The following is a 288358-nucleotide window of genomic DNA, read 5'->3' on the forward strand; positions in this document are numbered from 1 at the left end:
GAGTGCTATTGAGCTCTGGCCTTGCTTGCCGTTTTTCCACTGGCATCTGTTGGTCCACTGTGAGAAGAGGATGCTGGACTAGATGGACCATTGTGCTGATCCAGCTAGGGCTCTCCTTATATTCTGATAAATGCCAGTTCCTTTGGCCTGAAAAGCAAGATAAGCGTCATGCCCCATAGTTGCCTCTGACTGGACTTAACCATCCAGGGGTCCTTTACCTTTACCTTACCTTTGTTCTTAATTCTGGCAGGATAACCAAAGGGCCTGCCATCCTAAGTACTGTACACTTCCTACGTAGCAGGGATTACAGTGGTACCTCGGGTTACAGACACTTCAGGTTACAGACTCCGCTTACCCAGAAATAGTGCTTCAGGTTAAGAACTTTGCTTCAGGATGAGAACAGAAATCATGCTCTGGCGGCACGGGGGCAGCAGGAGGCCCCATTAGCTAAAGTGGTGCTTCAGGTTAAGAACAGTTTCAGGTTAAGAACGGACCTCCGGAACTAATTAAGTTCTTAACCTGAGGTACCACTGTACTTTGTTTAAATAGAAGAAATCAACAGTATTGCCAACAAGCGAGGATTGGGGTCAAAAATTCAGGGCCCCAAATGCAGCAGAGTTGGTTTACCATACTTTGAGGTGAACTAGGAAACATCTCAAAAAGGCAGGGATGGGATGTACTATTAAGTTCAGAGTCTAAGATTACTCAGTAGCAACACAGGAAATCAAGCAGCAGCAGCTTTTCTGATAAGATAGGGTTTCAGACTGGAGCTAAGGGTTTGCATATCTGAATGTTTTCCCTGTGCATATGCCCGAATCCACACACACTCGCATAAAATACTCTGTACATGGAGAAATCTAGCAGATAACGTTGAGGGTTTCTATGCTAGCTTTCTGTGTGCATGAAGCTTTGTTTCTGGAGGACTACATCCCAGCCCCTCGCTTGCAATTTCCTGACTTATCCAAGAAAAGCTTATCAGTCAATTCTGTTGAGTCACCCAGGTGTGTATGTCCCTCAGAGCTCTGCCTTAATAAACCTGTTTAGCAGGACTGCGTTGACGGTGTTGATAAAGAGGGTGCTGCTGAGCCTGTACAGAGTGCACTCCTGCAACCACCGGAATGAAAAGTCGCCCTCTCCAGTCGGGCCCATGTTCCCCAAGCAGGTGAAAAATGCACCGCTGCAACCGATCCCAGGGGAGAGTCGCCTGCTCCAACCCAACTTCTGAACCGTGCTAGCAACCATCTGCCAAAGGGCAGGCAGCTGCCCAGGCACCCGCAGCTTCATACAGAGTGCACTGCAGCACCCGCCCAAAGGGAGACGAACCTGCTCAGTCCAGCATGTTGGCAGACAACTGCCCAGGTGCACGGAGCCTTTGAGCATGTGCAAAGTGCACTCCGGCAGCTATCCCTAAGGGAGAGTGACCTGATCAGTCCAGCTCCACTTCTGAGCGTGCAGGCGGCCAGCTGCCAACGGGCAAGCCGGCTGCCCAGGATCGCCCAGCCTCTGAGCATGTGCAGAGCTCCAGCATTGCTTTCTGCCCCCCCCCGCCCCTTTGCTTTTTGCACGGCATGGCACCTCGCCAGCCTAAGGCGCTCGCGAGGGGGAACAGGTGGGAGAGCGGGTGCCTTAGAATGCAGAGAGCGAAGCATGATCGACGGGGGAACGCCCGCCCAATCAGGAACGATAGACTGGTCCCGCCTCCCGCGGCGCGACACCGGCCAATCGCCTGGAGGGACCGGGCCGACGCTCCCGCCCTCCGCTCTCGGCGCTTCGGCGGCGGCCAACGACGACCGAGCGAAGGTGCCTCCCTCCCTCCAATGGGAGGCGCCCGTGTTGGTAACGGCGCCGCCAATGGTAGCGAGAGTCGGAGTCCCTGGTAACGGAGCCGGGGCTGCGCCGGGCCGCCTCCAAAGCATGTGGAGCTGCGGGGGGCGCCGGCGGCGGCGTCTCTTCGCGGGCGCCTTCCTGCTGGTGTTGGCCATCGTCGTGCTGAGCAGGTGAGAGGAGCCGCTGAGGAGAAAGGGGCGGGGCCTGGACGCGATATGCTAATCTGGCCCCGCCTCCTGCCGGCCGAGCCCCGCCCTTCCCTAGGAGGGCTCCGCCCATGCCCATGTATGGGCAAAAGACCCCCCCCCATTCCATCCACCCTTTGGAGCGCCCATAGACCCTTCATCCCTCTTCCTCCCAGCCCCATTCTAGTGGGAGGAAGTTAAATCCAGGCTTCTCCTCTTTTACTCCTAGGGTGACCCCCACCCACCTTCAATGGAACATGTTTTCACCATGGTCCTCTGCCCCCCATTTTTGCCTCCCCCCACCTTTCCAAATTATATACAGCATAAGGTTGCTTTAGGTATAAAGAGTGAACCTACCTCGCAAGGTTGTTCATAGAATTGGACAAGTTGGACTGGAACCAGGGGTCATCTAGTCCAGCCCCCTGCACAACTAGATCATCCATGAGAGATGGCCATCCAACCTCTGCTAAAAACCTTTCAATGAAGGGGAGGCCGCCACCTCCAAAGGGAGTCAGCTCCACCGTCGAACAGCTCTTCCCATCAGAAAGTTCTTCTTGACATTTAGTGGGAATCTCCTTTCTTGTAACTTGAAGTTCAGGTCCTACCCTCCAGAACAGGAGAAAACAAGCTAGCTCCATCTTCCATGTGACAGCCCTTTAGGTATTTGAAGATGGCTATCATGAAGCTTTTCCTGTTCACATGCTCTGTCTCTGCAAATCAAACTGCTCTAATGATCTTAGAGATAGGGGGGGGGGAAATAGCACCCCAAGATGCAGGACCTATTTTGTAGAACTTCTCTAAGGAGATGTGCGAGTCTAGTTCTCCTCAGAATTGTACACAACCATATTAATTGACAGGTACGTTTGTCAACTGATTAGAAATGACCAGCTGGTTGGTTCAGAAATCAGCAGTTCTCTTCAGCAGAACCTGAAGGGTTAGCTCAGTCAGTAGAGCAGTAGACTCTTAATCTCAGGGTTGTGGGTTTGAGCAAAAGGTTGGGCAGAGATATTACATTAGCCCATGCCAGCAAGGTCAGTGGTGAAGAATGATGGGAGTTGATTTTACGGATGACTTATTAAAAACATGGTGTACTAAACTGCATTTTTTAAAATGTCTGAGAAGGTCCATTTGCAATTTCTCAAGCTTGCTGCCTGTACCCTGGTCTCTAACCATTAAATCTTTGAACTGGGGCATGTATAGTTACTCCAGGGTGCATACATAGACAGGAAGGTGCTCTCCAGTGCACTTTAGTTCTTTTTGAGAATCATAGGAGAGAGAACTCAAAGTTTTCTAGTATATCTTTAACCAAAATGAGAAACTTCCTCCATCTTCTTAAATCAGTGTCAGATGGGCAATTCCAAGGTAAAAAAGATAAGAGAGGAAGAAGGAACTCTTAGCAATATGCAGAAGGGTGGGTGAGTGTTAACAACGATATGAGTGTGTCCTGTTCTCATCTGAAATATTGAAACATTTGTAAGCAGCCTGGCTTGATTGATTGTGCTTTTCTAGGCAGTTTGCCCCTGCAGCCCTCCATCAGAGATTCACATTACCTCTCTCCTTAGCTCAAGACCAAGGCATTTAAAGCACATCCCAATCCTCAAGCAATCCTGGGAACTGTAGTTTCTTAAGGGTTCTGGCAAGTTGTAGCAATGTGAAGGGTAAGCTGCATTTCCCAGGATTTTTGGGGTGGGTGGGGGATGTGCTTTAAATGTATGGCATGTACACAGCTCAAAGAGTTTACAGGACACACATTCAGTCTTAAGAACTCTGAGAAGTTGTAAATCATTATAACAGGAAGATAGTGAGCTATGTTTACACATGCCACATGTACAGCACTGAACATATGAGAGAGTCTGGGATTGTGCCCACTGGCCAAGCAAGAAAGGGCCTTATGCATGCACAGCTCTTACTTGTGTTCAGTCAGGAAACAACCTGACTGCCCAAAGGCTCTTGGCGTGCATGTAGGAAGAGCCTTTTCTTTCTAATGTTATTTGGGTGAGTCTGGCCATTGGGTGCAATCCAGCTCCTCACTTATATTACTACCAATGCAATTTTTGATTAAAAAAAAAAATTTCCAGTAACCTTCCACTTTTGCAAGGTGCAAGACCCCTTATGCAGCCTTGAAAGGAAACCCACAAAAGTTACTAGCCTTCAAAAAATAATAATTGTTCACTATCCTGAGAAGAGACTAATAGCCTGCATTTCCATAGAAAAGGGGAAGCACATTCCTGCCTTCTGAGGCTAGTATGGAAATGTAGACTAGTGGCTGCTTAGCAGGCTAGTAAAAACATGGCCTTCTAAGCAGACTGGCTGGAACGACCAACTCGCTCACTGGCCTTCAGAGAACTACTTGTCACCTATAGCTACCAGGTTCATTGTTAGATAAAAGGCTGCCTTTCATTGTTACATGACACTTGCTTCCATACAGCAACCTGGAGTTGCCACAATGCAGCCCAGAGATCCTGTTGCGTTTAAACATTAAAGGCGGTGCTCAACTAATTAGCTGTGCATTTGCAAGAATCGCCACTAGTTCAATTAGACTTCCCCTGTCTCTCCCTCTCTGTCCCAGCATTACCCCTGCATGTCCCCTCTACCCAAATCTGCTATCCAGGGCTAGGGAAAACTCATAATAGATTCAGGACTAGGGAAGAGAGAGGGAGAATGTTCTGTTGTGCACTGAGAAATCCTAGCATTGATGAAACCAGCAACTTAGTGCTACTTTGGCTATAACCCCCAGGACATAAGAATCTTGCTGGATCAGGTCAGTGGCTGATATTGTCCGGCATCCTTTTCCAACAGTGACCAACTAGATGCCTGTGGGAAACCTGATTAACAACAGCACTCTTCCCACTGGTGATCCCCAACAACATATTTAGAAGCATACTGTCTTCGACAGTGGAGGTAGAACATAGCTTTTGTGGGGCTAGCAGACATTGATAGCTGTATACTCCATAAATTTATCTAATCCTCTTTGGTATCTAATCTCCTCTTTTGACTATATTCCTCACATTGATCCTGCACTGGCCTTTTAGCCCACTCTCCTCTCCTGTCTGGTGTAATAAGTAGGACTTCAGTTCTATCAACAGTAGGCAGGGAAGGAAGGGGAGCGAAGGGACTGGTGAAAGGTTTGGCATCTCAGCAGCTTTATATCCTTCCGGTGCATCAGCATGTTTAAGGAGACAAGCAATATTTCTCAAGTGGTTGTCTGGCAGCCGGTGAGAGGAAATGTACTGGTTTATTGTACCTGAGTGCATTTTTCTTTTTAGGTCATGAATAACTGCATTTTGCGGTTTACATGATCACTTACTGTGTCACTATAAAACTTGCAGCACAAACCTAAACATGTTTACTTGGCACAGTGGTGGGGAACCTGTGGCTGTGCAGATGCTGTTGGACTCTGATTCCCATCCTTCGCCTTGTTGACTGAGGCTAAGGGAAATTGGGGACCAACAACATCCAGATGACCACAGGTACCCCATGTGTGTGGTTTGAGAAGTGGAGCTTCAAGTGTGTCTAGGATTGCAGCCTTGATCAGCTTTAACCCAAGTCAAACCTAGAAAAATTCCACATAAACAAGACATATACAATTCAGGCTGATCTTCTAGAAACTGCCAACCAGGTAATGCAAGCAGTCAGTTTCTCCTGGTGTGTGTCTCAAATTAAATACACTTCAGATGTTGGTGCACTGCTGAATGCTTGAAGCGGAGTTTTGAGCTGTAAGGCCAACTCGAAGGCAAGTTTCTGCTCTGTAACCAACCCTTAGCATTTGTTTTTATCCTCTCTTTCATTTTATTTCTTAACTCCGTTTAGTGCTTCATTTTGTTGTTTTAATTTATTGTTTTATCTCACTGTTTTATTGTTCTAAGTCCCCTAAACTGTGAGGCTGCATGAAGCTGCGCTGGGCTGAGCACTTCGCTAGGCAGTGCCAAACGCAAGGTCAAGTCAAAGTTTACAAGATACTAGTTATAAATTAAGGAAGAGAAACATCTTGATTATCAGACCTGTTGATGAGCTGCTGTTCCATTTTGATGAACACAGTGGGGAATAGGAGAGGATCCCCCCCTCCCTCTCTTTCAGATCATGCTTATAAAGTGTGACTCTAAGCAACATTATAAGGTTATGGTGGTAGGTATTCTGCCTTAAATTAACCTGAAGGTTGTGATTGTGTATGTGGCGCCAAAGAGACAGCCCCCTCCCCTTACCATTTTGGCTGTGGGAGAAAAGACTGCTGATTGAGGGGTGTCTTTGCTTACTTATGATCTGATAGTTTATGCTCCTTTGTTGTTTTATGCGGGTTTATAATCATCTGTTCCCTGGCTGCACAATGTTCAGTGCTAGCAGTGAACCGACATGGTTGAGATTTTATAACTTTCCAGGTAGCAGAGGTGATAGAAAGAAATCTGTGTACTGAAAGACTGCTGCTTGCTCTTCATTTTGAAACATTGGCATACTGGGACCCTGTGTCATCCTGCTATTTCTGGTATCCATTCAGTAGCGGTCCCCCCCGCCCCATGATGTCCCTTTCACCTGCTCTTGCTTGACAGACACACACAATCTTTTTTGTATGACTTGGCATCTGGTTTTACAAAATGTCAAAACTAAAGTGTAATTCAGTCCTCGGATAAAGCTATGGGCAGTTGTAGAATGCTTGTAAGCTTTCTGTTTCCTTTGGGATACTGTTTACAGGACAAGCAAGCTGCTATGGTTTATACTGAAGACGCATTTGGATGGATTGGCATGCGACACATCCTTTTGGGTTTCCCAGAATATACCCCATTTCCCTTCCTTGTTTTATACATGTTCTGCCAGATGAACAATTCTATGTGATCTATAAAACTTTCATTTTAAAATATGGAACAGCCTTGGAAATGGGACCACAAATTATCTTGCTAAGAGACTGGTAGCTTGTGTTGGCAATCAGCATAGAAAGGCAGCATCTTAGCAGGCTCGTAAACAATGAGTCTTCTCCCGAAAGGATGGATAGAGGAGGGATGAAATGACCTGTCCCTCCTGCACCAACCCACTCAGTCACCTATGTGGAATTTCTGGTCACCTGCAGATGAGTTGCTAAATAGGAGGCTGGTCCACTACAAAGTAGAGGCTAGTATTGTTCTTTGGAGCTCTAATGTCTCGCAGATTTGGTGCTGTTCAGGACCCACATGTTTTAATTACTCCCCCAGCCACCACCAAAAGCCTAGCAAGAGCAGTAGTAATGTAATGTCTTTAATTTGTTATCGCTTTGTGAGGTACAAACAAAGCACTATCTTCTCCAGCAAGGTGTAGACAATATCTATCATTGACCCTGCACAGTGCAAACAAAGCAGCAAAGCAAGCATGAAGGAATCTAGGAAACAGGGCATGCACACAAAGAAACAAAGAGCAATTCTAAAACAAACAATGCTGTGATTTTATGAAGTAGCAGATAGCCTTTCTAAACCTGCCATCTGCTACTAGAAAAGGGCAGAATTGAGCCTGAGGCAAAATAGGCTGATGTCGATTTAGTTCCATCAAGGTAGATAGGGGTTTGCAAAGTGATAAAAGCAGAAAAAGTTGGGTTCCTGTCCATTACTCCAGCCTTCTGGGCTGCACAGTGTTTCCCTACCTTCATTTCTGGGTGAAAGCATTAAACTGCATTCATCCTTCCAGTTCTCCCCACCCCTTTTTATTAAAATAATTTGCTAGCTGTCTCCTGTTTTAAGACCTGGAGACTCGTGGGACCTGGTTGCTGGCTAGAGAAGTTTATTGCTCATAAGCAGAATGGGAACATAGAGAGGGGCTGCTAGCAATGCAATCTAGCATATGGCACAGTCTGACCTACTGCGGTTCTCCCAAGAACTTAACACCAATAGGACCTGTGCAAGATGCCATTGTGTGAGTAGTTGCTTGAGATCATTGGTGGGGATGCACATTTGAACTTTCGTAAGAGTCCCATTCAGAGCCATATAGTTCATATCCCAGGGTGGGGAACCTGTGGCTCTTCAGATGTCACTGGACTCCTAACTCCCATCAGCCTCTTCAGCCAGAATGATTGGTAGTCAAGGATGATGGGAGTTGTAGTCCAGCAACATTTGGAGGGCCACAAGTTCCTCACCAATGCTGCAACCTCATTCAGGTACATATATCGAGGTGCACACCTGATTTATGCCTACTGCTCCTGATTCAGCAAGGGATCTGTGAGCATAAATCTGCTTACGCAGATGCACCTCCTTAGGGAGATTGGTTGGTGTGCGTGTGTACAAATATCAGCACATATTTCTTCCTGCAGGAGCCAGTTCTGTCCTGCTTCTTAATTCTTCCTCTTCCAGAGTCATCTTCCAACCAGCTCAGACTCTTTCTTGTCCGCCTGTTGTCATCTCTTGCTTGTAGATTCATTCTCCTCCAAAGAACGCTGTCACAGCTATTCTTATCTGTGACCTGTTAAAGTTGAGTAATAAACATAGCCCTGAGGTCAGTGGGGAGATGGGTTTTTAATAAGGCCTTTAAATGTAATGTATATTCTGGTCAAGGTTTACAGGAGTTTAAGTAAGAATTAATCTGCGATGTTATGTCCCGGGGGGCGGAGTGGGGTAGGATCCACTGCAGAATATTAGGGCCCATCCATATCTTAGCTCAATGTGGCTTGTGAACCCCTCAAATCCCCTTCAATTCATCCTCACCTATATGACATTCTGCTCCTACTGCTGCCACACATTTTGCCCTCTCTCTATCCTTTGAAACGCCGAAAATCCGATTGCATCCCACATTACTCACTCTCAGGCCAACCTACCCCACAGGGTTGTTGTGAGGATAGAATGGGGAGGAGGAGAACTATGTATGCCATCTTGAGCTCTTTGGAGGAAAGGGAGGGATATAAAAGCAATAGCATTAAAAAAATTAAATAATCCATAAATACAGATTAAAGATAGAATGGGAGAGACGACAAGAGACTGGTTTGGGGATGTTCATGTGTCCCTGTGGGTGTTTTACCCAGTAAGAGCTGAGATCTCATAGCACAGAAACAAAGAGAAAGCCAGAATTTTGCTGAGGCAGTCACTGCCAGGGGAAATTTTTCCCAAGCAGGCTTCAATCGGGGTGGCAGTGGCAGTGGGGGTGGGAGTGGGGGGGGTGGGCATTACTGGAGAGTGATGCCATATCTAGTGGGATATGATTTAAAGGCTTTAAAATAAGCGTTACACATAATACAACCACTCCTTGTCGATCATAAAAAGTAATGTGCAAGGAAAGATGGATCGCCAGAGCTATAAATCTGTTCCTGTGTCAGGCTAATAGTAGCTCATGTCAGCCTTGGTGCTGCTAGTGTGGTGGGTGGGGGATTGTTTTGCTTTTAGATATATATATCCATCAAAGCGCTGATGGATGACAAGCCTGTCCCCATAACTCATTCTGTGTCCTGGATCCCACCTGACTTTGAAGCCGGTCTTTGCAGGTGTATCTTTTTAGCTCTCCTGTGGGTGTTTCATCTCTGTGGGGATTTTTGGGTGTCTGTTCTTATGAGGCTCAGAATATTTGGGAAACTTGTGGATCTTGAAAGGTGGGAAAACCATATGCCACCCCCTCCCACACCTGCTGTATATATATATATAGAGAGAGAGAGAGATAAAGTAATGGTTCAATGTGCTTTAATTGTGCTGCGATTCTGCTGCTGTTTATTTTTGCTCTGTGTCTCCTGGAAGGTGAGCAGAAGCCTTTATAAAACCCACAGTTCTGCTAAATGCTCCCTCGTGTAAGTAGAAAGCATAAGTCAGTCACTTTGGAGGTTACAGAGAGTTTCTTGTCCAAAGTAACAATTGACTAAGCCTATTATTTGTGCTGTGTGGTTCTTCACTTTGCATTGTACAAAGTGGGAGTGGCCTGCTGAGGGTAGGTCCTCATATTTTTGGAAACAGACTTGCCCTGCCTGACCTTTTTTAAACAAGTGTTCAAAACACTTGTTTGAACAGTGGGCTGTTTGTTCTGACTCAGCTTGGACCACTTGATGGATCTCGGATCCAGTCTGCAAGCTGCTATTTGACCATCCCTGCTTAAAATCTGCATCCGTATACCTCTTAAAGATACTATAACCAACTTTTCCATGATGGTTCTTGGGACTGAGGAGCAGATTTGCATCTATGTTTGGATACAACTGGAGGCCATTTTGAATCAAGATCGTGGGCTCAGCCTTTCCAAACTGCACTGATTTTTATCCCGGATGTCAAAACCTCACTGATTCTTTTTGTTTGTTTCTTAGAAGTCCCAAACAATACCAGGTAGGAGGTTGCTAATAGTAGCACAAGAACAAAACACCACCACCAAGCCAGGTTGCTGCCCTACGGGACTTCAAATCTAAAAGTTTTCAACAGACAATAGAACGAGAGTAAAATAGGATAGGAAAGTATTTCAGCTGGGGGCAGATCTAAATCAGGCAATATACAGTGGTGCCTCGCAAGACGAAATTAATTCGTTCTGCAAGTTTTTTCGTCTTGCGAAAATCACCAAAGTCTTCAAAAACCTCAAAAAAGGCTACCACACCGCGTGCTATGAGTTGCTCCTCGAAGTCAAGTCGCAACTGCACCTCTTCAAGCAATGCACCCTGGGTATTAACGGTTTTAAGAAAAAGGAAACAAATTTGCAAGACGTTTTCGTCTTGCGAAGCAAGCCCATAGGGAAATTCGTCTTGCGAAGCAACTCAAAAAACAAAAAACTCTTTCGTCTTGCGAGTTTTTCGTCTTACGAGGCATTCGTCTTGCGAGGTACCACTGTATTGTGCAAAACAGAAGGGGATAAGGAAAAATATAACAAAAAACAAATTAGACTGGTGGTGTTGCTTACTTTGTGGCTACATGATCAACTTATTATTTGTACATTTGACTTAAATGATTTCTCCTCATGCCCTGCTTGCACGTCTTGTCCAATGAAACATTATGGAGAATGGGACTTAAGTGCCATTTATTTCCGTGCATCTCCTCTAAACATGACTAAGTTTGGATCCAGCCCATTGTTTCTCATGCTTTGGCAGAGGCCCCAGCCTGAACCCGAACTGGCAAACTTAATTTATTATTTATTTGTTTATTTAATATAGTCCGTGGGCCGTCTTTCTGCACGTGCACCCTCTGGCATTTTTGGTAAAACAAATCAGTTAGGAATAGCAGCCAGACAATCAATAAAACCAACACTGAAAGGGAGCAGCAGGGTGAGCGGCGAGGCAAGTGAATTAAAACGACAAAATGCCTGTGTACATAAAAGCATTTCGACAGCTTCTCTGTAAATGCATCAAGAAGGTGTCCGCTGGATGTCCTTGGAGAGGGAATCCTGGAGTTGTGGCACCACCGATGAAACAATCCCTTTAAAAAGGAAAGCAGCAAAATCTGTAGCACTGGGAATGCTGGACTTTAAAATTATCATCGGGGAATGCTAGCTTGTCATTTCTTGCTGGACCTCCCAGCAATTCAGACCTGCCACATTTAATGCGAACTTCTTTTTCCAGGTATATCCCCTGCCTGCCTGTTGTTTCGGAGGCCTGTAGGGATGAGGAGGTTCAGAGGTACTATCTATACTATCTGTGTGGTCAGGATTTCCAAGTTTCAGATTTAGTTTCCTTGATGCTGTGTTGTAGTTCAGAACTCATATCCCTTCCTCACCAAATGCTTCTTTTTTACTCTTTGCTAGTCTCCTTTCACTAGACTGTGCCAGCAAGAGAGGCTTCTTCCCCTTTACCCTGAATTGTGATGTCTCTCCCCAAACTCTGTGTTTAGCCTAGAAACGGTATTTATATATCGTCCAGGGTCTAACACTGTATGGTGTAGCTTGTTTCTGTTGTGGGTGTTCAACTTGAGATCCTGAGATTTAGGAGGCCAGATAAAACGTTACGTATAGGTCTTCTTTTCCCTCTGTCTGGAAAGAGGATTCCAACCCATGCAGTCACCACTGTAAATACTTCCTCTATAGCTTCTTCTACAACTTGTGGGAAAGCATTTTTGGAATCTGTCCAATTCAGTTTTCATTTGCCCTTAATAGTAGAGTTGGGGACGTTGTTGGAATCCAACTCCCATAATATCCGACTCCTGGCCATGCTTGCTGGGGCTGACCGGAGCTGGAGTTCAAAAACATCTGGAGGGCCACAGGTTCCCCATTCCTGGCTTACAGTCAGCAAGCATGCCTGAAGATGCTTCCCACCGTCACTTGGGAGGTAACATTCAAGGAACTAAACTGCGAGTGGAGAGGAGTGGGAGACCCACACAGGCAGTCCAGTTGTGAAGATACTCCCCTGTGTGGCCTCTGTGATTTCCATTGATCTAAATGGCGGTTGGGTGGTAGGAAGCCACTGGTTCAAATCTCAGCTCCACCACAAACATAAATTTCTTCACTGTGGGGATAATCTGAATGCCCTGCTTTGTTATAGGGCATTGTAAGGACTGCCAGTGAGAATCCACTGCATACTTAAGGGAAGTGCTTGTATAAACACCTTGAGCTGCATTGGATGGCAATCTGGTGGGTTCTTCCAGAAGATATTTTCCAGAAAGCATCTGAAGCTGTGGTATAAACGGGGAAGCCTGTATGGAGCCCTCAGGATCCCTGCTTATCTATACTATTATTACAGCTAGACAGTTTTTTGTTTCAGTATCCAAGTTCCTTATTAGCTATCTAGTATTATCTCATTGTCTCATGAAGTGGGAGTGGGGAGAAGCAAACTGTTCAGTTGTGTGAGGAAAATGAACATGGCAGAACTCAAACTCCCACCACACCCTCTGTATTTCCATGGGTTGGCAGCGCCAGAATCTGGGCCTATTTAGATCACTGAAACATATGGAGTCTGAAAACAATGTTCCCATTAACCTACTTGAAAAGGCCTGCCATTTTGAAAACTGTCTTCCTGTTGCATGGGCTGCAAGCTGCCTTTCTCAATGTTGCTGGAGCCTGGATAGATGGTACTCTTACAACTGCAAGCTGACTTTTTAAAATTATTATTACAGCTTGGGGATGATGGTCTTCTGACCTGGTGGGAGTTGCAGCCCAAAACAGCTGGAGGGCACCATGTTTGGGAAATGCTTTCATAGTCAGTATCATAAAAAGTTGTTTTCTAGTAATGAGTGCAGAGCGAAAAATAAAACGAAAGGTTTCTTGCATCTATGAAATGGGAAGAAGGTGACAGGCAAGATGGGAGAAACTGGGCAACTTGCTTCGTGAACTGGGAGGCCAGTGGGCAGGGTGGCATGGATAAGATGTGGGCAGATAAGGCAAATAAGAAGGCAAAAAGGAAAGCAGGTGAACAGTGATCAAAGTGGTGAGAAAACATTATGACCATGGTCAAACCATTCATTTAAAGCACTCATAAAAAGCCTGATATTCGCCCAATAATTCTGGGAACTATAGTTTGTTAAGCATGCTGAAAGTTGTTAGGGGACCTCCTTATTCCCTTTGTAGAGCTACCAAGAGTCATTCCCTCTTTCCAAGAAACTCTGGGAGTTGTAGCTCTAGGAGGGGTCTGGAGGGCCTTCTAACAACTCACATCACACTTAACAAACCACACCTCCCAGAATTCTTTGTGGGTAGCCATGATTGTTTAAAGTGGTATCACAGTGTTTGAAATACATGGTGTGAATGTGACCTGTGTGAGGAATTCTTATCCCAATTTAACTAGTCCTCAGCCAGGGTCATTGTTAGGGGGTTTTCAGCAGGCCCCAGATCTCCTGCACCTGTTTTTACACTTTAATAAACCAACAACTGCAAAAATGTTGCTTTTATGGCTACTGCATGTGCTGCAAAACACCATTCTGGTGAGATGCCAGCCACCCATCATCTTCATTTCCCAGAGGCATATTTACATATAAATTTGTAAATTGTAAATTGTAAATTTGTAAATTGTAAAATGCAAATTTATATGTAAATATGCCTTTATGCCAGGTTGTATCACGGAGTGCCCCGAGTCCTTCAATGTATCTTGCAATGCCCATGTCCTCAGCAGTCCCCCCCTCCGTTACATAGAGCCCCTCTCTCCTATGTAGCAAGGACTCTGCACATCTTTGATCTGCTAAGTAATACTTCTAGAGCATCTCCTGCTCGAGGCAATGTAAGTGCACACAACTGCATTATGCTCTGTGATGTCGTGGCCATTAAATCTACCTACATTTAAGAGTAATAAGCCACACTGCATAATTAGACCACCAGGTTACATAAGTAATACCACCACCCCAAAGCTGAACACTAAGGGTTCAGAAAAACTTCTATTTTGGATTCTTGAAAAGATGGGGAGGGGTGTTTGTGTCCAGCCCTTGGTGGACCAGTGTTGTACCATGTTGGATGCTTCCTTAGCTATGGAACTCACTGGGTTACCTATGGCCAGACACTATCTTTCACTGTAATGTAGTTCACAGGATTGTGAGGATAAGGCAGGGTCACTTCTGTAACCTTTTGGAGGAACATAAGGGTAAGAATCTGACTGACTGACTGACTGATGGGTCACAAATTGTTCAAAGTTAGACTTGAGTTGTGCGTGTGAGTGTATACACACACACACACACACACACACACACACACACACACCATCATCATCATCATCCATACAACAGAGTTGGTGAACCCATAACACATGCTAGATGCAGCTATCCAAGGCACTTATCGCCTGCCTGATTCTAGCAAAATCTCCCTATTCAAAGGCACCTCTTCTCCCTCTGCTCTTAGAACTCCTAGCAATGGTGTCTCCCTAGGGAGAAGAGGACCTTTGCAGAGTAGATGGGGCTTTCCTCTCCATTGCAGCTCTGAGATGGCAGGAACCTGCTTCTTCTGCTTCATTTTTGCTTTCATCACAGTGCTGAGCTAGGAGAAGGGGGGAAACCCAGTACTGCGCTTAGGTGCAAATGCAGTAGAGAGTGTGGTTTCCCTTCCCATTTCTGGACTAGGAGGTGAGAAACCTCTCCTCCCAGCCCAGTGCTGCCATGGGGAGGAAACCCTTCCACTCATCTGCTGATTGGCTGTCTAAATGTGTGTGTGTGTGCTTGCCTGTCTGTATATATCTTGGCCACACACCCTGCTGGCATCCCATCCTTGGAGGGCTAACTAGCTATGTGAACCTTGGACCAAAGGTTTAGCCCCACCTGCCATCCAGTATAATTATTTGTACATATAAAACCAGGATGTAAGGGACAAGGGTTATTTCCTGATCTTCCTGAAGAGCTAGTTTTTAAACATGCAGTTCAAAGTAGCATGGCCCAGGCACAGCCTTGCCTTTTCAGCAAGAACTATACCGAAGAGTGCCTAAAAGACCCACACAACCCCTCTCTGTTATCTGACTTGGTAGTGTTCCCCAGCTCACTTTGACAAGAAGTCAAACTAGCTGTCACTTTCCAGGAAGTCTCTATGTCTTGACTTTGGCTGTGCTACCCCTGAACTTTTTCCACCATTCTAGGTTTAACTGGAGTGGCCTGGTCCCCATGCGCTTGCGGGGCAGGATCCATGGCTTGCAGGCCAGGAACTCTAAGTTCTTGCTGGAGGGCAAGGAGTTTCGCATCTTTGGAGGCTCAATGCACTATTTCCGCATCCCCCGTGAATACTGGAAAGACCGCTTGATTAAGATGAAGGCCTGTGGCTTGAACACCCTCACAACGTAAGTGCTGCCCTTGCTGCAGGCTCAGTCCAGTTTGTAGCTGCTGACTTCATGGGAACATGATAGGAAGCTGCCTTAACACAGAGTCGGAGCATCTAGCTTTGTGGCATCTCTCTACACCAGAGATGAATTACCTCCCCCACTTTTGAGGGTCACATTCCCACTGGCATAGACTTTTGAAGGCCGTGTACCCAAAATATGTGAGGCCACATATCTTCCTGCTGCTCCCTTTCTCCCTCCTGCCACCCTTCACCCCTTTTTTTCCTTTCCATGCCACCCACATGAAATTGTACCAATATCTACACTGGCAGTGGCTCTCCAAGGCTTAAGACAAGCAGTTCTCCCAGGCCTACCTGTAGATTCTGGGATTGAACCTGGGGCCTTTTTGCATGCAAAACATGTGCTCTGCCGCTGAGCTACAGCCCTTCCCTTAAATTTTCTTCTCTAAATTGGGGACACTGAACTCTGGGGGCGTGTATTCTCACACAAGCCAACCACCTTCACCAAAAGGCAGGCTTTGTGATAAAGCTGGAAAAGGAAAGGAAGGAAGATTCCAGTGCACAAAAAGAAGAGAAAGACAGAAGACCTCAAAGAGGGGATGCTTAAGCAATCCAATCTATGTGAATTCCAAAACAAAACAGTTCATAGTTTTTTTACTGATCAGAGATGAGCTGCCCATTGGAGTTTGTACTTCTCCAAATGTTGTGATGCTGTTCTTGGATATTATACCAAAAGTATGTATTTAAACAGTTATTCTGAAAGAAATGTGCCTACAAATATGTACTAAATACATATTTAGAGAGGATTCAAAAAATATCAACAGATTAATGCAAAAATACTACAGTTATGGGTAAAAATCTGCAACACGGAGTAGAAATGGATAGATTCACCCATCATTCTTCAGTTATAAATATTATTTGCCTGTTAAGCCTTCCTTGGGAACAACTGATTTATAAACTTTGGGCTAATAAGTCATTCTGTGTGTACCTTTTGACGTCTCCCTTGTCTTAATTTCCAAACTAAAAGTTGATGGCACCTGGTGTTAAGGACTTCTTCGAGTGGGTTGCATGTATATTGCATACAAAATTCATAGGAGAGTAATGTTTATGTTTCTTACAACTTGATCACTGTTTTTCTTTTCCAAAAGAGCAAAACTGTTGGCAAACTTTTTACCATACTTCATCATCATCATCATTATTATTATTATTATTTTGCAAAGCCTCCAGCAGCCAGATAAAATTGCTTTGGGGGCCCCAATCCGCCTCACACACCATCAGCTGGCTATTGTTGCTCTAAAAGATTTATGGGATGTGAAGTGGGGATAGTCAGCTGATTTCCTTGCTTGACCCCTGAAACCAGCGTTGAAACGGGCAGCTAATTCATTCTGTCTTTCAGGTATGTCCCATGGAATCTTCACGAGGAAGTAAGAGGGAAATTTGACTTCCGCGGAAACCTGGATCTGAGGTACCTCTCCTGATCTGAAGTATGGATCTCACGGTCCATGGCTGAAACAAACCCACACACAAGTAAATTCTGCAACCTGAGAAATCAAATTTATTGTAAACAAATAATGTTATTCAGTTGGGACAATTTCTCTGGCTTTAGTTGCCCCTGGCTGCAGAATATTGGAGCAGGGTTTGTAGTTTACAGAACATTAGACATTGCGGTGTGTGTGTTGTTGTTTGGGTTAGTAATGCTGGAAGAAGATCTGGTGCCGGGGGGTGGGGGAGACTGGGAGGGAGCTGTGCTCTATCCCTTTAGAAGTGGAAATTTTTCAAAGCTCAATTTGTGAAGACACAAATTAAGCTGAGAGGAAGGATCTTCAGGGAGCAGTATGAATAGTTTCCCTCAAGCTCTATGAGTTAAAGATGAGTTAATAAGGAGATTCCTGCCCTGCAATTCTGCAGGCTTATGCCCTGCATAGCAATCTTTTCTTTCTCCACTCCATTTGACAATAAAGCTTGTTCAGAGTCTGCCAACCCTATCCATAAGGGACTGAGTAAGAGGAAGAAAGATATGGTGAGTCAGCATTTGTTAATAACAGGTGCTGAATTGTCTCTATGCCGGATAAAGCCTGCTTAAGGCTCTGTGTTCATTCCTTCCCAGCTCAGACCAAAGCTGCATCTACCTCAAATCTTTTTACATTTTTAAAAATTAACTTAATTTTCTTTACAATCACAAATAATAAATTATAATTTAATCCTTTTTAAAAGCTCCTATTCATTCCATGTGTAATATCTAGCAGTAGTCATAGAATATCCAGCAGTCGTAATAGAGTATTACTCTTAAGTAACATGAGCCCTCCATTGTCACCGGAATGTGACTTGGTTGGATATCACTATGTATTTCCCAAATTATAATCTGTACAATTTCATATAGTTTTGCAACATTTCAGTTAAGCCTCTTACACCTTTTGAAGGGTGCAGTCTAACGTGTCAAAAATTAATAAAGGTTTCCAAGTTCTCTATAAATTTATTATGGCATTCTCAGATGGCTTTGGTTTCCATTCAGCCGTTGCAGGAATCTTGGGCTGTTTCTTATGTTAGCCAGGCTAGGATGCTTACAAAGGATGTATTAAAATACCGCAGGATACAGCAGGAGGTATTCAGTGCCTTCCTTCTGTTAGTGCAAGTGCAGTGGTACCTTGGTTGTCAAATGGCTTGGCTTCCGAACAAATCTGCTCTTGAACAGTGCAAACCTGGAAGTAAGTTTGCGAACTTTTTTTGGAAGCTGAACGTCCAACGCAATTTCTGCGGCTTCCGACTGAGTGCAGGAAGCTCCTGCTGCCAATTGGAAGCCGCACCTTGGTTTTCAAACTGTTCCGGGAGTTGAACACCTTCCAGAACGGATTAAGTTTGACAACCAAGGTACCACTGTATCTACAGTTGTGCAATGGAACTTCCTTCTCCTGCTTCTTTTCCCTGCCCTGCCATATATTCTGTGCCCTCCCCAAATCTTCTACAAAGTGTTGGGGAAAACCCAACAGATTTAGGGGGCATACTGGGGAAGGAAAAATCCTTGTAACAGAGAAACATATCTGGGGCTACTTTGGATAGAAGCCCAAGAATAGAATGCTTCAGGCCTCATTATTTCCAGTTTCTGTCGGTCTGAAATTTTGATTGCATCCTTGGCAAGAGAAGGTCCACATGGCTGACAACTGATACTCCCAACTTTGAGTGACTGCTGTAGGCTGAACTGAGTCCATGGCGTACAGCTTGTATCATTGTTTTGCAGTTGGCCCAAGTCACAGGTGATGTTCTAGGGGATGTGACCTTCCATCACATCAATGGCTCCAGACCTGGGATGTGGTTGTGGCAGTGTGGTAAAAAAATCTGGGGAGAAACAGAGATTTGAGCATGCAGTTAAAGTGTGACAAAGCCATCAGATGGCTGTACTTGCACCATATTTCCTGTCTACTCTTTTGTTTCTTTTCCAAGCTAAAGTGTTTGGGAAAGGGGTCTTCTCTTGCATTTGAGCTCCCAAGGCATTTGGCTGGCCTTTTCTAGAGGCAGAATGCAAAACATATGGGCTCATCTGATGGTTGATGTCCGGCAAGGATAAACTGCTGCTGTTCATTTGCAGTTTAACTACATTTTAATGTGCTAAGCATCTAAGGGATTTTGTGGTAGTAGTGAAGCCTTGGGCTGTAATTGGCTGAGATGCTCCAATGTCACAGACAAACTGGCCAGTGGGAAGAGAGGCAAAGACAAGCATAAAGTTTTGAAATGTAGTGGGCTAGCAGCTATAATAGACTTTAGATGGGAGAAGAGGAAGTCATTAGAAAGAAGGGGAAGAAGAAAAAGCAAAGGTGAGAGGGAATGGGAGAGAGAACATGTAGAGAAGGGAGTCGGTGTTGGAGAAACATGGAGTGACGTTCTCATATATTGATTTGAAGCAACCAGTTTTAAAAGCCAATGCTTTTATCACTACAGCTTGTGGGATCTTTCTAGATCATTGTTCTCCAGATCTGTATGGTTTGCTAGTTGCTGTTCCTTACAACATCTCCTGCCAGCTTTGTGGTTCCCTCACTCTGCCTAACGCTGTTTCCTTCTCCAGGGCTTTCCTTAGGACAGCTGAAGAAGTTGGGCTGTGGGTGATTCTGCGTCCAGGACCTTATATTTGCTCCGAGTGGGACCTTGGTGGTCTGCCCAGGTAAGTCTAGCTAGTTTTGGTTGTCTTTTGGAATGGCAGTCAACCCTGGCTCTGTGGCTCTCAATTCCTACTGCCCACTAGGACTTCAGGGAACAGACTCTTAATTAGGAGAATGTAGAAAGGCTGGTGATTCTGAAATGGCTAGTTGTTGTCCAAAATACAGGGCAGCTGGTTGCTGAAGGCTGGCATAGATGCACGCTTCCCTCCTGTACTTCCCTTGTTGGCCCTGGGAAACTGGGTTTCTACCTCTTATTTTTGAACACCATTTCAATATTTGAACACCATTTCAATAGTAAGAATAATAATAAAGATGGGTAGGAGCAATTTCATGTAGTTACTTCAAATATAGTTTGGTTTTGCATATTTGATCTGAAGAGATTTGCTTTAACTGATTCAGACAGCAGGAGAGACAGGGTACACAAATATTTTAAATAAATAAAAGATGCAGCAGCATGAAAATGGAAATAAATGTCTCATGCCGGTTTACCACAAAGGGGGAGAGAAGGCGTGAGAGCAGAACGAGGGAAGATCCGCTACCCGAAAGGTTCTCTGTGGAGGCTAAACCTCTGGTGGGAAAGATGACTGGAGGAAATAAATAGGTGGGGATCAGCAGCTTATGTCAGCAGCTCCCTCGAGATCTGGTAACCAGGAGAGGATCCCAGCGGCTATGCTGCACTCTTGAAACCTCTCATTTGCACTCCCGTTTGCATCAACAGGAGGTTCCCACGGGATGAGGTAGGAGATGAAGAAAGTCCACATGCAAAGCAAACCTAGAAAACAGCTCGAGGATGTTAGAGATTCGCTCCTGCACATGGGGAGGCTGAGAGAGGCAGTGAGAGAGGCACCTTGAGGATAAAGCAGGGCACAGGGTAAAGTCAGCCCAGGGTTCTTTGCTGAATTCCCTGACTTAGTACATAGCAATATTCCTACACACATGGTACTTTACATAGGAAACAGAAACAGAGTCAGAAGGACCTTCAAAGGTCATCTCGTCCAACCCTCTTTCAATGCAGGAAATCTGAACAGTGATGGGGATTTCATGCATCAGCAACAGGGTGAATGGACTAGCTGATTTTAAAATAAATACTATTATTACATTTAAATCACATCTTTCCTCCACAGAGTTCAAGGCACTGTGTACAGTTCTCCTCTCCCTCACCCTCGTAATAAAGCATGCAAGTTTTGCAGACTTATACCAAAAACCCACAAAGTGTCATATGCGTGGCAATTATTGCTTTGCACCCTTTATTATTTTGCAGAGAAGAGAGGAGGAAAATGCTTAGTGTTCAGAGCAAGGCATTTTTTCTTTCCTCTTTTTGGTGCAAAGTGTGAACAAATGCGCCTTGTTTGCGCTGCCTCCTCTTATGGGTGCCTATACCCATTTTCTCTGGAACGCTATCAACTGCTTTTGTGCATAATGCTGGCGGGGGGAGGGGGTTGCAAATTCTTTCCCTGTGAATAACTGAAACCAGAAGACTCCACGAACAAATGTTCCTTTTATTCCTGGTGGTAACAGGAACACTCTGACATTAGACTCCCTCTTACTGACTCCACTCTGCATCAGCTCATCTACTGTCGCATCCCCATTCCTGCCCCCTGCCCAATCCCACTGCCTCGTCCTCCACTAATTCTTGTCTCCATGACTCTCATTGTGTTTCTAACAGTACCTGTGACAACCGTTCCTTCTCCATTCCTCAGACCTACCTCCTCTACATTCTAAAAGGGTTCGTAAGGAGGATGGAACCTCCAAACTGCCTTTCATAAGGAAGCCTTTCCCCAACCCAGTGCCCTTTGGATGTTGTTGGACTACAACTCCCATCACCCCAACCCTTGGCCATGCAGGCTGGGGCTGATGGGAGTTGGAGTCTGACAACATCCAAAGGACACCAGGATAGGGCTGGGAATCCTTGCCATTCCCAGCCCCTCTCCTCTGAACTACCAACCCCAGGGCTCAGTGGGGAGAGAAGATAACTGTTAAACCTATTTAGATTCTGCAATACAAAGATACCTTAAGTCACAGGAAGGCTAGCAGTTTTCAAATATTCTTAATTTCCCCCACTTGGACCTGCTCCACTCATTCCCTGTTAGGGAAAAAGCCAGGATATCAATAAATATTAAATAGTAATAATTTAAACACATATCTATCCCTTCGTGCTCCACCCCACCTGCATCTGATCTTCCCCAGCATGCCACCTCCTGCTTCCAACATTCCACTTGTGCTCTCCATCCTTAACTTTAACAACCTGTCCCTCTTCTGCGCTCTAGCTTGTAGAGCAGAGGTGGGGAACCTTAGGCCTGGGGACCGAATGTGGCCTAGCCTGCTTTTGGGCTTCCCAAAGATACCTGAATGGCCTGGGCAGGAACAGATGTTCCTTTGGTCTGATCCAGCACGGCTCTTCTTACCTTCTCCCAAGCTCTGGTCCTTTTCCCTCCATAGCTGGTTGCTCCAAGACCCCGAAATGCAACTGAGGACAACGTACAAAGGCTTCACAGAGGCCGTGGATGACTACTTTGATCGCCTGATGCACGAGGTAGTCCATCTTCAGGTAAATCAGATCATGGGTTACGCTGCTGCTGCTAAGCCACTTGCGTTTTTAGACTAGGGTTACCAGGGTTGGTGCCAAGTCAGGGGTAGCCCTTGTGGGGTGGGCTGACCTGGAAACAGTGATTGGGGTATGGGAAGCTGCCTCTGCCATTCTGGTTTTCTGGCTATGCTCAGAAACAGCCTTCCCTAACCTGGTGTTCTCCAGACCTTTTGGACTGGAACTCCCACCAGCCTCAACAAACACAGCCCGTGGTCAAGGATGATGGGAGTTGTAGTCCAACAGCCCCTGGCTGGCACCAGTTTGGTAAAGGCTACTCTAGGGCGATGCTGCGTCAGGCATTCTGGGGTATTGTGCAGAGATCAAAAGGCAGCTGCTTCCCAGCTGCTTCCACCATAGTAAGCCATGGGAGCAAACAGCATAAGCAAGGTTGTCCTAAAGTTCTGCGTTGTTCTGTGCTTGAAACGCCTTTGCAGTCAATGCAACTGTGCTACCTATATGTTTATTATTGTGCAATGACTTCTAAATGTGCCATGCCCTGTGATGCTTTTAATTTTCTTCATAACCTGCATATCTCACACTTGGAGAACCTTGGCTGGGGGAATATGATTTTTCCAAAGCTACTGTAGGTGTTCATAGCTGAGCTGAAAGATTGTACAACTTTTGCTGTAACTGCTTTCATGTACTGTTCATGTGAAGTAGGTAGTTAATTCATGGACATCTAGAGGCAGAGCACAGGCAACTTGCCCTGTGCCGACAGGGTAGGAACAAGAGCATGGTTTCATTCCTAGATAATCACCTGATGCCCCTTTCACACAAGTAAGATGTGAGGGAGGCTGCACAGAAGCTTCATTTGTGTAGGACTTTAATTTCTTCATTCTCACAACAAACCTGGGAGGTAGCCAAGCACTTTGTACTCCTCTGTGCATTAAACTCAGCAGCCCAGCAGGGGAGACTGTTAAGGGAGTCTCATTCGTTTGCAGATAGGGAACCAAGGCAGAGATACAGTTGATCATTCCACAATCATCTATCATTCATGGCAGAGAGCCAGCTTACACATTCAGGAAAGGCATGTAGTGCAGCTCTTCTGTGACACACCACTTGAGCATGGCATGTTTGGATTTTTCCTGTGTCTAAAGTTCTTTGCATGTGGAAGGTAATACAAAGAGGATGCACTTCTCTGGGATGTGTGTGTGTGTGCGCGCTTGTGTGTTCAAGGAGGGTTTTTGTGACTTAAGGAGTGTTCAGATATACATTTTCCTCCTCTAATCTGTAGTGGTGCAGAACCAGGGGGACTTTCCCAGACTGGCCCTGGAAGTCGTGGTTTGAAGTTCCAGTTCAGAGCCAATCTAGCCAATGGATCAAACCAATAAGCAAGGTCCTTAACAGTTATCTGCAAGTTCTCTTTCTCAATAAATCTTTATAGTTGAATTAGACCCACCAGAGACAGATGGATACCTTATGCCAGGCTTCCTCAATCTCAGCCCTCCAGATGTTTTTGGCTTACAACTCCCATGATCCCTAGCTAGCAGGGATGATGGGAACTGTAGTCTCAAAACATCTGGAGGGCCAAGGTTGAGGAAGCCTGCCTTATGCCAAGGGTAGCCAACATGATGGCCTCCAGATGCTGTTGGACTCCACCTCCTGTCGGCTCCAGCCGGAATGGCCAGTAGTCAGGGATGATGGGAGTTGTGGTCAAAGAACATCTGGAGGACACCATGTTGGCTACCTCTGTCTTATGTGTTCTCTCCTCCACTCTTTTGGTAGTACAAGAATGGAGGACCAATCATTGCCATCCAAGTAGAGAATGAATATGGCTCCTATGCTGAAGACCCAGATTACATGATGTACATCAAACAGGTAAAGTGCTCCCTCTGCCTCATTTTTATGTGTGTTTTTAATGTTCCTGCCTGTACTGTGAACCACCCTGAGATCTACAGATACATAGGGTGGTATACAATTGTTAATAACAACAACACATAATAAATAGTAATACATTGTGCCTTCTCATCTCTCTCTCTTTCTCTCCCCTCCCTCCCTTTCTTTCTTCCTCTGTGCTTTGCAAACATGAGCTGAAAAATTAGACGCTTTGGCTATATCCTCCCCATCTCTGCCATTAGTCCTGCCTGATTCACTTCAATCCTTTCCTTTATCCTCTTTCCTCCTAAATAAGTGATACAGGGTTGCAGCTGTATTGCTATACACCAGGGGTGAGGAACCTCATGCCTGGGGGTCAAAGGTGCCGTCCACCCTCTGTATCTGGCCCTTAGAACTCTCCCCAGGCCACACCCTTCAATGGATCTGCTTTGAACCCTGAATGAACTTGCCTGGCTGGAGTGTGGCCTTGAACTTCGATAATGCCTCTTGCTTGTCTGGATGGAGGGTAGAGAAGTAGACTTGCCCACCACTGCCATGTGGCTCTCGGAATATTGCCTAGAAGGGAATGTGGCCCTTGGACTGAAAAGGGTTCTCTTGCTATATACATTTATCTGTTGAACTTACTTCTGAGTAAGCACGGGTAAGGTTTCACTGTGAACTTGCTATGGAGCAAAGGAGGGTGAGGAGTCCTGTGGCATTCCAGGTATTAATGGAAGTATTTGCATTGAAAATAATACATTTTCTAAACAAATAGTGATATTGTGTTGAATTAAATCAGGGTGCCTTTTAAATCAAACAGAAGTATTATTTTTTTAGTGACTAAACTATCAAACTGTGTTGTAACCCCCAAAATAACAGAGCTAATTTCATTTTTTAAATGTCTGTGCTGCCTCTCCGTCAATTTGAGATGGCTCACAGCCATCCATTTTAAATGCACTGCTAATACAGTCAACACAATGGAACAATTCAAATACAGTGTGTGTGTGTGTGTGTGTGTGTGTGTGTGTGTGGCCAGGGGAAGCTGCTGTAGCACAAGGCATTCCCCCCACTTCATTTATCCTAGTTGGTATCTGTACTGGATTTGAATCAATTTTACGTATGTGTTATTGATGTGTGTGTAAGATAAAGGTAAAGGGACCCCTGACCATTAGGTCCAGTCGTGGCCGACTCTGGGGTTGCGGTGCTCATCTCGCTTTATTGGCCAAGGGAGCCAGCGTACAGCTTCCGGGTCATGTGGCCAGCATGACTAAGCCGCTTCTGGTGAACCAGAGCAGCGCACGGAAACGCCGTTTACCTTCCCGCTGGAGCGGTACCTATTTATCTACTTGCACTTTGAGGTGCTTTCAAACTGCTAGGTTGGCAGGAGCAGGGACCGAGCAACGGGAGCTCACCCCGTCGCGGGGATTCGAACCGCCGACCTTCTGATCAGCAAGTCCTAGATGTGTGTAACAACTTGTGTATATATAAAATGTGTGCGTGTAGCAACTTGGGACCAGTTTACCTACAAAATTGCCTATGCCATATGTGCCCACCTGGTGGAATTGGCACTTCTGCAGGTGCCTAATTATACTCCTTCCACATTTGTAAGAACTCAGTCATTTAATGCGGCAGCAGCTGCACTTTGGAACTCCCTGCCCATTGAGATCAAGCAGGCTCCTTCACTGCTCTCTTTTCTGCACCTGCTAAAAGCATTATTGTTTAGACAAGTCTACTCAGATGCTTAGAAATTTTATTTTGTTTAGTATTTTAACTTGTATGTTTTAAAGCAGGGATGTGAATTTTTCTTGGATTTTCTTGTTTTATCTTCTTGTAAATCGCTTTGAGGTTTCTTGCAGTCGAGTGGTGTATAAACTTTATGAAACAAATGTACATACACGTGTCTTAGGTGTTTTTCAATATGCAATTGTTCTGTGGATGTTTTTATTGCACTTTAAATTGCTTTGGGATGTCTCATGGGTTGTGATTTATAAATGGAAAGAAATGATAATAGTACTGAAAGTTAGAACATGGGGAGCCCACAAAGTCCAAGTGGAACAGAAGAAAAGGGGTGGATAAGCCCCTTATTTAAGAGACTTTGTATAGTGGATGCATCCCCCACTTCCCTTCCTGAGGGCAGAAAGCAGTGAAATGAGCTTTTGGCACTGTGGACAAACTTAGGGCTTTTGCTTGCGAGAGATTATTTTGCCTGTCAGACCTAGACTGCCTTGTAAACCCCTGTAATCTGAAGCTCAGCCCAGGGCAGGCTAATTTTACTAATGCTTCCCTCTGTTGCCTCGTCCAGCACGGATCTTTCTACAGGCCCTGCCTGCAATCTGGGCAAGCACCGGAGTTGGCAGGCACCCAGAGAAGACCATTTTTAGCTTGGCAAATCCTCTCTGAGCCGCACCCAGCTTTCTCTCTTCGACTGGCTCCGATGCAGCACCGCAGCAGAAGGTTAATTGCCAGAGGCCTTGTTAAGGTCACTGCCAGTTTTTTTATTTTATTTTATTTCTTTACCGAGCATTGTCTCAGGGAAACAATGGCTGCTTTGGGCGCGAGAGAGCTGCTCAAGGGAGCTGTCTGCTGAACATCCTGCCATTGTCGTAAAGCAGAAGCAGCTTAGGCCTGTCTGATATTGTTACCCTGAGCGAGGTGGGATGAAGGCAGCTCGTTCTGCGCCCTTCAGTTCCATAATCCATGGACAAAGACCACAAAAACAAAAAAAAAGGAAACACTGCTTAGCTCTAAGAAACTTGAATGCAAAAAAAAGGGGGGGGGCAGTATGGTATAAGTCAATACAATAATGATAGTTTCACATTAAAATACAGTGAATCATAGCTATTCAATTACTTATGTATTGACTGCCAGTCCTCATTAGCAGAATCAGTTTTGACATCCCTTGTGTGTTTTGACTCTGATGGTCTTCCTCAGAGGTGTACTCAGTGGCAACCCTTTTGAGCAGGGACCGCCAGCATGGTGCCCTCCAGATGTTGTTGAATAACAGCTCCCATCACCTCTGATCATCAGTCATGCTGGCTGGAGCTGATGGCAGTTGGAGCCCAACCATGGGAGGCCACCATGCTGGCTACTCCTGATTTTGTGTGACCACCTTTTCATCTCCAGACTTGCCAGCTGCCCCAAAGACATCTGTTACCTTAAAGAGATGCGACCTCTTGGTACATTTTCCCATTCCGGAGTCCTTTGGACCTCTGATACTTCCCTCCTGTTCAGTGTCCCATTTAACAGTCTTTCCCCTATGTTCTGCAGCAGCGGATCCACGTTTCCTGTTGCATCACATGTCAAAAGGCTGTTAAACTAGAACTCATCCTTGGAACAAGTGGGAGCCGCAGCCAATCCTGGTCTCCTAATAAGTGCATGTAGACACAGGTTCCACTATCCAAACACACGTTATACAAAAATTCACTTATCCAAACACAAGGAAATAGTACCTGCAGACCTCACAATACACGCCGCAGATTCAGATATCCAAACAGCCAGACTTGCATGTAGTGCTGTAAACAAACAAGCAGCCTTAAACAAGCCTTACATTTTGTATTTTGCTGGTCTGCGGCAGCTGTGGTGAAAGGGAGGGAGGGAGAAGGAGAGCTAGGATGAATAAGAGTGCATTTTTCCTTCCTTGTTTGCTTTTTGCAAGGTTTCAGGTGGTTTTCCTGGGTTTTTTCAACGTTTTCCAGCCTAAATTCCATAGTCAGGAATGCATTAGAAATTTCCCCATTGAAATCAAGGGAAATTGTCAGCTCCTTATGTGAACTGTTGTACACACACACACAAAATGCAATGCGTGAATCAGCCTTCACTGATTCAGCCTACTAAAATCCTGGGGTTTTAGTATCTTCCCTCCTGACCAGCTTAGGTGTCGTAACGCTAAAAGGCCCCTGGCCAATTAGATCTGGTTGAAATCACCTTCTCTCTCCCTCCCAACTAGACAGTCTGCAGGCATTCAGCCAAGGAGTCACACAGCGAGGCTCCTAATCCTCTTTCTTGTAATTCCACCATTGTCTGACTGCAGATGGGGAAAGTTGCATAGGAGTGATGTGGCTCCCAATCTCTCCCACTCAGCATTGGAGGCTGGTACATCCTATATCCTATTTTGTTCACAGCTGGAGGAAGGAGAGACCTTAATTGAGATGGCTCCTCTGCTGTAGAACTGCAGGTTGTTGCCTGTGGTTCATAGGTCCATAGGTCCATAGTTGAAGACTGGTGACCCAGCATGTAAACACTTTGCCTGAAATGACCAATCAAAGTCTTTTTGGTGTTCATGGAGATGTCTATCCCTGCCTTCTCTCTCTCTCTCTCTCTCTCTCTCTCTCTCTCTCTCTCCTTGCATGGAGCTAAATAGTGATGAAGGGTCTGTCAGTTTTGGTTCTCTTGGTTTCTCATCCTCCCCCCCCCCCTTTTAAATTCAGTTCCCCGCATTTCTGTAGCAATTTGTTTGTGTATTTTTTTAAAAAAAGAAACATCCATGAAGATTCAACAGCATTTTAATGCACATTTCTCTAAATAAACACATTTTTGTATGCGGTCTTCGCTAACACACACATTTTTGCAAACCATTTCCACTAATCTTATGCATTTTTGTATTTTATTTTCAGTAATATATCTTCATTTTCATGTGCTCATCCCCTAATACATGCATTTTTTGGCTGGAGAACTGCATCATAACATTTGTACAAGTGCAAATTTTGAAGGATGGCTGTGCTTTGGTTCTCAAATTATTTGCCTTTAAATCTTTTTGTAAACTGCTTTGAGGTTTTTTGACAATCAAGCGTTGTAGACATTTTATGAAATAATTAAATAACAATAAATGTGAACTAAACTGAGCTCCTCCCCCATTCCTCCCACATGGTGGGCAAAAGAGCATTCATCTGAACACAGCAGCATGCTGTGTCTGCACCAGGCATTTTTCACATAATCTGGTCCCGATATTCTCAGTTTCTGGATCTCTTGGCTTCTCTCTAGCTGAGATCTCTTGCTGCCACCTACACCTTGCAGAAGATACGTGAGCAAGCATTCAAATCAACTTCCCAATATGTTGATTAGAGCATGCACACACCTGGGCCCTCTTGCCTGTTCCTATTTTTGTTTTCCTTGCATCGCCTTGCAAGCCAAGTATGTGTTGAAGCCTACAGCTCTTTACTCCCAATAATGACATGAATACAACACTCCTGTGTGTTAATGCTTCACTTCTTTTAACTAACAGAATTTGCTTATGGCTATATCTTATTGTGATCCCTGCAAGACCTGCTCGCTGCTGATCTGGTCCATGCCTACCTGGCCTGAGAGGGCAGGGCCCTTGGCTGACTCCAGCTACAAGGGATGCTTCTGCAGTTCAGGATGTCTAGAGACCATCAAGGATGGGATATTGCTTAGAGGTTATTGCTTTGAGTCAGAATTTATTCTTGGAGTTGCATTTATTTCGCTATTTATCTTGACTATGTTCTTGCATTTGTATTGTTAGACTTTTATTACAGTTATCAGCGGATTGTTTAATTTTGCTGTGCATTTATTCATGTGAAGTGTTTCCCTTAATTTATTGTTTATACGACTAATTAAATTTTGCTGTGTCTTTTAACTGAAAATGTAAAACTTTTTGATGTGAGCCCCCTTGAGCAGGGCTTACTATATCTCACTTTAGCTTCATAATAACAACCCTGTGAGGTGGGCCTGGCTCAGGTAGCAGCCCGCTTCAGTTGTCACGTTAAGCTATAGTGTAAAACAAACTATGGTTTAATGTGTATGAGCAGTGTGGTGCTCAAAAGTCCCAGTGCCATTCCACCCCCACTTCTGCTGTGGCTGCACTGCAGTCAAAACAAAACAGAGCCTGGTTTGTACTGTCTGCACTTGGCCTTGTGGTTTGTTTCGGTCAAACTATGAGTGTTATCTATGGTTTGTTATCAGGCAAAGCAAACAATCAGGTTCAGGTATGTGAACCTAAGTCTGCCAAGCCAAGGACCACCTTGCTAACTACAATGTTATTATGTGGCTTTCAGCTGAGTCTGATAGATTGGATATTATGCTGTGTATGTGCTCAACACAGCTGTCTGCATTTTTGGACTCTCTTAGGGGCTGTGACTATGAGAAACCCTATTACAACCTCTAGCACCAAGATTTACCACTCCACCATTGGCTGTACCTCAGTGGTTTCCAGTCTGTGTTCCAAGAGGCCCAGCTAGCTGCAAACCCCTCCCCGTAGATCATTTTACAGCACAGCCCTATGCATGCCTACTTTGACATACGTCCCACTGAGTGCAAAGGGTTGCATACAGCATTAGTTTCTCACCCCCTCTTTCAACTGCATTCCCCTTGCAGATCAGGGTAGAAAGATTCTCTCTCTCCCCTCCCTCTGTGTTAAATGCCCCTGATGGGCCACGTTCCTATTTAGGAGATTTAATAGCTGGGTCAACCTGACTCAACCACCATGGGTTCCATGATCCTTGCGAGATGACATGGAGGAACTTGGTGTTTGCTCACTAATGCACCCCCTCAGCCATTTCTTTCCTTGGAACAAAGTGGTGCAATGCAGCAAATATGCAAAGGACTCCTCCCGTGGCAGCAGGTGGATGCTTCACTTGATTTTAAGCCTGGAGGCTGAGTGGTGTGCAATATAAGCTGCTCGGATGAGGTGGGAGCCTGGTGCTTTAGCACAGAGCCAGCAGCTTTTGTTGTGACTTTACGTTGTGTGATGCTCTCACCCTCATACCTGCAGAAAATAATAATGAACTTGAGTGTCAGGTTGCCCAGAACTTCATTGAAAGTGTGGGCGGATTAAATTGGTACAAATCAGTGGTTGTTAGCAGCCTTCCCCAGCCTGGCAATCTCTAGAAGGTTTGGAGTACAAGTCTTATCAGCCAGCTGGGGCTGATGAGTTTGCACTTTGACAGCATCTGGAGGGCACCAAGTTGGAGAAGGCTGGTATATTGGCAACCATATAATGGTCACCTATTAGGATAACAATGGAGTCTGTTTGCACAGGAGCAGATTGTTCTTTAGAAGTTGCAGATATCATCTTGACTCAATATGTTGTAATCCCCTAGTGAAAATTAAAAGCTATACTAATCCTGTATCAGCTGTCTGGTGTTAGCAAGTTTTCTTTTTGTATTCTTATGTTAAGTATGTGTGTATTTGCTTTCATAAGTAAATAAGAAGGTGGCACTGAAGTTGTGTGTGTGTGTGAGAGAGAGCAACATCAGCACCGGTGATGGGCACAATTTGCAGGGCGAGGTATCAGTATCTCTTGCTCAACTGAGAATGCCCTGCCTGCTGCAGTGTTGGCCAGGGCCAGTGGGGTGGGGCAGCAGAAGCTCAGAAGGAACCTCCGATCCTGACACTTGTTAAGAAACTTATCAAATGTCAAAGAATCTTAACTTGTTTTTATGCACATCTGGGCAAAATGTGACACACTCAGTTTAGAGCTGCAGGTTTAAGCAAGTGTATGAAGTGATTGGGTAAAAGACATACATTTTTCCTTAAATGAGCTTTGGTCATATGAAAGAGTTTAAAATGGTCATAAATATTCAGATGCCAGAAAATTTGGCTATGCTGGTCCACTGATAATATAAACCACTCATTCTTTATCATTTATTACTACTGTACTACTACTACTACTACTACTACTACTACTACTATGGCTTGGGTCCTCAAAAGCAGGAATTGGCCCGGGTGTCTCAGGATCTCTGGTGGGTGCCTGCCACCTACAGCAACTAACGCCAGGGACTTGGAATCAGAGTCCCGTTCAGCTCCAGAGTCAGCAACACCAAGAGTCCTGGGCAGCCCTCCAACCTGAGCTCAGAAGAAACCCTGCTGGATCTGACCAAAGGCCTTACCTAGTCTAGCGTTCTGTTCCGAAACAGATGCCCATGCTGTTGTTCCCCAGCGAATGGTATCCGGAATCATACTGTCTCTGATACTGGAAGGTCTATACAGTCATTGCTAGCCTTATCCATCATGAAAGCTCCCTTCTGTAGATCAGTGTTGACTCCCAACATAATGTGTGTGTTTTCTTCCCCTTCTTGTGCAGGCCCTGTTAAAAAGGAAGATCGTGGAGCTGTTGATGACCTCTGACAATAAAGATGGGCTGGCCGCTGGCTTTGTGTCAGGAGGTACGTGGCATTGTGGTGTGTTGGAATGGGTAGACTAGAGCACACCTGGGGTGGGGGCACAAATGGGCCAGCGTATGTTGTGTCAACTGAATCTTTAGCAGAGTCTCCATCCTCAGCCACAGTTAATAGAGCAAGTTCTGCAAATAGGGAATGGGGATCAGATCAAGCGCTCTCTCTCTCTCTTTGTGTGTGTTTGTGTGCTATTAGCAGCTGTGCAGCACTTAGCTATCAATTGCACTTGAGTAGCGGGGATGACTTCATGTGTTACTGTATTATAGGAATGGGGAACTTGGTGGGGAGAAGAGTCTCAATGGCTGGATAGGGAGGTCTGCATTTAACGCCCCCCACCCCCCCCGCATGCCTGAGGGTCCCCACTCCTGCTTTGTCTCTTTGGGGTTGGACTGTATATTGCACATGGGGCCTGGGAATGTTTTGGATTTATAGCTCTTTGTGGGGGGCAGGAATCATGTTTTGAGAGTGATGGCCTTTTGCACTTCTTACTTCAAGGCTATATAATCCCCGCACTCCAGCTCTCTTGAATTCCACTTTGGCTCACTTTCCAGCTTCCTTCCCCAGCCCTGGACCTCTCAGATACCTCTCTGGTTTTCTCCATCTTCTTCAGCCTCCAGTTCTTAGTGTCCTGTGCCTCCTAACTTTGCTTTTTCAAACTGGCTACATACTGTGTGGTTTTTATTGTTTTACCTCTCCTGGCCATCAGTCTCCTTCACAGTTTCAGCTTCGCTGAATTTCAGAGATCTTCAGTGGGACAGTGCATGTTCCATAAACTTGAGTCTGGTTAGCTGGTGAAAATAAGCTGACACAGCCTTTCTTGCTTCCTGCTTTTGTGGGAATAGGGTGTAAAGGTAAAGGTAAAGGGACCACTGACCATTAGGTCCAGTCGTGGCCGACTCTGGGGTTGCGGCGCTCATCTCACTTTATTGGCCGAGGGCGCCGTCGTACAGCTTCCGGGTCATGTGGCCAGCATGACTAAGCCGCTTCTGGTGAACTAGAGCAGTGCATGGAAACACCGTTTACCTTCCCGCCAGAGCAGTACCTATTTATCTATTTGCACTTTGACATGCTTTCGAACTGCTAGGTTGGCAGGAGCAGGGACCGAGCAACGGGAGCTCACCCTGTCGCTGGGATTCGAACCGCCGACCTTCTGATCGGCAAGTCCTAGGCTCTGTGGTTTAACCCACAGCACCACCCATGTCCCTGGGAGGGGGGTGAGGGGGGTGTATCCCAACGGTGTGGCCTAGACATTTGTATAGCTGAGCTCACATTATATGAAGGAACGTGACAGGTTTTTATGGAGTTCTTAAGTTTTGTTTTTGTCAAAGACAGGGTCTAGTCCTTATTGTGGTAGAAGAGGCTTGCAAGCCTCAAGACCCAAGTCAGTGTAAGGCTTAAAAGGCAGAGAGAATTTGCGTACAGCTATTAGGACCCCAATTCTCAACTAGTGGAGTGTGAGCCCCATCCTGCCATCTCAATGCTATGTGCATTGCCTGTTGCCCCCAGTGGCTTCTGACCCTACATTCCCACTGCCCATCTGTATGAAAGCTGAACATATCATTTAAACTTTCTGGCTCTGTAATGTGGGCTTCCATTTTTAAAAAAGGTAGTTATTTATTAAATGTACTTCTCTCCATTAGCATGCTCACGGCACCTAACTCAATCAGAATTGCAGAAACCACTTAACACTAAATCAAATCAAAACGCTAAACGTCTTATGATAACGAGTCATGGCAGTCTGATAGAAGATTGAGAGCCGGCCCCTCTGTCAACAGCTGGCGGTTGCTGATGTTGAGTGGCAGGGCTGGTCCAATGGGAGGCTGTGTGTGGCCCCCTCTGAGGCTTGGCCGTATCACTGTGCCAAAGTGTGTCTCAGAGGTAGACATATTGGAGGCCTCCAGGTGTCATTGGCCTTCACCTCCAATTATCCTGAGCCATTGTATGCCTATGATTTGGACAACTTATTTCTGCTTAAAACAGGGGTGGGGAACCTGTGGCCCTTGAGACTACTGGCCAGGTTGGCTGGGGCTGATGGGAGTTTGGACTTCATCAGCATCTGGAGGGCTGCAAGTCCTCTATCCCTTACCCTTTGGGGAGGAAGCCATTTGAATCATTCAACCATATAGAATAAAGCCTAAGGTTATTTCTGCTCCCCATTCATGCCCCCTTGGAAACTGAGGATCAAGGTGGGTGGCAGTGCTGGGAGTCACTGAGTGGCTGGAGCATATTTGCATTCGCCGCCACTGTCTTGTGATTGGCCTAGAAGAATCAGATGAAGGAACAGAGACTTTTTTTTCACTGGGTGGGTGGGTGATAAACTACAGTTTCCAGAATTCTTTGGGAGGGGAGCTCCATACTTTGAATGTGTAGTGTGATACACAACCCTAGTCATGTCATTTGGGCATCCTGGTATTGGGGTTCTGGGAAGCTGGAAGGACATTTTAAGGGGAGTGAAGTGTCTAGTTTTATGAGGACACATCGGGGACAAGAAGGATTAAATTAAATAGACTATTTTGGAACATGAATTCTTTTATTCTACTGTTACGTTTCAGATAACAAAACTATGGTGTGCATGTGTTTTTAAAGAGTGTGTAATGCTGTCTTATCCAAACACAAGCTGTATCTGCATCTCATGCTGATTCTTAGTGGTGCAACCAAAGTACTCAAAGCCTCTCAGGATTAAGTTTAATGGGCTGAAATGGCTTTTTGTATTTTAAAAATCAAAACTGTTTTCCTCGTGTACAAGCCACTTAGCTGGTTCCCCCTGCTTCCTTTTTTGTAACAACTCAGTGCACCCTTTCATTATTAAATTGGAGCTTAAAAACCAGAAGGATTAATTAAAGTTGTGCAAGCAAATTGCAGGCTGAGAATGGAACCCCCTCCTTTCACCCCCTCACCCTTTGTTTTAAATGGGTTCTTAAAGTGAAGGCAAAATGCCACTAGGATAGCAAAAGAGGGAAGGTTGTTCATAGAGGTGGAGTTGTAATTTTTTTACTTCCCTCTAGGAAAAAGGCTTGATCTGGTTGTTTATGGTGAGCAGGATAAAATCCTGTGGCCCCCAGCACATTACCCCCAAGGAAGCGTGGCCCTCAACACACAAAAGGTTCTAATTAGGGCTGTCCACAGGTCCCCTGCTCTGATCTGTGGTCCAACCCAATGCTTCAGAGAGGCTCTGCTCCATGGCTGCTCCTGATCCAGGTTCTAAACTGATTTGGAATTTTTTGGGGGGTGGGGGGAAGGAGGAGATGGAAACATGACTTTCCCTTTCTCCCTGGTGCCCCTTGACCATATATTTAAGCAGGGTTTTAACTCCTAATTAAACATGTGGTTTGGTGGATGGAGAAGGAAACACACACAAGGGTGTCTGCGTGTTTCCTTCTCTGCACCCTCCCATCAGAAGATTCCCCCCCCCCCCCGACAACCTCAGGTTGCTCCAGGTGGACCCGATCCAACCCAGGGCGATCTAGGGCTGCCTCGATGCAATTTGGCTAGATCCCAGGACTCAAATTGACCTGATACAGTTTTGGGGGCACACCTCTAGTTCTAATATTTTTTTGTGGATGTGAAGATGGCAGTTTGTTTGCTGCTCATTGATCTTTTGCAATTACTCTTTGCTTATATTTGTTAAATAATAATAACAACTTAGCAACTCTTATACAGTACAGTATTTGCCCTTTTAAAATCCAGGTACGTACACTATGTTATTTTATGTGGAAACTGTATTAAATTTTATTTAATTGTTTAAAAATACAAGTACAGGTGGCACAGCCTGTCCCTGGGAATTGGCTAGCATCCTGTTGCATCCCATCCAGGCCTGACACCTTCTTGTGAAATGTCAGAACTTCCCAGCCCTGTCCACATGGGGTCACTCTCTCCCTGCTAGTGGGAGATGGGGATCAGTGGTATGTGTGTGTGTAAGGGGGGAGATCAGTTCAGCTTTGCTCTGCTTCCTGCGCAAATGTGTTTACTGCCTGAGAGCGCACTCGTTTCTCTTGTTTGGAGTTGTCTCCTCCATCGGGCTCATGTGACAAGCGCGCCTTGATCCCAGCTCATGCTTCGGATGTCACAACAATCTGCTCATTAGAGTCAACATGTCAAGTAATCAGGAGTGCGGAATAACTAGGGCTCTGAGTGATGCGGCAGAGGCAAGGTGGCTGTGAGAACACACAAAGAGCGGAGGTAATAAAAAGCATGCTTGGAAGAGGAAAGAAGAGGAGGGTGACTGTCTCTGTTTGCCTGCAGGTGAAAAAAAGACCCTGGCTTTTCTGTCCTCCTGATGATTCCCATTGACGCTGTGGAATTTGCAGACCAGGTCATCATTTGACAGAGCCCTGAGTTTTTGAAACATAGTTGTCCTAAAAAAATCAGCTTTCTTAACAATCAGCATTTGCTTGTTTTTTGTTTTATTTGAAGAGCAAGCTGCTAGACCTTTGTAATTTACCTACCCAAGAATACATTTTGTATATATAGAGATATGATGCTGGTTTGTGGATCAGACCTTTAGTTCATCTGGCCGAGTTGCTGTCTATTTCAACTGCCAGTGGTTTTCTCTGTTGGTAGAGCATGATGAGACTCTTAATCTCTGAGCCATGGGTTCGAGCCCCACCAAAATATTCCTGTATTGTAGGCGGTTGGGCTAGACGATCCTTGTGGTCCCCTCCAACTCTGATTCTTTTATCACCACCATAGTGCAAAAGCCCTCTGTGAGGGGGCAGAGCAGTTCTGATCAGGGGTGTAGCTGGAGGCAGGACCTATGATGAATACTGAGGGCCAGGCAGAGAGGTCTGGAGGGCTGCCCATACCTTAGCCCAAGGTCCCCCACCCTTGCTCCATAGTCTCTGCTCAGTTCTGTTTTGCAGCCCTGTTGCATGGAATCTTTTCACTGACGATGCCAGCAATTGAACCTGGAACCTTTTTACATGCAAAACATGTGTCATTCGATGGCCTCCTCCATGTATCGCATCCCACGCATCGTGCATGACTCATTCAAGGTGCACAAAGAGAAGCCGCACACCCTTCCATGAGCCGCTGCCATTGTGCAGCCAATTTGTGGCTGTAAAGCAGATAACACTGGAATCCATTCCCACCAACTTGGATGGCTTTAAAAGAGGATTGGACTAAATCGTGGAGGATAAGGCCTATCAGTGGCTACTAGTTATGATGGCTATAGTCCGCCTCTACTGCCAGAGGCAGGAATGCTTCTGAATGCCAATTGCTGGAAACTGCAGGAGTGGAGAGTGCTGTTGAGTTCAGGTCCTGCTTGTGGGTTGCTGCTTGGCCACTGAGAACAGGATGCTAGACTAGATGGAACACTGGCCTGATCCAGCAAGCTCTTCTCATTATGCATATGGGGCAAGGGCAGTCAAATGTGCGATGAACCCTCCCTTCTCTTTTCCTCCCCGCCCTCCCCTGTGCTTCTAGGGACTGTCACAATTTTGTGGTGGGATTCAATCACATACCAGCAAATTCAGGTTGCCCAATATTTGGTGCTCTTATGAAACAAACCAATTTCTCCACCCAAATCGAATGTTTCATGATTAGAAAAGAGATGGAGAAGTGCGGGGTTCTGCTTGCTTGATGCAAAGTCGTAAAAGCTCCCTGCAGACCTGTCTGAACGCTCAGTAAGTGGCCATCTCCACCTGGCTTCCCCACACACCGGTCAACAAACGGGTCTCCTGGAAGCAACCTGGGAGAGCTGGCCAGTTTGTTCCTGTTCCAGTTTTACGTCTGCTTCCTGTTGCTGAGGCTAGGAAGGGCCTCGCCCTTGGAGATGGGCCTCGCCACGGGATGCAACTTCAAATGCTACTGGCGGCTTTGGTGTGCGGCCTTTTATCTCAGCATCCCTAATTGCTCTGCTAGTGCTAATTAAGCCTTGGGACATCCCCTTTTTTCTACAACCACCACCCGGTCTGTGAAGCAGGTTGGGGGGGGGGTTTGTAATACTGCAAGTGTTTGAAGCTAGAATTGTAAGGACTTTAGTGAAAACTCAAAGCAGTTTAATAGTAATTTCCTTTCCATAAATTGAACCCTGGGAAGAGTATTGGGGCCGGGGCCGGGGAGAGGAGAGGAGGAATCTGTAAATGAGATTTGTCAGCACCTTCACCAATAAATTAATAGGATTAGGAGGGGGGCGGGGAGAGGGTAAACTGGATTAAACTGAATTTATTTGGGGGGGGGGGTTCTACACATGTATCCTGTCATTCTTCCACCTTGGTACACAAGTCAGCCTACAGGTGGCTCTCAGGCAATCTCCCATCCAGGCACTGACCAGATCCAAACCTAAGAATCATAGAATCATAGAGTTGGAAGAGACCACAAGGGCCATCGAGTCCAACCCCCTGCCAAGCAGGAAACACCATCAGAGCACTCCTGACATATGGTTGTCAAGCTTCTGCTTAAAGACCTCCAAAGAAGGAGACTCCACCACACTCCTTGGCAGCAAATTCCACTGTCGAACACCTCTTACTGTCAGGAAGTTCTTCCTAATGTTTAGGTGGAATCTTCTTTCTTGTAGTTTGGATCCATTGCTCCGTGTCCGCTTCTCTGGAGCAGCAGAAAACAACCTTTCTCCCTCCTCTATGTGACATCCTTTTATATATTTGAACATGGCTGTCATATCACCCCTTAACCTCCTCTTCTCCAGGCTAAACATGCCCAGCTCCCTTAGCCGTTCCTCATAAGGCATCGTTTCCAGGCCTTTGACCATTTTGGTTGCCCTCCTCTGGACACGTTCCAGTTTGTCAGTGTCCTTCTTGAATTGTGGTGCCCAGAACTGGACACAGTACTCCAGGTGAGGTCTGACCAGAGCAGAATACAGTGGCACTATTACTTCCCTTGATCTAGATGCTATACTCCTATTGATGCAGCCCAGAATTGCATTGGCTTTTTTAGCTGCCGCGTCACACTGTTGGCTCATGTCAAGTTTGTGGTCAGCCAAGACTCCTAGATCCTTTTCACATGTACTGCTCTCAAGTCAGGTGTCACCCATCTTGTATTTGTGCCTCTCATTTTTTTTGCCCAAGTGAAATACTTTACATTTCTCCCTGTTAAAATTCATCTTGTTTGTTTTTGCCCAGTTCTCTAATCTGTCAAGGTCGTTTTGAAGTGTGATCCTGTCCTCTGGGGTGTTAGCCACCCCTCCCAGTTTGGTGTCATCTGCAAATTTGACCTGCTTAGCTTCACCAGGGCTGTGGTCTCTTGTGCCATTTGATCATAAGTCCCATCTCTCAGGCAAAGCGCATTTCATTCTTGCTTAAAACTCTCCAGTGGGAAGTTCCTACAAGTATAGCATGAGGACTGGCGGCTTGTTGTGTGAAACTGGATACCGTCGATGCTTGTTATCCCCTCAGGCCCAGTGATGGTTCCTGTTCCTGGTCAAACAAGTGCATAGTGGCCAACTGATGCATGTGTGAACTGGGTGTGGTTGAAAATGAGCAGGACGCAGCCAGGGCAGAATTCCATCCCACGGTTCATGCCAACCCGAGTGTCTGTGCTAGGCTGGGAGGCATGTTTTGAATCAAAGGGGCATTTGCCGCTATTTGAACCTACCTGAAATCTCCTTATCTTCTTCTGTCTCCCTCGCTGCTTAGCTCTGGCCACTGTTAACTTTCAGAAGATGGACCCGGGTATCCTGTCATACCTTGACACAATGCAGGTAAGTACGAAGCATCCAAAGGGTAGACATGCTGTTCTACTGCCCTTGTATGTGGTGCTTCAGGGCTCTGAAAAAGAGTGCTGGAAAAGCAGGGAGGAAGCCTCCTTGTCTGTGAAAACCTGGCTATTGAGTATACATTGGTACCTTGTTTGTCAAATTTAATCTGTTCTGGGAGTCCATTCGACACTTACTTCCAGGTTTGCGACATTCGGAACCTGGCTGTTTGTCAGTGGTGGTTGCTGTAATAGTCGTGCACTTGGGGGAAGGATAGGACCTACTTACTGCTGACACGTCTTTGCTTGGCCTTCACCAATGTGAGTTCCAAAAGTTCTGTGTATGTGAGTTTGTGTGGTCCCCCCCCCCCCCGCATGCATGAAATGTACCTCTAAGCCAGAGTTGCCAACGTGGTGCCATCCAGGTTTTCTGGAACTACAACTCCCATCTTCCCCAGCTAGCATGGGCAGCGGTCAAGAATGATGGCCGTTTTGGTGCAGCAACCCCTGCTCTAAGCACAGGTGTGTACACACCCACCCACACCCACTCACACCCCTCAATTCCTATCATATGCAAGGTCGCTATCAGGTTGTGCCCTGCAGACTAATGGTCCTGGTAACAGCATACACATTAGGGTGGCTCAGGCATGTGGGTCGCAAGTGTGTTCAGGCCCCTTCTGAGCAATTTGGACAGCAGAGAGAGGTTCAACCCATGTCTGTCTCTCAGCGGTGCAGGGGGAACAGTAGGAATGCAGAGCGCCAACCTCTTCATGGTAGATTGGCTTTGTCACAAAGCCACCAGCAAGGTGTGATTAAATCATTCCCCTCGCCTGAGTCGAATCTGCAGCATGAGGTCTGTGCTTGTCTATCCTTTTTAGTGCTTAACATATCTGAATGGCTGGTAATTCCTTTTCTAATATTGAGCAATCGATTAAGCAATTAAAGGGAACAAGACTTGGCAGGAGGAGGCCAGGCAATGCGGTTTCCGTTTTCTGGCAGGTGGGTCCTTCCTAGCCTAGCTTGTTTATTTTGTGGGGCGGCAGGGGGATGTTCTGGGGGCAGGGAGGAGGCAGAGCGGGCCATTACAAAGCCTGCTGCTGGCAATCTTTTCTCTTCTGCACTGGAGGCTGCAATTTAATTATTCCAGCCCCAGGTTTCTCCACTCCCATTATTCCTCCTGCTCAGCTCAGTTCATTGTCTTAGCTACAGACCATAACAGTCTTTGCCATGAGTGATACACAGCCAGAGGAAAGCCAGTACAGTGCAGGAGAATCTTGTTTATAAAATAAAACTAATAATTAAAAACAAAATTGCAAAGCACAACAAAAATACTTCATTGTAGATTGTGTTGGTTGCAAACAGCAACAACAATTATTCTGCTGGTAAAGGCCTGAGTAAAAAGAGAGATGTCTAAAGCACAGAGTCACAGGTGCATGTCCATTTGGCAAGGGTGCAAGAGTTCTGCAGTGTTGGTGCAGCCACAATGAAGGCCCTGTTGATGGTGGCCCACAGGCTGAACGCATGGCACCATCAGTAAGGCCTCATCAGCTCAGCACAGGGACTAGGCAGGGATCTAGTGGACAATGAGGTCTTTAAGATAACCTAGTCTTGAGTTGTTTAGGGCTTTATAAACTAAGACCTTGGCCCAGTAAAAGTAAAGGTGGCTCAGTTGCACATATGCTAGCTGTAGATTTGAGATTGGTGGGGATCCTGGTAGCCAGGCAAGTTGGCAAGCCAGAGGCAGGTAGGGCAAGAAGCAGGCCCGATAAAAGTAGCTGGAGCTACCAAGGAAGAACCAGGTCACCTTCCCCAGCAACTAATGGGTTGCACTGAGGCAATTCACCAGATCTGCAAGTTTTTTATATTTGGCAGCCCCTGATTGGCCCTTAATCATCACCTGACTTCCCAGGCCCAGGGGACCACAGAATGGTTTCCACTTCACTTCACCAACCAGGAGCCTCAGTGATGCATTGAGCCAGTGTCGGATCTTGCAGCAGGTGACACCCCATGTGTGCTGAAGTCTCTGGCTGCTTGTAGCAGTTCTCATAACCTGCCAGGGAGGCCTGTTCCAGCCTTCTCAGCAGGAACTCACTTTACCAAGATGAGCTGGCCACTAGCTTTCATGACTTTGCTGTGTGTGCGTGTGCAGGAATTAAAGTCATGAAGGATAAGTCTGTCTACTGCAGACATTAACTAAACAGCTAAGCGAAGCCTCTGTGCCGAGCAATCATAGAAGGCCACTGCCTTAATGCCTTTCTTATGAGCACCTGCGGGTATTTGACTACTTGCTGTTGGAGTTTGAACAGCAGACCTGTGTCTGATCCAGCAAGCCAGTTCTTCTGTTTTTACTGTGCACCAGCATCATGGATTTGAGGTAATTACCTTAGGTAGAAATAAGCTGCACATAACACACTGTGGTTTTTCTCACTGCTAGCAAATTCTCTCTAGCTACTGCTTCTGGCTTGGCAGACCTGTAATTTGCTGCTTGCTTGCTCCCCTGGGATGAGGGCTTGGGGAGAGCACCTAAGTGACAAACAAAGCCAAAGCGGAGCTGCTGGTGTGCCTGGCCCAAGAGATCTGGGACTTAGCTGCCACCACGCCAGGCTGCACACCAGCTCTCTGTTTCCTTTTAGTCTTAAAGCAGGCCTAATGATCCATTGCAGGGCTTAGTGAGCCCTGGTGGGCCACCAAATATGCAGCATGGTAGCTCACGTACTGGGCAGGCCTGCCTGAAAGGCTTACTAGCTTCTCTGGGCTGGAGGAAGTCAGAGAGAGAAGCACACAGCCTGGAGTGACCGCAGTGTGGCAGTTCCCCCATCTTTTTCCTTGGGGATGGAGAAGAAATTGGCAATGCGTTCTTGGCCCCTGTTGCAGCAGGAGGGAGAGTGTGAGCATCATATCTGCCAGTGCCCCTCTTGAGCTTCTGCAAAGTGGCAGGAGGAAATTAGGAGGCTACATTCCAGCCACATAAAACTCTAAGGATTGCATGTACTCACCTCTCATTCCAAAGGCATCCCAGATGCAGCCAGGCACAAATATTTGAGCACAGCTGGTGAGTGGTGTGGCCAGGGGAGAATTCCTGGAAGTAGCTAGACAGTCCCGGGCCTGAGGTCCCTGCTCCTCCTATAAACAATTATTGTAGGAAAACAGAGAGATCTCATCCACGAGGCATGTGTAGAAGAGGGTGGTGTGTGTGTGCATGTGTGTAGGGTGTTCAAATTGGTATTCAAGGATTATGGGGCTTTAGGGCTAAATTCACCACATACTGACTTCCCCTCCCTCAAACCAGGCAGAGTTGAGCTTCCTTTTGTTTACTTGTTTTAGCCTTAGGTCTGGCTTAGTGCATTGAGTGTGCTTCTTGGATTGATGATTAGCAAAAGTAAAACCAGTAAAATACAATTGCATGTGGCAAGGAAGTCTCGAAATAAATGCAGCAGAGTCGGCAGCTAAAAACCAGTGAAAGAGTGAAAGGGTCTCAAATAATATTTTAAAAGTATGGAACAACAGGACCAGTTTGGCTGGGTGGCATCCTTTAGGTGGCGGCTAAACAGGTGTAGGGAGAGCATTTGACCATTTCAGTGCCACCACAGAAAACAGCCTCCCACATACATACACAACTTCTGCCTGCTTAACCTCCCAATGAGCACCCTATTTCATGCTGTATGTTTCAAGCAGTCAACTCCTTGAGATTAGCCACATGGTGGATTCCATTGCAGAATGTTCTTCAGATGAAAGCTGACATGGAACATTGGAGCATAGGAAGCTGCCTTATACTGACCCAGACCAAGAGTCCATCTAGCTCTGTGTTGTCTATATTGACTGGTACCTGCCATCCAGGATTTCAGACACTGCATTCTCAGACCTTGCTGGAGACTGAACCTGGGACCGTCTGCATTCAAAGCGGGTGCTTTGCCCTGAGTTACAGCCCTTTCCCATTTGCTGAAGAACGAGCAATGCTTGAAAACAACTTTGCCAAATTAGACATGTTTGTACACCCATGGTTATTGGAGCAGGAGCTCAGTGCCGAAGTGTTCAGCAGGGGCCAGGTTCAGTCCTTAGCCTCTCTGCTTAACGGATCTTTGGTGGAACACGATTCTGTTTGAGACCCAGTAAAGCCACCGCTAGCCTGAGCAGACAATCCTGCACTAGGTGGGCTGGGGGTCTGACCTTGCTATAAGGTGGTGTCATAAGCTGTTGTGCCTTATCCAGTTGTTGGGTGTTTTTTCGCAGGCAAGGCAAATACATACTACTTGGATTTGTTGTTACCCGCCTGTTTACCGAAAGGTTCCAGGGCAGCGTGTACAAAAATGTGATGAGAAACTAATTCAACCACAACATATAAAATGCAAACAAACTGAAACTCAAAACAAACTAAAGGGCAAATGAGGACGAACAAAACCCTTAAAAATGCAGTAATGCTACACTGCTAAAATGCCTGGGCAAATGGGAAGGTCCCCTCCTGACACCCAAAAGTTGTCAATACCTCCCTGAGGGAAGGATCTAACCCATTCAATTTCTTGTCCTTTTTTAACAGGACAACATGCCCAAGATGGTGATGGAATACTGGACTGGATGGTTCGATAGCTGGGGAGGACCTCATAATGTGTTTGATGCAGATGGTGAGTTGCTGTTCTCCCTCATTTGCTCCACTTTCCCTTCTTCCCTTCCTCCTCCTCTTATTTATTCTTTTAGGGTCTGAATTGCTCATTGCCTGACACAGCTTGACCTCTCTCTTTACTTCTTTCAACCTCGTCAGATGGAATGGGTGGCACCCCAAGCAGGGGTGCTGCTTAATAGTTAGTTATCTCAGGGACAGGCCAACATGGTGCTCTCTGGATGTTGTTGGACTCCCAACTCCCATAACACAGTCAACAGTGAAGGATGCTGTGAGTTTTAGTCCACCACCAACATCTGGAAGGTCACTGGTTCCTCGCCCCTGCCTTATCTCTTGGCCAGGCACTGAATCTGATGGTGTTTAGGCACTAGGTGAAAATTACCTCCCATCTTAATGGTTTTGAATAGCTTTTTAATGACTCCTGTCGTTGTGCTGCTGTTTTTAAATTGTTATGCCGTTTTAATTTCGTTCTCTTAGATTTTTCTACGTCCTAATGCAATGTTATCAGCTGCCTTGAGAATCTTGTGCTGAAGGGTGGGTGTAAAATGCTTTAATAAGATTAGCATTTTGTTTTTTCTGGGGATGTTCAGGCTGAGCAGGGAAGGTAGGTCCCTTTGCCGAGAAGAATGGGGTTTTGAGTGGAGTGGGGAGTGGTATCGGTTTGTTTTTGCTGCAGGGTTTGTTTTTGCAAAGTAAGGACGAAGCGCTCCTGTGCAAAATGAGTGTTATTGTTAGGCAGGAACTGAGCTTGCAAGGCAGCAGTGCCACATTGCAGAAGGGACTTCCCTGATCCCGATGTCTCCGTGGATGCTCGTTGTTTGTACTGCAGCAATACATCAAGGCAATTGCTAGCTCTGAGGCACTCTCAACCCTTTGCTTCCCTGCACAGAAATGATGGCAAACATTGAAAAAGCCATCAAAGCGGGGGCATCCATCAACCTCTACATGTTCCACGGAGGCACTAACTTTGGCTTCATGAATGGTGCTCTGCATTTTGACGAGTACAAGGCAACCATCACCAGTTATGGTAAGGTGTCATTGACAGTGCATAATTAAACTGTGGAACTCACTGCCCTGGTAGGCAAGTTGCTGGCCACCAACCTGGATGGTTTCAAAAGAAGGCTTGACAAATTCATAGAGGAGAAGGCTATCAATGGCTACTATCCACAAAGGCTATACTGTGCATCCATGGTCAAAGGCAGTAATGCTTCTGAGGACTAGTTTCTGGAAATCACAGGCGGAGGAGAGTGCTCTTATGCTCAGTCCTTCTTGTGGGTTTCCCATGGGAATCACAGCTGGCCACTGTGAGAACAGGATGCTGGACCAGCCAGTCCTGCAAGCCAGGGCTCAGTGGCAGAGTCTTTCCTTTCCTTGCAGAAGGGCTTCAGCTGAAAGGGCTGGTGAAAACCTCCAGCCCAAATCCTGCTCTGGCTGATAGCAGTTCTGCAAGGTTGTTGGCAAAGGGTCCCCCCACCCCCCTGCTGCCACCCATCACCTGTCACTTGTCCCTTTTAAGAGAGATGTCAGAGGAGTGAGCCTGGAACCATTTTGCATGCAAAGTGTGTTCTCCCTCCCACTCAGCTCCTGTGCCACTGTGCTCCATCCATCCACAAGTGGGTTGTTGTTGTTGTTTTGCACTTGCACTCGTGCAGTGATTTTACTGATATGTGGTGGGTGGAGGGGAAGCTTGCCAAAAACGGCTGTGCTATTTATTTACTTAAGGCCATTTCTGCACCACTTACTACAGGAAAGTGCTAAGAGGCAAGGGGGCGTAAGGAGGGCACTGGAGGTTACTGGATCAAGTTCATCAGTTTTGTTGAATTAGTTGAACTAAACAGTTTTAGTTGGATTCAGAATAAATGTGCAATTAATCATTACTGTTTTGAATTATATTGTGTTATTTTTCTTAGTGGATTGCGCAAACCACTGTTCTGAATAATGCTTTTTATAGGGCAGCGTAGGGCACTGGGGATGAGTTTATGGAGCCAAGGGCGCGGTGGCTGGAAAAAGTTTGGGGACCACTGCTCTAATAGCTGGCCTGAAAGCTTAGGGAAGGATGGAGAACCAGAAGTCTCTAGCTTCCACCAGCCAGTCCTATTTCGCATGGATTAAAGATGCAAGAAGTATTCACTCAGGAGGAATGAGCTTTCCTGGTTAAGTAAGGCTGCCTGGCATTTCCCCTGAGCCAGGCGTTCTTCCTAACTTTGACTACTGACCCTGCCTTTTTCCCCAGACTATGATGCCGTGCTGACCGAGTCCGGAGACTACACCTCCAAGTTTTTCAAACTACGTGAGCTTTTCATGAGCCTTGCAGGTAATTTTGGGAATGCCATGTGATTGTGGGAGGTGCACCGTCTCTGCTGCCTCTTAAGTGCCAGTCAGTGCCACAGGGATGGAACTTGGAAATTGGCTCCCCGACATGTGTGTGCCAGTCTCCCGCTGCTCCCCATGTAGCTACATCCTGTCGATTAGCCAGGAGCACTTTCCGAAGCACGAGGAGAGACAAAGGGAGCGGGGAGCATCTTGTTATGGAAATGACCCTTTCAGCCGACTTCATAGCAGCGGGGAGAGTGCGGCCGCTAATAGCAGCGCCTGCCTGCCAGGGGAACGTTCCACACCAGGGAACTTAAATGCAAATTGGAAAGAGGGAAACTGTTCAAATATCCTCTCCCCCCCCCCACCGTTTATTTTTGGGACTCCCGTCAGCAAGTTGATGTACCGCTCTTAAGGCTTGCCACACTTCTGCTTGTACGGTGCCTAGAAAGTAGGGGTCCAAGTGGTTTTCCACCCGTCCCACACTTTCTAAGCATGTGCCCGAGCGGTTTTCCCCTTGCCCCGCTCTTTTTCCAGGAGAAGTCCACTCTTTAGCTCTAAATCAGAGCAAACGTCAATCTGGAGAAAACCCCAATTGCCATTTGCTCTGATTGAAACAGTGTGTTTTCCCCTAGGGAAAGCAGCAGAACAAGAGGAAGCGTGGATAAGCCCTTCATTTCTCCACCACTCACAGTCCTGCGTCAGGCGTGGTCTTTGAATAGGCTGACTCAAGGCACAGTTGTGGGCAAAAGACGGGCTCTGAGACGGTACTGAGCCAAAAGTGCATATTTAACTAGATGTTAATTTTTGCGAGTGTCTTCATTTTATTAAACTTGCCTCCTGTTTCTCGCATATATTCCCCCCTCCTTGTGAATGGAGGCTGTCTCGCACCTTTTGTTCCCTTGGCGGGGTTCACCACTCCTGCTCCTGCTGTTGTTGCTGCTTCTTGGTGTTATTTTCATCTTTCTACATTTCCAACCTCAGTGTTCTCTGCCTCATTTGCCCTCACTGACCATTAACGCTTTTGATTGTGGTGACCCATGCGGCCTTTTGTCAGTGATGCCGAAACAACAGGTTCTGAGTCTGAGATTAGGTAACCCCAGTTGCCCATAAGCAAAACCATGTGGGGTCACCACAGCCTATTAGATTAAATCACGGTGAGGGCAAGTGAGACCAGGGAGACGTAAGGGCAACGAAGAAGAAGAATAGTGAGAAGACACATTAAAAAAATCAAAAAAACAAAGTGGAGTTGAACCACACTGGCAAATCACAAATGTTCGGGTTGGGGTTTCTTTCCCCAGGGTGGTGGTTAGTTCAGGTGTGGCGAATATGCTAATTTCAAAGCCAAGAGCAATTTGGGGCACTTGAGAAGTCACTTTTTTTTCTTTTTTAAAAAGATATGCCTCGTCCTCTACCTCCTATAATCTTAAACAAGGCATCGTATGGGGCGATCCTGATGCAGCAGTATATCTCCCTGTGGGAGGTGCTGCCATCTCTGGTAGAGGTATGTACTTATTTTTATTTTGGGGGGGTGGGACCCCGGACTACAGCCTATAAGAAGGAACGCCACATGAGTCCATGGCCACTTCTGGCTTCCATGGCTAGTCTTGTCGCAAAATGTGCTGCGTATAGCTCAAAACAGTGTGGCAAAGACTACTTCCCAACAGGAAGAGGCTTTGTGATGAGTTCCCAACATCCATGCTTAAAGCTTGTCAACTGCAATATCTGTTGACAGCTTGCATGCAAATATAATGTGTACGTGTCTCCAATATATACTAGACACTACAATTAGCAAGGCGTGAACATGCAGGTGTGGGCCAGTCCTAAAACCCCTTCATTGTTGGAACTGAGCCCTACCTTTCCACACACTTGGAACTAAGCACACAAAAGCAGTGTAAGCTAATGGCTAGGGACGTTTCAAGCGTTTCCCTAATGGAATGGTCAAGAGCACAGTCAGGGTAAGCAGAGTTCTGTTTACAGCCTGCTGTAAGTGGGGCTGGGCTCTCCCTGATCCTGTGGCCCATTGCTCGTCCCTTTTCCTGATTAAGGCTCCCAGAAACTTAGCCACACCCAGTCCCCTTGGGAGCATTTCCTCCCCAACAGGTACCGGGCTAGGACTTCTGGTCTCATCACCATCAGTGTGAAATGGCTTGGATTTATTTATTTGCTTGTTTGTTTATTGAATTTATATTCTGCCCTATACCCGGAAGTCTCAGGGTGGCTCACAGAACAAAACCAGAATGAAAACCACAAAATATATAATCAAAATAAAAACAACCCAATAACTGCCCCCCAAACACATTTTGAAAGGGCATAGGATGTCAATAAGATCAATCAAAGGCCTGGTTAAAAAGGAACATTTTTGCCTTGCGCAAATATGTATGATGAAGGCACCAGGCAAACTTCCCTGGGGAGAGCATTCCACAGACGAGCAGCCACTTCAGAGAAGGCCCGTTCTCGTGTTGCCACCCTCTGGACCTCTCATGTATGTCTGATTCACACTGGGAAGAAGGCCCCCAGCAATTCATTTTCCTGCTAAGGAATCTGGGACTTGTAGTCGCAGTCAAGTGAGGAAAGACTCTCTTCTGGAGACGGAGAAATTGACACCTCTGCATTCCCTTTGTCGCAATATAAGGGAGTTTAATCTGAGAAATATACGAATCAAGAAACCCAGATGAAATCTTATGGACTCAAGTTAAGATTCTGTCTGCTCACCCCAGGGTTGGGAGGGGGGTGTTCATAAAGCTGTTTTACTGTGCAGAGAGAGCGAGAGAGAGAGAACCATCGAACTGCATGGAACATATTCCTGAGTTAAAACACACTTAGGATTTTGTTGAAAGTTTGCGATTTCTGCTTTGCAGCCCTTGAAATCCGAGCATCCCATTAACATGGAGAACCTCCCGGTGAACAATGGGAACGGTCAAGCTTTTGGATATATCCTGTACGAGACTGTCATACCTGGCGGAGGAGAGCTCCAATCACATGACCATGTCCGGGACAGAGCACAGGTGGAGATTGTAGTCGGGTTAAGTCAACAGCCTCTGCTGAGGGTCTGGGATGGGTGGGGAAGACGTTAATGTTACTTTAATTAACTGAGTGACCATAATGCAACCTTGTAAATAAGAGCATGAAAGTTAACTAGTGTGCAGAAAAATATATGGGTTGGAATAGGAAGGGTGGAGAACTCTGTCCCTCCTGCAGTATCCAGTTTCATTTTTATTCTGGATGTAGAAGGGAGGGCTGTCCTCTTGACATCCTGCTTTGGTTTCTGTGCTGGGTACAGAAGAGGGTTTCAAGCAGGAAGTCTCTCCCAGCCCTACGTGGAGATACCAGGGATTGAACCTGGTGCCTTCTGCCTGCAGAGCAGATGTTGAGCCGAGCTACAGCCCTTCCCTATGCCTGCTGAGGGTGATGGAAGTTGGAATCCAACAACACCTTGGGGGCTGCAGCAGGTGAGCCACTCCTGGCTTAAGCACAAGGCTATTGTAAGGCTATTCTCAGAATGAAGACGTGTCAAATCCCTGATGTCTCACTAGCTTTCCACACACCACTCCCTCCCATTCTCTGTGAAACCTAAGTGTTTTTAGACATGTGCTTAAAGCTAGCTAGGGATGTTTCCAGGCTGCATCCATTTTGCGTGTGTGCCCATTCCTAAGTCTGTTATACTTCCCATTTTTGCATCAGTTTGTGATTTAAAAAGAAAAATCAGTAGGAAGACTTGTATCCACTTAAGCATTTAAATAGGCGTTTTATCTCAGTGTGTGCATTTCTAAACATATTTTATCCTAAAATAAGTATTTTTTAAAAATGCATTTTTGGGTACCTTTAACAGGCTGAGAACCGTATTGTAAAGATTCAGAGAAGAGAGGGAGGGAATAGGCACAGAGATGGTGACTTTCATTGGTCCTCATCCCTGTGCTTTTGAAGATGGAGGAGCTACCAAGAGGGCCCCTTCTGCTGATATTTACACCCGAGAGGCTCTTTGGGGAAGAAGGTGGTCCTTTGGATACTTATTTTGTTATTGCATAGTGTACCTCAGATAAAAGCACCCGATGAAGTATCTTGGCAGCAGATTGTAACCCAGAGGGAGGTTTATATGGGAAGAGGCATAGCGTCAGGTATCAGCCACCCAAACAGATCTGTTGATCCTGCATAATCTGGATTCTTTAATAAATGTGTTTTCCCCTATTCTTAAGTGCTGTTTAAATGATTATCATAATAAGCTTACAGTCAAAGCTTGGAAGAGACCCCAGCCATCCCTGTTGCCACTGGGCGAGGGGGAATTTCTGCTCCTCCCTCCAGCCCCTAAATCCCCTTCTAATCCTCTGGATTTTCACAACTGACAAATGAGGCTCTGGCTGTTTCTTTTCCCACAGGTGTTTCTTAATACTCTGCATATTGGCTACCTTGATTACGTCAAACACCAATTGTCAATTCCTGATGGGCAGGTAAGCAGTCGGAAGGATTAAGAGTGAGTTGCAGGCAACAAGTGCCATTTGTATCTCTTTCCCAGATGTTTTCTGGTGGGCGCCCTCACACCAGTTTCTGCTGGCACGCCAGGCAAGTTGAATCCAGCAAGTTGAATCTTAATTTCAGTGGGTCTGCTCTCGGGGCTCACCCAGACTTCCTTTTGTGCTGTGTTTCTAGGCACAAGTCCAACCTTTAAAGCTCCATGTCTGAGCCGTTTGATTATTATTATTTTGTCCCAGCATTTAAAAAACCCATGTTTTCTCCCTGAATTGGAGCAAACCGCAATCAGGTTTTACATGGATTGCCATTTCCTCCAAATCAGTGGTAAAACGTGAGTTTTCCTGGGAAAAGTGCCAGGACAAAAAAACCCCCTTGCTCGGACATGGAGTTTTATAGCGCCTGGAAAGATAGCACAATGGAAAAGGAAATCTGGATGATCCCCAAGAGTAGATGCACTAAAATGTACTCTCCAACAACAGTATTTAGGTTTGCAGGCTGAACCTGCAACTCCACTGGCTGAACTTTCCCTGTAGCCAATTAAAATTGCCCCCAGAGACGAATTAGCTAGAGGTTTTAATGATAAATCTACTGATTAAACCCACTGAAGCTTGCTGCCCAAGTGTTTAAGCATACATTGTCTGCTGCTGATTTTATTTCCCAAGTTTGAAGATAGAAAATGGAAGCTCCCAGTGTGATCCATAGCCCACTTTTGCAAGAGATGAAATGACCAGTGTGTTGATCCCTTCATTTGATTTTTAAAAAGCCCCAACCACCTGATAAGTGTTTTCTTTTGTTTTTTTAAGTATGAAACTGCTTCACAAGTAGGAGATTGCTGGAGATTTCTTGATGACAAGCCAATAAGTGCTGCACCATAGCAGCTTCCGCTTTAACTTGCAGCCTTTTAGAGCTCAGCCCTAGAGAGGAATAGGTGTGCTAGGGTAGAGACAGATGGAGCATTTTTACCTACTCAGGGCAAAGACAGATGCAACGTTATTAGAGCAGTGAGGCTGCTCTGGAAATGCTGAGAGCAATCCAATATTAAATCTGTCTTCACCCTAAGAGGCAGAGCAAATTCTCTTCCTGCCCATATTTCTGCATTTCTCTGTATCTCCTTGTTCTTAGATTAGGAACTGTCCTTAATTGTTCCTTGCAGGGATACAGGCAACTCCGGCTCCTTGTTGAGAATCGTGGGCGAGTCAACTACGGGCGCAATCTGAACAACCAGCGGAAAGGTGGGCTGGCCTACTCCCCCTCCCCCTTGTTACATTACTGCTAAATAATCATGTTTTTAGTGGGTTGCTTCACCATTCTTTCCCCCCCCCATTCCGAATATACAATAAGCAGGACTCTATTTAACTCTCTGCTTTTTAAAAAATATATATACCCTCCCCCCCGGTAACTCCAAATTTTTGTGCCAACAGAAACTGAATTCTGTAACCTCTTTAGAGGGAAATGAATAATTTATGCAAATCTTGCATAGTTGCTCTTACTTTGCATAATTTATTCTGCTTCTACTAGTTGCGGGGAACAGCAGGAAATATTTCAAAATTCTGCCCCAAGCCATTGATACCTTAATCTATCTGGCTCCTGAGGTTTCAACAGGTAGTGCTCATGCACTTCGGAGTGTAACTTTGCAGTCAAAAGGACTAGAAACTTGCTTTTAAAAAAGAAACTAAAATCCTTAGCAAGCTGGATTCTGTGCCAAATATGACATTGTGTGTTTTTTCTTCGTTCCCTAAGAATGCCAGCACATACTAGCCCTGTTTGTAATTATCTGAGAGTAACGGGATCGCTGCCTTGTTGTAGTTTGTGTGGTAGGCCACACTGGTTTACCGACAAAGAACTAAGACATAGGAGTTATGACACCCACTGCCACAGTTGGTAGCAAGGGTTATGGAGTTTTTTTGCCATTGAATTACCCTCCACAATAGGTTTTTAAGCAGGGAAGTTAGATGAACAGGTTCTCTAGTAGTAGATTTCCTGCACTAACAGGGTGTTGGATTAGATTACCTTTGAGGAGTCTTCCAACTCCTGTGGATGTCTGTTCAATACAGAAAAAATAGCATTTAAAAAAAATGATCTCCAAGGAAGCACACTCACCAAGTTGACCAAACACAACCCACAGCCGCCACAAAACTAGCAATAGAATTAACACCAAAACCAATTACTAAAGGCCCATAAAACAGAGCCGACTTTGTTTGGAATCTAATGGTTAACAAAGAAGATGCCAGGCAGATCTTTCCTGGGAGGGGAGTTCCTTGACAAGGTTGTGCATAAATGGCCCATTGAAGGTATATTTCTTACCTGAACAATTGTTCAGCATTTCGCCTGCTATTTATTTCAGAGCCGTGTTAGTGCTTCCGAAGCTTTGATTTGGCAGGCATAACACACTTGCTCTTTCACTCCTTTGCTTTCATCACCTTAATGCTTGGTCAGTTGCAGCCAGCTACGGAAACTGATGCATGGGAGATAGGAGAATGGCGAGCCGCATGGAGCCTCTCGCTCGGGGAGTTTGGTACAGCTTGTGTTGCGGTGCCCAGTTTGGTGTGATCTAATGTGCCAGGTTGCTTGTGAGTCTTCTCGAGTGCATTTCTGGAATATCCTTTGCCCGAGTCTGCTTTGGGCACAAACACCCCCTGGCTGGCTGTCCTCTCTCTTTGCCTGCTTCTGTTGTGATTGTGTGGGGTTTGCTGTGGAGCAGGGAGCTGATCTATGGAAGATCCATTCGCACAGTGCTGTACATCATCAGCCAACTCTTCTGCAGCTTGAAAAGCAGGGGATTAGAGGATTTTTTGCCTCATTGCCACAGCCTTTTATGAGAAATCTTTTAATTTATTTATTCTCTTGAACAACATGCAGCCTATTTTCCCATTCTATTTGCACCCAAGCCCCTCACCCCTACCCTTTGTGGGAAGGCTTGTAGCTCTGGTTTGCATGCAGAAGGTCCCAGATTCATCCCCCAGCATCTCCAGGTGGGGGGGGGGGAGAGACTTGTGTCTGACACCCTGGAGATCTGTTGCCCATCGTTGTCAAGAAAACTAAGCTAGATAGGCAAAGGCAAAGCTAGATGGTATGAGGCAGCTTCCTAATGTCCTTTGTGTTCACCTCAGTTACTCCACATCTGCTCTCATCCCTGGGATGCCTTCTTAACATATGTAACCTATAGTCTAAAGACTCCCGGCAAGCATGCAATATCCAGAAATCAAGGTTCAAGTAGCTACAGAACTAACTCCTCGCCGCAAATGGAAATTTGGATGTGTGTTTCTTGAGCAGCTGCCTCTCGCTCTCCCAGTGCTGCCTGGCAAACAGCTTTGGAAATGAAAACAGAGTATGTGTTTTGAGACGCGATGCAGCAATCTGCCAGTTAAAGTGTCAGGGGGCTGGATCAATAATCCCCGCTAGGTGTGTTCAGCCCTTTGGGCTAAAGGAGCTCTTTGGACGGTAGCAATGATTCAGCGACTGGAATCTGGGGAAGCCATTGCAACAAGTGGAATGATTTCTGCCAATATAGTGGAACTTCCCCTCTCTCTTCGATACCAGTAGGGGCCTTACGGGCCCTGATCTTCCTGCAGAGGACAGCTGCTGCTGAGCACAGCTTGCTCATTCCCTCTGCTTCCAGAGTTGATTCATCAGCCTCACTGCTCAGTTCGGCATTTACTCTTGTCTCTCTTGCAGGCTTAATTGGTGATATCTATCTCAACAAAACCGCCTTGAGGAACTTCAAGATTTACAGCCTGGACATGAAACCCAGCTTCATAGAAAGGTTTGTGCAGATACTCAACACCCGCATACCCCGTTGTCACTACTTGTTTCCCTCTTTCCCTTATTTACAACAAATGCATTTGGCAGAGGGACAAGACCTAGTTAGCAACTCCACCTGCCAGGCAAGGCGGCATCTGGTCCTGGAGTGAGCTGGCAAATCATGACCAGGTAGCTCACGAAAACACACAGAGCACTGCAGCAGCCCTTCCTTATCGATGCCTGCATTTCAGGCCTCTTCTTATTTCTGCTCAAGCCTAGCAGCTCAGCTTTGCTCAGTGGTCCCATCAAAACTGTTTGGATGGGTAAAACCAGGGGCATAGTGCTGCTTGTATGTGCGCATGTGCGCCAGGCATGGGCAGAGTGCACTCTCCCATAGGTGGGGGTGGAGCATGCTTGCCCAGTCCTCACCATTGTTGTGTTTTGTGGTCGCCAGCAAAGCAGGGATTCTGTGGAGGGGAGTTCCACAACCTAATGGCGCCTTGCCTGAAGAAGTCCATTCTTTCCATTTAAAAGAAGGAAAGAGAAACCTGAAATTTCTGGGGTACTGAATTCTGTACATGGGACCATGCCAGGCTCCAGGACCAGGAACAAGCCTTGCTAGGGATGGCACAGGCAGCGGCCAGCAAAGCTGGGCAACAGCAAATCCTTTTCTGCCACTAGGCTTCCCTTCTCAAGCTTTCTGCCTTCCAGATAGTTTGGACTACAACTCCCATCAGTGCCAACCCCCCCAATTCTGCCGCTAAACCAGTTATTCCATTTTTTTTCAGTGTGATCCAAGGTCAAAGCACATTTTGCTTTTATTTTGTAAATGCAGCTGGTTTCTTGGCTAAAATCCGAGGGTTGCTTTGGTGGGGAGGGTCTTCCTTTCTCTTTTTTGACCTTTAGGAACTTTGGCGACCGAGTCACAAAGCTCTCCAGAAAGAGATTGTTCCCCTTGCCAGGTTGCAGGTTGTTTAGCTGCAGCTCTCTCTTCTGTTTTTCTGCTGTGAAGGCGCTTGCATTTCCAGGGCCAGCTCCATCAGCCTCCTGTCCCCGCTAGAGTCCTTTGCACTTGCAAGTTCCCAGCAAAAAGTGGGCGGGGGGCGCGAGGGGGAGAGGTGCTGCTCAGCAAGGAAAACCAGATCAGCAAGCAGCACCATCGCAGAACAGGTGTTGACTCTTCGGAAAGGATAAGAAGAAGGTGGAAATCTCTTTGTGGGGTGCCAGAGCGTGCAGCACTGAACCGTGGTTGTCCTGAGCTTAGCTCAGATAATGCCACCGCTGTTCCTGTGACTGTTCCAGGCCAGTAATTCCCCCCGAAACAAAAGGGGCTTATCATCCCACGCAGACTGATAGCATCCTTTAGAGAGGCTTTGTGACCGTGTATTGTTTCTGAAAATCAGTTGCTGGAAGCCACAGGGGGGGAGAGGGCCCTTATACTCGGATCTGGTTTGTGGGTTTTCCACAGCCATTTGGGTGGCCACTGTGAGAACAGAGTGCTGGACTAGATGGCCCATTGGCCTGATCCAGCAGGCTGTTCTTGTGTTCTTCTTCCATTCCCTTTCTAGTCTCCTTTGATCCTTCTTTTTCTGGGGAGTCCTGCCTTGTGCACAATCCATGGCACCTAGGGCAATGTATACAGCAAGCAGGATCAAGTGGTGAGACTTTTCCCAGATTCTGGCATTTTGGGAAGGGGGGTAATGCATGCCTGAATAAAGCTCACTGTGTGCAGAAAAGCAGGCATTGAAGTGAAGGCCCAAGGCAGGCGTTGATCATCATGTGAGCTGCGCACAGGTGGTCTGAAGCGAGCTGCCACCATTCCTGTGGAGCCTCTTTTTATTGAGACAAATATGCAAGCCAGGCAAATACACTTTGGGCTGTGACCTTTACACATCTTCCGTCCCGAGATCGTGGGGTGGTACAAAGCTATTTTGGCACCTGTTCCACAGCGTCATTTCCCCCTTGCACAGTGTATGACGAATGGAGACAAAAGGTCTCTAAGGAAAAAGGTTACAGACAGGACACTGCTGACTGCTGAGACCGCAAAAGGTCAGACACAGGGGACGATGTTCCGACAGCCGTGGCTTGTCTGAGGGGGCATTTTCCCTGCACCCCAGGGTCACGCGTGCAGGCAGACGTGGCTGCCTGCTGGTGGAAAGTGTGCTCCCTCCGGACCTCACTGTCGACCCGGCGATATCCCTACAAGGCATTAAACAGGAAGAATTCAGGCTGGTCGACTCTTTGCTGTACTTAATTTCTATGGACAGCAGCAGAGGCGTAGCATGGTGGGGGCCATGGCCCTGGGCACAATTTTGAGAGGGGGTGCAAACAGGTGCCCCCACAGCAGGCTCCTTCATTGGAGTCTGTCTCCGCACCAGAAAGAGCTGTGTCTTGGGAGCGGCAGAGAGCAGCCCTCCTCGGCTGCAGTGAGGCTTGCCCAGCTGCAGCGGCTCTATTACCAGGTCAGGTCTGACCCGGCGGCGGAGAGCAGGAGAATTGGTAATGCTGCTGCCCACCCTCCTTGGCTGTGAGGCACCTCACCCCCGGCCACAGAAGCTCTGCCTCTGCCTCTGCCACCGTGTCAGGCCTGCCCTGGTGGCAGAAAGCAGGGGAAGAGTGGGTGGCAAAGCTGCCGCCTGCTTTCCTCGGCCATGGGCTGGCTGTGGTAGTTCTGCTGCCGGGTCAGGCCTGACCTGGCAACAGGGAGCAGGAGGAGAGTGGGCAGCAGCTTCCCCATCCCTCTTCTACCCTGAACTGTGGCGTGCAGAGGGCGCCCTCCGCCACCCACGCCCTTGGGCATACACTCTGCCGCTGGGTAGCGGCGATTTACTGGGGGGTGGGTTTAAACGTGCAACTGCTCACCTGTAGCCTGAAGTGGGTGCAGTCTAGGGCAGTGATTCCCAAACCTCCCCTCCACCCCACAGAATCTGAACAATCATTCTGTCCCGATCCTCAGAGATGTTAGTAAAATGAATTTCAAGCAACCTTAGTTATGGATGTTGTTCTTCCTATCAGTCTCCCCTTGAAAACTGATGACAGTCTTCGCAGACCACTTAATGGCTGTTTCTGCCTCTTGTAGCAATTGAAAGCAGCTGTGGTTAACACTGCATGACTTCAAATTGTATTTTGACAGACATGCTGGGGACCACCTGGGTGTAGCTTGTGGGACACCAGCAGCATTTTGGCCTGGGGAAGCTTTCATGTATTCCCTTTGTGGCCCGTCCATTCTCTGGTTTGCTCGGAGTTGGGTACATATTTCCCTCCTGTTTCTGTCCTCACAGCAACCCTGTGAGGTATGTTAGGCTAAGTTGGGGTTGGCATCTTGTGGCTCTCTGGATGCATTAGGCTTCAGCCTAATCTCAAAAGGGCTCTTCAGGCAATCAAGTCTGACCTCTACCAAGAGTGATCTGTCCCTCCTCAAGTCACCTGATAACTGAGAAAGACGGGGGAGGAGGGAGAAGTGGGTGGCAAAAAGAGAGATGAGAGATTCTTAATCTTAGGGTCATGGGTTTGAGGCACATGTTGGGCAAAAGATTTCAGCATTGCAGTGGGGTTGGCCATCATGGTCCCTTCCAACTCTACAATTCTACGATTCTATGAGACAGAGAAGAGACAATTCTGTCCCCTCATTAGTCCTGTTCCCCCCTCCCCCCCGACTGCTGGCGTGACCTGTTTCCAATGATTGTGCCCAAGGAAGCACATCCCTAGGCAGAAAACGTCTCCCTGCTCCTGAGTGAAGAGGGAGTGATTGCCAAAGGTCACCTCTGGCTGAGTGGGAATTTGAGTCCAGTTTATTTCGTCCTAGTTCAGTGCTCTAACCACTGCACAGCACTGCATTTACCTCCCTTTTTTTCCAATGCAGAAAATGGTCTTTGCTTCAAAAGAAAAGAAAATCTAATAGAGAGGGAAAGACCTTTATTGATATTTTAAATGTTTTATTGCACACAGAGTATATCCTTACCACTGTTGTATTGCATACAACACAACAGTGTGTATTGCTTAGTACGTACAGGCTTTACCTTGCTGCCTGGGGCTGGTGAGAGTTGTCATTCACAGCATTTGGAGGGCACCAGGTGGGCAAAACCTGGCTTAGCAGATAAAAATAAAACATTGTTTTAAAACACACACACACACACACCCCTGGTCCTTAGAGAGTTGCACAGGATCAATGTTGAATGTTCTTCCCGGAAAATAGCTCTTACTCAGAGAAGTCCCACCCACCCACGCAGCACGTGTGGATCATCCTGAACAGAACTCAGGCCCCAGTCAATTTTCTTCTCTCCAGAACTATGCTAGATGATCCATTAGCCATTTAAAACCTGTTTGCTTTGCGGACGTATAGGGCAGAGGAGCAATCCCACTGAGCCAGCGATCTCACCTCTCACAGAGCATCTCCCAGTTTGCTGCCGCCGCCGACTTAGCGCATCTGAAGGAAGCCCCTTTATTGGATTAGGGCCCTGGAGTTTGTTACAGCGCTGTCGCCTCTGGGCATGTAAAAGGGGCCTTTTAATAAGACAATATACACAGCCCCAGGGAGCTGGAAGGGATTAGACGGAATGCGAACTGGCATTCCCCGTCTCTCCATAGATGTGCAGTCATCTCGCCTGCCGTCCTTGAGGTTGGGGTTCCTGGTTGGTGAGAAAAGGGAGGTGGAGTTGCCTATCTTGAAAGACTGCTCATCTCATCTCTTGAGCGGTCACACTGGGGCTGCTCTTGATAGCAAGGTGGCAACCTGGAGGTGTGAGCCGGAGGGAATCAGAAATGGGAAAGGTAAAGAGAAAAAACAAAACAAAACCGGTGAGGGTTTGCTTGTCGCAGGATATACGAATCAGCTGAATATTCCTTGTGCAAGGAGGGATGCAGGCGATCATTTTTCATAGCTGTCCTGCTCTGCCAATGCAACAGTGCCTAGAAACCCTAACACGGCTAGATGAGGGCTGAAAGCTGCTGCCTTCCTTGGAGGCAGGTGGTGGGGAGTTGCCGCATCATGGAAATGCCAGTTGTTGAAGCCTTCTCCGAACACTCCCCCTCCTGCAGCTCTTACTCAGCAATTAGCCCTCACTGCAACAGAAGGAGCAAATGGAACCTGCGGCAGGATGTTGTGGTGTGTTCCAGCCAGCTTTCGAATAGGAGCCTTTTCATCCGACACACACACATGATCTCCATCCTTGGAGACTTTTTCTGGCTATGATGGCGTTGGTGTTATTTACTAATTTAATAGTTGCTGGTTTTTGCCACAGCAGCTCAAAGTGATTTACAATATCTTAAGCAAAAACAAACAAACACAAACATATGTTAAAACCAGCATCAAGAAAACCCTGTATTAAAGCATCACACCCACACAAAACGGCCAGAGATAGTTAAAAGCCAACGGCCTGGTTAAAAGGAATGTTTCTGCCTGGCACCTAAAGATATGCAATGCTGGTGCCAGGCAAGCCTCCTGAGGAGACCATTCCAGAAGCAAGGAGCCACCACTGAAAAGGCCTAGCCTCATGTTCTCACCCTACAGACTTCTACAGATGGGGCACACAAAGAAGGGCCCCAGGTGACGATTGCAGGGTCCAGGTTGCTTGATATGGGGAAAGGTGATTACCTTGAGGTATTGGTTTTTAAAGGGTTAAATGAGGGGTGATGGGAAAGGCATGTACCTAAATCCTGGGGTGCTGCTGCGAGTCATAGTGGGCAAGACTGGGCTATATGGAAACATACTTTGACTTGGTATAATAAGATGGTATCTTTATGTTGCTATAATCCTAGAGGGCTCATGTTTGACACTGTCCGCCTTGAATGTGAGCATTTTATATCAGTTGTGGTTGAGGTCCCTTTTCCATTCTGCCCTCCTGAAATTTCCTCATATAGTACAAGGAAGAGCAATTTTAACTTTTGAGAACACATCACCGCCCAATTCTTGCTCCCCCAGATACTTAGCATAAGCTCTTGGGGGCTTGAGCCAAATTTTGTTTTTTTGCTGCTATGAGCCAAATGAGAGCCAGTTCACATAACTGTGGAAAAGTTGATATTCTGTGACTTCCTTTTAGTGTGCTGGGGGGTGACTAGGGCAGGGTGAAGAAGAGGATGTTTGTGACCTTTGATGTGTGGCTGGATCTCAGCTTCCCAAAGTGGACTTGAACCAGGATGCAGCCTCAAAGCATTCACAAGGCAAAATTGCCAACCAGTAAGGCTCTCCCGGCATCAAAACTGGTCCCCAAAATTCTCTATCCTGGGATGCAGCTTCTTCTTTTCTTATCGTCATCTGCTTTCTCCCCGCAGCCTACGTGGGACCACTCCTTGGAGTGCCGTCCCTGACAGCGCAATGGGCCCAGCGTTCTTCCGAGGGACCCTTCAGGTGCAACATATGCCTCAGGACACTTTCTTGAAGCTAGAGGTGAGTTGCTGGATCAGAGGCCTTAAGAAGAGATGCTGGAGAGAAGGGCCTTTGTTGATGAGCCGTTGGGCTTCTTTTTAGACAACAGGGTCCTTGGCAGCAAGAATTGTGTATCCGCTACAGCTAGAGGTGTGCAGAATCTGTTCCTTTATGCCTGCGTGTTTTCGCCTTCCACACTATCATCGTATTGTTGGAAATCTATGCATTTTTTGTGATGCACATCCAAGCCATTGCTGTGCACTGATTAGAACATTATTAGCTGCAGCTGGTTGGATTGTACACCGTGAGCCTCATTCAGAGGAACAGACAACTGAATTTGTTGTGCATTCCACATGAAATCATCTTGTGAGACGTTCTCACCACCTTTTTTTGAGGGATGTGGGAGTGAGGTGCAGGGAGAATCTAGTACAGTAGTACCTCAGGTTAAGTACTTAATTCGTTCCAGAGGTCTGTTCTTAACCTGAAACTGTTCTTAACCTGAAGCACCACTTTAGCTAATGGGGCCTCCTGCTGCCGCCGCGCCACTGGAGCACAATTTCTGTTCTTGTCCTGAAGCAAAGTTCTTAACCTGAAGCACTATTTCTGGGTTGGCGGAGTCTGTAACCTGAAGCATATGTAACCTGAAGTGTATGTAACCTGAGGTACCACTGTATTCACATTCTAAACTCCTTAAGTTGATATTTTTGCTCTACAGTGTACTTAACAGAAAATTGATCTAGGTTTGATTTGATGATAAATCTTCTAAAAGCTTCCACTTTTCTAGGACACTTTCTGAAACATGTAAATGCATTTTTATTTATTCTTGCAGTGGGAATAGGAAAGTGTGGCACCAGTCATGCCCCAAGTGGTCTTGGTGCTTAGCTGAGTAGGCACCCTTATAACTATTTCCTTTTTCCTTTTTCACTTACTTACTGCATTAATATCCCACCTTTCTCTCATGGAGCTCAAGGTGGCATGCAGGACTCTCCCCATCCTCATTTACTACCCACAACAGCCCTGTGAGGTAGGTTAGGCTGAGAAGCAATGACAGGCCACTCAATGAGCTTTGTGGCTTAGTGGGGATTTGAACCCTGGTCTCCCGGGTGCTAGTCTGATTCCCTAACCACTGCACCACATTGGCTCTTTTATGGCAGCATCAAGTTTGGAGAAGGAGGTGGTGAAAGTTTTCTGCCATTTCCCCATATTTGCCTAGGCCATCTGTAGAAATGTTAGCTGCATTCTAGAATGTCCACATATTCTGTTACTGCACTCCTGACCCATCTCTGTTTCCTAGGGTTGGAGCAAAGGTGTCGTCTTTGTCAATGGGCAGAACCTCGGTCGCTACTGGAAAATTGGTCCTCAAGGGACACTCTACCTCCCAGCCACGTGGCTCCAGCAAGGGCACAATGAGGTGGGTTGCCCGACTGGTGCCCACAAAGCCTGTAATAACCTACCTTGGCAGGTACCAGGGGTAGGTCAAACGCCTCGCCCTCCAGATGATATTGGACTGCAGCTCATATCAGCCCTACCAAAATGGCTGATGGTCAGATATCATGTATTTGTTTAGCAATATTTTGTATACCGCTTAATCGAAAAGTATCTCTAGTATAGAATATATTCATTAAAAACAGCAACGAAAGCAGGACTTTAAAACTCGTGGATATAGTCATAGTGATCAAAGTGCAGATAAAATAAAAACAGTTTTAAAGGGGAAGTGTGCATGATAAAAAACAGCTCCGAGTTAAGCTCACATTTTAAAAAATATATCTATGGCATGTGATTAGCATTTGCGCAAAAGGTTGATCCTTTGTTGCTGAAGCAGCAGAGGAGCATGGAAGGCTAGGAGTGGACTCTTAATTAGGGAAGAATTATGAACTCTCTTAGTTCATGAGGTTGTTTATGTTTTATGCTTCTGGGTGTAAATCTGAGAAATGTGCCCTATAACATAAAGGATGTGTGCGAACAACAGAAAAGAAAGCTGGTTTCTTTTATTGCATTTATATCCCACGCTCCCTCCAAGGAGCTCAAGGTGGTACACATCATTCTTCCTCCTCCCTTATTTGTTCTCACATCAACCCTTTGAGGGAAGTTAAGCTGCAAGACTATGACTAAGGTCCCTCAGTGAGTTTAATGGCGGAATGAAGTTTTGAACCCAGGTTTCAAAGCCTAGGCACCTGAATTAGATCTGCAGAAGTACTTTTCCCTTATGTGTGATCAATGCCCTAGAGAAGCCAATTCCCTCCAGGTTTATTGCTTCCAGGGCATGCATAGAGTTTGCAAGGAATGATGGGAGGAGGAGAACGCTGGCCTGTCCACCCTTCACCATGACTTCACTGTCCCTGAGGAAAATGTGGGGAATGTGCTTGTGAAAGTTTAGAAGTACACGAACCACATGGAAGTATTCTAGCTCTTACTGATCCCAGCAGATATGCCAATTTGTCAGATGCCAATGACAACAACTACTACTTTGTATGAATGCAGAGTCAAGAGTATTCCGTTACTTGTGTCAAACTGTTCCTTTTCTTTCCATTTCCTTCTCAGATCATTATTTTTGAAGAGCGTGCTGCAGGCCGAATCATCCAGTCCACGGACTTGCCTTTCCTCGGACGGAGCCAGTATGTGGGCTGAACCAGGACAGGGGGTGGGGGGCTTATCCCTGACTGCTTCACCCCCCACCCCAGCTGGTTCATTTGAGGGCATGCGTCTTAAATGGATTTGTGGGAGGGAGGCAGGGAGGGCTTGGATTCAGGGAAGGCTCCACTTCTTCCTCCAAATCCTTGTGAAAGGCTTGCCTCCCCCCGTCTCCATCGATGAATTTCCAGGGCGTGGGTGGAGTCTGGTTGCTGAATGCTCACACTGTGGATGAATTTAAGAGGCTGGCTTCAAACACTGGAAGCAGGGAGGAAATCCAACGTATCTAGGAGTCCTTCCCTAGAGGAGTTCAGCTCTGCTGCTGGTTCTCTTGCCCTGGCTGGAACAAAAAATGCGGAGAATCTCTCTGCGGGATCAGTGTGCAAGGCCTGTCAGGGATCCACTGGATTCAAGAAGCTGATCCACAAACAATTCGGCTTGAGTTGGACATCTTTTTGTTCTCTTTGACACCTGCAAGTAGCCGACCTCTCCGCTCGTCTGCTGGGATTTTCATACAATTGAAGACCTCCTTACTGTGAAGAAAAGGGAATCTTTTTATTACTATTCCATTTTTAGTCTCCCAGTGTGGTCGTTTGGCTGGGTAGGACGGCACTTTTCACAATTTTTGCATTAGTCTAAGAGTTCAAGCCAAGGCATCTTTTATTGTTAACCCAAAAGGCACCCTACTAGTTGCTTTCAGTTTGGTCCTTTAAATGCCAGCCATGGCTGGGGAGTCCCGTGAAAGCCATATTGAAGTGGGTGAAGGTTCCACATTCGCAGCATGCCGTGAACCTGCATGCTTTCATTTGCAGTTCGAACAAGAGGGTGCCAAGAACTCTTGCCGCTGGGGGCATGGAGCACCTAACACTATTGCTGTAACTCCAGGGGCCCCTGCCTAGGTGGATCCCTGCCATTGCACTGAGAACCTCCACAGCCCTGCGACAAATTCCTGCAGACACTGACAGGCATGGGTGTGTGGGGATTTCCCCCCCCCCCAGTTGCTGGCGTCCCTTAGAAACACAACACCGAGTCATTGCCATGGGGCACCCCCCTCACAATGGTGAATGTAACGCAATTGGCAGATCTTGCAGAGCCCCAAAAGGAGACTGAGGAAAAGAGGAGGGGGTCGTTGTAGCAAAGAGATGCACTCAGTAAAATCAAAGTCCGCACATACAGTCTTGGGAACTAGTGCAGCGATCCTGTAGTTTTAGCATTCTGTGGGTGGGATTTGTATCAACTGTTGCTCTCTACTTAGGGGAACTTTAAGAGCCCATCTACACACTTCACCAAATGGTGGTGGTGGAGACTGTACCACTTCAGAATTCAGGGGTCTGTGTGTGCGTGCCGTATTTTTTTGAACAATCTCCCTGCATGTGGTAAACTTGGGCAGCTGGCAGTAGCTACCTTAACCATTCTCTCTTTACCATATCACAGACATTTGCCATGCAGGGAAGCCTTCTGAAATATCAACCACCACCATCCTAGACACATCCTGGAATTATACTACCTTGGATGGTTGGGGAGAATCTGTGGTCCACCAGACATGGCTGGGCTACAGCTCCCATCATCCCTTGCCACAGGGGCCGGTTGGGAGCTCAGCAACGTGCAGAAGGCCGCAGCTTCCCCATCCCTGTTGCAGTGCAGAAGCTGTAAACGGCTGCTTTCTGCATAGTCCTCAGGGTTGTCTCCTGCATCATGGGAGTGAGAGCCTGTGTTTCTTTGTAACCAGAATACCTTTCTGGCTCCTGTTGGCACCAGTGTGGGGCTCTAGCAGCACTGGACATCTGGAGAGTCAACTAGAAAGAGCGGATGCTTCATCTTTGCAGCACAGTGCCCCCCCTTTGTTTCCAAATGTTTAGCTTGAGAAGGCAATGCAAGGGAGAGGTGGACTGCATTTGCAGCCGGGACACCTGACATTTTTGCATTTTGTAGCTGGAACACCGGCCTTAAAAAAGGGAAGACTCTGAAAAGGTGTAATGCTTCATCCACACTCTTTTTAGAGGCCTGCTTCTCTCCCCACCCTTTCCAAAAACCGCCCAAAAGCTTCTCAGTTTCATCTTTCATGGTTCATAATCAAACACTGCAGCAGCCGCAACCAGGAACCCGTATTAGTGACCGTTTGGGGAGTATTCCCTTCTGCTCGGATGACATCTCTTGGTGGTAGCTTGCAACAGACTGCATTTTCCAAGCTGCCTCTCCCCTGCTCCAAATTGGAAAAAAAGGAGGGAATTTGGCACCCAACTTCCCAAATGCTGCTTAAGAAAAAATGGATTTGGCACCCGGTCTCCCAGCTGCTGGTTGGGTCAGGCCATTTCAAGAAGCCATTTAACCACAGCCCCCTGGCTCCACTTCCCTTCCTAAGCATTGCCTCCCCAGCGACTGCAGGCGTGAGAGATTTCAAGGGGCTTCTGGCTGTTAAAAACCATATTTAATTTTATTTAAGAAATTAAATACAGTTGGATTAAAACAGACAGTGCAGCTGTAAAAAGAAAAGAAAAGAAAAAAGAAGAACAAAATCAAACCCAGCATCCTCCATCTGTACCTCTTGCTGCTCACCATCCCAGCTCTCAGAGCCAACGTGCCCCTTTTTGCATCCATGTCCAAGGCCCGAGTCCCCACTGTCAACAAAGAGCAACTTTGCAAGAAACAAGCAAAAAGGATGGGAGTTCCTTGGGATGCATCCTGTTGATTCCTTTATTTATTTTCTCCATGATTTGCGGCAGCCTGGCAGGGTTATTGTTTTGCCGTAAATAAAACAGACACATGCAAATAGGAGAGGACAGCCATTGGAAACAACTCCTGTGTTGTAAAATCTAAAATCTGCTGGGTTTTGTTTTTTTTAAAAAAAAATTAAGCAAAATGCCTCTCGATTCCTCCCCACCCTCCTTTTGTAAGCTAGATCTGGGCTGTGTTTTAATTTTATGAAGGCTAGGGGCTCCTCATCACAGAGGGGAAGCCTACATGAGCAGTTCTGCTGGACGTTCAGATTTCGCAACTGTTGAGTTTTGGATTTTAGTAAAATAAAAAAATAAAAAGGCAGAGTTTTTCATAGTTGGAAACAAAAGAGCCTTCTTGGTTTAAAGGCTTGTTTGTTGTTTTCCCCCCAGTTGATTGTTTTCATAAATAGTGCCATAAATGGAAAAAAAACCCTAAACTTGCCTTTTCATTTATTATTATTTTAAATATCAGGAACTGTATAGAGATCTGTCATTAGTCCAAAGAGCGGTTTGGTTCCACACTGTCTATGCATCTTAGCTAATTAGGGTTAAGGGTTTTAAAAAGTGCATTTTCCTGTACAGGGTTATTTTCCTGTAGCTAGCAGATACCATTGTGCTTTTGAAATAGATCAAATACCATCACAAAATATCATTTTGATATTTTTTTTTTAAGGAAAGTGAAGAGACAGTGAGGGCACCTTGTACATGAATGTATTTATGAAGAAAATTTGAAGGGGGCAGGCAGAATGGGTGGATCTTTCTTTGGTCTTTTACATTTTCAGGGGATTAACACAGTCTGTATCCACAGGGCAATGCATTTCAGCCACAGATAACTTTCCATACAGCCCCTCCTACTCTCATCACCCAACTCTTCCCCTCCCCATAGTATGGATGGCTATTTGACCATCCATAAGTAGGGCTGCACCGAGTCATGGGAATCTGCCTCTGTAATTCAGGAAGTGGAACTCTTAGCACCAATACGAACTGCCTGTAGACCATTTGGTCAAGTTGTTCCTGGACTGTGCCACTTTAGAAAGCAGGTGCAGAAATCTGGTTGTCGTTCCCACATAAGAGCCATACATTCCCCAAATACACTCCACGTAGAAAATCAGATGTTCAGGAAGAAGCCAGTTTTCTTTGCGCAGGGGTTTTGTGTGTGTTTGGTGGCTGAGCCCTACCTCATTTTCAATTTGACATGGTCTATAGTCCAGGGCCATGGGCTCTGCTGTGTTTGGAGTCCAGCACTCGCTGCTGATCTTTGGCCAATGCAGGAGCAATGTTGAACTGGCTTCATCTGAGCAGATTCAAAGAGAGGCATAGTCAGAGGATAAACGTGTTGTGTTCCCCCCACTTTTTATGACTTGTTTCTCTCGAAAAGCAATAGTTGCACATAACCAAAAACTTGCATTTTATTTGCTCCCCAAATCAGCCCACCACCCCAGTGCAGATCAGAACACCCCTTACTTGTCAGTACATTTCCATGATTCTTGATTCACTCTGACCTTGTGACACTGGCTCCAACAGGCAGAATAAAGAGACCCAAGGAACAAAAAAGCCTGCCACTCATTTCTCACATTAATTGTTTGAGGATTCTGCTGGCCTTTGCGGCATGAAAGTTAGAAACAAATTAAGAAAGGTAATTGTTTTTCGGTGAACCAACCAGCTGATCTGTCTTAAAAATAAAGCGCCGTACTTCTAACTCTCATTGTATGAGATAGGCAAAGGAACACCCATCTCCGCTGAGATTTGGCCAACTTTCCTTCATATAAGGGCCACACAGAAATGTATCCCGGTTAAGCAAAAGCAAGACTCTGTGCTGCAAAAATGCCCATTTTTGAACAATGGTAACAAGTACGTTTTGAAATGGAGTGGTCCACATTAGTGCCACAGGGCACCACAGTCTGATGTTTGTTCTTGCCTATTTCCAGAGCATTAAAAAAATGCTTTGATCTATGGAACTCTGTACTGTAGCACTTCAGAATAGAGGTATGTTGGTATGGTTGAGCAGTCCTCTACATAATACTGTCCCTGCATGTAGGACATTAAACACATGAGATAAAAATTCATTGTAGCCAACTCCCCAATGTGCCAGCTTGCCAAATGCAGGGAGGTTTTTGTTTTGTTTTGTATAGGGGGATGTTTAGGGTCCCACACTCTAAATCTGAAGTGGTACAGACCTGAGTCGGCTTGCCTTGAAAGATGTTTGCACCAGCCCTCCACCACAAAACATGCATATTTGCATTGCAGAAGTCAGGATTAACAAACTAAGTATTTGCCATTGGCCTGTGTCTTCTTGGCCCTCATTTGCTTTTTGACTTGATGACCAACATATATAGGCCAGAAATCCAGCTGCAAGTTGGTCCAAAGGGTTATGTGATCATTGTGCAATGCCCAGAACATAAATACAGGTTTCCTTTTGTCTACTCAAATGAGGGGTGAGCTGAAATAGCCTCCCCAATCTGCCACCCCTGTTCACAAGGTCAGCCAGTTCAGTGGTTTTCAAAGCATCACACATGGCTTTGGGCAGCGTTGACTGATGCCCATTAAGACAGGGAGAAAAGCAGGGAGGCCAGCAATAAGTGGAGCCAGAGTCATTGTCAGGCAGGGCCCTCCCCCCTCTGGCTGCCTGTGTGCAGACATGTTGGTAGGGCAGTGACTCATTTCTCCTAATGGGAGTAGCTTCAACATCACAAAGTTGGAAAACAGACTGGAGGATGCACCCAAAATCAGTGCCATATGTTCTGAAGACCTTTAGCAAGAAACTAGTGATATGAAGAAACCTGCTCCCATTTTTTTCTCTACACCCTAGAAAGTTACAAGTGGGATCAAACCAGTATTTTCAGCCCATTGTTGGGAAAGATCTGCTGTACGGTTTGTTGCTGGGGACGTGGTGGTGGTGGTCAGCTCACAAGCCTTATCCTAACCCGCTTGAGGTTGACACGAATACAGTGGTACCTCGGGTTACACACGCTTCAGGTTACAGACTCCGCTAACCCAGAAATAGTGCTTCAGGTTAAGAACTTTGCTTCAGGATGAGAACAGAAATCGTGCTCTGGCGGCGCGGCAGCAGCAGGGGGCCCCATTAGCTAAAGTGGTGCATCAGGTTAAGAACAGTTTCAGGTTAAGAATGGACCTCCGGAACGAATTAAGTACTTAACCCGGGGTACCACTGTATGGGGAAAACCTGATGCCTTGAGTGATGTGTGCAGTGAGATGGGCCCAGTTTAGACGGGTCAGGCAAATGATCCACAAAGGAAGTTGGTCAGAGATGCCTTGATCTAGGTCAGTGGTTTCCAATTAGGGGCTCAGGGGTCCGTGGCCGCAGCCTCATCCCTTGCCTCCCCCCCCCCAATTTATGTTGTTTTTTGCATGGTAATGCCACAAATGTTATGGTCTGTTTTAGAGCTGTGCGATTTTTCAATATATTGGCCAAAATCCAGTTTGAAACAACACCGCGATAACAATTTTTGCCCGGAAATACACAGGAATATATCACTCCTTGCGTTAGGGAGAGCAGGGCAACCAACTTCAAGGCACTGCCAATATCGCACGATGATCTCAGCTGATAACACTGCCGATCTGAGCTGCCTTCCCTCACACTGAGGGAAAACGGGGCAGTGGATTGCGAGGCGCTGCTTTCCCCACATGTTGACCGGACAGCTGGTCGCCCTCCCTTCAAGGCACCGTGGCAGTACCTTCCCCTGGCAGTTAGGTGGAGCAGCTTTTCTCAGTCAGGAGGAAAACAGCAGCAGCCACAGTGGATGTGCATCTTCGCTGGTGCCATCGCTGGCTGCCCCACTGAGGGCAGCTTGATACACCCCCATCCTCATTCCCTCCCCCCAAGCCATGTGGTAAAGGTGACTCGCTTCCTCTCCTCCCCCCCATCCGATCTCCGTGACTGCTCCTTCCCTCATCCCCATGCCTGATCTCCAATTTCAGATATCATGATATATCAGAATATCGCAATGTTTAGCTGCTGATGTATCACAGTGTTGAAAAACGGATATCACTTAGCTCTAGCCTGTTTCTTAGTATACCTAAAACCCTCTGCACTTTTTGTTCACGAAATTGCTTTGGAGAAGTAACTACCACAGAGTTATCAAAATTTTCAAAAGTAGGGGGTCCATGGCTTGGCTTTTGAAAAATAAGGTGTCCTCAGTAATTAGCTAATTGGGAAGCACTGATCTAGGTTGTGTAGCATTAGCCAGGACCTGGGGGGGGGGCAAGGACACAACCTCTTCAATCCTCTTGGAGCAGGGGAGAGAGGTACGGATTGCAGGAAAGGGGCCCAGATGGTTATTTGCTAGTTTAAAATTAGCCTTCTTTTTCCTACTTCCCTTTCCCCCACATCATGGCCAAACGCTGCCATCTTTTACAGCATAATAAATATAATTTAAGAGCAAAGGTGCCACTGCCAAAGGCAGTGTTCCTCTCAAAGTAGAGATCTCTTTTCCCCGGTTGTGCCCAAGTATGTAGTTCATGCCTGCTAGGATGGGGACGGGAGAGACGAATTCATCAAGGGTGAAAATGGCAACCATTGTCCTTATCAATATCCTTTGGAAGTCCGCCCACTGGTCTGATCCTTGACTCCTGAAGGGAGCTTCCCGGGCAGGCATTCTTTTGCCTTCATCGTCCTTGCCTTCCATCCGCACAACCTGCGAGGCTCTGCACTTTGGACCAAAAGTGATGCCAACTCCATGACTTCTGTGCTTTTTCTTTAAAACAAAAAAACAAAAACAAACTGGTTTGTCTCCAGAGGGTCAGTTGTGTTGTTTTCCTTCTTCATTCAAGAGTCTACGAGGAAGTTCAGTTAAGTCTGAGCAGTTTCGGTCAGTTTGAGAGTAACTGAGCTGAATAGCCAGTCTATTCGACGTATCCAGGCTGTTCTTGGAGGCTGGCTGGCTCAAGGACTTCGCGAGAGGGAAGAGGCTGCAGATTAAAACATCAGCTTGAATGTCACAGATTTGCCTCTCAAGGGCAAGATGCTGTTCTTTTGCTTCTGACCAAACCTTATATTTAAGTATTATTTTATCAAGTCTTTGGCTAGAATGACACCTCAACAGAACCTTGACGTTCCTAAATGAAAATGGGAGCTTTTTGCCATATTCTAACAATTTGTACCACCATAATGCCACAATGCTATGCATTTCCTTCCCCGCCCTCACCAACCAGCAAATGGGAAAACACATCACTGTGGCCGAATGACACCATATATATATTTATGTTTTTAAAAATGTGTACCCTGCTTTCCCCCATGTGTCTCAAAGCAGCTTGCAGGGTTAAAAACACACCTTTTTAAAACTAAGTTGTGCTAAACATTACAAAGGAGATAGTGAAACTGAGACCCACAGCTAATGGTTTGTGAATGTAGGAATTCTAAAAAATGATACCTGCTATTTGTTTTCTCTCTTTTTGCAACACAATGTCAAATTTCCACGTTTGGATCTGTGAAGCCTTTTTTCCCCTCGTTCACCAGCACGGGTTTCTCCGTCCTTGTGTGCCAAACAAGGATCTGCATGAGAAGAAGGGAGGAAAGAAGTTAGATCTCTATCACCTGAACATTAGCAAACCAGCAGCACAGCTAACCAAATCCCCCAGAGGCTAAGTCTCAAATTCCCCAAGTCTCAAAACCTTGGAGTTTGTTGGTGAAAAGCCTTATGGGGTTTTTCCCCTCCTTCCTCTTCTGTTTCTTGTGAGCCAATAAGACAGGGAAATGGAGCATGGGCAGAAATGACCCATTTTATGGCATCGTGTTTCAGGGCATTAACCCCATCCTTCAGCACACTTGCTGACTGACCTGTGCACTTGTCTTATCAACAGTCACAATCCTTGGGCTTATCCATCTTTTTGCCAGTCCTTACATTTTCCTGTGACGTGTGATTTGCTGTAGAGACACCAGCTACCTTTTCAGTGGAGGTATGAGAAAATACCCTCCTTGAACCCATTCTCATGTAAGCTTGCCCAAAGGCTAGGGAAGATCTGTGCAACTGGCGACCCAATGAGCCAGATGTGCTGCTAGCCATGATTTGGGGCCTGACAGATGCTTGGCAAATTGCTCTCCCCTTGTTTTTTCAGTTCCAGATATACAGCAGAAAAAGGGGGGGGGGAGCCTCTGAGGGCTGAACTGAACGACTAAGCCACCAGCTGCCGATCTCTCCTGTACCTGAATCATTTGTGCAATTGACAGATCAGGTTGACTTGATCCATCTCTAGTGGAGTTTTAATTGTGCTCAGACCTGCTGGTCTCTAGCATTAGATGCTGTCACTCCAAGTGCAAGATCTGTTGAACCCATTTTTGTATTCAAGTTACCAGATTAAGACGCACAGTCATCTCTCCACCAGATTGCTGCTTCTGAGCTGCTAAGGTTGTCCGTGTTCTGCAGTGCAGACCAGCCCAGTTACCTGTGTCCAAGTAATGGTTGAGAAAATTGGTGCAAGTTTCCCTAAAGTGGCAGACTTATCAACAAGATCTGCTCCAGAAACAAGAGTTTGATTGGCAGTGTGTCTATGGTTAAAAATAAAATGGACTCCTCTCATAGTCTCTTGCGGAAATGAATTGGAATGTTGCACACACAGGAAGGAATGTATTTCTGTATTATTTCTCTCTCTCATATAGCAGGAGTGGGAACCTCCAGCCTGGGGGCAGAATGCGGCCCTCCAGGTCCCTTTGCTTGGCTCTCTAAACTCTTCCACAGGCTGAAAAGGATTTGTCGCCCCCTCTTGTACATCATGCTGGCTGCAGGTGTAAGAGCAGCGGATGCCAGGTACCAAATGTTGCTTTTTGCCAAGCAGGAGCGTAACCTCCCTGGGCTCCATTCTCAAACTCGGCAAACTCCCTCCCTAAGCAAAGGTCTGTGCCCAGTGACTCCTTTGTTTAAAGGTTCCTTCTCCCCCTGCTCTTTCTGTCTGTTGCCACCAGCGTGGCCCTTTGGAGAGAAACCCTCCCGTTCCCCTTCAGCTCTTCCTCTTGACGCTCCACACCTCGTCCTGTTGCCATGACAATGAACTGCATGTTCAATCGATCCCATTTTATGCTCAAAGCTGTAGGCTCCTTTTACTGCCTGGCAAGAAAGATGGCCTGGCTGTCTGGAAACGGGAGTCAGGGCTGCTTATGGAAGATGAAAGGATTTCTGCTGGCTTGTGGGGCAGACCCTCCTCCTTCCCCCTTTCCCAACTTTTGATACAGGGTCCCCCCCCCATCTCAATTAAAATGGAAGGTGCACTTCGCTCTGCAAGAGAGGTGTTCTCAACTGGCCTGTGGAACAGAAGGCAGGCCTCCCTCCTTCCAGTCACATACACTGTGGTTCATAAACATGGGTTTTTGCCCTTGTCTTATGGCTTAGGCCCAGGCTCAGGCTGTGCTGCAAACTGCAAAAAGATAATTTGTTTTGTTTGTTTTTGGCCTTTGGGACCACATGAAAGCAAATCAGCGGTCCCCCAAACCAGAGGTGAAGAGCCACCTGTGGAAGTCCGCCAAAATAGAAGCACAAGGCTGGGGTAGTTTGCTTCCTCCAGAGGAGACCTTGGGTAAAGAAGCCCCAACAGTTCTGGACGTAGAACATCTGGAAGGAAGATGGTACCTTAGTGCAATTGGCAGCTTTTGGCTCGAGGTCGTTCAGAGTCACCAGCTCCCGGAGCAAGCTACTCTCTTGGTATCCGCCCTTCACTCCTCGCAGTTTGAAGTAAGCCTGAGGTCGCTGGAGAATGAGCCTGAGGTTCACAGCAAAGCCTGCCATGTCAATGGCGAAAGGCCGGTGAGGGTCAAATACTGTCTTCCACCCGTAGACCTTTCCGGCAGCATTCACTTTGGGCGACTCGTAGCGCAAGCCGCCCACAAAGGCCACCGGCCAGACTGACACTTTCCTAGTAGTCCGCATCTGGAAACGAGGAAAGAGAGAGAGAAAGAGCAGGCAATGAAAGAAAGTGTCTATTCAGTCTTCTGTATGAAGTTGTACAGTTGGCTCTAGCATCTCAGGTCTTTACCACCTCATTCCCACTGCATTTTTCTGCTGGTGCAGAACAGGTCATAAAACAGATGAAATGTCGGTGGGTGTTTACATCTTCCTTAATCACCAAAATCCCTGCATTTGAAAAGCTAGCACACAAGGGAGAAAACTTTTCCCTGATGGGCTAGTTGTCTGAATAGAGGGGAGGATTGTTGCTGTTGTTGTTTAAAAAGCAAGATGTACCATTCACACACTCACAGCCAGAAGTGGTACAGGCCCACTACGAATGTACCACATGATAATCGAAATGTGTCACATCTGCGGAGTCTCTTTATGGACACCCCTTATCAAGTTGCCCCAAGTCTTGATGCGGGAAAGCAAAGGTTTAATCCCCAGCATCTCTGAATAGGGCCGGGAAAGAATCCTGTTTGAATCCCTGAGCAGCTACTGCCATTCAGTGTAGACAGAACTGAGCTAGAATGACCAATGATCTGGTCCAGTAGAATGCATCTTCCTATGATAGGTAGGGCAGTAACTCAACGACAGGCCATCTGCTTTGCATGCAGAAGGTCCCAGGTTCACTCCCTGGCATCTCCTGGTGGGGCTGAGAGATTCCACCTGCCTGAAATCCTGGGAAACCACTGCCTATCAGTGCAGAGGATACTGAGCTCAATGGACCAGGGGTCAGACTCAGCATAAGGCAACTTCCTATGTCCCTAAGTGACATGAAAACTGTTCCCAGTGGGGGAGGGCAGGGCATTTGCGTGAAGTTGTAGCATTTCAGATTCCCCAAAGAGCTTCTGCAGAATTCTCCTCAGCTTCTAAAAACGGCTCGCTCTTCCTTCTTCCGCACCAGAGGGCCACAGGTGGGAGCTGTCTCTCCGCCGAAGCTGCGGCTGCTCGCTTAACTTGCTTGGTGCTCCACGAGGCTCCGTCTCCCCGATCTTTCATCAAGTCTCTCGTCACTGCTAATTACAGCAAGAGAGCCCGGAGGAGTCCAAGGCACTTAGCCTCTTGCATTATACACTTGCTAAGAGCTCAAGCCACCCACGGGGCCAGCAGAAGAGAGAGACACGAATAAAAGGTTTGCTCTGCAGCAAGCCCCGCTGGCTTCCAGTCTGTCTCCCCCAGCCGCCCGCCCCCCCCACGCAGGAAAGGGAGACGGAGATGCCACAAAACGCAGCCACTTGCTTTTGCAGAGGGTCTGCAAAATGTCTTTCCTCATACACAAGCATCTGTTGGCAGCAACAGCAAAAACATAAGCAAAGCCTGAGAAACATCCTGCAAAAAATAAAATAAAATAAGGGGGAGGGGAGTTCCGTATTACATGTGCAGCTTCTAAACTGCATCCACTGTGTACTGAATAATATTTCCCCTCCTGGGTGTGTCCACATTCAGTACCCACTTTCTGTCATTCCCCTTCAACAGCTTTCACCAACCTGCTGCCCCCAAAATGTTGCTTAAGGGTGACACCCGTCAGCTGTTTGCTTCAAATCTGCGCTCTTCCAAGTCTGCTGTTACCCTGAGCTCTCCCAAAATAATTCCGGCTTTCTGAGGCCTTCCTTAGACAACCTGCTTGTCCAATATTTCATCCAGGTTTGCTTATACAAAGCTAACACGGAAATCAGGCAATAGCCAGTCTTTATTTTTTGTGTGCAGGGTGGTTAGACGACAACGAGCATTTATCCTGATTTGCTTGCAGGATGTTCATAGTCTTTCCACTAATCATTCATTTGCCCCATATGTTTCAGTGCATTTCCTCACCACAAAAAATAACAATAATTTAAGAGTATTTTATTTGTGTAAATCTAAATTTATGGTATGTTTTTGAGTTCCTCCTGCAAAATATATAACAGTTGGGATGCACCCTCTTAAAGGCATTCCTATTCCCCCAGTTATATGGTCATCCAGAGTCGTCCTCAAAATAGACCTTGTCCATGGCTCATTGGGCTTCAAGTTGGTCCACACGTGCCACAAATTAAGATAGGAGACTCCGGGGCCAGGGGCCAGGTGGGAGATGAAGGACTGTGTGGCATCTTCAGGAGGTAGGCAGGTGGTGGGTATCACTTGCCCTGTGACCTTTAAGGTAAAGGGACCCCTGACCATTAGGTCCAGTCATGGCCGACTCTGGGGTTGCAGCGCTCATCTTGCTTTATTGGCCGAGGGAGCCGGCATACAGCTTCTGAGTCATGTGGCCAGCATGACTAAGCCACCTCTGGTGAACCAGAGCAGTGCATGGAAACGCCGTTTACCTTCCCACCGAAGCGGTACCTATTTATCTACTTGCACTTGACATGCTTTTGAACAGCTAGGTTGACAGGAGCAGGGACCGAGCAACGGGAGCTCACCCCGTTGCGGTGATTCAAACTGCCAACCTTCTGAACGGCAAGTCCTAGGCTCTGTGGTTTAATCCACAGCGCCACCCATGTCCCTAGTGCCACCTGCGTCCCTGTGACCTTTAGGTAAACACAAACACCAATTCCCTGCAAGCAGCAAGTTGCTCTGTCCTAGCTCCTTGCTGTCCTACAGTCTACATAGAAGGTTGGTTTTTTTTAAGTGCAAAATGAGCATTCAGGGATGGTACATCTGATCTGCTGTTTGAAGATCTGTGGCACCGTCTGCTCTACCACCCCAGGACTCTTGTCATCTTGCTCCCACGTCTCTTAGTGCATCATAACGTCATACATTTTTAGTACTTGTTCCCCTACTGAAACAAAAGCTAAGTAAATGAAACTGATCTTACTTTTCTGTGATATTTTCTCTTTTTTTGCATGCACACCTCACTTCTTTTGTCTACACCCACCCTCACCCCCATCCACCAAGACTGTCTAAAATTAGATGACAAAGTCCCTGGAGAAAGGACATGTGCATTGTTTATGCTGCTATGAGCATCATGGGTACAGATGGTGCTAGATAAATTATAAAGTGCTGGATAAACAATAGTAAAACCCCCCAAAGACTGAAGAGAGACAAAGGAATCTAGGGTTGGTCTTTCAAATGAATAATTGGTGAATCTAGAAGTGCAAAAGCTTATCATGACTGCCCCCATAGCCTCTGCCCCAAGGAGGGTCCAAAAATGTAGGAAGCACTTGCACAAACGCTAGAGAACAAAAAATGCAAAATATTAGGAGCAGCAATGTTGCAATCCTGTGTGTTCTTGGGAGAAATCTTTGAATTCACAGGTGCCCGATGTTGACTGTTCACCTTGTAAAACACACTCAGCCCCAGCAAAGATCTTCAGCCAACTGGGATGCAACTGTTAGCTTTTAATTAAGAATGCAAACAATATTGCATGGATGTGTTGCTGTTTAGAGGGCTAGCATGGCATAGGGGTGGCAATGAAGGAAAGGAAAGATGGGTCCAGTCTCTGCTTGATTCTCTTCCTCATTCTCTGACTTCCTCGCTTATGCTAATCCATCACAAACAAAGCTGGAAACTCCATTGTTGGCTCATTCATTTGCTGTAGCAAGGAAGGTGGTGGTGGTAGGTTTAGGGAAGCTTTTAATGTTTGATGCATGACTGTATTTTAATATTTCGTTGGAAGCTGCCCAGAGTGGCTGGGGAATTATTATAATATTATTATTATTATTAGGTAGCCTGAAGCGCCTGAAGATGACATCATAGCCCCTGCTCTGTACAAGTCCCTTGGTGTTTCTGCCCCACTCTACCACCCGGCCTGCCATTCCACACTGTAGCCTGTGGATCACCCAGTGCCCTCTAATATTTGACCAGCGAAACAACAGGCTCGTGAAAGGGGAAGAAGGGTCAAAGCTCTATGACAGAAGGCATGGTTTGCCTGCAGAAAGTCCATGCCCTCCAAGTGTCCCATTTTAAGTGGGACAGCCCAGGTGGTCAGAAGCCTTCTGATCCCAATCCAGGATGTCCTGTTTTGGCTCCTGTGCTCTGGTCGCACCAGTCAGTTGGCTCACACCAGAGCACAGGGCCAAAGCTTACCTTGACCCTGCCATTCTTCTTCCTCCTTTTGTCATGGCACTTTGGGAAGCTGGCTTCCAGAAGTACACCTGCGGTGTTGGCAAAAGAGGACGGGGCAGGGGCCACACCAGCTGTGCTGCCTGGTGCAGCATCTCCTGATGTTACATGGGCAAGTATTGCCTTATCCTATTATTTCACAGTGCCCACCTCTCAGCGAGAAATATTTGAAACCTGGTAAGATGGATGGGCCTCACTTTGAGCACAAGAACACGGGAAGAGCCAGTGGCCTATCTAGGGCAGCATCCTGTTCTTGCAGTGGCCAACCAGCACTGTTTCATGGGAAACCCTCAAGTAGGATCTGCGCACAAGAGCACTTTCGCCTTGTGTGGTTCAGTAGCACCACTGCCTATGACTGTGGAGGCAGAACGTAGTTATCATGGCTAGTAGACACGGATATCCTCATCTTCCATGAATCTGTTCAATCCTCTTTTAAAGTCATGCACGTTCATGATCATCCCTGCCTCCTGTGGATTTGAGTTCCATAGTGTAACTAAGCACTGCATGAAGAACTGCTTTCTTTTATCTGTCCTGAATCTTCCTAGATTCAGCTTCAATGGATGCCCACAAATTCTAGTGTTATGAGAGACGGGGATAAACTTTTCTCTATCCACTTTCTCATGCATATTTGTATACAGTGGTACCTCGGGTTACATACGCTTCAGGTTACATTTGCTTCAGGTTACAGACTCCGCTAACCCAGAAATAGTACCTCGGGTAAAGAACTTTGCTTCAGGATGAAAACAGAAATTGTGCTCCCGCGGCGCGGCAGCAGCAGGAGGCCCCATTAGCTAAAGTGGTGCTTCAGGTTAAGAACAGTTTCAGGTTAAGAACGGACCTCCGGAACGAATTAAGTACGTAACCTGAGGTACCACTGTACACTTCTGTCATATCATGTTTTACTCGCCTTTTCTCAAAAATCCCAAATGCTGAAGCCTTTCCTCATAGAAGCATCCTCACCCCCTCAATAATTTAAATTGCCCTTTCCTGAACCTTTTCCAACTCTACAATAACCTTTTCAAGGTGAGGCAACCAGAACTACACACAGTATTCCAAATGCGGTCGCACCATAGATTTGTATAATGACGTTTTTCTACTGGCAGCTTTATTTTCAATTCCTTTCCTAATGATCCCTATCATGGAATTCCCCCCCCCCCATGGCCATTGCACACTGGGGCGACATCTTCATCAAGCTATCTGCTATGACCACAAGGTCTCGCTCCTGGTCAGTCATTGACAGTTCAGACCCTGTGAACATATATGTGGAATTAAGAATTTTTATGCCGATATGCATCGCTTTACACTGCATTTGCCACGTTAATGCCTGTTCCCTCCTTTCGGAGAGATCCTGTTGGAACTCTTCGCAATCTCTTATTGCTCAAATGACTCTGGACAATTTAGCAACATCAGCAAACTTGCCCTGATGGATGCCCCAAGCCCACAGACAGCAGCCTCAAGGTTCTTGACAGGCAGTGGGTGCAGAAAGGAATGTGGGGGCAGAAGAAATCACCAAATAAAAATGCTCACCAGAGAGAAAACAATGGAGAAGAATGAGAGAGCTGTAGCATCCATGCCACACAATTATACCTAGACGAGAAGGGGGGCAGAGGCTGGAGAAAGGGGGGGGTCAGCTGGATGGGACATTGCTGCAGCAGCCTGAAGGAACTCCATCTGCCTTGGGCTTGCCCATAGAAAGACTAGGGCAGGCATAGGCAAACTTGGCCCTTCAGATGTTTTGGGACTACAAATCCCATCATTCCTAGCTAACAGGACCAGTGGTCAGGGATTACGGGAGTTGTAGTCCCAAAACTTCTGGAGGGTCAAGTTTGCCTATGCCTGGACTAGGGTGAGGTCAGCAGTAACCCTTCACTTTGTGAGATATTTATAGGGGAACTGAGAGTTTGTTTGGACCCTGAGTGAGAGCCAGAGTGGATGGGTGGGGTCCTGGGTGAGAGCCAGCAGGGTGTGTCCAAAGGTGACAGAATTGATATTGGTTTATGTCTATAAGTAATTTTGTATTAATGTGTATTTTCTGTAATATTTGTTGTTTAAGTTGTCTGCTTTTGTTTTCTCTACACCGCTTAGAGATATATTATTTTATATTTAAGTGGTACAGAAATGGTGTAAATAAACATTTTCCCCAAATAATTCTGGGACTTTGCTCTAGTCCTTTGCTAAGGGTGCTGAGAGTGGTTAAGAGATCCCGCTCACAGAGGTATGCTTCCCAGGACTCTTAGCCAACTGCAGTTCCCAGGATTCTTTGACGGGAAGTACAGTGGTACTTTGTGGGACGCGGGTGGCGCTGTGGGTAAAAACCTAAGCGCCTAGGACTTGCCGATCAAAAGGTCGGCGGTTCGAATCCCCACGGCGGGGTGCGCTCCCGTCGCTCGGTCCCAGCGCCTGCCAACCTAGCAGTTCGAAAGCACCACCGGGTGCAAGTAGATAAATAGGGACCGCTACTGGCGGGAAGGTAAATGGCGTTTCCGTGTGCTGCTCTGGTGCCGGTTCGCCAGAGCAGCTTCGTCACGCTGGCCACGTGACCCGGAAGTGTCTGCGGACAGCGCTGGCTCCCGGCCTCTAGAGTGAGATGAGCGTACAACCCTAGAGTCTGTCAAGACTGGCCCGTATGGGCAGGGGTACCTTTACCTTTACCTTTACAGTGGTACCTTGGTTGCCAAACCTAATTCATTCTGGGAGTCTGTTTGACTCCCGAAACGATTCAAAAACCAAGGCGCGGCTTGTGATTGGCTGCAGGACCGTCCTGCACTCAAGCAGAAGCTGTGTCGGATGTTCGGTTTCCAGAAAACGTTCACAAACCAGAACACTTACTTTTGGGTTTGTGGCATCCGGCAGCCGATTTGTTCGACAATTAAGCCGTTCGAGAACCAAGGTACCACTGTAATGCCTATTCACATGGTATCAGAGTGCTGTAAATGAGAACTGATGCAGATGTGACCTGAGACAGGACTGAGATGGTTAAGTATATCAGGATGTAACATTCCTTCCTCTTAGGGAGGCACATAAAGCGCTGGTTGGGGAGGCTGCAAGGCCAGCCCCAAGATATTCTGATGCCTGTGGCAAAGGATATGGTGATGCCCTCCTGCTTCTGCATACCCCTTTACCGAAGCCGCCCAGACTGAAAGTTGGATTTACTTCAGAGCTGGTGAAGGGAGGGTAACCTCTCCGACACCTGAGGGCACCAGGCTAGATTAGAGGGGAAGAGCAACTCAGTGGCAGAGCACCTGAAAAGGCATGATGCCCCATTAGGAAGAAAAGAGAAGGGAAACAGAGTTGGGCTGTGTAAACCACGCCAATTTCAATCGCACGACTTCCCCCAAAGAATCCTGGGAACTGTACTTTATCCCTCACAAAGTGACAATTCCCAGCACCTTTAGCAAATGACAGCTCCCAGCATCCTTTGTGGGAAGCCATGCACTTTATATGTGCTTTACCTGTGCAGTGTGTATGCAGCCTCCATTGCAGAAAATCTGAATGAATAAGCTATCAAAATAAGTTGATAGCTTCCTGAAACTGGTTCTCCAAAACTCTCCTTTCCTTTCCAATGTGCCATGCCTCTTTCCTTTCGCTTATAAGCCTCGGGTCAAGGCTTAGACTATTTCTGATTTATTTATTTTTTACAGTGCTTAGCAACTTTAGGTACTTTTATAGCTAATGAACAAGCAAGGATATCAACAGAGTTGGTAAGGACTACAGACCAGCAGGAGAGAGCATATTTTTCACGCAGCAGGTCTCAGGCTTAGTCCCCAGCACCTCCAGCTAAGGTGGTCAAAGACCCCTAGAGAACCACTGACAGTTGGTGTGAGGCAGAGGTGGGCTTGTGGAATCTACTTTGGGTTCCCCTTCAAACTGGTGCCATTCAGATGATACTGGACTACATCTCCTGCCATCCCTCACCATTAGTCATGCTGGCTGGGGCTGATGGGAACAGGGGCTCAGAGTGGGTTTATCCATACTTAGGGTTGCCATCTTTGTTTTGGCAAAATACAGGACAGGGTGGAGTGATTTGGGGGGGTGTGGTATATATTTTTTCATCTGGTGCTGAAGTGATTTCAAAACAATCCATTACAATCTATTGCAGCCTAACAGGATGGCCCCTCTGGAATTTGTCACACATACACATACACATGAATTTGTAAATTTGCCTGTGCTTGGCTATCCAGAGCTGAAATAATATGACCTTTCACACACAGGTGTTTGGAGAGGATCCCTAACTTCACAGGGAGAGAGAGACAGTGACACACAGAGAAAAGACCTGAAATACAGGACAAAACTGTATCAATACAGGATGTAGCATTTCACACTGAAATATGGGACAATCCTGTATTATACAGGACAGGTACAATACCTTTCCACACTTCCTTTTGTGCTGCTAATTTCCCCCAGGGAAAACTGCTCTTTAGAGCTCAATCATAGCAAACAGCAATTTGGATGTTCCCTGGATTGCCATTTGTTCTGATCTATCACTAAAGAGTGGGCTTTCCCTAACTAAAGAGTGGGGAAACGCTCAGACCTGTGCCTAGAAAGTGCGAGACAAGGAGAAAACTGCTCGAACCTGTGCTTTCTAGCGGAAATGTGGACAACCTCCATCTCTCTTCGTAGGGTACTCTGAGAATTGTACCTCTAGGAGGCAAATAGGGGCCTCCTATCAACTCTCAGCTCCCTTAACAAACTATAGCTCCCACAATTCTTTGGGAGAAACCATGACTGTTTCAAGTGACATCATAGAGCATTGAAAGTGCAGTGTGAATGTGGTCAAGGACAGCTTGACCTGCACACAAGAATAACCTGAAGGAACTCCTGTTTGTTTGGGTTGTGTGAACTAGACCCCAGTTGACACTATTTCCTGTTGTGTGAACTAGACCCCAGTTCACTATTTCCTGTTGCTAAGTCGAAGGTTGGTTCCTGGCCTGTTACAAACCTATCAGTCAGTTTCTTTTTTTCCCCTTTTCTCATATCCTCCTGCAATTTTCAGCCTGCCTGCTGGTCTTTGCCAATTTTATTTAGCTTGGACTCCATGCCTAGGCAATGGGCAATGTTTAATTTGCCTGCGTTTAAATTAATTAACATTATGATGTCGTTGAAAATTACTTCATTTGTAAATCCTCGGGGGAAGCAGTGTGTCATTTCTCTGTTCTCTAACAGCTCCTACGCACTGCCTGAAATGAATCAGAGTTAATACCCTTTCGCTGCAGGAGTGAGTATGCAGATGAGCCAAGATTTTTTGGGTGTGTGTGTGGTGTGTGTGTGTGTGTGTGTGCTGCTGCTGCTGTTTCACCTCCCAGAAGATTTTTTCTTTTAACAGCAACCTTGCCCTCAGTGCTACGGTCAATGAGTATGCATCATTTAGGAGATGCCAGTAAGCTGTGTTCCTTTTCTGTATGAGAGGTGGCAGACTTATTTGTAAGAAATACAGCATGGTGTAGCGGTTAGAGTGTCAGACTAGGACAGGCATGGCCAAACTTGGCCCTCCAGATGTTTTGGGACTACAATTCCCACCATCCCTGACCCCTGGTCCTGTTAGCTAGGGGGTGATGGGAGTTGTAGTCCCAAAACATCTGGAGGGCCAAGTTTGGCCATGCCTGGACTAGGACCAACGGAGGCTAGTCCATGAGGGTGAATAGGGTACGGCCCCACCAACCTCAGTCTGCCCTTAGCCCTGCCCCCCACCTACTTACAGCTAGTCCAGGGCTGGCACTGCCTGCCAAAGATTCCTCCGCCATAGTCTCAGGGTACATTCAGATGTAGGGGATATTGCGTTAGTTGTTTTCCTAATTATGCCAGTGCTTCAGTCCTGTTTTTTAACATTCCCTTCAAACTGCAGTACCTGTTGTGTTATGGGACTTTGGTTTTTTGACCGATGTGCAGGCACATGACACTAAATTTCATTCACACTGGTGCGTGTGTTGGGTTGACACCACAGTGAACAACATTGGAACATGTCACTATTCCCCAACCCTTTATGCACATGCCTGTTTCTATGCCCCCATGATTCCCCCATGAACACATTGTGGAAATAACTGCATGCTAGCATACGGCCCCCAATTTTGTCACTTTACTCCCTCCATTTTCTGCGTTAAGGGGCCTGCAAACAGGTCCCCACCCCACTTCCTGGAATCAGAAAACACAGAAAGGAGTGCTAAACATGCACTATATTCCATAGGTTTCTCAGAACTGACTTTTATGCCATGTGGAAAGCTTAACAGTGGTGTAGAAAATAACAGAGCAACCTCAGGAAAATGAAATAAACAGCTGTGTGAATACAGGTTCAGTGTTGCCACCGTAGAACTCAACAGGGGGGAGGGCAAAACTGGAATTTGTGGGGGTTTGCCTGTCACTGATCTCCATGCTTCCCGCCCCACCAATCCCAATGGACATCAGCCACCACTGACTAGGACGTGGGAGACTTGGGTTCTACTGAGCTCTGAAATAGTGTTTGCAAATAATGTAAGAAACAAATAAAACTGGTGACAAAGATGACTGAGGTTCTGGAAAGCAAGCCGTATGATGAGTTGTTGAGGGAGCTGGGTGCGTTTAGCTTGGAGAAGAGGAGACTGAGAGGAGATATGATAGCACTTTTCAAATATCTAAAGTGCAATCACATAGAAGATGGAGTAAGCTTGTTTTCTTTCTGCTCCAGAGGGTAGGACCCAAAACAATGGAATCATGTTACAAGAAAGAAGATTCCAGCTGAACATTAGGAATAACTTTCTGATGGTAAGATACTGTGTAAGATATAACAAGTATGATCTAGTTTCTTCAAGAACAATCAGAAGTCTATTTTAGGTCCTTTTATGTTTTAATTTTTTTTGTATTTTTAAATTTCATTTTTTTCTAGTATGGGATTGGATACAAACTGTAATATAGTAGATTGTTGTATAAATTTGTGAAATATGTTCAGTAAAGGTTTATATTTTTTTAAAAAAGGATAGGTGAAAACCAGCACCTTGAAAACCAACACCATTTTTTCCTACACAATTTTCAAAATTGTGTGCGTTTAAAAACACTGGTAGCATTAAAATAAATTCAACAGTGTAAATAGGGTTTGATGGTGTAGCAATGGATTTACTGAATGGTTTAGTTCATGTAAAATATGCAGGGATGTACGGTATGCAAAATGAACCACTGAAAGAGAAGAAGGGAAGTCATTGACTTAAGGTTGTCTAAATGAATATCTTGAAATGTAAACTAGAAAATTTTATAAAAAACTATTAAAAAGAAAAGAAAACCAGCATCAAAAAGGACATGTGTACAGACACACAATAGCATGGGCTGTCATATTCAGCACTGACTGAAGTCTCTGAACATACACGGAGTGCTGCAGTACTCACTCACCTTCCATCTGTTCTGTACCACATTGGTGGAGATGCCTACTAAGCTCAATAATGGAGGCATCTCTTTTGAAGGTCAGGAGTGGCAACCTAACCCAGAAGGCAAGACCACCCCTTGGCAGCTTACCTCCTCAAAGAGTTCCAGGCTGTAGGTGTTATCATCATCCGCAAAGTAAACAATCCCCGGCTGGCTGTTGTTCTTGTTAAAGGTCTCTCTCAGCCACCGTAGGGCCAGGTTCCTCTGCATTGTCCCCCGGGGGATGCGGGGGTCCCTCATGTCACCCCTCAGCTTGTAGTTGCGTGGGGTTTCCACATTGAGGTGGGTGTAGTTCAACCCAGTGTCCCTCAGGAGCCGGGTGACGAGAGGGGTCCTCCGCTGGGAGTCCTCCACTAGGATCCAGTGCAAGTTCATCACGTGCAAAAAAGTGTTGGCCAACCGTGTCAGCTCCGCCTTCTGGACCGGCCGGCTGTAGGTGGGCGTGACGACATGGATGGTGGGCAAGGCGTCCGACCAGGGAGGTGGTCGGGTGTAGACATACTCTGTCCTAACTACCTCCACGATGTCACGGTCGGACAGGCAGTACTCCTTGGAGTCTGAGCCTTGGACGAAGTCGCGACGGGCATCTCCACCATCTTCTGCAGCGGAGCATGGGAAGGAGAAGGGCAGAGAGGGAACAACTGGTTAGTCTCCCTGGAGAAAGCTGAGAAGGCCGCTCAGAAGCAAGAAACTCTTCCAGTTTGGATTGTTGGGAGGAGAGACCGAACACTAGCAGGAAAGGATGGAGAGGGTACAAACTCAAGACACATCTTCATTACAGGAAGTTGACTAGATGATGCTTTGGCTCCCTTCCGGCTCTGCGATTTTATAATCTACACAGCGTTGCACCAAGACAATCTGGATTTTCCAATCCACAACCATAACAGCCATGTCTTCTCCTGCATGCCCTCTCACTCCTCTCTCATACCCACTATGCTGGCTTTTAGATTGGAAGCTCCTTAGGACAGAGTCCTATACTCTGGAAAATTGATGGTACTGTATAATTATCAACATCTGTTTTTTCACCTTTTTTTAAAAAAAAGAAAATAGAAAATGAAGAAACATAATACAGCACAGGATGCAGGCCCAAATCTATCAATTTTGGTTTCGCTTAGTTTTTTGCTTTCCCAATCTTAAATTCACTTAGCCACATTTCCAAATCCGTATTTTTAAGTCCTCATGATCATTCATCAGCATTTTAATCTGTGCTTCTCCGAACCCACACATTTTTAACATGCATTTTTGCCTAATCTACACTTTTTTGTCTCCTGTGTATATACAATATATATAGAGAGAGAGAAAGTATACATTTGGTGTGCTGTTTTCATGGATATCTACATTTTTACGTACACTTCCCTCCAACATAGGCATTTTTGTACCCTTTTTTTGGTTGGGGAACTGCATCCAGCATCTGGAGAAAAGTGAATTTCTAGGAGAAATGTGTTTTGGTTCATGCGATGTTTCAGAAGGGGTGACTTAGGTAGGGCTCCATTAAAATGCAATGCTAAACCAAAATTCTAGTGTTTAGAATTTTGTGTAGGCATTAATTTTCACAGCAGAAAAAAAAATGTAGCATTTGGAAGAATACAATAGTCAACTAATGCATCCAAGAGAGCTGTGGGGAAGCCAAATGGAACCAGCCAGATTTGGGTAAAACAATGACTCTACCCTTAGGGCTACTGGCTGATTATGACTTTGTGAGGCCAACAGCATATGGCAGCCTGTTGATGTTTCACCCATGAGAGCTAATGGCAGCAGATGATCTCTTGATACTTCTAGAGAAGTCTCTTGAGTGTTTCTTTTAAAAGAAATAATGTAGGAGCTTGGAGGACATCCTGTTTGTTTCTGCTTATCCCCCGCTTGCCTTTTTGTAAATGAAAGCAAAATGTTACACAGTCACAATAAGTGCTCTCTGCTGTCCAAAGGAAACCAAACTAGCCTGGAACTTCTCAGTAAATGGGGTAGCAAGGAGTGTGCAACAATATATACCAAAACATGGTGGTGACTGCCAACAGTTTATGGATGCTCATCATACTATCTCATTAGATTCCTGAAGCATCTTCTCTTTTGGTGTATCTAGACTACAGATTATACCAAGTGAACAACAGGATCGCTAAATAGGGCCTACAGTTCAACCTGCTGTATCAGCAGGGTTTGCCCATTCTTGTCAATGGATTGCGGCTGGGGCAGAGGGCTCAATCCACATACAGTGCCCTGAAAACCCTGTTTGCACCATTGTTGGACAGTTATTTCCTTTTCTACAGGGAAACCTGAACACTGCAGTTCTTGCAGACATGTGTGCCAGGGGTGGATGCCAGGAACAGGTCCGCAATAACTCACATGGCTTCAGTTCAGTTAACTATTTACTCAAAGAAACAAGACAAGCCCAGGAGGCCAGGCCTAGTGAGCACAGCCACTCTTCCTGGCAGAGTTTGCTCCTATGAGACAGGTGCAAGGACTGAAGATTCCCACCTGCCCACAGCTACCTAAGTCTCCACCCTTGGTTCCTTCCCAAGCAATCTGAGGCTCTGCCATCTTGCCTGTATTTTATCAATCTGTATTTGCTCTCCTCTCCTCCCTGCCCCTGGTTCTGGACTGTTCTCTGCCTTAGCCTCTTCCTGCTCACTAAAACCTGTTATCTCTTCCGACATCTCCTCCTGCCACTCTGCTACCACTTTTCCCTCTGACCACTCGCCATCCAATTCCCTAGCTCTGAGCCTTCTTCAATTTGGGGTTCCTGTGGGGGATTTCCCCGCTGGTGCCTCCCACCACTTTTCTGCATCCAGTCAGTACATGACATTAGGCATCTCTGGAAAAGAATTCTCAGCATCTTCATCCAACTACAATTCTCAAGATCCTTTTGGGGGAAACCATGACAGTTCAAGCAAAGCCAAGCCAGAATTCCTAATCCAGATGTGGAAGTTGGAAGGGGCTATTGCCAGGCACACCAGCCGCAAGTCACCTGAAAGAGCAATGCTTGGGCAACACAATATGGTGGCAGTTCATGTTTCCTAGCAAGATGTTACGAATAAGAATGCATGCTCTATTTTAGATTGTAGGCTCCTTGTGGGTGGACACCCATCTGTTTGCGCCCTTGTGAAATGTACATGTACACATATGGCACTGAATGAATACAACTGCAGCAGCATTAATGCATAATAATAATAATTAATAATAATAATATTTTCTGTTTGCAATTACTCGAGGTACAGTTGGACATGCTCTCCTGTGGTTGCAAGAAATTAGCTGCCATGGCCACTCCCCCATACTTTAAGGTTATTCATAATGGACTGAAATAGAATTGCCCCACCAGTCTGTTTACCAGTTAAAGGTCAGAGGTTTTTTGCTCTTTCCAGGAATGGCTAGCTGATTCATGGAGCCATTGCAGTCAGCATACCAGCAGCTCAACCACATTTTAATCCTAATGTAGTGAAACGCTTTGTCCATAGCTTCATCCAAAAGGTGAAGAAATTTGTTTAGAAGAGCACTGCTGGGTCAGACCAATGGTCCATCTAAGTCCAGCATCCTATTCTCCGGGTGACCAAGCAGATGCCTGTAGGAAGCCCAGAAACAGGACATGGGTGCAACAGCACTCTTCCTGCTCGTGATTCCCAGTGACAGAAGTCAGAGGCAAATTGCCTCTGCTTATGGAGGTAGCTCATAGCTGTTACGACTAGTAGCAGCCTTCTCTTCCAAGGATTTCTCTAACCCTCTTTTTAAAGCCATCCAACCTCCATTTAACAGCATTCACCCAAAGGTTGTGACTGAACAGTCCCACATTTAATGCTGCATCTTGCTTCTGAGTTTGTATGTCAAGAACCGTTCTGCATCCACACAAGCCTGCCCATTTTCTATGGCAGAGGTGACTGCGGTGATGCCCTCCATATTAGACTCCAATTCCCATCATCCACAGCCATTGGCCTTGTTGCCTGGGGCTGATGGAAGTTGCTGTCCAAAATATCTGAAGTTGGAGAAGCCTGTTCTAGCTTATGACCCCCCCCCCAAAATGCATTTGAGAGAGATCCAAAGTAATTGACATCAGCCTTTAGAGTTTGCATTGTGGTTTGCATCAAAAGCCCAGCATAATCCAGAGTATATTGGACTAAAACCCTGGATAACCTGGTAAGGATTTTGTTTGTTGATTCTTATTAGACCTCAGGGATGATCAGTTTAGGACAGGGGAGAACTTGTAGTCCATCAGATGTTGCTTGACTCTTAACTCCCATCATTAAAGGAGGAGGAGGAGAGCCATGTATACATCACCCTGAACTCCTTAAAAAAAGGTGTTGTAACTACAATAAACAAATGAGCTCCATAACTGTGGCCATGCTAAATGACACTAATTAAATTTTATTATTTATATTTATTTGTTATCAGCATTTTTATACCTCTCTCCAACCTTATTCCCAGAATGGTTTAAAAAAATATTTTTTAATGGGGAAAAAAGGAAATACACCAAAATATAAAGTTAGTAGAAAATATACTTTCATGAAATAAACATATACCAAAGGTTGTGTCATTGTATTCTACTTTATGGAAAGGTCAAAGAGCAGTAGCTCAGTGGCAACCACAAGGTTCCAGGTTAAGTCCTTAACAGCTCCAAATATAGCTGGGAAAGACTCTTCTCTGAAATGCTAGAGTTCCCCTGCTAGTCAGTGTAGACAATGCTGAGCTCAGCTGACCAATGCTTAGGCTGGGCATAAGGCAATTTCTTGTTTCCACATGAGCCTGACCCTTCACTGATATAATTTACTGCAGCTGTATATACCATACATTGCACTTTCAGAAATTAGATGGGTGGTACCTGGAGATGATGCCTTTTTGGAGGAACACCTTCCTCAAGGATGTTCACCGAGCACCAATGTTGTGGTTTATTTAGGTGTCCAATAAAGATGGTCTCATTCTCCCCCCTGGCTTCTGTTTAGAAGCCGTCTTGTTGGGATGATTTCTTAGCTCACGTGTGTTGCACACAGAAGGTACCAGGGCCAACCCCTGACATTTCCAGGTAGGGCTGGGGAAAACTCCTTGCATGAAACTCTGGAGAGTCCCTGCCGGCCAGTGTAGACAACACTGAGCTGCATGGATCAATGGACTGAGTTGACAAAAGGCAGCTTTCTTATCCTTACCAGTCATGGAAAGTTTAGGAATGCTAGTCCCTAACCTGTCACAGGTCTGTGTGTGTCCTGTGGCCTGCCCTGACCCATCTCAACTACACCTTAGGTGTGGTGGAGGGAACTTCAGGATCACCAGTGCTAAAGTAAGGTGAGGTTTCTCTACCTGACTGAGGGAGGTGACATCTTGTCCTTTGCCTCCTACATGCAAAACAAGCCCTGTTGCTCCCACAAGATGCTGCGATGGCCAGGAGTTTAGAGGGCTTTAAAAATGAAAGATTTGACAAGAGTCATGGAGATAAACTTCATCTCTGTGGCCGCAAGCCAAGAGAGATAAACAGGGAAGGAAATACAACTCGGGGGAAGAGCTCGGACTTTGCTTGTAGAAGGAACCGGTTCAATCCTTGACATCTCCCAGGTAAAAGGATCAGGCAACATGGCTGCAAAGGAGCCCAGAGGGCCACTGCCTGTTTGACCTGACCAAGGTGGGAAACATATATCACTGAGCCCTAGTGGACGGAGGCTAACATCTTGTGTACACTGCTTCCTGAACATGAAAAGAGCCTTGCTGGATCAGGCCAAGGGAAGCCTACCTAATCCAGCATCCTATTCTCAGTGGGAAAATGGCAAGCAGGATTTGAGCCCGAAAGGAACCCTCCCCTCCTGCAGTTTTGAGCAACTGGCATTTAGAAGCATTGCTGCCTCCGTGTGTGTTTGTGTGTGTGTGCGCGCGCACACTGGATGCAGAATAAATGAAAGCATGTACACAGTCTAAGTAAATCCAACCCATATAAACTCCAAAACCGTTTCCACCCTGCAAGAAGCTTGGAAGAATGCTGTGTGGCTGTGAGCTGCCCGAGGATGAAAATGAGCCGGGTGATGATGGAAGAACTGGGAATGAGCCATGGGGGGTGTTGGGTTGGCGGTGGTGGAAGCAAGAGGTGGGCGCAGTTGGCCCAGGCCGGTGGCTTTCTCCTCACCCTTGTGCACGGCAAGCAGCGGAGCAATGGTGCTTTGGTGCCACACGGTGATGAGCAGTGTCCAGGGAAGAACTATCAGCACGATAGCCAGGATGTCTCGACGCTTCGGCATCTCCAAGGCTGAAGGGACCCACAGCTCCTCATTACCTGACAGCGAGAACCCCAGAGACAGAACAGCAGAGGACATGGAGAACAGAGATAAATGGACAAGAAGGAACAACGGCAGAGAGAGAGAGAGAGAGGAGAGGGCGGCAGAAGGTGGCACGGCTCGTAGGTCTTACCAGTACTCACAACCCACCCATTGCACAAGCAGGTTTGCAGGACAGCTGCTGCCAGAGGAGGAGAAGGAGGAGGAAGGACAGGCCGCTGCAAGCGGGGGACGTTCCTCCAGGCAATATCGCGGGAGCCGCCAGCGAGGAGGACTTCAGGGTCCCGTTTGGACAGAGGCCTGCAAGGGAAAGCAGAAAGGAAGAGGCAGAAAGAAGCGCTTGAGGGTTGGGCGGGTTCAACGTTTCGCTTGCTAAAGCCTGCCTCATGAGTTGCAGCATCAGTCTGGGTCTTGACTCAGCCCTGGAGCCTGTTAGTTAACAAGAGGGTAAACTCTGAGCATGTGCAAAGAGCCTTTCCTTTGCCACTGGGTATCTACAGCAGGGATGGGGAAGCTGAGCCCCCCCAGATGATGTCTGGGACTCAGTCTGGTCAAGAGCCAGGGGTAATGGGAGTCAATTACTTTCATGAACACTGTTTCATTGTTTTTCTGTGCACTCAGTTTTTAAATGATTGTCAAACTGCCTTGTGTTTTACGGATTTCTAAGGCACTCTGAGACATCTTTTTAGGTGCAAAGCAATGAAGGAATGTAAATCATCACTGCCATCCAGCAACTTCTGGAGATCCATAGCTTCCCCATCCCTGAACTACAGCCCTAATCTCACTGACCCATGGCTGTGTCTGAGGCCTGATCCACACATGCCTCTGCCCTACACTACACAGGTGGCCCACAGCTTAGCAGCAGAGAAGGGAGTTGGGGAAATGGCACCAGGGAAGATGAGAAAAACTTGGGAGTTAGCCAGACATGGTGAGAGGACTTCATGGTGGCTGCTTGGACCTCCTGCGGTAAAAGAGGTTGCATGAGTTATTTTTTAATTTGACAAGTAATGTCAGGCCAAGTGCATCTAAGCACACACAGAGGGCTTGAGTGGGTGGGAAGACTGACATGCAAATTGTGGGCGTGTACACAGTGTGCTTCCCATTTGGTTGTTGTTAAACTACACAGAAAACTTGAATATTTTGTCACCTGCTGTAAAGACCATAAACACCGTAAACACCCTGTCCCTGCTAAACGTTCTTGGATAATTTCCTTCAGTGTAGGTCATTTGCTCTGTATTTTATAATTTTATGATGTTTTGACAATTTTTTTTTATCTTGCCCCCCCCCCCTGAATTGGCAGATTATAACTACTCTTATAGTAAGTAAGTAAGCAAGTAAGTAAGTAAATAGGTAAGTAAGTACCGTATTTTTTGCTCTGTAACACACACTCAACCATAACACGCACGTAGTTTTTAGAGGAGGAAAATCCGTAGGCATGCCACCCGTAGGCATTCCCTCCATAACACGCACAGACATTTCCCCTTACTTTTTAGGAGGAAAAAAGTGAGTGTTATGGTGCAAAAAATACGGTAAGTAGCAGAGTGTCCTTGAACATGGGCAAAGGGTACCCTGTCAACTATGTTGTTATCTTGTGCTCCTCTTTGTTTATATGCCACCTTTCAGCCCCAAAAAGTCTCCCTGTGCCCGCCGTGGCTCAAAGAATAAATGCAGGAAGGCAAATGCAAACAATACAAATGATAAAAATTTAAAACAAAACAACAAAACTGAAACCGACCCATTCACTCATTCCCAGACAAAGAGAGGCCAACTCTTTAACAACGGCTAATCAATAATATCTTCACAGGATATTACTGAAACAGTGCCTCATGTGCTTCTAGCTTGCACTCTTTATAAAGATTTGAGGGGTGACGTTATTACCCCTCTACTACTGTCCATACCAGGTAGCTCAGCCATTGCTACTGTGTCCCTTCTTCCAGCAGATCAAGATAACAAGGTGACAGCAAAAACTGCAATTTTTTTAGCAGGGGCAATTAGAATAATATCTATTGTTTGATTATTGATTTAAACCTCCAGGATATATTTTGTAGAGTTAAGTTTTTGCCTCTATCTTCAGTACATTGTATTTTATTTTATTGCTATGGCTAGTGGCTGATGAAAATAAAGATTCTTCTGATTTTCATTATTCATGGGAAAGACATTATAATGGATTCTCCACCCCCCTCCCATCCTCTAAGGATTCTGGGAAATCCCATGACATTTTTTTAAAAATTGAAAAATATCCACCTTTACATGACAGACATGCCTCCCACAAGAAATCCCATGTCAAGGGTAACCTACGAGGTGTCTTCCAGCTGCTTTAGACCACAACTGGCATCATGGCCCAATGGACTCCAGTCTCGTCCAGCATGGCCTTATAGTAAGTGGCCATTGATCCAACTAGCTCAGTATTGTTTACACTGACTGGCAGGGTCTCTCCAGGGTTTCAGGCAGGGAATTTTCCCCAGTCCTAACCTGGACATGGAAATTGAATGCAAAGCAGATACTCTACCACTGGTCTTTTCCCCTATGGTGCTGGGGCTGGTGGGAGCTGTAGTCCAAAATATCTAGAAGGCAGCAGGTTGGAGAAGGTTTCCCTAGATTGTCCCCTGGTTTCGTGCAGGCTCCTCTCTTGACTGCTTCCATTCCTCCACCGTGAGGCATCCAAGGCTAGAGTGCATTAAACTGCCACAGTAGCTTAACTCCGATGTGAACATGAATACGCGCAAGATTTAAGCAGGCTGTATTTTATTGAGGGGTTATCTTGGCAAGCGGCGTACATCACTTAGATGGCAATGTGCCGGGCTGCCAGTTTGCAAACAGGAAAGAGCTGCCGAGCTCACATGCAGCTCTGGAACCAAGGAAACAGATATCAAAATACTGCACTGCTGCATTGCAGGCAGAGAAAGGCACCTGGGAGCAGTGGCTGGAGCATTCATATGTTGGGGTACAAGCCACTTTGATTCAGGACAGAAGGGACAGACATTGCACAAGCACATGTAACCATCAATGAACAACCCATCAAACCCAACACAGCCTTCTTTGGTCCTTATTTGCCAGGTAACTTTCTGGCTACCTGTCATAGGAAACTGGTCTCTGCTGTCTCAGGTCAATGGTCTATCTAGATCAGACTGAATGACTGCAGCTGTTTGGGGTTCCAGGTGGGACCCTTTCCTAGCCCTACTTGGAGATGCTCAGGATCAAACCTGAGACCTTCTGCATGCAAAACAACTGTCCCACCGGTCAGGAATATATAGGAAACTGCTTTGTATCGAGTCATTGGCTTATTTACCTCAGTGCTGTCCACTGGCAAAGGCACTCCCGCATTTCAGGGCCAAATGTTATGCAATTCACATTTCCCAAAGGAAGAGCAAGAGGAAGCTGTGAGGCCCCAAGCCAGAATTTGCTCCTGATCTGGATTGTGCCCCCTGCTCAGTTTCCTGATGAAAGCTCCTCCGGCTCTAGCTGCTGTTTGCACTTGAAGGTGCAAGTCTTGAGTTGCTGGACTGTTGTCGTTTTTAAGCCCAAAAGAGTTTATTCACGGATATGTTTTGGGATCTCAAGTGTTTGTTCTGAGTTCAAATCCAATCTCAGTTCTGAACTTTCTCAGGACACTTTAGGCAAACTGCACTATCTCAGCCCTTGTTCCCCATCTGCAGTTTGGGGATAATAATCCTGGTCTATTTTAATGGGATTATCAACAAAGAACTGCTTTCAGGTGTCTAATGACTATTGTCATTGCAGCCTCTCTATTATAGGATGCACCTGTAGCAGCCTGTTCAGATTCTGTTATCTACAGGGGAGATTCATGAAAGTGCCCCTTCCAGTCATTGACATGTTGCAGCCAGCCAATAGCAGTCAAGCAGTGTGTGGAACACGGTCAGTGAGGTGTGTGACCTGGATTGTGGCTTAGGGGGGCATACCTTTGGGACAGTTCATGAGGACCAGGTACAGACACCTGGAGGGTTCCTTGCCCTTGGCCTAGAGGCTGTTGACCTGATCTGAGTGAACCAGCTCACAGAGATGCTTTTCTTAGATGGTACTTTTTCCAAGGCTGATGCTTCTTACGCTAGCCTGAGCAAATGCTAGAATCCATGCAGCTTCCCGCAGGCAATTCTCTCCCTGCTGTATGCAAGGGGGAGGGAGGGAGGGAGGGAGGCCTTGCTGTTTCTGCCTGGCCTCCTTCAGTATTGATTCCCTTTAATTGGGTCCAGAATGTTTAACTGCTCCCTGGTCAATCATCGGCAACTTCAGCTTTCCAGAAAGGAGGAGGAAGATGCAGCCTCTCGATTAAAAAAAAACCAAACACAAACCAGCCAGATCCAAGAATCTTGATTGTGTGTGTGAATGTGATAGACTGCCACTTAGCATCTGCAATGCAAACGGTTTGGCAGGCAGGGCAATGGCCTTTTCTAATTAATCCAAAGCCACGCTGCAATTGCAAGCTAGGGCATAGTTTACATTGTTAGGGAGCACAGATGAGTCAAGGTGGAGCACCCTGAAGGGGGGGTGGCACAGCAAGGAAGTAAATGTCCAGGTGTGGAATTCAATGTAGTGCTAAGGAGTTCAATGTGTCCCCTCCTCTTGTGTGCTGTTCTGGGGGTTCTCCTGACCCTCCAGAGAGGATTTGGGTGTGTGTGTGTCTGCACAGATATAAGGGAAATTTCTTTGTTAATAATGGAATACAGATTACTTAATGTAAGAGGAAGGTAGAAACCACAAAGAGTTAGAGGGAAATCAAAATAACATACAAGGGATGCAAACTGGTCTAGGAGAACAGAAAGAACGTGACTGTAAAGAAAAAATGAGAGGAAAGTGGAAATATGAAGGCAACTTCTTCCTAAGAGCCTAATGTATCGAATATGTAAAGTATGGTTTGTACTCCTTAAATGAATTTATATATAATATAAATATATTACTTTTTTCTTTTTCTCTTCTTCTTTCTTTTCCTTCCTTTTTCTCCCCCCCTTTCCCCCCTTTTCTTTTCTATTTCAAGTTTTATTTGTTAGATTTTCTCTTTGTAACGAATTTGGATTGTTATTGTTGATTGTTTTTTATTTGCAAAATAAACAAAGCATTTAAAAAAGAAAAAAAGAAAAAGAAGAGATACCAAAGCCCTTTTGTTCAGTCCTTGCACTGGCTTCTACCAGTGGAATGGCATAGTTGAACACAAGGGGTGGTATCCAATCAAGTGCTGCTCCGAGTAATGAAACTAACTTAGCACATTGGCTCTGCTATCATCTGCCAGGCCTCCCTATCCTGTCAGCTCCTTAGGCTGAGTGAGCTGAAGAGTTCCAGGCCCTGTCTGTGCCGTACATTTTACACGCTCTGATGCCGCTTTAAACTTTGGGCTTAGGAGACACCTATTCCCCTCAGGGACCTACAATTCTTATATTAGCTCAATAATCAATCCTTCTTCTTAGGGAGCTCTGGGAAGTAATAGCTCTGTGTGGGGAATAGGAGTTTCCTGATGAGACTCTCAGGGCACTTAATAAACTACAGTTCCCAGGATTATTTAGGGGAAGCCATGACTGTGGTACAATACTGCCCCACCACCAGCAATAAAGAAAGATTTAAGTGCCAAACCAGTTGGCTTCTGTGTGTGGAAAGCGGGAAGACTACCCTACTGCAGTGGTGGTGAACCTCAGAGTCCTCTCTGTGGGCATGTGCACCCTCGCGCCATCGCCCCAGCACAGAGTTCGCCAGCGTTTGTTACTAGAAAGCCAGGAATCGAGCCTCACCATCGTGACGCAGACACAGGGATAGATTTGTATTGGGGGCTTCATTTTTTATTTTAAAAAATGTTGTGTTTTTCTAGACTCCAAGTCTGGAACACCCAAAAATGAATACAGCAAAACGAAGAGGAGGAGGAGGAGGAGGAGGAGGAGGAGGAGGAGGAGGAGGAGGAAGAAGAAGAAGAGTGGAAGATCATTCCAAGAGTCATTTGGAGTGATTGAACACAATGGGAAAACGTTATGTCTTCTGTGCAATGAAAGTGTTGTGTGTCGCACATCAAGTGTCAGACGGCACTTTGACACCAACCACAAAAGTGTTGCCCAACTTGGTGAAACTGAAAGAAAAGAGTTTCTTGAAGGGAAATTGAGGGAGTATCATTCCTATTATCTGAGTTTTTGCAACTATCTTTCTAGAACAAATCATCTGACAGCTGCCAGTTTTCAAATTTCACTGTGCATACCAAAACATGGGAAGCCCCACTCTGATGGGGATATTATCAAAATGGTCATGTTGTCTGGGAGTAATTCCCTTTTTCATGATTTCCCAAACAAGGATAAAATTATTCAACGCGTCCCAACACTTCAATGTACTGAGCAAACAACTATAAAATGTAGGGAAAATGGCAGCAAGGATGTTTTGTGATATCAAAACATTTGAGAGAAGACTGCAGGTTTTTGAAAGAGACCTTGAAAGTGGGCAGCTGAAATATTTTCCAACTCTAAAAATGCATTTTGCAAATTCTACAACATTTGTAAACAATCCTACAAGCCATTGGGAAATCTACAAGGAATTTCCTAGCATTGTAGCAGTTGTTTTTTCTAAACTAAAACCTCAGTATTCAGGTTAAATTGTTGTGTTGGCACTTGGCGATAAATAAGCAGGTTTGGGATGGCAGTTTGGGCACTTGGTCTCTAAAAGGTTTGCCATCACTGCCCTATTGTATTTTACCTCAGATGGCAAAATGAGTGGAGGCTTCCCCACTTTGATGAGATGAACCGTGTTTCTATTTCAATTATAGTAATTATTTATAAGTGTAGATCTATTGGGAAAGCCCCCCTCCCATTTGTCTCTACGGCAACAGAACAATTTCTTTGGAAATGCTAAATGGCGGTACTTAACTAGCCAGCCAAAGCCATTACCTTGACAAAGGAACTGGTTTGGCAAACTTCCCCATTATACATTCAACCTTCACAGCTAAAGGATTGCAGATTTGGAAGGGGACTTAGGGTTTCATCCAGACTGTCCCCCCACAACAGCCATGGCTGAAAACATTTTGGCCCCAGAGGTGAAACACAAAATGCCTCACCTTGCCTTATGTTTGGGCCCAAGCTCATAATAATGTGTGTGTGTGTGTGTGTGTGTGTGTGTGTGTGTGCGCACACACACACACACACAATTTATCCAAGTACAGTGGTACCTTGGGTTACATACGCTTCAGGTTACAGACCCTGCTAACCCAGAAATAGTACCTCGGGTTAAGAACTTTGCTTGAGGATGACAACAGAAATCGCATGGCGGCGCGGCAGCAACAGGAGGCCCCATTAGCTAAAGTGGTGCTTCAGGTTAAGAACTGTTTCAGGTTAAGAACGGACCTCTGGAATGAATTAAGTACATAACCAGAGGTACCACTGTATAAGCATTTTTGTACATGGTTAGAAAACTGCTTTGCAAAATATGGAGAAGTGTGAATTTGGAGGCTGATTGTGTCGTACATGTAGAGTTTGGGAAAGTGTGAATTAGGTAAGTTTGCCTTTAAATGCAGATTGAACCACCCCCACCCCCCATTCCTAGTTCTTATACATGTAAATGAGCATATGCACACTTTATAGAAATAGGCACCCTCTTTCATGGTGATGCATTTTCCTTCCTTCCTTCCTTCCTTCTGTGAATGTGTAGGCTGCCCTTCAGAAAAGTCATGCCTTGGCAAATACTTTCACTGGACAGAAGGAGAATTCGCAGTCCATCAAGGACTGGTTCTGATGCATGTTGAAGTTCATTCCCTGCACACTGAGGCCTGGATATTTCTTCCAGGGCAAGTATGACTGCAGCAAACGGGGGGACACTAAGCATGTTTAGTTGATCATGAATGAGTCACTTGTGCACATTTAAGGAGGAGACGTAGTTCAGTGGTAGAACATCTGCTTTGCATGCAGAAGGTTCCAGGTTCAATCCATAGTGGCATCTCCAGGTAGGACTGGGAGAGACACCCTTGTCTGAAACCCTGGAGAGGCCCTGCCAGTCAGTGTAGCAAATGCTGAACTAGAGGGACCAATGGCCTGACTAGGTATCAGGCAGCTTTCTGTTTTCCACGAGAGAGATGGGAATGGATCCAGGAATTATCACTTGAAGGAGAGATGTTTCATCTGATTTCATAGTTTGGCAGAGGCGTCTTGCGGAAACTGCGGGAGGTGGGGGGAAGAAGGGGGGAAACCGCCAAAAATAAAGGTAGCAATAAAGCCTCATGCTCATTAATTACTCGGTAAGCCATTACTGCCTCAAAATCCCATAACTTTAATGGAGGCTATTATAAAGTATAGCAGCAAAATTGCAAAACTAATTACTGTGCAGTTAGTACAGGGAAAGGAATGGGGATACTTGCCTTGAAAGGGGAGCTGAACCAAAGTATACAATAATAACTTTTCTGCCTGGCTTCATTCTTGCCTCCCAGCAGGTGGAAGAGGACAGCTACTCATTCCTTTCTCGTATGTGAATAGCTGTCATTCTGTTCTATGGGGAAAAGTTACGGTATTCATTTTTCAAATTGCATTTATGGTGACTGGTGAACCCTCCTTCCTGTGTTACAGGGGAGTAGCTCAGAGTTGGTCTACCTATACCACAGAATGAGGTTTACAAAGGGATGGCTGTGTATGAATCACCAAAACAGAAGACACCAAGTTGCATGTTAACAGATATGTGCACTGATGCAAATATAGAAACAATGGGCTGTATGCAGACTTCTCAAGGACTCTTGCGTTAGTAGATGGGTGAGTTTTAATGTACAATGCAACAGGAATCCAACACAACAGACGCACAGAAGATTGTGCGATGCATCGCACAGCAAAGTTATCAGCCACCTGCTTGTGCAATCTTTTGTGCAACAATGTTTTGCTAGTGCAAAATATTTCACCACCAGAAGTATACTGTTAAGTGACTTTAACTTAGGCTGGATCTACACACAGGAAAAAACCATGTTATAAATAAGTCATAAATTAAATCATTATAACAAAAGGGGGAAAAACCCCTCTATGTAAAATTGCATAAAGTTTTGTGCTCTACAGCGCCACCTGGTGTCGCATGTTTATAACACAGAATGATATAAGTGACTGCGTGTCCCTAAGTCCTTAGAGTTATGTTGGATACAGCCTCAGGCTGCAATTTATAGCTCTAACTAGTGAGACTTTTATCATCTCTATCTATCTATCATCTATCTATCATCTATCATCTATCTATCTCTATATTAAAAATATAAGAATGTCATCATGCAGCCCCCATTGGAGGATTTATAGTGAACATCAGTTTGCTGCCCAGGTGCTAGCTGTTGATGAGCAATATCAAGGTCCCCCCTGCTTTTCCTCCCTAGAGTTCTTTATCTTTGAACTGTACTTGGACTGGGCAACCCTTCCAAAAGAGGGTTTCCTCTGTCACACAGGACACATGACCACCCTTTCACACTGACTTTAGGCTACAGTTGGAAGCTAACATTTTCAAATGTTCCCATGTGGTAAAAAGAAACTCCATGCAAATAGAAAGGCAACACAGCAAACAAAGAGCTGTGAACCTTTTCTTGCAGCTGCAGTCATATTATCACATACACCTTTAGAGGAGGAGGGAGAGACTGCAAGACCACCAGGAAAGAGGCTTTCGACTTTCCATTTGGTTCTTGTCTCAGCATCAAAAATATAAGGCTCAGTTTTTCAAACACATAATGGCAATCACGTAGCCCTCTTTGTCTGGGTTGGGAAGAGATCTTACTTGGCCACCTCACACTATATTACCCCTCAATGCATAGAACAGGTATGTATGGTGAACCTGTGGTCCTACAGATGCTGTTGGACTTCAACTCCCACCATCAAAACCCACCTACTTTCAGCAGCCAGAAACACCATAACCAGACACTGGAGAGACCTGTCAGGAGTAAGCATGGACCAATGGTACCAAATAGTATGGGAAACAGCCCTACTAGAAAAATTAACTAATAAACTGAAACTGACACGGGGACAAACAGAAGAAGACACCTTCACCCCGGTATGGCTCCCCTTTATCACATACACAGCCCAACAGGACAACGACAATAATCCACCAACAGCATACAAATCAATATGGCTAACCTGATCCAAAACACCCACCCACCTCACTCACACACGAAAACAAAGATCACCACAGCCAATCACAAACAAACAATCACACCCTAGGCCAACCCCAACCTCTCTCACAACCAAAGGAACACAAGTGAACAACACAAGCACGCTGACACCAAACTCTACATACATTAAGCATAACAGAAACACCGCTACTGCTACCCGACCCCACCCCAATCCATCTCCCCTCCCTCCACCCCTTTCTTTTTTTTTCTTTTTTTTTTCTTCTCTCCCTAACGCCTCATCAAATGAAACAGATTTGTAAAAATGTTACATGGAAGGAAAAAAAAATACGAGGCATTACACTTACACTGTAAAACAAGAAAACCCTTAATAAAATATTTTTTTTTTTAAAAAAACTCCCACCATCAATAGTCAGCACTGCCAATGGCGATTGCCCCAGGCGCAAAATTGTAAGGGGCGCAAAATATCAACACCCTGTGCTGCCTCAATACAGTTGTGTGCTTCTGTCAATGGACTCTGTTGAAAACAGTTTCTCCATGTGAACCAGGAAGTGACCTCTCCAGACAATGGAATGACTGTTCTTTTCTTATCTCTGTGGCTGTGAACTCCTGGGTGATGCAAATGCCATTAGGCAGGTGAATGCGTATGCATACTCCATCCATTTCCCTCCCACCCACCCAGCCCCTCTGCATGGCCCTGGGTGTTGGCAACCCAAGCTATGCCACTGCTGAAGAGCCACAGGTTAGTCCACCATGGCCTAGTTCTTCTGAATGCTTCCGCCTTGTAACAGCACATAGCATGAAGTGGAACAGTCCTCCAATTCTGACCCCCTCGTTTTGCTGTGCAGGCAGTCCTTTAAGACTTGTGGAATATATGTTGGCTATGCTGAGGAGAACTGGCTGCGGGAGGCTCTGTGGTATTGAGTGAGATAGTTCCATGCATCACAGCAAGATGTTATCTCTACCAGCTGATAAATAAATAGCAGAAAACGGGCTGGGTGGCAGGAAGGTTCAGTGTCAGCTCCTGATATCGCTAGGGATCAATGTGTCTAAGTGCGGACAGGTCACATTATTCAGTCTTGGTCTTGGTCAGTAGAATTAGAGACTGGGTCTACCCACGCAGCATGATGAAACGGTAGAAAAGCTTACTGTATACCGCTTCAGAACAGGGACACAGGAACCTCCTTATACCAAGTCATACCATTGGGTCCATCTAGGTCAGTATTGTCTACCCTGACTGGCAGTGGTTCCAGGCAGGAGAACATTTCCACTGCTACCTGGAGATGTCTGGGATTGAACCTGGAACCTTCTGCACACAAAGCAGCTTCTCTGCCACTGAGCTGCAGCCCTTCCTTTAAAAACAAAGCAAGACTCCAGCCCTCATGATTCTGAATCAAGCGGTGATTTAAATAGGAACACAGGAAGTTGCCTTATACTGAATCAAATGTCGGTCCATCAAGCTCAGTGTTGACAGGTATCTGTTTCCCCAGGTTTCAAATGGTGCTTCCCCTCCCTACCTTGAGGTGCTGGGGATTGAATTTGGGGTCTCCTGCATGGAAAGCAGATGCTGTAACCACTGAGTTACGGCCCATCCCCTAAATAAGGGATGGTTAACATGTCCCAAGAGTGGGGGTCACCTTCTAACAGAATGGCAAACAGAGGGTGCAAGAGGATCAACAGAGTCTACACCCTGCTCAGGTCTGCTTCCCATAATTTTATCTCCCAGATGCACTGCATTCTGTTCACTCTTCTCTGCCATCTTTCTAGTACTTCATTCTCCCTCCCAATCTCTTTTTGCCTCCTGGTTTATAAGCGGGAAGGCTGAAATCGCTGGAAGGGCCTAACTCCCTGCCTCACATCCATGCAGCATACACTGAAGGTCCTATTATACTACTTTAACAGTCATGGGAAATCTTGGAAACTGTAGTTTGTTAAAGGTGCTGATGCGCTCACAGACCTACAATTCCCGACACCCTGCAAAACTTACAATTCCCAGAATTTACCGTGACTGTTAGTGCTTTAAATGTACTGTGTGGATGCGATCTGGGAATCTTACCCTCCTGGAGAAGCAGGATGTCTATGCCCTGCCCCCATCCCCACCTGCTGCCACCGCTGAAGCTTTCCTCAAACACTTTTCCATAGGAGGTTGCTGTTAACAGCTGTCGTCATTTATTTTTAATTCTGGAGACTAAAAAGAAAGAAGGAGCAAGGAAAGCCCAACCCAACCAGCCCTCTCTTGGTCTATTTTAAACATTTATTAATAACTCGGCTGAATTAAAAATGTAAGGGATGTTAGTGAGAAAACAAGCATCAAGTGGGTGTAACCTGAAATCAGCCCCTCGCTTGAGGTTTGCTAAGATGGGATGCAGAATCAGGTGGATGTTTGAGACAGAGAGGCTGTAGTTCAGCCTTGCAAGGTTCCCAAGTTCAATGCATGGCATCTCCAGGTAGGGCTGGGAGAGAACCATTGCCCAGACTCTTGGAGATCTGCTGCCTGTTATGTACTGAAGTTCTCACCCTGGGCCAGCAGGGGGATACTGTAGATAGTTATGCAAATAAGGGATCGAAAGTGACGTTCAGTGATTGGATAGTTTTAGAAAATTGTTACAGTTACGTTGTACTGGAGCTCTATATAAGCAGGCTGACTGAACCCTTCAGTTCAGTTCTGTTCTGGCCTCTGAATAAACAAGAGCTGTTTGAAGAATCGTTGTGTCGTCTGATATGTTCACCCACAACTTAACACTGCCAGTCAGTGTAGACAAGCCAGAGCTTGATGCACCAGTGGTGTAACTCAGATTAAGGCTCATTTTCTATGTTCCTACACTGGAAATGGAAGTGTGGGCCAGTTAAGTTGAAAATATTGGAGAAGGACTTCCATAAAGCACAACCCTATGCAGAAGTGCTTTAAACTGACTTGAGCTGGACTCACCAATGGTCTCACATGCTGTAAGGCCCATTCCTGTGCTCCTGTGTTTTAAGTGGCAGAGGATCAGCTTTGCATGCAGAAGGTCTGAGGTACAGTCCTCAGCATCTGCAGGTAAGGCTGGTAGAGATATTGGATTGATGCTTTAGGTCAGTGTTCATTCAGTCAGATGGGTGGTGTGTGTGTGTAATTATTATTTTCCAGCTATTCTCTGAGATATTGTATTTCTGTTTACATTATCTTTTTGTTTATTGCCTTGAGTTAAAATGTATTATTATTATTAGGAATTTGCCGCAGATCCATAAACCCTTAAAGCGTTTCCCACCAGCTCCATTGGCAAGGCTCTGTGCTCTGAAGAAAGGGCACTAACCTTTACATCATAATAATAATAATAATAATAATAATAATAATAATAATAATAATGGAACTGCTACTGATGAAGAGCAGGATTCCTCCCAGCAGCCCAAGGGCTAGGCAAACTGTGAACGAAAGTGATTGGAGCAGGTACAGGCACTTTGCCATAGCCCTATACGCTCTCGCAGTTGCAGAAATAAAAATACTCAGGGATGCATTCCAAGAATGCTGTCAAAGCAGGTGGTGGTGGTGGGTTGAACTTCTAAAAGGAGAGGTGCCAGAAATAAGCTTTTATTTGTTCCATTATTTGACACTTCCTTTAATACAAGGGTGGTGGTTGGGGGGGGGGACATTTTCACCTCAAAGGGCTATATTCTCTTTGGAGCGATCTTCCAGGGGCCACAGGCTAGTGGTCCAGAGGCAAAAATAGGTGGAGCAATGGATGTAAATGTTGGACGTGCCTAGTTCCACACACACTCAACACGCCACTATGTATCCTCTATCCAGGTAAGGAAGAGGCATTGACAGAGTTCAGAGACACATTTCCAGCCTGGCGCAAACACTCAAGGAGACTGTGAAGCAGGGCTGGTGAGGGACATAGCCTGGGGTGAGCCCCAAGGGCCAGACAGAGGCTTGGAGCATCACAACCAACTTCTTGGCCTGACGTTCCCCATCCCTGCTACAATATCCAAAAGGGCAGTGTAGGTTGCAGTTCTAAGGCTGGTGGCAGGAAATCTGAAAGAGGTTCAACCACCATACTCCACAGGGCAGAAGTGAGGGTAGAGGAATGATCTTCCATTCCAGTTCCTGTTTTCTTCAAGCCTCCTGTTGCATATCCTCACAGCTCCTCGGTGTCCCTCTATCCCTGCTTTATTCAAACCTCTGCTATTGTGCCACCTTTGTAAAACATGGCTTCTCTGTTGTTCCTTTCCCCTGCCATGGCTTCATGCAAATCCAGGAATCTGATGAGGGACTACAAATCTTCCAGTGGGGGCCACATGAGGACAGCTTTACTTTCTAATGTATATAAGAATAAAAAGTATTACTATGAATGCTTTCCTTCCCATTGAAAACCATGGGAGAGAAAGGGGAAGGGGAATTTAGATACACTCAGAAACATGTCTAGCTTTCTCCCCAGTTTGGGGCATGTCATGGAAGTGGGATGGCATTGGATCCATGTTGCTTCCTGTTTTGGGCATACCCACAGCATGTCCCCATTTTTTGTGATGTAAAATCTAACCTCCCCTCAAAGAGATCAGAATAAATTCAGAATTAAGAACTCAAATCATCTAACCTCCCTGCAGACTTTGTGCAAAACAAATCATACCAATTGCTCAATAAATAGCTTGCCTATAACAGGTATCTTCAACCTATTCAGACCCTGAAGACCAGTGATCTAGAGGAGGGCTGGGTGAACCTGTTTATCTTAAGTTCCGTTCTCCACAGTTCTACTCCAGTTTGTGATTTATTTTTTTTAAAGTTCTCTTGAAAATTCACCAACATTTCAGTGGGAATTTTTCACAATATTTTTCTATGCAATTTTGTTTAAGGTGCACATTTCTGCAATATCCCCCCCCCCAACTACAAAGCATTTTAATATGTTAGTTTCACAAACTATATGCATTTTCTTGCATGCCTTAACCTAGCATGTGCATTTTTGTACACATTACCTGGCTGGAGAACTACTTGGTTGGAGAATTGCATCACAAGATTCAGAGAAGTGCAAATTTTGAAAGATGGCTGTCTTTTACCGGTAATTCACAAAAGTGTGAATTAGGCCAGTTTGCCTTTAAATGCAAACTGATTCAAGAATCCCTACTCTGGAAACAGTCTGATGTTTACTGGACACAGCTTGCTTCTGAGTAGACATGAACAGGCTTTCACTGTTAGCCTGGATCTAACCCATTTTGTTCAATACTACTGTTAAAGGGAAAGTGCCCTCAGCCAGATTCCCACTTGGATAAGAATTTCCCTCTTCTGATAAGCTTTCAGCGTGCACTGAACAAGTTGCTCCTAATTGGAAATTGCTGTGTATTCAATCACAATTCATAGTTTTCACAGGATGACTTTGGAAATTGCAGATATTAATACCGGCAGTCAGGTATTTGGTAGCACAGAGGAGCTGTAGTAATTAATCGTGCACTGGCATAATGAGTTATGAAGGATAAATTGCCCATTCATAAAGCAACGCATTCCAATTGGGATCTTTGTGGGCATTATAATATATTGGCAGCAAAATTCACAGCTCTGTAAATTCACAAACATTGTCAAGTTGAAAGAGCACTTGATTCTATAGGACCATGAGACCCTGTGGGATGGATATGAGACAATCAACAAAGAGAAGTTGTGCTTGCTAAATTTCAACCTGTTGTTAAAAGCACAGGAGCCTTGCCAGGAACAAAATGTGGCAACCCCAGATTAGGACTGAGTAATGTAAGTGCTCTGCACATGTCAGGTTCTTTTTTGCTTTGAGCCCACATTGTGCTGCCTACATGGGATTTGTTATCTCTGAGTATGTCAATGCAGTACTTGCAATAGAAAGCGGAAGTGGTGTGAAAAATCACTTCTGTTTGTGGCGAGCGATTCCACTGAGCTGTCCTCCATACGCACAATGCAGTGCGGTCTGATGCCACATGAATCAGCCCTAATAGCCCATTCGCACAGCCCTTTGTGCGAGTAGAAATGTGACTTGATGGATTGTATGTGTGGAGAAATGGTTGACGGTTTAACGGCTTGCCCAGGTCAGCCCGTGTCAAGAGACATTTGTGAGTGGATTGACAATTTGAGACAATTTGAGTGCATGATGGGCAATCAATATAAATCAACTCTACTACAAGCTTCTGTTGCAGAAGTCAACCAACATGATGCTGGGGTGCACGTGCAATGGTACCCTTGAGGTCATTCCTGGCACCAACAAAGCCTCTGAGCTCTCCCACTCACTGTCCCTTAACAATGAGGTGGTGAGTGTGGCTGCCCCTTTCTCCTTGGAAAAAAACATAGAGATGAAGAAGGAAGCTGGAAGAGTGTCTCTCTTTCCCATTTCCTCTTTCATCTCTATATGCTTTCTGAGGCTCAGATTGATTTGACTGGCTCGAACCTTTACCCAGATTTCTTTGGGTAAAAAGTATATGTGCACACTCTTTCTGTCTCTCTGGCAGATTTATACATGCCTACTCTCAACTTCTATGATGCTCAGCTAAAACACTGGCTATTTAACCCATGTATCCATTTGCTTATGAGAGTTAGGCTTTGCTCCTGGGCCTTTCTCCTTCAAACAAGGGGATGATGCACTTGAGGAGGAGATTGTAATGAGGTTTGAAAGACCCTGGAGGAAGGAGACACTTGCTCAACACCAGCCGGAGCAGAACATCCGTTCCCCCGCCCTGCTCACAAGCACTATCTGCCCACCCTGCTTAATTACTGGGGGGAGAAAAGGAGAGTGTCAGATGTGTGATCTGCTTTATAAGTTGCTAATGTGGCTCAGGGAGGACGATTGATTATTTCATGCTGTTGTAGGAAGGGGGGCGGGTCGGGAAGGCAGGCAGGAAGGAAACAGCTCAACAATAATTTATCGTCTTTCTCTGCAATCAATCTCAGCACGATCATCTTCTAGTCTATTACTGCAGACCCCTTTCTCACATGCTCGAAGTGGGCAGCTATTGTTCTGCATGCCGCACGGAATGAGACAGGTAAGCAAGGTGAAGTGATGTTGGAAGAGTCTGCAGTTTTCTGAATGGCAAAGACCGTGGCTCCATCTAGTTTGGTATCGTCCACACTGTAGTGGATCTGCAGGGTTTAAGCAAGGGGATGTTCCCAGCTCTACCTGAAGATGCCACTGGGGACTGAACCTGAGATATGCATGCAAAGCAGATTCTCTGCCCCTGAGTTATGGTCCTTGAATTAGGTGAGTCTGCATTCAAATTCAACCAGATGGAATTTCTCCCCCATCACTAGTAAGGGTTATCTGGGTTATCCTGCCTGTGACTTCATCTTTCCCTCTAGCACACACTGCTCTAGGAGCCATAAGAGGAACAAAAGTCCCAAACAGGTAGTAGATTCAACAAATTAACATCAGCTCTGCGGGGGAGAAATAAAGAGGAAACAAGGCAATTGCATGAAGATTCAAATTAAGCACACACACACAAAAACAAACAAACAAACAAACAAACAAACAAACAAACAAACAAAGGACACACATCTAGGATGTTGCATTCACAATTCCCAGGACAAATAATAATAATAATAATAATAATAATAATAATAATAATAATAATAGATATGGGGGCGGGGAGGTAGCAACTTGTCCTTTAGAATAATAGAATTGTAGAGTTGGAAGGGACCATGAGGATCATCTAGTCCAACCCCAGCAATACTGGGATCCTTTTGCCCAACATGGGACTCGAACCCACAACCCCGAGATTAAAAGTCTCATGCATGCTCCACTGACTGAGCTATCGGTCATAAAAAGATTTGCCTTGTTTTATAAATATCCAGATGTTGTCCTCAAAGTTTTCTGATATCCTTACTTGTTTGTTACTGAACTATGTGTTTTCTGTTAAATAAGTAAAGCGAAATATTAAAAATAAAGTTCTGAGTGGCAGGGGGTAGTAGAACATTGATTGGATGTGCATCTGACTTACCTAGTGTGCACTTTGAGCAACATGGAGCGAAATTGGGTCAGAAATGCAGTGGTATCTGGGGGGCCACTGTGAGAACAGACTGCTAGGCTAGCTGCTGGCAATGGCCTTCACTCTATTATTTTCAGCATCTGCTAAAGCATTTTTGTTTAGACAAGCCTGTCAATTTAGAATACCGATTCATGGTCTAATCTGTTTTTAGTTTATTGAATGTTTTAAATTATTGTTATTTTATCTAGTTATTTTATTTAGTAAACTGCTTTAAGTGTCATTGTCCCTTGGCAATCAAACAGTGTATAAATTTATAAAATGAATGGACATTTGGCCCTGATTGAGCATGGCTCTCCTTATATACTTATCTTATGTTCTTACTTTCTTGGGCTCCATGATCACTGCAGATGGTGACAGCAGTCATGAAATTAAAAGACACCAGCTTCTTGGGAGAAAAGTGATGACAAACCTAGACAGCATCTTAAAAAGTAGACACATCACCTTGCCGACAAAGGTCCGTATAGTTAAAGCTATGGTTTTCCCAGTAGTGATGTATGGAAGTGAGAGCTGGACCATAAAGAAGGTTGATTGCTGAAGAATTGATGCTTTTGAATTATGGTGCTGGAGGAGACTCTTGAGAGTCCCATGAACTGCAAGAAGATCAAACCTATCCATTCTTAAGGAAATCAGCCCTGAGTGCTCACTGGAAGGACAGATCCTGAAGCTGAGGCTCCAATACTTTGGCCACCTCATGAGAAGAGAAGACTCCCTGGAAAAGACCCTGATGTTGGGAAAGATGGAGGGCACAAGGAGAAGGGGATGACAGAGGACAAGATGGTTGGACAGCGTTCTCAAAGCTACTAACATGAGTTTGACCAAACTGCGGGAGGCAGTGGAAGACAGGAGTGTCTGGCGTGCTCTGGTCCATGGGGTCACGAAGAGTCGGACACGACTAAACGACTAAACAACAACAACATGTTCTTATGATTTGTATTGGAGAGAGATCTCTGCTTTTCAGTGGGGAACATGGTGTACATCTAAACGGATTCTGGACGACAACGTGTACACACAACGTGCAAACAGAATTTGGCTTTAGGTTGCCAGAGTTGTGCATCTGCTCCTGCAGGTTCCATACCCCAAATGTACTTATGCCTGTTTATGGGAAAGCGGGAATATCTGCAGAAATAGAACAACAGCTTACTTGGATTTTTGCAAAATGCTGTCCTAACTGGAGACAAAGAGCTGGACTCAACAGACCCTTGATTTGATCTGATTCTGCAAAAAAGTCCTGATAGGTTTTTTTTCCCCTTTTTGTTCCTAAGGCAGGAGAGGTGCAAAGAAAGAATTCTGAATGCATCAGATGGAGAGACCATCCAACAGCACAGCTGATAGACGGCAATGAAGCAGATGAACTCCTGCAGGTTGCACAGGGCACATGCCAACAAGATGAGCCCTTGCAGGGAGCTGTAAATTACTGTAGACGAGTGGTGTGCATGTGTAGCTTTCTCTCCCCCTCCCCTTTTTTCCTTTTGGTACGGTGCTGTAAGAATACTGTAATCATGCAGTAATTATGGCACATCTCAAATCAACCCAGCAAATTATATCGCTATTATTACAGCTGTCACTACGATTCTGGCACAGGAGAGGGACGGGTCATTACCTCGGCACGGAGACACAGGGAGCACAATCTAGACTAAAGGCTACAGCAGACTGAGGAAATGAACAGCACCCATCCCACCTCCCTAAAGGAAATTGAGGCTTTGTTTTCAAGCGGATAAGGGCATATTTAGAAAGGCTCCTTCTCCAGCGTTCCTTGCTCAGATTGCAGTTTCGAATATCTTTCTTTTGGGAACTTCCCCCACCCCTGCCCAGAAAAGCTGAGGACAATGCTTTTTTTTAAATAATAAAGTTAGTCATTCACTAATCTTTCTGATGCTCGTGCAACAAGTTTGCTGTTTCCCTCTTTCTCAGCTGCAACATTTTCCAGGGAAGACCGCTGTGTAAAATTGCTGCAGGAAAAACAGTTTCTGTCACTTGTGGCTGAATTGAGACAAGGGGTTGTTGTTGTTTTTTTAAAAAAAATATGTGTATGTAAGTTGCCTAGAGACATTCTATATTAAGTGACAAATAAATCACCATCATTCTCACCCTCATCTAGCTATTAATTAGCAGACTAAGGCCAGGACGTTTGTGCTATCATAGAGATAGATAGATAGATAGATGATAGATAGATAGATAGATAGATAGATAGATAGATAGATAGATGATAGATAGATACGTAGATAGAGGTGTGTGTGTGTGTGTGTGTGTGTGTGTGAAGCTGCGTTATACTGAGTCAGACCATTGATCCATCTAGCTGAGTACTGTCTACACTGACTGGCAGCAGTTCTTTAGGGTTTCAAGCAGGGTTTTCTTCCAGCCCTACCTGGACTCTAGTCCCTCACCCAGATGCCAGCCAAACTAGGCTCTGTGGACCAAAGGGGCTTTCGAATGCACATTATTGTCCCAAGTGTTGTCAGCTGACCCCATCGCAGCCTCTTGCAAAACTGGCTCATGGCCAGGGAAGAAACTCTCCAACTAGTCAGCTAAGTTGAGAAGACTTTGGCTTAAAGCGGATGTTTCGCCCTAAAACAGAGTGTTGAGGTCCTTTTGGAATTCCCCACTTAAGAGAAACATCTGAAGGCTTTTGATGGGGCAAGAAAACATTCACAAAGACAACTCTCCCCTGCCTGGGGCTTTGGTACTCTAACAATTCCCATCAGCCCCCCACCCCACACACAGCTAGCATGAACTGTGGTCAGGCATGATGGAAATTGTCGTCAAATAGAATTTGAAAGTCCCTTATTGTTGTTAGCCACTCTGAGCCCGGCTTCGGCTGGGGAGGGCGGGATATAAATAAATTATTATTATTACTACTATTATTATTATTATCCCATATAAAAGAATGAATGCAGGGGGTTGGACTAGATGACTCTACAATTCTATGATTCTATGAAGATTTTGTTACCAACAGGTAAAAATCAGCCTCTGTGGCAGGAATGAAGAAGTTGTGGCCCTCCATGTGCCTTTGAACACCATTTCTCAGCAACTCTACCCCCCACCGCATAGTCAGTACTGAGGGATGATGGGCAGGGATGCAAACTTGAATAAAAAATTGGGGGGCCCAAGAAAGCCCCGCCCCACATAATCGATCACATGATGCAGTGCACTCACACCATTTGAATGGCTATGCCCATCAACTTTGAAGGCATAAAATATTTTATTGGGGGGCTGAAGACCCCCGGCCCCTAGGAGTTAACTCCTATGATGCTGGGAGCTGAGGTTCAGCAATATCTGCGAGGGCATTATAATGCATTAAGATGAGTGAGGTTCCTCAGGGATGGGCTCTGGGATCTGCCTGCCCCCCGCTTCCAGCTGCGGCTTGCCGAATTCTTTGCAAACCTCCATGAAACAGGGATGATTCAGCCTGCACCATAAGTTATTAACTGCAGCAGACGGTGTCTCTTCCCATTAGAGCGCCGTCGCGCGAGGAAACTGGCCGAGACAAGAAAGGGGCTGACGGGCAGAGCGCGAGCAGAGAGCAGCGCGTGGAGCGGAGATGAAAAATAATGTTGGCAGTGTTATTAAAAGATAAATTGGCGCGGGAAGATGGGCTGAAGGCTTTAGAATGTTGTAACAAATCTGCGACCACCTAGGGCTTTGAGACTGTCAGGACGCGGCAGAGAAAGAGAGGATGAATCAACAGGGCTAGAAAACACCATCACACCAAATATGTATACCTGGCTAGGTGGGAAATTAGGAAAGCCCATTAGCTATGGGCATATGAAACTGCCTTAGGCTGAGTCAGTTGATCGTTCCCCTCTAACCCAATGCTGGCGGCAGATTTCCAGGGTGTCAAGAAGGAAAACAGGAAGCTGCCTGAGTCTTATACTGAGTCAGACGGTTGGTCCATCTAGCTCAATATTTTCTGCAAAGAATGGCAGCAGGCTGCAGCCCTCTGGGATATCAGGCAGGGGTTTTCCCCAGTTGTTATGTACCGAGTTGAATAGGATCCAAAAGGCAGCAGTCTGATTGGCCCTAGAACAATAGGATTCAGAATGCAGCAGTTTGATTGGTCCTAAAACAACAGGATTCAGAATGCAGCAGTCTGATTGGTCCACAGGAGCCACCCAATCCAGCTCCAGGTGGAAGGGAATCCGCAACCTGATTGGCTTACAGGAGAATCCTGGAATTAGCCAATCACGTGGGGCCCATTGTGTAAATAATGTATATAAGGCAGAGATTCTGGGGGAACTTCCATTCCTCCTCACCACTATGAGCTGAATAAAGAGCATGAAATCCACTCCCGACTCCGAGTATATTTCACCAGTTCTACCTGGAGATGCCAGGGATTGAACCTGGAACGTTCTGCATGCAAAACAGAAGGTCTAGTCCCTCACCCAGATGCCAGCCAAACTAGCCTCTGTGGACCAAAGGGGATTTCAAATGCACATTGTTGTCCTGAGTATTGTCAGCTGACCCCATCTCAGCCTCTTGTGAAACGAGGTCCCTGGGCTGATGGCCAGGGAAGAAACTCTCCAGCTAGTCAGCTAAGTTGATAAGACTTGCCTTAAGAGGATGTTTTGCCCTAAAACAGAGTGTTGAGGACTCTTCCCAGCCTAGGAAGCTGCCTTGGACGGAGTCAGATTGTTGGTCCATCTAGCTCAGCATTATCAACACTGGCTGACAGCATCTTTCCAGGATGTCAGGCAAAGACATCCCATAATTCCTGACCATCCCAGGAACTGATGGGAGTTGGAGTTCAACAGCCCCAAGAGGCTGACAGATTCCTCATACCTGCTTTAGAAAAATGTCTGCTTTGGGGAAAAAAATGCTTTCAATGTAACTAGTAAAAAATAAAGAACTAGGAGCAAAATGAAACAAAACAAAACTGCAATAAATAAAAGAAAATGGCCATACACACAGAGAAATGTATATACAGGTATATGCAAAAAAGGCTATATAGCATAATCTAGCTCCGTGAAACTAAAGGTCATGTAGGAGGAACACAAAAGGAGGTACAAAAGCTCAGGATCGAGGTAAATTGTCAGCTCAAAAAGACAAGTGGCAACTAAGGGGGTGTCTACTACATCCAGGTTGTGCAGGATAAGTCAAGATGGGCCACCATGTAATTCCATATTTGTCAGATTTTATCAGTGCTCTGCTAAGCTTGCTTCGTTGGGTCAGTTTTTCTCAATATACCAAATTCTTAACTGTGCCCCACCATTCCTCCACAGAGAATGCAGAATTATATTCCTAATGGTGAGCTATTTCCCTCTTAGCTGCTGCACGAAGGTTTAAAATCAAGTCTTGATGGGTTAAATGGTTCATGTTCCCTATGTTTTTAAATATGTTGTAAGTCACCCAGAGTGGCTGGGGAAAGCCAGCCAGATAGAAGGGGTAGAAGAATTATTATTATTATTATTATTATTATTATTATTATTATTATTATTAAAGAGCAAAGTTAAAATGGAGTCAAGAGGAAGGATTTATGCCTGCTCTTTTTGAACGAGAACTATGGTGCACAGCTGCAGATAATAATGTTCAGGCAACTATTTTGTTCTGTTCAGATCTATGATTGAATGGGTTAGATGGGAATAGGGAACTTTTGACAATACAGATATTGCTAGACTACAACTCTCATCGGACCTGACCTTTAACTGAGATTGATGGACATGTGGGATTTGGGAGTCCAGCAGCATCTAGAGCAGTGTTTCCCAACCCTGGTTCTCCAGCTGTTTTTGGACTACAACTCCCATCATCCCTAGCAAGCAAGACCAGCAGATGTTGGGAATTGTAGCCCCAAAACATCTGGAGACCAAAGTTTGGGAAACACGGAAGAACAACCAGCTATCCTTGCCTCAGATCTTTTCAACTTGCAAGACCAGGGATTCAATCTGGGACCTTCTACATACAAAGTGCGTTCCCTCTCATCGAAGAACTGGCCCTTTCATAACTTCCAGTCACCAGAGGAGAGATGGATGAGGCAGTCTAAGCACATCCTATCCTATTTCCGCTTGTCCTCAGAGTGAAGACTGCATGAAATTGAGATTTAGATTTCTTTGATGAGGCGGTCTGAATGAAGGTTGCCGTCAGTTTTTCCTTTCTTTTTCTTTAATCCTTGCTTAAGGTGGTTAAAAGGTGGCTGGCAGCTGCCTAATAACCTAAGTATGCAATAAGAGCCTGCTGGATCAGGCCAATGGTCCATCTAGTCTAGCATCCTGTTCTCACAGTGGCTGCCCAGATGACTGTGGGAAACCCTCAAGCAGGATTCAAACACAAGAGCCCTCTCCCCTCCTGCCGTTTCCAGCAGCTGGTATTCAGAAGCATTGCTGCCTCCAGCTGTGGAGGCAGAGCACAGCCATTGTAACAAGAGCTCTACCCCTCCGCCCCATCCCAGAATATTTGTGGTATTAAGCGTTTCAGGATTTCAGGGGGAGCTATAGGACCTGCATTCATTGGAAATGAAGCTTTATGACCACCCTAAAGCCTTTGCATATGCAAAAAAAAGTGAAAGCAGAATCGTGTCTAACTGCTCCATTAGCATCCTGAGCACAAATCGCCATAAATGCACATTGAAAAGGACACCCTTATTGGACACCCTTATGGACATCTGGGGGATCTAATCAGGGCTGCCAGTAACCATATTTTGCCACCAACTGGCAGGATTGGTTCCTCCGCTCCCCAAACCCAGGAAAGGAAAAACCACAACTGGCCCAAACACAGCAAGGCTCCTTGCAGCGCTGCAAAAGTTATGGCAGTCTTCATGCTGAAGTTGCTTTTGATGAGAAATACATTCCCTGCCCTGCTCTGGTCAATTGACAGCACTTTCCTTGCTTAGTTTTTGATCTTAGTGGCTGATTTTATGGCCGCATTACTGCGAGAGACAAGAATTAATCACCTCAGCAAACCTCTCCCTTATCATTTGGTTAATGTGCTTGAATAACAGCCACAGAGGCTGGTTCTTCACATGCACCACAAACTCTGGCCTCTCTCTTGGCCTCCGTTTCAAAGTTCCTCCCTTTCTCTTATGTGCAAGACAAGGGAGAGGTTGCAGAGGATCACAGCACAATGCACACATTTGATGCACGTTTAAAACACATAGCTTCCCTCAGATAATCCTGGGGACCATAGTTGACCCCTTACAGAGCTACAATTCTCAGCACCTTTAACAAACTACAGTTCCCAGTATTGAATCATGTGTTTTCTCTCTCTCAGACGAACCTACCTCACAGGGTTGCTGTGAGGATTAAATGGGGAAGGGGGGGAGTATGCCAGGAGTGGCCAGCATGGTGCTTTCAACAGCTGCAGTAATACTGCTTATCAGGATGGGTTGGGGGCAGCTCAAGGACATGGAGAGGTCAGGGCTGCTTGGGCATACTGGCAGGGCTGCCAAATTGGCACTGCCGGTGCACCTGCACAGGTGTCTTCTCATCTTGATCTGCTTCATCACAAAGGTACGAGGGACAAATAGGCAGCAGAAACCTGGCTTTGCAGAATCTGTCACCCTTTCATGTTGCACATCTCCCTTCTCTCTCTAGGAACAACACTCAGGGAAAGGCTCTCTCCTTGCCAAAGTTATGGGCCACGGTGACATCAGCAAGTAGACCAGTCATATCTCTCTGCTTTCTCCCTTATTTAGGGTCACATTCACCATATATTGAAAGTGCCATGATGCCAGTTGAATCAGCCATGGCTTCCCCAAAGAATTCTGGGATCTGTAGTTTGTTAAGGGTGCTGAGAGTTGTCAGAAGACCCCTCTTCCCCTCCCTGAGCTACAGCAATCAATCTCTCTTCACCATAAGAGAGGTGGGGAACAGACACTGCCTAATAATGCTCAGCCCCCTTAACAAACTACAGCTCCCAGAATTCTTTGGGGTAAGCCATTACAATTGGTATCATGGTGCTTTAAACGTATGGTGTGAACGGGGGCCTAAGTGCCTGGAAACTCTGAGCTTCAGATGCCAAGCTGCATGTTTCAAATATTTTTCTCGCTTTAGTGGCATTTCACTGATAAATAATAAAATACTGAATTTGCCGACTGACTTTCCCTGATCATATCAGAACTGCATCATTGCCTCTCTTCCTCATCAGTATAAGTTCCCTTTAGTTTCCTTGCCATAGTTTGAGTAAATGAGAGAGAAAGTGGGGGAAATCCCCAAGGGGTCACTCTGGAAACTTACATCCCCAAAGGCCTCTGCACCCCTTTTTCTGAAGCTGCTGGATCCTTCTGTAGAGCGTGAGTTGAGTCACCTCCTGTATTTTTAGCCTTGGCTCCAACAGGGTCACCTGTCTTTTGAATAACTTAAGCTTTGTGATGGCTTCTTTTCAGCTTTGGGATTTGCCAGCGAAAAGCAGATAGGGGTGGGGAGAGGGCAAAAGAGAAGTCCTAAGATTTTAGCCAAAGCACTGGAGTGCCAGGCTGGTATTTATAGCCCAGCCCTGGGCGAGGTAACCCAGGCGCAGTGCAGCTGTCACTTCTGGTTTTTCAGCAAGAGGCCAGAGAGTGTGCTGGAGTTTGCTCAGCACATCTACCTCTGCACCATCCTCTGTCCACTGGCAAAGGGGCACACTGGGGAGCTCAAGAGATGCCTGGCAAGCACACGCCCCTTCACAATGCAGTTGCACAGATGCAACCAAGGAGCGTGACAGAAGTGTGTTGTTGCAAATGGGATCATCTTAATAGATGGTCCTGGTTGCGGGCAGGCTCTCAACCTGGTTGCCCAAAAACCTTAAACAAAATATCTGTGTCTGTGTGAATTTATTTATCCTAATGGGGGGTCGGCTTGAGGGTCTTGCCACGCAACCCTCCTCCCCTTGACAAAGAGTCCTGTGACATCCTAAAGACCAACACATTTATTGGAGCACAAGCAAAGGATGCCAAAGGAGAAAGGACTTCTTCACACAGTGCATGGATAAACTATGGAACTCATTCCTGCAGAAGAGAGTGGTGGTCACCAACCTGGATGGCTTTCAAAGAGGGTTAGACAAATTCATGGAGGTGCAGGCTCCACAATGGTTATACTGTGTCTCCACAGTCAGGGGCAGCTTCTGAATACTAGTTGCTGGAAAGCACAGGAAGGGAGAATGTTCTTGTGCTTGAGGTTTTCCCTTGCATAAGATTTGCCTTTCTCAGAGCTGCCACACACTTGGTCGACATCTTCATCAAGCTATCCACTGTGATCCCGAGGTCTTAATCCATGTCAGTCACTGCCAGTTCAGACTCCATGAGCATATATATATGGCATAAAAATGTTTTGGGTCCCCCCCCCTCCCCGACATGTATCACTTTACACTGAATTTTGTATGCCGTTTTACTGCCCATTCATACAGTTTGGAGATGCCTGTCTGGAGAGGGAGATACCGAAGCACAGTTTCACTCCCCCTCTTCTTTTCCCCCACATTCCAGGAAATGCAGGAGACTGTCAGCTTGACTGCTGTAGTTTGAAGACAGCGGATCGCCAGGCTCCCAGGAGAGAGCTGGACGACTTTGATGCGAGAAGCAGAGAGCTCTGTGGATACCTGTTTATCTGCCAGGGTGGCTGGCCTATAATGGAGAAAGTTCCCCAATTAAAAACGTGAGGCAGCAAATTCCATTTTAAGACCTTCCAAAGGGCAGACCTATTAAACATTTATGAAGACGGTTCATTATGAGCCCACTCTTGATGACCAGATTCTACTTCACATCATTTGGTTGTGGGAGGGTGGCAGGAGGTGGAATAGAAGCCCAAACCTATCTCTGTTCAATATAACATTTAATCCTCCTTTTAAATTCCTAATAAATCGCAATGGTAATATAAGCAGCAATGTTGTCAGCACTTGATCAAGCACCACAACATTCGCAGACGGACTGATACATGAGTGTTAGGTACAAAATGTTAATAGCCTGGGCATATTCTCAATTGAGGGGACATAGATTCATAGAATTGTAGAGTTGGAAGGGACCACGAGGGTCATCTAGTCCAACCCCCTGCCATGCAGGAATCTTTTGCCCAATGTGGGGCTCAAACCCATGACCCTGAAATTAAGAGTCTCATGCTCTAACGACTGAGCTAGCCCAGGTCCATATATTTGGCTATTGGCTAGAGGGTCATGCTAAACATCTCATGCCTGCCTATGATGGAAGTCAGATTGCTCTGGAAGTTCCAAAACACAGTGCCACCACCCCCTCTCCAAATCGTAGGATGTGTGTTGAAAATTGAGGGTAAGTTTAGACAAATTGGTAGAGTCACATGGGAAAGCTTAAAGTTCACTGTACCACTTTGGGCTGCTGGTAAACAACAGCAAGTTCCCTTGCTCACAGAAAACTAGCATATAAAGAAGAACCCTAAGCTGAACACTGTCTTTCCCTGCAGATTGGAGTTCTGCATGCAGGGATTGTTTATTCACCACGGAGCATTCAAACATGTTATGAGCCCTGTTGGATCACTCCAAATGGTGGCAGACTTTGTGCTGCCAAATTTCAGCGGCACCCTGTGCAACGCTAAAATTTGGCAAAACCCACCCCCATTTCTCGTGCTCTGTTCTGCAGCATTGTGTGGTGCTCACTGCAACATGACACTCAGTGTGGTTACACTGGTCGCACTTATCCCAAAACTGCCTCTGCTCCACAGCCCCGTCTCATTCAGCATCCTGGCCATTTGCAGTGGTCAACCAGGTGCCTCAATGGGCAGCCTGCAAGAACTCATTGATCCCCAGCAATTTGCTTTTGGAGGCATGATGATGCCTCTGACACGTAGGGTTCAGTTTGTTGCAAACCCTCTCTTGCAGTGTGATTTGCAACAGTCCAGGATGAAACTGTGATTCTACTGATTGTGTTAACGGGTCTTGAATTCCTAATGCATGCTGGTATATGGTTGCAGAAGATGCCCCATTAACACGCATGCAATTACAAGCTCGGCTCTTGTGTTTCCCTGTACATATTCATGGATCATTGAGTGGATAACTACAGGCAGACACGGCGTCTAAAATCCAGCCATTTTACCTGATGAAGGGAGGGAGAAGTAAAAGACTTAACTCAGTGAGGTTATGGGCCAAGCCTGCTAACGACAGCCTGTCGGAATTGCTAACTGTTCCACAGACATACTAAATGAATTATTAAATTAGTCTTGCCACTCATGAGACACTTTTATTAATGGCTTTTGGAAATAGCTGCCTGGATAGTTAAAAGTGCTGCGAGGACATGCAAGAAATTTCTCGAATGACAGAAAGGCCCCGAAAGGACGTGCCCCAACTGGCTGGCTGACCTCGTTGGATAAAGGTGACACTTGTCTGAACTAGGGATGAAGAACCTGTGAACCCTCGCTAGTTTTTGGAGGACTCCAACTCCCATCAGCCCTGGCTAGCATGGGCCAATGAACAGGGATGATGGGTGTTATAGGTTGACATCATCTGGAGGTTTCTCACACCTGCCTTTATCTTTCTGGGAAGGGGGATAGAAGTGTTTTGGGAACTGAACTCAAAGCAGATCCTAAACCTAGGAACTGACAGGTACTTGGTGAGGATTTTCAGCAATGCAACGTGGCAGTCACAGTGGATGATCCCTTCTAAGATTATACAACTTCCTAAGATGATGCTATAATAATTATATAAAAATAATAATTGGGGATGCATTGCAATAATCAAAGCAGATCTCCATGTCTTGCTGGAGGGGATGCGGGTGGCGCTGTGGATTAAACCACAGAGCCTAGGACTTGCAGATCAGAAAGTCGGCGGTTTGAATCCCCACAACGGGGTGAGCTCCCATTGCTTGGTCCCTGCTCCTGCCAACCTAGCAGTTTGAAACCATGTCAAAGTGCAAGTAGATAAATAGGTACCGCTCCAGCGGGAAGGTAAACGGCGTTTCCGTGCGCTGCTCTGGTTCGCCAAAAGCGGCTTAGTCATGCTGGCCACATGACAAGGGAGCTGTACGCCAGCTCCCTTGGCCAATAAAGCGAGATGAGCGCCGCAACCCCAGAGTCAGCCACGACTGGACCTAACGGTCAGGGGTCCCTTTACCTTTATGATGCTGGAGACAGAGCCCCTGCCAGGATCCTCATGCAGAAGTAATAGCAGGTCTTCAAAAGCAGCCCCAAACATGACCCTGGACCACCATGCCACTGATGGGTTGGGGACTATAGCTTAATCTGCTTTGCATATAGAAGTTGTCAAGTTCAACCCCTGATGTCTCCAGTCAAAGTCTATCAAGTGAAACCAGACAGCCCAGCAAGGTGACCACTTGGCAACTGGACATAATGGGCCAGGGGTGACCATACCCTCCAACATTTCTCCGATGAAAATAGGGATGTCCCATTCCATAATGACAATTTTACTATTTATATCCCACACATTTTACTGGGTTGCTCCAGCCACTGGGCAGCTTCCAACATATATAAAAGCATAATAAAACATTTAAAAACTTCCCTATACAGGATTGCATTCAGACACTTTGGGGACTGGATAACTCCATCCCCTCCAGCATTTCTCCAATGAAAATAGGGACATCCTACCATACCCTCCAATAAATGTTCCTCCAATGAAAATAGGGATGCCCTAAGGAAAAGTAGGACATTCTGAGATCAAATCAGAAACTGGGATGGCTTCTCCAAATCAGGTGCGTCCCTAGAAAATACGGACACTTGGAGGGCCTGGGTGATACTCCCTGCCTTTTCCAACAGTGTTCAGCTTAGGAAGGATTGCTGTCCATCTAAATAGCTCCTCCTGATATTTGCTAGACCCCACTTGAATTTAAACATCAAAACAGACCTGTATGCAATATCCTGTTTTGCAGAGGACCAACCTGATGTCTATGGGAAGCCCGTAGTAGCACCCAAAGACAATAGTCCTTATATGACAATACTCCAAATGACAAGACACTTTGTATTTAACTTCTCACAAGACGGTCTACTTCCTGCTCAGTCTGACAAAAGTCCTTTTGAGTCCTGAAACTCACCTACCGTATAAACCCAAAGCAGAGCTCCTGAAAAGACAACTGTGAATCTTGGTACAAAACTGGGAATTATGAGGTGCTCCTGCCCTCCCCAGTTAATGACATCTGCTTTAAATAGGCAACATCTGCAGGTATCTCCAGCTTGTGTTGATGATACACCCCCTGTTTGGCAATGAAGGCCAATGTCCTGATCTCTCCTTTTCAGTTGCTGCTTTTGGTCTCTTCAGGGGTCTTCCTCTTTGTGACCTCACATCCCACAAGAGCCCACCCTTGTTCAAAACATCTACCGAGCCCTACACCAGCTTTCTGCAGGAGCTGAATCATCAGACTTCAGCAGCGCATATAATTTGCACTGCCGGAATCCATCGCTCGGGAAGATTTGGGATGGTCGCCAGTTTCTGACAAACATCTGTTACAACTCTCATTTAGAATCCTCTCCATTATGCTACAAATATCGGGTTTGTGAAGAAAAAACAGACCCTTTGCAAACCAAATCCTAATCACTTGTGTTTGAGCATGCATCTTTGACATGCTATTTGGTGCACAGATTTGGGATCATTCTGTCGTTCTTGTAAACCACCCCCACCTCTATTTTTGAGCAACGCAAGGAAAATTAGACTATTGGGTAAGAAAGCTGTGTGTTTTCTTGACAGCAAGACTGGTGTGTGTGTGTGGCTTGTTTCCAATGCAAGGGTAAAGGTAAAGGTAAAGGGACCCCTGACCATTAGGTCCAGTCGTGACTGACTCTGGGGTTGCGGCGCTCATCTTGCTTTATTGGCCGAGGGAGCCGGTGTACAGATTCTGGGTCATGTGGCCAGCATGACTAAGCCAGTTCTGGCGAACCAGAGCAGCGCACGGAAACGCTGTTTACCTTCCCGCTGGAGCGGTACCTATTTATCTACTTGCACTTTGATGTGCTTTCGAACTGCTAGGTTGGCAGGAGCGGGGACCGAGCAACGGGAGCTCACCCCGTCACAGGGATTCGAACCGCCGACCTTCTGATCTGCAAGTCCTAGGCTTTGTGGTTTAACCCACAGCACCACCCGCGTAGAGGGGGGTTATTGTTTGGCACCATAGAAATTGAACTGGACTGGTTACAAAGGCAGAAGAGGTGGAGAAGAGGCTGTTTCATTGGATGCATTAGGAAAATGTTAGGAACAAAGCTAATTCATAGAAATTCACTGAAAGTCTTAGGAGTCTCAAAGCTGAACGATACAGCTAGCACCACCACACTGAGCAGCACTCTCTGGCTGTCTAGACGCAAGCAACTGTTCTCTGTGAATATATGAACTGTTTTCTCCAAACTGCATTCAGGCATGCATTTTCCACTGGGAATCTGAAGCAGGGCAGCCCAACAAGAGCTGCATTGGAAGCTTCTGCTGATCATGTAGCTTGGTTCATATTCAGCAAAAACTGTCATGCATAGAATTCCAACAAAAATGGAAAAGGAACTGCACCTTGTGTCAAAACAAAAAAAATTTTTTTCCTTCCAGTAGCACCTTAAAGACCAACTAAGTTAGTTCTTGGTATGAGCTTTCGTGTGCATGCACACTTCTTCAGATACACATGCATGCACACGAAAGCTCATACCAAGAACTAACTTAGTTGGTCTTTAAGGTGCTACTGGAAGGAAAAAAAATTTTTTTGTTTTGGCTATGGCAGACCAACACGGCTACCTATCTGTAACTGCACCTTGTGTGTTCGTCTGTGGTTAGGAATGGAAATCAGTGAAGTGAATTTAATTTGCATTTGTTCATGAATTTTTTTTAAAAGTCTGTAAACAATGCACAATTATTATTTTAATGTTGTTTATTTATTTTCATTTATTTTTTCCATAAACTTTATATACCGCTTGATTGTAAGAAAAAACCTCCGGATTTTGAAGTTTACTGGTACATTGAAATAAATGTAAGTTATGTAAATAGCTGTGTAAGTTACGTATCCTATGTTCAATAGCAGACAGCGAGATGAGCAATACAGCATTTGGTGGAAGCCAAATGGCAGCAGAATGGAAACAGAGATGATGGTGAAGAATGCATGTTGGAATGGAAATTGCAGCCTTCTTGCATCCTTGATCGTGCACAATGATGACGCCATATGAAGAGGTTGGGCTAGACTGAGAGAAGGCACATGGGTGAATAAAACTGATTTTCTGGGCTTTCACACAATCCATATTGGTTATAGAGAATGGGGGACTTTCTGGCACATTTGGGACACATTGCTCTTGTTTGGCTAAAACCGTTCCTTGCTCTATGCCAAGCTATGGTTCATTTCCCTGAAACTCAATTCCAGGCAGAGACTAAGCAGTTCCAGTCCTCTGTGCGGAACAGCAACAAATCACCACAGACAGGAAGGAAGGCGGACAGGCTAGTGGACCAGAAATCTATGTTGCCATGAAGCATTTCAATTCCCAAAAAAAAGCCCATTATTGGCCTCTTCCTCTTCCCTTTTTACTTTTGTAAGAAAAGGTGAAATTAAAGGACATGTTTCAAAAACTAAAAGGACATTCCCTTGCAAAGACTGGGATCCTTAAAACCAGCTTCTTTTGTTTAGATCTGCAAGATGTTGCTAGATCTGAACACAGATAATTTATGGAGTTCTCTCACCATCCCCAAATGCCGTGATGGTCACTAGCTTAGAAGGTGCTCAAAAAGGTTACACAGACATATCAGTGTAAGCTAATGGTATAAATAGTGTTTAATCATGATAGCTAAATGGAAGCCCCAATTTCAGAGGCAGAGCCTAGGACTTGCCGATCAGAAGGTCGGCGGTTCGAATCCCTGCGATGGGGTGAGCTCCCGTTGTTCGGTCCCTGCTCCTGCCAACCTAGCAGTTCGAAAGCACGTCAAAGTGCAAGTAGATAAATAGGTACCGCTCCGGCGGGAAGGTAAACAGCGTTTCCGTGCGCTGCTCTGGTTCCCCAGAAGTGGCTTAGTCATGCTGGCCACATGACCCGGAAGCTGTATGCCGGCTCCCTCGGCCAATAAAGCGAGATGAGCGCCGCAACCCCAGAGTCGGTCACGACTGGACCTAATGGTCAGGGGTCCCTTTACCTTTACCTTTATAGCTTGGTTTATCAGGTACTGGGGCAACGTGTGTGTGTGTGTGTGTTTGTGTGATGGACTGGACAACTTCTGATGTCTGGCATTGGATCATATTTTGGAATGCTGCTGTATGTGAAATACTCCCTGCTGTTAGGACACTTTGGGGCAGATCCACTCCATACATTTAAAACACAGGACTCCCCTTAAAGAATTCTGGGAACTGCATCGTGTTGAGGGAGGTGAGTAGTCCAGCTCTCTGAGGGGTAAGCGGCAGTTCCCGGGATTCTTAAATGTAGGCTGTGCAAGTTACCTTGCACAATACTTGTGCTTTTTAATTTTTTAATCCCTCTGTCTTGTGCTGGTTCTCTCTTTCAGGGAGGGCTTAAAAAATTAATTAAAACAGGAGAGCATTCAAAATGACATACCTCAATAACAAACTGAAATGGTACATGAGGGCGATAGCTCATTCGGAAGAGCATGAGACTCTTATCTGAGGGCTGTGCGTTTGAGTGTCACCTTGGGTAAAAGGTTCCTTCTGCACTGCATGGGGTTGGACTAGAGGACCCTGGTGATCCCTTCCAACTCTACAATTCTGTGATTTTAGAATTCTAACCATCACAATTTGGTCACCTGATCTTGCTGAATGGGTAGACTGAATCATGCCCTCCACTCTCTTCAGCAGCTATCTTTAGCACCATTACATGGCAGTTCAATGACTGGCATTTGTCATGGTGGTAGTGCATTGAGAAACATGATTCCTTTCCTTTGTATCATTTCTTCAGCAGCACTGTATTTCTAAAATACAATCGATGTGGGTTGAATGGTTGGTAGGCCAATCCCCCAATCCTAGCAGATCTAGAGGCATCTAATTGCAAGTGCCTCTATTCTTGAGAGTTTTCCTTGGTTATTATGACAATTGCAGTCCTCGCCCGTTATTGCTGCCATAGCTAATCACTGCTGATACAATGCCATACATATAAAGGAATAACATACCTACAAATGTCTGTGAGAGAGGGCGAGGGGACACATTTTGCGGCCTGATAAAGCTTGCCAGGAAGGAGTGGGAGAGAAAAGAGAGGGTGAAGTGTAATAACAAACAAACTGGTAGGGTAAGCCACTTTTACAATATTGCACCCTTACATTCTGCATGAATGGAACCATAGCCATTACCACCCACTAGTGTTTTTTTTTATTAAAAAAACCAAATCCATTTCTCTCCCTGAGTGCACTGAAGTCGTAGATTGGATCCATACTTTTAGCTGCTTGTTAGCTGCTCTGATTACAAGTTCCTGGCCTTCAAGATGAGAGGGCATCCAAATCATGGAACCCAGCAAGGCTGATCTTGTCATGGTGTTAAACAAACGTGGCTGTCTTAGGTGGCAGATTTGGGGCACTGTTAAAAGATGGTTTTCTTCTGTTGTCTTGTGTGGTGAAATTCATGGAGGAGAGGTCTATCAATGGCTACTAGTCATGACTGCTATACTCTACCTGCACAGTTGGAGACAACAATGATTTCCAATACCAGTTGCTTGAAACCATGGAAGGGAAGAGTGCTCTTGTGCCCATGTTCTGCTTACTGGTTTCCTACAGGCATCTGGTTGGCCATTATGGAAACAGGATGCTGATCTAGATGGGCCATTGGCCTGATCCAGCAGGCTAGTCTTATGAAATGTCACAAGTGGCTCTGTCTTCAAGACAGGACTGGCCGACTCACCCATGAGGCAGGGTGAAATGACCGCCTCAGAAGGCAGGATCCACAGAGGCAGCAGATCCAATCTCCATGCATTACCCGATGCTGCTGCCACAGTGACAGCAACGCTGTAGTGCACTCCTTAGAGGCTGGATCTGCTGCCTCCGCAACAGCCCTCCCCCCTCCTATGCTGCCTCTACAGTGACCTCTTGGCAAATAGGAGGCACTGCTAGCAGCAGTGGAGCAAGCCGATTGGGTGCCTGGGGCAGGGCCAGCTGCCAGTGGGGCAGGGCAAGCCAGGGCAGGATGCTCTGCAGGGCCTCTGAGGAGTCTGCCTGCCTCCTCCCTCTCAGCTGCTCTACAGCTGAGGGGGAGGCGGCGGGTGGACCATTTGGGGTAGTGTGGAGCCTGTGGGTACCCAAGCCACCGCGTCACTCCCAAGAGAGACCTGTGGTTCGAGCGCGCTGCAGGCCTCGCAGTGAGTGCTGCCCAGCATTTTGTCACCCCTCAGTGGTGACACCCGGGGCGGACCGCCCCCCTCTGCCCCCTTCCTCTGCCCCTGACTGCTGGTCGTCTCCAAGCCACAGGGAGGAAATGGTGGGGGCTGCTTTCTGTGGTCTCCTGGGCCTGGATTGATTCAGAATGGGCCCGTTTCCCCCCTACCCATGGCAGCCTTTGATTTCCGCTTCAACTTTGAGTAAGGTCATGCCCTCCCCCAACATTTCTCCAATGAATATAGGGACATCCTAAGGAAAAGCGGGACATTCTTGGATCAAATCAGAAACCGGGACAGCTTCTCTAAATTAGGGATGTCCCTGGAAAATAGGGACACTTTGTGGTTTGTAAGGTTGATTTCAAATGTAGATCTTTATTCCTGCTTTGTTCCTGGCATAGATCTTCACTTACCCCTTCTTCCCTGGGTGGGGGGAGAGGCACCATTTTGTAGTTTGTCTCAGGTGCCAAAATGTCTTGAGCCAACCATGCTTCTCTTAGGCTCTCAGCCATTAAAATGTGTGTGTGTATGTATATGCACGCACACACATACGCTAAGCAACCTCCCATTCTCTGGAATATTCTTGATCTGAACTTGGCTTTTGTATAATCTTTCCTTGAATTTCACTTTGATGAAATTTGGTGACACACAATTATGTCTATAACCTCTTTCCTGGATATCACTAACAGACAAAACTTTCAGAGGGATGGGTGTTAGTCTATGTCTACAAGAATGACAGAGTCCTTAAAGACTCCACATTTGTACTGGCATGAGCTTTCCTGTTTAGTGTTTATTTCATCAGTCAGTCATCTGATGATTTGAACTGTAGTCTATAAGAGCTTATGGCAGTAGCTCAGTGGAGCAGCATCTCTTTGTTTTGCATGCAAAAGATTCCAGGTTCAATCCTCAACATTTCCAGCCAGGGCTAGAATACACTTTTGTCTGAATTCACAGGGACTCGCTGCCAGTCAGAGTAAACAACACTGAGCTAGATAGATCAGTGCACATGACACAACTTCCTATGTTCCTACAATGAATGTCTTAGTTTTTAAGGAACTACAAGACTCTTGTAATTTGATTTAAGTGAGGTTTAGGTGAAAAAGCCTCACAGGCTAAACTGAGACCATGGCCAGGCCAGAATTGGCCCATATATTGGCAGTTCCCCACCAGTACCTTGGAATCTGTACATGTCTCACTGGAGTAGGAACCTGAAACTTCACACTGCATATCAGTTTAGGTGAAATTTGGTGGCAATTGTACTTCTTGGTTTTCTTGACATACTGTTTCCACCCCTAACAGGCTCTCAGAGTAGCTCTTCAGAGTTCATACAGGTAAGGTTCAGGGTCTGCTGGATCAAAAAAACATTAAGCTGGCAATGGAGGAAGGTGGTGTGATGTGGAAAACCCCCAGACTGGCATTCTATAGACCAGGATAAATTCCAGGCCAAGAGATCTAGTTGGTGGACCAAACAATGGCATGCCATGACAGGGCAATCACTTGCTACATTACAGGATGTGATGTCAACACTGACCTGAAAACTATAGCAAACTCATGCAGGTCATCCTGGGCAAGTCATGTGACCAACAGAGGAGTGCAAGAGTTTTATGTTTGAGTTCTCAGGTGGCTCAGCCAGGAAAGTTACTGGTGGCCAACAGGGACTGAGTAAGCATGCGCAGAGTTCCTCAGATTGTGCAGGTAGCAATGTCCTCACTCCATTTATGAGTGAACAGACGACCTACTGACTAATTAAGGGTTATTCATGATCCCAGGTCATGGGGCTATGCCGGAAGGGTTGCAAGCGTTTTATTAGGCATTCGTATTTTTAGGGGAAGCTATAATCCAGCTGAGGGAGGAGGGATAAGAGAGCTCCACCAAGTCTGCAACCATTTCATGAGTTTGACTCGTACACACATCAAGTGCCCATCCCTCCTTCTCCCTCTTTCAAACAATTTCCCCTGCTCCCCGACACAGAGACAGACAGTCCTGTTGGAAAAGGGCATGTAAAATCTGCTGTCAGAATTGTTGCATTAGTGACACGCTGAAAACATTTGGAGTAGCTTCTCCAAGACATATTGAAATTAGCCAAGGATACCCAAGTACAAAACACACGTGCACTGTGGCGATGATTAAAGCTGAGCACAAAATGTGAAAATATGCTTTCTCCTTCAAAATGAACAGAAGCAAAAAGTGGGAAAGGTCTGTGCTTCCCCTCCTCTACTTCCATGGGAAGGAAAGTTATGGAATCACCATTTATCTTTCCTGGTATCTGTATCTCTTCCATCTGAGTCTTTCAGCATAGCTTGCTCACCTTGGTCAAACTTGTTCTTCCCCAAAACACCCTCTTCATTGCTTTGACTGCATACAACTGAAGTTCTGCCTATCTGAACAACTCTGTGGAACTCAAAAGCTTGCACATTACCATATGTCAGCTGGTCCAATAAGAGGTAGAAACATTTATTGAGTTTAGATCTCCTGTCCTTTGGAAGTGACACATCCATCACCACCTGCTGAATGGAGTCCAAAGTTATATAAAGACCATCTCTCTCTTTCTCTCTCTCTGATTCATAGAAAGGGAACAGAAAGCTTTTTCACGCCAAGTTAGACTATTGGTCCATCTAACTAAGCACTGTCTACCATGAGCAGCAGAAGTTATTTAGGGTTTAGACAGCCCTACCTAGAGATGATGGGGACTGAAACTGGCGACTTTTGCATGCACAGTCTGTGTTCTCCCACAGGGCTACAGACCTTCCCCAGATTCCAGCACAAGTCAGTTTTCAAATTCACAGTTCATTCTCATTGCACATCATGCTTACATAGCTCCAGCTTTTTGCTATTTACACAGCCGTGTCCTTCTAATACTTAGAAGAAAACTAGGATGAAAGCACACCGACACACACATTGTTCTACCACTGTGATATTTGTCAGCTATCAAAAACTCAACCAAACTGCTGAGTCAAGCAACAAAGACTCCTTTGCACAAAGACTTCTCCACTGAACATGACAGTGGAGTGCAGTTAAGTCATGTTCTGGGGATAAGTGCCTGGGAGTCATGGCCCCCATTGTCCAGGTCTCTTGGTGTTAGAAGGCAGCATTTATTCATGGGTCAGCCAGTTCAGTCTTCTTGTCCCCCAAACACACCTATACTGTGACCAGTTATCCCTGGGATTCAAAGACATCCAAGGTACTGGGATGCCCAGGAGTTTGGGTAACAAAGGTGCTAGTCACAGAGAGTTACAGCAATGGAACAGACTGGAAGTATCAGCCACAGTTCAGACCAAATTCAGTCCAGAGTCCTACATGCTCCCCTTTTTTTGTTTAAGTTTTCAAAGGGCTCTTTCTCTTCTCTTTGAAACATAGATTTCAGCTGGAGATGGGTCCCAAAGGGAGGCCAAATACAAAAGAGGCATTGTTTGCAGAAGGAGCACCACATCGCTCGCTACACCTGCCCCCACCTCAACACAAACCTGCCATCCTTCTTGCTGGTCCTTTGCTACCCACTCACCCATCCACCCACCTCCCTTGCCCAAAGGAGGCAAGCTTTCCACTGAAGTCCATCCAGAAGTTGGCTGTATGGCTGGTGAGAATGGGACATGCTATTCATTGCAAAGGAAGCAAACAAAAGAGTGGACCAACTCTGGATTCTCCTGCCCACTTGGCATAAAGATTTGCATGCATGTATTTGTGTGTGTGTGTGTGTGTGTGCGTGCGTGTAGCAGCGTGGGGGGCATCTGGCAGAGGGCTGCAGTGCTTTGTCCACTGCACATCTATAATGGTTGATCACAAAAAGGCAAATCTCTTTTCCTTTAGGGAATGGCAATATGCCACTGAAAGGAAAAACCTCGATGTCCAGCGTGAAGAAGAAAGGGGGATGGGAAATAGGGTCTGGATACCAGGGAGGCAAGAAATGGAGAGGTTTGTAGCCAAACAATAGGGGCTCACTGGACACTCATCCTTCACACCTACCACGGCAAATTCCCAAGTCCTTTTTGCAGATCTCAGTTAACTCCTGCAACAAACCCTCTCTCTTCCACTGCTTCTGCTCTTCATCTCCCCCCAAAAAGCATGGGCAACCGAGTGCCCATTGCATCCTTGAAAGTCTTTTATCGTCTCTGCTCTCCCCTGCCTAACCCCAGAAACCGATTCCACAAACATAAAGGAACTCTGTCTAGCTCAGCAAAAGCAATCAGGAGGGAGAAAGAAAGAGAGGAGTACCTTATTCTGGGAGCCTGAATCGCCTTCTCTCTCCATCGCAGCAGCGTCTATTCATCCTTTAATCCTTGGAAACAGAAGCACAATTCAAAGCATCTCCCCGCATGCGGTTCTTCCACACGTTCTTCCTTTGGCTTTTTTTAATACAAAAAAAATTCCAAGCAACAGCAAGAAAAAAGCACACCCCAAGAATCTTCCCCCCGTCTTCTTTCTTCAAGCCGTGACAGTAATCATATTAATAATCTTTTTCTCTCTCCAAAAAATCACAGCACACAACAGTTATTCTCCTGCTGTCTTCTTCCAAAGACCACAGCAGCTTCACCCGGGCTCATCGTGATGTGAAAGGGCAGCATTTAATAGAAAGGAAGAATGAAAGAAAGAAAGAATGAATGAATGAAAGAGTGCAGGAGAGAGAGAGAAAGAAAGAGAAACGGGAAAGGGGGAAAGGGCAGTGGGAGGGAGTACAGAGAAAGAGGCTGAGGCTGAATTCACATCTGTGGCTGATGGGTCTGTGTCTATAGAAGCAGTGACAGCTCCCCCCGCCCCCCTCAGAGAGTAAGGGAGAGGAGGACCTCTGTGGCTGCTAATGGCCTGTACCAATTTATTCCACTTAAGCAGGGGGGGCAGTTCTCCCTGCAAGAGGGAAGGAAAGCCAAGCCAAGCCAGCCTCCCCGATGTCCCCCGAGATGAATTGGTTTCTGCTTTGCCCGTTTGCAATAGCGGCTCCTGCACAGACTTGAATACAGGCAGAGACAGTGGGTGATGGTCTCCTAGCCCAATGTGGGGGGAGACAAAAAAGGGATACAGACAACATATGGGAAAGGGGCATGGTGGGAAATTCTCGTGTTTGCAAGGGGGCAAGCATAGCTGTGCAGATGGGCATGGTTCAGAATAGAAAGCACAGTGTGGCAAGCATATATCCTGACTGGAAGATCAGAAATAAGACTTGCTCATTTGTCTGGTTCAAAGCTAGGTTCAGACATTCATTGTTTGAAAGCACGGCATGAATTACTGTGACCCAGCTAGGTTTCCCCCACTTCAGAATATGACCTCCTCTGTACAACCCTTTTGTGTGCCTGAGCACCCATCTCCCTAACGTAACAGGGATGGATTGGCATCATCTTCAAAAGCTTCCCCGAATCTCCTTTCCATGTTTTAGGTTGGGGTTCTGAGAGAGACCACTGAGAGAGACCACCATGGCCCACTCCAAGATCAGTCCCCCCCAGTTTGCAAAGGACTCTCTCCATCCTCCTCCAGTTTCTGCCTATCCCAAAAATCTCACCTCCTTCATGTGAGCCTGGAATCCAGAAGGTGGAGCTGAAGTGCAGCTTTATAAGGAGAGAGAATTATGGACCAGATACCTGGTGACTGGCTGCCCACATTCCAGGACCATGGACAGAGACTTGGAGAGCCCATAGAGCAGTCCAGTCTGCTGGGGCTTAAAGAGACCTTTGGCAGTAGGTTGAACTACACTACTGTGGTGTATAGTTGGTTTGAGTTTGAGCTTTGCAGCTAGAAACACTGGGTTCAAATCCCACCACAGAAAAATCCTACCTGAGGTACCCCCTCCTCCATTCCTCACTTCCCCATATGTAAGACTATTTGTTAATTATATGCAGGTCTGCTGCTGAAAGGGGCAGAGTCTTTCCTTACAGTACATGGCATGGGTGACCCAGATGTTTTCCTCCAAGTTATGCTGCTGCTGTGTGCTGATCGGATTCAAGCACTGCCCTGTTTGTGGAGGGTTTGACTCTAGATAAGGGCCATTGTGGTGTAGAGTGTTGGACTAGGAAGATGGGAGACCCAGGTTTGAATCCCCACTCAGCCATGAGACCCAGTGCCCCTCAGCCTAACTCACCTGAGTGTAGGACTCAAGCCAATTAAAATTAGAAGAAAGGAGATTTCAACTAAATAGAAGGAAGAACTTTCTCACAGTAAGAGCTGTTTGACAGTGGAACCGTTTCCCACTCTGATATATTATGACTCTTGCTGATGCTGTTGTTATCAGTGCATACAAGTAATTTGCAGACTAACATAAGTTTAAAAATAAAGACAAATCTCCACTCCAAGGAGTTTGCAGTCTAAATTCGGAGAGGAAGCCGACAAGGGAATACGGAGGAAGTGCATAACAGGGTCTGGATATGTGCAAATGCAGTTACATAGACACAGGCTTGATTTCAAAACTAGTTTTCTCATGGATTATGTAGTAAGCCTGTGTCTTGGGACATTGCCCCTTTGAACCAGAGCATGGCTGACCTGACTGACATGCTCCTCCTTTGTTGGGGGAGAAATCTGTAGGTGTTAGAGGGGATCTTTCTGTGTGCAAGGAATTGTTTCAAATGGGAAAGGAAGAGTTGGTGCCATACAGATAGGCACCAGCACTCTGCCCACCAGCGATTCTCAGTGACTGGTATTCGGAGGCACAAAACCAGACTAGGCTCTGGTTTAGATTCTTGGTTCCTGGTCTAAGCTGGAGAGTTCCTTACTCCAGGTTTTCTCATTGAAATGCCTTGATCTCAGGGATGGGGAATCAGAAGCCTTCTAGATGTTGCAGGACTTCAGCTCTCATCTAGCCCCTGTCAGCTACCAATAGTCAGAGTTTTGTTTTGTTACTATGGTATGTATTTTTGTGTTTTTATATTGTAAACTACCCTGTGATCCTCAGATTAAGGATTGTATAGAAAAAACAACAACAACAACAACAACAACCAAGGCCACTCAGATACGTCCCTGTGTGCAGTTTAGACAACTCAACACTAGAACATAGGACAAGCGTGCTGGATCAGGCCCAGGGCCCATCTGGTCCAGCATCCTGTTCTCAGAGGCCAACCTGAGGACCTGAGCACAACAGCAGCTGCCCCTTCTGCAATTTCCCAGCAACTGGTATTCAGAAGCATTGCTGCCTCTGACTGTGGCAGGAGAGCATAGCCATCAAGGCTAATAGCCATTGACTTTTAATATTTTCTGTGGGTGGTACAGTAAGAAGAATAAAAGTCTATATTTATCTTGTACCCACTATTGATATTTATAGATCACCCTCCATCCCACTGGGTCTTAGGATGGCTAACACACAGGATAAAACAATTGACCAATGAATTTAGAACAGAATTAAAATATCACATTTGTGCCTAGACCGGAAGGGTTATTCAGGGGTGCGAAGGCAGAGAGATGAGGGCAGAAAGGCCACATAGTTCTCTGAAGGTGTCTTTGGATCAGAAGGGGGTGGGGAACTTGTGTATGGATTTGAGGAGTGGGCAACACATTGTCTACTGAGGAAAGAGATGTGTGATGGATAAAGTCAGCAAGGCTGGAGGCAGCAGAAACTCCCTCTAGTAGGTTCCCCTCTGAAAACACTCACACTTCCAGTTGGCTTAACTGAGTAGGAGGACACATCATTTTCATACTGAAGGTTCAATCTGCAGCACCTCCACTTAACAAGGATTAGAGAGCAGGTGATAGCAGGAGCTGCTGCCAGTCAAGGCAGGCAGGACTGGGCTAGATGGATTCTGTATAAGGAAGGTCCTTGTGTTTGCTCATGTATCAAATAGTCCTTGGCTTTGGCTATGCTCTTATTGTTCATTTCTCTTCTATTCTGGATGCGTCTGTGGCAGTTTCAGCCTCCATTGGCCTTTTCTGGGAGGGAGCAAAGCCACTGAGCTACTTCCCAACCCCTCTTTCCCCCAGCACACTCAGCTCACCATCTGGTGCTTTCCAGAGGATCTCTGTTCACAACCCGTCTGGAGCTCATTGCAGATAGGAGCAGGCACCTTGTCTCTGCTTATGAGCAATAGCCTCATTAGCAGATGCACAGCAGAGAGACAGTGTAGGGCAAATATTCAGGAGCTGGGTGGTAGAAATGATGGCATGGCAGCCTTGCCAGGATGTGGACTCCTGGGCAATTACAAAGCTCCCGCCTTCAACCGTCTTTCTCCAGAATGAAACAGAGAGGCTGCTGTTGGCCACATTCTCTGTTTGCTCTTTGGTTTAGGGTGTGCAGTGGGAAGAGCTGACAGTTTGGAAGTGGGGAAGCATCACAGCTCAGTGGTATGCATGCAGAAGGCCCCACACAAAGTATCTCCAGGTAGGGCTTGGAATATCCCCTGCCCGAAACTGTGGAAAGCCCCTGTCGGTCATTGTAGATGTAACTGTGGTCTGTCTCAGTATAAGGCAGCTTCCTAGGTTCTTATGCACAGCATGCTGTGAAGTTTGAGGGCAGAAGGAAACTGGCACTTTCCAGTGAGCAGACTGGGACTGGGACATCCAGAAGTAAAGGATCTCCATTAGGCTGTGAAATAAAGGACACCCTGACAGGTCCCTAAGCAAACGCCAGGCTTCAGGCAACTAGAAACACAGAAAACTGCCTTTTGTGGAGTCAGGCCATTGGTCAATTGAGCTTGCTATTGTCTACACTGATTGACAGGGTCTCTCCAGGATTCCCAGCAGAGGATCTCTCCCATCTCTACCTGGGGATGCAAAGGATTGAACTTGGGACCTTCTGTGTGTATTCTACCACTGACTTCTGTTCCTTTCCTTGAAGACACTTTCCTTTCCTTCTGACACTCTTGTTTTCACTATGAAGGGAGCATCCCCCTCAGTCGGGGGGCTCCTTCTAGTGGATACTCCCATTCTGCAGCCTGATGTGGTGGTGCATTTGAAGGAAAAGCTGTACCACTAAGTTCTGCTGAGTGTCGAAACTGGCCCTTTGCTGCAGAGGAAAGCAGAGTGCGCCAAAAATGCTGTTTTTCTGTTTGTTTTTGAGATACGCTTTCCACTGAATTAAAATCCCACTGAGGACACTTCATAAATGCTTGTGATTTAACACCGGGCAGGAGGCACTGGGCTCTAAACAATCTCTGCCTTGGCCTTTAGCCAAGGTAATGATCAGAGAGAAGCTGTGGCCGAAGACGGAGAGCCCAGCGGTTATTGAATCACTCCTGCCAGCTCTTAGTGACTTGGTAAACCATTTGCTTGAAGATGTTCCCATGACTTAGCTGCAGTAGCAATGGATCATTAGTCCGAGGAGGGATAGAGGTGGATGGGAATTTCTTTTCTTCCATCTGCAGTAAGTACAGTAATTCTAGCTTATCCTCCTTTGTTCTGTAACCGTTTCCAAAGATTCTGGGACAACATTTCAGCTTGCAGGACTTAGGTATGCCACTTAATTCTATTTATTGATTTAGAAAACCCTAAACCACCTATTTTTTTCAAGGAAACCTAGACAACAAACCCATCCAAAATGAGGAGCGAAGTTAAAATTAAACCCAATCATAACTGGCAATGGTTATGCTACAGACACCATATAATACTTGTTCTGCTCTTGTAAGAAATTGGTCTTTTAGTCACACAGTCACAGAATCATAGAATTGTAGAGTTGGAAGGGGCCATGATGGTCACCTGGTCCAACCCTACAAGGCAGGAACCTTTTTCCCAACATGGGGCTCGAACCCATGAACCTGAGATTAAGTGTTTTATGTCCTACTGACTGAGCTATCAGTGTAGCAGCACCCACACTTTGGAACTCCCTGCCTATTGACATCAGGCAACTGCCTGCACTGTATTCTTTTCATCACCCACTGAAAGCATATTCATTTAGGCAAGTCCATCCAGAAATGTAGAATGTTGATGTGTTTTAAGCACATTTTTTTAGCTTATCATTGATTTTAATTATTTTTTGAATGTTTTAAATACAGTAGTTGGTTTTTTTAACCAATAATTTTGTTGCTCTTGTGCTCAAGCCCTGCTTGCCAGGCTTCTGGTTGGCCACTGTGGCAACAGGATGCTGGACTAGATGGGCCATTGGCCTGATCCAGCAGGGCTCTTACATTCTTTAGTTGACTTTTGCAAGTCCTTGCACAATTAGGCTTGGTGTATGCTTTGGAATGGGAAAATGAATAATGAGCAGCCTGGCCCAAATGCAATAGCCTGTTGGTCTTTGGAGAATGTTGAGAAATTGCTGAAACTGCCTATTTGATTTGCATAGTTCGAAATCGACAAAACATTCACAGGAAGAAGAAAAATCACCTGGCAAACAAAACAGTGGTGAAACAGTTCTGTCCTGTCCAGACTTTGAAGGGTATTGTTTCACAAGAAGAAAATCTATACAAGCTTGTGGGTAACCATAACATTTCCATGCTGCCAAAGTTCTGAAGCATTTTGTATTGAATGCACTATTTGTAAATACTTTTTATGGCTCTCTCAAGCTATGTTAATGAGATGGAAATTAGGGATTTAGAATCTCCTGGAAGATCATGCAGGTTCTTAAAAGCCTCACACAGCAGGCACACAAAACACACCTGAGACTGAGTATTCCACCTCCCGCCCCCAGTTTATAACACAATGGGTTATATGTAATTAAGTCCTACACAGAGTAGATCCATTGGAATTACTATGTCTAGGTTAGTCATAGCCATTAACTTAAGTGAGTCTACTCTGAGCAAGGCAAGCATTGGATACAACCCATTAAAAGTGTAGTTGTTGCATGGGGACCAGATCTCATCCCATCCCTGTTCCAGGGATGTTATGTCACATTCTCCCCTGAATCGTGTTGCTATGCAGTCTCAGGAAATGCAATTATTTCCCGAGCTAGAGGTGACACTAAGATTTGAAGAGTTGTCTCTGGAATGTGTCATGGGCATCTATTGAATAGTGTCTGCATTGAAATAACCCCCCCTCCCTCTGCTTCTGCCATGCGGTGGTCCTAATTTTCAGTTCAGATGCCTTCACAGTAGACAGCATGCTAGCCTTTTAATGTGCAGAATCCAGGGCTTCCCCCCCCCCAGCCAGAACTCACTGGAACTCAGTTCCAGCACTTCTCAGGTGGGCACTTTTGCCATTATAAGAGAACAAGGGAGGTGTTCATGCTGGATTCTGGCACTTCTTTTTCTAGAAAAATGGCACTGGACGAAGCACTCAACATCTCTACCAGGTGTGGGGAATCAGTGGCTCTCCTGATGTTGTTGGACTCCCAACTTCCATCAGCACCAGCCAGAATGGCCAAAGGACGAGGACTGTGGGAGCTGTCATCCTGCAACACTGAGGGGAGGGCACAGATTCCCCATCTGATCTAGACTCCCATTCCCTGTTACTGCAATGGCCTCCTTGACAGTCCTCTAGCCACCAAAGCTCCCACACCTATCCATACCTGTTATACACACTTGTCTATACTTCCTGTATGAGTGAATTCCCCACCTCCCACAAGTTGCGCCATCTCCTGGGCATATTCTTTTCCCTTCAGCCCTGAGTCCATTGTCCCACTTTCACTACTCTGCCTCCTCTTACCCTGGCTTTTTATCCTCATTGATCCACAGCCATCTTTCTGTAGCTTCGCTTCCTACACAGTGCACCAATCCTTCTTGCCCTCATTCCATTTCCTGCCAAAAACATACAGCTTCTCTTATTCCTGAGTTAACTTTTTCTTCTTTCCAAACTGACCTTTCACTTCCTTCACGGATGCTGTACTGTTTTTCAACAGGCTGTTGCTTCTGACTAATCCATTATAAATGGTCAACATTCTGTGACATCACAGAAGCTCAGTCTGGAAACCAGCATTATTTTTAGGTGGCAGAAAAACCTGTTAACATGGAACTGGTGCAAGTACGTAGCTACATGACCCTGCAGATGGCAAATTATCTTACTATGCATGAAGATACTGGAACTGTGTTATTTAAGCAGTTGATGCTAATGTTACCAGCCTTCTCCATAGGCCTGAAAAAATCTCCAGCAGTTAATAACACAAAAATTAATATGCAAAAAACAGAGATTAAATCCTCTGATGTGCACATTTATGCTTTTATCACATAGTTAATCAGGGGAGGGAGTGTTCATGTTAGAGATAGCTCCGTGTGCTGATTCTATAACCCAAATCCCAAAAGAGCCCTAAAAAAGCATAATCTGCAACGCAAAGAGTGAGGGGGATGGAGGGAGAGAGAGAGAGAGAATTTAAAAATTACCAAGCATATGGGAGGGTCTATAGATTTTCCGAATCACCTGTGCTCTAATTTAATATGAATAACAATTAGTTTACTCTTATCAGTTAATTGTGCCCCTTGTGGTTTCAGCAACACAGCATACCCACACCAAATGCCTTTTGTCTGTGCAAACTTTAATTACACCCAGCCCAGATTTGCCTTTTTTTTTGCTTTGACAACAAAGTTGTTGGGAAACAAAGGAAGAAGCATCTTCCTTTCGCAGCGGGAATGGATTTCGTTCATGAAGGCGGCCCAGTTCTGGTGCCATGGCAGCACTGCTGAATCTTGCAACACCATACTTTTAAAGGACATATAAAGCACACCGAAAGCACATTTAAAGCACACCGAAAGCACATTTAAAGCACACAGTGCCCCCCCAAAGAATCCCGGGAACCGTAGTTTTGTTAGAAGTGCAAAGAATTGTATCTCGGTGATGGGAGGAACTACAGTTCCCAGAATTCTTTGGAGCATATCATGGAGGGTGTTGTGAATCTGCCTACCTGGACGGAACTCATGAAGCCCAGCGGTCTGTGGATCACCATTTGAGAACCTCTGGATTGGTAGGAATGGGATTCATGACACTGTGTCTCTGTTTCCAGTATAAAACTTAATTATGCTTGGGAAGTGGATACGGCTAGATTCATACAAGCACTGAAAGACTTAAGGATCCTATCAGTTGTTTGGTTTCATTAGGATGCACCTTGTATCATCAGCCTGGCCACTCCATTGTGCAATGATTGCCACTACCTTTGACAGCCACCAGCTAAATCCTCCATTTGCCCCCTTTACAACCTGTGCAGGCAAGGGAAACTCTCGTGACTTGGGGCTCACCCAGCTGGAAGGATTTCCATGTCAGGTCTTAGCCAAAGCACGGCTCTCATGCTTGATATTGCAACAACACGGAGGGTGGGCAATGGAGGCTTTCACTTTCCTCCTTTTTTTGGCAGCCTGGGAAGGGCTTTGGCATGCCTGGGACTTCCAGCTGCAAAGTGTATTTTAAAAGCCGAGCCAGAGGAGAGTCTGCTGAGCAACAGATAAAAGACTTTGGTGTTAAAAACGTTTCCGGATTGCAGGATTTGATCCAGAAACGGAAGCGTCATGGCAGTGGGATTAGAAGCAATATTTCACAGGGGAACAGGCCCGGTCAGATGGAAGCTTCCAGAAGCTTGGATTCTGCAGCGGTAGATGGGCTCAGGAAGTGACATATGGTATCACACAATACCCCAGTTCTGCAGCATTTTTTAAAATTTAATTTTTTGCGGGGAACAGACTGCCAATATTAGGCAAACTCTATCAAAATTGCTATTTATACAGAGCTTTTCAAACAAATCTCTCAGTAGGGAGGCCATGTGCTCTGCTTTCAGAGGACAATCTTCTGTTTGAAGCAGTCTTCTAGTTGGAGGGCTCTCTGGTCCAAGACTGGTTTAAAGATAAAGAACCCTAAATAGGAAGGGTAAAAGAGGCCTTGAAGTTGCCCACCAACAATGTGCACCTTTAGTAAAGGTAGGTAAAGGGACCCCTGACCATTAGGTCCAGTTGTGGCCGACTCTGGGTTTGCGGTGCTCATCTTGCTTTATTGGCTGAGGGAGCCAGCGTACAGCTTCTGGGTCATGCGGCCATCATGACTAAGCTGCTTCTGGCGAACCAGAGCAGTGCACGGAAATGCCGTTTACCTTCCCGCTGGAGCAGTACCTATTTATCTACTTGCACTTTGACGTGCTTTCGAACTGCTAGGTTGGCAGGAGCAGGAACCGAGCAATGGGAGCTCACCCCGTCACAGGGATTCGAACCGCGACCTTCTGATCGGCAAGTCCTAGGCTCTGTGGTTTAACCCACAGCGCCACGACTTTAGCACATTTTCCTCCCATTCATCATCTTTCCAGGAGCTCAGGACAGTTTACACAGTTCTCTTTTTGAAGCCCACATAACCCAGGAAGGCAGACCCTTGCAATGTGAACTGGCCCACAGTTATGTGTGGGTTTGTACCTGCACATCCATACTCAATACATGGTGACTATGCCACACCTTGGCTCTATAAGCCATTGTGGAGTCAATCCCTTGTTCCTGATGGAGTGACTGTTTCCATCTGGAGAATTTGTGAGAATAAAGCATCGTCCTCACAGATTGGATCATCAGCGTTTTCATTATGAGCTTTAAGCATTCCCCAAAGGCAATCATCGCCGTGAGTCACCTTCGCCATTAAGCACACAACACACCTTCTCGGGGACCCTTTGCCTTTGAGGGACAAAGCTTTCAATCATTACCACACCCTGCGCCTGAGCACCTTCACCCCCTCGCATTGAACCACTTTACTGCTCTCTGTTATAATTGCTTTTCGGTCCCTCCTCCTGGTGGTTATTACCTATGCATTATTATGGAACCACAGGCACTTTAAAAAAGAGAAAGAAGAAATCAATCATTCTGCACTGCTCTCAGCAAGCCTCCGTCTTTTGTCCTCAGGCAGGCACTGCAGGCCGAAGCCTTGACTCAAGTACTCCCGCACATTGACAAAAATGGAAGCCCATACACCAGGAGAATGGCAGGGGGTGGTTTGGGGATGGCGTTAAAGGGAGAGCTGTTGCTCCTGGTTTCTTCTTCTCATTACTAGTTGTTGTTGGTGGCAGCAGCAGCGCAAAGGTTTATAATAAAGCAACAAGGCGTCATGATGTGCGTGCATGCACACACACATGCTTTGGAAAGGAGAACAAAATATTGAGCGAAGAGTTCAAGCGGCGATCCTCGAGGGACAGTTCAGCTGGTAGCGTCAGTTATTAACTACGGGTGAAATTAGATTGTCCTAGTACACAGTAGGGGGAAAAAAGGAGAGGAAAAAGATTGCATCCAGGTTCTTATTGCTATCCCAATAGACATATGGATAATAGTGCTTATTCTTATGAGGTGTGTGTATATTTCTAAATTGAATGTCATAAGAGTCAGGCAAGGGAACGATTATTCTTTAGGAACCTAGCAATTTAGGATGGATGTTAAAAATCAAAGCCAGGGCCAGGAACTAGAAGATGCAGTGCTATGGTTTATAAGGAGAAAGATGCAAAAGCTATGGTGAGAAGGGTATGGAGACTGGATGCTGGAATGAACTGGGCATCAGAGCCTTGTTTATTTAAAGCATTATTATCTTCAGCCCTCCACAAAGGCTACCAGAGCGGCTAACAAATTTCAGTGATAAGATGGTTGCTACCCTCAGGCCTACAATTTAAAAGACACGTATAAAAGGAAAAGGGATTGGGCTGGAGAAGTAGGGGGAGCAAACACTAGCATTGCTCCTTAGTTACAGAATTCTTGCAATGACTGGCTGGAATCGAATGACTGACTAGTATCTGATGGAAGCTGGTTGGGCATGGAGTCAACAGCAAATTTCTTTTAGATTTTTGTAAGCAATTTTGCCTAATATCCATTTCCTCCTGAAAGCAAAACATCATCAAGCATACTATCTACAATTAGGGATGGGGAACATTTTCCCCCAAACTTACTTAATTCACCCTTTCTGAAACAATATGCAAACTGAAACACAGCCATCCTCCTAAATTTGCACTTCTCCAAATTTGGGAATGCAGTTTTCCAGGCAAGTACAAAAATTCATATACTCGGGTTCAAATGTGCATTAAAATGCAAAAAACAAACAAAAAAAACATACACAAATGCATTATTTTCGGGAAATTGTTTTTCAAAGAATGAATATATTAGGCAAAATTGCATACACACTTGTGTACATTAGGAGAAATACAAATGAATTTTCATGGGGACTTTAAAAAAATCTGCAAACTGTTGAGGAAATGTGGAGAACTTTAAGATTGGACAAATGAGAAACAGAGAGAAAAAGAAATGCATAGATTCACTGATCTCTACCACAGACCCTTAAAAAAAAGCAACCCTTGTAACCAGGGATGATGGTTCCAGACCTTGAGTAACACAGTTGGGAGGCCTAGAATGTGAAATTATTATCCCTTAGTCAATAACCACTAGCAATTAGAAAGTATTAAGGAAATCAGAGTTTCTAAATATGGGGGAAAGATCAAATGAAAGAAATAGAATCTAGCATAAATTCTACCAGACTCCCTGGCATTTCTGGGCCAGGAGGCACATTAGTTGCAGGAAAATAGTTTTAAAAAATCCTAGGCCATCATTAAGAGAAAATGGTTTCAGTCGTCACACTTTGTCCTTTAGAAAGTAAAAGAGATGAAAGGGGACGAAGTGGGATGAGTCTTCTTGTTCCACACATTATTACGATCTCTTCTCCTTGGGGGAGAACAAACTAAATGTGCAAACCTCACCCCTTATTATAGTAAAACCAGTAACCTGGAAAAGGGAGAGAAAATCCGATGGGAGATCACATTATCTTGGAGAGAAGAGTTTTGGACCATCACCTACCTGATCACAGGAAGACAGGTGCTGTCTGCACAGTCAAGGCAGGATAGAAAGCATCCTCAGTCATTTTGAAAGTGCTTAACACTAGACTAAAGAGAAGGGTTTGGGAGTAAGCTGGCCACTTATGCATCTCAACCTCCCCCCCCCCAAAAAAAACCTACTTTGAATAAAATGTGCATATGCTAATTTATATTGATATGTATAAATGCAAATTTCAAAAAGGATTACTATGTTTAATAGAAATGCACATATATAAAATAGATACACAGCAGTGTGGTGTGGTGGTTAGATTGATGGATCGGGACCTGGGGGAACCAGGGTTCAAGTCCCCACTCAGCTACGAAACGCATTGGGTGGTTTTGGGGCAGTCACAATCTAACCTACCTTACAGGGGTGTTGTGAGGATAAAATGGGGAGGATGAAAGCTGTGTTTTCCACCTTGAGCTTCTTGGAAGAAAAGTGTTATATAAATGTGCTAAATAGTAAAGAATAAGTAACTGGTGATGAATTAAGGAGACTTTGCTTGGGAGGTCTATGTGTGGCTGCTCAACTCACAGTCCAGATGCTAATAGCTGATGAGAAACTTCCATTCCCCATTCTTATGGTTTGTGATATTTCAGTCCAACTTGGACTAGATCACCATTCAAAAGGAGGACAGCTTCAAATACAGGAGTGACAGCAATTCAAGGACAGAATTGTCTTTTGTAAAGTAGGGCATAGAGTCACCCTATTTTGCGGGTAGTTTTAAAAATAAAATTGGTTGGCTTATAGTTTATATATATATTTAGCAGATTAAAAATAGCTTAGAAACTGCAGCTACCCCACCATCCATCATCTATCTGTTAATCTGTCCCTGGAAAATAGGGACACTTGGAGGGTCTGGTTATTGTTGGACTATTCTTTTTCATTGGGTATGCTGGGAGTTGTAGTCCAACAACAGTCAGAGGGCCAAAAGTTCTCCATCCCTCCTATAAAGGAATTGTCCGTCTTATGGGAAGGGCAGTAGCTCAGTCTGCTTCAATCCTCAGCATCTCTAAAAAGGTAAAGGTAAAAGACCTCTGGATGGTTAAGTCCAGTCAAAGGTGACTATGGGGTTGCAACGCTCATCTCGCTTTCAGGCCAAGGGAGACGGCGTTTGTCCACAGACAGCATTCCGGGTCATGTGACCAGCATGATTAAACTGCTTCTGGTGAAATGGAAACAGTGTGATGGAAACCAGAGCGCATTGAAATGCTGTTTACCTTCCCACCGCAGCAGTACCTATTTATCTACTTGCACTGGCGTGCTTTCGAACTGCTAGGTTGGCAGGAGCTGGGACAGAGCAATGGGAGCTCACCCCATTGTGGGGATTCAAACCACCAACCTTCTGATCGGCAAGCCCCAGAGACTCAGTGGTTTAGACCACAGCGCCACTCACGTTCCATCAGCATCTCTAGGTATTGCTGGGAATATGCCTTGCCTGAAACCCTGGAGAGCTGTTGCCAGTTGGAGAGGAGACAGTACTGAGCTAGATGGAGCAGGGTTTTGACTCAGTCGAAAGCAAGCACAAAGCTTCTTAAGTGAGGGGAATACTAATCAGCCCTTTCAGAGAATCGACATGGAGAACAATCAATTTTTCACACTATTGTGGGGGTGATTATCTTCAAACTGGAGTGCAATGGGAGTTGCCAGCAATGTGTGTGTGTGGAGTGAGTTCTGCTGTGCTCCCCACCTTACAATCATTCAGCACTCATTTTGTGTGTGTTCATAATCCATATTCTAGGGTCCCGTATCCCAGGACATCATAGGCCACCTATATCACAGCATTTTGAGCTTCCAAAAGACTGCCGCAGTGCAATCTCCTGACTGAGATATGGGCACCATTCTTCTCCCTCTTTTACCATTCTGGTGTGTGTATATCTGTGTGTGTGTGTGTTTGTGTGTGTGTGAAGCAGAGCAGAGAGGCCAAGTCATTCTCTGCTGGTCTAATCACAGTGTCAGGGACAAACAAATAACCATCGTTCAGCTCCTGAGCTGATCCAGAATTACATTCTTGTTTGATAGCCTGGCCTCCATCTGTTCCTCACCACCACCACCCCTGCGCTGCTATCGATAAAGTGATAGATGCTTTTAAGCGAGCCGAAAGTAAATAAGGCGAGAGAGATTTACCAACATCTGAAAAGCCCCACGGAGGTGTCCCAATGCACTGATTTAATTCTGTTCGCCCCCACCCTCCCTGGTTGACTGCAGACGCTGCATCACAGGCACATTAACCCAAAGGAGAAACCCTAGATAAATGGGCCTTTCTCTTGCCCACCACCCACAGCAGTAATGCTTGGGGAGTTTTTATGTCTGCTTCTCCAGCACTGTAGGCTTAGACACCTACAATGGCAGATGGATTTAGTGGTCTGATCCGATCATATAACCACTTCTGTTTTGCTCCTTTTAGCTCCTCTCGCCATCGATTTTTCTTTTAAATTAACAAAAGGAGATGCCCAGTGGATACATTTTAGTCCAATAACAGCACACAGCGAGCCTCATATAAATATCCATTTCGGCAATCCGACTGTTGTATCGCCCACTTCATTTGTTACGGGCTAAAAGGCAACATTATTATTCAGGGTCAAGCAGCGTCTTCCATCCCTGTTGAAATCTTTGGCGACAATTCTGCTTGAGTCAAAGAGTCGGACCACATGGGGCATTCCCATGCCACTCAATCGGCACCTAGCACAAAACTAGGGGTTACACAGCAGCAACTGCTGATAGGGGTTTGTTGCATGAGGTATCACACAAAATTCCTTATCAAAGAAGGGCAGAACTGTCTCGCTGGAGAGTACAGGTTGCTCACTGCGACAAGACAGTTTGAGTGTATTAAACAGATCCTGGCCCAAGGGCACTGGCTGCCAATTAGCTTCTGGGCCCAATTCAAAGTGCTGGTTTTGACCTATAAAGCTTTAAATGGCTAGGACCACAATACCTCTCTCCATATAAGCTGCCCAGACTCGGCATTCCTCATCTGAGACCCCTCATTGTGTGCCTCCCCCATATGAGGCCCGGATGGTGGCAACACGAGAACGGGCCTTCTCTGTAGTGGCTCCCTGTTTGTGGAATGCTCTCCCCAGGGAGACTCGCCGGGTGCCTTCACTTTATATTTTTAGGCACCAGGCGAAAACGTTCCTCTTCAATCAAGCCTTCTTGGGCTGATTAACATTCTACACAGCCTTTTAATTATGCCTGTGGGAAGGGGGGTTATTGTTTTGCTGTTTTGTTTTTAATTATTTGCTTGTTTTAATCCTGTAATTTATTCTCTGAACCGGAGTTCTGAGATCTTATGATGAAGGTGGTATATAAATCTAATAAATAAACAAACAAACAAAGTAAAGGCACACAGAGTGCATCTATTTTTAACAGATGAAAGGCTCTATCTCCACTGTTCGCTTAAAGCAGTATCATACCACTTTAAACAGCCAGGGCTCCCCCACAAAGGATCATGGGAAGTGTAGTTTGTTAAGGGTGTTGAAAGTTGTCAGGAGATCCCAATTTCCCATTCAGAGCTATAATTATTAAAGTGGTTTAATGATCTCGCTTTCAAGAGAATTCTGGGAACTTTAACCCAGAGTTATACTGGTGCAGCTTTGGCTGAGCTCCAGCTCAGCTGAGACACTGCAGTTTCACCTGTTCCATATTTGCTCACTCAATGGTGAACCCTGCGTCTATTGTGTGGTAGGTGCTTACAACAACTTGAGATTCCCAATTTTGGAACCTTTGGACATAAGCACATTTGGCCATTTTACTGTAATTAGTCTGATGGTATTATATAATACTGCTAATCGTATCATATCAGTCATAAATAACAATGAGAAAGCTTTCATGGTGGATTAGAATTCTGTTCATACCCACCCAATAATCTATGGGGCTGACACAAACACAAACTTTGAGAATGGCTTTATTTGCTGAGCTCTTGGGGGGCACAGGACAGACTTAAGTAAACAATCCTCCCTGTACCCAATTTGGTGGAAAAAAGAAGCTTACAGAAAGCTTTCCTCATATCTAGCACAAGCAAGTAGCTTGCAATGAAAAGTTATTTCGCGCTGTCCTCCTTGTCCTCTTGGAACCTCAAAGAGGTGCCTTGATTGAGGTTTTGCAATATGCAAATTTCCTGAAATTTATTTAATTGCTTAATCTCTTAAAAGCCAGACGGTTACTTCACTAAAGCCCCCACAAAAACACTTTTGATCAGTTGTTGACAACCCTATTTGAAACGTATCTGAAGAGGGTTCATTGTCAGAGCCAGATGGTTCTTGTCTAAGATTTCCCTAAAGCAGAGAAAGTTATTTCTCTCTAATTTTAATCATTGCACTTGTACCTACAAAGCACTTGACAGCCCTTATCTTGTTCAGCAACAAAAAAAGACCAGCATGCATGCCATTTATTATTCCCATTTCACAGATGCTGGCAGACTGAGGCTAGGAAAGAATGATTTGCCCAAAGCTATCTGGTGAAGGCTGTTGGTCCAAGTCATTTTGTTACTTATGGACAAAAATCCAAGGCATCTCCCTCTACTAATTAAAATGGGCTCAATCCATAGGACGCTCTCCTGGGCAAGACCCACTGAAATGATTGTACATGATAGAGTCTCCACACAGCTTCCATTCATTTTAGCAGAGCTTGTGCTGGAAAATGTCCCTAGGTTTGTATCCATACTTCAGACCTATCTGTGTCCTACTCCACCGCCTTTACAAACATAAGAAAAATCTGCTGGATCAGGACAATGGCCCATCTAGTCCAGCATCCTGTTCACATAGTGGCCAACCACTATGGCCACTATAACCACTATGGCCAACCCAAAAGAAGGGCCTGAGCACAAGAGCACCCTCTCCTCCAGTGGTTTCTAGCGAAGCCTCTCCTCTTCCCTGAGGGGAGGTGTTGTGAGTGGGAGTCATTTCCTGTGTCAGCAGGGGGGCGTGTTTGGCCCCCTGCATCATTTACCGGCTGCCGCCCTGCCCCCTGTTAGGCTGGCCAATAGGGTTGGCTTGGGGGTGGGGTTTAGCCACTTTTGAGCAGATGTGGCAGCTCTTGAGCCTCATTCAGTTATTCGGAGGCGACAGATCACCCTCCCTCTCTCCCTTTAGGTATAGTTTCGCTCTTGACCTTGCTATGGACCTTGGTTGGTCACCCTCGTTGTCCAGGGGGCCAGGTGGGAATTTTTATCCATTTGGCAAATTGGCACCAGCCTCTTGGTTTTTCGCCTACCTCATAGCAAATCGTCACAACTTTCCTGGTATTGGCAGTTAGGCATTGGAATATGTGTTGTGTGTTGGTGGGTGGGGTGTGGCCATCACCCCCCCCACTTGTCAGGTATTCCATTAAAGGAATCCCGCAGTCGTGGATCCTGTCCGATGCCCTACTGGTGGCTAGGGCCATGGCAGGACCCCCGGTGACATCAGGGGAAGCTTCCAGTTGTATTTGCATCAACAAGCTCCTCCCACTGCGTGTTAACCAAAATACCCCCATGGCGTGGGGTGAGGTACTCTATAGGTTGTGTGATCCAGTGCCTATGCAATTACCACTCACATGCTGTAACCAATAAAGTTGTGGTCTTTTTAAGCCCATTAATCTGAAATACATGTGTCCTTGTGTCTCATTTTACACCTGTGGGTTGTGGGTCCTCAACTCACAACTGGTATTGATAAGCAATTGTAATAGAAGGACTTAGCTAACAAAACTGAAAGACAAGATTCTGAGGCAGAGTGGCATTTTGCAGAAGACTTTTTCTTCTGAGCTAAAAAGAGGAAACCTCAGAGTTTCTCTAGAAGAAGACCAACACACAGAATTTTTTGTGCTACTTCCTGTTTTTCCTCCATAATGCCCTGAAATAATATTAGGTCCTAAGCATTGTGGAGGATGCAAAATAGTGGCCAGGCTGCCTATGTATCTGCAGACACACCCACACTCACACACCACCTTTGGGGAAAAGGAAAGAAGCTTTATTACGGGAGAGGCAGTGGTGGTGTAGTGGTTAGTGTAACAGACTAGGGCATGAGAGACCAGGGTTCAAATCCCTACTTGGCCATGAAGCTCATTGGGTGACTTTGGGCCAGTCACTGCCTCCCACTCTAACTGTGGGGGTTAAATGTATATGCCACCTTGAACTCCTTGGGGAAAAGGTTGAATATAGAATGAATGAAGAGCCCCACAGCTCAAGGAACCAGTGGAAAAGTTCTACTCCCCCTGAAGAAATTCAAATAATGTCTCTCCTCAATTTCTCTGCCCACAAGTAGAAGTGGGGGATTTTGAGAGGCTTTTCTTTTTTTCTTTTTTTGCACAACTCTATTCTAAAGACAGACGTGGACAACACAGTTATATTGATTTCCTACCATTCTCCCCTTTAGCATTAAACATTTTTATTGAACTTTTCAAATTGTGAAACAGAGGAGACAAGAGTAAATGTCCCAAATGAAAAATGAAAAATAAAAAACATAGAACACGCAAACATTTTACATTGCATGTCAGGTATACACTCTCTCCAAAACTGAGAAAGGCTTGACACGCAGGTTTGTGTGTGTGTATGTGTGATATATATATATGATCCAAAGCAAACAGTGAGAGGTTAAGGCTACAGATATTTTGGTAACAGGCAATCCAGAACAATTTTTGGGAAATTGATGGTACTGTTGCCCCACTTTGCCAAAGTGCAAATGTTATAAGGACTCCTTGCACCCAATGCTCATGCCATATTTTGCGTCTTGGGGAAGGCTAACTACTCGCAACACCCTGGAAAAAAAAGGCTAACTTCAATTTTCAAAAACAGATGTCTTGAAGAAATGATAAAATTTGTCAAAATATATAATAAAAGTAAATCATTATCAGAAATTTATAAGATACAACAAAAACTAATATGTATAAAACTGTGCCCCTCAAAGGTCTGCACCTAGTTGGCTCAAAGATAGCACCACCCCTCATGCACCCATACAAGTGTCTCTGGATTTTAAGCTGTGGGTTTTTATTTGCACTATGGATCTAAATCAGCCCCATGCAATTTTAAGCGGTGATGTCTTTCCTCGACGAATCCTGTATTCTGTCAGGAGACTCCTATTCCCCTCACAGAGCTACAGTTCCCAGAGGGGTTTAACCATCTATGCCTTTCCCCAGGGAATTCTGGGAACTGTGGCTCTGTGAGGGGAATCTGGGTCTCCTAACAACTCTCAGGACCGTTAACAAACTATATCTCCCAGAATTCTTTGCGGGAAGCCCTGCATAAAGTGCTATGATTCTGCTTTACATATATGGTGCAGATGGGGCCTGTGATGGCTTCTCCCAGTGAATCCTGAGAATTGTAGCTAGTGGCGAAGGTGCCAATAATTTACTTCCTAAATTCTCAGGAAAACAACTGTTGCAGCAGGAAGGTGCCGAATTCTGTGTGACATTCCAAGCTTCCCAGTCCATCACTTTTCAATCTCCAGAGGCACTGAAGACACACAGTCTTGCCTGTTTGCTAACCCTTCTCTCACCCCCAAGTGGCGGCCTCCATTAGGAGGAGTGACGACAGATCCCCTCAGGCTCCGATCGATGGCAGAACTGTTGCCTGTCAGAATTAATCTTGGAGGCCCCTGTCACTTCCAGTCTCAAGTCCTTATGCCCAGCTTGGAACAACCAGCCCCTCTTAAGTCTATTTTTCAAGGAGTTGCTTAGCCTTGGGCGGTACTGATGACTTTCATATTCTTAATGGCATCCCTACCATTTTATAATAAAACCAGTGGGGAATCGGGGGGAAGTGGGCCTGTTTGTTGAAATGAATATGAGATAAAGCAGCAGAAGGAGAGGAACCCAAGGGAGGCTTGATGGTGGGAGCTGGCGTCTCTCCTTGCATCAGAGAATGAGAGTTAGAAATTGGCAGATCTGTCTGTCTCATATTTCCATGCTTTTTCATTCTTCAGTTCTTCACATTTCTCACAAAAGTTCATGGGTATTTCTCCTAATATACAACATACCCGCCAACATTTCTCTGATGAAAATAGGGACGTTGTTGTTGTTGTTATAATACCTTGCCCATCTGACTGGGTTGCCCCAGCCACTCTGGGCAGCTTCCAACATACAACAACAACAACAACAACAACAACAACAACAACAATTTATTTATACCCTGCCCATCTGGCCGGGCCTCCCCAGCCACTCTGGGCGGCTTCCAACAAAATATTAAAATATAGTGGTCTGTTAAACATTAAAAGCTTCCCTAAACAGGGCCGCCTTCAGATGTCTTCTAAAAGTCTGGTAGTTGTTGTTCTCTTTGACATCTGGTGGGAGGGCATTCCACAGGGCAGGTGCCACTACCGAGAAGGCCCTCTGCCTGGTTCCCTGTAACTTGGCTTCTCGCAGTGAGGGAACCACCAGAAGGCCCTCGGTGCTGGACCTCAGTGTTCGGGGAGAATGATATATAAATGATATATAAAAACATAATGAAACATTAAACATTTAAAAACTTCAGTATACAGGGCTGCCTTCTGATGTCTACTAAAGGTTGCATAGTTATCTCCTTGGCATAACTCCATACACTCCAACATTTCTCTGATGAAAATAGGGTCCTGCTTGAGCGTTTCCCAGAAAAGACATCAGGTTGGCCATTGTGAGAACTGGATGCTGGAATAGATGGGTCACTGTCCTGACCCAGCAAGTTCTTCTTATGGTCTTATCTGCAATATTGGGATAATAATATCTGAATAATAATCGCACTCTGTGTCCAAGTCCAGTGTAAAGTGCTGGTTTTAACCTTTAAAGCCCTAAATGCCTTAGGACTGGGTTACCTGAAAGACCACATTCTCCTATAATTATCAACCTGACATGAAGAGCTGACATCTTGGAAGACCCTTCTCTGACTGTAGGGTTGCCATATTTCTAGAAGTAAAATTCAGGACACAAAATTTGTTTTTAGACAATCAACCTCAAAATCCTAGAAGGCCTTTTTGGTAGTGACCTTGGAGGCTGCCTTTTACTGAATCAGACCATTGGTCTATTTAGCTCAGTATTGTGAACACTGACTGACAGTAGCTCCCCAAGGTTTCAAGGCAAGGTTCTCTCCCAGGAATTGAACCAGAGACCTTCTGCATATGAAACAGATGACCTAGCACTGAATGACCCTGAAAAAAAGCATGGCAGCATCTTTGTGAAACCCGATGAAAAGCCTTTTGTCTGTATTGTTTTATGGTCTAATCCTCATGGTATTAATCTCTGTGTTTTCATTGTGTTTTCAGGCTTTAATATTTTTTATGGCTTTATGTTGCATTCTAATTGCTGTATTTATTTGGTGACTCACCCAGAGAACTCCCATTAAACTGGGGTGGAAATCTCTAAGCAGTTTATGAAAAACTAATAGAAGAAATACAATACAAACCCTGCATTCAGAACCAAACACAACAACTGGTACGGGCCATAATAACAATTTCACATTTTTCAGTAGCATAAATAAAAATTAAGAATGCAAGTAAATAACATGCAACCATGTAGCTTACTTGAAATATTGCATCAAATAAATGCACATAAAACAATTGAAAATGGAATATAAATACATTCTGCCACCGTCATCATGAAATGTCCCAACCTTTATCCACCTTGAGAATCTTAGTTGTTGGCATCAGTCTGTCTAGAGAGACAACAAAGTGTGCATCTGGGTCTTCTTGAGAAATAATATAGAACAGAAGTGCTGGGTGGCAGGGTTATTTATTCCATTTGTATTTACCACCTTTTCTTTCAAGGAGTTGGAGGCAGTGCACTTGGTCCTCCTCTTCCTATTTTATCCTCACAGCAACCCTATGAGGTAGGCTAGGTGGAGAAACAGTGGCTGGCCCAAGGTTACCCAGGGAGCTTCATGGCTGTGTGAGGATGCAAACCTGGGTCTCCCAGGTCTAGTCTAACACTCTAATCCAGACATGTCCAAAGTCCATTTGGGGGCCTAATCTGGCCCGCAAATTAGTTTAATCCGGTCCCTGTGGCAGTTTATTTCCTGGGGTAAAATCCTAAAAAAACCTCAACTTCAATCCTAAAAAAAGGTCAAAAACTTTGGTCGGCCCCCACTTCATCAAATCTGGCCCTCTTTGAAAAAAGGTTGGACACCACTGCGTAATCCATGGGTAGGCAAACTAAGGCCCAGGGGCTGGATCCGGCCCTATCGCCTTCTAAATCCAGCCTGTGGATGGTCTGGGAATCAGCGTGTTTTTACATGAGTAGAATGTGTCCTTTTATTTAAAATGCATCTCTGGGTTATTTGTGGGGCATAGGAATTCATTCATTCCCCCCCCCCCCAAATATAGTCTGCCCCCCACATGGTCTGAGGGACAGTCGACCGGCCTCCTGCTGAAAAAGTTTGCTGACCCCTGCTCTAATCTCTACACCACCCTAACCCCTATCTTCAAATCATTTTATCTGATTGGTGGTGTTCCTGCCCAATTTTCATTGAAATGTAGTTACTAAATTTGCCCACTAAATTTACTAGTAAGGAAAAAAAGGAAGTGGGAGAAATTAAGCTATAACAAATGAGTGATGTAAGCCAAAGCCAAGGTTATTTCTTGCGAAATTAGGCATGACATTAAGGTGTCTGCATTTAACTTGGGTATTAAAAAATAATAATGCAAAAAAGAGTCCCTGTAAGATTTTGCTCATAATGCAAAAAAGCAGCTTGGGAGGAACTATTTTGTCAGGATTGCAATAAGGAAGGAAAGGGTTAAACTCCCCATTTCATTATCTGCCTCTTCCCTCATGGCTTCTATTTGCATTTTTGTTTGGATGTGCATGTTAAATGCAAATACACATTTGATGATGTGTCTGGTTCGCCCAGAGATACATTCTACTTAAGATGTCATCGCTCCTTTCAGTTACCAGAATATAGTACGGACATTGTGAATCCCTTGCTGCTAGGGTGCACTGACTTCATTATAGAGCCTTTCTGCTTGGGAAAGTGGGAAAGGTTCTATGGGCAGATGCATTTCTGGCCTGGAGATGCACTGCTTTCTGGAGGACAGAATACTCCCCCCCTCACATAGAAAAGTTGAACCTTTCTGCATGAGGTGGCTCTTGTAGCTTTTAAGAGCAGCGAGAGAAAAGTGAATTGTTTCACTTGTTAAATCACTGTCCTGCAGGACTGTGATGACGCTACATTTGTCAAAATCCCCCCTTCAGCACAGACTCGAAAAATACAGGATCCCCACCCTCTACCACAGATCTAGATATATGGCACAATTTTTCCTACCTTTACTATCCATTCCTTGATCAAAATACTTGCAAGAGGTACAACACATTTCCAAAACAGATATACTATGGTGGGATAAGCTACACCTGCAGGATTTCTGCCTGTCATGCAGTTCTTACAGATGCAAGAGCCCTTTTTGGAGGAAAAGTGCCACCCTCTGGTTTTTACAATGGGGCCATTCCATTATCCTCACCATCATTCCAGAGCATCCCACATAGATGCAGGCCAATTTGTACCAAATTTTTATACTGAACAGGAAAGAGGAATGTGTGTGCATGCTCTACATGGAAGTTCTAGGAAGGTTAAGTACATAAACAGGTCACACATACCCTACATGATGAATTCCACCCCATTTCTCAATTTATTGAGGATATACACCTCAGACTAGACTGAATTTTGAAAGCCTCCATTCTATATTTAGGAAAAGACACAGCATATAAATAATTGAGGTGTTGGTCACAGCTCTGTAGCTGTTTTTCAGTGAAATTTGCACCTAAAACCCTCGTCAATTAATTCAACCTCCTATGTTGGCACAGTTAACTCAAAAGAACACCTGAACTTTCCTGGATATCTTTGGCACTACCTAATTCAGCATACTGTTTGTTTTTCCCCAGATTCCCCCTCTGCACCAGTTTCCACCTGGTTATTTTGTCTTACGCTGCTGTTGGTTTTCTCTTTGGCTGCAATCGGCCACCAAATGCATTCAAAGATGCATGTCCACAAAGGACATTTCGGTCTGAGGTCTATTTCAAAAATGTCAGAGTTAAGCACACAAGGAGTTATTTCTGAAGCATGAACTTGCAACCTTTTTGTCTGGCAAGGCTCCTCTGCCTTTTAGCTGGGCATGAAAGCATTTCGCACATGAAGCTTTTCCAGGAGAACCTGTCTCTGCTAGGCTGCTCTTAAAAGCCCTTGAGTGGGGCAGTAAAAAAAAGTTGGTGGCTTTCCCCCAGACACCAAGAGGATGAACTATGACAGAAATATACTAAATAAAGCCAAGGAGATTAGATAAAATGACCAGGGGAATTTTAATTCACAGGATCCTGCTCTGCAGACAGATGGTCCTTTCAGACTCTCTCCCTTTTTAATCTCTGCAAAGCCAACATCCTAAATCCCAGATAATGTAGGTTTTTACCCTCTCTAATGGATCCTAGAGCCTTAAAGGTGCTCCTGTTGATGGGGTGCATATGCTTGAACAGCTGGGGGCTTAAGTATTTTAAGGCAATGACAAGCCAGTTACCTGCCTCCCTGCAGAGACCTGGAGATACGGAGGGCTATATGTCTCATATATATATATATATATATATATATATATATATATATATATATATATATAATGTTCTTGTAATGGTTCAGGCCTGCATCCAGGAACTGTGTGGGCACGATATGTTTAAAATAAATGTACTGCTTTTAAAATAATAAAAAGAAAATAAGAATAGATAAATACCCATCTGTCATCTGAGCACATTTGCATTCATTCAATAGAACCCTGGAAGCCACAAGCTGGTTGAATTTTCACCGAGAAGCGAGGCAGACCATTGGTTGATTCCCCTCCCCCTTTTAAATCTCCACAAGGGAAAGGGCCAAAAACTCCCCAGCAAAATTCAAAGAGGAAATCTGGAGACTCTCCAAGAGGCACCTCTCTAGCGGGAACCCCAGGAAAAGAAATGGTGAGGTGGTCATAAATGGGGCAAATAGCAAATGTTTGATTACTAAAAGAGAAGTCACAGTATATGTCCCATTAACTGCAGATCCTCCAATTGTCCCTATTTTCCAGGAGCAGTGCTAGATTTACAGAAGCCATCCTGGTTTCTTATTTGATCCCAGAATGTCCCACTTTTCCTTAGGACATCCCTATTTTCATTAGAGAAATATTGGAGGGTGTGGAGCTATGCAACCTCAGAGCCAAGTAGCTATACAACTTTTAGAAGACATCTGAAGGGAAGTTTTTTAATGTTTAAAGTATTATTAAAACTTTAAATAATAATAATAATAATAATAATAATAATAATAATAATAATAATGGTACAGGATATCCTTTTTTCATCCATGAAATGTTGGAGGGTATGTAGCTGCCCCATCTTAATGCACTGCAAGATGCAACTTGGATGACTTGAAAAGTGGGTTTAGATGACTTAATGGAAGATAAAGCTGTCAATAGCTATTGGCCATGAGGGCTTTGTTCTACCTTCACTGCATTAGACCACATGCCTCTGTGTACCATGGAGGCAGAGCAAGTGGCAGAGGGCACTTGTACTTGAGTCTTGCTTGTGGGCTTCCCATTGCCATCTGGTTGGCCACTATAAGAACAGGATTCTGAACTAGGTGGGCCACTGGCCTGATACAGCAGGCTCTTTTTATGTTCTTACATATTCTTTATAAAACCAGAGCATCTGCCTCCAGATACCTGTTACTCATTTGTGGGTAGGGCTGCCATCTTTTGAACAGACCGCTGTAGCCATCCCTGTTTGATTGCCACCACTGAGCGGGAGAGAAAGAAAGCCAGTAACCCTGTTTGTGGGCTAAAAGTAAAGAAAGCTTTTCCGTCTGGCTGCCTGGAGGCATTTATAGCCGCCACAGGCGACCAGGCAATTGGCTATTTATATCCTGATTCGCCAAGGTTAGCCTGGCAACTCAACTGAAGCAGCCCAAGCGGCTGTTCTGCCTATCTGTAGTGAACAGAGACTTTTCACTTCCACCTATTGCTCACTAGGACACAGAAATCCTTCATGCGAATGCAGCAACCCATAGTACCCTTCCACCCTTTGCATAAATGTATGTGCAATTGATTAGGCGCACGGTGGCGTGCATGTTAGCGCCTGAGCTTTATTGCCCATTAGGACTTTGGCTCGGTTATGATTCTGCATTCCTCGGATTATGCAGATCCAATCTATCACATTGTTCCAGAAACTTGGTTAAAGCTACACTCGGAGGCAGCTGCAGCTGCGCTCCGCTCTCCCGGAGACACACATCATCGCTCCCTCGTACGAGAAATCAAAATTGGCCATTGCGGCTCCTGCACAAGCAGCTGTTATTAGGTGTTTTCATTCCTGAACGAGAGAGAAGAAGCGAGCGGGAGCAAGGAAGAAAAAGAAAAAGGAAAAAGAACCCACTGTACGGTGATGAGTTTGCTTCCCCCTTTCCCGTTTAACCAGATTACATCGTGTTTATCATCCCAAGGCTCGCGGAAGCTCCAGGTGGGGCCATGAGATGCAGGTTTGCCTGTATCTGTTGGAAAAGGAACTATGCAGATAAAAGGGGTGCCCCAGCTGAGAGTCTGAATGTGGCATAGCTGGGAGTCAGTGGGGACACACCATCAATGAGACAGGCCATGCTTGGGTCGTGCATAAAGCACAGCTATCTCTATCCTGAAAGATCAGGCCAAAATCCATCTAGTATAGCATTCTGTTTCCAGTAAGGGCCAGTTAGATGTCTCTTGGCAGTGAGCAAACTTGGGGACTTGCTAGTGCCCCTACAGGACCTACTAACGATGCCTGCCCTGCCCCTATTATTATCATTATTGTCGCTCTGCCTTTTCAGTACTGCCAGGGAGATGGATCTCACCCAACTTTTATGTTTCCCACAGTGACCCCACCCTAGCATCATTCTGGGGCACTGTGACAGACTGGCACATGCAGAGCTTGTTGACACCCAGGGCAGGAGTCTTGATCTTGGCATGACAGTGTAAGTCCGGCAGGCCCCTGGCAGGGTCCCTTGGCTAGTTTAGTCCTCTGAGGACTGGGGCAAGTCTACCAGGCTGCCCCCCCTGCATCAGCCTGGTGTGAGGGCACATTGACAGAGTAGAAGCCCCTCCAGAGGCTGCTTTGCCCAGGGTGTCCTCAGTCTGGCTTCTCTGCCATTCACTCCCGAAACAGGCTATGAAGGCGATACCCTCTCACCTCAATCTCCTGTTCTCAGAATCAGGTATACTAAGAGTGATATGCTGCTTCTGAACATGAAGGCTTTGCTTAACAAAGTGAAAAGCCATTGAGGTTCAATCACTTCTGTGTCCAGCACTCTGGATAGATCCAGTTCCTTACCTCTCCCTTCAGTCGCCATTTTGGGTCTGGTTCTGTCTTTTGAGCCACCATTTTGTGTTCGACTCCAACTGGTGGATCTTGTTACACCCCCAGTCTAGGCAAGTAGACTACCTGGTGAATGCATACATAGCATGCCATGGTTAAGTCATCATATATGGCCACATGGACACCTATATGCACCCACATCTACAGAAACCCAACTGAAGGCAAGTAGTTGGCCATTCTGATAGCTTCCCACAATACTGTTGTGTACTTTGAGTGCTTGAAACTGCCCTGCACATGTGGTGGAAATGGGACAGAGTCTCCCTATTTTGGGATTCCATCTTTACATAAATCCACAAAATTAATGGCCAATGCCTACAAAGACAAGGGAGCTAGCCCTGTTCAACTAATTTCAAGGTGAAAACTTGAATGTTCACTTTAATCACTAACTGAATATTTACTGGCAGGAACCAGGTTGGTGATTGCCAGATTTTGGAAGAGATTGGAATCAGCAAATGTTATGACATGGTTCTAAAAGGTATGGCAGATTGCTCTAAATGAAAAACTTGCAAATAAGCTAAAAATAGCAATGGGGAAAAAAGAAAGAAGCTATAAACAAATTTGTAGTGGAATGGCACTGTTTTATTACACATATAGAAAAGACAGACAACGGGGGTCTTCTTATAAAACCCTTTGACTCTCTTGATATCTGATATTGCGCTATTTCCCTTTTATTGTGTTGTACAATCTGTATTCTCTCATCTCTTTAATGTGCTACATGGTATGTCTATATTCTGTACTGCATCTAAGTTACCAAAGGGGGGGAGGGGTTGTTCAATCAATCAGTCGACATCAGTGACTGTCAGAATGGATGGTGATGGTTGTATTTATTTTGCTTTTCTAAGCCCAGATGACAATGACGCCCTGTGATTTTTTAAAAATATGTTCTGAACTGCATGAAGGCATGGAAATGTGTGAGAGTGAGAGAGTGAAAGAGAGAGAGATCTATCAGGATGTAATGCTTTCTATGCAGGGATGCTGTGTTTACCAGGTGCAGTGATTATCAGACGCAGATAAGCATTCAAAGGGCAAGACAGGAAGTGCTTATTAGCCAATGATATGTATTTTCATAAAGTGCCATTCTCTCCCCGTTGACTGGTAAATTGGACTCCCTCCTGCGTTGGGATTACATTATGCCTTTAATGACCATGTCGGGGGATTATTCTATATTGCGTGTATACTTCATCCTTTTCCAGAAAGTCTCATTGAGACTGCAGAACAGAATTATCTATTTTCTTGTGTTCCTTTTGCCCAGAGAGCCCATCAGAAAGGGAGCAACGGGGGGTTAGGCTTAAAAAGGAACTGCACAAGGTCTCAGCAGGAGAAACCACCACCAGCAGATGATTCCTTCAGACCCAAGATCTTGGCCAACAGGGTCTGTCAGTTACCTTTGTTCTGATATAACTCCCGTCCTTACCCAGAGCAACAGATGTATTGAGCTTTTGGATGGTACTGTAAGCTGAAGGTGAAGCCAACCCATTGGCTGATTGACTTTGGCCTTCCTGAATACTCCCAGGGCCATTCTGAGAGCAGTAAAATACTGAAGACACCAGGCACCAATCCATAGGCACTAGCAAGCTATGAAGGTGCTCTCTGTTACCTGCTTGAATGCCAAGGCACTCATGAGTAGCAAATATCTCCTGCAAAAGAATGTAATGTCTCAGAGCACTGATATCTGATGAATTTCCCTAATGGAGAGGGCTCCCACCTTTTCAAATCTTGGAGTCCACCTTTACACCCAACCTGCAACATGGAGTCATTGTGTCCTCAGTGTGGCCCACTGTAGGAAAGGATGCAACTTGGCAGCAGAAAACCCATGTTCCAATGAAATGGGCAACACTTCTAAGCACAAGCAACTTCACTTGCTAACATAAGGTCTTGACTGTGGCTGAGTATATGCCCTATATAAAGAGCACATTTAAACCACATGGCTTCTCCCAAGAATCCTGGCAACTGTAGCTTGTTAAAGATGCTGTGCATTGTAGCTATGAGAGGGGCAAACTACAGTTCCCAGGATTCTTTTTTGGGAAACCATGCACTATAAATGCACTTTAAATGTGTGGCATGTGCACAGTTCAAGTACATTCTGTTGCCGAGCCCGAGGCTGCTTTCACACAGCAGTTTATTCCATTTCTCTAACTGTCAATTTCTGTATTATATTTGCACTTCCAAATGACATAAAAGCCACGTCTGGAAATCTAGTGGAAGCTTAGCCTTCATTTCCGTATTAATTGGTTCCAGAAATTATCCATTTGCAACCCTGTTAACCCAGAAAATCACAGGAGTAAACTGATGAAATTGGAGGCGGTATGCAGTTCTTTCCTGCTCATGGGGGAATCATGGGGAAACAGAAGCAGGCATGTGCAGAAAGGGTGGGGACTTGTCAATATCCTTTTTGAACTATGGTGCCCAGAACTGGACACAGTATTCCAGGTGGGGTTTGACCAAGACAGAATAGAGTGGTACTATTACTTAACCCGTACCATGCTGCCTCCAGTTCTGCTAAAGATGCCAGCACCGTGGCCCTCTGCCCAGCATTAACGGTTGAGGCAGATTTGCAGTCTGGAGCAGATCTTGAGATCAGATCCAAAGTGGAATTGAAGCTTTATGCCTTGTTGCTCTCTCCCCAAACACATCCTGTCACTGAAGTTCAGCTGAAATGGGGGCATCAAGATGGAGTGACTGAGGATGGAAAGGTGCCAGGCCAGCTGATTGGGTGGAGATAAAAAGCAATTAGTCAGATGAAGAAGGTTAATAACCGCAATCTTGTAAAACTCCTCCGGGGGCTCTAATACTATTTATTGAGTGACTAATGAGTCTCCCCTTCCACAATTAGTTTGCACAGCTATAATTTAGGCATTTTTCCTAATCCATCTGAATTTATGTCCCAGAAAGAAGTGGTGCCCTTTGCAACAGCAGCCAACTTGTTAACACCCAAATATTTTAATAAAAGGACATCCACAACCCTACTTCTAATGAGATTTCAGCACAGTTGTCCATCAGAGCTGCTGGTTGCCCTGTAGCAGTAGTTTTCAAATGGTGTTCCACTGAGCTCTAAGGTTGCATGGAAGGTTGCCTAAGGCACATCAGTGAGATCAATAGACATCTTCAGATGAAGGGCAGTATTAACTTTAATAAATGATGATAATAATGGCAGACAAGCCTCCCTACAGACCAGCCTGCCTATTTCCAGTGCACCTCCTTTCTTGAGGAAGAGCTACAGTAAGGCCCAACACAAAACAACAACATCAACACTGGCCAATACCCCAAATAAACAGAACTATGGTTCAGAATTCTTTGTGACATGCAGGGGTCCTGTTGCAGGAACTCAGAGGCTTCCTCATTGGAAATATCAGTATGGAAGAAGTGCTACGTTACTACAAAATTTGGTACCCCCTCCCCATCCTATAGCAACATACCCGTTGCTCTACAGATAAGAGAGAGTGTGTGTGGGGGAAAGTAGAGACTATGACCCCCAACACCCACAGATCTACCTTGCCCTTTCTCCAAGAGAAAAGCACTCATCGCGTCAACTGACTTTTCCGGGAAAAGGTATCAAACTGTGGAGGCCACCAGTTATTAGGAGGGGGAAAATAATGTTTTACAAGAAAAGCTCTATTTCTTAGTCCTTTCCCCCCACTCCTTCCCTTTTTTCCCCTTCTTAAAGTATAAAATAGAGCCCTGGGGATCGTGCGGGGATGTGAGTCAGGCTAAATAAATAAATAACTCAGTGTGATTTATTGAAAGCCTTACACTGAATACTTGTTCTCTGTAAGAGAGGAAAGAACTGCACTTGTAACAAACTTCAAGCGTGTTTGACATGACAACAAAGGCAACGTTCAGCAACTAAACTGGAGGAAATGATTGCAAGAGTATTATGGTGCTGTCTCCCCTGCACCAGACCCATCTGGCTGGTGCCCTGTTGTTTAGTTGTACTGCTGTCCATGCTTTTAATTTTTACAGTTAAGAATTTTAAAAAAATTAAATTTAAAAGCTTCTCTGTTGATTATGGTAGGATGTGCATAAAAGGAGCTTGAGGGAATATCACCATCCACCTTCCTTTGTGGCCTCTCCTTCCCCTCAGCTGCCATCACAAGGGTGTCTGTTTGGCCATCTTGCCCTGAGGGAAGGGGAGGGGAAGCAGCAACAGCAACAGCTTTTTCTAAACAAACAAGTTGCCATATCCATTCTATTGCAAACTTTATACAATATAAAAAAGGTAGTGCTTATTGTAATAATTATTATTGCAATAATTTTATGTAACTTGCTTTGTGAGGTCTGCCTGTATATAAATACAGGGTCTCTCTCTCTCTCTCTCTCTCTCTCTCTCTCTCTCTCTCTCTCTCTCTCTCTTCACATAATATCCCTGTTCAGGAGATCTCACCCAGTGTTGCTGAACACAATGTCAGGAGCAGAGATAACTACACCATAGAATCATAGAATTGTAGACTTGGAAGAGAACACGAGGAATCTCTCAACCAATGCAGGAATGCAGGAATCTCTCAACCAACAAGGAATGCAGGAATCTCTCAACCAACAAGGGTCTCGAACCCACAACCCTGCGATTAAGAGTCTCATGCTCTACCGACTGAGCTATCCCACTCCACCAGCCTTTCTCGAAACATCACAACTGTCTGCATTGCTGGAGCTTTTGCGTGCATAACTGTGTCAAGGCTTTGTTGATCTGGGACTACACACACACACACACACACACACACACACACACATTTTTATATTACAAACCAACAAAAACAGTATTAGAACAATGCTGGACTAGATGGGCCACTGGCTCTTCCTAATTTCTGAAGTGATCTTCAGATGATTTACTAGGGTGTAGGTCCTGTTGAACTCAGTGGGATTTCCTCCCCTGCAAAGATGTCTAGGGTGCTGTGGCATGTTCACTGGGTTTCATAATGGACATATGGCTACTCTCTTGAAGCTTCATTTGGAAGTTGGAGTGTGTCCAGTGCTTGCATGAGAGTTTGTAGGATATGAACAAGCTCAACAATTTCCCCTTACAGCTGGAACAGCTGCAGACTGATCATTCATCCCAATCACATCCATCTTTCCAACTGAGCACCCTACATTTTCTATGCCATCTACGTACATGCATACAACAGGGCATTCATACAATTTGTTCCTTTTCTCCTGGCATAGGTTGATAAAGCTTCAGCCTTAAGCTTATTAGGGTGAGGGATGCAAGTCAGGCTTCGTAGAGAGACTTCTGGTTGGGTATTAACACAGCATGCCATCCATTACGCAAGTATTTTGCTGTGGCAGACAGAAAGTGACATTTATGGGTCTATCATGAGAATGGATTTCACCATCCATTAAAATGATGTACAGGTAAACACTCCATTCATTTTTAATCTACACCGCTTTGGGTCTTTTCCCTGCTCTGGAAGATGGTCCCATCAATAGCGCTGCTATTAGCAAAACTATTCAACAGGAAGTAAGAGCCACTGAATAATGCGGAAACTCTGCAATTAAGGAGATTGCAGAGCAAATGGGGAAAGAATTAAAATCCCCTACCATCACTCACCTGCCCTGAATGCCATTGGTTTGCCATTGTGGAGGAGTCACTGTCGGTCTCCGAAGAGATCTTTGCAATTCTGATGCATGTGCTACTTATTACGTACATTTTGTCATTTTTTAAAAAGAGATAAAGGAATATAACTTTATTGATGTCTGGATATATTGCCACATTAAATGCAGAGATTATAGTTCTTTTCTGTTTCCTGAATGCTTACTTGAGAATTGACTCAGGGTGGGGTTGGGGTTGAGAGAATTAGGGTCCACTTCAGGATTAATCTCAAATGTGATGGGAAGTAAGATTGGTCTTCTATGCTCTGCAGACCATGCCCCTGTATCAGTCACCTGAAAGTTAAATAAGGAGAACACATCTAGAGCAGTCTTTGTCAACCTTGGCTTAGAGCTTGTTCACTCTTCCGATTGCCTCAGCAGTTCCATCTGGGAAAACCTGCTCTTTACCACTAAATCAGGTTTTTTTGTGGACTGGCATTTGCTCTGATGTAGCAGTAAAGAGAGGGTTTTCCCAGGAAAAGAGTTGAGGCAAATGAAAAACCACTCAGGCCCATGTCTAGGAATCATGGGACAAGCGGAAAACCTGTTGGAATCATGCTTAAGCCTGCACTTGCTTGTCTTCATTGGACTGAGTGGTACAAGAATTCCAGATGAATTCCAGTGCCTAATTAGTTATAGCGATATTTTCTAGCTGCCAGCATGAGCCTCTTTTGGATCTCTGTTTGCTCCAGTGGCTGTGGCGCTGTGGTTTAAACCACAGAGCCTAGGACTTACCGATCAGAAGGTCAGCGGTTCGAATTCCCACGACTGGGTGAGCTCCCGTTGCTCAGTCCCAGCTCCAGCCAACTTAGTAGTTCGAAAGCACAAAGTGCAAGTACATAAATAGGTACCACTCCAGCGGGAAGGTAAACGGCGTTTCCGTGTGCTGCTCTGGTTTGCCAGAAGCGGCTTAGTCATGCTGACCACATGACCCGGAAGCTGTATGCCGGCTCTCTCAGCCAATAAAGCGAGATGAGCTGTGCAACCCCAGAGTCAGTCACGATTGGACCTAATGGTCAGGGGTCCCTTTACCTTTACCTTGCTCCAGTGAGAAGCAAAAGCCTCCTTCTGACTGGCCTTACCCCATCACTAACTCAATACATAGCTACCTGCATCTCCTAAAGTTACGCTCTCTTCACCTCCATTTCCTACATGGGATATGCCTCTGCCACACAAGGCTTGCTTCCTCTATGTGACATTCACAACCACTTGCCCAGTGAAGCTAAAAGGAGTTTGGTGTCGTGTGCAGAGTACCAGATGAGATGAGCATCTTAGTAACAAAAGCAGCGGGTCGTTGTATTGACTCCCTCCACTCGGCCCATAATTTTCTGTAACTTTATTATGTTATTTACCACCTTTTTTTAAAAAATAAAGAACAAAGAAAGAAAGCTGTCCATTCCTAGATAATTCTACCTGTCCTCTTCTTCTCTAGGAATCTCAGCTCAAGGTCATCTAGAGGTCCTTCTGTTTTGACATCAGGACAACCCAGCCAATCACAGCTAAGGAGCATCATCACCTCCAGCTCTATTATGCCACACTTGATACATTACAATATCTGAATGCATATTTCTCCTACTTCTGTCGCCCTCTTTTTTTTTTTTTTAACAGTTTTGATTAGGGAGCTATTATCAGCAGACAAAGGAAAGGAAATCTCCCATAAATATACTCTACTGTAAAGGATAATAAAAAAATGCTCAAAGGGGCTAAGGAGAGAAAATATATGGGGCTGAAACAATTTATTAGCACGATCCTTAACAAAGTTACGCAAGAAGTTTTAGGACCTTAATAAATATTGGTGTCTCCTCCTTCCCCCATAATCATCTGCTATTTAATTAGCACTTAAGAGCAACCCAACAGAATCTAAATTGAATCTTTACTTGAGAAACTTTGTTTAGGAGAATGTGTGATTGAAATTTATCAGCAAGAAGAGAAAGCCTTGACCTTGCAATGCTGAGGAATACTTTAATATAATGCTTATGTGGTGTGGATTATCAAGCTGAGATTCACCGACTCCTGAAGCTCCCTGCAAACTTTTCAGGGACTCTTCACTAAAAAGGTCAGTAGTGACAGAGAAGGTTCTGTTAAATACAGTTTTTTTCTGCTATACAGATCAAGAACCGGCTCTCCACATGTTTGGGTATCTCCTGAACTCTCCCAGCACCCTAGCAGGATCCAGCCCTGTGCTGATGCCTGCTTTGGCCATCTGGGCCAAGCAGCTTGGTACCGTTTTAATTTCCATGCAACAATGCTGCTGACATAGCCTCACTCTGGTGCATTGTGGGAAATCAATGGTGGTTCCGTAGGGGCTAGCATTTAATTTTCCCACAATGCTGCTGACATAGCCTCACTTTAGGTTATTGTTAGAAAATCTGCCCCTGTTTGCACCCCTCCTCCTACTTCTGCGCAACCTGCCTAGGAATGTGCAGAACCACTTAGAGAGCTGTTTTTGTCTTATTTCAGCTTCCCTCAACATTTCTCAAGTGTTTCACTCAGAGGCAAAGGCCTAAATTCTGATGCTGCACTTTGAATGGTTGTAACCCACCCTGGAATCGTAAGATGAAGGGCAGGTAATAAATTAAAACATTATTATTATTAATAATAATTTGTTCCACATTTGCTGAACAACAACACAGCTTAACAAAAATCTTAGCTTTCTCAAGCCCCCATTTCTACACACAGACCCAACAATTAGGGGGCGTTTCACAACAGATGTCCTAGTAAAAAATGGCAAGAGAAACAACGAAGAATCCCTCTTAGTGCCAGGCGAAGAAGAAGCAATCCTTGGGGAGACGGGGAGATGACAAAGTCTATTTTCTCAAAATTGCATCATTGTCAATAGCTAAATATATTTCACTTTATTTTTTTTTTTTTATAATATATTTATTAAAGTTTTCAAATAAAGCATATATTAGATAGGCACTTATCATTGTCCATTTAACATCTCTCAATTGTTACATGGGACTCCCCCACACCTCCCGCATACACTTACATCATTATTAAATTAGTTTCAAACAAATTATCATTTAATTCATCTTAATTAATAATCTTAATTTGGTTTGACATATAATTCAACCTTAAATCTAATTTAATGGTAGACAATTGTCTGCACTGGCATCCAATTCAGCACTCCGCCAAATTACAATATTTTTGTAAATAAATCTTAAATTTCCTCCAGTCTTCTTCCATCCTTTCTTCTCCCTGGTCTCGAATTCTGCCGGTCATCTCTGCTAATTGCATATAGTCCATCAGTTGCATCTGCCATTCTTCCACAGTGGGTAGCTCCTGAGTTTTCCAATTCTTGGCAATTAATATTCTTGCTGCTGTTGTTGCGTACAAAAAGAATGTTCTGTCCTCTTTTAACACACTCTGGCCGACAATACCCAGGAGAAAGGCCTCTGATTTCTTAGTGAAGGTGTATTTAAACACCTTTTTTAATTCATTATATATCTTCTCCCAAAAGGCCTTCACTCTAGGGCAGGTCCACCAGAGGTGAAAAAATGTTCCTTCATTTTCCTTACATTTCCAACATTTGCTATCAGACGAATGGTATATTTTAGCCAGTTTAACAGGGGTCATGTACCATCTATACATCATTTTCATCACATTTTCCTTCAACGCATTACATGCAGTGAAGTTCAGCCCAGAGGTCCACAACCTTTCCCAATCTTCAAACATAATATTATACCCAATATCCTGCGCCCATTTTATCATTGTTGATTTTACCATTTCGTCATGTGTGTTCCATTTCAGCAGCAAGTTATACATTCTTGAAAGTACCTTAGTCTTAGGTTCTAACAGTTCAGTTTCTAACTTTGACTTTTCCACTTGGAATCCTAGCTTTTTGTCATTTTTAAACACTTCTTTAATCTGAGCATAGTGTAACCAGTCTCGCACTTTGTCTCTCATCTTTTCTAAACTCTGCAATTTCCAGTTGTCACCATCCTTTTCTATTATCTCCCAATATTTTGGCCAGTTGGCCTCCATATTGGCTCTTTTCCGAGCCTTAGCCTCCAGGGGTGACAGCCACCTCGGAGTTTTATTCTCCAGTAAGTCTTTATATTTTGTCCAGACATTAAAGACTGATTTTCTGACAATATGGTTCTTGAAGGCCTTATTTATCTTAGCTTTATCATACCATAAATATGCATGCCATCCAAACGCATTATTAAAACCTTCCAAATCCAAGACATCCGTATCTTCAAGAAGTAACCAATCTTTTAACCAGCAGAAAGCTGCAGCTTCATAATACAACTTTAAATCTGGCAGGGCAAAGCCCCCTCTTTCTTTCGCATCTGTTAATATTTTAAATTTGATTCTGGGCTTTTTGCCCTGCCAGACAAATTTAGAAATATCTTTCTGCCACCTCCGGAAGCACTCTGTCTTGTCTACAATCTGCAGTGTCTGAAACAAAAATAACATTTTTGGCAATACATTCATCTTGATGGCAGCTATTCGGCCTAACAAAGAAAGTTTTAGTCTTGACCAACTATCCAAGTCTCTCTTAATCTCTGACCAACATTTTTCATAATTATCTTTAAATAAACTCAGATTTTTTGCTGTTATGTTTACCCCTAGGTATTTAACTTTTTTAACCACATTTAGTTCTGTCTCTTTCTGAAGCTGTTCCAACTCAATATCTGTCACGTTTTTCCCCAAAACTTTAGTTTTTTGCTTATTTAACTTAAATCCTGCCACTCGACCAAAGTTTTGAATCAGTTGTAGTACTCTTTTCAAACTAGACTCCGGCTCCTGTAATGTCAGAACTAGGTCATCTGCAAAAGCTTTAAGTTTATATTGTTTCGCTCCGACCTGAATCCCTTCCACCAACCGGTCCCCCCTAATCATATTCAGGAGCACTTCCAGAACCGAAATAAACAGTAATGGGGAAATCGGGCAGCCTTGTCGTGTACCTTTTTCAATTTTAAACTCTTCTGTAACCACATTGTTAACTATCAGTTTAGCCTTTTGTTCTGAATATATTGCCTCAATTCCGTTCTCAAACCCCCGTCCCACTCCCATTTCTTTTAAATTCCCCTTCATAAATTTCCAAGAAATGTTGTCAAAGGCTTTCTCCGCGTCTATAAAAATTAAAACTGCTTTAGTGTTTATGTTTGTTTGTAAAAGTTCCAATATGTCTATGATGTTCCTTGTGTTAGTAAACATATGTCTGCCCGGGAGAAAGCCTGCCTGGTCTTTATGGATTATCTCACTTAAAACTTTCTTAAATCTTCGTGCCAAAACATCTGCAAATATTTTGTAATCCACATTTAAAAGGGAGATGGGACGGTAATTCTTGAGTTGTGTCTTTTCAGTTTCTGACTTTGGAATCAATGTGATAAATGCTTCTTTCCACGATTCAGGCGCCTTCTTCCCCTCCATTATTTCATTACTGACCTCCAACAAAGGTTGTATCAAATAATCCTTCAATGTCTTGTAGTAGTTAGAGGTCAGTCCATCTGGCCCTGGTGATTTGCCCTGTTTCAGACTCAGGATGGCCTGTTCAATCTCTTGTCGTGTTATTTTGCCATTTAAAATTGTTCTATTTTCTTCTGACAGCTTTGCTAATCCATTTCTCTCCAAAAATTGTGTAATCTCTATTTCATCTTGTGGCCCTTGAGTATATAACTTTTTAAAATACCTCTGGAAGCACTTTCTAATCTCTCCCGGGTTCTGAATGTTCCTTCCTTCAACCTCTAAGTTTGTTACCGTATTTAATCTTTGTCTCCTTTTCAACTGCCAAGCTAGCAGTTTCCCACATTTATTTGCCGATTCAAAAGTTTTTTGTTTCATTGTTTTAATCTTCCATTCTATTTCCTGATTTATCAGCTTGGAATATTGCGCCTGATAAAGTTTAATTTCTCTCAGAATCGGTTGGGACTTCGGGTTAGATCTTAACTTCTTCTCCAACTCTTTGATACTTTCCAGAATTTTATCTTTCTTTTCATTTTGCAGTCTTTTCTTTAAGGAATTCTGTTGAATCAAGAACCCTCTCATCACAGCTTTACTTGCATCCCAGATAGTTCTTTTTTCCACCGTAGTGTTCAAATTAATCTCAAAATAGTCCTTTAAGGTTTTTTGGGCCTTCTTTACAATTCTTTGATCTCTAAACAGGCCATCATTCATCTTCCATCTAAAGGAGCCGATTGGGATCAATGTCATATCCATTCTCAAGGCGTTATGGTCGGAGCATGTTTTGGGGCAGATTTCCACCTTCCTCACCTTAGGTGCCAGACTTCTAGTTATCCATATTTGGTCGATTCGTGTCCAAGTCAGTTGAGCTTCAGAAAAGAATGTTCCTTCTCTTCCCAGGGGGTTTCTAACTCTCCAGATGTCAACCCAGTCCATATTGTCAGTCATTTCAAAAAAGGTCTTAGGTAGTCTTCCCTCTTTAGTAATGTTCTGGTTCTGTGACTTATCCATATTTGTTGATACGACCCCGTTCATGTCCCCCATCATGATGACGTTGTTGTAATCCAGATAATCCAGCATGATCTCATGCAACTTCTTATAAAAATCCGATTTTCCTTCATTTGGAGCATAAATTCCTAATATCAAAATTTTTTCTCCTTGATACTGTACTTCTATTGCGAGGATTCTTCCACTTTCATCTTTAAAGAGAAATTTTGGTGAAAGGCTCTCTTTTGCATAGATCACTACACCTCTCTTTTTAACTGTATCCGATGATATAAATTCTTGACCAAGCCTTTTATTTATTAACACCTTTCTATGGAGCCTAATCACATGTGTTTCTTGTAAGCATATAATGTCCAATTGTTCCTTTTTTAGAATATGAAAAATTTTAGACCTTTTTTCGGGACTGTTACAGCCATTTATGTTCCAACTCAAAAGCTGCAGAGACATCCTGGATAGATCTGGTTATTCTTTCTGGGGTGGTACCTTGTTCTCCGGTCCTTGAGGATCCGAGGGGGCGGGCTCCCCTGGAAGTTCTGGCGCTGGCAATCCAAGTCCTTTGTGGAGGTCTTCTCCGTGTGCTCCCAAAAACTTGTCTCTATCTTCCACTGTTTTGATTTTGATCTTTCTCCCTCTGTAGGTAAAGGATAATCCTTGTGGAAACTCCCACCTGAAGATAATTGCGTTGCTTCTCAACAGTCTTGCCAATTCCGTGTAGTTAGATCTAAGGTCCAGCAACTGCTTAGGAATGTCCTTGTAGATTTCAATTCTCTTGCCCAAAATGTCTAGTGACTTTTCGTAGTGCAGGCCCAAAATCTTGTCCCTTTCCTCCTTTGATCTCAGTGTTATCAAACAATCTCTGGGCTTCTCTGTCCTTCTGACTCTGCCAAGCCTGAAAGCAGATACAATTTTAAAGTCTTTTTCCTCTAACTTCCAAAACTTGGCAAATTCCTTAGTTAGAAATTCAATAAAATTATCTTCTTCCACCTCTGGTATTGACCGTATCCTCAAGTTGGTCTCCCTGTTTCGCAGTTCTGTCATCAAAAAGTAAATCTGATGTTCTCCAACTTGTTTACTGAGTGGTCTTACTTCTTTCTCAAGTTCTTCCAATCTTTGACTAGTATCTTCAGCCAGTTTACGATTTTCACCTACAGCCTCCTTTAATTCTCCAATAGACTGGGCATTCTGTGCAACTTGTCCAGTCAGCTTATTCAAGCTTTCTGTGTTCTGTTCAATTTTAGCTGTATGCAAATCAGCCTTCTTGTCCAGAGCCTCCAGTTTCTCCAAAATTTTCTCCAAGACAGAGCTACTTGTCCCTGAAGCCATATCTCCCAGGTGCAGCTCCTCTGTCTCACCCTCCCCTGCCTGTATTAGGGAGGCCGCCTCTATGTCTGGAGGCAAAGTGGAAGGCAAGGCCGGCACAGAAGATCTACGCTGTGAGGCTGCAGATAAAGTTAGAGTTGTTTGTTTAGTCCTTCCTCTTCTCCTTGCGCCACTCATTCCAAAGTTATCTGTAATCCAAGGTCAATCCAAGTTGTTCCCATGAGAAAGCAGAGTCCCAGATGCAATAGTCAAACAGAGGCCGGGAAAGGGAAAGTAAAACAAAGTCACTGCTGTAAGTCCAAAATCCTCTAGAGGGAGCTTAATACGTCTTCAGGGAAAAGATCAAATCCAAGTTAAACTTATAAATTTAAATCCATGTCTATCGCCTCCACAATGTATTATTTTTAGCAGAGTAAAACTTAAAGCAAAACAGTGTTTCTTACAGTGCCTTGACTGCAACAGTTTCAAAGTATCCAGTTCCAACTCAGAATGTTTCAAAATCTGAATTCAATGTATCCAAAGTTGCAAACTGGTGCTCATCCAGGCAGCTCCAGCACCAGAGATTCTTATTTATTTTATAATCCACTGGTGCCACAGAAGAAGGATATCAGTGCACCCCGAATATAACCAGCAAAAGTCAATAGCTCAAAGTCTTTCACTCAGAAAACTGCTTTAACAGGGTGCCAGCATTTAGTTAACGCATAACTTTTTGTCTCCACTCCTCCTGCTCTTTGCTTAAAGTTCAGTATAGCGGGAGATGGGCTTCCTGCTTATCCTCACTCCGTTTTCAGCCAGATTTCAACTTTTTTTAAAAAAGTTTTAAAAGTTTCATAAAGTTCTCAAAAAGTTTCAGAAAGTTGACAAAAGTTTCAGAAAGTTTTCAATGTCCAAATTTACTCACGGGTTGTAGTTTCCAAAGTTCAGAAAAGTTGCAGGAAGAAAGGACAGCGCTGACCGGCAACAGCAATGCGGCTTCACTTCGCTGTTTGCGCAACGACCCACAGCGCCGCTACCCCCTCCGCGATCCGGAGCCCCTTACGGGGTCCCTTCAACGTTTTGGGGGCTGCTTCTGGCGCCCGCCGGGTCCCGAGACCACAGGCTTCTGCCACCTGTGGTTTTCCTGAATGGGTCTCCGCTTCGCCGTAGCGGACGACCCGTTTACAGCGGAGCTCCCTTCTCCTTACTCGGAGAAGGCAGCCATTACCGGTCGCGCCGCCTCCGGAAGTCCTAAATATATGGGGCTGAAACAATTTATTAGCACGATCCTTAACAAAGTTACGCAAGAAGTTTTAGGACCTTAATAAATATTGGTGTCTCCTCCTTCCCCCATAATCATCTGCTATTTAATTAGCACTTAAGAGCAACCCAACAGAATCTAAATTGAATCTTTACTTGAGAAACTTTGTTTAGGAGAATGTGTGATTGAAATTTATCAGCAAGAAGAGAAAGCCTTGACCTTGCAATGCTGAGGAATACTTTAATATAATGCTTATGTGGTGTGGATTATCAAGCTGAGATTCACCGACTCCTGAAGCTCCCTGCAAACTTTTCAGGGACTCTTCACTAAAAAGGTCAGTAGTGACAGAGAAGGTTCTGTTAAATACAGTTTTTTTCTGCTATACAGATCAAGAACCGGCTCTCCACATGTTTGGGTATCTCCTGAACTCTCCCAGCACCCTAGCAGGATCCAGCCCTGTGCTGATGCCTGCTTTGGCCATCTGGGCCAAGCAGCTTGGTACCGTTTTAATTTCCATGCAACAATGCTGCTGACATAGCCTCACTCTGGTGCATTGTGGGAAATCAATGGTGGTTCCGTAGGGGCTAGCATTTAATTTTCCCACAATGCTGCTGACATAGCCTCACTTTAGGTTATTGTTAGAAAATCTGCCCCTGTTTGCACCCCTCCTCCTACTTCTGCGCAACCTGCCTAGGAATGTGCAGAACCACTTAGAGAGCTGTTTTTGTCTTATTTCAGCTTCCCTCAACATTTCTCAAGTGTTTCACTCAGAGGCAAAGGCCTAAATTCTGATGCTGCACTTTGAATGGTTGTAACCCACCCTGGAATCGTAAGATGAAGGGCAGGTAATAAATTAAAACATTATTATTATTAATAATAATTTGTTCCACATTTGCTGAACAACAACACAGCTTAACAAAAATCTTAGCTTTCTCAAGCCCCCATTTCTACACACAGACCCAACAATTAGGGGGCGTTTCACAACAGATGTCCTAGTAAAAAATGGCAAGAGAAACAACGAAGAATCCCTCTTAGTGCCAGGCGAAGAAGAAGCAATCCTTGGGGAGACGGGGAGATGACAAAGTCTATTTTCTCAAAATTGCATCATTGTCAATAGCTAAATATATTTCACTTTAGTGCCATGGTGTATAAAATATGTCTCTGGAACAATCCCTGACTTTCCTGCCAATTTCTGCTTGGATTCTCTTTGATGGCATCTGCTTCTCACTTCTTCTTTTTTTAAAGCAAAGTTTTTCCCTTTGATCCACAGAGCAGCAGCAAAAGCTACAAAGGCACTTATTTTTATTAGCAGCTGTTTCTTGGAAGATGTCCTTCTTTAGAATCAGTTGAGCTGCCATCACGCAACTGCCAGCTGCCAAATCTGTATCCTTCTAGACTTCAGGGTCCAATGCAAAATTACCTGTGCAGAGGCAGGTCAGAATTTGGCCTTGGGTCAAGAACCAATGTATGCAATTGGGAATATGGTTTGGGATTTGTCGCCCTGGCAACACTACTTTCATTTAAATATTATGTAGCTTTCTGGTCCTTAAGGATCTATGTGCAGCAATTGCATGAGACTAGAAGTAGGCAGAGAAAATGTTCACAGAGTGGCATAGACACCAGACACAGATATACATTTGTATTCCCATCAGTAGGTGGGTGGTTATTTTTATTTGCCCTGTTTGGGTGTGCCAGCCCCACACTGTATAAGTTGCATGTATGAACATAAGAACAGACTGCAAAAGGTCCATCTTGTTAAGTTGTGGGTGAACATATCAGACGACACAACGATTCTTCAAACAGCTCTTGTTTATTCACGGGCCAGGACAGAACTGAACTGAAGGGTTCAGTCAGCCTGCTTATATAGAGCTCCAATACAATGTAACTGTAACAATTTTCTAAAACTATCCAATCACTGAACAAAAATTTTTTTTCTTCCAGTAGCACCTTAAAGACCAACTAAGTTAGTTCTTGGTATGAGCTTTCGTGTGCATGCACACTTCTTCAGCTCATACCAAGAACTAACTTAGTTGGTCTTTAAGGTGCTACTGGAAGAAATTTTTGTTTTGTTTTGACTATGGCAGACCAACACGGCTACCTATCTGTAACCAATCACTGAACGTCACTTTCGATCCCTTATTTGCATAACTATCTATAGTATCCCCCTGCTGGCCCATAGTGAGAACTTCAGTACATAACACATCTAGTCTGCCATTGTGTTTTGGCATGAGAACCTGAATCCCTGATTGCTCTTTGGTCTAGTCTAGAATCTTGGCTTGCTTCTGCCTCCATGGTTTGTCTACAGTCCTGCCTTGCTCTTCAATTCTGATCACTGGCCTGTCTTTTTGCTCCTGAATCCTATTGCAGCCCAGCTCTGACCTAAAGACACAATGCTACATCACCATGACCAATCCGATTTAGCTAATGATGACACCACTGCTGGCAACTGAGGTCAATTTAATGAGTTAAAGCAGTGTTTCCCAAACTTGGGTCTCCAGCTGTTTTTTGACTACAACTCCCAACATCCCTAGCTCTCAAGACCAGTGGGTCAGAGATGATGGGAATTGTAGTCCAAAAACAGCTGGAGACTCAAGTCTGGGAAACACTTGAGTTAAAGTAAACATCCTGGCAAGGAATGGCCACAACTAACCAAGGCTGAAAAAGGGAATTTATTTTTTTTCCAGCTCTGCCAAAAATGATAATAGAAACCAGTGAGCAATTTGGGCTCTCAGCCTTGTCTAATAATAGCAACAGTCTATTTTCTAATATCCTTGTAAGAAAAGGAGGCATAACTGCACACAAACCATTCCTTGGTTTAAGAAGGCATTGCAATCTTGTACTTGAAAGGGGCCTACTAAATCCACCATCTTCACAAAAACATTGAAATGCTCGGCCTGAATACAAATTAATTAATTTGCTTCATTTCCTTAATGGGGAAATATTATCTCCTGAAGCTAACAACCTCTTTCCCCCTTTCCTTCTCAATCAGACAGACACGTTTTGGGAGAGATTACACAGCAGCTAATCTAATAAAGGAGTGTGATAGAGGGAAAAATGTCTCTGGGGCTTTAACAGGGAAGTAACAAACAAACAATCACATATGTTTCTTTTCATTTAATTCCGGCTGTAGGGGCAGATGTAGCTTCTAACCCATTATGATGAATCTATCATTTAATGATTAACTCAATGATGTGTGAGAAGAAGGTGTGGGGCTTTTTATAAAAAAAAATGTAACCACCACCCAAAAGTCACCATGAATTGTGTTCATTTCAACAGTGGGCTGGCGGGTTTTCCACAAGGAGGAGAAAGTGAGGTGAACACATCAGGGTGATCAACGCAGTCATATAAAGGAGGGAAAACAACAGAAAGGCTTTTGTTTGCTTGGACTTTTAAACTTGCCTTCTCCACGCAAATAATTATTGAGTCACTCGGGTGCCTCAAACTGGTTGCTAGGGACAATTGCTTGTTGTCTCTTGTAATGGACTTGAAGTGGGGGGGGGATCCTTGTCCTACTTGTTTTGTGATAAAGCAGGGAGGATGCATCTCATTGAAACAACTTCTAGAAGGGTAGTGATGCCAGATCACTTCCAGGTGGCCGATAATTTTGTGGGAGGGATTCACGCACCTATTGGAACTTGAAGTTTGTATGATGAAAATGGATGAAAGTAACTCAGACTCCCTGGCATGGCAAATCCACTTAAAACACACAGAGATACTTTTGGGGGGGATTAGGAGTGAAATATACTCAGTGTTGAGTGTGAATTTCATGCTCTTTATTCAGCTCGTAGTAGCAATGAATGAAAATTTCTCCAAAATGTCAGCTATATATACATTATTTACACAATGGGCCCCGCGTGATTGGCTAATTCTGGGCTGCTCCTGTAGGCCAATCAGGTTGCAGATTCACTTCCTCCAGGAGTCTGATTGGCTGCTCCTGCAGGCCAATCAGGTCGCTGATTCACTTCCACCTGGAGCTGGATTGGGTGACTCCTGCGGACCAATCAGACTGCTGCATTCTAGATCCTATTGTACTAGGATTCAGCTCAGTACATAACAAGGAGAGTGACAGGGGAATGCACTGAAAAGTGTGGGGTGAACACATAATTAACTGGAAGACATGCAAATGTAACTGAAACCAATCAGGATGACTTCACATTGTTATATAACTTCCCTGAAAACAAATCATAATGAAGGATCAATAAAGACCATACAGAGTCTAGCCTCTGTGTAAGCTTCACGGAAGAAAATCAAAAGGAATGCTCAGTATATGTCAGCTAGAGAAGCTGTTTGCTGCATGGGGGTGGGGGCTGTCTCATGAAACTCTAAAACAGGGGTGGGGAAGTTATGCCCCCCAGTTGTTGCTAACTCTAATTCTCATTAGCCCCAGCCAATGTGGCCAGGGGTGATCACAGTTGTAGACTTCTGGAGCTCCACAGGGTCCCCTGTCCTTGCTTGAAAGACAAAGACATTTATTGCTGTAGATGTTTTCATAGACATAAAGCCCATCAAATGTAGCCTCTTTGAATTAAGCTATGGGGTCACAGTGTCCCAATTTTCCAGGGACAGTTCCGGATCTACAGAAGCCGTCCCGGTTTCTGATTTGATTCTGGAATGTCCTGTTTTTGCTTAGGATGTCCCTATTTTTATCAGAGAAATGCTGGAGGGTATGGGGTTATGCGATCCCCGAGTCAAAGAGATAACTAACTATGTAACATCTGAAAGACATCTGAGGGCAACCCTGTATAGGGATGTTTTTTAAATGTTTAATGTTTTATTATGGGTTTTGTATATGTTGGAAGCTGCCGAGAGTGGCTAGGGCAGCCCAGTAAAATGGGGGGGGGGGGTTATAAATAAAATAAAATAAAAATAATGGAATATTGACATTCCTATTTTCATCAGAGAAATGTTGGAGGGTGTGGGGTCAGCAGAGTCACATGGCAAATTCTTTGCTTGGTTTGCCAAGGAGCAGGGGATCACATGAGCAAATAAATATTCCCTATAGGCAAACCTTTGTGTATGAGAATTAGGTCTTATGAAGGCAAAACAATATGTGATTCCGCTGATGGTGCAGTCTAGCTCTCGGGGAGCCATCACCAGTGAACAATGCAGCACCGATGTGTGCTTTTAGGTTTAATCTGCTGAGCTGATTTTCATTACAAAATGCGGGTTAAACACATGCAGAATCAGAGATGCGTATTCCCTAGCGATGGCACAGGGAGTAACAAGAATACAGGGGCCTTCTGGGGTTATATCAATCCATGTTTAAGAGGGGTTTTCATAAAAAGGACAAATGTGTAGCATTGTAGTGCCATCTGCTCAGGTGAAAGAGTGTGCCACGTTTGCCCCCTTTGCAGCGGGCTCAGATGGCAATCCATTACTACTTAATTGCACATTGCTGAATTGGCTGTTGCTGCTTCTCCATTGCTGATTGGTTGGTTAAGGCATCTCCTTTCCCACTGGCTGAGAGCACGCCTTCAGCCAGCAGGCAATAAATGGGAGCATGTTAAGCTTCTGCCCTCAGTCCACGTTGTCATCGTTTTCTCCATAGGACTCTCTTTTCTCTCTCTCAGCCTGAGATGCAGAAGCTGGTCGATAACACCAGACCTGCAGCCTTCAAGTCCAAGCACAAACAGCTTTCCCAATTCTGGCAGAAGAAACAATAAGAAGGAAAAGCTTTGCTCATGGGGTGGCATTGCATGGACATCCAGGGCAATGGCAGAAAAGCTTTATGCTGTCAGCTCCCTGCTGACTTGTAAATATCACACAAGGCGTTTGTGGAAAAAATGGGCAACAACCCTTTTACATCCCCTTTAGGGTAGCCATCTGAGGGCTCTACGCCAATGGTAGGTGGAGCCAGAGGCAGAAGTGGGGGTTCATCTACACCTCTGTTTGCTGCTGCTTTCCTCCAGGATAATCTGTGGTTTACTGCTGAATTGGACCAAATAGCAATCGAATTTTCCATTTGTTCTGATTCAGTGGCAAACAGCATGTTCTCCAGGGGAAAGCTGCAAGGCAAACACAAAACCACTTGGACATGTGCTTTCTAGCCATGGGGCAAATGCAAGAGTGGACAAGCCCTAAGCGAGCAGCTAATGCAAATGTTACCTTTGTACAGTAATAATAATAATAATAATAATAATAATAATAATAATAATAATAATTTTATTATTTAATCCCTGCCCATTTTGGTAGGCTCGTTTGGTAGGCAGGGTAGGCCCATTAGTAGGCTCGTTTGAACATAAGCACACTCCCACCTCTGTATCCTCCATCCAGACAGGCAAGAAGTTATCATCTGAGCTCAAGGATGCATTCCAGCCTGGCAAAAACCATTGGGAGGCAAAGCAGGGCCAGCGGGTGTGTGTGTGTGGGGGGGGGTTGGGGAGAGTTAGGAGGGCCAATAGAGAGGTCTTGAGGGCCACATTCAATATCTGGGCCAGAGGCTTCACAACCGTCTTTGAAAACATGCCAGCTGCAAACTCATTCACTTAGCACCTGGCATGTAATAATTTGTTTCCAATTGAAGCCACCAATATACCTTCAGAACAAGGAAGGGGAACTTGTAGCCTTCTGGGTGTTTTTGGACTACAATTCCCATAATCCCCAACCATCAGGTGAGGCTGATGGGAACTGGAGACCAACATTGGTGGAGGACGGTACACAGCTTCACTATACTGATCTAGAACCCCAGGACACAATGTTGACAGGTCTGTATCCTGTAGTTTGCCCCTACTTTCTGGTGCATAGAATTATAATGCTTTTGAACATGGAGGCTCTCTTCAGATAGCTATTGACAGACCTATCTGCTGTGGGTTTGTCCAACCCCATTTCAAAAGCCATGGCGCCTACTGGTTGTTGCCACATCTTTGAGTAGACAATTTCATAGCGTTAATGACTCCTGGCTTGCTTCCAGTGAACTAAGTCCTGTCCCCTCGCTGCTAATGAAGCCATTTGGAAAGCGGCAGCAGAAATATTTACCAAACACGGTTAAAAAGACTTCAGGGATGAAAAGCACTTAAGATGTCCAAGGTCTGATGCTGGCGAGATGGCTTGCATGGTCTGTCATTCAGTAAGGGATTACTATTCCAAACACGGCCTTAGTGATTCCACTGTGTGGCATCTAATTAACTGTCAGAAATGCATTGTTGAGGGGATGATGGATTATCCAGTTGAAGGCATTAATAAAGCTCATTCCAGTTTCCTCATGTGCAGGCTGGTACCAAGTGAAGCTAAGCTAAGCAAGAAACTCATTTCCCACTGGTTTGCAAAGCTACCTGAATGACGATCTGCAGAGACTTATCAATTCCCTACAATTAACAGTCTCCGAAATGCCACCTCCTCCTCTGTACTTGACAAAGCTGCAAGGGCGTATGATTGCAGACTTCTAGCTCTCAATCCTTCTGCTAAGCATCCTTTGATACAATGAATTGAAGCAAACTCAGGTTCCCCACTTAAGACCCTTCAAACACTGTGAGGACCATGATCAGAACCCAACCACTTGGTTGGGCCATTCAAGCATTTTACTACATAGAAAAAAGTGATTCCCACACAGCTATGGTAACACTGAAAGTACATATGCTCCATAGGGATCAGCAACCAAGCTTGAAGTTCCCACTGACCTAAAAGACTGGTAATCCTACCCTGGATTGTGGAGTCCTGGACTTTAGCCCCAAGGTCCAGCTCTAGTTTCACCTCTGCCCAAAAGGCAGAGCTGGAACAGTGGTTGCAGTCTTTGAGGACAAACCAGGGAACCATCAGACTTCAGAAACCAAGTTTTACTTCAAGAAACGTGGATTGAGACCTCATTGTGACCCCTAACAATTCACATCTACTAAACTTTAATTTGTCACTGGTGATGGTTTGGCTATGTTTATCTACTCGATGGTTTGCTTTACAATCTCTTTCTGCATGGACTCCATGTGTGAGTGAGCAAACGAGACAGGGGAAGGCAGAATAGCCTCATCTTGAAGGAACATCCCTTTTGTAAATATGTTTGGCACTGAAAACACTGGTCCTTGCTGAGATTTTATATCACCTCCCAGCTTCCTCTCTCTGCTCTGTGGCTAGCTGTTGACTTGGCTTCATATTACAAGGAGATAAAAGATGGGAGCAAAAGAATAGTAGTGCAAAGGATGGATACTGAAGAAGAATGGATTATCAAAGGATACCACTGGTAAGGGATGGGCAGCTAACAGCTCAACCTGCCTTCTATCCTCTTTTCTTCCCCTGGGGATCTCTTCCACATTTGCATTTGTTAAGCCAAATATTTATAGTATACCTCTCTGTGGTGTATAGACTGAGAACACCAGGAGCTGTTTTGTATCTTACTCAGGTGCCACTCTCATTAAAGAACAGAAATAACTTCAGAAGTCTCTTGTGCAGGGGCAGCCAGTGTGGTACCCTCCAACATGTTGGACTACAACTCACATCATTCCCAATGATGCTGGCTGAGGCTTGAGGGAGTTGGATCCCACATTAGCTGCCTGTGCTGTGCTGTGCTGCATCCCAGCACAACAAATTAACTACACACTGTCCCCTTAAGAATATCCCAGCCTCCAAACCCTCTCTTCATTTGGACTAGGAGCAGCCCCATTGCAGACATGAATTAAAAGCCTTATCAAGGATCTGTAAATGTTGCAGCCAAATAAAGTAAATTTCCTGTGTCAATCCTGAATGTCATAGCCCATTGTCTAAGAAGCAACACACCTGGGAGCATCACAAAGGTCTCCATAGATACGTCTAAGGTATGTAAGTCTGTGGCATTATCCCCACATCACAGTTGGGAGCACTGAGGCTGAGGAGCAGTGATCTGATGAATTCATGGGTAAGGCAAGATTTAAATCCCCCCATCACCTATTTTTTCCCCCGAACCCCCACACTTGCTGTCAAAGTTGCAAGAGGCTGTTGTTGGCTTGTAATTATCATGCCAACAGCAACACTGTGAAAATCCCAGCAAAAGCTTCACAGAAGGGCAGGCAAAATGATCAAAGAGTCAGAGAAACTCCCCTGTGAAGAAAGGTTGCAATGTCTGGAACTTTTTGGTATAAAGCAGAGGTGAGTAAGAGGTGACATGATAGAACTTTATAAAAAGCTGGATGTTGGAAGATTCGGTGCAGACAAAAGAAAGTACTTCTACGCACAGAGCTTCAACTATGGAACTTGCTCTCACAGAAGACACTGATGACCACCTACCTGGGTGGCTTTTAAAGAGGATTAGACAAATTCATGGAGGAGGGCTACTGACAGCTTTGCTCTGCTTCCACGTTCAAGCTACCAGTTGATAGAAACCACAGGAGAGGAGGGGGCTCTTGCGTTTAGGTCCTGAATGGGGTTTCCCCACAGGTACCTGTTTGGCCACTGTGAGAGCAGGATGCTGGACTATTGGCCTGATCCAGCATGGCTCTTCCTAATTTCTGTTGTGTTTTTTGGCCTGATCCAACAGGACTCTTCCTAATTTCTGTTGTGTTTTGAATTGGTAATATTTTCATATATTTCCAAATGGAAGAAAAGTCAGGGGAAAGTCTTCCACGTGAAACAGTCTCCTGTACTAAAAAGCCCACTTTTAAATCTATGGGGAATCAGCTCTTTGTGCAAAATGTGCCCCAGGTCTTGTATGGATTAATGTGTTTCATTTTTTCAACCTGAGACCCCAATTGTGATAAGACCTGCAGGGCTGCCTGGATGTTCTTTCTTTTCTTTTCTAAAAATTGTATAATCCTTAACATGCACATCACAGTGATTTTACTGACTGATAGAATATTGTACTTCACAGTGACAGCTTGACATTTTGCCTTATTTGTACAGATGAAAATCTCCCAAACTTCCATTTGATAATTCACTTTTTCATAGAACCCACCTTTCCCCCAGCTGCATCCTGCTTCCTCAAACACAAAATATACAGACCAAGAGAGACTTCATCTTTCTTCTTCACCACTAGACACCATCCAAGCATGTGACACCCCCCCATCTAAAGTGATGCAATCGAGAAACGGTGGTCACCCACACTCAGTGAATATCTGGAGCTGTTAAACGTGATAGCTATGTTCTAATTCCACTGTTGGAGGCAATATGCCTCTGGATACCAGTTGCGGGGAATCACAAGTTGAGAGAGAAGTGTAGCACTCAGGTCCTGCTTTAAAAGAGGATTAGACAAATTCATGAAGGGTGAGGCTGGCAGTGGCCACTAGCCTCAGCGGCTACATTCTGCCTTCACTGCCCAGGTAGAAAGCCTCTGAGTACCAGTTGGTGAAAACTACAGGAGGAGACAATGCTCTTGTGCTTATGTCCTGCTTGCTAGTTTCCCTGAGGGATCTGGTTGGCCATGGTGATGCTGGACTAGATGGGCCATTGTCCTGATCCAGTTCTTAACTTCAGGACTGAGCTGAGATTAGGACCCAGATACTAATTATACTGATATTTCAAGCACTAGGCACTGCCCATAGAGTAAGTAAACGTACACATCTTTGCCCGTGGGCTTCCCGTGGAAAGTAAAAATAACATTCAAGGAGGGAAGGGAGCGAAGAAGACTAAAGCCTTTGTCAATATCACCCTTCCTGAACAGATCAGCTTGACAGAGGCCATTTCTAACAGACAGTCTTCCATCAGACCTCTGCATTGGCAATTAGGCTTCCCCAAGCTTGAATCTCTTGGGGAAATAGTTTAGCTGAGTCCTTTTGCTTCCCTGACTGGGAGATTGACACTCCTCCGCCAGATGTCCATTTCTGACTGCACAATATCGTTCCCACAAATGAAGCAGAAGCTGGATGTTCATTCTGACTCTCCATTTAATGGTGAAATATCTTCTTCTGGCGTGGCATGATGAAGGGCAGTGGGGAGGAGGAGCAGGAAGAGGTGCCAAGCATCTGGTCACTGTTCATCTTCTCTGATGCTGTGCCACTGAGAGGAGAATGAAATGAAAAGGACCATGACACACCATTATACATCAGCTCATCTTGCAAGCCAGACATTTAAAGTGCTATGGCTTCTTCGAAGCCTCGAATAAAATTTAAGATATTAACTGATGCTAAAGAAAGAGGTGGATTTGCCCTGCCAGACTTAAAACTTTTTTATGAATCAGCCGCTTTTTGCTGGCTGAGAGAATGGATGCTTCTTGAAAACACTGACGTGTTGGATTTAGAAGGTTTTAACAATGTATTTGGGTGGCATGCATATTTATGGTACGACAAGGTCAAAGCACATAAAGCGTTTAAAAACCATATTGTCAGAAAAGCACTGTTTAATGTTTGGATAAGATATAAGGATTTGCTTGAAAATAAAACCCCAAGGTGGTTGTCATCAATGGAAGCGAAGGCTCAGAAAAAGCTCAATATGGAGGCCAAATGGCCGAAATATTGGGAAATTTTGGAACAAGAGGGAGACAGATTAAAACTGCAGAGTTTTGAAAAATTAAAAAATAGAGTGCGAGACTGGCTTCATTATTACCAGATAATGGAGGCATATAACTTGGACAAAAAAATTGGCTTCCAGGTGGAAAAATCAAAATTGGAAACAGAACTGCTAGATCCTAAAATTAAGAACTTGTCAAGAATGTATAACTTGCTGTTGAAATGGAATACTCAGGATGAAACGGTGAGATCTGTCATGATTAAATGGGCACAAGATGTTGGACATAATATTATGATGGCTGACTGGGAACAGTTATGGACCACAGGTATGAAGTTTACGGCATGCAATGCCTTAAGAGAGAATATAATGAAAATGATCTACAGGTGGTACATGACACCAGTCAAGCTTGCAAAAATCTACCATTTGCCCGATAATAAATGTTGGAAATGTAAAGAGACTGAAGGTACATTCTTTCACCTTTGGTGGACATGCCCAAGGATTAAGACTTTCTGGGAGATGATCTATAATGAAATGAAAAAGGTATTTAAATATACCTTTCTGAAGAAACCAGAGGCCTTTCTCCTGGGCATGGTCAGCCAATTGGTGCCAGAGAAGGATAGAACTTTCTTTATGCATGCCACAACAGCAGCAAGAATACTTATTGCAAAGTACTGGAAGACACAAGATCTACTCACCCGGGAAGAATGGCAGATGAAGGTGATGGACTACATGGAACTGGCGGAAATGACTGGCAGAATCCGAGACCAGGGAGAAGAGTCGGTGGAGGAAGATTGGAAGAAATTTAAAGACTATTTACATAAACATTGTAACATTAATGAATGTTAGAAGGATGTTGGAATGATGTTATGTGGCTTTAGCAGAAATGTTATAAAGGATTTGGGAAAAACTGACTGTTAATTGGTGAAAGGAGGGAAAGTAAAGTTACCATATTTTTCGCCCTATAGGACGCACCGTCCCATAAGGCGCACCTAGGTTTTTTTGGGGAAATAAAGGGGAAAAAAATTATTTCCCCCCCAGGCGCGGGGCTGGGGCGGGGGAGGCTCGAGCTTCCCCTGACCCCAGCCCCCAAACAGGCAGCTCTCTGCAAGCCGTGGGAGTCCAGCGCTGGCTCCCGCTGCTTGCTGAGAGGTCCGCGAAGCCTGGAGAGCGAGAGGGGTCAGTGCCCACTGACCCCTCTCGCTCTCCAGGCTTCAGTGAAAGCCTGCATTCGCCCCATAGGACGCACACACATTTCCCCTTCATTTTTTGGGGGGAAAAAGTGCGTCCTATAGGGCGAAAAATACGGTACATTATATTAAGATAAATTACAGGACAAAAATCTGAAAAGATGGAAAGGATTTGCTGAAACAGATAATCGAACTAGAATACAAAAAAGGGAGGTGTGAGGAGGTCAAGGAAATAAGCTAATGAAAGATAAGTTATGGGAAGATTCGCTGTATTTTTTTTGTTTCTTTTTTAATGGATTTTATTTTTCTGTTTTTTCTTTCTTTTTTTCATCCTTCCCCCCCCTTATTGTGATGTGTTGTATTGTTTTTGTTTAAAATTGTGTTTTTTCTTTTTTCTTTCTGTAACCTTTAAAACTTTAATAAATATTATTTTTAAAAAAAAGACATTTAAAGTGCTATGATGTCACTTTAAACTGTCATGGCTTCCCCCAAAGAATTGTGGGAGCTGTAGTTTGTCAAGGGTGCTGAGAGCTGTAACAATACCCCTATTCCACCTCCCAGAACTACAATTCTCAGCATTCCCTGATTATTCAATAGGGTTGCCATATTTCAGAAAGTGAAAAATCTCAACAACAAAATGAAGTTTTTCAGCTATTTTTAAGGAAATTCTCCAAGATATACGCTTCCAGTGTGGGTTGCTATACGTGTGGATTTTCCCAGACATTCCAGCGATTTCTGCCCAGACACTGTTTCTGATGGTCGAATCCCATCTATGTCCAGAAAATTCCAGACGTATGGCAGCCCTATAACCACTCTGGAAATAAAGAGAAGAGGGCCTCCCTAGCAGCTCCCAGAATTCTTTGGGGGAACCCATTACAGCTGGAAGTGGTAGCTTGGTGCTTAGAAGGTATGGGGTGAATGTGGCCTTTGTTTGTCTGAGGTGCAAATTCAGAGCACAGCAAAATGCTTCAGAGAACCAAGGAGGTTTATTTGTTTTTGTTTTTAAAAAAGCTCTGAAATTCACCATTCCATGATGGCAACACCCTTTGAACTGATAGCCATGGAAGGCAAAATCCTATCGGCTGGAACAGTTTGGATAGTCCAGACAGCTGTTAACACTGCCTGGATGCATATTGCCTTTGTTGCCAGCCTCCAAGGATGAAAAAGAGAGGTGTTTTGCGAAGCGGGTAATTTGCAGTGCATGTCAGGCCACTCTCCAGCTCCTGATCCTTTGTTGTATATGCTGCCATGTGCATTTAAGATGCAGAGAACACAGTTGGCTGTTAGTCCAGGTGGGCCAGGCTGGTGTCACAGTTCAGGCTAGCAAATAAGGATCAGAGGCAGGTATAAAGTCAAATGTCAAGTCATCATCCAAGGTAAAGGGAAATAGTATCTTCACACCAGAGTCAAATTGCTTGGACTGAAAAGAAAGCTTTTAAAGTAAGACTTTTCTGGGCCTTGTAGATAGGGATTGGCCCATGGAGTCAGCTGACTAATGCTAGATGGAAGTCCTGGTTCAACTTCTGTCCTGGACTCATGTCTCACAAAGACATCCTGTTAACCATGAACAAACAGCAGCCATGTATCTAACCTATATATCCCTCAGTCTTAAAGATCCCCTGGGTACATCTAAGTTAGATGGGGATGGCTATCACTTGGTGCCTTCCTCAAAACACCCCCTTACTGCTCTGATTCCTAAGGACAAGAGTCTTCTTTGTACCAGAACTGCTGGTGGCTAAGACACAGTGAGCGTTTAATGAAAGGATATTAACAACCACTGCCTGTTGACGATCAGGGTGAGAGTTTGATACTGGCAGGCAATTAGTGATGAAACATTTCTCCAAGCACTCAGAATCTGACGCTGCTTCAATCAGGATTTAGGTTGGTCAGAAAGCAGCCATAAAGCAAAACCCTCCATGACAAAAAGCTGAAACAAATTAACACAGACTGTCAAGACTGCTTCATCCCTTTGATTTGGGGATGGTCCTTTGAGGGGAAGAGAGCAGAGGCAGTGCTTCAGAGTAGAGAACTGTCTTTTCCTGGTGTATCAACCAAGGAGTCAACCTTAGGGGAACTGGATTAACTGGAAGTGGGCCAGCCATCCTTTTAGGTCTGGTAGGACACGGTGCTATGCTGGAAGCAATAAGTGAGCTTTGGCTCAGCATACTATCAGGGGGTCGGCAGTCAGATGCTGGAGCAGGTGGTCAAGAGGCGGGGAGCAAGAATGGGCATCATTCCTCCACTTCCCAGGACTATATTCATCCCCTGCAAAGGTAAGAGAAAAATTGTATTTCTGTGTAGGTGTCAGGAACCCTGAGTGGGAGGGAGGAAAGCTTGGCTGAAAGGAAGGCACTGTTGCACAACCCTACGAATTATTGCCAGGGCACCGGACCAGAAGGCGTCCTGGTGATTGTCAGCAGGGTTGCACCAGAGCACCTTTTGGTTCAGTGCTCTGGCACAATCCTGTTGACTTGCACCAGAGTGAGTGATGCTCTGAACTCACATCAGAGCACTGGACCAAAAAATGGGACATTCTGGGAACCAAACAGAAGCCGGAATTGGTTTCTGTGATCTGGGATGTCCTGCTCAAAATGGGACACTTGTGGGTATGTCCTCCATGAATTTGTTTAATCTTCTTTCAAAGCAATCTAGGTTGGTAGCTATCTCTGCTTCCTGTGGGGGTAAGTTCCATAGTTAACAAATAACAATATTACTAAACAATAGGAAGCCTCTGTTTCTGACCCACTTGGGTGGGGTGGGGAAAAAGGAAGGAAGACACAAGCTCTTTGATCTAAGTCCTGCTTCCTTCCACATTTTGTAGTAAAGCAGGCTAGAGAAGCTCTGGGCAATGGCCTCCAATCTCAGGTGGATTATTAGCCCCAGTAATGAAGAGCATTGCTCATGTGAAGGACAAGGCGTTTTCAAAACCCATTAATTTTACTCATAATGGGGAATTAATGTGCAGAAAGGCAATGCCAGCCCAACAGTAATTGCTTTTTTTGGAAGATTTGGAACAGTCAGGAAGTAAAACTCATTTTCAGGCAATGCTTTCTTCCCACCCCCAACTCCCTTTCTATCTTTCAGAAGAATTGAATTATTATTTTTTTAAAAATGCTGCTGCTTTTTCTTCATTATGGGTTGTTATATTTCATCATTACAAGACTTTCATATTTCAGCGCTTTCTCATTACATTTTTATAATTCCCCCTCTCAATATTAACATATAGGGGCAGAGCTGACGAGTCAGACTCAACAGGCTGCGGCCTATATTAATGTTTCAGTGTGTGGCGGAGTTAATTAGTGGCCATAATTCTCAGTGCTTCTGACCTTTGAGCAGGTGGCAGAAATCTGTTTTTGGTCCACCACTTCTGGATTACATGTCCGCCTTTCTGTCAATGAGGCCTCCCTTTGGGAACATGGCTAATGCATTCTGAAATTCCAAAAGCATCCATTGTGACGTCATCAGAGTGCAAATAGATTCCACACACCCCAAACCCGTTTCCACAATGATTTTTCTGCTGAAATACCCTTGTGTAAGAACATAAGAAGAGTTCTGCTGGTTCTGGCCAATGGCCCATCTAGCCTAGTATCCTGTTCTCACCATGGCCAACCAGATTCCTGTGGGAAACCCACAAACAGGGCCCAAACATGAGTGTAGGTGAGTTCAGACTCCAAGTATGGATGGGGGCAGATGCTCCCATCCAAGCTTCAACCTAATGCAAACCCATGTATATCCTCCAATAGGGGCTGCATGATGACATTTTTACATTTTTATTATATAGAAATACCAAAATGGACACATTAGAACAGGTTTCCCCAAATACAAATGAATTAGAAAAAAATCCATGTGCCATCACAACTGTCAATTCATATCAGTATAAAAGGTAAAGGTACCCCTGCCCGTACGGGCCAGTCGTGTCCGACTCTAGGGTTGCGTGCTCATCTCGCTCAAGAGGCCGTGAGCCGGCGCCGTCCGAAGACACTTCTGGGTCACGTGGCCAGCGTGACGAAGCTGCAGCTGGCGAGCCAGCACCAATGCAGCACACAGAAACGCTGTTTACCTTCCCGCTATAAAGCAGTACCTATTTATCTACTTGCATTTAAGGGTGCTGTCAGGGAACTGCCATCGGAGCGAGAGGCGGAGGCAAGGCTCCCAAGCGATGCTGGAGAAGGGCCCAGCAGGGAGAGAGACAGCTCATCGGCTGGGGAAGGAAATCAGCGTAACACCAGGGATAAAGGGGGGCAGATGGGGGAATCGGCGAGGGGGCTCCAGGACTCCTCGCCGGAGACCAGCGGGGAGAGCACGGGTCCTCCGCTACCCACACCCACCCTGCGCAGAAGACTTCCGCGCAGGGAGAGTAGGCGGAGACTTGGCGTCAAAGAACTTTTGTGCTGGAAGAGGTTCAAGAAACGCCCACTCACGGATTCTGCTAGTGACTGAAACAGCCACGAAGTGAAGGGCTGTCCAGACAGAAAAGGTTTAACCAGGCAACCTAGCCAGGAGTGGCGGCAACTTACGCACGAGCAACCCCTATAACCATTACAGGTGCTTTCGAACTGCTAGGTGGGCAGGAGCTGGGACCGAATGACGGGAGCTCATCCCGCCACGGGGATTCGAACCGCTGACCATGCGATCAGCAAGTCCTAGGCACTGAGGTTTTACCCACAGCGCCACCCGCATATCAGTATATACCTTGCTAAATCATGGCTAATGCAAAAACATTCACTGGGCAGTTTCCTATATAAGCTGTGAGGGGAGAAGATCCTCCAGTCTTCTCTGAATTCTCATTTTACATAGAAAAATGCATCAGGAAGAAGGGTAATTTGAACACTCTTTCTTGACATAGTTTATGCCTGTGCAGGGAATTTTTTTAGAAGCAATACTCAAATGTATGAACCCCTACCTGGAATCGTGCGGCCATGAAGCCTTGCAACCACATGATTCTTGAGATCATATTAACTGGTCTTCAGTAAGATTTGAACATAGGAAGCTGCCTTAGATGATCCATTTAGACTAATATTGCCTACTCTGATTTGCAGAGGCTCTCCAAGGTTTCAATCAAAGGCGCTTTTCCTAGCCTACCTATCTGGGATCTTTCAAACTAAGGATGCTGGGGATCAAACCTGGGACCTTTTGTGTGAAAGCATCTGCTCTGCCACAGAGCTATGTTACAGTTTCCAGTTGCCTGGTGAAGAGAACCAGCACCCACTCTTCCTGGGTACAGGTTTATGTGCATAGAGGCAGCCCAAGACCATTTTGCCTGCTTCGACTCACCTGCTTCTGCACATTAGAATTTCCAGCCTATAACGATGGAGCAAAAAGGTTAATGGCAAAGCTTTAATACAGTATTAAAAACTGTTTTGCAATTCCCTGATGGCCAAGTCTCATTTAACCACCTTTAATAGTTCTAGTGCCCCTTGTGCCCATGATCAATAGCTTGCATGGTCTACTATATATAAGGGGATAGTTGGGAAACTGCAGTTGGAAAATGATGCCCGTTGTAAAGAGCGGGCAGACTGAGGTTGGAGGGCTGTGCCTCATTTGCCCTAACAGACTAGCCTCTGGAGCAAATTAATCCTTCCTAGCTACACCCCTTTCTTGGATGCTCAGTTTGTTTTGGCTGGTTTAAACCCACCAAAACACCTTGGGGACACTGAGGGGGTGCACACATCCAGGCAGCAGAGAGAGAGGGGGTATTTGTGAGAAACCCCCCTTAAGCACACTGTGCTTTCTATGTGGACTCTATGATTTGCATTGTTGTTGTTGTTGTTATTTAGCAACTCCAAGCTGTGGGATGTTAGCATCCAAAATGCATATTTTTTAAAAAATAAATTTTATTTTTCAGTTTTTCAAAAATTTACCGACATACAAATCACAAACACACAAATTGCATAAATTTCCCATAGACATATCCCACCCTTTGTGCTTTCATTTTCATTTTTTAAAACTGCATTTTATACATGAATCCACCTTTAAGCTATTCTTTTGTTTCTTTTCATAATATGTTTAACTGCTGGTTTTATGTTAACCCTGCAACAAACTTTGGATACAAGAGTTTTTCAAATATTCCACAAATTTTCCCCAATCCCCAAATGCACATGTAAAAGGTTAATTTCAAGAGCTGTCAAACTGTGATTTCCTATGACTGAGGTAGTTATTTGCAGTTGGTACAGTTATGGCAGTTAGCTGAACAGTCTTAACAGAGCAGCGGGTATTTTATGTTGTGCTGCTGTTTGCCTCAGAGTTAGTTAGTCTGTAACAGTTTAATATATGTAAGGTGTTTTAACAATTTAACATCCACCTGCATTGTATATTTAATCTGCAACTGCAAGGACACTTAGTAAAAGTTATTTGTCCTTTAAACTTTGAAAAAGAGTGTATTGCATAGTTTTTATAAGAGGGAAAAGGAGAACTAATTAACAGGTCAAACGACCCAGGGCTGTCTTCCACAAAGCTCTGCTAAATGGGAACTAGAGTTTAATTCCCACAAAAGCAACCTACCAAAAACGAAAAGGAAAAAAGGACATGCAGTGGTTCCTCTGGTTACATCCGCTTCAGGTTACAGACTTCGCTAACCCAGAAATAGTACCTTGGGTTAAGAACTTTGCTTCAGGATGAGAACAGAAATCGTGCTCCGGTGGCACGGCGGCAGCGGGAGGCCCCATTAGCTAAAGTGGTGCTTCAGGTTAAGAACAGTTTCAGGTTAAGAACGGACCTCCGGAACGAATTAAGTACTTAACCCAAGGTACCACTGTACATTAAAACCAATGCAAAAAACTACAATGGAGTAAAAGCTAAAAACATATTCATGTTATAAAAAGGCAGGAATAGACCATCACACTTACCAAAGGAAGCCATAGATGATAGAAGGCTGAAGGCCTGGAAGAAGAGAAACATTTCTGTTTGGTGCCTAAAGATAGGCAATGATGCTGCCAGACTTGCCTCGCTGGGGAGAGTGTTCCATAAGCGGGAAGCCACCACTGAGAAGGTCCATTCACATGTCAACACCCTCTGCACCTACCTCGGAGGGGGCACAAGGAGAAGACCTTGCATGATGAATGCTGGGTCTGTGTTGGCTCATGTGGGCTTCTGAGCTACATAAGGCTTTATAGGTTAAAAGCAGCACTTTGAGCTGAGCCCAGAAATTCCATGGAAGCCAGTGCAGTCATGCCAGAAGTGTTGTTTTATGTTCAGACTATCTTGCGTTGGTCAACAACCCGGCTGCTGAATTCTCAACCAGCAGCAGTTCCAAAACTGCCATCAAGGGCAGCCCCATGGATATTGCATTGTGGTAATCTAACCCAAAAGATACCAGAGCCTAGACTACAGAATCTATGCTATCACATCCCCCATCCCCCCTTTTAAATGTATACACAGAAGCCACAGCCTCGAGGTGGAGGTGCCAGTTTGTCAGAAACAAAGCCTGCATACATCAAGGCCACCTGGTTGTGAGCCAGGCAACACCCTCCCAAGGTGCTCCCCCCTCCCATTGCACACTGACCTTTAATTAATTAAAGGAAAGCATCTAAAACAAATGAAAATAAAAGCTCATTTTGCTGCAAACAACACACTTTTTTTTCTAGATTGGAACTCATAATCTCCCCCCCTTCTCTTTTGTCAGGAGAAGAAAGACAAGAAACAGCTAATTTCCAAATCAGGAAGAAGGCGAATATTGTTGGATCCCACTTGGAGAAAGCCATTACCCAAATTAAATGGACAAGGAACCTGTCAATTTCTGCTGTTTTCGTAGAGTCTGTCAGCTGTTTTTGGTGTTATGCAAGCACACAGCCCATCAGGCTAGCTCACTGCTCAGTGAGCAGAGGTGAGGTTCGTGATTTCAGGCATTATTATAATATCAAACTGTGTCTCCCTGTATCAGTCTTCATAAACAACTGGGGTTCATCAGCTCAAGTCCTGTTTTGCATTTTGTCGGTAAGAGAGGTGAAATTTATGGTAGCTAGGGGGAGCAGCAGGGCCATCGTGGTGGTGTCTCCAAGGCTGCGAAATAGGAAGTTGCAGCTCTTCAACTGCTTTCAAGAGGGGCTGCAAAGTGTTCCTATGCTGGCTTGTCTTTGGTCTGTCTGGTCAAGAGTTAAACATGGAAGAGCCGGAAGTCAGGGAATCTTCTCTTTCAAATCATAGAATTGTAGAGTTGGAAGCGAGGGTTATCTAGTTCAACCTGTTGCAATATAGGAGTTTTAACTAGATCATACATGACAGATGGCCTTCCAACCTCTGCTTAAAAACCTCCAAGGAAAGAAAGTCCATCACTTCTCATGGGATTCTGTTCCACTGTCAAACAGCTCTTACTGTCAGGAAGTTCTCCCTGAGGTTTAGTCAGAATCTCCTTCCTTGTAATTTGAATCCATGGTTTTGGGTTCTAGCCTCTGAAGCAGGGAAAAGCAAGCTGGCTCCATCCTCCATGTGACAGCCCTTTAGATATTTGAAGTTGACTGTCATATCTCCTCTCAGTCGCTTCTTTACCATCCTAAACATACCCAATGCCCTCAACCATTCCTCATAAGAGACCTTTTTAAACCTTTGTACAGTAGGCTAATTCTCTCTCTCTCTCTCTCTCTCTCTCTCTCTCTCTCTCCCACCCACCCACCCACCCACCCCTGTATACCCCCTCCAGGCAAAGAAGAGGCAGGATCAAACGTCAAGGAGGCAAAAACACTTGGGATATGAAGCTGGTGATGGGGGGAGGCCCGGGAAGAGTTATGAGGGCCAGAGAGAGAGAGGCCTGGAGGGCCACATTTGGTCCCTACGCCTGGGTTTTGTGTCATGATGTTACCAAAGGTAGTGCATAGCTCTGGAACTGTAAAGAAAGTACACTATAGCTTCTGCCATCAGCCAAGGAAACTAGAGCTACTGGGAGGCTGTATACCTAGAGTTGCCATATTCCTTCCTACCTTCCTTCCTTCCTTTTGTCAAGGTTGTTGAACTTGACATTTTTGGGCTTTTCTTGAATTTTAAAAGCATTAAGAATAAAATAAATTGCCCTGCTTGCCATACATCCAGGTTTTCACAAACATTTTGCTGATTCATCAAAAATCCACCTGGATGCCATTTTGCAGCCGATTTCCAGATGTGTTTGGGAAAAGCCGGATGTATGGCAGCCCTAGTATACCCTGTCTCTTAGGATGATCACCAGGCAGGAATGAGACCACCTTGGTTCCAGTCACTGACTGGAGAGGAGCAGCTGTAGGAGGCTTGCATCCCTGCCTGAAGGAACACTCAGATTCAGCTGCCTGTAGCTCCAGGACTGCAAAAGCCAAGAGAAAGGTCACTCATGATCCAGCTATTGGCTGAAACCACAAGAACCATAAGTTGCTATTCAAGCAAGAACACCAGCAAGGGAAGATTAGCCTGGTCTGAACTGTATAAAAATGGCTGCTTAAAGTCCAGAATGGGCTGATCTGTTGGCTTCTCCATTTCCCATTTTCCCAGACGTAAGTTCATCCCTCCATATCTTCATATTTGTTTGAGAAGTTTCTCCTCCAAAAAGAAGTACTCATGAAAAATTATCAGCAATTTAGTGCGAATTTGCCCTAATAGACAAACCATTCTATACATACCATTCTAGACACATTCTTTTTGCAAAGCCGTTTCGCCTTACACAGTCATACCTTGGGTTGGGAACATGATCTGTGCAGGAGGCACGTTTGCAAACCCCGGCGTTTGCAGCCTGAAGCGGCACATCTGCGCACATGCGTGACACGATTCGGCACTTCTGCACATGCGCGTGACGTCATTTTGTGCTTATGCGCATGCGCGAGCACCGAAACCTGGAAGTAACCCATTCTGGTACTTGGGGGTTTGGCGCAGTCCAAAACCCGAAAACGTGCAACCTGCAGTGTTCGTAACCCGAGGTATGACTGTGTCATGCATGTTGGTATGCTGGCTTCACTAATATATGCATTTTGTATCCACACTCCACCCCAGTATATGCATTTTTGTACACATTACTGGAGACGTATTGTTGGAGAAATGCATTCCAAAATTTGGGGAAGTGCAAAATTCAATGGATGTTTGTATTTCAGGTCACATTTTGTTTTGGAACGTCTGAATTAGGTACCGTATTTTTCGCTCTATAAGACGCACCAGACCACAAGACGCACCTAGTTTTTGGAGGAGGAAAACAAGAAAAAGATATTCTGAATCTCAGAAGCCAGAACAGCAAGAGGGATCGCTGTGCAGTGAAAGCAGCAATCCCTCTTGCTGTTCTGGCTTCTGGGATAGCTGCGCAGCCTGCATTCGCTCCATAAGACGCACACACATTTCCCCTTACTTTTTAGGAGGGAAAAAGTGAGTCTTATAGAGCAAAAAATACGGTAGGTTTCCTCTTTAAATGAGAACTGAACTGAATTTCTCCACCATTCCTATTTATAACCATCCACTTTTTGTGGCCTCTAATAACTGATCTGCCCTTCTCTGCCTTTCCTCTCTACTCATTTTCCCTTCTATGTCTGTCTTTTTAGCTTAGAAGGCTGGTGGCAACCACCCTCACTTTTTAAATTGATGTTGAGTCACTCTGTGAAGCAAAACTGCCTGAAAAGCAGGAGACAAATACAGGAAATAAATTAAGAAAAAAGTACTTGTCCAACTTGCAGGGTGCCATGGGACCAGTGAATTGTATTTGTGACATGGTCAAACAACAGAAGGAACTTTAATCCATGTCCCAGAATGCCAAGCCCAGGTCACCACAACTCGCTTCTACAGGAGGCAGTCATATATGTTGCTTTGGATGGCTTTAAAAGAAGATTAGACAGATTTGCGGGGGACAAGGCTATCAATGGCTTCTAGACACAGCAGCTATGCTTTGCTTTAACTGCCGGAGACATCATCTCTAAATACCAGCTGCTAGAAACCACAGGAGGGGAGAATTACTGTTGTTCTCATATCTCACCTCTGGGATTCCTACAGGTATCTGGTTGGCCACTGTGAAAACAGGATGCTGGATTAAATGGACCATTAGTCTGATCCAATAGGAGGTTCTTATGCTCACATGGTGCATTATAAACAGTTTCATACTCCAAACCAGGTAATTGCAAATATTGGCTACATTGCCTCTTAAGATGACATTTTGAGTGGCAGTTGAAAATGAGGTTTCTTTACATTTTCTGTTTTCATAGTAATGAAAGTGGAAGCCGAGAAATGTCCCTTTCTCCTTCAACTTGCCCAAATGACATCCATGCTTCCTGCGCTTCCTGTTTATATTTATTGCCACCCCATTAACATCCCCCTCCCATTGCATCCTTGCAGCAATTCCCTCCTCAGACCAGCACATTGGCACATTTAACCTTCTGCTATGTCCACATTATGCACTGAGCTACGGCAAATCGTTTACCTGGGCAGTGAACTCTACCGAGCCGCATTCCAAATACAGCGATTTATTTGATACATTTCTGACAAGGGAAGCGACGTAAAAGGTCTCGCTTTTCTGACTGAGGTAAATAGCACATCATAATATAATCAGCAAGCAATACTAAAGAGCAATTCAAGGACTCTGGAGGGAAACATGTTGCTGGCTGATAAATGATTGGACATGACATTCAACATTTCTGATAGGGGATCTGACGTTAGGCCAGAAAGATGTGTTCACTGAAATGTGGCCTATAGTATGTAGAGCGGATGTGGGGAATATTTTTAAACTTGGGGCCAAATTCTTTCTGGGGGCCACGTGCAATTGGTGGGTGGGTCCAAAGCAAAAGCTGATGGGACAGTGAATGTGTAGTAGGCTATAGTCCAGCCATGCAAAAACCAGAGGTTTCTACACACAGCCACATACCTGTTCTCTCTCTCTCTCTCTCTCTCTCTCTCTCTCTCCATTCAGGTAAGCAATAGGCATCATCACACTTCAAGGGAATGATCTTCCTGGGAGACAAGGGATAGATCCACCACATAAATTGAAACCACATCCAAGGCACATTTAAAGCACACAGCTTCCACCCAAAAATGCTGGGAAGTGCAGTTTCCCACTCATAGAGCTATGATTCGCAGTACCCTTAAAAACTACCGTTCCCAGGATTCTTCAGGGAACATCATGCACTTTACATGTGTGTTTAAATGTAATGGGGAACATTTTCCAGCCCAAGGGCCACATTCCCTTGATGGCAACCTTCCAAGAGCCACATGCCATCTGTGGGTGTGGTCAAAGGCAAAAGTAGATGAGGCAACTCACATGAGTGGGCCAATGCATCCTACCTCCCAAGTGCCCCAGAAAAAAATGGGGCATCCTATTTTTTTCATGCAAGATCACGGTGGCCACATGACGTGTGATGCTAATTATTTTCCCCAAGAGTTAAATGATAACTAATTAGAGGCAGCTACAGGAGAGCTATGAGATTCAGGTGAGGGTCAGATGCCTTGTCAATCCCAGCAGGCCTCTGGCCTGCCCAGGCCTCCAGCCTGCCCACCATTCTCCTAAAGAGAAGAAGCATAGAATGGAAGACTTGTGTATAGTACGCAGATCTGAAAGGGCCACAAAGGATAAACCACCCAAAAGGTATCCTGAAGAGTTTGCTAAAACAGTCATAGCAGATACAGATGTTAGTAACTCAGAGAAGGTTTGGGAACTGTTATGTAGTGAGTTTAACACATTTTATGATACAAGGCGCATTCTAACCAATCGTATAAGCGCTGGTAGACGAACATTCTAATGGCAAGTAAGCGCATGGACTTTCAACTGTCAACTTTCAACGGTCAGTTCATGATCAGCATTATTACTGTGTTGTCCAGTCAGTTTGGTTCTTGTTTTCCTATGAGTGAGCTGTTGTCACTGACAAATGTTGAATAAACATAGTTGAGGAACTTATATTGCCTTGGGCTTCTGACTTTTTCTGAACATTCAACATTGGCGATGAGGATGGGATTGATAAGCTCCCACCAACTGCCAGAGGCCCAAGACCGCACCGCAGCACTGCCGCTTGCCACCTCGCAGTAAGCATGACCTCACTTAGCAAATAGTCCTGGAAATAAGACTGGGCCTGCTGCATCTTCGCAACCACCCACAATTGCACAAGCGACTGCTCCAGGTCCGAGGATGACCACCAGTCATAGTTGGCCACCACTGGACTTTGATATGAGCCATCCTGCAGAATGGCTGCAGTGGTTCCGCCTAATAAGGAGCTACGTCCAACTACAAGGCTTCACTAGGGAGGCAGACAAAGTGGATGTGCTACTGACGGTGCTGGGAAGTTCCGCCATCACTCTACTGGAAGGTCTGATGGCACCCAGGGACACAGAGGCATGCACTTTCGATGAGCTGACACAGGCTATGACAAGACACCTCGTGCCTCGGCCAACTAAGAACCACCGCCGCTAAGACTTTGCACACAGAGAGCAACAAGCGCAAGAGTCAGCAAGTGAATACATCACAGCACTTTGGGCGATTGCGATGTATTGCCAATTCGCTGACATCGAGGAACGACTTCTCAAAAGGTTCATCAGTGGCATGCGAGACAGCCATCTCTGCTGCAAGCTGCTGGCAAAAGACAACACCACAATGATGGAAGCAATGACACGTGGCTTGCCGGACACACTGGTGAGTGATAATGGGACCGCTTTTACTTCAGTGGAATTCAAAGAATTTGTAACCAAGAATGGAATCCATCGCATTCGTTCCACTCCTTTTCACTGGTCCACTAACGGCCAAGCTGAATGCATGGTCCGTAATACCAAAGATGTGCTTAGGCGCATAGGGCATGGAGACTGGACTCTCCGGCTAGCGGAGTTCTTATTGGCCCAACACATCACCCCAAGTGCAATGACTGGCTGGAGCCCGGCGGAGTTGCTTATGGGGAGGAGGTCAGTGTGGTCTAGTGGTTAAGAGTGGTAGACTCATAATCTGGTGAATCGGGTTCGCATCTCCGCTCCTCCACATGCTGGAGCTGGGTCACCTTGAGCTAGTCACACTTCTCTGAAGTCTCTCAGCCCCACTAACCTCACAGAGTGTTTGTTGTGGGGGAGGAAGGGAAAGGAGAATGTTAGCTGCTTTGAGACTCCTTTGGGTAGTGATAAAGCGGGATATCAAATTCAAACTCTTCTTCTTCTTCTTCTTCTTCTTCTCACTACCCTCCTTGATCATACACACCCCGACCAGGCTCTTGAGCAACAGCCATCCACTGTGGTGCGGGGGGCTCCAAGAGGGTTCTCCCTAGGGGACACTGTGTACGTCCGAAACTATGGGCCCAAACAGGGTTGGGTCCCTAATATCATTGCCTGCTGTACAGGTCCGGTTTCCTATGAGGTAGGGTTGGAGGGGGGACTGGTTTGGAAGAGACACCTCGACCAGAGCAGAGCCAGGGCACCTCCGAACATGGAATTCAAGTGGAACCAGAGGACAGAGAAATGGGTACTTTGGGAGATTCTGTGCCCAGGCCAGAGTGGGAACCAGACGGGTTGCCGGTGACTGATTTACCCCAGCAGGGCAACTTCAGGCTGGAATCCTCAGTGGCTCCATCGGCAGTGACCCCTTCAGAGCCGGCCTTGCTGACCTCACCACTCAGACCGTGGGTATTGGAGGAACCTCCTGGGGCACCCACTCGGGCACAGGAACCACGACAATCCCAGTGGGAGCGGAAAAGGCCAGCACACTTTGATGACTATGTTTGTTCCTTTTGTTAGGAAGTTCGGGGGAGGAGTGTTATATATTGGGTTTAACACATTTTATGTTACAAGGCACATTCTAACCAATCGTATAAGCACTGGTAGACGAACATTCTAATGGCAAGTAAGCGCATGGACTTTCAAATGTCAACTTTCAATGGTCAGTTCATGTTCAGCATTATTTCTGTGTTGTCCAGCCAGTTTGGTTCTTGTTTTCCTATGAGTGAGCTGTTGTCACTGACAAATGTTGAATAAACGTATTTGAGGAACTTATACTGCCTTGGGATTCTGACTTTTTCCAAACATTCAACAGGAACCTTCAAGCTTCCAAGAGGTCTAAAGTTGAACCTCAGAGGATGCTGAGCCATGGTTAAATGCCATGAAGGCTGAACTTGATTCCTTAGCGAGGAACAAGACATGGGAACTAGTTCCAGGCCAGCCCAGACCATAAAAGGTTTACAAAGTTTAGTTATTGCAAAAGTTTTTCAGTGTTAATTTTATGCATTTTTAAAAATCACCATGGTATTTAACAATAATATCTTATGTACTTTAGAGGGGAAATTATGAATTATAGAATTTTAAATACCCGTCATGATCCTTGGCTTCACTCAATTTTGTTTATAACACTCTTCCATTTTCTTCTAGTTGTGAGGGTGGGGGATGGGGGATGGGGAGGGGCCTCACAAGTGGAGTAGCCTAGGACCTCTCTTCAACTAAATCTGGCCCTGGACTAACCCAACAGTGCGTCCTGAAATACACATGTCCCAGTTTTGGCTATGGAAAAGCTGGATGGTATGATGCATGCTTCCCTTTTACAATTCCAGCCATGCAAAAATCAGAGTCTTTGATAGATAGATGGATAGATGGCTGAATAGGGAGATACCCAGCCACCTCCATCTCTTCAAGCAAACAAGATGCATTCTGGCCAGGGAAAAGCACTTGAAGAGAGAGCAGATCAGGGCTAGTGAGGGGTGGTCTTGTCAGGAGCTCGTCCTACACTCGAGTCGGACCCTGGTAGAGACACATGCATGACTGGCATGTTCTCTCCCTCCTGGTCATTTGGGAGCTTCAAAAGCTTTCTTCAGCCCAAACATCACAGAGACCGATGCCAACAGACACCGCCACACTTAGGGATCCGCAGAGTGTTCACAGTTTGCGTAACAGACCTCAGCAACTCAGCATTTCGGCTAATCTACTTTATTTACATATAAACACACATGGAGCACTGCAACATGGCTCCCTCTGTCTCTAGCATCAGACAGCAGAGAGCAAGAACAAAGGATAATAGTCCCACTTCACGGAACACAGTAACACAAACTTCCTGTCTTCGTCACTTTCCACTTTGTGGAGTCAAAACATACACCGCCATATGATACACAAAAATCCCATGACTGCAATCATGGAACAGGAATTCTAACAGGTCTGAGGGATGGTGTGTGGACTGAGCAGAATCCCACAGGCCAGATGGAAAGGTCTGGAGGGCCACATTCAAACCTCCAGGGCCTGATGTTTCCCACCCCTGCTTTGGCGGTGAGGCAAAAGGCAAGCTTGATACCAGACCCAGGCAGTGCATAAATCTACCCACAATCCCTGCAGAAGTTCAAAGGCATGCAAAAAAGGGGAAGGGGGAAGCTAAAGTATGTCAGTTGGCAGATGCCTCCCCTCCAGTGATATTGCACGGGGTGTGGAAGGGGAGGGGTTGCTGATGGCGATGATACGCTCTTGCTTTCTCTCTCTTCCTCCAGGCTGGCTGTGTACTCTGCACTGTGATGCTTTTGTTCTCAGACAACTTCCCCATCCGCTTTGCTGCAGGGGTCCAACTGTCTTTCAAGAAACAAAATCCCGGGGTTCTCCCTGAACTTTCGAAAATCTTTCACTTCTCTTGTCTCCCCACCCTTTTACAGCTAAATGTTCCATCTGAGAGAGAGTAGAAAGGCTGGAAGCGTGTGGGTGGTTTCATCCTGCTGCTGTGATGATGATCACTGCTAATATTGCCAAGTATAAAGCAATGTTTGAGCATCAAAAGAGAAAGGGCTGTAGCTCAGAGGTAGAGCACCTGCTTTGTAGGCAGAAGGTCTCAGGTTTGAGCCCTGGCGTCTCCAGGTAGTGCTGGTGAGTGAATAAGACCCTGTCAACTTACAACACCTCTCCCCAGAGATCTGCATGCTTTGATGATTTGTTAGTGGGCCATTTTCAATGTGTTACTATTGATATACAACACTTAACAGCTTGGGAGCAGTTTACTTGTGGGATCACCTTTCCCTCATATGTGCTCACTTTGATCTGCAGAACTGGCACTATTACAGGTACCACTCGTTACTCATTTCACACTTGTAAGAAATCATCCTTTTAGTGTGGCAGCACAAACTCCCTGCCTATTGACATCAAGCAGGCGACTTTGCTGTATCCTTTTGGTGCCTTGCTAAATCATTTTTGTTTGGGCAAGCCTGTTCAAATCTGTAGACATTGACATGTTTCCATCTCTTATTAGTTCACTGCTGATTTCAATTGTTTTTAATTATTTGTTTGTAGCTTCATTTATTAACTTCAATATAGCTTGTATACTGCTTTGAAGTTTTGTTACAATCAAGTGGTGCATATGCATTTTGCATAATAAAATAAATTTATTTTAGACATTAAATAGATATAGATATATATTCTGCCTTTCTACCCCTAAAGCCCATGAGGCAGTGAATGATAGTTTAAAACAATATCAAACAATTATTCATTAATAAAAAAGCAGCATGAATGAATGAATGAATAAATAAATAACTAGCTAGCTAACTAACTAACTAACAGGTCATAAAACTACAGATCGTTGAAACCTGCAATGTAATGTTCAAGCATGGAATACAGATGTTCAGGATTCCTGCAGCCCCATGAGCAGAGAGGGGAATCCAATTCCAAATAGTTTTGAGGGGGTCTCTGATTTCAGCCTCCTCCAAGGAAAATTCTAGCTGGATTTGTCAGTGCCTTAAATTCTGTCACGAGGCTGAGCAAAGCTCTCTTCACCCGGGATTACCTGTGTAAATTGAATCTGATGGCACCAAACCCAGGAAGCAGCCTTGGTTAACTAACACTTGCGGAAATTGCTTTGAGGTCCCCAGACAGAAGCTTAAACAGAGTGTAGCAACTTACTCTCCACAATTCAGAGTTATTTGGGGATCGATTTGAAGGTTTCAATACAGCCAGTCAGGGACAGGGGATGGTTGTCGTCGTGCGGACAACATTAGATGTTCCTCAGTGGCTCCCCCCACCCCAGGATTAAAAGAAAAGTGGAGGATGCTTGTGATTTGGAGCACCTCTGGCATGGATGGTGGCCTGAGCCCCAATTCTTGGGGTCCTGTACCCAGCAAGGGTTAGAATCTAACAGAGGGAGTTGCTAAAACAATCAGACAAGTTTCTGTGTAAGACAATGATCATAAATAGCCACTTACAGTACAAGTCTTCATCAGCATCCCAAAAGAATGTGCTACAGCTAAGTAATGCTGCCCTCCAGACTAACAGTGGTCCTTTCCCTCACCTCTCACCTAGTTGCTAGGCAGAATGGTGTTTGAGAGCTGAGCTGGCAGTGGGCTGGAAGCTGGAGACACTGTGACATGCTTGTTCTGGGCTGGATCCAAAGCTGTGACTAATGAAGAAGCGAGACTGTTGGGCTATTTATGCGGTGAGCCTCTCCATCTTATGCTCAGGTTGTCTATATGGGTAAATAAAACCATATACAGTACCCTAAAGAGAGTGCCGTCTCTGCTGATGTTCATTGCAAGGAAACCAAACCTTGGGTAAGTGCTGCAACCCTTGAATTCTCTCACTACTCAGAGATCAGGGTGGTGTGTAACAATACATTTATCCTCTTGTACTTGGCGGTACATGGCTGGGGGAGGAGGGTGTGGAAAGCGAGAGCAGGGAAGAAGAGCAATCGTCAATGAGCAAAGGGTGCTCCATTTCCTCCCCTCCCTCCACAAATTGATGCAAAAAGCAGGCGTAATTAAACAGCTGTTTTTAATAATGCCCTGACAACTGTCCCCGCTTTAATTTGCTTTGGAGTAAAGATTAATATAACAATGCAGCGATACTTTACAAAGGGGAGAAAAGGGAAGCAGAGCTAATAAAATCCGGTGGCTTACATGGTATATTATTGTGTCTTTCTTTCTGCTTGTCTGGCGAATATTTGGCTCCTCTGGGAGCAGTTTTCATATTTATTTGTTCGCTCCTCCAAGCTAGGGCTGACTTGGTGGCACATTGAGAGGGGATTAATGCCGGGGCACAGAGGTGTGCCGGGGACACGAGTCGCATCGGGGGTCTCCATGGTGATTCTCCCATGTGGTGGGAGAGATCCCAATGGCAATAAAGTTAGTAAAGCGATTAAATATGACGAGCGGCCGGCAGAGGCTGCAGATCAGAGGTGGGCGGAAACTATTTCGAGCCTCGAGTCCTGGAGAAGCGAAAAGCACATGAACTGACAAAGCTTTTTCAAGAACCTAATAAGAGCCCTGCTGGATCTGACCAAAGGTCTACAAAGGCCAGCGTCCTTCCCACTCCCTCAGCAGCAGACCAGACGCATCTGAGAAACCAACCAGCAGGAAGTAAAGTAGGAGTAGGAAATCATTTTTTTTAGCCTGAGGGCCTTATTTCCTTATGGGGAACTGTTCAAGGGCCACACAGCAGAAGAGGGGCAAAGCCAAGGGCATTGTTTATTTATCTGGTGCGTTTACACTCCACCTTTTTCTCAGAAGAAGCTAAAGGTGGTGAGTATGGTTCTTCCCCTCCTCATTTAATCCCCACAACTATCTTGCGAAGGTTAGGCTGATAGGCAGTGAGTGGTCCAAGCTCACCCAATGAGCTTCATGACTAAATGGAGATCTGATCCCTGGAGCCCCAGGCCCTAGTCCAACACTCTGACCATTGCACCCCACTGGCTCTCAATTACTGAGTTTCAGTAGAAATTTAAATGCATTCCTGTTTACCCAGATACTAGCAATGGCAACCTTGAAATTGACAGCTGTGAGAGCACGTGATTGCTTTTAAGTGTTTTTTAGATGCCCTAGATGCTTTAAAATGTATTAGATGGTTTTTAATGGTTTCTACAGTTGTAAATGGGCTTTTATGTTGTTTTCTGTTGGATTGGGCCTTCATACCCCCACATTCCTGCATCAGTTTGTGTTTTTTTCTTTTTAAAAGTCCTACTGAAAATTCTTCAGAATTTTACTGTGTGTTTTATTTTTAAAAAACTAAATATACAGATTTCTGTATACCATTTTGGCAGTTATGCACATTTTGCAAGCAATTTTCCCAAATAGAATGAATGAATTTTATGCATTTTATTTACTTTCTTTATTAGCAGTCAACAGACCATTAGAACATTTTTAATCGGTTTACAATTATAAATGGTGACATTAAAAAAATATACACAAGGCAGCTAAAAACACAAAATTAAATTAGTAGACATATTTGAATGGATATATCAGGTGGTCATTAGAAGTCTTTGTGGCGACTGCTATATTCAAAAACTTTGCCACGTGCTGTGTGATTAACTTGTTGGGGCTCTGAAACAAAACCAGAAGAAACACAGGGGAGTAACCTGGGAAGGATTGTACAATAGGCTATATTAGATCTTTCCTAGGCCTTTGATAAAAATAAAATAGAAAAGGACATGCAATATATAGTCCAACTCAGAATTGTTTCAGGCGCAGCATTTGTTATTTTGGGGATTTTGTTACATCTGCCATTTAATAAATTAGAGCGGAGAACACTAAACCATCTAAGGGAGAAAGCCTTCCTATACTTAGGTATAGTTAACCATCCCAAGTATGACATTTTGTCATTACAGGAGAGACATGATCTCCTCAGTGACTGGAGGGCGAGGAGAAAGGTCCCCGTGCAGAGCCAATGACCCATCTAGTCCAGCATCCTGTTCTCACAGAGACCAATCAGATGCCTGCGGGAAACCAGCAAGCAGGATTTGAGCACAAGAGCAGTTCTCTCCTGTGGTTTCCAGCAACTGGTCTTTAAAGGTAAAGGCCATTAGGTGCAGTCGTAGCCAACTCTGCGGTTGCGGCGCTCATCTATCTTTATTGGCCAAGGGAGCCAGTGTACAGCTTGCGGGTCATGTGGCCAGCATGACTAAGCCGCTTCTGGCAAACCAGAGCAGTGCACGGAAACACCGTTTACCTTCCCGCCGGAGCGGTACCTATTTATCTACTTGCACTTTGACGTGCTTTTGAACTGCTAGGTTGGCAGGAGCTGGGACCGAGCAACGGGAGCTCACCCCGTCGCGGGGATTCGAACCGCCGACCTTTTGATCGGCAAGTCCTAGGCTCTGTGGTTTAACCCACAGTGCCACCCGCTTCCCAACTAGTCTTTAGAAGCATCTTTAGAAGCATAGTTATTATCGCTGCCTCCAACTGGAGGCAGAGCATAGCCATCATAGCTAGTAGCCAACGATAGCTTTATTGTTCATGAATTTGTTGAATTCTATTTTAAAGCCATCCAAGTTGGTGAGCATCACTGTGTCCCATCGGAGCAAGTTCTATAGTTTAACTGTGCACTGCACGAAAATGCGCTTTCATTTATCTGCCCTGAATCTTTCAACATTCAGTTTCATTGGATGTTCATGAGTTCTAGTGTCATGAGAGGGAGATAACCTTTTCTCTGTCCACTTTCTACATGCCATGCATAGGAACATCTATCATGTTGTCTCTTACTTGCCTTTTCTCCAATCTAAAAAGTCCCAAGTGTCGCAGCCTTTCCTCTAAGGAGAGTTGCTCTCTCTCGGAATCAGTATTCAAAAGCCTGTGCTTAATCACGGATTTGGCTTCCTTCAAATCCGTGGTTAGCAGGTAAGAGGGTGATAGGCCTATTAAAGTAACTTCTTGCACCATGGCCTTCAACCAAGCTGAGTCAAAAGAGTGGCGGTAGGGTAGGCACAATATGACAATGGAGCAAAAAATGGACAGAAGAAATCCACACTAAGTACCCAAAGGAATTCAAGCCAGCTTCCAAACTTAAAGGGAGCATTTTTAAGACACACTTTCCCTCAGCAGGCACATTTTTGTACCCATTACCCAGTTGGAAAGCGGCATGACAAAAGTCGAAGTGGAAATTTCAAAGGGACACCTGTGTTTTGGTTTGTATGCCGTTTCAAGAAGTACAAATGAGGTAGGTTCACATTAAAATGTGATCAGAACAGAGCTCTTCCCACATCCCTACACAACAGGTGCCTTCCCAGAGGATCTTAATGGCTCCCATATGACCTCACTTGTCCAAAAGGGCAGGGGCGCATTAGGTAAGAGGCCATGAACTTCAGGCCAGAGGGCTAGCTCTTTAAGACTCTGTTGTTATACATCAAAGGGGGCAGAGCCTCAAACAGGTAGACTTGGAGGCAGATATTCAAAAGACCTCTGTTTGCCTCCAGTCCCCCTTTTTTTGGAGCAAGTTGCTTACTTGTTGTTTCTTTGCTGCCGTGACCCATGCACTCCCCTCGTCCTTGGGTTAGGCAAAGCGCTGGATAATAGACTCAACAGCTAAATGGAGCTTTTACTTTTGCAAGCAGCAGACCTCAGAGTACCAGATGAGATGCTTGCGGGAGAAAATGGTGTTTGTGCAGCCCTCTGTGCTCTGTTTGTGAGCTTCCAGAAGCATCAGAGGAGGAGGGGTGGGAGTGCTGTCGGAAAAACAGAACGCTGGTCTAAATGGACGCTCTTGCAATCCTCCTATTCTTAATTGCAAGATGTTGCCTGAACAGCAAATACACACCACATGAATCAATGCACTCCATGGCTTTCTCCCCCCTACCACCCCCCACTGCATGCAGCAAGGAGGATGTTATATTAAGAACCGCTGCAGCCTGTGTTGAACGCTGACACTCTCTCCTTTTTCTTTTGCAAAAGTGTCTGCTCTGTCTTGCTCACAATCCTGCAAAGAGGGTGCAAGACAAAATGTGTGTGTGTGTGTGTGTGTGTGTAGGAGACAGCTGGTTTATGGATCATCTCATCTGAATTTTCCACCCCAAATCGCTCACATCCCAACAGCTAGGCAAACAACTGTGCTTGAAGGCTGCAGGCGCTTGGAGTCCGGAGGCATCATCTGGGCAGAACAAAAGCCGGGGAGTGGCAGGGAGATGGATGGGGAGGGCAGGGGGCTGCTGCACAGGGGCTGTAGGGCAGCCAAAGCCTGGACCTCCTCTGGCAAGGGGGAAGAACATCTATGAACGCGAGAAAAGGATGCTTGGATGTGAGCTGGAGAGAGGAACAATTTCCCCAGCATAAGCGCCTTATCGCTGAGCCATGCTTTAAATATTTTAGAGCTCTGCTTGTGAGGCAATTTGAGAAGCTGTTAACAATAATGAAGCCCTTAGACAATAGTGGGGTGAAGGGGGGGGAGGCGGAAGGAAGGCTGTAAGTTCAAGCACGGAAGAAATGCTGCCAAGCTAAGTGTGTTGACCTTTGCTGAAATTAATGGTGCTTGCTTGCTTGCTGGCTTTTTACATCTTTCTGCCCCCAAATGTCAGATGTTTTGGCAAAAACCAGTGAACCCCTTCCCTTCTGCATCCCACCTCAAAGTCTGCAGCAAGTATGTGAAATCTGTTTTGTTAATGACCAAATGGAAACCTCCAGCTCATTTGTACTACAAGTAGGGCAGAGTTTCCCAAACTTGGATGTCCAGCTCTTTTGGACTACGACTCCTATCATCCTGAGCCAGCAGGACCAGTGGTCAGGGGTGATGGGAACTGTAGTCCAAAAACAGCTGAACATCTAAGTTTGGGAAACCTGGAATTAGGGTGAGGTGGTTGGAGCAAATTCCCTGGAACGAACCTGGACAGGGCAGGGGGACCAAGTAGGTGTCAAAGGACAGCTATTCAAATAATGCTAGATTATGCTTTCCCCCTCTAGCAAAGAATAATTGAGCATGTTTTCAAGATGATGCAAGAAAATCCAGATATTGCCTTGCTCAGAGGCTTAGTGAGGGGAGATGGTGAGTTGGGGAGATGCTACAGCAATTGCTCATGACTGCAAGCTAAGGCAGTCAAGTGCATTCAGGCCTGAAGCTGCTGTCCAGAGAGGAGAAGTTTTGAAATTTCCTCTCCAGTGCCCATAAAGGTCCACAATTGCTCTCCACTTTCCCTAGCTTGCACCACTCACTCCTTACATGGAACAGTCTAGAGTGTGTCTGGAGAGAGTTCCAACATGCATATATAGAGGCCTGGAGGGCTGCATTTGGCCCCCAAGTCTGAGGTTCCTTGCCGTACCTCTGTGAGCATTGGCTAACAAGGTGGAGCTTGGGTGGGAAAATTCACAATGTGATAACTGTCATGACACTTCTCTTCTCACCCAGCTCATACCCTCTGATGTTTCTTCAATGTAAATAGGGATGTCACATTCTATAATGATAACTTTACTATTTATACCTCACACACCTTACTGGATTGCCCCAGCCACTCTGGGCAGCTTCCAACATATATAAAAACACAATAAACATAAAACAGGATTGCCTTCAGACAGCTCGGGAATCAAATAACTCCATACCCTCCAACATTTCTCCAGTGAAAATAGGGATGTCCTAAGGAAAACAGGAACATTCCAAAATCAAATCAGAAACTGGGACGGCTTCTCTAAATCAGAGAATCCCTAGAAAATAGGGGCACTCAGAGGGTCTACCAGCTTGCAAGCCTCCAACCTGCCTACCCGTTCCCTCCCACCAGCCCAATCCTCCCCTTAGCTGCTTCTTGGGTAGAAAGCAGGAAAGAGAAAGGGAGGGAGGGAGGGTGGAGTCTCCTCTTTCAGCAATGTTGACGAGAGCATGCATGTCCCAGAGGTATGCATTTCCTAGGCAGGAAATATGTTAGGGCAATATCTCTACAACAGACAAGCTTTCATGTCAAATCAGCTGGGCTTTACTAATCCTGCTGGTTTTCTTATTGGGCTGATGCCCTTTCTTGCCTGCATGGAAACACATAACACACTTCTTTCCAAGCCCCTCATTTTTACCTCTGTATTTACTTCTTCTAAAATGAACGTGCTTGTCTCATTAGGGTTAATTTGAAATTTATTGCATAGAGATTTGGTGCTGGAAGAGCTAAACCTATGCATAATTCAAGCTAAAATATCATAATGGCATAGTTTAATTTTTGTCCTATTAATTTCATTTATGTTGTACTCTATACTGTTTTGTAATAATTGATTATAAACGGCCATTAATAATAAAAAACATAGCCAAAGTTAAGCACTTCAGAGCCACATTGATTTTCAGTGGGAGAATAAGCATGTGCTTAAATCTCTTCCATTGAAACAAATGGTGCTCTGAAGAACATAATTTTGACTAGTTATTTTTTGCTGGGGAGAAATGGTGGTTGCTGCTATTAGTCAATTATTAAGGCAGGCCACAGAACCATTTGGCAAAAGGCATCCCTGCATATTAATGGTGTTGGTACATCAACAAGGCAAGTTCATACACCCTCTCAGGTGGGCACCATTATGGGCTGGAGCTCCTCTTGCCCATCATGATTTTGGGCCACTTCCTGGGTTGCAAAGGATGTCCCAGGACTGAGCTTGCTGCTTGGGAAGTGAACAATTGGCCAATTGCTAGTGGGCTTGGGGGTGGGCCACTCCCAAGGGGTGGATGTGACTGGTCCTGCTGGCTTGCCAATTCATTTCAATGGAAGTGATTTATTTCACTCTATTTCACTGGAAGTGATTTAAAGCACATGATTAAACCTACTGAAATTTGGCCAGGTTTTGTCCACTGTTGATGCCTAAAAAATGGGCCTACATTCTCTGCAAGAAACAGCTGTAAACATTGGCAGATACAAGGTCATTTGGTCTAAACCCAACTCTATCTGAAAGCCAAACTGATATGAACCTCATTGAAATGGTGGGTGTTACTGCGATGGGATGGCCATCGATGCTCCAGGCTTCAGTTGGCTTAACCTCACGATTGGTAATTATCTGATATGGCTTGGGGCACATTGCTCTCAAATGGTGTTCAGCCCCTGCAGCGATGTTTCTGGCTGGAGAGGGAGGGAAAAGAGATATTTCCTTGCTGAAATAAGTCTCGGTCTCTGAGTGCTGCAGCTGGAATTCTTGAGGATTTCACTGGCTCCTGCTGCTTTAAACTAAGCTGATGTTGCAGCAGTAATTTGTGACAGCAAGACACCACAGGTAAAATTTGAAGGGCACTTTTAAAAAAACAAACAGCCCCGTCTTACAGCCAAGGTGGCTGCTGCTGTGCCAGAGTTTGCAAATAACGGGATGGAATGCAACAGCAAAGTGAATACCACCAAGATATTGCAAGCAGAGGAAAGAGTGAACATGCCAACATCTTAAGAACATTAGAAGATCTCATTAGATCAGCCCAATGGCCCATCTAGTCTAGCATCCTGCTCTTGCAGTGGCCAACCAAATGCCTGTGGGGTGCCTGGAAGCAGAACCTGGGCACAAGAGCATTCCCTGCTGTGAATCCCAGGAACTGATATGCAGAGCCTTCACTTCCTCTGACAGTGTAGGCAGAACCTAGCTATTGTGGTGAGTATCAGTGGGTAGCCATATCTCCCATGGATTTCTCTAAGCATCTTTCAAAGCCATTCCAAGTTGGTGGCCACCACAACATCTCATGCAAATGAATTCCATCTCCTTAACTATGCAGTTTGTGAAGAGGTGTTTTCTTTTGTCTATCCTGAATCTTCCAATACAGTCAAACCTTGGTTCCTGAACCCCTCCATTTTGGAACGTTTCGGCTCCCGAACACCAAAAACCTGGAAGTAATTGCTCTGGTTTCCGAATAATTTTCGGAAGTCAAATGGCTTCTGAGCTGCATTTTTCATTTTGCCCCCCTTGACTTTGCAGCCAGCCCATAGATCCTCGGTTTTTGAACTTTCTGGAAGCTGAATGGTTTTCCAGAACGGATTAAGTTCAAAAACCGAGGTTCCACTGTATTTGGCTTTGTTGGAGGACCCCTGAATTCTGGTATAGGGTGGGGGTTGGCAGTGGGAATGGCAAGCAGAGGAAGCAGGGGGGCAGCCTCTAGTGATATAAATCAAAGAATAAGATTACAGTATAGGCAAAAAACAAAAAACAAAAAATCCCCACCTGGCCTAGACTCTTATTTCGGCAATTAGTGGCCCAAAAGCAAAATATTCAGTCAAGCTGTTTCTCTCCCCCCCCCCCCCGCCCCAATCCTCCTGGTCAGTTGGCAACCTTCCTGAGATAATGCTTGAGAAGTGTTTCAAATGTTCTAAAAAGTGCTAAATAAATGCTAAATATTGCATTAGCTTGTCTGTTAATTCCGGGCCTCCCGGGTGGTGCTTATGCTGTTGCTGTCTCAGGGATGGGCTGGAGAACATGAGGTTCCCTTGGCATCTGTAAATAACACGGAGTTACCGCAGGGCCTGGAGGAGCTTTTGCAAAAAGCTGGCTCCTCACCCAACAATATTCAATTAGTATGTTTTGTTGATTACCATCTGGGTCACAGTTGTCACAGTTACAGCTGGCTCAGTCCTGGCCCATAGATCATCTTTGAAAAAACCCACCTGGGGAAATAGGGATATTAAAATATATATAAAAAATAAAAAATAACAGACCCTGAACGTAACACAATTTTCCCAGTGTTCCAGTGCTGCTTTATAGACCCTGCGAATGAGGCTCGCTTTATTAATTTTTGTCCAGATTAAATCACAGGAAAAAGTAAAATAGCACTGGCTGTATATTGTGTGGGTGGTGTTGCTGTTCTGTTGTATATAGAAATTTGCAACTGTTCACAGCAGCTGCACCATCTTCTGAAGAACATTGAGGGGGCCTGATGTGACGTCCTGATGTTGCGCATGCAACATCATGCGACTCCCAGATGTTGCTCTGTGTCTGGCTCTGCGTTCGGCCTCAACCATGGAGTCCCATGGCTCCATCAAGAGAACTGAAGTGCCTCAGTCCCTAGGAACCAGTGCCTGTAGCTGCACCCATTCTCTCCCCCCCCCTTTTTATAGCAATTTATTCCTGCCCTTCCTCATGGCAGCATACATGTGCTCCCACATTTCTCCACTCAAGAACCCTGTGGAGTAGGTCAGCCTGAGAAGTAGTGGGTGGTTCAAGGTCACCAAACGAGCTTTGTGGCTCAGTGAGGATGTGAATCTCAGCTACGCACACTCCTTCTTCACTGAAATATGGCATGATGCCTGCATTTACTTGCTGGGCCTGAGAATTCTAACACTGGTGTCTAGGAATCTGGTGTATTTATCCTAAATATGCACACTTCCGTCTCTGTCCTATGGTATTTGTTCAGATAAGGTGTAGGATGACACCCGCCTTCCAGACCTCTTTGCCTGGCCCTTAGGGTGTCATTGGTATTTCAGTGTATTCCATTTTTGGCAAACTAAGATGCTGAAACTGGAGAATATTCAGTTTGAGGTGATTTGAGTTCATATCTGGATGAGTTTCCTCTACCGCCCAAGTTGTGGGCAGATTTGCTTTGGACTACGTAATGTGAATTAGGAAGAGAACCTGCAAGTAAGTCATTTTGAATAAAGAAAGTAAAAGGAAGGGGGTGGGAGAGACCAAATCCTTATTTCCTCTGAGATGTGCTGTTGGTTTGACATTCTCAAGGTCTAAGCGATGCCATCAGTCACAGCCAACTAGGCCTGGCCTCCTGGAAAGAGGCAGCCTATATTTTTAAAGCCAAGTAGGCACATGGGAGACAGTGGGTGGATTTCTGCATTTGCAAAGGGAGGAGGGTGACGGCTCCTGCCAAAATCCCTAGTTGCGGAATTGTAGATCTTAAACTAGGGATGGGGGAAAAGGTCAATTCAGTTCATTTTTAAAGGCAAAGCTACATCACACACACTTTGCAAAACAATACGAGGAGAACTGAAGCACACCCATCCTTTGAAATCTTCCCTTCTCAGAATTTTGCAATCCAGCCTTACCCATGTTTGCATCTAGACTTCCCACTTCTGGCACGTGGCCCCTGAAAGATTCTTCATGAAGGAATGTGGCCCTGGGACTGGAAAAGGGAACCCAATCCTGTTTGCAATTCTATGAACTGAAGGACTAGCTGCCACCCTTAGCTACGTATGTCTGGTTTTCAATCTCCCCCTCTCATTTCCATTCCATTCCTGTTTTTTGCACAATTCTGTCTCCGCATCTTGCTGAAAATTGCTCCTTCCTGCAAAACTCCGCAGCTCATTACAAATCTGTATTTTAAAGCTCTCTGGACTCAGCATTGTTCCCACTTCTCTGTTTCACAAACAGTTATTTCTCCTGCGTGGCTGCAGCATTATTAATTTCAAGGAGGAGGAAAGGGGGAAATTTAATGAATTCTTATAAAACGTCAAGATTTTTTAAAAAATAAATGGCCAGGCTGCAGCAGGACCTCATTAAAATACAACGAGATTAGCAGCCCTCATGCCTTTCAATTATTAACAATGTACTTGTTCTCCAGAAAAGGACCCATGAAAATTTAAAACAGATGAAAATGGTTGTTCACTTAAAACTGCTCAGTTAATCTGTGAGTAATGTTTTATTCAGAGGTGTTAAATGAACACTGCAAAGTTTGATATGTGATAATCCATCATTCATGTGGCATAACACACAAGGATCAATAGAGCTCTGTGCCCAGAGGACAGGCACGTGTGGCAGTTTGGGGGGACCGGGGCACAGAAGGCTCCATTTAATTCAGTGGCCAGCCAGAATCGATGGTGAGCCAGAGAGTTGATAAACCAGGAGCTGTCAGGGCGTCAGAGTCTCCAGGAGATCGGGAAGACTTTTAAATAGCAGGAAGTGAAACCACTACAGAGAATCTGTGGCCCTCCAGCTGTTGTGGGGCTACAACACCCATCATCCTTAGCTGCTTGGCTGAGCCTGGTGGGAATTGTCCAACAACAGTACATGCTCTATATTTATGAATTAAAGATATCCCTCACATTGGAGAGCTGGTGTAGTGTAGTGGTTAGAGTGTGAGCCTAGGACTTGGGAGACTCACTGGGTGAACTTGGCCAGTCACTGCCTCTTAGCCTAACCTACCTTACAAGGTTGTTGTGATGGTAAAATGGAGAATGCAGGAGGGGGAGTGTGCATGCCACCTTTGGCTCCTTGGATAAAAGGTGGGATATAAATGTTTCAGCAGGTCTTGGAGCTCATAGGGGGCTGAGCAAAGCAGCAGGAAGAAGTTTAAGTAAAGGTAAAGGGACCCCTGACCATTAGGTCCAGTCGCGGAAGACTCTGGGGTTGTGGCGCTCATCTCACTTTATTGGCCAAGGGAGCTGGCGTACAGCTTCCGGGTCATGTGGCCAGCATGACTAAGCCACTTCTGGCGAACCAGAGCAGAGTACGGAAATGCCGTTTACCTTCCCACCGGAGCGGTACCTATTTATCTACTTGCACTTTGACGCGCATTCAAACTTCTAGGTTGGCAGGAGCAGGGACTGAGCAACGGGAGCTCACCCCGTCACGGGGATTCAAACATCTGACCTTCTGACCGGCAAATGCTAGGCTCTGTGGTTTAATCCACAGCGCCACCTGCGTCTTGGAGCTCATAGGGGGCTGAGCAAAGCAGCAGGAAGAAGTTTACAAAGAGGCAATTAGAGGCAGGGCTGCAGGACCAGGGACAGCTCACAAGGAAGCAGGAGACTTGAAGGCTAATCCACATGTCCATTTGTTCTGTGCCAGAAAGCACAGGGCCGGTCAGTTTTCCGCATGTCATGTGCTTTCCAGGCATGGGTCCAAGTGATTTTGCCATTGTTTTGCCATTTCCCCCTGGAAAACCCACTCTTTAGCGCTAAAGTGACCCAAACCTCAGTGCAGAGAAAACCCCATTGATGTTCGCTCCAACTCAGTAGTAAAAAGCGGGTTTCCCAGGGGGGAAGCAGTGGGGGAAGTGGAAATGGGGAGAAAACCTCTTGCCTTCCCACTCTCTTTATTTCTCCAGTTACTGTGTCTTCCAGTGCCTGATTATAGAAGGAGCACTGCTGATCTCAGCACATCAATTAGTGCTATCTCCGAAGAATAAGGCTCTGATCGCCTGTTATCTGTATCCATAACAAACGGGGACATAATGGAGAAGTGCCAGACACCAATAATCAGCCAAAGTGCATTGTAAACAGGGCTGGGGTAATTCTGTTTGTTTTTCCTCTGTTAACAATACCAGAAAACTGCCAGGCTCCTGGAAGGAGATGGGCAGAAGATTCCTTGTCTATTTGCTAAGGTCTGGGGGCAGTGCCAACAACACCATGTGTGCATTTCCTAGTAAAGCTTTCCAGCTTGAAGTCCAGAAATCTTGGGCAGTGGAATTCAGTGAATGGAATGTAGGTGTCTCTTGTGGGTCCATCTCTGGTCTGGATTTGACTAGTTACTAGATAGCAGACAGCTCTGGAACTACGATCAGGCTGCTGTAAGCTTTTGATTGGAAGATAATGAGATGATTAGTAGGAATTAGGGCTGTTCGGAATGGTCTCCTATTTTGATTTTTCAGATTAAAACCAGCGGTGCTGGCAGGTTAGAAATATTTCCTGGAAAACACTTCAATTGCTGGATATTTGCCTTTCCCAGTCTGGTTAGATTCCATTGTTTCTACTCGCTGCTGCCTTTCTGCTTGATTATCTGCCCCCTCTTCACCAGCTGCCTCTCTCCTGGATTAGTTAAATGGGTAGTCTCAGGCAATCAGGGATCACACAGTGAATGGGATTCTATCACAATGGCTGGTCAGATTTGGCTGTGCTATACAGTTATTGAGGGCAAGTGGTCAAGAGTGAGAGCAATGACAGATCATTTAATGACAAGTGGATGCTTGTGCAAGATGTGTCAAAATATTATTGAAAGGCATTTCCCCTCTTCTCATTCTATAACACTATGCATAGTTCCAGACTTTCCTTGGTGGGAATCCAACATACAATATGATGCATGGTCTATAAAGTTGAGCATCCACTTAGTTGGCCGGTACCCTCATCCTCCACATTAGGGATGGGGAGCAGGAGGAAGAAAGGAAGAGTTAAGTTATCAGCATGGCTCTTCCATGCATCTAATAAGTGCAGGACTTTCTGCTGGCCTCAGAAATATTTATGCTAATCCCATCATGCGCCTAATGAACTGGTACGAATCTCATCATCACACAAGGGGCTTGGGATAAATATGCCTCTGGCCAATGTGTTCATTGAAGATAGGGATCACTGATGAAGAGCAAAGACTTATCATTGGCCTCATTCCGCTACTCTGGCCAATGCTTTTGCTGGGGAAACTACAATGTGCGAGGCGTGTCCTGTTGGCTAGACACAGGATGCACCTTATTTTGAGGCTTGTTTTAAGTTTGAGTAAGAAACCCTTTTCACATAGGTGCAGAGATTGGCTTGCAGGAAGTTAGTTTTGCCCCCTGGTTATAACTATTCTTAGCCCATTGACTGGGACAGGGGGCCAGCTTTGATTGACCAGTACTGCTAAACCAATGATTTTGCATAACAATAACACCCAACTATGGCTGCATTCACACAGCAGTTTCTCCCATTTCTCCAGTGTTTGGTTCCAGAAATGATCTGTTCACAACCCCAAGAATCCACAAAATGGTGAGAGTAAAGTGATGAAATTTGGGGTGGTATATTAGCATAGTTCTTTCCTGCTGTTTTCATGGGTGAATCGAGGGGGACAGAATAATCCATGTGTGGAAAGGGTGGGGGGAAACTGCTTTTGGAAGGGCTTTTTGGTGGGTGGGTGTTGCCTGAAAATCTGTCGTCTGGTATTTCAAATACAAAGAAAGAAACAAATCATTTTTCCTTTTATAAAGCATCACAAACATGGATGGATGGTGCTTTGTTACTGACGACACCCCTTCCTGCAGAAAGCAGGAATTTGGGGAACATTTGAGCACTGCTCTTCTCTTCATGGGTTTTTTTTTTAGTGATTTATTATTTATCTGAAGTATTTTACCCTTTTACTCTGAGACATGGTATCCTTTGGTGAAAGGTGGTGTAAATGCACCTAATTAATGAAAACAAATAAATAAAAGTGAAATGCACTAGAAGAATGGATGCTGCAAAAATATCAAAGAGGAATGAAGGCTGCTACGGCAGCATCGTCTCTCCTAAAAAGCAGCTAGGGATGTCATCTCTGCGTTGGCCAGCAAATCCATCTCTGCCTACTAAACGCCTTTCAGGAGACAGAGGGGGGCATGATTAACATTGCTTTGCCAAGAGTTAAGTAAGACACTCAAAAATAGACACAAAGCAGCCTCTTGAGAAAGGCACCCAAACTACTGAAGCATTGATTTCCGCTGACCTTCAAATAATGCTTGTGTACTTGAGCATTGATCAGACATGCCGCGGTTGGAATGGCTGACTTGCCACTTCCGTCCATCCAGCCTAGATCTGCCCCAAAGTTACATTTTAGCTCTCAGCTTTGCTTTGTGATCAAAAACATCCAACGTTGCAAACGGAGGCAGTGGATCAGCGCCAAGTCTTGCCTCTTCCTTTGCTGTCTCTTCATTGATTTTTACCTACTTCTGTTGATGAAGCTGCGTTCGCAACTAGCGATAAATCCATTAGACAAACATGACACTCCATTATTCACCATGTTTCCATCACCCCGGGGATGCAAGCTTGCAAAAAGGAGGGGGGATAGAATCGGTGGCAGAGAGTCTGGGGGTTTAGCGTCTTTACTAACTGCCTGACCCTATGCACCAGCACACTGCTACTTGTGCGCATATGATCAGATGCTTAAATTGTAATAATCCTTATTCTCCCCCATAGAATCCTGGGCAGAGAATTATTTAACAGAGATCTCTAGACCCCTACAAACAAAATGTTCTCTGGGTTCCTTGGTGGAGAGCTATGATAGTTAAAAGTAGCTTAGTTTTTGGATGCAGATATGCCCAGTGGAAGAGGAGCACATCTTTAGGATTCCCTCCCACCAGCGAAAGCAATGTTGTAATCTGCTGGAGCATCAGGTTAATTGATGGGCTCTCCATGTTCTGACAAGGACATGAGGCAATAATGAAGCTTTCAACTTTGTTTGTGACACAGTAGCATAAAGTTGCCTTCCTCATCCTGGTGACTGCCAGAAGTTGGCAGACTACAACTCCCATCATCCCTGACCATTGGCCATGGTGATGGGGGTTGTAGACAAAACATCTGGCAAGCTAAAGTTTGGGGAAGGTCAGAATAAAGGCTGGATGCTTCTTTCCTTTTCTCTGATGAGGGTTCTTTCGCCACACTAGCAGTTTTTATAGGACCACTTCTTAACAAGATTGATTGCACTGCTCATTACAAGCTAAAGGTGCTATTTCGTCTGGTTGAAGTATTTTTGTTAAAGCTCAGCATGCTTTCCAAGTGATCTGATGCAGTTAGAACTAAGCAGACCTGATTCCATTGATGTTACTCCTCAGGTAAGTATGCATAGGATTGCAGTCATGCTGATCCTAATATATTGTGCAACTGATATTAAGACTATTCTAGCTAGCAGAGGCTGAATGAAAGGGTTGTGCAACTGCTCTGGACAGATCCTGAACTGAATCAGGCTGATTTGGGTTGACCCGGAGTTTGGCTGAAATTGGTTGAGGCAGCCCCAAATAGCCTAGAGCCAGATTGGGGCAATCCCACACTCGAAAAGAGCCACCACCCAGGCAGTTGGGTGGTGAGGATGGGAGAGAAGGAGATGGAGGCAGGCTCCTTTTTTCCCCACCTCCCAACTCCAAGTTCACTCTACGTTAAAAACCCTAATTAAGCACCCTTCAAGGCCCCCAATTCAGTTTGTGGCCTGGATCCATGTCAGGTCAGCCCTGAGTTATCCTGGATTGGGGCCACACCAAAGCACTGGCTAGGGATCCGAAATGGATTGTAGTGGCATGCACAGTCCTTAAGGATGGCCATCCATCAAGGATACTGAAGTTCTATTATACATTATAGAACCTGCATTGAGCTGGAGGATGGCTCAGATGAGGTTGGCCTCTAAAGTCATAAACTCTATGACTCTGTGTTCTCTCTAGATGTTTTGCCTAAGAAGAAAGCTCTAAATTTATTCCACCTTTCACCTTTCTGGCAAAATCCAGATAACTCAGGAAATTTAGACTCTCCCCTCCAGCCAAAAAAATTCACTAATTTTCATGAACTCTTTTCACTTCCTTGAAATCTCTCCAGCATTAAGCTCCAGGGGGTGGGAGGCTTCCAAATTTGCTTAAAATATTATTTTATAGAAAACTTCAGGTGGCATATCTACAGGAGGCCACTACTAGCTTCATAGCTGCTGCACCTATATATACCTCACACCCAGTATGACCCAGTTTTTAAAAAATGGACCCATTTATAACTGGCAAAGCCCATCCAAACTTTAGAAGTTCACATGCTATGTCCCTGATTTCTGCCAGCACGTCAGTCTAATAAAGAGATCATCTTTACCGCCTCTCATTCTGCCTGCCTCTCATTCTTTGCCAGTTCAACTAATCTGATCTAATCTAATTTAATCTAACCGGCCATATGTAGCTATCTATATAGGCACCCACTTGAGAATCATAAACACAAAGAGCAATCATTTTCTGACCTGGAAAGATGTGGATGAGAACTAGGTTTGCTCCTCTGCCAAGTAATATTTTATGCAGAGGTTTTTTCAAGGTTGAGAACACTCCTGGCTGGGCGTTGCATTGTTTTCCTCCTGGCACCATTTCTGTTTTCATCCTCCTCTCCCCTGCCCACACTCTTACCCTCCTCTAAATTTTCAGGTTGTTCTGTCACATGGCTCTGATTAACGGTTTGCTATTATTTGCCTCACTTTTTGCAGTAATATCTCTGCCTCTTTTTCTTTGGGTCCACCCAAGTTGCCAAGTCTTGTGTGTCTTTGTGGAAATCTTTACCTTGCCGCATTTTAAGGATGCACAATACTGGCTCCTTTATTCAATGTCTTAAATGTTCAGGGCTATGTTAGTGCATAAAAAATAAGACACACAGGGAGCAGAGTGCTCTCTAATGCTCAATAAAGTCATTGATCTATACACATGTTCAACATTGTACCCAGTTTTCAATGAATATACACCAGTGTCAATCAATGAATACATAAATCACCCTTTGCTACCCTGGTGCCCTCTGAATGTCTTGGAAGAAATCATAACCCCATTTCCTCTCCTCCTCCCTCCATCCTGTAGAAGTTCAGAAATGAAAGCAATAAAAATGAAGTCACTGGAAGTTGTCATTTTTATCAAATAAAGTCATCATTCCAAAAGTCTCTGTGTGCTGTTGGTGGTCTATATCAGTGTTCATTTGATATTGGGTAGGGGATAAAGTAGTTCCAAATGACATGAAAAAGACTTGGATTTCTTGTCTGCTCTCCTTTCCTGCCCATGTGTTGTTAGTTTGTCTATTCACAATTGTGAAAGCAATGCTTTCATATAGGTCTGCTTCCGGCATCTTGCAATAGTGAGAATTGCCGCTGCCATAAAATGTGTTGTAAGACTTTTGCACAAAAGATCTTTGGTCTTCTTCCCATGAAAGGAAAACAGGACTTTTAACTGCTGGCTGGGGCTGAAGGGAGTTGTAGTCTAAACCATCTGGAGGGCTCCAGATTGTCTAAGGTTAGCATAAATAAGCAGTACGACTTGAGCTTCATGGTGTTTTCCACCCTGTGGCTTGGGATTTCTGTGGAAAAGCCCTATCATGCCTTGGGTATCACTGCTGTGCCAGAGCTTACACAGGTGTAACCATTGGGGATGTAGGAGCAAAGTCAAAACCACAAGGATTTGGCAAACAGAGGGAAAAGTGAGTGCACCAACAATGTGAAAACATAAGGGGCCCTCTGCTAGATCAGGCCGAGGTCCTTTCTAGTCCAGCTTGCTGTTCTTACAGTGGCCAGGCAGATGCCGCTATGGGAAGCCTGCAAGTGGGATGTGAGGGCAACAGCATCTCCCCACTTATGATTCCCAGCAACTGACATTCAGGGGCACCTCACCTCTGAAGGTGAAGGTGAAACCTAGCCATTGTGCCCAATAGCCATTGATTGCCTTATCCTCCCTGGATTGGTCTAAACCTCTTTTAAAGGGCTCCACATTGGTAGCAACCATCACTACATCTTGTAGGAGCAAATTCCATAGTTAAACTATGTAGTAGTAGATGTTTTATTTCTTCTTGCAGGCTGCTACAGGCAAAATGTATGCTTGCTGGCAGCCTAGATGCTTCCCTTTCTCTCCCTCCTACACTCCATTCCCTGTTCCACTGGTTAGTTAATCCTCTCTTTCTGCTTTCCCCCTCTGGCACTTTTTTGAGCTTCCAAAGGCAGCTTGCGGAACGAGGCGTCTGAGGAACTGGTGAGGATGGCATCGGCTTTCAGCTTGCTCCCAGCCTGTACTGCCCATCCCTCTGGCCTGCATCACACTTAGCTTAAGTTGAAGCCTTGGGAAAAGCTATACTGCCTTCCTGTTATACATTCACCACCGTACACTTAAAGAACTATGATACTACTTTAAGCGGTCATGGCTTCCCCCAAAGATTTCTGGGAGCTGTCGTTTATTCAGGGTGCTGAGAGTGGCTAGGAAGCCCCTATTCCCCTCCCAGAACTACAATTCTGAGAATGGTTTAACAATCCATCACAGGGAACTCTGGGAACTCAAGTTCTGGGAGGGGAATAAGGGTCTCCTAACAACTCCCAGCATCCCAGACATCCATTGCTGGATCAGCCAGACCAACATTCCCTCAACATCACCTGACTGGGAGATTTAGGTACCCTGCCTTTGTACATGCCTCAGGTGGGATGTCAAACTGGACTGTGCATTGGATCCAGTTGAAACACAAACCAAACTGCCTTGAGCCAGGGGCATCTGGGCTTGGGTTGAAGTGTGATGGGACGGCCCCATTTCACCCTGGGTTGGATAGGCTTCCCAGAGTAATCTGGGGCTGTCAGGGTGCAGGGTGTTGGACGGCAAGGCTACAGGGGTCTGTTTCAGCAGCACATTCCCTGTAGGGAACATGCTGAGAAAACAGGGTACTGCAGGATTGAACCCTCCTGCTCCTGGTAACAGGAGCTCTGACAACTCTGCGGTGAAGATAAGTGGACTCCCGAGCTGTCTGTTCTACCAGATGGCCTTTATTATAAAGAATTGTCTCTCATTCTACCATATCCTGCTCCTATGAAACATAATGGATATCCTTTATTTCAGAGCACTGCTGCATTGCAGAATGGAATGTATGCCCCTTATTTCAGGCACCACAAGCCCAGAAGGTCCTATTTCTGAAGTTTCAAGCTGACAAACCTTATTGATAAAACAGTTTCTGTAAGTTTCTGTATTGCTGCAAAAACGGAGAGAGAAAAACCTGCTCCCTTTATTGCTTCCTGATGCATTGTGTCCTTTATAAAGTAGATTTCCTCTGGTATTAAATACAATAGAAATGGTTAAACGGGCTAAAGAGTTGCTGAGTCATTTCAGTTCTCCTGCATTTCTCCTGTCTGTCTGGAGGGCATCTCTGGGTCCTGCGAGAAATGATGAAGTCTGGGCAGTAATTTCCCTCTCCTGGAACAGGAGACTAGAGCCACAGCATTTGAGTGGTGTTGAAAAGAATGCTACAGAAATTAATAGGGCTAATCTGAAATTGGGGGCGGGAGGAAAGAACACATAAGAATGTTCTGCCCCTACAAAATGCCCTCTTGCATATTGGCCCACTTGGTTTGCCCTTTGCAAAAGAGCATGAAAACTTTTGCAAGGGGGGAGGGCGGTGTTGAGGGGAAAGGGGCTCTTTGTGATTCAGGTGGCTAGGGCAGCAATCTCTCCATTTCATCCAGTTGCGTGTAGTTATCTACCTCAGGCAGATCATGCAGAGGGATGCCTGTCCAAATGCAGGCACCATTCATATACATATTCAGTGGAATGTGCATTGTCATCTCTATCCTCCCCCAATGGAGCATGTGCAACTACGCATTGCCAGCACACCCTTAAAGAAGACTCAGGAAACTATAATTGTGTTGGAAAAAATGGTTATATTTTTTTTCAAATGTCACAAGATAGAGGATCTGCAAACCACCAAATAAATATAAAATATAGTCCTGGCAGGGAAGTTCCCTAAGGTGGGAGGGATTGGGTCCCTCCCCCCTCCTGGATATGTTTACAGGCTCCACCTACAGCAAAGTATAGTGGTACCTCGGCTTAAGTACTTAATTCATTCTGGAGGTCCATTCTTAACCTGAAACTGTTCTTAACCTGAAGCACCACTTTAGCTAATGGGGCCTCCTGCTGCTGCTGGGCCGCCGGAGCACGATTTAAAATTTTTTTTAAAAAAAATATTATTTGTACCCCGCCCATCTGGCTGGGTTTCCCCAGCCATTCTGGGCGGCTTCCAACAAAGATGAAAAATACACTAAAATGTCACATATTAAAAACTTCCCTGATTTCTGTTCTCATCCTGAAGCAAAGTTCTTAACCCGAGGTAATATTTCTGCGTTAACGGAGTCTGTAACCTGAAGCGTATGTAACCCAAGGTACCACTGTACTGGAAGGAATTCTTCCTCCTTTCTGTGAGAAACTTGGGTCTGTGAACCTGACAAATTGCTTACATTCCCATCTGTATCACCCCAAAGAAATAGCCACTTCTCTAGCCCTGCTATTAAATATTACATTGCCTCCTACAACTGTGAATTCTAGTTTCCACAAATTCAAGATTGGTTCTGAATGAGAATCCATAATCTCTGACTGTGCCATCTTTATTGCATTTGGAACATGGTTGAAATGATAATTAAAACTCAGGGTTCAGCTGTCTAGTGATGCCTGTATCTACAATGTAGCCTACAATGGCAATCTGGTTCCTGCTGGAGTGAATCCATCTGCCTTTTGCTACTTTGCATCTTTCTCTTCAAATCCAAATCAAAAGCCTACTCTGCAAACAAGTTTCCAGCTTCGCTGCAATTGTTCTTATAACTTACTGAGAAGCATTTGGACTTTTACCTAGCCAGTTTTATCGGATCCAGTATGGACTTTATCTGCCAGGAGCAGTCTAACCAGAAAAAAGACTTGGCCAGTGTGCAACAGACCCTAAACCATAAGCTAATAAGCCCTTCTTGGATATTAATAGCAGATGGAATCTACTGGAGACTTGGGAAAGACTTGGCATACTACCACTGGGGACACAGTACCCCTGCCATGACCTGCACTGCTTGTTGCCTTAAAGTAGTCCTTTTGCATCCTGACAAGCTATTCATTCATTAATTAATTTCTGGGGACCAACCTCACTTAATAGTCAATTGTGGTTGATGATCTGATGCTACATTTTAACCTTGTCCAGTCCTGTTCACCACCTGACATTTTAACCTGGGGATCCCAAGGTAGCAGCACTGTACTAGTCTTTCTAATGTAACACAAAGGTTTGTGTTCAAGGGAGCTTCTCAGACTGTGACCTCTCTCTTCTTCAGCTTGAGGAAGATGGTTTAGCTCTTTACTATTACCTGGTTACTCCCAGGAAGCAGAACACAACTCAGCTCCATCTAGTGAATTGCTCCCCTATGTTGTTACATTCACTTCTTTTTTTAAACAAGAGAGATAAAGACAGCTGTGGTTATGGTGGGATTCATCAGGTCCCTTAAAGCATTTAATTTGCTAACTAGGGCAGAACCTTGATACTGGATGTGTCTTCTTTGTCTGACGCATATAAGGATGGATGGATATATGAGACCCTCCAGGCAAATTTACCTCTTGGTAAAATAGATCAGGATGACATTTCCTTGCACGAGGAAGAAACAGATCATTGCTCTTTATTATGAACATTATTTATTATTTATTACTGGAGTTGTCTCTTTGTCTCATAATGTTTGATGTGCTAATTAATCCACTTAATTTGACAGTCCAGTTTTTCTTTTTAAAAACATTTTTGCTTACAAAGGCTTTTCGCATTCCATCAAAGCATTGGTTATATTTGTGTTTGTGTGTGTGTAGATATCCAAGGCGATCGCTCAGATTAAAAATATAAGATTATATGCACAGAAAGAGCAAAATGGGTAAAAGGCAGGACAGAATTTCTGGGAAGTATATATATCTGAAGTCAATGTAAGTTAAGTGATTAATGTAAGACAGTACAAAATGCACTTGAGAAGTGCACTTTCTCCAAGGCCGGTTGGAGGTTGTGTAAATTGACCAGCGAATGTGCACAGTTCCATCTTTAGAGACAGATTATGTGCACATTCTCCATGTGGTGTGCGCGCACTATGGCTGGTTGTTATGTGCACTCCCCACTCAGCTCACATCACCCCTAATGTTTACACTAGGACTGTGTATGCCCAGCCTCCGCAACATGACCTGGGGCCACCACCCCTGACCTGACCAGGGTCAACCCAGGGAACACCCAGATCTGGCTCTGAATCAATCCAGGGATGGGGCTAGAGATTCATTAGAATATTTTAAACCCAAATTAAATTTATGGCTGGGAAGAGGTGGTGGAAGGAGATGTAGCATTTGCTTAACTCCCCTCCATCTCAGTAGAGGAGGGTTCAATGCTGCTGGGTGCTCCTTCACAAAAACCTTCCCTGCAGGGGAACATGCTGGTGAACCAGACCATTGAAGTCTTCTTGCCTGGTGCTGCACCCCCTCACAGCCCTGGATTGCTTTGAGTGGCTCTGGGTGCCAATCCAAGGTTGTTTCTACCAACTTGGTCCAAAGCTGGGTCCTGTCCCCCTGCCACACCCAATTTGGCACAATTCAGTTTGGGCACTGGCTGAACCCATTACACAGCCATCATATACCCTTCCCCCCATGACGTACCACAGAGGGTTGGATCCTTCCAATGCTACAATTCTACGATTGCATGTATAATTACCTTGTTTTAACCCATTTCCCTATGTGGTTGGACACTGCAGGAGAAATCTTATAGAGATACAGTCATACCTTGGGATAAATACGCTTCAGGTTGAGCGTTTTCAGGTTGCGCTCCGTGGACACCCGGAAGTAACAGAGCATGTTACTTCTGGGTTTCGCTGCTCGCACATGCGCAGATGGTCAAAATGGTGTCACGCGCATGTACGGAAGTGGCAAAATGCGACTTGCACATGTGCAGACGTGCTGTCGCATCTTACATTCTGTTCGGGATGCGAATGGGGCTCCGGAATGGATCCCTTTCGCATCCTGAGGTATCACTGTACAGTTTTCTTTCAAGGAATAAGAAATGAAGTCTATAAAGACAGTGTTGTCATCTTTAAAGCTGCATAATTTTTAAACAAAAAATAAACAACAACTGCAATAATTTATATTTGGCAGTCTCCAAGGTTCTCTCTTTCCAGACAGTTGTACCAGTCAAACACCCTGGCTTCTTCATCCATCCAAGCAGATAGGTCTATGCAATAGCTAGTTGACACCAGATATCAAAAGCCACCGATCTTCATTTACGGCAGGGCTGAGGAATATGCAGTCCTGTCAGCATCATCGTCAGAAGCGATATGGCTCTGTATACCAACTCCTGAGAATTGCAGTAGGAAGGGTGCTGTTATGTTCAAGGTCTTCTTGGCTCTAGAGAGAACAGGGTGCTGAATGAGATGAGCTTTTGGTCAGATCTAGCAGGGTTTTATGTTTCCTCCAGGTGTTGCTGGACATCCCCAACCAAGTGGTCAAGAACAATGGAAATTGTAATCCAGTGACATCGAAAAGGCCACAGAGTCTCTCTCCACTCCTGATTTAAGTAAGCATTCATTAGCTGTCAACATGGAAGCAATATGTCTAGCTTTTTTAAAAAAAAAATCTACTTGATGACTAGAGTTATATTAACCCACTTTTAGGGTGCAGAGTGCAGCTTGTTTAATTCAATTGTGAATTGAACAACAAACAACCTTCATTTGGCCAGCAGCACACTCACGTTCTTATGAAATCAATAGATTTGCATCTGCTTTATATATAAGCCCTACAGACAGAGTATCCTGAAGTTTACATTTTATTTGCTGGATTTATAGCCAGCAAATTTGACCCAACGTCCCTCTAGGTGGCTTAAAATTTAAAATCAATAACAATATCCTGTTACATATCCATAAACCATAGTCAATTAAAACAAGTTAAAATACAAGAAAAAGAATGCTAAAATATAAACAGGAACATCAAGAAGACTCAGGGCTATTCTGCACACCCCATCTTCTCACGGTCTGCCAGAATAAGGATATTTTAGTGGCTTTCCCAAAAACTTCCAAGTGAACTAGTCTAGCAGGCTTCTCTTAAAAGGTTGTTGCTTAGGTATGGTGCCATTACAGAGAAGTCTTTTTCTATACCTGGCTTCTGATAAAGAAAGAATCTGAAGCAGAGCCTGGCTTAAGGTTTCCATTCACAAGAAGGCAGGCTCATATGAAACCAGGCATTCACTGCGACTCCCCAGGCCGGGTCTGTCTGGACATTCACCCACCCATTGCATATATATTCCATCTTTCCTCTAAAGAGCTCAATGTGACATACAAGGTTCTTCCCTCTTCCCCACATTCTATCCTCCCAGCAACCCTGCAAGGTAGGTCAAGCTGAAAGAGAGTGACTGGCTCAAAGTTACCCCAGTGAGCTTCAAGGCTGAGTGGGGATTTGATCCCTGGCCTCCATGGTCCTAGTCTGACGCTCTAATCACTGCCCACTTTGCAATTAGGGCTTTAAAGGTGAAGACTACCATGTCGGTTTATGAACTGCAGGCAGCCACTGAGCTTCTTCACTGAGTTAGTGTCCTCCCCAAAGTTGATCCCTGCGAAAAACATATCCTCTGACATTTCTCAGAACATAGGATCATCAATGTGGCTTTGAACTGAAACTGCTTTTATATTTGAATTGACGGCAATTGTTTTTAGAATCATAGAATAGTAGAGTTGGAAGGGACCCCAAGGGTCATTTAGTCCAAGCCCCTGCATTGCAGGAATCACAGCGAAAGAATCCCTGGCACATGACCATCTAACCTCTGTTTCAAAACTTCCAGTGGAGGTGAGTCCACCATCTTTCAGGGGAGCCCATTCCATTGTCGAACAGCTCTTCCACCAAGAGATTCTTCCCACTGGTTAGCCATCAATTTCCTGTCTTGCAATTTGAATCTTTTGGTTGAATCATTGGTTGCCCCGGAGCAGCTGGAAAAAGCTTGCTCCATGTGCCAGCCCTTCAGAATGTTTTACCTGTTTTAGGATGGTTCTGCTTTGTTTATTTTTGTTCTAAACTGTGTTTCTCTTTGCTGCCCTGGGCTCCCTGAGGAGGAAATCCAGCAAACAAACATTCAGACAAACAAACAATTTACATAAGCAGTTAGGTAAATTACATAAATTACATAATTTCACGACAGAGCACAGTGAGATTAATAATGTAGCTTCTGGCAGAAGATGAACTGCACTCAAATGGAAACAGCGCTGCATGCAAGCACTACAGGACAGACTGGGAAATCATGTCTTCTTACCTCCCTTGCCATCATGCTGCAAAAATTTTCCTAGGAAAAGAAATCTGAACTGTAAGCATTAACTAGCTAGAGTGATATTTCTCCCCTCTGCACCCAGATGGGAAATGTTTCATGCACATAACCCTCATACCCTGTATGCACTGCTGTTTGCTTGATTGCTCTGCACCTCCGAGGGGCAAATAGCCTAAGATATATAAAAAAGGAAGGTGTAAACCCTGTGTTTTCCAGCTTATTTGAGCTTCCCCACTACAAAGCAGCATGATGTACAAATGCTTAAGCTTCACTGGCCTTCCACCTCTTGATTGCATTCACTATTCTCCACCCCCTCCTTTTATATGACGCCAAGGATTATTCTAGTGGAATTACTGGAGATGGGGAAACTCTGCCGCTGCAGAGAAAACAATTTCACAGAAGACTTAACCGAGTTAGGACAGGAAACAGGGATACAAAGGCAGGGGGGGGGGTAGGAGTCCAATCTCTCCAGGGTTCTCCAGAATGAAGAGACAATTAGACTGGAGTGCAATGTGGGCTGGCACCCTGAGTAATCATTTTCTTTTCAAAAAGCTGGTAAAGCACAGAGATGTAAGGTGAACGGACTCCATGCAACTTTCTTTACAGCTTAATTACCACTGCATCTCCCACCCATCATCTCGGGTGTATGTTTTGTTCTAGACATCGCTGTTTGGTAACTCTGGGAAGGAGGCATGATCCTGGTCTGTGGCCAAGGGAGATGGGCTGACATCACAGGAGAATGAGGGAGTTCCCCTCTTTCAAAACTGGCTATATTCAAAGCCCAGCTAGTTTTGATCACCTTACTAATTGCAGTATGGGACGCGGGTGGCACTGTGGGTTAAACCACAGAGCCTAGGGCTTGCCGATCAGAAGGTCGGTGGTTCGAATCCCCGCAACGGGGTGAGTTCCCGTTGCTTGGTCCCTGCTCCTGCCAACCTAGCAGTTTGAAAGCACGTCAAAAGTGCAAGTAGATGAATAGGTACCGCTCTGGCGGGAAGGTAAATGGCGTTTCTGTGCGCTGCTCTGGTTTGCCAGAAGTGGCTTAGTCATGCTGGCCACATGACCCGGAAGCTGTACGCCGGCTCCCTCAGCCAATAAAGCGAGATGAGCGCCGCAACTCCAGAGTTGGTCTCGACTGGACCTAATGGTCAGGGGTCCCTTTACCTTTTTATATGGCTGTAAACTATGATGCGGGGAGTGCTCATCTGCTCAGGTTCATTCTGCTTTTGGGTTTCTCACAAGCATCTGTCTGGCCACTCTGAGAATAAGATGTTGGACTAGATGGGCCATTGGCCGGATCTAGGAGGTGCTTCTTGTGTTCTTTTGGTCTTAGGAGAGAAGTACAGGAAGCTGCCGTATACTGAGTCACACCATCAATCCATCTAGCTTCAGTATTGCCTACACTAATTGACAGCAGCTCTCTAGGGAGCTGGCAGGAGTTTTCCTCAGACCTACTCAGAGATGTCAGGGATTGAATTTGTTACCTTCTGCATACAAAGCAAGTGCGCCAACGTTGAGCTACATTGCTTCTTAAACCATACGAAACACAGAAAGCTGTCCAATCCTAGGCCAGATCATTGGTCCACCTAAAATCTAAATGAGTAATGAATACACGCTAAAGTGGTAACTGGAGGTTTTGATTGGGCAACGTCCAAACTGATATTTCTGTGATGTGAAATTTGCTGCCAGATGTGAGATGCCATGCTTACAGGGCCAGCCCATATAGGTGTGAGTTAAATACACAGGACTGTCTCCAGCAAAGCGCGAGGCCTTCTGCTTGAGCAATGGCACTTCTTCTCCTCTTCCCATATGTTCCCTATGCTTCTGCTCCAAATCTGCTCTGGATGATTTCAGGAGAAGATCCTGAACAGATTTGGGGAGGGTCCAGGGGTACACAGGGAGAGGGGAGGGAGAGGAGGTCATCTTGCACAGGCAGAAGTCTTTGTGCTATTGGGACAATTTCACTGGACACAGTCAACTAAATCCCTTTAGCATAAGTGGATTCCATCTCTGGACTAGATGAAGTTTAGGCCCATGAGGAAAGAAGACTGCTCTTGTGTTTGAGGAACCCAAAGAGGAGAAATGACAAATGACATTTCCATCTTTCATGGTGCCTGAAGCCAAAATAATAATAATAATAATAATAATAATAATAATAATAATAATCAGTGCAAGAAGCAGTAGCAACACCAGCATCTCAACTATTTGGAGTTCCCCCACTGGATCTTCTATCATCATCAGCTCATGAGAACCCCTTTCTTCCTAATCGCCTGGCCCCTGCCTTATCTCGGCTCATCTCAGAAGGGTGATAGGAAAAATAAAACATTTTTAATGCTCTCTCCCTCAAACTTGACTTTTAGAGTAAATGATCAATATTAGGAATGTGCAGGCCCTCCCCCTCCCATCGCCGACGTTCTCGCTGTTCTTTGCTGCTCACTCTTTCGCCAGTGGAGAAAAGGCTGTGCGGAGACTTCTAGTGTGGTTATTCGCAAATGTGATTGATGGAGACTCTGCTGCAGGCTAGGAGAAGATTGGTTTCTGGGTCTGATTGATAAAGTCTCTCATGCAGTATGAAACAGTTGGAAATGGGGGAGGGGTGGATGGTGTTGTTTGCTCCTAAGGAGGGTTGGTAGCAAGAGGGCTGTCAAGAGGGCTTGGCAACTGCTTTAGGTTTATGGGTTCATTTGGATTTTTGAGCAAGCGCTGTGGACATGGGTCACTTCTCTCCTGCCCTACCCCAGAGAGACAGAAAGAAAGTGCACACAAATCGCTTTCTCCAAAGATTTGGTGCAGAAGTTGGATCCAATAGAATTAATGTAAGTCTTGAAAAGCACATCAAGCTGAAAAAGGAAGTGGGGAAGAAAGCTACTTTTCCAACTTCCTCCTTTAGCTTCATGAACTGCCTTGTGTGGTCAAGGGATAAAACGCAAGAAGCTGCCCTCTACTGGGTCAGACAAAATCTGAGCTGAAAATCCCCGCCTTGCATTTATGGGTGGTCTACTGACACCCCTCCTCCCACAACAATACCTCTGGAATGATGGAATTCCTGATGCTGCATAGCTCCTAGTGAGGCCCTCTGATGGTGGTAGGGAATATGACAGCTGCCACTTGTGACAGTGACCAAGCAACAGGGCCGGCTCAAGATATTTTGCTGCCTGAGGCAAAGGACAAGGTGGTGTCTCCTCCCTGTCCAGTGTACAGAAGCCAGCTGGACTGGCAGTGGTGATGGAGCAGCATCCTGCGCTGCAACAACAGGCCATGCAGCATGCAAAGTTTTGCCCTCCTATAGAGGGGAATAGCCCTGGGATTTAGGTACGGGGCGAGGGGCTGACCTGTTGGAACAGGCATCATGACTAATGGCTAGGGATGGTGGAAGTTGCAGTGGAGGGCCACCGGTTCCCTGCTTGTGCCCTAAGGAGTTGGGGCTGAAATAACAAACCAGACACAGAAGCAGGAAGATGGCATCCTTGCCACGCAGGGGCTAGCAGCCAAGCAACCTGCAACCCAAGTAGCAGCAGCTGAGGGAACTGGGTCAAGCTTGAGCAACAATGCATTGGAGTATACCAGGAGCCTTTGGGTTTGGCGCTGAAGGTAGGGAGTGTAGGAACAGGGAGGCTTGTGCCTGAGTTACTCAGCTCATATGCTAAATCAAATGTGCCTACATCAGCCAAGAGGAGACTGGAACGTCCCTGCCATCAAGAAGTGGGGCAAGGCAGGAGTAGTCAAAGTAAGCTGGCGTCACTTGACAGGTGAAAGGACTTGTTTACAGGGATTCACTTGCTGTAGCCAAGACAGAGCATGAATTAATGATTGCGTGGGAGAGAGATAATGCCAGGGCTGAGTTTTTAGTGTGTTTTCATGTATATTTCATAGGCCTTGTTTGCTTTTCTGATGTGTACAACTCTTTGATGATTATTCTTTTTACTTTCATAGACCTTCCCAGAGTGCCAGGTGTGTTATTGCCTCCTTCTCTCGAAGACTGGTTGAGGTGAGCACTCCTATCTGTGTCTGGCTAGAGTGGGCTTTGCCTGGCTTCATGCCAAAGGAGGGCTGGTTGTTCCAGGCACACCTGCAAAACACTGAGCATGCATGCAGTCCAAGTTTTTGGGGATAACACCAAGCCTTGGTGTAGAAGTAGAGTCACAGTGCAGGCAAGCGGCAAATTGCGGTGGTGGAGGACTTGACAACCATCTGGTTTGGAAAATGAAATTGGCATGCTCATAATGTGTGCCTGTGGTCCAGTCTGAGCGCCAACACATGGGTTGTAATCCAAGCCACACGCTTACCTTTGACTGCTTGCTTTTCTTTTTCTTATGTAGCATTGGAAACTACATGGGAGCAGAGAAAGTGAGAAGTCTTTCTGTCTCTCCTTCTCTGGCACTTCAGATGCTGCTATGGCCAGCATCTGAGGGTCTGGGGGACATGGAAACTGTAATTTCCCCAGGGTACCCAGCATTTCCCAGGGTTTGGGGTCCTTAGGATGTTGCCATAACATTGTTCCAAGGAGAGAGAGATGAATGTGGAGAGAGAAGGGGCAGGGTCTAGCAATGGACAGTTCTGTCAATTTCACTTTTTCTGTTTCTCCCCCTCCCTCATCTTGCATTGCCTTGCTTTTGGGGTAGAAATTCTGCAAAACCCATCATCAGGGATGCCTGTGTCATGTATGCAAGAGTGTGATCTGACCACAGAATTTGTAAGAACCAGTTTAGGAGTAACCTAATGCTGGCTGTTAGAGTGAAAAACAACGCCAGCTAAGTTGCAAGAAGGGCTCTACACATGCAGTAAAAATGGATTGAGTGAAGTTGCATTTCAAGGACTATGGTTGGATGAAGAGATGGTGAGGTTCTGGGGTGGCAGAAGGTGGCAGCTGGTGCTTGGCTAGAGAAAAAACAGCAAATATGATGTCTATTTTCTATATAGGGTGTATGCTAATAAATATTTTCTCACGGATCTTTTTGAACTCTGTCTGGTAATGTATTATTGGATAAAGGTAAAGGGACCCCTGACCATTAGGTCCAGTTGTGACCGACTCTGGGGTTGTGGCGCTCATCTCACTTTATTGGCCGAGGGAGCCGGCGTACAGCTTCCAGGTCATGTGGCCAGCATGACTAAGTCACTTCTGGTGAACCAGAGCAGTGCACGGAAATGCCGTTTACCTTCCCGTCGGAGCGGTACCTATTTATCTAGTTGCACTTTGATGTGCTTTCGAACTGCTAGGTTGGCAGGAGCAGGGACCGAGCATCAGGAGCTCACCCCATTACGGGGATTCGGACCACTGACCTTCTGATCGGCAAGTCCTAGGCTCAGTGGTTTAACCCACAGCGCCACTCGCATCCCCTAGCATTATTGGATAAAGCCATGCAAATTTAGAATTTGGCATGAGCTTCCAAATTGTACCCCTAAGAGCAATTTTCTCCCCCATTTTGCTTTTGTTGTGATTGGCCTACCTTGTCACTTTTTGGAATTTGCCCATCACCCCGAGCTTGACTATGCACCTAACTCTGAGCCCCTCCAATCTCCCTTGAAGGACATAAGAAGAACTTGCTGGATCAGGTTGATCTGGACCTTGACTTCTGCCTGACCTCACTTCACCCTTGCCTCTGACCCCTCTGATCTTTGTCTGCTGTTCTGGAAATAGCCTAACCTGGACATAGCCTTCCCAAGTAGGCAGAGTAGGCTATGGGCCCCATGCCTTTTAGGGCCCCAGCAACAATGAATCAAAATAATATTGATTTGATCTTGAAAGAAAATTACAATCAAGTATTAGGAGATAATTTGGGAGGGGCTCCCTGAGATTTTGACTCCCTAGGGGCCTCCACAGCGTTTAATCCGACACTGCTTCCAGCTGACCACTCACAGTCCTTGAACCTCCTCTTGGCCCTAGGGCCCAGTCCCCATTGTCTGTGGCTTCAGGTCACCCCCTTTGCCCTCAGTGCACATGCAATCTCTTGCAAGCCTTTCTGCAACATCCTTCGCAATCTATGCAAGGGCTACTTTTCAGCAAGTGCTGTTTCATCATACGCTGCCTCCCACCCCACAGGATGAAAATAAAAATTGAAAATCCTTTGGAGGTTCCGAACGTGACAGCAAATCCTCAAAGGCTTTATCACCCATAAAAGAGGTGTGAGAAACAACAGAGGGATAATGAAAGAGGAAGCTATGCACTCAACATGGAGACTTCATCCCCTTCAGAAAAGTTGACCCAGCAAGCAAACAGCAGGAGGAGACAGGGCTGAGGTCAGTGACAAGACAAGAGCTCAGTGGTAGTGCAGCTGCTTGGCATGCAGAAGGTCTGAGGTTCAATCCCTGGCATTTCCAGGTAGGGCTTTTGTTGTTTAGTCATGTCCGACTCTTTGTGACCCCATGGACCAGAGAACGCCAGGCACTCCTGTCTTCCACTGCCTCCCACAGTTTGGTCAAACTCATGCTAGTAGCTTCGAGAACACTGTCTACCCATCTCATCCTCTGCCGTCCCCTTCTCCTTGCGCCCTCCATCTTTCCCAACATCAGGGTCTTTTCCAGGGAGTCTTCTCTTCTCATGAGGTGGCCATGTATTGGAGTAAGTATTGGAGCCTCAGCTTCAGGATCTGCCCTTCCAGTGAGCACTCAGGGCTGATTTCCTTCAGAATGGATAGGTTTGATCTTCTTGCAGTCCATGGGACTCTCAAGAGTCTCCTCCAGCACCATAATTCAAAGCATCAATTCTTTGGTGATCAGCCTTCTAGGAATGTCCTAAAATCCTGGGGAGTTGCTGCCAGTCCGTGCAGACTAGCTAGATGGCTCAATGGTCTGAATGGGTTTAGATCGGCTCCCTACATTCCTATCCATGGTGCCCTGGAAACCTGGCGTCCTGTATTTGAAGCTTCTGCCACACCTTCCTTTCAAAAAGAGCCAAGGTTAATTTCTGGGGGTTGCTCTGCTCATTTCTCCTGCAGCCTTCTTCGATGGCACGTGCAGTGCAGAAAGAAAAAAGTGGCCATGCCATGCCACGAATGGCACACTCACAAGCAGCCAGAGGAAGACGGGTCTGACCTTTCCACTTCATTGTTTACAGCAGCTGCTGAGCTTCTGACAAGGCAGCGTGCCCTTTTCAGAGGGCAGTTGGGTGAGGGTCAGCACGGATGGGGAGAACTCCTCTGCCCCAGAGCTGGATATGTCTGATCTGAAGGAAACAGACAGTGAGGTGGCGGGGACAGCAGAAACTCCAGCTGGAATGAATTCGGTAGTATGAAGAAGTCTCCAGCAAACTTTTCCTCTTGGTTTGTTCAAACAACTTATTCTACAAAGTAACTTATTCTGCCCTCCTAATATTCCCCATGATGGACACCATTGATATTTTGAAAACAGCTGCTTATGACTACGCAAGCCATCAAGCAGTGTGACTGTGAGAAAAATTGCCTGTGCAAAAACATTCACAACCTTTAATGAAACTAAGCAATTAATAGTTTGCAACAGTTGAATTCTGCTTGGTTTCTTTTGTGGTGGGGAGGGGTGTTTGGGAGGAGGAGGTTGGGTGGAGAATAGTGGGAGACGCAGCAGTGAAAAGCGTAACATTTCCAGAGACCAGTGTGTGCCTTTTGAAAGTGGTGGTGGCAGCAGCAACAACAGCGGGACATCCCTGTTTCCTCCTTTACTGTAGCAGGATCATTCAAGGCCGGCCCTGCCATTAGACAGAGAGAGGTAGCTGCTTCAGGTGGCAAATGCTGGACTGGCAGGAAGCCATGTCAAGAGAACAGAGCTCTGTATGCCACATGACCTGTCCTGAATCCCTTAATCTGGCCTCCTGGCCTCAGTTGTGGTGGAGGATGTTTTCCCATTGCTAGGACTGAACTAAGATTCAGCTGCCAATCCAGTCAGTTTCTGTATGTAGAATGGAGGCCCTTTCTTGCCCTTTGCTGGAAGAAGCAGAATGTCTCTGGGTCCTTTGTAGCCTTCGGAGAGCCAGTTCCCCTTCTCCAATGGTGTCTCTGAAATGATGATGCAGCATCCTTTCAATGGCAGCATGGCTCAACTGTTCTGTGTGCAGAAGGTCCCGGGTTCAATCCCCAGCATCTCCAGGAAAGGCTGGGAATATCCCATCTGAAATCCTGGAGAGCCACTGGCAGTCAGTGTCGGCAACACTGAGCTAAATGGATCCAGGATCTGACTCAGCTTAAGGCAGCCTGTTGTGTAGAGCCAGTGTGGGAAGTGAGAACCAGTGTGGTGTAGTGGTTACAGCATTAGATCAGGACTGGGGAGACCTGGGTTCAAATCCTGACTCTGTCACGAAACTCACTGGGTGACCTGGGACCAGTCACGGCCTCTCAGCCCAGCCTACCTCACAGGGTTGTTGTGAGGATAAAACGAGGAGGCGGAGAACCATGCAAGGCACCTTGAGAGCCTTGGAGAAAAAGGTGGGACAGAAATACAACCAACCAATCAAATATTCTGTGTTCCTAAACGACTGTCAAAATGTCACTGCTGCTGTTGAAACTGCATCCCTGCAACTTGCACTGAACAAGGGGTTGGACTACATGATCTAATCGGTTCCCTTTCAAATCTGAAAATCTATTGTTCCACACACACACACTTGAAAAAGCCACTTTCACCAGCCCTGATCCTGTGTGCATGCATACATGTGCATGTGCCGTGATATTTCTGCAAAACATTCGCTTGCCACCACCTTTGGTCTGCTAAATCACTCTTACATTCGCTTCTTAACATCCCTCCACGCCTGAGTTTCCCCTCGGAATCCAGACCGAGCGCTGCCTGCTGCTTTTCCAGCTTCTGTATACACTTTTCTCAAGTTGGGTTAACTTAATGGAGATGTGCAAGCTTGTGATGGATCAGACTTCCTACCCTCTCTTTCCTTTCTATCCCCTTCGTCTTTTTTTTTTTTAAAATTCCTAAATAGACCAATCTGCCTTCTGTTCATCCTCACTGCAGGATTAATGGACGCAGTGTTTTGTGGTTGGTTTATGTAAATTACTGACAGCAAAGCAACCATCATAATACTCTTTGATGCAATGAAATGCAGTTTGTAGTGAAATCTATTATAGTTCAAATATAAATTAATTATAATCCCTTCTGCTGTGGCAAACCTTCATGTATAATTAACGTTTGCTGTAGGGGAAATTGAAGGGCGGGGGCGAGTTCCTGGCTCTGCAGGAACCTCAGGCTCTCATCCAGGGCCTCCCTAAGCTGATTTCTTCTTCTGGATGAGAAGGTTGCACCTGCCCCAGTGCACCATTCCAGCTGCACCTCTCCTCGAGGCCTTCTGCCGAATCCCCCAGAGGATGCAACTGAATTGGACTATTCAGTTCTGGGAGTGGGAACTCTGAACACCCTGGTAAGGCTCTGAATCGCCTCTTATAACCCTCCTGTTCAAACGTTGGCTCTCTTGCTCCCTCTAGTGGCTGGTTCTTGACTCTCACTCCCCCTTCGCCAACATTTGTGCAGTTTGGACACGTCTTAACAAACGTTTGTGTTTGAGTAGGTTTAAACAAGGTTGTGAGGTGTGCCCTCAAATCAGGCACAGTAAGGTGCAAGCAGCTCATGGAGTCGCAAGAGAAAGTTCTGAAGAAGCAGACAGTTTGGGCAACTCACTTTTTCCTACCACCGAGTTTCAGTTATGTCAGAACCTGAACCTAGTGTAATTCTCCCTTCTTTGCTTCTGTGTACCTTTTGACCTAGCAATCCTCTTATGGATAGTTGTAGAGCAGAGGTGTGACAGGGACATTTTCACACGCTAGAGATCTTCTGGATTCTAGTCCTCATTGTGCTGTGACTTGTCTGCTGATTCATTTGCAGCATGACAGCTTGCGAGTTTGCAAGCCATTTGGCATGAGCTTCATTCAGGCCTGCACAAATTGTGAGCTATGAAGCACAGCCTTGCAACATGGGTTTCCAGATGCTTGGCAGCCCCCAGGTTTTAGCTGGAAGGGGCATAGCCAGGGAGATAATATAGCCACTGGCAGACACAAAGCATGGCTGGTGAGCTGGATTCAGCTTGACAGTTCAAAGGTTGCACAGACCTGTTTTGGTTAGGGTACAGGATGAGTTGTGTTGCACCCTATCTTTGTTTTCCCTTTTGCTAAAATAGGTTTGCACAACTTAGCGGGCCCTTGGGGCAAGCACAACATACAACATATTTTATGGTGTCCACTAAGGGCTTAAGAAACTGTCTGTGCTCACTAACTGGTTGGGACAGCGAAGAGAGGGAGGTTGTCCAACATCTGCTGAGCCATCATTATGCAAACTGGTTTGCTACCAAGTTCTTTGGCTTAGTGCTGGGGTGGGTAACCAGTTACCCTAAGCATACCTTTATGTGGCCCTTGTTTTAGTTTCATGCAGGTGGTGGAAAGGGAGAAAAAAGGGTGGAAGAAAGAGAAAGAGATGGGGAGAGAGAGACATGACTCAACCCAGCTTTGGCTCCAGCCCTGCCCATAGCCAGTGGCTCCTGACACCTAACTCAGAAGGAAATACAGCCTTTGCCCACTTCTGGTTTAGGAATTCTTGTTCTGCAGGACTCAACAAAGTGATGGATGCAGGAGAGGACAGCAGGGAACCCCCTCCTTCCCCCCCCAACAGTCCTGCTGAAGGGGGCCATGCAGGGCTGAGCAAAAGTGGCCTCCACAGAAATCCTTTCTTCTGCACAGCTGTCTAGGATACAGTAGCTCTGTCCTCCCTTTGCATCTCTGGCCACCCTAAATCTGAAGAGGAGAAAATGTCTTTCTCCAGTTTCCTAATGAGAGCAAATTGTAGCTGGGCTCTTTTTCCACTCCCCCCCTTCATTTTTTACATAATAGCTTTTTTTGCTTGTTCTGCAAATTATGCAGAAAGTGAAAAAATGGCCTATTAGATGAGAAACTGGGGCATTTTTTCATAACACATTGGAACCTATTTAGCTGCTTTAGGTCAGGCATGGGGTGAAATCCAAAGGCTCTTCATTATCTTTCTGCAGGGAGCAGCAGTTTATGCTGCTGGTGCTCCGTCTTACTGCAGAGGACCTAGCAAGGTGAGTGCTTGGCACTGTTTCAAAGTGATCAGGTGGTCTTGGCCAATGGCCCATCTAGTTCAGCACCTTGTTCTCACAGGGGCAATCCAGATGCATGTGGAAACCCACAAGCAGGACCCGAACACAAGAACGTCCTTCCCTCTTGTGGTTTCCAGCAACTGATATTCAGAAGCATTGCTGCCTCTGACTGTGGAGGCAGAATACAGCCATCATGTCTAGTAGCCATGGACAGGTGTCTCCTCTATGAATCTGCCCAATCCTGTTTTGAAGGCACTCAAGTTAGTGGCCATCACTGCCTGTCAGAGACTGGGCAGATGGGGAGGAGTGGTGGAGACCGCCACCTCAAGAGTCATCCAGGCAGGAAGAAGATGATGATTGCATGGACCCAGCTTCATGGTGGCGGCAAACAGAAGACACCTGAGAAGAAGAAGCAAAGAGCTGGGAAATCATGGAGGATGAGGAACAGGAGGAAGCTAGCTCTAGTTCTGAAAAGAGAAAGGACTCAAACGTGGGAGAAACAATACAGCATACAGTGGACTTTACATCACTTGAAAGCCTGGTAGAACCTCCCCCTTCTCCAAGGACCAGGCGATCCCTTCGTATCTGAGAGCAGAAAGCCAAACAGAGTGAGAAAGATTCCATTGCCGGCCACCGTAGGCAGTAAGGAGGGGTTTGGAAACTAGGAAGTGCCGCAAGGGGAGTGGATCGGGCACTCTGAGCAACGTCTCGAGACTGAGGAGAGCATCATCCATGGTCTCTCTGTGTATTCTGTTGATTTAAATAAAAGAACTAGCAGAAGCTCTCTACCTCTCTGATTTCACTAGGGCAGCTAGCCTGGGAGTTGTGGCACTGCCTCCTGTGGACGTGAGTTCCATAGTTTTACTATGCGCTGAATGAAGAAGTCCTTTATTTAATCTGTCCTGAACATTCCAATATCCAGCTTCATCAGAGGTCCACAAGTTCTAGCGTTATAAGGGAAGGAGAAAAACTTTTATCTATCCACTTTCTCCATGCCATGCAGAATTGCATAAACTTTTTTCATGCAATGAAAAAAAATTTTTTTTCAAGTCCAAAATGCCTCAACCTTTCCTCACAGAGCACTTGCTCCATCCTCTTAATAACTATTTTGCTTGCCCTTTCCTGAAATTTATTTTAACTCTGCAATCTCTCTCTCTTTCTCTCTTTTTTAGGTGAGGTGATCAGAACTGTACATGCTATTCAAAAGGTGGTCACACCGCAGCTTTGTTTAATGGCATTATGATACTGGCAGTTTTATTTTTAATTCCTTCTTAATGATCCCTACCATGGGATTTGACTTTTTCACAGCTGCCATACACTGGGTCTACACTACCCACCTCTTCCTGCCTGGAGATGCCACCACCATCCCACCCTGGGGAAAATGGATTTCTGTGGGTCATCATAGTGGCATCAAGTGACATGTAGATCTCAGAATCTCCATTATTGTAACTTGAATCCATTGGTTCAAGACATGCCCTCCAGAGCAGGGGAAAACAAGCTTGTTCCCTCTTCCATGTGAGTGCCCTTGAGATCTCCAAAGATGGCTATCATATCTTCTCCCAGTCTCCTCTTTTCCAGACTAAACATACCCAACTCCTTCAACCGTCCTCACAATCAACCATTCTCCTTCAGACTTGTCCTCACAGTGGCCCCCCAAATGCCTGTGGGAAACCTCCAAACAGGACCAGAGCACAAGAAGACTTTCCCGGAATTCCCATGGTTTCCAGAACTGGTATTCAGAGGCATTACTGACTCTGACTGTGGAGGCAAAGCATAGTCATTGTGGCAAGTAGCCATCAATAGCCCTCTCCTCCATGAATTTGTCTAATCCTCTTTAAGAGCCATCTAGGTTGATGGCCATGACTGCCTTCTGTGGGAGTGAGTTCCATAAGGAACACAAGTGAACAGCAAAGAACCTGCACAAACAACACTGACACCAAACCCTACATATAGTAAGTCAAATAGAAACATCGCCACCCGACCCCACTCTCACCCATCTTCCCCCCGTCCACCTCTTTCCCCCTTTTCTTCCTAATGTCTCAACAAATGAAACTGATTTGTAAAAATGTTACATGGGAAAAAAAATACGAGAGAGAGACATTGCACACACTTTTGTAAACCAAGAAAATCTTTAATTTAAAACAAACAAAAACAATGTGCTACATGAAGAAGTTATTTCTTTTATCTATCCCGAATCTCTCCTCCCCCAGCCCCAAGTTCAGAGAGACTCTCCCATTCTTATTTTCACACCAGCCTACTAAGCTCAGCTTAGGCCATCTGCTTTTGGCACAGCCTCCCATGATATAATGTGCTCCCTGATATCCCCTCTCAAACGTAGAATGAGTAAATGTCCTCTCTCTTGCTTGCCCGTCTCCCAGGTGAAGTGTCCCAGCTAATCAGAGGCATCTCTCAGAGCATCTAAAGCTCTTGACACTTGGGGACCCTTTGCTCCACCATCTCTTTAGCTGAGATGGAATTACCCAGAGCTCTCCTTGTCTCTGTGCACTAGGCCACACAGAGAGGGAGAGTCTGAGCAGATGGAAGCAGAACAAGGTCACCTGCAATCAACCTCGCTTCTCCTGATCAGCTTTGAAACAAGTCAGCTCTGTCCTTCCATGTCAGCCTTCTGAACTCCATTGCCTGTGATCTCTGCTCTTTTAAGGAAAAGAAAAAGGAATGGGAAGCCTCACTCCCCATTGCCAAACAGAACTTGTTAGCTGACAAAATGTCTCCTTTTGTTTGTGTATGTGTGTGAATTATGTGGGATACACAGGGTGAGGGAATCTGTAGAGGGTGCAAACACAGCCCATAATTTCTAAGTCATTTGCATCATAAATCGTAGCAACATAAAGAAGAGTTCTGCTGGAGTGGACCAATCTCAGGCATCGGGAACCAGTGGTTCTCTAGATATACCTGGGGCTGTATCCTCCATCATGTTTCGCTATTGGCATTGCTGGCTGGGACTAATGGGAAATGGAGAACCACAACATCTGGAGGCACTCTGAACTTAAGAAGTAGTTTCTCTCTTCCCCACCCCTCACTCTCTGTCCTGCACCTGCTGTTCAAGTCAAGTTTCATCGGATGACACACACGCCCCTCCAGTTCTGGCATTATGAAAGAGGGAGAAAAACATCCAGCCTGCAAGATGGTTCAGATTCTGCCAGTTTATTCACAAACTTATTCCTCCAAAACACGTTCGCTGCCTCAGCATGCAGTTCCCAACGAACTTGGGGGCAGATTTACATGAGTCTTTATCCTCCAGGTACTGAATCCTTCATTTGCATTTAGTCTACCACTCCATTCAGGAGGTAGTAGATATCCTTTCCTTGAAATGAACATGTACACACACACACACACACACACACACACACACACACACACACAGCTTCTATGTTTGTGCTGCCTCACTCCCTTGTAGGGTCAATGCTTGCAAGGGACTGAAATCACAGTGGTGGGCCCGGGACGGTTGCATTTTCCAAACGCTTGCTATTTTATTGCCAGTAGCTAAGTGCATTTGCTGAACATCTGCTTTTATTTCCCCCACGCAATCTTCTTCTCAGGCTGTGGCTTTCTCTCCTCTTAAAGAGCCCAAAGAGCCACTCCATAAAGTGAAATGCCTGACCTACTTTCACGAAATCATTCCAGCACGTTGCCCTGCCTCTTTCTCTTCCCTCTCCGGCTGTTCTGAAAAATTCCCCCTTTCCTCCCAAACCTGCGCATACTCCAGCAATGATGCCATGGGGATTATTTACATGCCGTGGTCTAGAAGCAGCATATGCCACCGAACGCCACTTGCTTGGAACAGCAGCGGGAGAGAGCTATGTCTTGCATTTGTGCCCTGTTTTGCGGGCTTCCCGTCATTAATCCAAAAACTAGCATAACAAGGAAGGAGCTGGAGTCAAACCTCTTTCCCTGGTGTGCATTATTTAACTTCAGGGAGTTGTTTTGACATGAGGGGTAGAGGAAGAGGCAAAATTGTTACCCCTACTGCTACTCTAAATTGGCACAGTCCCATTTACCACCTAAGGATTCTAGCTTCCTCATTTGGATATCTGGTGTAGACCTCAGCATCTACACCTAGCCCAGCTAGTCAATGCACTCCTGATATTAGGTAAAGGTAAAGGAACCCCTGACCATTAGGTCCAGTCGTGGCCGACTCTGGGGTTGTGGCACTCATCTCACTTTATTGGCTGAGGGAGCCGGCGTACATCTTCCGGGTCATGTGGCCAGCATGGCTAAGCTGCTTCTGGCGAACCAGAGCAGCGCACAGAAACACCGTTTACCTTCCCAGTGGAGCAGTACCTATTTATCTTCTTGCACTTTGACGTGCTTTCGAACTGCTAGGTTGGCAGGAGCAGGGCCTGAGCAACGGGAGCTCACCCTGTCGCAGGGATTTGAACTGCTGACCTCCTGATCAGCAAGTCCTAGGCTCTGTGGTTTAACCCACAGCGCCAGCTGTGTCCCACTCCTGATATTGTTAGACTCCAATTCCCTTGCAATTGTCCATGCTGACAGGGAATGACAGGAGGTGGAGTCCAGCAATATCTGGTTTCCCCTGATCCAGTCAATATAGTATCCTCGAGTGGCTGTCTATGCCAAAAAACAAGAACTAACCTGGACCCTGTTATAATCATCTGAAGCCCTTCTTCATGTGCCTCATCCATGAGAAGTCCACAGGGCAGCAATATGAGAACAGGTCTTTTCTGTGGTGCTCCCCATTTGTAGAATGCTCTTCCAAGGAAGGCTTGCCTGCTGCCTTCATTACATAGCTTTAGGCACCAAGAAAAACATTCCTCTTCTCCCAGGCCCTTGATTAATTAATCAATCTATGGCCTTTCAAACTGCATGCGTGTGTGTGTGTGTGTGTGTGTGTGTGGATGGGTTATTTTGTTTGTTTGTTACTATGGTATGTTATGGTTGCCATACATTGCCGCTAATTTCAGCAGAAATTGCTGAAGTGTCCAGGAAAATCTGGACATATGGCAGCCCATGTCAGAAGTGCAGTTTTTGCAAATTACTTTTTTTTTAAAAAAGCTAAACAATTTTCACTTTTTGAAATATGGCAACTCTGTGTATTTTTATATTGTACAGTGTATCTCAGGTTAAGAACTTAATTCGTTCTAGAGGTCCATTCTTAACCTGAAACTCTTCTTAACCTGAGGTACCACTTTAGCTAATGGGGCCTCCTGCTGCCGCTGCACAATTTCTGTTCTCATCCTGAAGCAAAGTTCTTAACCCGAGGTACTATTTCTGGGTTAGTGGAGCCTGTAACCTGAAGTGTCTGTAACCTGAAGCATCTGTAACCCGAGGTACCACTGTAAACAGCCCTGTGATCCTCAGATGATGGGCGGTATAGAAATTTTAGCAACAACAACCAGCACCAGCATATCCATAATGTGTCACAATGCATTGTGGCTTTCCTATCTGGGAAATATGAATATAGGTAGAGAGGAATCTGACCACTGATCCATCTATCTCAGCATTGTCTACCCTGACTGGCAGTGGCTCTCCAGGGCTTCCAGCCCGACCTGGAGATCCTGGAGACTGAAGCTGGGACCTTCTTCATGCAAAGCAGATGCTCTATAGCCCTTCCCTGTGGCACCAACTCAGCTGCAGCATCAGCTGAGGATTGTTTCTTTGCAGAAGAGTGGCAAATGGAATTAAACAGAAGGTATGCAATGAAAGCAAACACTGTAATGGAGCTAATTTTAACAAACCACTAATGAGCAATATACTACTCTACGTTTTGTTTACCCTTATGGCCAACCTCCTAATGTACCTTCTCTGCATTGAAGAGATTAACAACTTACCTGCTGCCCTCTTTTTAGAAAATATATTTCTCCTGAGCTCTCTTACCATGGGGATCTGAAAGAACTTTTCCAATCAGCAGTTCATTGATTGGAATCTTCAGAAATGGGATGTTATCCTTTCCCCCCCAGAGACAACCTCAAACTATTTAAAATGAGACAGATCTAGGCCCTGTGATCCAACAGGTCCCCCGATAGACTTTTCTCTTTCAGTGTTGGGTAAGAAAAGAGAGCTTCTTTTCACTACACTTCTTGTGCTGTCAAAGACTGCAGTTTCTACATTAAAAAGAGGGGGGAGCACGAGAGAAAATCCTACCATCAAAAGGGGAGCCTGAGAATAGTGAGCTGTTTACAGGAAGTAATTCTCCTTCAATTAATCGTTTATTTACACTATTGATCTTGCACCCCTATTTGGAACTAGATCTTAGAATCATTTGATTGAATTCTATATTCCATTATCTATGCTCTAGTAACTATGCGGTGACACAACACTCAGTGGAGACTATGCATACTGACCGTAGAATGTGCATCTTGTCCAGAGAATGTACAAAATGCAGTTGAGATATGTACATTCACCAAGACCTGTTGGGGTTTATAAATTAGCCAATATGCAAAAGGATAAAAAAGAAGAGAGAAATGAAAAAGAGAAATGGATGCACCTTAAATGGAGATACGTTTGTGAGGCACACATAAGGATTTGAAGATAGGAAGCTGCTGAGTCAAACCAGTAGTCCATGAAGTCCATCATGGACTACTTTGACATTCAGCAGTGACTTTCTGAGTATTATAGGACTGTGAATTTTCCCAGCCCCGGATGTCTAGGCTTGGCTGGTGGGACACACTCACGCAAGAGCCTTTCAGGCAAGAAAAATCCCACGGGAGATGTTCAGTTGTTTGGATTTGCTTAAAGCAGCTCTTTGGATCCTTTCCTTTGACTCTGAAAGCTCAGGGGAGGAACAACAGAAACACACTCATGCTTCAAAATGGCTTAGCACTTGTACTAATAAAGGAAGTATAAAGGAAGAAGTTAAGTGGGGAAAGATCAAGCTGTAATGGTTGTTCTTGACCTCTTCCCTAGTGTGCACCCCTCAGTTCCTCCATTCTCCCCCAAGGAGCCCTGCAGGAACCTCATGTGATAGGATGGGCAAGGATGCCCATTAGCACTGGGGCAAGTGTGGGTGCTGGAGATCGTTGTTCTAGCAGAATGGTACTGGAGCATGGAGGAACAGAACATATGAAAAGCTGCTGGATTAGGCCAATAGTAAATCTAGTCCTTCATCCTGTTCTCACAGTGGCCAACCAGATTCCTGTGGGAAACCCACAAGCAGGGCCCAAATGCAAGAACACTCTCCCATCCTGTGTTTCCAAGCAACTGGTATTCAGAAGCATTACTGCCTCCCATCATGGAGGCAGAACTTAGCCATCATGGCTAATAGCCACCAATAGCCTTGATAGCGTGGATTGGCACATTAGGCTGAAGCTATGCAGGTCTGGGTCTGGTCAGTGCCTGGATGGGTGACCCCCATGTTGGGTTCCATGGTAGGAGAAAGGAAGGTGGGGCAGAAATGTAAGAAAATAAATCCATAAATCCATGCATATCCACCCACATTTGTGCTTTCCAACTGGTCTGATGTAACACTTAGCTTTCAAAAATATATCCATAATATCTGAGTTTCTTTAGATGAATATAACATACCAGAAAACGGAAGACTGGCTTTAGATGGAATTGCTGTTCTCTGTCTGTCCTGTGTAAATTCTTCATTTATTTTCTGCATTTCACTAGTTATTATTAGTACTCTGTGATAACAAAAATTTTAAAAAGGGAATTATAACAAAAGGAGTATTTAAAAACATGCATTTCAAAAGCAAATATTCCTAGGAGTGTGTATTTCAAGAGAAAAATTGTCTTAAAATATGTATTTGAATGCATTAAAAATGCAAATTGGTATTTATTTTTAAATGGCCGATTGCTGAAGAACGAATGGATTGATGGGTGAAGAAGATGTGCAGGAATGATGTGAGCAGGAAACAGTCTGTCTCTACTTTATAGTCCCAATCATTTCCTGTAGCTCCCAAGGGCACCCCATGAGCTTCATCTGTGGTTCCCACAGACCATGTTCAAAAACTCAAATCTTTGTACCCTATGGGCTCTTGACAGTACAAAGAAAACCTCCACAGTGTCAGAGGTGGATTTAGTGCAGTGCAACCAGTTCCCCCACACTTGGTGCTGAGGAGGCCATTGTAGGGCATTGCAACTCAAATGGCAAGAGGGTGGGGGAGATTGCATTTCGGCCTCACGCAGGATGCTGCTGAAATCTGAAAGATGAAAGTCTGCCCCGACAGCGTTGCCTTCCTGACCGGTAATCCTGCTCCACAATCCTGTTTCCTTGAGGCACAAACCCGAGTTCAGCTTCCCTCTCTCCTTCCAATGAAAAGGTTAGAGGGTGAGCAGAAAGGGCCTTTGGCTAATGAGGACACATCTCTCTGGCCCAGCATGATACATGACAGAAGAAAAGCCACTTCTGAGAAGATGAGCAGAGGAAGATGCAGGCAAACTCCTTCCCAGCCTCACATCCACTTCCTCAGCTTGTAGGAGAACCAGAACCAGCCGACTTAAGAGAAACAAGGTCATGTCGCCTTGGCAGGGAAGCTCCTCTGAGATGAGAGAGACCACAGACTCTGTCACTCAATTACTTGGGAGTTTTGCCTGACATGTGTACAATAAAGAATGCATAGGGGAAATAAGATCTGAATGGTTGGAGGCTTCATAGGTAAGGCAGCCTTCCCCCCCCCCCCCAATCTTTTGGAGGATGGTGGAGTTTGCTGAGTAGTAGTGTTGCCCACTGGTTCTCAAGCTGTGCTTTGGAGAACCTTCAGGTGTCTTGGAAAGAACAAGAACCACAAGGGCAAACAATTCTTGTTAAAAGACAGCTGGCTGATTGCTGCCAATCTTTCCTTCCATATCAAGCCAGAGGGAAGAATTAGGCGTCCCTTGCTTGCAGTCTTGGTTCATATGGAGTAATGCTGAGGTTAGGGGTTATAGCCGGGGGGAGCACCCCACATGGTCCAACATGAATTTGCCCCACCCAATAATGTTTAAAACAGACACCCCAGACTTCTAAATTGTTGCCTAAATTTAGGAGTTTTATTTTAGGCAAAAATGAGCTTTATTTTAAGATAGGAACATTTCCCATTGGTGGTGAGGGGGTGGATATCCTTGGGTGTGGGTTTCCTCTACCCATATGCCCCGACCTTTGAATCTCATGGAACCATAGAACTGTAGAATAGGAAGGCACCTCCAGGACCATCTAGGCTAACCACTTGCAATGCAGGAATCTCAACTAAATCATGCATATAGAACACACAAGATTCCTCTAATCGCCATGCCAGACCTGAAAATTATTAGAGAGGCAGGTGTGAGAATTGGTGGTGGGGGTACATGATTGGGGGCTGATAAATGTTTGGATTAAAGTAGCCTACCATGGCTTATTTCAGTATTCCAGCATAGCCAAGGATGTTGGAGAATTCTGATGAAAACAGAAACAGGAGCAGAAATTGCTGGTGTTTGTTTATTTGTCCCACATGCAGAATAGAAATCAATCCAGCAAATACTGTTTTCCCCATTGATTATGCTTCCATTCTGCAAATGATACATGGCTGATTGTTTCTCCACTCCCACTTGCATTGGTTTTCCTTTGCACTGAAATGAATAGGTGGAATAACATAATGACAATGTAACGGCAGTGAGGAAAAGCACATAGTTTTTGGCAGAAGATGAACTGCAGCTGAAGGGAAACAATTATGCATGTGACAAGATGAAAATGAAGAGATGAAATGAAAAACCCTTGTTCCCCTCAGAGAGCTACAATTTCCAGAGCTCCCTGGGAAGTAAGATTATTTGTTGAACTACTCTGGGGATTGTAGGTCTGTAACAATTCTCAGCACCCTTAACTACAGTTCCTAAGATTCTTTGAGGGAAGCCATGGCTGTTTAAAGAAGTATGATTCTGCATTAAAGTTATGATACTTTAGATGTATGATGTTGCTTAAATAGGGCCTTACTCCCAGGAAAGCGTGCGCCAGATCACAGCTTCCTGTACTGTACCTTGCACATAGAAACATAAGAAATCTCTGTTTTAGTTTACAGACTAAATTTAGGAGGTGGGGAGAAGGAAGACAGCAGAGGGAAGAATAGAACTGTGCAGACCACCAAAAGATGGATGGAGCTATCAATCACTGAGCTTTTTCTAATCAGCTACACCCTGCCTGGTTAACAAAGAATGGCTCGTTCGCAAAAGCTCTTCTGCTGTTCCTCTCATTAGCATAAATATTGTTTTCCATTATTAGCAGTGCTGCACATTCAACAGATGCAAATTAATCTGTCATCTGAATGAATCTGGGGAAAGGGCAACTCTGAATTCAATTAACTAGGATCTATCTTACTCTTCTTTCTAGAGAGGGAAAGGATGGTTGTCTTGAGGGTTAACATTTCACAGCTCCAGGAGGGGCCTCAACATTGTTTCTAGAATCCCAGTATCCGTATAAATATTCTAGGGATTATCAAAATTGTCCCATTTCATTATTTTACAGCTCTGCAGGTTTGCTGTGTTCGGTATTTCAATCTGTCTGAATTCCATCTAACTAGAAGAATTTCTAAAATTAATTATGGAGCATATGTGATGTGGTGGAGTTTTCAGTTCATTTGCATCTGTTATTCACCCATTTACATTATAGATGCAGATGAACATTGATGAAACACTATAAAGATGCAATCAATGCAATTGTAGAATTGCATCTAGAGTCCCTTTTGTGCAGTGTTTAACTGATGTGAAGGTACTGTCCTGTTCATTGCTAAAGCACTGCATGGAAAATAATATAACTGTATGCATAATCACATTGAGAATATTTTTTCTGTGGTGTTTTATCAACTTACACAAATGAATATAACACTGCACAAAAATAATCATCATGATGATCATATAAATATTACAAATTTTGCAGTATGTTTTCAAGCACATGTGCATGGAAAGAGGGGGGAGTCCATTTGTCTTCAAGCCCATATGTCTTCAAGTGGTGCTTTGGGACCCAATATTGGCCTGACCTCAAAACTGTAAGAATCAATTGAGTAGGAACCCAGTGCTAAATTCTGGAGATAAGGTACCAGGATGGCTCTGCATATATAGCAAAAATATGTGGGTTGAATAAGTGTTTTCAAGGACTGTGGTTGGATGAGAGATGGTGAGATCCTGGGGTAGCAGAAGGTGACAGGCATGTGCAAATTCCGTTTTGGGGGCCTAATCCGGTCCCTGCGGCAGTTTATTTCTTGGGGTCAAACTGTAAAAAAAGCTCAACAACTTCGGTCGGTCCTCACACATGTTCACTTCATCAAATATGGCCCTCGAAAAAAGTTTGGGTACCCCTGTGCTAGAGAATTAACAGCTCATATGATGCATTTTTTCTTACATAGTGGGTATGATAATGGAAGAGTTCTCACATCTCACAGTCTCCTTTGGACTCTGAAATGCATTACTGAATAAAGTATGACTATTTGGGATTTTGTTGTGAATATTGGACCCCCCCCCCAAATAGGGTTGCCATATTTTGAAGAGCAAAAAAGAGGACACATTTGCCAACTTCTAATTTTAACTATGGATTGCTATGATGACTCTACCCATGAAAAAGAGGACGTGTCCTGGAAAAAGAGGACATATGACAACCCTACCCCAAAAGGAATCCTCCCCACACAAAAGTGTACTGAAACAGGAAGTCTAGGAGGCTCCAGTTGCCAACCTGGGTGGTCAGAGGCAGCTGAGGCCCTTTACAGTAAAGTTACTGTACTGAGGGGTTGTCACCTACAGTTCAATGGTTCACCAAACAGAGAAACTCCACACAGAGATCCAGCAGTTGCTGATAAGAAGTAATTTTAATACAAACAGGATTTATATTGCCAAACGGTATCTGATATAGCATATGGCTTGGTGTGCAGTTATGCAGTAGGTTTTGTGACTGGGGTTCTCTGCTCAACATACGGATAAAGGTTGTTGGCAATGAATAAACCTACTGAATATGCTTTGCAGCATATAGGCAGAAGCGGATGGGCTTTAGAAATCTACTCTCATCTCTGCAACATATTTCATATGGAGGAGTGTGCTGTATTACCAGAGATGAAGATTAAGGGAATGGTAATAGGGAAGACATTGACTCCTTCACCCTCTTGAGTGGAAAATTTAGGGATGAATTTTCAATATATATATATATTTTTTTTACAATTCCCAAATTTCAGCATTAACATTTGAAAGGCAATTTTAAAAAAATGTTTCTAAATTTAAGCCATGCTAAACTCAAGCATGACAGATTCATTCTGACCAGCTTCCCTCCATAAACTTGCACTCCAGATGGACCTACAACACCATGTCAAGAGAGTAAATCTGAATCCCCTCCCGAGGAAATCCAAAGTAGGAAATTCCTCTTGAGAATTCCCGTCTCAAACCCAAATTGATCCCTGCTCCAGGGTAAACCTTTTAAGATGAGATGCTTAGCTGCCGTAGGAAAGATTTCCTTGTCAGGCACCCAATTTCCTGATCTCTAAATATCTCTCTCCATTCCCCCTTTGGAGACAGCCCGTTAACAGCATTCAGGACTATGTCACTTCAAAACTGAAATGAGCAATGACACATGGTTCAGCAGAAGGTAAATGGATTTTAACTGGATAACGTGTCAGTTAAAGGCTAAATTATTTCCCTCCCTGTCACTTTCCTTTACTTTGTAGGGTGGTATTATTGGCCGTTAGTGACAACCTCTGAGACGAGAGATGCCCTCAGCCCTCGGACGTGGCAATTACCTTTACAGCGATCCGAGTACGGCAAGGGAGCCTGAGCACAGGTGCTGAAAGCAAGCCATTTGCAGGCTCTCTCCTCCACTGACTCTATCCCCAAACCTATTGGCTCCGAGTCTCTCAGAATGATGCATGCCAAAATAATGCAGTCTGGCATTGTGGAAGATGCGGAAGAAATATTGATGGAGGCTAAAAGAGGGCAATGGTATGTCTGTACAGAGGATCTGAGCATTTGTGCGCATCTATGACCAGGGGTGGAGGAAGGAGGTATGGTGTGGGGGGCTGCCCTGGATGTCACCACTGAGGGGGTGACAAAATGCAGGGCGGCACTCACCACAGGGGCTGCAGTGCGCCCAAGCCACACGTCTCTCCTGGGAGTGAAGCAGTGGCTTAGGCACCCACAGGCTCCGCACTGCCCGAAACGGTCCACCCGCCGCCCCTCCCCCTCAGCTGTAGGGTGGCTGAGTGGGAGGAGGCAGGCAGACTTCTTGGAGGCCCCATGGAGCGTCCTGCCCTGGCTTGCCCCGCCCAGTGGGCGGCTGGCGCAGGGCATGCGTGCTGCCCCAGGCGCCCGATCGGCTTGTTCTGTCATTGCTTATGACACTGATAGCCAGTATGTTATCGTGGTTAGAGCGGGGCAATTTGCATGCATGCAGAAAACATCATAGACCAAGCACTGCAGGTAGAACTTTCCCATCACCTTATAAACAATTCTGTTCAATGGAACCAGTTCACACATTCATCTAGGAGTCGTCAACTGCTGACTCCTAGAAAGAGAGGCAAATGTGCATGTGTGAACCAGCTCTCCGTCTCCTAAGGTATCCAATCTGAGTTCCAGTTCAGTGACTCCATGGCCTTCCCCAACCTGGTACCTTCTAGATGTTTTGTACTAAAACTCCCAAGATCTTGGGGCTGATGGGAGTTGTAATCCAAATTATCTGGAGGGCCCGAGTTTGGGGAAAGCTGCTTTGAACTGAGGTTCAAGGTTTGCTTAACATGCTGGTGCAAGTCAAGGTGATAAAAGCAAGCACACACCTCTCTCTTTGGAGTGTTAAAGCTGTATGACCCAGCTTAGTAACTGGAAGAATTCTAGAAAGGACTAGTGAGACCAAGCTATAGGAACACAAGAAGCTGTCTTATACTGAGTCAGACCATTGGTCCATCCAGCTTACTAATGTCAACACTAACTGGAAGCAGCTCACCAGGATTTCCGGCAGGAGATTCTCCCAGCCTAATCTGGAGATAGCAGGGATTGAAACAGAGACCTTCTACATGAAGGCATATGCTCTACTGTAGATGAGCTACAGGCTTTCTAAGAATTTTACTACCAGTTAAGATGTAGCTGATCCCTAGTAGAGTAAACCGCAAATGAATACAACAGCTTCTATCAACAGCCCCCCTTCTCTCGCTTCCGTTACAATAATTGTGTCTAATTTCTTAATTTTCATGCCAGCATTGTATGTGCCTCCTTGTTAATGAGATGTAAATTTGTGTTGCCAGTATGTGGATGTGTTTAATTGCAGGGTAGCTAATCTGTGATTGGCCGGAATGCAACCTTGTAATTGATTGATGTAGCCGTGTGGTTCTTAGACGTTTTTCTCTTGCGTCTCACTAATGGAATTTTGCCTTGGGCTTGGGCTCTGGGAGTGGAAAACAGTGGTATTGGTGATGGCATAAGAACATAAGAAGAGATTGCTGGATCAGGCCAGAGGCCCATCTAGTCACAATGGCTGAACAGCAAGCAGGATTTGGGCATGAGAGGCCTCACTCCTCCTGCGGTTACCAGCAACTGGTATTCAGAATCACAGAATCACAAAATTGTAGAGTTGGAAGGGACCATGAGGGCCATCTAGTTCAACCCCCTGCAATTCAGGAATCTTTCATCCAGCATGGGGCTTGAACCCATGGCCCTGAGATTAAGAGTCTCATGCTCTGACCATTGAGCCATCCTGTGCAGCACTGCTGCTTCCAACTGTAGAGGCAGAGCACAGCTTTCATGGCTAATAGCTATCAATAGGCCTCTCCTCCATGAATTTGTTATTCCTCTTTAAAAGCCATTTAGGTTGATGGCCTTCACTGCCACTGGAGTTTCTCTTGAACCAGAAACCCTAGCAGTTATCACCTGAATCAACAGCCTCTTTCTGTTCTGCCTGGTAGTTTGAGTTCCATGTGTCAAAAGCGCCCTCTAGTCTACAGTTTCAGTCTGCCTGAGATCATCAGCTGACCACTGAGGACCAATCCCAGCTCACCAGGCAGTATAAAGCCCTAGCTTGCTCTTCAGTCTGAGCAACTGGTCCTATGCATGTGGCCTCCCTTATTCTGGCTACTTCCATAAATCTTGGTCTCCACCTCTCTTTCACTACATGACAGTCTTTGCCTCCCATCTGATACTTTGTTGTATGCTTTGCCTCTCAACCTGTCTATTTTGGACTGTGGAGTTGCTTTTGGCCCAGTTGGGATGGCAACTGAACAAAAGACCCAGACTTCTTGGAGCCTGGCTCCTGTGGGGGTCTGGCAGACTGCGATATCTGAGTCTGGACACAGAGACAACCAATAAGTCCTTTTGCAAAAGACTAGTTTGCATGAATGGGAATGGCACAAGACTTGGGTAGTGCACTAGGGTTGGCAGACCTTCAGATCTGACCTGAAGTCCTTAGGTTTGCCAGGTTCCCTCCAGGTGGCAGGTGGAGAGCTTGAATCTCCAGGTGGGTGAAAGTCCCTTTAAAAAGAGGGATGGCACCTGTCTTCCTCTGCACCCCCTCCCAATTATCTCCTGACTCCATGGGCTGCCCCTATGACATCACCAGTGTCATCCCCAGGTGTCAGTTTTAGGATCTGAAATCTCAGGGTCTGGAATCTTCCTGACCCACTAAACCTATTGTGGACAGAACTCATTATCCCTTTGCTAACCATTACCAACTGGCCTTTTGCAAATATACATATACATATACATATTTAAACATTTAACTCTATTTTTAAAAGTTTTTATTTATACTTTTCAAGTTTATACATTTCATTAGATTTTGAATCAATTTAACATTTCAAAATTTGACTTCCTTCCTCCTCTTTCTGCGATTCCTTAATTTTTTTTTAATATCTTCTGCATATCCAAATTTATTTCACTTGCTCATTTAAGTATCTACTGTAAATATATACACTTGCGAAACTGCAGGTTATTACAATAATCCTGCTAATGTTTTTATCTGTTTACAATACAGTACTCAATATATCATTTTCATTCTTTTTTTTTAAAAAAGGTTTGTTATCTTGATTTCTTATTCTTCTGGTAAGTTTCACCATTTCTGCATATTCCATGATTTTTGTATCCGTTCTTCCTTTACTGGGACTTCTGCTTCTTTCCACTTTTGGGCAAGTAGCAAAATATAACTCTCTAGAAAATATTTCAGACTCTGAAGTTGGAAAGCAAGCCTGGTTCTCAGGTGCACAAAAACCCTGAACATACACAAGGAACAATGACTGAGGATCTGTAGAAAGGCCTGGGACACCTTTGGAATAAGATGTGTCTGGACCCCGCATGATTTTTGTGCATAGAAGAAAAACAAAGCCAGTGAAATAGACAGCAACAGCATAGGCAATGATTCAGGGCCGCAGGAGATCTTAGCTATTTGGAAAGGTCACAATAACCCAAATCAGTCTGTTCATGAAGGATGTGCTTGAGAAAGGGGCTTTGTGGAGGTCGATGGCTGAAGGGAGAATAGACTTTCTGTTTTCTAAAGACAGAGAAATAACACCCCCCCCTCAATCTCTCTTGCTTTTCGGAACAGATCCATTCCCGCTGTTTGCATGACTGCTCACTTCAGAAAAATCCCCAAAGGAGGAAAATGAAAGCTCAACCTCCTCCATCTGCTACAGTGCCACTGTATTCTGCTCTGGTCAGACCTCACCTGGAGTACTGTGTCCAGTTCTGGGCACCACAGTTCAAGAAGGACACTGACAAACTGGAACGTGTCCAGAGGAGGGAAACCAAAATGGTCAAAGGCCTGGAAACGATGCCTTATGAGGAACGGCTAAGGGAGCTGGGCATGTTTAGCCTGGAGAAGAGGAGGTTAAGGGGTGATATGATAGCCATGTTCAAATATATAAAAGGATGTCACATAGAGGAGGGAGAAAGGTTGTTTTCTGCTGCTCCAGAGAAGCGGACACGGAGCAATGGTTCCAAACTACAAGAAAGAAGATTCCACCTAAACATTAGGAAGAACTTCCTGACAGTAAGAGCTGTTCGACAGTGGAATTTGCTGCCAAGGAGTGTGGTGGAGTCTCCTTCTTTGGAGGTCTTTAAGCAGAGGCTTGACAACCATATGTCAGGAGTGCTCTGATGGTGTTTCCTGCTTGGCAGGGGGTTGGACTCGATGGCCCTTGTGGTCTCTTCCAACTCTATGATTCTATGATTCTATGATTTTATGCTAATGCCCACTCCTCTTCCCAAATTAAAGTGAAGCTGAGGGAGTCCACATCCACACCATGCGTTAAAGCATTATGATACCACTTCAAACAGTTTTGGCTTCCCCCAAAGAATTCTGGGAATTCTAGTTTGTCAAGGGTACTGAGAGTTGTTTGGAGCCCCCTTTTCCTGTCACAGAGCTGCAATTTCCAGAGTGGTTTAACAACCAATCCCTCTTCACAGGGAACTGCGGGAATTGCAGCTCTGAGAGGGGACTAGGGGGTCTCCTAAGAACTCTCAGCACCCTTAAGAAACTGCAGTTCCCAGCATCTTTGGGCGGTGGAGCTGGAGCCGTGAATATTTAAAGTGGTATCCTAGTGCTTTAAATGCATGGTTTGAATGGCTGAAACTAGCAGCCAGTGGAAGCTGGTGTATTCGGGTAAATGGAGCACTGCTTAACCACCCCTGGTGTGCGCTCAGCCAGCCCCTGCCTGCCTGTCTTCTTACATGCAACCAATCCAGGAATGGGCTCTGGCTGTCAGTTTCCTCCTCTTTAGTCTCAGTGTTGCCCCTTCTAGGACTAGAATTATTTCCCCAGCCTCTCATTGGCTCTGGCGCCATCTGGTGCTCATCTCCTTGTCTTCTACCCTATCAGTCCTGATGAGCCAAAGCCAACACTGCTAACAGGTGATGTGCCCCAAATTTGTAATTACTTGCTGGCTGGTGGTAACCCAATTTATCCTTCTCAGAATGATCAGCTGAATTATTAATCAAGCACTGTTTCTCTGATAAGGTTTTCTCAGGGCTCAGAATGTCCAATGATATGCTATGCATGCATCCAGCTTGATTAAGAACTGTGGAGAACTCCAAAGCTTGCTCACTATTTTGTGACATTTTGCTTGGCTTAATACAGGCATTGCCCAGCAGTTACCTTTGCTTTTGTATACATGCATGCATTGTCATAATTCAGCATAGAAACACAGGGACACAGGATGCTACCATCTGCTGAGTCAGACCACCAGGTCCCTCTAGCTCACTGCTGTCAATATGACTGATCAGTGGCTCTTCAGGGCTTCCAATGTGAGTCTCTCCAAGCCTTACCAAGAGATCCTGGGCATTGAATCTGGGATGTTCTGCATGCAAAGCAGATGCTCTAGGCAGTAGAACCCAATCTGGATGCTTTGTGGTTCCATGAACAGAAATTCTGTAATTCAAGTCCTTAATGTTGATTAAACCCTTACTGATTTCTGGTTGAAAAGAATTATTGGTCCATTTGAAGGATCTTTACCTGGTATAATGTTCTCTGGAGGACCACAACCCCTCAGAGTGTTCTCAGCTCTCTCTGACATCAGAGGACTGGGCTTAGAGCCACTCTTGAACTCTGCCCTTAGATCTAAGAGTCTCACCACATCGACCATTTATCAGTTTAACTTGGCCCTGCAGTACAGTGGTACCTCGGGTTACAGACGCTTCAGGTTGCAGACGCTTCAGGTTACAGACTCTGCTAACCTAGAAATAGTACCTCGGGCTAAGAACTTTGCTTCAGGATGAGAACAGAAATCGCACAGCGGCAGCAGGAGGCCCCATTAGCTAAAGTGGTATCTCAGGTTAAGAACAGTTCCAGGTTAAGAATGGACCTCCAGAATGAATTAAGTTCTTAACCTGAGGTACCACTGTATGTGCATTCAGTTAACTAAGCCATCTCCCAGACTTTCCTCAACCTTTCTGTGATGCTTCTGATGATTCCCAGTGTTTTCTGGTATACTGTCTGGCTGCTAACTTTATTACTAATGCAAGTTCTAGACCAAGTTGTTCAATTTTGTATTTTAAGTAACACAGAACAACTGTTGTAGAATTTGGTGTAAGATGGTAACCTGCAATCTGATGTATAATAGCAAGAGTCCAAAAATGTTGTGTGAGTGAAATAAAAGAAGGAGAGAAGAGACTAAGAGCGAAACCAAAATCTCAAGAGATTCTGAGAGAAATTAAGCTATATCAAGTACAATATATGAAAATGATAAATCAGGAAGTGGAATGGAAAATTAAGCAGATGAGACAAAAGTCCTTTGAATCAGCAAACAAATGTGGGAAACTGCTAGCATGGCAGATGAAGAAAAGACAGAAATTAAACACTATTACAAATTTGGAGGTAAATGGAAAGATCATACAGAATCCATTGGAAATTAGAAATTGCTTCCAGAGATACTTTAAACAACTCTATACACAAGGACCACAGAAAGAGGCCGAGTTAGATCAATTCCTGAGGAAAAATGGATTACAAAAAATTTTTCAAGAAAAAAAGACATTGTTGAGTGACAAAATTACAGAACAGGAAGTGATGGGTGCCATTCAAAATATGCAGTTGGGTAAATCTCCAGGACCAGACGGCTTAACCTCCAAATACTATAGAGTCTTGAAAGATTGGTTAATTCGGCCACTAATGGAGGTGTGCAATGAGATATTAGAGGGGAAAAAGGCGCCGGAGTCGTGGCAGGAAGCCTACATTACACTTATACCGAAAACTGAGTCTGAAAAGACGCAACTTAAGAACTACCGCCCCATATCCCTTCTTAATGTGGATTACAAAATATTTGCAGATATTTTGGCTAATAGGTTAAAAAAAGTATTATTGGAAGAGATTCACAAGGATCAAGCTGGCTTTCTCCCGGGTAGACACTTGTCGGACAATACAAGGAACATAATTAATATTCTGGAGAAGCTGCAAGTGAATATAAATACTAAAGCAGTCCTAATTTTCATAGATGCGGAGAAAGCCTTTGACAACATTTCTTGGAGTTTTATGAAGAAAAACCTTCAGGGGATGGGGGTGGGTCAAGGGTTTGAAAATGGTATAAGTGCAATATATTCAGAACAAAAGGCTAAGTTAATTGTTAACAATGTGGTGACAGAGGGATTTAAGATAGAGAAAGGTACACGACAAGGCTGCCCAATTTCCCCATTGTTGTTTATATCAGTCCTGGAGGTACTACTGAACATGATTAGAAGGGACCGTCTGATTGAAGGCATTCAGGTCGGAGCTAAGCAATATAAATTGAAAGCATTTGCAGATGACTTAGTATTAATATTACAGGAGCCAGAATCTAGTTCGAAAAGAGTTTTGGAAGTGATCCAAGAATTTGGGCAGATGGCTGGTTTTAAGTTGAACAAGTCAAAAACTAAAGTTCTTGAGAAAAATTTAACACCGATTGAGAAAGAAAGGTTTCAGAAGGAGACAGGCCTAACAATAGTAAAGAAGGTCAAATATTTGGGGGTTAACATGACTGCTAAGAATCTAAATTTATTTAAAGATAATTATGAGAAATGTTGGTCAGAAGTGAAGAAAGATTTAGAGATATGGTCAAACCTGAAGCTTTCCTTGCTGGGCAGAATTGCGGCTATAAAAATGAATGTATTGCCAAAGATGTTATTTTTGTTTCAATCCTTGCAAATTTTAGACAAAATGGATTGTTTCAAGAAGTGGCAGAGAGATATATCTAGATTTGTCTGGCAGGGCAAGAAGCCCAGAATAAAATTTAAAATACTAACGGATACTAAAGAAAGAGGTGGATTTGCCCTGCCAGACCTGAAACTTTATTATGAATCGGCCGCATTTTGTTGGCTGAAAGAATGGCTGCTTCTTGAAAACACAGACATTTTGGATTTAGAAGGTTTCAATAATGTTTTTGGGTGGCATGCATATCTGTGGTATGACAAGGTTAAAGCTCATAAAGCATTTAAAAACCATATTGTCAGGAAAGCATTGTTTAATGTCTGGTTAAGATACAAGGACTTATTGGAGAATAAAACCCCAAGGTGGTTGTCACCAATGGAGGCAAAGGCACTCAAAAAGTCCAATATGGAGGCCAAATGGCCGAAATATTGGGAAATACTGGAACAAGAAGGAGACAAATTGAAATTGCAGAGTTTTGAGAAATTAAAAGATAAGGTGCGAGATTGGCTGCACTATTTTCAAATAAGAGAAGCTTATAACATGGATAAAAAAATAGGTTTCCAGGTGGAAAAATCAAAATTGGAAACTGAATTGTTAGAACCCAAAACTAAAACACTTTCAAGAATGTATAACTTGCTGCTAAAATGGAATACGCAGGATGAAACAGTTAAATCTGCTATGATAAAATGGGCACAAGATGTTGGTCATAATATCATGTTCGCTGACTGGGAACAGTTATGGACCACAGGTATGAAATTTACGGCATGTAATGCCCTAAGAGAGAATATTATGAAAATGATATACAGGTGGTACATGACACCAGTCAAGCTTGCAAAAATCTATCATTCGCCCGACAATAAATGTTGGAAGTGTAAAGAAAATGAAGGAACATTCTTTCACCTTTGGTGGACATGCCCAAAGATTAAGGCTTTCTGGGAGATGATTTATAACGAAATGAAAAAAATATTTAAATATACATTTCTTAAGAAGCCAGAGGCCTTTCTCTTAGGCATGGTCGGCCAATTGGTGCCAAAGAAGGACAGAACTTTCTTTATGTATGCAACTACAGCAGCAAGAATTCTTATCGCAAAGTATTGGAAGACACAAGAGTTACCCACCCTGGAAGAGTGGCAGATGAAGCTGATGGACTATATGGAATTAGCGGAAATGACTGGCAGAATCCGAGACCTGGGAGAAGAGTTGGTGGAAGAGGACTGGAAGAAATTTAAAGACTATCTTCAGAAATACTATAAACTTAATGAATGTTAAAAATGCTTGGATTGGTAACAAGTGGTAATTAGTGACAAAAGTTAGTAAGATTATGTAAAAAAGGTATTGATAAATGGTTAAAAATATTGATGTATAATATGTTATGGTATAAAGTTATAATATTTGAAAAAGGGTAAGAATTTGCTGAATTAAATTTTTATATGGGAATACAAAAGTGGGGAGGCGTGAGGAGGTCAAGAACATAAGTATATGAATTTGAGATTATTGGGAATAATGGACTTGTTTCTATTTTTGTGTTTTTTGTTTAATTTAACTTTTTTTTTAAAATTAATTGTGATTCTTTTTTTGTATTTCTGTGTGTTTTGTTTTTTCTGTAATGTATGGTTTTTTATTTTGAGAATTTATATTCTTCCTTTTTGTAAAATCTTAATAAAAATTTATTTAAAAAAAACAAACAAAAATGTTGTGTGAGTGGACACGTCCTGACCCCCATATGCTTATAGTCTGCTTTTGACATCCTTCCTTAAACTTTACTCTCCGAACAATCATCCAGTGTTCAGTCTTTCCTTCTTCTCCCCCTCCCCACATCAGCATAAAGTAAAAGCAGCCCCTCCCATGCACATCTACTTTTAAAATAATGACATTTTCCCCCATTTGCTCCTTTGCATATATTTTATGCAGGTATCTCCCATCCCATTCTAAAGCCCAGTCTTGCTCCTGATTACTTTGTTTAAGGAGATGACAGAATTTCTGGGAGGCCACACACTATGTGGAATGGGAGCAGGGGAGGCGATCCCAAAGTAGAAATTAATTTGCTAAATTTTGCCTGTGCACCTTCAAAGTCAAATTCTAAGGTCTGCTCTCTCCTCCGCAGGTGTCTGGCTCGCAGCTGCTGTGCCTCTTCCTTGACCTCACAGCAGCTAATCCAATCACAGTTAGACAAGACCTCTGGTGACCTCAGAGCAGTCAGCCACTCGCCACTGGATGACATTCACAGCAGCCTCACAAAGTTTGCCTCAATCCTTTTCAAAACAGCTCGAGACATTGCAAAAAACTTTTTTATAATAGGAATGAAGAGATTTTCATTTGAAACGCGAGGCAGAGGAGAGAGAATATAGTTTTGTTCAAAAAAAGTTAGAAATATACAAGAATGCAAGAATACCTAATGCTTGCTCATGTTAGTTCATCAAAAGCATAGCAGATTTCAGAAAGACATCCGGAACTTTCAGATCATTATTCAGAAGCAATGAATCCTCAAACTTTGACCCAAAGTTTTTCTTTTTTTTCCTTTTTTGCCCTATAGAAGCAAATCTACCGACATTGCTTGTGCCTCGGAGCATACATTGTCATAAATCTTGTCTTGGAAGCATTTTCCATCTCCTCACAGCCCTGGAGGAAGAATCCAGAGGTATTATCTAATATCTACCCAGGCCTGCATTGATCAAACCATATGTCCGCCTTTGTCAGAAGTTCAGCCCTGAGGCAGGAGGTTCTTCAGAAGACTGGTAGCAGTGTGAATGATGAACATTGCTTGCCTGGTCCTTTCAGCTTTCCATTCCTAATAGGGTAGGTTTATATCTCTAGCAGACTCATGCTAAATATTTCATGGAGTGCACTGTTCTGGCCCAGTGCCTTAGTTAGGGGCCCATAGCAGAGAGACTGAGAAGGGCCAGCTCTATTATTAGGCACAGGGAGGCGATTGCCTCAGGCAGCAGGTGGTGGGACAGCAGTGGCACTGGCCATCTCCATTGTCTGAGACATCATGCCTTGGAATACCAGTTGCTGGAAATCACAGGTGGGCAGAATGCTGTTGCACTCAGGTTCTGCTTGTGGTTCTCATAATGGGCATCTAAGTGGCCACTGTGAGATGAAGATGTTGGATGTGGTGGGCCATTGGCTTGATCTAGCTGGCTCATCTTATGTTTTTATTCTGTTTCTCCTGAGCCCCCAGGAGTTCCATGCTGTTGGAGGACAGAGTTATGTGTGCACCTTGAGACCTGTCCTTAGGGATGGAAGGTCATTTCAACTTTTCAATTTTCAGTCCTTTCAGTTTTTCGTTTTTCTAATCTTAAATTCAGTTCTCCACATTTCTGCAGAAATTTGTGGATTCCCTCCCCTCCAAAAGAATCTTCATGAACATTCATCAACACTTCAGTGCAAATTTCTCCCAATAAACACATTTTTGGTATACAGTTTTAGCATGTTTTTGCAGGTCATTATTCCTAATATAATGAATTTTATATGGTATTTCCACCAATGTATTAATTTTATGCATTTTTATCCCTTACATTTGCATCTTTTAGTACATTGTTTTGATGGAGAATTTCATTGCAAAATTCAGTTAAGAGCAAAATTCAGAAGATGGCTTTGCTTTGATTCTCATGCTGTTTTGAAAATTGTGAATTTGATAAGTTTGATAGTGAATTTTCTAGAATGTCTTCCTCATCCCTTTTTATCCCCCACACACATAACTAGCCTGCTGCCCTCAGGTATGGCAGAGAGCATGATCCCATTGGCAGCCCTGAAATAAGATTCAGTGCCTTGTCCAATCAGCTTTTGTGGATGGAAAAGTGGAGGCATCATTCTGTTCTTTGCATCAGATGGCAAAATGGCTTGGGCTCCTAATGAAATCCTCAAATGACACCCTCAAACTTCATCTCCTGGCTTCCCTCAGTTATAGTTAAATAATCCTTCCCCTTGTATTCAGTAGTCTTCTAAGAACAGGTTAACCATCCCCAAAGATAAGTGGTAAGACTCCCTTTTGCCCCCTTCTCTTGTAATTCAAGCACTGCTTTAGGCTGGCAATGGAGGTTTTCAGCTTGGTTGTCTCTCTTGAAAAAAATTACTGGTGTCCACTCTGAAGTACTTGCTGTAGAAGTAATTTTGAAAATCGAAATAAGAACATACAAACAGTTCCTCAACTGCAAAATGTGATTATTAGCAATCTTTCCTATAAGCTTAGAACAAAAGAACATAAGAAAAGCCTCTGGACCAAGCTAATGGCCCATGTGGTCTAGCATCCTCTTCTCCCATTGGCCAGCCAGATGCCTGTGGAAAACCCATAAAGCCACTTCCGACATCAGGAGGAGGTGGTGTTGCGGGCTTCACGCCCCCAACATTAGCGCGGAGGCTGACTTCCAGCCCCAGAGCGATCTAGGGAATCCTCAGGCTGCATCATCCCCTGAGCCAGCCAATCGGCTGGCTCAGGGGGTGTGGCTTGACCCATTTAAGGCAAGCGTGGGCCCGGGATCTCCCTTTTTTGCCTGCGCAGCTGCTGTTGTTTCCCACCCACCCGCCCTTTAAGGTTCCCCTTCCGACCTTGCTATGGACCTCGGTTGGTCGCCGTTAAGGGGCCTGGTAGGAATTTTTTCCACTTGGCAAATTGGCACCGGCCATTTGGTTTTTCGCCTACCTCGTAGCAAATCGTCACAACTCCTTTGGTCTTGGCGGTTAGGCATTGGTAGGGGTATTGTTATGTAGATGTGTTGCACTTCCCCCATATATTGAAGGGTAGTCCGGTAAAGGATTCCCTGGGGCGTGGCCTCATCCGAAGCCTATGGAGGCCAGGGCCTAAAGCGCCCCCGTGAGCGGTGACCCTGGGGGAGTACCTAGTTGATGTGCATCAGCAGGGCTCCCCTTGCTGGTGTTAACCCTTCCTGGTCTTCATGCAAACAGGCTGAAGCCGGATAGTTGGATAGGACCAGTGCCTAAGCCAATACCGCTCTTACCTGTAACCAATATAGTTGTGGCCAGTTTTAGCCCATTAACCTAAACAATGGTGTCACATGTCTTTATTTCAACTGGGGGGAGGTGGGAACTCGCCACGTAAGCAGGACCTGAGTACAAGGGCATGCTCTCTTCCTGCAGTTTCCAGCAGCTGGTACTCGGAAGCATTGCTGGCTCCATTTGTGGAGGCAGAACATAGCCCTTGTGGTTAGTTGCTACTAATAGTGTTATTCTCCATCAAGTTATATAAGTCTCCTTTAAAGTCATCTGAGTTGGTGGCCATCATTGCTTCTTGTGAGAGCTGTCCTGAATTGTCCAACATTCAGCTTCACTGGATGCCCATGACCTCTAGTGTTAGAGTTTTCCAACTCTACCATCTCCTTTTTGAGATGAGGCAACCAGAACTGCACACAGTATTCCAGTGACACCATAGATTTGTGTAGCATCACTGTGATATTGGAAGCTTTATTTGCCATTCCTTTCCTAGAGATCCCTAGAATGGAATTTGCCTTTTTCACAGCTGCCGCACACTCGCTTGACATCTTCAACCCAATATAAGATTCCTGGATGTCTACTCAGAACACGAATACTTATTTTAGAAGTAAATATTTGAAAACCTAGCTATGAAAAGATCCTCAGTTCCTTAACTGCAAAATGTGATTATTAGAAATATTTCTCGCATGGCTATCCCTAGCATGAGAGGCAATGCTACAGATAATATTATAGATAACACAACTCTGCTGGAACCTCCACAGAAGTGACAAAAGATCTTCCAGACAAGGCACTACAGACAATGAAAACTCAACAATGAAATCAACAATGGCTTTGTCCTGAGTTCCCTGTGGGTTCCGAGAACCCAGCTCCAGCTCATTTAACAAATTGTTTTCTTCCTGTCTTTCTTTTTTCCCACCAAAGTGATGCTTATGATTATGATTATGCTTACTATCTGATACTTTGTTTAATATCTATTTGGTAATTAGTTCTCTTCTGTCTTTCATTCCAACGTGCATTCATCTGCTTGTTACGTTGAGGTGCTGACCTACATTATCCGAGCTGCAGAAAAGTCAATTACACTGCCTGTGATTTCTCAAGTAGTGTTTAGCAAATGGTGTGTGTGTGTGTGTGTGTGTGTGTGTGTGTGTGTTCCTGGTTCCTGACAGAAGTGTGGCTTTGCTTTTGGAAGAGCTTCTGAATACACATTTGACTTTCTGGCCTGGAGAAGCAAATTTGAAGCATATGATAGCAGTGCCATAGGTTATATCGTGGGGCAGACTTCATTAACTCAGCTAGGTCTCTGCATGCGGGGGCTGGATTAGCTATTGTGCAAAGTAAACCACAGAGCAGGCCCTAGACTGACACTTCCAGTCCCAGCACTCTTCCACAACACCACAGCATTATGATGTCCCTATTTTCATTGGAGAAATGTTGGAGGGTATGGAGTTATCTGATCCCCGCGCCATCTGAAGGCTGGCCTGCATAGGGAAGTGCTTTAATGTTTAGTGTTTTATTATGTTTTTATATATATGTTAGAAGCCGCCCAGAGTGGATGGGGCAGTCCAGTCAGATGAGTGAGGTATAAACAGTAAAAATATTACTATGGAATAAAAGGTAAAGGTAAAGGGGACCCCTGACCATTAGGTCCAGTCGTGACTGACTCTGGGATTGCGGTGCTCAACTCGCTTTATTGGCCGAGGGAGCCAGCGTACAGCTTCCGGGTCATGTGGCCAGCATGACTAAGCCGCTTCTGGCGAACCAGAGCAGCGCACGGAAATGCCATTTACCTTACCGCCGGAAAGGTACTTGCACTTTGACGTGTTTTGAACTGCTAGGTTGGCAGAAGCTGGGACCGAGCAACAGGAGCTCACCCCGTCATGGGGATTCGAACCGCCGACCCTCTGATCAGCAAGTCCTAGGCTCTGTGGTTTAACCCAGGACGTCCCTATTTCCATCGGAGGAATGTTGGAGGGTATGAGAAATTTCTTCCATTACTGTGCTGGAAAGTGTGAAGAGTGATTCAGTTTGGAGGGAAAAGAAAGAAGAAAATAAAAAAGAAAGAAAAAAGAAATTGATACAATGAAGATGCCCAGAAGGGAAACTTGTCAGAACTGGCAAAGGGACAGCCACCTCCCTCAGCTTCCCCTGGATCAGACCATCAAAAATTTATCCATTCCAGATGAAGCTATGAATCTTCACCTTGGATATTCCTTCCTGTGTAGCCTATGGGGGTGAATCCAGGAAATCGTTCAAAGATTCCGAAAGATGTCTAAATGCCTTTGAAAACAAGGGCCTCGGGAAACTTCTTTGGTTCAAATGGAAGAAATTTGTAACAAACACAGAGAGACGTCAGAGAGCTCCACAGCCTTTTTCTCTTCAAAATCTTCCAGGAATGCGGAAGGAAAACAATGTCCGAGCTCATAGAGGAACCTAAAAGGCTCACCCCACATTACAAGGGTGACACCTGCCACACTCCCCCCCCCATATTTTTCAGGATATTTGGGGCGTTGCTCAAGTAAGTCCTATGCAGATCAGACCCACTCAAATTAATGAGCCTAAGTTAGTAATGTCCACTTGATTCAATGGGTCTGGAGGGATGGAGAAAATGTCTAGGGGGCTAGCTGGTAGAGAAAGGAGGAGGAGGAGAACGGTAGGTATCAGAGAGGGGGCTGGGGATCAGAAAGTGGGCAGGTGGGTGGGCAAGAGATGACCATCCGACTATCCCCTTCCCAAACATTGCAATCCTTCTTGGGAGGCTGTCCCACTAAAATCAATGAGGTATCTTCCTTGGTACGAATGGAATTCCTACTTTTGGATTCATGCTGCAGCACCCCAGCTGATGATCAGAGGATTCTGTCCAGTAAGCTGCAGTGTGCTATTATTTATTTGTTTACTACTACTACTACTAGTATTATTATTTCTATACTGCCCCTCATCTGAGGGTCACAGGGCAGTTTACAAAATAAAAACACAAAGATACATAACATAACAACAATAAAAAACACCATCACCCAGTTGAAAAGATTGTTTAATTAACCAAAGGCCTGGAAGAAGAGGAATATTTTTTCATGAGCACTACTTCTTCTTCTTCTTCTTCTTCTTCTTCTTCTTCTTCTTCTTCATACCTTTTCAAACTAAAATTAAGAATGAGAAACCAAAAAATTGAGATTCATGGCTCCTGACCATCACCATTGTGTTGCTTGCACTCTCATAGAAGAAACCCATGTACTAAACATAAGCATTTCAATTTTTCTTTCAGTTGCAGGGGTTGGACTAGATGGTCCTTTGGGCCCCTTCCAACTCTATGCTTCCATGAAATTTTTGGAGACATGCCTTCCAGATGGTTTTGTTTTTCTAGCTGCAATACAGAGGTGCCTGGCCCAATTGGGGACCATCCTTGAGCTCCTAGTCTGCATGGTAACCTATTGGTGCTTGACTGCCCATATTGAGGAAGGCGACTGTCCAGTGGCAAGCGAAGACATTTCATCCCTGTGCTGCAAATGCAAGTTAGTGGATTGCCAGTGGATTTTGGTGCATGGCTTTCAGTGAGGGTGAATACCTGAATTCTTGCCTGCATGCCTTGGAATCCGTTTAGCAATCAGCAGCGTGCGATGCTATCTGTGAGCTTAGCCAGGGAGTCAGAGCCACACAGGTGTTAATGTTGCAGAAAGAAAAAGGTCTTTATTGCAGGCAGCTTAGCAAATTTGATTCCTATCAGCCTGGCATTTATAGAGTGGCGGGAAGCCCCAGGAAAGCTTTCAGGGCTTCCGTGGAAGGAAATCAAATGGGAGACACATGCAGCGCTCACAACCTTGGGGAATACAGGGGTACACCAACCTGCTGCATCTGTGCGAGGTGAGAAGGGTGCTAGTTACAAGAGGCTGGGAGAAGGGAGTGAAAGATTTGGCAGTGCTGAAATGCTAAAGGTGCTTTCAATATCTGGAGCATGGGTGGGGAACTGGATCTCCTTGGAGGGCTGGATCTCCCCCACCCCACCCCACCCTCTGTGGGCCAAGTCTGACATTGTGGGTGGAGCTCTCAATATGTCAATCACCTGACATCACAATGAAGCCAGGTGATCCATTTTCACTCTTGCTTTTTCATATTAAAACCAGACAGGTGAAAGCAAAGTGTATGTGGTGCTTTGAAGCCTCAACAATCAGCTGGTCATTGGGGCTTCAAAGCAGCATACATGGGTCTTTCCAGGGTTTTGCAAGATGCCTGCAAACCCTATATTGGACCAGCTTTCCCATACCTAACAGTGCTGGAAGTGCAAATCAACTCATTTCACTTAAAAAATGCAAACCAAATGAAATCCTCAAGCATCCTATGTGTTTGTCTGTGTATATAAATTTAGGCACCGAAATTTGCAGCAGTCTCTGGCTTGAGGTCATGTAATTGAATATTCCCTCAACCAAAAAAGAAAGAAATCATTCTGCACAGAAAAATAGGTGCCAGGAAGAGGGTTCTGGTTTAACATTCTCCCTGATACGTTAGATTTCTAAGTGCAAGGGTGTGGGTGTGTGTGCAGTCAGAGACATGAACCCCATGAAGAGGCTCATGGGGTACAGTCAGATATGGGCTTACATGCAGTTTCTGTAAATGCTGGCTTTAGAGTTTTGGGAATATTGCAATATCTTTCCTCAGAGAAAACAAATGGGTAAAACAGGCATACAATACAGCAAATCAGCCTCTCCATCAGATATTTTGCAGATAACAAGGTAACCAACAGAATAAGTTGTCGTCATCTGAACCTTTTTTTGGTATATACTTTGTGTAATCAATTCATTCCCCATACCTGTTCTGCTGATACTGTGAAATGAAGCAGAGCTGGAGACGCTAAGCTTTTCAGCCTATTATGATTTGCTTTTCAGCGGGCAAGCTGTTTGTGTCAACACAGCTAGAGTCAGGAGACTTTCAGAATGAAAGCACTGAATTCGAACAAATGATGCAGGCTGAATTCCAGACTATATTGCTGCAAACTGAAGGTGTCATGGAATTAATCAGTAAACCATAAAGTCAGAAGGGACCTAGTAGGCAATATAGTTCAACTGCTTTGCTCAGTGCAAGAAATGCAGAGATACAGCATTCTCAACAGATGGCTATAAAGCCTCTGCTTAAAAACCTCTAGCAAGGGACAGACCCTCCAGTAAGTGTCAAACTCTTGCCATTAAATACTTTTATCAATTTTTTTTATCCATCTTAATGTTTCACCCAAATCCACCCTCCTGTAATTAAACCCATTATGGCTAGTCCTTCCTTTTGAAGCACCAGAGAAAAAGTATTTGCCCTTTCCTAAGTGACAGTCTTTCATGAGTCTGAAAAGGGCTATCACAGAACGTCCAAGTGTCCCTATTTTCTAGAGACAGTCCTGGATTTACAGAAGCCTTCCCAGTTTCTGATTTGATCCTGGAATGTCCCACTTTTCCTTAGGACATCTCTATTTTCATTGGAGAAATGTTGAAGGGTATGGAGTTACTTGACCCCCAAGCCAAAGAGATAAGTAACTATACAACTTTTAGAAGACATCTGAAGGCAGCCCTATATAGTGAAGGTTTTTTTTAAAAAAAGTTTAATATTTCATTATGTTTTTATTTATGTTGGAAGCCGCTCAGAGTAGCTGGGGCAACCCAATCAGAAGGGTGGGGTATAAAGAAGAAAATTATTATTATGCTTATTATTATTGAATAGAACATCCCTATTTTCGTTGGAGAGTAAGGTGAAAAGGTTAAGGTAAGGGACCCCTGGGTGGTTAAGTCCAGTTGAATTTGACTTTGGGGAGCAGCGCTCATCTCCGCTTTCAGGCTGACGGAGTTTGTCCACAGACAGCTTTCTGGGTCATGCTGCTAGCATGCCTAAACTGCTTCTGGCACAACAGAACACTGTGATGGAAACCAGAGTGCATGGAAACACCGTTTACCTTCTCGCTGTAGCAGTTCCTATTTATTTATTTGCACTGGTATGCTTTTGAACTGCTAGGTTGGCAGGAGCTGGGACAAAGGGACAGGAACTCACCCCGTTGTGCAAATTCGAACTGCTCTCCTTATGACCAGCAAGCTCAAGAGGCTGGGTGGTTTTAGACCACAGCACCACCCACGTCCCGGTTGGAGGGTATGCTCTCATGTCCCTCTTCCGTCTTCTCTTCTCCAAATTAAACATATCAAGGTTCAACTGGTATATATCCCCTGTGTTTTCCATACCCCTGACCCCAAGGGATTTTGTTACTCTTCCCTGCATCTCTTCCAATTGGTCTATATCCTTAAGAGCAGAAGAAGACCCTGCTGGATCAGGGGCCAATGGCCCTTCTAGTCCAGCATCCTGTTCTCACAGTGCCCAGCCAGAAGCCTGTGGAAACCCATAAGCAGGATTCGAACACAGGAGTACTCTCTTCTCCTGTGGTTTCCAGCAACTGGTACCAGAAGCATTACTGCCTCCAACTGTAGAGGCAGAGCATAGCCATCATGTAGTAGCCATTGTTATTGATAGCTTTATCATTCTTAAAGTGTAGCATGCAGAGTCCTGTGAATGAGGTCTGATTAGTACAGAATGAAGCAGTGCTATTACTTCCCCATTACTTGAAAAGTACGGGTCCATGAATGTAGCATATTGATTCAGATGGTTAGTTACTGCAATGCAGTTAACCATCCAAACGTGCACAAAAATGGGGAAAGTATGCATAAAAATGTATATATTATATTAGTTTAAATAGTGTATAAATATACTTCACATTCATGAAAATTGCTTCTAAAAATGGGTATATGTGGCAAATTTGCATTAAAAATGTGTATATTAAATGTGTATCATATTTCACAGAAAATAATAACATTAAGCAAAATTGCGTTTTAAAGTGTGTATGGTAGGAGGAAGGTACGACTCAAATTGAACTTCAGGGAGTTTCAAGTTCTCACTTCAGGAGCAGCAGAAAACAAACCCTTCAGGTATTTGAAGATGGCTACCTTATCTCCGCTCAGTCTTCTTATCTCTAAGCTAAACGTACCCAATTTCCCAAAAGGCTTGGTCGCCCTTCTTTGCACATGTTCCAGCTTGTCAATAGCCTTCTTAAACTGTGATGCCAGAAATGGACACAGACTGAACAGAGTGGTGCTAATACTATTGCTTCAAATATTCATGTGCTAGGGTTTGCCTTCTCTTTTGCATAGCTTTCAAAGGACAGCCACCTAAAATAGCAATGGACAAACTCCTCCAGGTTCAACTTGAGCTGGCAATTATAGGTAAAGGTGAAGAACACTCAGGAAGGGAAAAAGTTGTTTTTGCATGACACTCTCCCTTGGCAGATGTTGCTAAAAGGGATAAAATAGCCCAGACAAAGACAAGGATGGTAGAAAAATGAATGCAATCCGTTTTAACGCTTACGATGCTGGAGGCTATTGCAGACAGAGCTCCCTGCAAACATAGGAGTTGTCTGAGCAGGAGGAAATATATTCCTGAAACCAACTTACCAGAACTCTGTGTGTTTGGTTCCTTAATGACGGCAAATCAATGGTCTAGAAAATGCAATGCTTTTCCTATTAACCAGATGAGTGCACTAATTCTCCCGCACACACCTTGAAACTTTCAATTAACATTTTGCATCTTTCTGTCCTATAATTGGAAGTAATTGGGTTGGAATGCAATGTAGATATGTACAGTACCTCTAAATACTTGAACTCTGCTGCCTCCTATTCTCTTTGCTCTCTCTTTACACACACACACACACACACACACACACACACACTTGCCTCCCTGTTGGGTAAACGCTTTAAATCAGCCAAGATATTCTCCGCTAACATCATAAAGGATGTGCTGACGCGGAACATTCAAATTGAATTACCACCTTTGTCCTGAGCCACAGAGCGTGGCTGTGATTACAAGAACTTCCTGGAGTTCTCCTCCACACTTGGAAGAAAGCTTAACCCCTCAGTGTACATTGCCCAAGCCGTTGTGTGGCAGAGGTGCAGCATGTTACCAATACACAGAGAGCATAATAAATACAATATAGCTGCATGGTCTATGCTGGTGCCCTATGATACATTTACTCAACTTAACATAGGGTACATTCAGATGTGGGGAATATTACATTATTTTTCCTGATTATGACGCTGGTGTTTCTGTCCCGTTTCCTAATGTTCCTTTCACAATGAAATGCCTTCTACGCCACTGAGCTGTGACTTTCTGAGCAATACATCAGCATGTCATGCTAAATTTCATTCACACTGGTGGACATGCTGTAGCATAACAACAAACATCGTTGGACAACACCATTACTTCCCATCCTTTTTGCACATGATCTCCCAAGATTTCCCCAGGAAAGAACTGTATGCCAGTATGGCACCCCAAATATTGCCACTTTGCTCCCATTATTTTCTGAGTTAAAAGGGCTGCAGATTGATTTTTCTGTGATCATATAACACAGAAAGAAGCGTTAAACATGCATTATATTCTGTGGGTTTTGCAGGCATGGCTTTTACCTCATGCTCAAATATATTGTGGAAATTAACAGGTAGGAAAACATGAAAAACGGGAAAAAAACGGCCATGTGAATACAGCCATTCTGGCTTCCTTTTTAAGGGGAGGGGGTAAAACCTTATCAGGGAAGGCTACCAATGGCTACTAGCTGCTGCTGTTGTTGTTTATATCATTATTAACATTTTAATTCTGCACTCCTCGCAAAGGAGTCCAGGGTGGGAAGCACACTAATGATAAAACAATCAAAACATTCTTTTTTAAAAAAAATAATCTGAAAAGAATTCCAATACAGATACAGAACAGGAAATAACTCTATTTACAAGACTTGTTGGAAAAGGAAGGTCTTCAGTAGGCACTGAGAGGACAACAGAAATAGCTCTTGTGATTCAAGGACCCGCCACCCGCTTGGGGATAAGAAAGACACATGGACATAGTATATTAGGTTAATGGGCTAAAAAAGGCCACAACTTTATTGATTACAGCATGTGAGAGGTATTGGCTTAGGCATTGGATAAAACAACAGGGATAGTTTTCCAACAAAAATCAGCAGCGGAATGAAAGGGAAGTGCTGCCGCGGCCACGTTTGAGCAGCAAAACCCCGCCCCCAAGCCTCCACCTGGTTGGTTGGCTAGCTGGGGGCATGGCACGGCAGCCAGGCCAGCTGGGCAGGGGGCTGGAACGTCCCCTGCCAACGCGGGAAACGGCTCCTGCTCACAACTCCTCCCCTCTGTAAGGAGGAGAGGCTCTGTCCAATATTTAAGGGGAGAGCATTCCAAAGGGCAGATGACACAACACTAAAGGCCTGATTTGTACATCACACAGAATGGGCCTTCCTATAAGATGGTGCCTGCAGGAGGCCCTCACCTGCAGAGCGCAGTGATCAATTGGGTCTTTAAGGAGTGAGACGATCTTTTGGGTACCCTGGTCCCAAGCTTTACACACTACAACCAGCATCTTGAACTTAGCATGGTAGCTAATGGGCAGCCAGAGCAATTCTTTTCAGTCGTGGCATAGGGATGGCTGCCTTCTACTTCTACTGTCAGAGGCAGTATGTGCCTCTGGGATTCAGAAGTAGGGAGAGTGCTGCTGCACTCAGGTCCTGCTTGTGGACTTTCCAAAGGCATCTGGTTGGCCATTGTGGAAGCAGGATGCTGGACTAGATAGGCCATTGGCCAGATCCATCTTGTTAGGTTCTTATGGGCATCGGCGGTGTTGCTAGCTCATGTCAACCTCGAGTATTGGGAGCATTTTTGGATTGTCCTCCATACAAACATGGCTGCTTTTAGACCAAAGACAACCCCAAGTGAGGTGTATCTTTAGCACACACCCTCTCTTTGCTGACTTCTGAATACCTTAATTTTTGTTGCATTTCTAGTTCATTCCTCAGCACTGATGCTTGATTTGCATGCATGAGTTATCCCTGGTAATATTCATATCTATATCTGCAGAGTGAAGGATTAGACACCCCTGATCTTGATCAAATCCCTCACACTTACATTGCTGCATGCAACATATCTACCCTAATGTGTAGTTTGAGCATAATATGATCAATATGCAGGCATGTTTGTTTGTTTGTTTGTTTGTTTGTTTATTTATTTATATTTTTATTTTCATATATTTATATGCCACTCAATACCAAGACAGTGCTTTACCAAAAAATAATAATTAAGAAATAATTTTTTAAAAATGATGTGGAGTAGCTTTTCTCTCAACACACTGAAGCCAGACACGGCTGTAAACTTCAAACACATCTTTCATTTAATATCAACAGGCATTTCTGGATACAACAGAAGCAAACAAGAAAAGTGAAAGGGGAATTAAGACAGCTTAGGAAAGCCACTTATCTTTCTGCTCCTAGGTACATTCAGTGGATGATGTTCTCTCCATACAGTTGAGCTTTAATTAAAGGTGGTTGCTTCTTCCAACACTGAAGAGCCAGTGGGGTGTTGTGGTTAGAGTGTCAGACACCACCACTTTTCCAGTTCAAAAATGCCTAGTAGCCTGTCGGAGATACTTAATTTATCACATGCAACCAGGCAAGTAGATATTTACAAGCTTCGTCAATAGCCTAAGCCATTTATATGATGTGGATATAGGACTCCCAAGACCTCATCGCTATTCCCAACTGTCTCGTTGCAGATATTCACAAGCCATTATGGGATCCTTTTTCATTTGAAGAGTTGGATGAAAAGAAAAGAAAAGCAACAGTGCTAAACAAACAAATAAACTTCATTTTCAGTTCCTGCTCAATGAACCAGGCCTTCTTTATTAGCACTACTGATGAAATATTATTTAATATGGGAGTAATATTGACACGACTAAGCTTTCTAGCAGGGATTCGAAACTAGTTGCCTCTGGGCTAAATCTCCCTCTTCCCAAGGTGGGAGAAAAGTGAGGATCAACTTCTGTTGGGACACAAATGGTTAGGCTGTTTTGAGAAAGTGGATAGATGGTTGTGGTCCACGGTTGTAACTATGCACAATCTCCCCAAAGCAGCCTTCTAGCAATGTTCCTTGCTGACCAGGGCTTTGGATCCCAGCCTGCCTGTTTTGGCCAGCTGAGTTGACTGGCAAAGTCTAACTCTGCAGTGCAAAGTGCAGACCTATTTACTTTGAGGAGCTGAACTCAGGAAGGAGCACAAATCACTCTCAGCTAGAGCTTGAAATGTTTGCAAACAGCAGCTGTTTCAATTAGGCTCCCCTGTGCTAGAAAACCCCATGTGCACCCATTACTCTGCCGATATTCCGTTGCAGTTACTGGTGCTGATGGCGCAATGCAGCTATTGACCTCGTCTCTCTTTTGCTCCAACTGTTTCCCCGATCCATACGTCTCTCCCTCCCTCTCTTTCTCTGTTGAAGGGATGGCGGTCTTACTCCCAGTCTATGATACCAGCTTATAACAGGGACAGGTTTGGAACTGGAGACCTTTCCTCCAATTTGGAAATCCTCATTCCATTACAAGTCCATGCTCTGGTCTGGTAGCTTTCTGACTGAATAGTTGCAATGCACTTTATCAGGGGCTGACCTTGAAGATAACACAGAAACTTCCGTTTGTCCAAAATGCAGCAGCCAGATTACTGGCTGGGGTTCCATTTAGATCACACATAACTTCTGTTTTAAAACAGCTGCACTGATTGCTGTTTCATTTTCAGGCCCAATTCAAGGTGATCTTGTTGGTGTTTAAAGCCAATTTTCACTAGAAGGGACTGGCAAGGGGTTCTGGGAAGTGTAATCTCCCTTGTGTTTTGTCTTCCTATCCCCCCATTTGCATATTCTTCTAGAAAAACTCAATGCATTCTGAGAAGTGCCAGTGGAGTCAGGGAGAACTTGACCCTTAGAAATCCCAGCTTGTGTCTTTGAATCCAGGACCTAACTTTAATTACACTGCCTATCTTTCCTGGGGTACAGATACTGAATGGTTTAACAATCAGTGTCTCTTCTCAGGGATTCTGGGAATTGTAGTTCTGGGAGGGGAATGGGGGTCCCCTAGCCAGTGGCGTAGCGTGGGTTGTCAGCACCCGGGGCAATGCAAGTAATTTGCGCCCCCTAACCCGTGGATTTGCGCCCCCTAACCCGTGGATTTGCGCCCCCTAACCCATGGATTTGCCCTAACCCCAGATGTTGCGCCCGGTGCGGCCCGCCCCCCCTGCACCCCCCACGCTACGCCACTGCCCCTAGCACCTCTCAGCACTTTTAACAAACCACACTTCCCAGGATTCTTTGGCAGAAGCCATGACTGTTTAAAGCAGCACAACAGTGCTTTAAAAGTATATTGTGGATCATGGAGCCATGGGTAAGTTTGCATTAAAATGCCAGATGATCCAATTTTCTCCCCATCTCTACCTGTGGCCCTCCAGATGTTACTGGACTCCAATTCTCATCAGCCCCAGCCAGCTTTGTCTAATATTAAAGGATTATGGGAGTTGTGGATCAGAAACATCTGGAAGGCCACAGTCTCCTCACCCCTGGGCGAAGAGATACCATCATGCTGTGAAAGTCCCGTTTGTGAACCATGTCTTACGCACGGTTATGCTACACTGTGCTAAACAAACCCAGACTCTGCTCCAAGAGCTGACCCAAATTCTGAAGTAAGGAACATGAAATTGGTGACATGAAAAGTATTCACAATTTGCTGGGTTTGCATTATTCATAATTTCAGCCGCCATGGGGGAAGGACAAGGAAATTACACGGAACCATGGTATTTCTTTCTTTTTCTTAACAAGGAGCTACGCCTGAGTGGAAACTTGGCAGAGGGCAGAAACAGTGCTGACTCTGTAGTATGCTAGTACGTTACTACTGGTGTTCCCTGGCTCAGCCCTTGGGCATCTAAATGCAAAGGCTATGCCTGCAAACTGCTACAGTACCTATCTGCTCCAAATCTCCTTTATAGCTCTCCTTTTTATAATAAGGCAGTGGCAGGGAACCTCCTCTCTCTCACACACTTCCCCCTACTTTTCCATCAATAAAATTAACCTGGCTGCAGGTGACTCAACCGTTCTGTTTTACAGATCAATCCACTCTCCTTCCGTTCCTCCATCTCTGCATCAAGCCAAACCTTCCGGAGGCGTTTGTGAATCCAAGGCATGTTCTTTAATTACCCTCTCATCGCTGAGACACCACAAGGCACCAGGAAATGAACCTGTCACCCGCAGATTTGCCTGCCTATCTGCCCCCCAGTTTGCAGGGAAATTAAAGAAGAAGAAGAAGAGATGGAAGTCAGATTCTATATGCGTGCCGCTCAAGCCCCAGGCTTCATAAATGGGTGGTTGCTATGGTTACTGTGTAATCCAAATGATCTAGTGCTAGGTGTCATTCTCACCCTGCACAACCTGTCTTCAGTCTGGATGGTGCCATTGATCAGCATTCAGATCTGAAAGGAATATGACGGAAAAAATCCCCACTAACATAAGAGAGAGAGCTTACCCTGAGCTAGGATAATTATAGCCAGTTGTAGGGTGTTAGCTGCTATACAGTGGCTCTCTTTGCACTTTCTAGCCCCACAGTATGACCTGAAAAAGGTCCCTGGGTGAAGTCATATTTAAATAAGTCCTTTCTTTCATCTGTCCTGATTCTTCCAACATTCCAACTTGGATGTCCATGAGCTCCAGTATTAAGGGAGAGGAAAAACTTTCCCCTATCTGCTTCCTCCATGTCAGGCATCATTTCACAAACTTGTGTCACCTCATCTCTTACTTGACTTTTCTTTGAAAGGTGCAACTGCTGCAACCTTTCCCCATAGTGGAGTTGCTCCATCTCCTTGATCATTTTGTTTGTCCTTTTCCGAACCTTTTCCCAACCCCTTTTTGAGACAAGGCGACCAAAACTGTACAAAGTATTCCAAAAGCAGTTGCATTGTAGATTTGTTTAATGGCATTACGGTGTCAGCAGTTTTATTCTTGGTTCCATTCCTAATGGCTTCTAATATGGAATTTGCCTTTTCCACAGCTGCCACAGACTGGGTCTATGGCTTCATCTAGGTATCCATTACACGGTCTCATTCCTCATGGTCAGTCACGGCTAATTCAGACCCCATGTAAACATATCTTTACACTTGCCGATATTGAATTGCATTTGCCATTTTACTGCCCATTCACTCAATTTGGAGAGGTGCCTTAGACAATTAGCATAGAATCACAGAATCAATGAACTGCAGAGTTGGAAGGGACCCCCAGGGTCATCTACTCCAACCTCTTGCAATGCAGGAATCTCAGCTAAAGCATCCATGACAGATGGCCATCCAACCTCTGCTTAAAAACCTCCAAGGAAGGAGAGTCCACAACCTCCTTAGGGAGACCATTCCAATCTCAAATAGCTTTTCCTGTCAGAAAGTTTTTCCTGATGTTTAGTTGGAATCTCCATTCTTGTAACTTGAAGGCATTGGTTTGAGCCCTACCCTCTAGAGCAGGATAAAGCAAGCTTGTTCCCTCTTCCAAGTGATAGCCCTTTAGATGTTTGAAGATGGCTATCATGCCAGGAGAAAATGGAGATAGATAAGGTGGAAAGTGATATGCAAGAGAAATTCATGTTAACGTGGAATCAATCGATCATGCCTCTGCCTGCCCCCCTTCCACACACTCCCAGTTTAAAGTGGTACCGTCAGGGCTGGGGGAGAAACTCTCTACTGCAGTGGTTCTCAACCTGTGGGTCCCCAGATGTTGTTGGACTACAACTCCCATCATCCCTGAGCTCTGGCCTTGCTAGCTGGGGGTGATGGGAGTTGTAATTCAACAACATCTGGGGACCCACAGGTTGAGAAAGGCTGCTCTACTGCTTCAGCTGGACGATCCTATAAACTGAGCCAAATATCCCTCCTTTTGTGCTCTGAGGCTATCAGAAAAGGATTTGGTTAGCAGCCAAGCCTACAAGCTGGGAGGTCAGTCCAGCTGCCTGCTAGCCCTGTGGCACCACTGATCAGCTGTGAATGATGAAATGAAAAATGAACCTGCCAGCCTGGCCTAAAGAGAAGAACTAGGTAGGAGAGGACTTTGCTGACCTGTAATCGGAAAAGGCCTAAAGGCCAGGGGGGTGAGGAGTCACAAATTCCATGAATGATAAGAATCACATGATTAGGACCACAGCATCAAAGGCAATCAGAAGACAGTTATAGATGCTGCTTCCTGCACATGAATTCATGCTGTAGCTTGAGGTAGGGATGTAGGGGAGGGGCAATTGATTCAGTCTGTGTTCAAAGGCAATCCTGCCTAATTTGAACTTTCAAAAGGATTCAAGAATGGAAATGAAGCTGTCCCTTGAAATTTGCAATTGTCCCAATTTTGCACTGTGGTTCTCTAGCCAGGGTATGTGCACAAAAATGCAGAGACTGGGGTAAATTGGACATAAAATGCATGCTCTTACAAAAATGCAGTATATAAGGCCAAAATTGTTGTGCATAGTAACATATAAATTTGAGTATATTAAGAGGCAATTGTGATAAGATAATTGTAAGCTTCTCACTGTGAGCCCCCCGCCCCCAAAAAACCTGCTCTGAGGTTTCTCCCCAACCTCTTGGAGCAGATTGAGGAGGCAAGGGGGGCATATTCTATTGTAAAAGTGGAAGGCATTGCATTATTGAAATGATACAACCCAGCATCTCCTACTATTTTACTTGCATACTTGGGTGGAGCTTAACTGTTGGAAATTGGTGTATGATCACTTTTTATTACGTTCTAGCATATGCAATTATTATTATTTTTTAAATTGTATTGTTGGAAGTCACCTTGAAATTTTGAGATGTTGGAGACAAAACTCAACAAATAAAGAAACCCAAAGCGGCTTACAATTTAAAATCATAATCTGCAATCCCTGCTCAGTTTTCAGGCTCAAAAAGCTTTGGCAGCAGCGGATCTTTGTAGCTGTGCCAGGAATAACTCTTGATGTGGCTTCAACTCATAGGGTGCTAATACACATTACATGGGCATCTGTGAGATGGGGCTCAACAAGGAGCTATTTTAGCCCTCGTTGCCCCTCTTCTGACCTTTTTGTGGCATCTGTGGGAGAAGACCTCAGAGGGAGCCTGTTGTACATGGATGGAGACCAGTGGCAAGTTGAGGTGGCATGGGATCAGTTGCAGTGATGTGATTCCTGTTGCTGGGCCTTTGAGGAACCAGAGTGTGGCCTCGGCTGCTTCCTTCACAACTTCCCCATCTTCTCTCTCCAAAACACCACTGCATATGGTTCCATCACATATCTGGCAAGTGACCCTTTGAAACGCTTTGCTAATATTCCGAGGAATATCAAGAGAAGCCAAAAGAGTTTAGATACGGTGCACAAAATTTCTCAGGAGGCTTTTGCACGCTCCTAAAACTTAATTGGACAATTAAGGACTTCCACAGCATTGATTTCAAAGCGGGCTTTTTAATGTGTAGGCTTTTATTGATTTTACAGCAATTAAAGGACAAATTCAGATCCAGCCAATCAACACCTGCAATTTAAGCACTGCATTGCACTTGGCTATGGGCCAGCAGAGGAAGAGGTGAGACAGCAAGGTCCCCTCCATCGACTAGACTGGGACTAATTTCCATCTGGTCCCTCCCTTCCCAGAACTGCCTCCATTAGTAGCTTTTAGATGTGGTCATTCTGCAAGAGTTAGCTGCCATATCTTTATCTCTCCTGTCCCCACCCCTCTGGGCTATGTTTGACAGGTGGGCAGGGACACCCACCTTTCACTCAACTGATATGCAAATGACATCAAGTCCATGTTTGGTCAAGGAGTTGAAGTCCAATGATACCTGGAGGGCAGCAGCTAGTGAAAGTTTGCTCTAGAGTAACTAGACATATCTGACCTGGCAAATCACAATTCCACTGGCACTGAACACCACCGTCCACCAGCCAGTCTAGGTAGGTCTAGTCCTACCTCTTGGGATGTTGGTTTAGTGGCAAAGGTTTTTCCAGACAGGAATATAGGAAGCTGCCGTATACCAAATCAGACCATTGGTCCATTTATCTCAGTATTATTGAAAGTGACTGGCAGAACTGTAGAGCTGGAAGGAACCCCAAGGGTCATCTAGTCCAAACCCCTGCATGGCAGGAATCTCAGCTAAAGCAACCATGACAGATGGTCATCCAACCTCTGCTTTAAAATCTCCCGAGGGAGACTGTTCCACTGTCAAACAGCTCTTACTGTCAGAAAGTTTTTCCTGATGTTTAGTCAGAATCTCCTTTCTTGTAACATGAAGCCACTGGTTTGAGTCCTACCCTCTAGAGCAGGAGAAAACAAGCTTGCTCCATCTTCCATGTGACAGCCCTTGAGATATTTGATAATGGCTACCATATCTCCTTCTCAGTCACCTCTTTTCCAGGCTAAACATACCCAACTCCTTCAACCATCCTCAACATCAACCACCCTCCTTCAAACTTGTCCTCACAGTGGCCACCCAAATGCATGTGGGAAACTGACAAGCAGGACCCAAGCACAAGAAGACTCTCCCTATGGTTTCCAAAAGTGGCATTCAGAGGCATTACTGCCGCCTTCAACCTTTCCTCATAAGGCTTGGTTTCCAGATCTTTGAACATCTTGGTTGCCCTCCTCTACTATGTGCCCACTACCACCAAGCTTCTGGACATGGGGAGCTTTCTTTCTAACTAGAAACCTGTCTGAGATTTTCCCCCAGCAAACAGAAATCTTTGGGAAGCATTTGCAAGGTAGAAAAAGCACCAGTGAGGTTGCTCCTTCTCCCTTTAGGAAGGCCGTGAATGCCAAATTGCTTAATTCTGTTCCTGCCTTTGAAAACTGCCCGCTTCATCATTCCAACTTTTAAAACTGAGCTTAGCCAACATCTCAGGAGGGGTGGAGGCCTACTATTTCCTTTAATGAGCTCTTTGAAAATGGACTCGTATTTCTCCCCGCCCTCCATTCCTTCATCTCCCCAGAGCAGTAGGGCAAAGACAGGTACTTCATCATTAATGCCTGGAAAGACGAGCAGTAAATCAGTCAGTAGCAGAAATGGGGCCAGAAGGTCCTGGCAGGTGTTTGTTTAATAGCGTAAGACACATCAGCAGACCTTAACGAACCTCATGGAAAATTTACAACCACAGGAGGCCAAAGAGAAAAAGGAGAATCCTTAAGGATGGTCAGGTATTCTACAAGAGCTATTTTGCCCTCCTTTTCCCAATGCATCTTATTAAGACAAATAACAATAATATTGGAACACACACAAAGAAAGAAATGCACACATGCACACGCTTTAAAGCAGGGCTGGGGGGGGATGTTTCTCAACCCAAGGACTAAATTTCCTTCGAAAAAGCCTTCTGGAGCTGTCTATAAAAAGGAAGTATTTTATTTTGAAATCAGAAAGTGCCTGTAGCATGTTGTACCTGCTTGTAGGTGACTCCAGTAGAGCCCTGTGTGATGTCAGGCTTCTTGCTTAGGTCCTGTTTGTGGGCTTCCCGTGGCATCTGGTTGGTCACTGTGAGAATAGGATGCTGGACTAGATGTCCTAATTCAGCAAGTTCTGCTTATGTTCTTAGGCTAACCTACTTGAAGAGCCAGGAATAAAATCCTGCCACACCCACCCAAACTCTTTCTAGCATCTCAGCCTTTCATCTTTTCATCTCCAGGGCAATTCTCCATTGTTTTTGTCCACAGAAGCAATTCATCCCCATCACTCTCAGCTGTTAACCTTTGCTCTTGTGTTGACGCCCCTGGGGATGGGTTCCAGAGTATAACATAATGTGGAACACTGCAGATTTTGTATACTACAAGGCAAAAGAAAAAAGGGGAAAAAAGGAGGGAGGGAGAAAAATAGTCCAGCAATTTGCTGAAGCATGTGTAGAAATATGATTAGCCTTTTCCTTTGGAAAATTAGCGCTAATATAGATCTGCTGACTTGCACAGGCATAATGCAAAAACAGAGCCATCAAAATTTAATGCATCCTTAGCGCCTCACACCCCTGACAGCACTCACCAATGGCGTTTTGTAATCTCATTGTTAATGATTTATCATCACTGGTATGACACCATTGTGATATAACTAAGCGCAACTCAATTATGCTCTCCACTATGGTAATTCTTCTCCTTGCTAAAGTTGAGTTTTCTGCTGCAGATATTTAGTGGCCTTTTCCATAATGGTATTAAGTCAACTGCTCCGTGTCTTTGCTTTGACCCAGTGGAGGAGATGCTTTCCTTTATGGACACTACAGTGAAATCCTCTCCTTGGCGACATCTTTTCTTATTTTCTTGGCCTAGCACCAAAGGGTTTTCTGCTTCTCAGTCATAAAGTAAGAAAGCTTTAGTGCAGGGTGGGGAACCTGTGGCTTTCCAGAGGATTTTGTTCCTAGGAATCAATGCTATGCCATCATATAACATTGTTCCTAGGGGACATATGGAAAATGGCCACTGTCTACCACTCAGGGAAGGAATGCTTCCAGTAGAGACAAGACCCTACATTAGGGTTGCCATATTTCAAAAAATAAAAGCCCAGGACACCCCGAAAGCTGTTGAGCTTTTGTCCAAAAATTGTTGACTTTTACCCTGCATGAATGGAGTGGCAAAAGTGGACGGGCATTTCAGATCAGCCCTAATTGTTCTTTAGGCTCAAGAATTTAGCCTTTCTAGCACTGGATGTTTTTTGGGTTGGATGGGACAGTCAGAATGAGTAAACATAGCAGAAAGCAATTCATTCATTGGCATCCATCTGCCTCGGGAGACAATGGAAGAGTGTGCCTTTGGGGATACAGTCAAACTGTTGGAGAGAGACAGTGCCTGCTGTGGCTGTAGTGACCAATACAAGAGAGAGAGATGCTTTATTGCAGAGGAAGGTGTCAGGTTTTGCTGCTACAGATGCAGCATGGCAATTCTTCTCTCTGTGCTCATCCCAGTGGTCATTCCTCCTCTGGTCACTGCTGTGGATCCACAACCTGTCTATCTGCTTCCAGGCACTGAAGTCATCTGCAATCCCATAAGGTGGGACTAATGTTGCCAGTCTTCATGTCACATTTGCAGACATATTTGTAATGCAGAGCTGGTCGGGCAACAAACCCGGGCAACAAACCTGAAACCAGCTCCCTATAAAGCGTGTCCTTTGGGATCCTGCCATCTCCCATTCTGTGTTCATGACCAAGCCAGCATAGATGTTGCTGAGAAAGGAGTTCAAACATGCTGGGAATGTGGGCTCAGGAGAGCACATGTTTGTTTGAGACTCTGTCCTGCCATGTGATGCCCAAAATCTTCCTGATGCGGTGCTTATGGAAGGCATTGAGGCAATGCTCCTGGCAGGTGTAAGTTGCCCACGACTCACTTTCATAAAGCAGTGTCCTCAACACTCAAGTCTGGTAGACCTTCATCTTGGTATTGGTCATTAGCATCACATTCAGCTCAGTGTTGATAGAAAGGTTGCTGATTATAGAAATCAATAGAGGAGGACAATACATATTCTACATACAGTCATACCTCAGGTTACAGACGCTTCAGGTTGCGTGTTTTCGGGTTGTGCACTGCACCGAACCCGGAAGTACCAGAACGGGTTACTTCCAGGTTTTGGTGCTTGCGCATGCGCAGAAGCACCAAATCACGAACCACGTGTGCGCAGACGCGGTGCTGTGGATTGCAAATGCTGTGGGTTGTGAAT

At 45.0% G+C, this 288358-nt stretch overlaps 2 protein-coding genes and 3 long non-coding RNA genes across 9 annotated transcripts; 3 read left to right on the forward strand and 2 right to left on the reverse strand.

The window, feature by feature from the left end:
• The first annotated feature begins 1614 nt into the window (after positions 1-1614).
• GLB1L2 (galactosidase beta 1 like 2) lies at positions 1615-67210 on the forward strand. Of its 2 annotated transcripts, XM_083588573.1 has the most exons (20): positions 1615-1997; positions 11476-11532; positions 15394-15591; positions 16987-17055; positions 19648-19743; positions 22181-22289; positions 24054-24146; positions 32182-32263; positions 39865-39929; positions 44457-44541; positions 45427-45564; positions 46771-46851; positions 48248-48354; positions 49712-49858; positions 51227-51298; positions 52474-52552; positions 54996-55083; positions 61332-61446; positions 62720-62836; positions 63967-67210. In XM_083588573.1, the coding sequence occupies exons 1-20, from the start codon at positions 1648-1650 to the stop codon at positions 64051-64053; spliced, it is 2235 nt and encodes a 744-aa protein (XP_083444699.1). In that variant the 5' UTR covers positions 1615-1647; the 3' UTR covers positions 64054-67210. The 2 variants fall into 2 exon arrangements, with proteins under 2 accessions (XP_083444699.1, XP_083444700.1); XM_083588574.1 differs by lacking the exon at positions 11476-11532.
• A 4966-nt stretch (positions 67211-72176) lies between these two features.
• Positions 72177-133422, reverse strand: B3GAT1 (beta-1,3-glucuronyltransferase 1). 3 transcript variants are annotated; one of them, XM_083588988.1, is made up of 6 exons: positions 132700-133421; positions 92485-92634; positions 92187-92333; positions 86186-86694; positions 74354-74650; positions 72177-72285 (listed from the first exon to the last, which is right to left on the reverse strand). In XM_083588988.1, the coding sequence occupies exons 2-6, from the start codon at positions 92486-92488 to the stop codon at positions 72199-72201; spliced, it is 1044 nt and encodes a 347-aa protein (XP_083445114.1). In that variant the 5' UTR covers positions 92489-92634; positions 132700-133421; the 3' UTR covers positions 72177-72198. The 3 variants fall into 3 exon arrangements, with proteins under 3 accessions (XP_083445114.1, XP_083445115.1, XP_083445113.1); XM_083588989.1 differs by having other exon boundaries at positions 92468-92634; XM_083588987.1 differs by having other exon boundaries at positions 92187-92634; positions 132700-133422.
• Positions 72283-73311, forward strand: LOC310750826. Its single transcript, XR_014542314.1, has 2 exons — positions 72283-72414; positions 73116-73311. It is a non-coding gene; the product is annotated as an uncharacterized lncRNA (long non-coding RNA).
• Positions 133423-183685: 50263 nt separating the features above from the next.
• On the forward strand, positions 183686-198478 carry LOC310750728. 2 transcript variants are annotated; one of them, XR_014542197.1, is made up of 3 exons: positions 183686-183951; positions 195052-195252; positions 198357-198478. It is a non-coding gene; the product is annotated as an uncharacterized lncRNA (long non-coding RNA). The 2 variants fall into 2 exon arrangements; XR_014542198.1 differs by lacking the exon at positions 198357-198478 and having other exon boundaries at positions 195052-195341.
• LOC310750730 lies at positions 185342-191225 on the reverse strand. Its single transcript, XR_014542200.1, has 2 exons — positions 190757-191225; positions 185342-185793 (listed from the first exon to the last, which is right to left on the reverse strand). It is a non-coding gene; the product is annotated as an uncharacterized lncRNA (long non-coding RNA).
• Positions 198479-288358: the final 89880 nt, after the last annotated feature.

The sequence above is a fragment of the Podarcis filfolensis genome, assembly GCF_964270895.1.
Source record: "Podarcis filfolensis genome assembly, chromosome: 15".
Lineage (NCBI taxonomy): Eukaryota > Metazoa > Chordata > Lepidosauria > Squamata > Lacertidae > Podarcis > Podarcis filfolensis.

Bases quoted from the DNA above. Each gene is read 5' to 3' on its own strand.
- GLB1L2 (XM_083588573.1), top strand. From the start codon at position 1,648: ATGATCGACGGGGGAACGCCCGCCCAATCAGGAACGATAGACTGGTCC. The intron at 1,998-11,475 runs GTGAGAGGAGCC...TTCTTTTTCCAG, and splicing joins GCCATCGTCGTGCTGAGCAG to GTATATCCCCTGCCTGCCTG. The intron at 44,542-45,426 runs GTGAGTTGCTGT...TTCCCTGCACAG, and splicing joins TAATGTGTTTGATGCAGATG to AAATGATGGCAAACATTGAA.
- B3GAT1 (XM_083588987.1), bottom strand. From the start codon at position 92,373: ATGTCCTCTGCTGTTCTGTCTCTGGGGTTCTCGCTGTCAGGTAATGAG. The intron at 74,651-86,185 runs GTAAGCTGCCAA...CCTCGTTTCCAG, and splicing joins GCCTGGAACTCTTTGAGGAG to ATGCGGACTACTAGGAAAGT. The intron at 72,286-74,353 runs GTACCATCTTCC...CTTCTCATGCAG, and splicing joins AAGCTGCCAATTGCACTAAG to ATCCTTGTTTGGCACACAAG.